Source organism: Oxyura jamaicensis, chromosome 1, assembly GCF_011077185.1.
Source record: "Oxyura jamaicensis isolate SHBP4307 breed ruddy duck chromosome 1, BPBGC_Ojam_1.0, whole genome shotgun sequence".
Taxonomy (NCBI): Eukaryota; Metazoa; Chordata; class Aves; order Anseriformes; family Anatidae; genus Oxyura; species Oxyura jamaicensis.
Genome location: NC_048893.1, coordinates 45,609,147 through 45,897,504, shown reverse-complemented (window position 1 = coordinate 45,897,504; position 288,358 = coordinate 45,609,147). Strand labels below are relative to the sequence as shown.

The window sequence follows — 288,358 nt, the reverse complement described above, 5'->3', positions numbered from 1 at the left end:
AAAATCTCTTTGTTACATGACAACAAAAAGACTTCATGGAAACTACAGCAGGTACTTCCCAGATACTTTCCCCCAAAGATCTCCACTGCTATTCTACTTGTAACACTCATTTGGCTGTGTTGAAATGTCTACCAAGCCACATTTTTTTTTAAACCATATATTAACATCATTACCTACCACAGTCAGAAGCCTTTTATGACACCAGTATTTGAAAGATCATATAGAAAGCTACTTTTAGAAAGTCTTATTTGCATTATAATTCTCATTTACCTAAATACCTAATATGGGCAAAATTAAAGGAAGTCATTTAGATTGCAAACCCAAATAGCCGAAAGAGAGAAGTTACGGCATTTTGTTTGCCTGTGTCACCTTAATTCCTTCCAGCTTTTGTAATAATTGAAGCAATCATCTCATGGGAAAGAAATGCAACCAAAATTAATGCTACACAGCAACACGAAAGGAGATTCATCAGATGCGTATGAGAGACATAAGCACAACATTTCCTAGCGGCTAAGCAGCAAAACCGGAAACTAAAATTGCATCACTTTCCTGCAGCTGAAAAACCCACTTAATTTACGGAGATGCTAAGAAGAAATCCAGGAGGATGCTGCCACAGGAGTCACCTGGAGCCTTAAATGCTCCCGGCTGGGGCCACCTGTGCTGGCTGACAGCAGTGAGAGGCGCTCAGCTGCTCACGGCCGGACGCCTGCCCGCCACACGCTCGCTGCCCTCTCCCGCAGGATGGAGAGAAAACGGAAGGTGAGGAGACCTGTGGGCGAGGCAAGGACGGTTTAATAGGGGAAGCAAAAGCTGTGCGTGCTCATGAAGTGAAAGAAGGAATTAATTCACTTCCTTGTCACCGGCAGGCAGATGTCCAGCCCCTTCCTAGAAAGCTGGGCCTCAGCGTGCCCAGGAGTTGCCTGAGAGTGGAGGACAAACACAGCAACCACAAATGACCCCCGTCCTCCTCCTTCCCCAGCTTTCTTCGCTAAGAACAGTGCATACAGGACAGAAAATCCCTTCGGTTGGCTGTCCTGGCCCTGTCCCTTCCCAGACTCTTGCCTGCCCACAGCCAGCTTGCTGTGAGGGGCTAAGCAGGGAAAAGAAACCCCAAGAGGGGTAAAAGAGGTACTGGCATGTGCTGACTGCTGGTATTGCCCCACTGGAGCAATAAATGGGGCAGCCAGGCCAAGCACGAGCCTTGGCATGTGAAGCCTGTGCATTAGACAGGATGGCCATCTTCACTCCCTCACACCCCTGCCGCAGCTGTGCCCCGACGTGCCCATTACAGCCCTGCTGCTAATTTAGCAGCAGCCAAACCCACCCTGTCCAGCGGGGCTGCTTGCTGGCGTTTTGGTACGACGCCAGGCTGCCCCAGTGGAAGGCAAGCAACAGTACGAAATGGTCATTTTTAAGAATTCCTAATTCTCTTAAACCTCTGTGGAATTCTGTGAAATAATGGAAGGGACACTTTCTGTACAGAGGACTTTGTCCAGACTAAGACTGTCAATGGCCAACCATATCTGATGACGTGTTAGCAGTTCTCGAAAAGGAAGAAAAAAAACCCAAACCCTAAACCACAAAAAAGACTAAAACCAAGAAACCTTTTAAAATTTAACTTATTAGCAGGCTGTTAAAAATGCAGGCTGTTACAAGATCCTGCTATAATGCTGTTTAAAGAAGTAATAAGGAATGTAAAGGCATGTAAAATTAATTGCAGGATTATTTTCGCAAAATTCTTTAATATTTGATACTTAAGATTTCTAAATTTGTCAACACTACAGAGACGAATCCCTTTTTGACACACTAATTAATCCTGTAACCCTCTAGGAGTCTTTTAAACGTTTCATTTTTAAGGTAGGAAACTAAAATAACTCCCTATGTTATCTTATGTACCCCTTTTCTTGAATGCAAGAGGTGTACGAGTGATGTACATACATCCTCAACTATGCAAGGGGAATCTGCGTGCACTCCTTTGTAACCACAATAAGTAACTTTTTACCAGAATGCAAAACTTTTGTTTTGAGGGACAGCAAAGTGCTTCCTGTAAAATAAATTATCTCCTAGAAAATTAAAATGATACTTTTCCTTTATGTCACTTTCGACATATCTCCTCAATAAGGTCTAATTCATTAAAAAAAAAAAAAAAAAGCTCCTGTCAATTTGTAACATCTTCCAGTTTGACTTTCTTATGGTTATCTTTAAGGTCAACTTGCAACAAAACAAATCAATATTCATTAAATAAACTACCGTTAAATGCTTAAAAGCCTACAGTTAACTGTATGTTCCTTAATGAGCCGTTTTTTGATCCATCTCCAGAAAATATTCTGGAGAATATATTTAAGCATAAGTTGCTTTGCTAGGGTAACCAGAATGCTGGTGGCATTTCCCCCTCCTTCTACATTTTAAAAACACATTTTCTACCCTCATGTGCAATGCTTATTTCTCAGTCTTGCTTTATTACTGGCAGAGAAATGCATACTATTTTTATAACCTGCTTGAAATGAGAACCACATTTGTTCTACTGTGCCTGATGGGAGATAAACATGTAAGCACTTGTGACATTAATATCACTGTGCTGTCTACGGAGATAAACTACCCCAACTTGTGCTTATCTTTACTATTTCCAACGCTAGCTACAGCAAATGCTCTGAGAAGAGCTGCACTTTGTCGAACCTTTTCTTTTGTCTGGCTAGTACCCAAATGCATTGCCGTAACTTGATGTGTACGTTCTCTCTACCACAGACTACTTACTCTTGGGCACAGGAAGATGAGGTAGGTATTTCAACTTAAATCCTGCAGATTCTCTGAGCTGAGGAATTTAACATTTTAAGTAGATAAACATCTTCCAAACCAAAAAAAAAAAACAGCTTCTGTTTTTTGCACATACTTGGAAGTAAGACAAAAATCATGTGCACACACACACACAAGAAAACAAACAAACACAAAAAAACAACCAATCAACCAACCACCAATGAAAATTAGACACAACGTTTTTGATTTCTTTATTTCTGGTCACCTTTTGGATGTCTCAATACTATCAACTTCTTCACTTGCCATCTATAGTAAACCATTCACAACAGTTTAGTACTAGCATTCTGCTACTACTTTTTTTTTTTTTTTTTCACATCTGATTCTCTAAAACAACCCTTTTCCGTTTCTGCTTATCCTATTCTGTTCTCCTATTCTCCCTAAATAAACTTACCAGCTGTTGTTCTTTCTAGTTGATTGCTTTGGCCCATATAAACAGTCTTCAATGTCACAATGTGAGACTTTTCAGAAAGTCTCATACCTGGTCATTAGTTAAATTTTCACTCCTCTCTCAAAAACTGTCAAAAAAGTACATTTTTACCCCATAACAATGAACCTATTATTATTTGTGAAAGCAACATTTAACTTTTTGAACTTTGAATCAGACATGAAAATTAACTTCTGTTTTTCCTTTATTCACCATTTACTTTTTGCCAAGATGCACTATACATTTCGGTAAATTTTAATGAAGTGAAATAAGGAGAATAATACAGATACAGAACATTTGAACTGTATGTGTTAAAATGCTCTAAAAAGAAGCAATTTGGAACATTCACACTGTCTGCCTTCAGATGACTTGAGTCATTATGTCTTTGACTTAGCACATTTAGACAATAAACATATATTTTGCACAAAATAGAATACTAACAATCTAAACCAAACAAAAAAACAGAAGAGTTGCCTTAGTGAAGGACCTGTTGAGGTGTTCTTGAGTCCAACTCTCAGGACACTACAATGCAGTGTAGACAGAATTGTAATGTAGTATATATAACTCAACTGGAAAAACTGAAAAACTGAGACTACTTTTATTTTTGCCATTCACAATGTGCCATTTTGCCAACTGCTTCTTTCTTGCTGGAGCAGCAATAATAAACCCTTCCCAAATCTACTGGGCTACAAAAGCTACTAATCTTTCAACTCCCTGGATTTCTTTCAGGCTGATACTGCACTCACAACTGCAGTAAGAGTGAAGAGATTTGGGCTTCTGCCAGCAAAGGAGAAGGAGGTTAAAAAATAGGTAGTCCTTTATTACCAAGCAATTGGTCAAAAAGCCAGAAGGAAAAAAACATGATATATTGTCTGATCACCCTCATTATGTCATTTCTTAAATGCTTCATTTAACCAATCTAACAGCTGAGTACCTCCAGAACCACCAGTCCGTTGCCTATGGCCTCATGTTCCCATCACTTCCTTGGAGGAGAAGAGGATCTAAGCTAATGACTCAGCAGTGTGGCTTAAGAAACAAAACTGGCAGAAAACCACCCCTTTGAAATAACGTGAGTAATTACCTGCTGATGCAAGTGTAGGAGCCAAGACAAGAAGGAAGCTGGCTCTGTCAGGAGCAGCTAGTCATTGGACTTGCCTAACAATGTGGCCAAGCTGTATCATTCTATGCCGATCCTTGCTTCTTTGGTTCTTCAGTTCACTCTTGATAGTTATATTCACAGACCACCATTACTTACTATATGCCAGCAGGCAAAAAGCTCCCCACCTCTCCCTAAGATTTTAGCTTATCTTTTTGGAGTTGATATTGCTAAATAACATCACTGAAGTTTTGTTAACAGCCTCACAAAAAAAATAAAAATAATTGTTCTTCTAAGTCTACAGACAGCAATCTGACAGCCCAAACAATCCACTATAAATCAAATGAGAACGATTTGCTCTCTTGTGTAAGCATCAGTCTGAATCAGCCTTCTCACTAGTTTTAGCAAGCACCAGCAAGACATGTCAGCTGCAAGCACAAGCTGTTCACTAATAAGTCATAGTGCTTTTGTTCACTGGAGAATGCTTAATGAGATCTGAAATGCTACATCATATAACCCCCTACAAAACACAGTTCAGTTTCATGCTTACTCAGAGAAAAATAACAAACACTTTAAATCTTTTTGTAGTATACTTTTCTTGCAGATTTCACATAAAAATGTGTATGATGCACTACTTCATGATACACAAAGAAAATGAATTGAAAAACATTTCCTTATGCCTATAAGAATTTAAACACACTAATATACATCCTTACATGCATGTACTTACTGCACCACTTCAGTATCAAATGCCATGTAGATTTTTTTTTCCTGAAGGCTGCTTTATCAAATTTCACTGCATTTTTGTCAAATGACAGTTAACACAGTTCAAGCCAACTTTATCCTCTACAGAATTATGACATACTACAAGATTGCTAGAGGCAAAAACAAATAGAGAAAAACAACCCAGATTCAGAGAATATATGCGTACAGATTTTTCTTGTTCGGTTACAGCACTGTAGATTTAGACACTGCCAAGATCCTGAATCAAAACACCAGCATACAAATCCACCAAAAGAAACCTATACCATCCATGCAGCATGCTATTTTCACATCTTTATAAACAAGCTTCAATTACTGCAACCAAAACCACTATTTTAACAGCTGGGATGAGTTATCCATACCCATTTTCCTATTAGGTATATAAAACCACCATTACCTATTTATTTATTTATGTTTAAATTTTATGTACCATGAGTTGACAAACAGCTTACTAAGATCTCTTTGTGTAGTTACTCATACCCTCACATAAAAAAATGGCTCTGCACCCTATCAGTGCTTATGAGAACTAGAGTGCAATCTCCTAAATATGCCTGTAATACAAATAATAGACTCAAGGTACCACCATTTATCATGGAGCTAAGAGAGAGTGAGCACGTGTACAGAAGATATAACCAGTCTGTACTTTGTGAAAGTATTCATAGATGGGCTTTCATTTCTGTTGCAGTTCCACAGCACACTGTAAGCAAAAATTCGTCTAACAGATTGTAAAAAGTCTTTAAAAGGACCACTCAGAAAATGTACAAGAAGCTAGACATTTATCTGACTCTCAGTCTCAGGAAATCCTTGGTGCTAAAACATGGATTACATTGCCATGATCACCACAGAGCAGAAACACACTCTACAAACAGGTGTAACTGATTTCATTGTGATGCAGAATGTGCATTTTTATGCCTCCCACAGCATGGTTTACACGCAACTAATACGTTGTCCTTTGTACTTGAACGTTATTACTGATACTACTTTTTCCCCTGAAAACATTAAACCACAATGAATTGATTTCTATTACATTAAATCTGCAGAAAGTGTCAAAGTACCTTTTGTTCTGTGAGAAGCAGTAGTGAAAATACACTCTTAAGACACATCTACAAAAGATCACTGCTATTTCTCACTCCATAAATCCATGCTGTTCCTTAGCCACACTATTGAAATGCAGCACAATTCAAGAAAGCATCAATTTCAAGGATTTTTATATTTGAGACAGAAATGATCCAAGATATACACTTCATGAATCAATTAAATCATGAGTTTTTTTTTTTCTTTTTTTTTTTTTCCAGATCAAGTATGCAAAATATTCTCAGGAATTTTATCGTAAGACTGAGCCCAGAGGCTGCTTCATGCTCGGAATACCAACGACCACAGATATTGCTTATTCCCTGCCCCCTCTCCAGCATAACGAAGTTTGTCATTTTTGATGCTGGGATGTGGAGACAAATGTAATCAATGAGATATTACTAAGATTCAAAGGTTTAACCTCTATTTTAGGACTAGGAGTCACAGTATTCTAGCTCATCTATTTACATCAATAAACAAAGCAAGGACTTTACTGCCAGTTCAAGAAAATTATCACCAAACCCTACAGTAGTTATGGCCACTGAAATAAAAATACTTAATAATTTGTAAGAAGTCAGAAAACAGAAATGCAAGCAGGTATCTTTGCTTTTATTTACTTTAGTGCAATGACAGACTTATAAAGAGAAATCTTTTAAATATTTTCCATTAGTATTTGTAACAATCTGTATGGTTGAAATGATGAAATTAGAATTATAGTTCAATAGGCACATTTTTTTTTTCTACATAAACAGTCAAAAGTATGCATCCTGAACCATTTCTTCATCAAAATACTTTTAACAAGAATCTTAATTCCATGGTTATGTTGTTTAGACCACTGACTAGCTGAATAAAAACTATTCTTTTTATTATTTTTAAAAAGAGGCAGTTTTTCATTTATTTCACATCTCCATCAGCATTTTTAACGTGTAAAACTGAAACTGTTTGGCACAAATACAGTATTCAGAGAAACTGCATTTCAGGAGCTTCTATTCACAACTAATGAAAACAAAACAAATATGTGTGATACATAAAACCAGTTTTTATTTATCCTTTCTCAGATTTTTCAAATTTAAATGTGAGATACTATTTTCTTTTTGTCAAGTGCATCAATACACCAAAAATTAGGTACAATTAAATTGTGACAGAACAGAAATACTTCAAAAACTCTTTCCTTGTAGCTTTTTTTGTTGCTGGTGTTATTACTTTACTGGGGAGAGCTTGTAATGAAGTGAACTTATTCAAGTCTACTGAAGAATAAATAATACAAAAATTCTGATTTTGTTTGTCTGGCTTTGTCACCTAACAAGATATCACTCTGTGGCCTTAGCCTCTTAACATAAGCCCTGCTGATACCACGCTCTGGTGGCAGTGGTAGGTTCTGAGGAATAACAGATGCTAATAAAAGCTCAGCCTCCTTTATTACTACAACTTCCTGATTTTTAAGCATAGCGTTCTGTATGTTTTGAACAATTTCTCTAACAGAGCAGTAGGAGAAACTGCCCAGAAGAAAGAGATAACAAACTGCTTAGCTTGCAAGACAAGGGAAATGGAACTGGAAAAAATCCAAAGAGAAACAGATTACTGCAAAAAATACAAGCTCGGAGCCCTGATGGCACAAGTCAGGATCCTGAGCGGTAAGATAATCTTTTCTTTCCAATACACTCTTCCTGAAAAATTCTCATTGCTAGACAGCAAGAGACCCAAGAGAAAACAAAAGAAGAACCAGCAAACCAAATGAAATTGCAGCAGAAGCAGTAAGGTGCTAACAAGACAATGCCAACAACACAAGCAGTCTAACAGAGTAACTCTAACATTAACTCCTAATAAAGAAACATTCACATCAACGTAAAGCAGCAACCAACAGGGGAAAGTCCCATGAGGAAATTGGCTGATTCAGACCAAATCAAATTCTTGAATTCAGGAACTAGAAATCTGACCTACTGGACAGGACAGCGAGGCTGGAGTGCAGGGTATGAAGGAAGCTGCATCCACACGCTAACTTCTCATCTGCTGCATTCCAGTCATCCAAATGAGATCTGATTTGTAGATGGCTGGACACTATAGATGTAGATGGCTATCCAATACAATGGCACATTAATTGTAAATGGGACTTAGAGCAAGGATCTTAAAAGGGGAACTGTGTTATGAAAGAAAAAAGGCAAAAAAAAGCAGGTACTTCATCCTTTGGTACCACCAAAGGCAGTAACTAAGGGAAACAGCATTTGCAAGGGGAATGCAAGAACTTTTAGGATTGTAAAGGTCCTTAACAGAAGGGCAAAAAGGCATCCATCACTAATATCAGACAGTTATCCCTATTCCCAGAAGATCTAATAAAAGGCGGGTTCCAGAAGTCTAACCGTTATCCAAGCTGAAATTATTTTTCTTGTGGCAGTGACAACTTTCTTCTGCAGAAGAAGAAATGAAAGTCTGCCTATCAAATAGATTATAAGGAGTTCCACTGCTTTTGTCAAGATCATGCTAGTAATTTAGAACATGGACTTGTGTTTTTAGAAGTGGGATTTCCAAAGTATCAAGCTTTACGTGAATCTGAAAGTAGGAGTTTACAAAAAGAACACCGTATTTTCTTGTGTAACCTTGCAAAAGGTTGACACAGCTTCCAAGCGTGTCTGAAAACAGGCTATACACTGAACATGTAGAAGATATATATATAAAATAAAATAAAAAAGGTCTTGAGTGTATTCAGCTTGACTTTCTTTCTCTATTTTCTATCTAGTGGTAGGTGACCATAGATTCATGGCAGAGGTGAGCAAATCCACACATGCTCCGGAATTGCAGATGGAAATTAGACAAAATCCAGTAAATATGGCAGAAAGAGTTATACAGCTGACAGCCACAGAAGGAAGGAGGGAAGGAAGAATTTTTGCTTAGTGAAGCCTGACCCAACAGGCACTATGTAGTAATGCCTGCTAGCGTTCCAAGGCACCCTGTCAAGTAGGCAAGAGATGTAGGGCTGAATGCTCAGGCTTGTCTTTGATGCAGTGCTTCCTGCACTGTGTTTTCCTGCTGCTAAAACTAATGACGGGAGGAAATACTGTATGGCCTCTGACTGAAAGCCTGAATCAGTACTGCTATCCAGTCTACAGTGCCCTGTCTACACATGGGAATGATGATCTACGAGCAGCATTCTCATTTAAAGCCTAAAACCAGAAAATATTAGCAGTAGATTCATTTAAATCTCAATTAATTTTGTGGATTTTCCTCTGGATCAGGTTCATTTGCCTAGCTGGACCGACAGCCAATTTAGTTATTCAAGCTGTATCAGTCAAGACTCTTGTATCAGCCATAACCCTGGTAAAAGGGTGGGCTCACCAAACCCTTATTTTTCATCTACATTCATTCTTTCTTTCCGAAGGTAACCAGTACAACTGACGCCTAATTATAGCCTCACTTCATGGCCTTTGTGTTTCTCTCTGTTTTGAGCTAAAAGCACTAAACCTGCAGCTAATCCTCCCAGGGGAAAATTATACCCTACAGCAATGTGGTAGGAGCAGTCTGATCTGGAACAAGCTCCTGCCACTAATGTGACAGTCAGATGGATAAGAACTGTTTCTCAGGATAAAATATCTGGGAAACAGGCTGGTGAACAGTGGGTTATGGCCCTCCGCCAGTTCACATACGAAGACAGCTTACAGACCTTGGACTTCTGGGAAAGGGAAACAGATGTTTCAATTTGCACAGACTGTCTCCCTATTTTTTATCCACTACCGTCCTTAATGAAGCATTCACTACCCAGCACACAGGGCACAAGGCCTCCAACGAACACTTACGGCTTGAAATGTGTATTTATACTAATGCATTACCATCTATGCCTTGTTTTCCAGCAAATCAAAGCGAAAATGCTCTAAGCTGTAACTCCACGATCTGGAGAGGTGTTTCTCATATGACAAAAACACCTACACACTTAAAATACACACAGGCATTCACTCTCAGGCTGCATTGCTTCTGGAACTTATAAAAAGGGATTCTATATTTCTGCTCTGATAAACAGTTTTACTGATTTACTAAGTAGTCATTACTATTAGCACTGTATTAGTGAATTTTTAAATTAAAAATTAACAGCTGGTGTGAGTCAAATTGTCCACACAATAGATGTTTACAACTAGTGTCAATACAGTTCCTGAATGGGGTGGAGGGGGAAGCAACTGCTTTATGGACCATTAGTAGTCTGTGGGTTACATGCAAAATAAATTTCATCTAGATAGTACAATGAGATTTTTAGTATGTTCTCTTACTTTTCTAAGAATATGCTAGCAAGGATTTTTTTTTTTTTAAAAAGAAAAAAGATAAATCTACCTAGTCCCACAACTGCAATGTTGTCAAATTCAGAAGCTTATCACCTCCGTGCCTATAGAAATCAAACTGGCCTAAAATTTATGTCAGCAAGGGGGATGATGGATTGAAAGCTGCTATCTCCATGGCTGCTACTGTGGATAGGAAGTTTTCAACCCAGCTGCTGATCATGATTCTCTCTCACTTGCAGTATTACCACTTCATATCTAAAAGTCATCAAATTTAGCTTACACTGCAGCATGATGATTTTGTACCTAACACGGTTATTTCATAGCTATGAAATTTCAGGCTTCTATTGCTAAGAAGATTCCACTAGAACAAACATTTTTCTAGTTACATCTGTATTGTGTATTTTACACTTCTCTATCTTCCAGGATATCTGCATATTTTTTTTCAGAAAGATCAAACTTTTTCCCAGCAGAATCTTTCAAATACTATTGACAAGAGTCAATCATACCATTCTATGATTCTATGATAAGATAATCTGTTCGCTTTCCCACAGTGTTTTATTTCTAGTTCTGAATTATTTTACAGTTACAGAGAAAGTAGTAGTGTGGTGGACACTAATGATCAAAACATGTATTCTGATATACAAAACATCCCAAGAATACTAATACACAGTATCAGCAATTAGCACTTTGACTACAGCATGTTTTTAGCAAACATTTTATTTTTATTTTTTTGATGGGCTGCTAATTTTCAGAATTTAGAGGAATTTGAACATAGAAAAATATTATAAACAAAAAGTTATTACAAATAAAAAGGACTATTCCAAGGTTTCAGCTTTACCTGATTTGTTTCCTTAAAAAATAAAAATCGGGACTTCTGTCAATTCAGTAGAGAGAAACAAACATATATAAGAAATGACATACAGAAGTATTACTAAAGCAGTGAATATTAGCCAAACTAAATACAAGGATATAGTCATAGCGACACATTTAGTACAAGGCAGAGGAATAAGGAATATTGGTTTGTTGAGTTTATCCAACTTTGGATATTTTAATCCCTTATATTTTGAAATGTATTTCAAATGTGATTAATGACTTCAACAGACTACAGCAAATAAAGACTAATTTACTCCAACCTGTACGGGCAACTTAGAGCTGTAACTCATCCTAAATGAATATAAAGGGAGTATGTCTAGAGATGACAGATCCCTACACACCAACAAAACAAAACTGAAATAACAGAAACTTCTCAACAAAGACCGTTTCTTTCTCTTTTTATAATCACATTACTGCTATTGAACCAGCTAGCTACATAACACAAATCACCCAAGGCAGGCAAGCAAGGAAGCAAGTGATCCCATCTGATGAACAGCAAAGCCAGAAGAACCTGGTTTTCTATGGATGTTCTTACTGAGACTCAACTCCTATGTCAATCCTGTGGTATTTAATAAAGCCTGCATCTTTCCCAGTAGTAAATGCATCAGATGCATTAGTAGTCTCTCCTGATTCAGAGCTCTTTTTCCACGGAAATCAGTAGAAAATTAGCATCTGAGATTTCTATTCATCTGTCAAAACTGACTGAAAACGACCCACGGGAAAAATAGGATGAAGCAAAGACAGACAGACAGCGTAATCACTTAAGGTGTTTTTGATTAAGAAACTAGATAAAGTAGACTGAAAAGATTATTAAAATACCTTTGTAATCATAAAGGCTACAAAGATTGTTACAGTTCTTTTTCTCTGGCATGCACAAACAGGTAAAAAACTCACCTACTATGCTACAAACCACTTCAAACGAGTAAACTTATGTCAACTAAAAAAATACTATCAATGACAGCATAATTCACATTCAGAAGTAAGAGTGTTTTCAGACGTATGCTTGAAACCTTATTTTAGAAGTCTCCAAATCAACACTGGAGTGATTTGGGGGAAATGTTAAAATTCTCACAGAATATATGTAAATAGCTGCCAAAAATTACTGGTCTCATTGACTGGGATGGCCAATTAAAAAAATAATGTTAATTTCAAGAATCAGAAACAAGCATTTGGAATTTAGAGAAAAATGAGAAAACCAACATCGAATAAACAAAACTGAAATGAAAAAAAAATACTGAAAGCCACTGGAAGAGTAATATGCAAGATTCAAGATTTTTTTTTTTTTTTAATGTAAGCATCCTGCACAAATTAATAGACTTAAATTAGGTCTCCAATGTAAAGGATAAAATTTTTAGTCTTTAGATTAAACTCGAGATTAATAGATGAACTCAGGAATTCCCAAACAAAGAAAAAACAGGTGCTGGAAAAGATATAAATAATTAATACAAATAATTCATAAGTTCTTGGAATTGGACCAGGATTACATGCTTGGAGTCTTGGAATTCCAAGCATAATGGAGCGCCTCACAAATCAAAAATTTTTGGCATGTGCACCCTACTATAACTTATTCAGATCTGCTTCTCCAATCCTGTATTTTGTATCATGCTTTGAAAGAAGATTTAAAATCTTGCAAACTATGCATAATGGTATATATGCTATAACGGAGCAACTGCGAAATTTTACATGCTTATGTAACAAAGGCATCATTATAATGTTAACTTTTACATACTCAAGAAACAGGGAAGTGTTCTGTTTTTCTTTGCCAAGGGAAATGACAACAAAGCAAGCACAAGGGTGGCTAGTATTCATAATGAGACTCAAATAAAGGAAATTATGTGCACAGTTATTCATAAGGTACTTTTCCTCCTTTTGTTTACCATCCTGTAAAGTTCCGTTCATTAAAAAACAGGAAGAGAGAGAAAGGCTGAAACAGTCAGGACCATCACTTCTCTGTAGTATTAGTTTTAGAAAGATTAGAAACCAGTTTTAAGTAAAACAAAACGAAACACATATACATATATAAATAATAATAAAATATAAATATAAACACCACACTTCCTTCAATGTACTTGATGAGTTGCACAAAACGTGAAGGAAAGGTATTCTAAACCTACACTTATTAAATTCTTCATAAAAAAAGTTTCAAAAAATATTTAGCTTTTCAAAATAAGCAGATCATCAACAATGCAAGATAATGGTCTGATCTGTGACAAATGGAGACAAGACATTTAAGCACTACTATAATAATGCTCTCTACACTAAGGATGTCAAAACATTTAAAGTTGATTGAGAAAAGAACCAATTATAAAGAACTAAAACAAATTCCATCTTTCTTGTCAATTTAAATAACCATTGTGTGAAAAGTAAATTACCTCCATTGAGATTCGTCTGTGTATCCTGTTTCTGAGACAAACACCTGTGGGAGACTGAACTTCATCAGATGATGTTCCAGAAGCTTGGTCACTTTCACCATCTGACCCCATTTTCAGGTTTTCATGAACAATATCTTAAAAATAGTCAAAAAGAAATAATGAAAACAATCAATCAGTATTCCAATAAACACCTCTCTTGTACAGACAGAAAACAACAGCATCTATATCATACAGTGGTTTTTATATCAAAAGCTCATTCCAGCAATGGTAGTCCCGATACACTTTTTATGTCTCACAAATTACAAAACGAAAAGCATTACTTCATAAAATGCATACCTAAACTTCACTATTATTTTTCTTACTAGGTTTGCAGCTGAACTGAATTTTCCGAAACAGAAGACAGACAGTCAAATCCTAATTTTAATTCCTACAAGCCACCTTCCCCTCAGGATTTCAGTTCCTGAATTCCTTCATTAACTCTTCTGTTCTGCTGCTGTTTCTTTGGATTAAGAAACTTGTGTTTGCAAAGGAAAGCTGAGATTCACTAAAAATATATATAAAACATTAATGAGAATATTTAAGACTTTCAGACTACCTGATGCTAGACACGTAAATATATCTTCAGAAAATTTTAAAAAGAAAAAAAAAGCCACTGAAAAGCATAGGCATTATTTTTAGAAATGCCAAATACAGAAATTGTAGGGGTAAAAACCACTGGCATGTATGAGTGGAAGAACAGGACATATTCTGACTGCTTGAACAGAGGCCTACAATGCACAAGTCAATTCAGCAGACGACCTGGGATTCAGAAAGAATTTAGCGAAATTTATTATTTTATGGGGAAATACTGGTAACAGACAGCTTGAGTTACATGATACTGCAGGCTCTTTACAAAAATTTAAATCAGTACTTTTAACACAATCCTGTAGATTCATCCACAGTTTACGTATGTTACGTATGTACATATACGTTATTTTTTAGCACCACAGAATATTCCAGACTTTGGAAGACAAGTTCTGTAAAGAATGAAGAGAAGATCATGGTGGTGTCATTTATAGCATAAAGATGCAAGTGACTTGCAAAAGCATATACAATGGGAAATTGGTCATATAAGTAATTCACTCTAAAAAATGTTCCATCCTCACCTCTGAAATATCTGAGCTCCAAATTACTACAGAAATTAAACACTGCTAGTATTTAACTCCACAGTCACTAGTGGGGTTCTGCGGGGCTCCATTTTAGGGGCACTTCTCTTTTCATCTTTTCATAAATGACCTGAATGCAGAACTTTAAGGTATACTAAGTAAGTTTGCGGATTACACTAAACTGGGAGGAACTGTTGACTCCCTCAAGGGTAGAGAGGCCTTGCAGAGAGGCCTGACAAATTAGAGAGCTGGGTAATCACCAACAATATGGAGTTTAACAAGTGCCAGATTCTGCATCTGGAAAGGGACAACCCTAGATATATGCACAGACTGAGGGACAAGATGCTAGAGAGTAACTACGCATAAAGGGATTTGGGGTTTTGGTTAATGGCAAGTTGAACATGAGCCAGCAGTGTGCCCTGGCAGCCAGAAGGGCCAACCGAGCCCTGGCACACATCAGGCATGGCGCTACCAGCCAGTCAAAGGAAGTGACTGTCCTGCTCTGTGCTGGTGTAGCCTCCTCACCTTGTGTACTGTGTGCAGTTTTGGGCACCACAGTATATAAAAAAAAAAAAGACATAAAACTATTTGAAAGCATCCAAAGGAGGGCTACAAAGATGGTGAAGGGTCTAGAGAACAAGATATATGTGGAACAGCAGAAGTCACTTGGTTTGCTCAGCCCAGAGCAGAGCAGGCTGAGGGGAGGCCTCATCGTGGCCTGCAGCTTCCTCACGAGGGGAATGGAGGGGCAGGTGCTGAGCTCTGCTCTCTGGGGAGAGCGACAGGATCCAAAGGAACAGCATGAACAACAGACACAAGCTGTGTCTGGAGAGGTTCAGGCTGGGTGTTAGGAAAATGTTCTTCACGAAGAGGGTGGTTGGGCACTTGAACAGGCTCCCCAGGCAAGTAGTCACAGCACCAAGCCTCATGGAGTTCGAGAGGTGTCTGGACAAAGCTCTCAGACATACAGTTTAATACTTAGGAGGTCCTGTGTGAAGCCAGTAGTTAGACTTGATGATCCTTGTGGGTCCCTTCCAACTCAGCATATTCTATGATTCTGTGATAATTATACCTACAAAAGAGATGCTTCAAAAGACAAATTCTCTGATCTCTTCTGTTTCTAGGTATTAAGCATAATCTTGTACAAGGTAAAAGAGAACATGAGAAACAACTAAAAAAATTCCAGAACTCTACCCTGAAAAAAACACTAATGTGAACAAAACATGCAGAGCTCAATTCAGTCTTACCACCAGAATACCTGAGAATATTTAACGTTTGCACAGAATTACAGCAATAAAAAACAAAAAGAGAATGTGTAGGTTTCATCACTATCAGCAAGAAAGCAAGCTGGATTTTCAAGAAAAAAACCCTTCGGGCCAAAATTTGGTTATCAACACATCTTCTAAAATGTTTGTCTAGTTCAGCTCACATAGAACCATGTAGACTTCAAAGGACCAAATTCTTCCTTAGTACAAAGAATTTCCTTTTAGAGAAAACAGAATGGATATAAAAAGATTAACTCATAAGGTACTGGCAGCATTTTAACTCAAAAGTATTGTAATTAAATACACGAATTAAGTGAATGTCCCAGACACAAAGCAAAATTTTCAGCAGCAATGTGGATCTAAACTGAATTTTGATTAAAAGACCACAATGCATCAGAATTTTGCCAGCAAGTCATGCTCAGATTTGGAATGAAAGGGAAAAAATAAACTGCATTCCTTGTGTAATAAGGAGCAATCTTCAGGTTTCAAACAAGGAAAATATTCATCAGTGCTTCTAGAGAAATGTTAGTGAACAAGAGGAAAAAGATTTTCAGAAAGCAATTCCTAAAGATCAGCTTTAACCTTAAGCTAAGCAGACAAAATGCTACTCTTTTTGCCAAATATCTGCAAGATCTCTCTCATTCTCTACAGAAACTTGATAGCTGTGTTTTTAAAGATCTGTAGCAAGCTGTACAAAATTGTTTTTAGTAATGTAAAACCATTATTGAAGACATGATTTGCAGCAAGCCTATTATCTCAACATTATTGTATCTGGTACACAGCACATTCACCACATCAGTGATGCACATACGTCCATAGGGCCTGATGGGATTCATCCCAGGGTACTCAAAGAGCTGCTTGATGTCATCGTGAGACCTCTCAATTATTTTTGAGCATTCTTGGGAATCTGAAGAGGCCCCAGTAGACTGGAAGCTAGCAAATGCTGTCCTAATTTTCAAGAAGGGCAAGAAAGAAGTCCCTGGTAATTACGGGCCTGCCAGTCTCACTTCAGTGCCTGGTAAAATTATGGAGATTATTTTGGGAGTTATTGAAAAACACTCGAAAGACATTGTAGTTATTGGTCATAGCCAACTTCATGAGGGCAAAATCCTTAATTTCCTTTTATGACTAGGTTACCTATCTAGTGAAGCAAGGGAAATCAGTTGACGTGATCTTTTTGGATTTCAGCAAAGCTTTTGATACTCTCAGAGTATCCTTCTGGACAAAATATATCACGAAGCTAGACAAGCACATAATACTATGGCTGATGGGTGGAGCTCAAAAGAGTACATTAAATGAGCTTACATGAGTCTGGTGGACAATCTGGAACAGGCTCCCCAACGAAGTTGTCATGGCCCCAAAGCCTGTTTCAGTTTAAGAAGTGTTTGGATAAAGCTCTCACACAAATATTTAATATTTAGGCAGTCCTGTGTGGAGCCAGGAGTTGGATTCAGTCATCCTTGTGGATCACATCCCACTCAGGATATTCTATAATTCTATGGGTTATTAAATAACAATTCTTTTTAAAAGACTTTTCTGAGAGATGTTATCTGTTTTAGCAATTACAATTCTCGAGATCTTCCTTGTAAAATTAAGTGTAAGAACCCCTAATGGTTGTTACCCAATCTATCTATCCTTGTGTTAGTCTAAGTCCACTGGTGTGGCCCCAAAGCCTGCTTTCTTTAGAGAGGCTAGACAAGAGACAGTTATCTGGGCAACCTCACAAAGTAGGATTCATGAAACTGAAGAAATATTGTATTCTAAGCCATGAAGCAATTACATCATTAAAAGAGAGAGAGAGAGACTGACACTTTCATGAAAGTAATCGTGACTGATACTGTCATACTTGTTATCTTGGAACACACACTGTTCAATTCACAAAAGCCTATCTATTATGAAATTGCTGTAAAAAAATACACCTCAAAATGCAACATCCACAACTACAAAGAGTACCCTAGTTGACAAAGATAATTCTTCTACTAAAAAGAGCACCTATGCAATAATACAAAACTAAGGAATATTTCAAGAACCAGTAACACACAATCATGCATTTGAAATAGATATTTCAGCTGTAAGAAGACTCTGCTCTTTACAAATCAGGAATGAGAAGACAAAATGGGTTTGTCCCATTCAAGTCTAAAATGTAGTATTTCAAACTTAAATGAGATGACGGTCAGTCTATTTTGAATACTATAGTGATATGATTCATTCTGGTATATTTTGATAAGCTACATACTCATAAAAAAACTAAAGATTTTAAGCAAGATATTGTCTTTACCATCCAAATAAATCTATCATTAAACACACGCCTGAATTTCTGATAGGCTGATTATGCAACAGCTCCTATCTATAAGAGTTTGCAAATGTTTTAATTATATTCTAAATAGGGAAACTTTAAGCTTTTTTAAAATGTGCCCTTTTATTTTATTAAATTAAAAAGGTACTAGTAGAGCCTTATGTTCATTATTTTAATAGCAGAAGAACTGGAATGAGGCATTTTGATCATTTTATACAGGTGCATGATGATAATATTTAATTAAGCAATGATGAAAATCATGCAAATAGTTCTTTAATTTCATCAAGTTTTTCTAAAGGCAAGTTAACCTGCACCAAAGCCAGCCTGCATAGTCTTCAGAGGTTTTAATGGTTCAATAATTTATTGAATTGCTTTCACTGAATACCACAGCCATTCTCTTATGCAGATGTTTATTTTAATGTACTCTACATACCTAATTAAACACCCAGTACGGCTGTGTAATAAAAAGCTCTAGATGACTGTAATATAGCAACAAAATTATGGAAGTACGTTTAAAAGAAAAGGTGGTCCTCATTTCAGTTGAGAGGAGTGCACCACGAAAGAAGTTAGTGAAGGGAACCTTCAGTGCAACAGATGAAAACTCCTCCAAGTGAGCTAAAATAATACCTACTAATTAGTCAGTAGTGAGTCAGACTGCATGATCTTTCTATATTATTTCAAATGATTACAAAATAAATAAATAAATAAAAATCACAAGAATTGCATATTGGATTCCTTCAAGGAATACTTTCCTGAAGCTTACTTTGCTATTAAGTGGCTAAATTTTATTAGCAGTTTTACTAACAACAATTCAAATTGAGGAAGGCAATACTGAGAAATTGCCTTTGCTATTAACATGAGCAAAATAGAAAGCAGTATGGAAACATAATTCCTTTCAATTCTAATAGTTATGACAAAGAAACAAAGAAACAAAGAAACATCTCCCTAACTGTATTGACACAGCTAGCAAAACCATACATAGGCTGCTGCTGCTAGTAAAGATCACCAGGATGGTTGGCTTCAGATCCCTGCCAGCCAGAGCTGGCTTTGGGTATTCCAAGCACCTCTTCACTGTTCCCAGTAACATAAATATGGAACAAGTACAGCTAAGTCGGCCCTGCATTCAGCCAGATCAAGTCCAAACACAGTTTATTAATTCTGGCTCCATAATGGACTGCAGCAGTTAAATGTTTTTGGAGGTGCAGGACTTTAGAAGCTATATAGATATACATGAGCTAAACCTGCATCGGTGGTGTGGCTGTCACAGTTTGGCCTGAGAGTCTTCTACATTATTGAAAACCATCAAAATAACTGAATACTAAGTAAATAATAAAAAAAAAGGATTACAATGTGTTAAAGACAAGAGTTCTTAGAGATTAAGTCAAAACTTTTTGTCTTTACAGAACATTTTACAATACTTAAAGCTAACAAATGTTTTTTTCAGGCAGAAAATTCTAAAAATAATGTTTTATGATTTTACACATTACCACAACATCAGGAACTCATATTCAGTGCTCAGAAAACAAATGAAAACAAACAAAAATCCCTCCCAGGTATCACAACCAATTCTTATAATTTCATTTAAAAGCAAATCAGCCTGAGGATGCACCTGTGGGCAGGTCTAGTTTGTTTTAACCAATTAACCATCCTCTTACTGCCACCATTTCATGCTACTTCAAGGGTCTCTAATAGCAAGTTCCCACCACTAGACTAGAAGAAAAAAATTGAAAGAAAATAGGAAGAAGGTACCAAAGGAAAAAATGTAGTGTGGGATTTTTGACCATTTCATTTCTGACGTCATTATTCCAATGGAAAAAAACTTCAGCATCCTGCTGAGTAATAACCATTCCCATATGGTAGAAACAAAGGGAGGAAAGATGCAAAGAAGCAGTGGAGAGAACATTAGTAATTTTGCTTGTGCAGACAAATGCTACTATGTAACATAGCCTTAAGCTTTCATCAGATGAGGAAGGGATAATAAAATAAAAAGCTTCCAAAGACTATTCCTTACAGAGAAAAAGAGGGAAAACAGATGATGAATAAGATGTAAAAAAACTCGGACTCAGAGAACCCTAATAAAGAATGCACCATAGCATTGCAGAACAGGTATCACTGCATCCAAAAGAAGCAGAGGTGTTTTAGCGCACACTATCGAACACTACTTAATGAAATTATAAATTCTACAAGAATCTGTAGCTATTTAATATATGATAACACTTCCTAGAGACTAAGACATTCAAGCTGTGTCAGTTAAACACACAAAATTTGATCACCTGAAAAACAAATTTCATTATTTTGTATGGCATTAGTATTTTTCAGGTGTAAAATACCACTGAGAAAATCAGAAAATCATTAAAAAGCAACAAAAAAATTATTATTAATATTTTTAAGCAAAGCTCATTTGAAGTTTATAGTGGAAGCTTGATGAGTTATTGGCAAACTTGCATTTAAAAACGCTTAGCATGTTTTAAATGCAACACAGAGGAATACAAAAGTATACGTCTCTGCTGTTCCAGTACCTATTTCATATACAGCTGATTTGGCAAATAACCCATAAAAGACTAAATAGTCCTAAGCAGATATCTTTATGTGCACTTAAAAAACAAAACAAAAGAACCCCTTTATCTTCCTGTTAGATTACTGACAATTACTACTTAAGCAAAGCTTGTCTAGGAAAAAAAGGGAGTGTGGAAGGAGAGTAGTATTTAAGACCTCAGTACCTGAGTGAAATCAGGAATTCATATTGTAGTTAAATCTACATGCATATGAAAACCTGTTTTGTTGTGTGTGTGATAACAGCTGCTAAACTGTTAAGAGGACGGAATGCTTTTTTTTCTTTTTTTCCTGGACTGAATGGTAACATAAACAGTAAAGAGGCAATGTTTTTAATGTGATAAGTGATATTACAGCAGAGAGGATATAATTGGTTTGATGAGTATCTGCACTTGTAGCTTAATCTTGAGCAAAATCAGTTTAAATATCACACTTTGAAAGGAGGGCAAAAGACTGAAAAATTCATAAAATTCTAAATAAACTGGCTTGCTCTCATTTTCTAGTATCAATTAATTAAACATAATTTAAAATAACATAAAGGGAGGGTAACATTACCAGTGACTGGAGGCAGCAACATGACAAATTACTTTAAGTAGAAGACAAAACATATTTCTAAGTCATTTGCCCAACAGAACTGCAAATATAGCTCAATACCACAACAAAAAGAATTAAGGTGAGTGGTCTTATTTTATCACTGAAAAAAAGCAATTTCCCCCCCTATATTACTGAGAAGTCTAAATAATACACCATTTCTTTTTCAATTCCACACACAGGATGATTAACCTTTATTTTTCTCATACTCAGTTGTTGTAGTTCTCACCAATGCTTAACTGAGCTGGACACACAGGTTCCTTGTAAGGTACTATGAGAGTATTTTGCAACTTGTCAAAAATTAATGGATGACTTCTGTGAGTTCTTGTTATTGCTGTTCCTGAAAATCTTTAAGAGACATTCAGTACCTTAAAAAGAAGTTCCTCCAACAACCCCAGAAAAAAAAAAAAATGCATTCCCAGAGATTTATTAAAGCATTAGAGTAACTATATCTCTTGCTAAGAACCAATACAGACATTATTCTTCATAGGAAAATGAATTTAAACAAACAATATAGTATATTACCTAATCTGCTCCCATTTCTGGGCATTGCCATGAAGGAGCCGAGGCTGCCCCCTATGACGCTATGTGGTCTCCGTAAGGGGGGCTTCTTGAAAGATCCTGTGTATTGGTGGAGAAATGAGTGCATGCTGTGAGACGTTGGAGGCCTGCCATTCTTCACAATTGGTTCTACAATTCACAAGGATCAAAATATTCATTCCCATAAGCAAGGAGGAGTGTCAGGAACATGCCAGAAGAAAAAAAAAAGAAAAAAGAAAAAAGAAAAAAAAACAGTTACTATACAGGAAATCACCATTCTGGTAAGATTCTCTTTTATAGTAACAGTAGACCACAATACTACAGCCATTTCTCTATTAGCAAGTTAATACAAAGCACAGCAATAAATATTTCCCAAATTTCATTTTATTAAATTCTGTCACTCTACTACTGATCAGAAAAATAGTCTGAATATACAGTCTAAAAATGAAAATTAGAACAGAAAGTAGCTTTTGATATGAGTTTTTTCTTCTGAATGAATGCTTTCTCTGATTGATCAATGCTTTATCTTCATTATAATTTAAATAAACCAGCTGTTAGATCAACTCATGCAATGAGCAAATTCAACAGCATGCCTTTAGAAATATTCATGCTCTCACAATTCTTGAGGGTCACTAGCAGTGAGGTCCTGCTACTGGAAATCCTTAGAAGGAAACGTACCTGTCGGTACGCACCGCAGCGGTCATGCCGTAATTAAGGTGATTTATTATTCTGATAACCTTTAAGTATTTAAAACAGTTATTTTGGCTTTCCATTGGATTGTGTCTCACACAGGACTTAAGACACAACAGCAGGATTGTAAGATTTGTTTTTATTATTATATAATTATTGATAAACACTTTCTAAAAGAGGAGCAACATTAGAAGTGTTAAAACCCGCTACACAGCTGCATACATCAATGAAGCGTTCGTGTCCCCCCAGCCAGCCTGACTGCACACGTGCACTAGCTGTGCTTCTGGAAGCAGGCTCTCCAAAAGCAGGGAGGCTTTTTAACCACAACAAGAAGCAGAACAGAAGACAGCTTGCATTGCTCGTCACAAAGCGGGACTGATCGGAGCCACTGATGAAGTCACTCATACAAGAGCTTAAAAAAGAAATACTGTCACTACAGAAAATGCGCACGGGGGAAAGGAAGCTACATAAAGCACTACCCCCATACGCTAGGGAAACACCCAGAACCCAAGGACTGTAGACTAAACGTGCCAAAAAGGACAGTTCAGACATTTCAGTTTGTTTTTCCATCATCTGGTTCTTGTTACCCCTACAGATACAGCTGGTTTGGTGTTGCCGGGAGGACAGAAAAGCCAGCACCCCTGCACTGAGCAACTGCAGGGTGAGTGCAGCTGAGCGGAGCCTTGCCAGGCGCTTTTGGAGCTGCCGCTCTGAGGGCATGGCACAGCTGGGATCTGCTCACAGCTTCCCTCTGTGCTGTGACAGGGAGCAATCTGGGATGCTGTTTCATCACCCTGACTCATATTTGCACATGCAGGGATCCCAAAACCTTGCTTTTCCTTCCAAAATAAGGAGAATACAGCTAGGAGACCTAATTTCAGAGAAAGCAGAATTTCAGTGAGAAAGGAAAACAACAAACACCTCGTAACCTAAGCAAAACAGGGTCTTGAAGGGAGCCCCTTCTCTCCCCCAGAACTCCCACACATGTACAAAAACCCTGGCTATATTAGGGCCTGACAGTCTAAAACAAGAGGCAGAAGTACACAGACAGAAATACCCAAGGATAAGCCAGTGACTTTAAAAAGTAATTATGCAAGGATTTTTTTGCGTATAACATGAATAATATATTAAGACAAAAATCATTTTAACCCAGCTGCTGCAGGAAACAAAATAAAAAGCCAAAAAAAGGCTTCAGGCAGAAGGCAGAATTTGAAAGGACATGTCAGCACTGCTGTGACCCTGCCTGCAGCTTTCCATTAGCATCCTTCATCGACACAGCTTCAGAGGGGAGTGAATAAGAGGAAGAATACACCAGGCATCTGTGCATACGTACGTGAAGTGTGATTGGTGCCTTCACCTCTAAAACTCTGTGCTTCTGTGGCCTAAGTATTTATTTCTAATCATCTCTTTATTTGAGCCATCAGCTTCCTTGTTCTGTGCATTCAATACTACATCGATCCTAGGGCAGCGGGCAGTACATTTCTTCCTGGCCAATTTTTGAACAAAACCTAGCTGCTAACACCACGACAGAAAACACATTGCTTCAGATATAGCACAACTTCTACATTCATTTTCTACATATTAGGAGTTGCCTCCTGCTTTCCAACTTTCTTACTAATCTTTGGTTGAATTTCACCCAGCTTTTAGACCAAAAACCTGAATTTGTACACAATGCTGAACAAATCAATACTCTCTGAAAATGTAAACCACTGTTCAGTGCACAGCTTGTTTTCTGAAGACAGTCATCACTGGGTGTGACTACAACACTTGGTGGGTTCCAGTTCCTGGCTTGCCTAATTTTGAAATTATTACCTCATTTTTATTACCTATATAGGCAATGAGTAATATATGTAAAATATGTAATTCTACTTAATTTCAATTGTTTCTAAAACTGATTTTCAAGAGAAAAGAAAACCACCTCAAAGATATTTTTTTCTGGGAAAATATGGGAATCAAAACTCTCCTCCCTTTGACCAAGGCCTGATACACCAAGAACACAGCAAGAGCCCCTCAAATTCCCCCAAACTCTAACAGTAAACCTTGTAACAAAGTTCTCAGAAAATTTCTTTAGTATGGAAGTCTACTGCTAAAAAAAAACATTCAAATGCTTTTCAGCTCAGACACTGGTGTCACTATCTTTACACATTGGAGGGTAACTTAAACCTTGAGCAAAGTGCTGAGACAGTGAGACTGATGTGTAACTGAAAATACCTCTCATGTGTCTCCCACAAAAATGAAAATTCTGCATCAAAAACATTCAGTTTGTCATTATAATGAGAAAAGTAAGATGCCAGCATACACCTTAAGAAGGGGCAGAAAGTACCAAAGGCATGACAAGGAAAAGGCAGGGCCATATGGCTGGAAGCAAAGCTGTTTACAAGTGAGACAGTGTAACATCTTGGTCTTGTCAAATTGTACCCTACATCTAGATATTTGCATTTGCTGATGAGTCTAGTATAATTAACCACATTGGAGTGTACCCACACGTGGACTACTTTTGCATTCACATATGTACGAAGTTGACAGTTTCCGTTGTATGTTATGGTTTTTGTCTTCCTGATCAAAAGTTCATCTCTGTGAACTGTGTAGCACATTAAAAAGGTCAGAATTTACGAGTATAACAAGTGATTTAAGTAAAGATTAGGTTTTATGCTAGTAACGAACACAAAAGTGTGATGAGCAGAGATGATTATTTCAAAAATTTATTTTCCTTGTGGCACTGGTAGATTTGCATGTATTTTACAATTTTAAACAAAACGACTAAAGTATCTTCACATATAAAAAAAAGTCTGGTCAACAAGGATAAACAGATAAAATTAATGGCAAATGGCTAATTTGTATAAATTGAAATACTAATGTTTAATATAATAAGATCTAATTATACAAAAATAACTTTTGTAATCAGAGGCAACTATTACCTTTCTGCACAGTCATACGTACTGTTCTAAATTATGGAACCCATTACAAAAGTTAGCAAAAATAATTTAGGTCATGTAGTAGGCCAGGCATAACTACCTGCAAACAATGAAATTGTACAAGAGCTCTCAAATTATTAGTATGCTTTTAACTAAGAGAACTATTAATGGTACTTGATTACAAGGATTTTTTTTTAATCCTAGTACACATTAATTTTTTGAAAAAAAGGAAGGATCACATGGCATTATTTATGATGGTATAACATAAAGACTTACGATCTGAAAAAGTATTTTTGTTATAGCACATACAGTTAATTTTGCATTGTGGTTTACTATAAACATTTAAAGTAATGGTCACATGAATTCATCATCTGTGTGCTGCCTCCTCCCTGACAGTAACATGTAAGAATTGGAACAAATACTGAAAATGATCAAGAAAACTCTGCTGGAAATGAATTTACAAGACTGTTTATTATTATTTTTGTGCATTTAAAACATACAAACACTTAAAAGAAGCACTTTCAAAAAAAGGATTTAACTCTGTCCAACAATCTCCAAGATCCCTAAGTCACAATTTCAATTCAGCCACTTTGAGAATTTATTTTTGCAATATTAGTATTACTTTGAATCACTACATTTGAAGGATAGTTCAGCAGTTTTTATGGTAAGATTGTAGTGCAACTGATTTTTCTTGACTAAGATGAATCAAAGCTACCTATAAAAGTTATATGCCTTTATTACATACATCTATAAACTGCCTCTTATAATTTTATCTCTGTGATTATAGGTTTGGTTTGTCTTCAAAAAAAAAGTTTCACTATATAAAATTCACTAACATTCCTTAAGATAGCATCACTGTACTTGGTAAATATAACTCAGTAACCACCCAAAGGCTTAGCTGACACAAATTTCTTGGAGAGAAGGAGATGCTTCTAGTACTACAGTAGGTATTTTCATGGTGCTATTGATTTAATAATGTTCAGCTGCAGCTAAAACAACAAACAATGATCAGAAATTATAGGGAAGTAATCACCATGCAAATGTATGGGTCTATTGCATTTTGAGCGTCATACACAGATCTTGTCTTCCTCTCTCAAACAGATGAAAACCATGAAGGGCTCTCAAAAGTACTACAAGGGTGACCAAAGACAAAAGAGCTGCTGTAGAAAGAATGCCTACACAGCCTAGGACTGTACCACTTCAAAAAGCAGCAACTGCAGGAGACGTGACACAATCCACACTCTTGTAAGGGACAGACAGCTTGATCTCCTCCTCCAGCCCAAGAAGCAGGGTCACTGCAAAAGCTCGCAGGGGCAGGGTAAGTACAACAGACGGAAGTGGTTCTTCACAATGCGCAGTCTGTGGAAACTCCTCACCACAGGATGTGACGAGCACCCAGAGCTTACAAGATGCACGGGGAGACCGAACAAGCGACCTGCTCAGGATTACTAAATACACAGGAACACGTTCAGGAAGTCTCTGAACTAGAAACTGTTAGAGTACCCATGGGAAATGCTGTTACACTTCGGGCTCTAATCTTAGACTTTCCCTTAATTGTCACCACCAGAGACAGGAGGACAGCTCTCCAGAACTCTGGCCGTCCTTACACTGCAAGACTCCTGCTGCAGGGGTGCAGCTGCAAGTGCTTTGTTCCCACAGTCACAACCACTCATTCCTGCAAGGGCCTCAGTAACTGTTCTTCTCTAGCTCTTTCTTCAGTCCACTCTACAAGCTTTAATTCCATACTTATAAAGCTTATAAAATGAGAAGCAAGCTGGAAGAGAGGTGGTGGTTCTTTTTGAATCGTATTGGGTCAGTTAATACAGTATTTGCTTCATATTCTGGCTACAAAATCACTTCATCTTGGTCTCATCTTTCAAGGACTAACTACTAAATTCAGTTCAACTCGTAAATTTCTTAAGATGTACTAATTACTAGTACAGTAAGACTAATCATGCAACTCTTCCCTTTAAATGTGAAAAAGGTTAGTATTTTCCAAATGAAAATATTTAGACACATTATACTAGTGTACAGAAGACACATTTTTCTTCTCAGTGCCCCAACCCTTTTTGAAATATGAACGTACCCTTTTGTTGTAATTATTTACACATACACACACACACCTTTTCTATAGCGCCAGATGCATGCTACCTTGCTAGGTGTACATCTTGGCAAATCTCTCAGTTTAAAATTGGGCAACACATAGTGACTGTACACTACTGCACTACTTGATTTTCAAGTTTGGTGTATGCTGAGCTGTTTTATGTTATTTGGATCATTTTCTTGTATTTCTTGCATCCTATCACTCAAACTTCTGTTATTATTGGCACAATACAAAATAACTACAACAGCACCATTGAAAGAAAATACTCTTCAGAATACAGGCAGCCTGGCTTACTGATGTTTTAAGAGTTGCTAAACCACATTGCTGATCTGTTTTAGAAAACACACTTGTATTTTAAGAAAATACAGTGCCCAGTAAGGTACTGTCTTGCTGTGTTTGAAATAATGCCAACACCACTGCTAACAAACATGTAAGAAACAGAAAACTCAAATAAAACACTGAAATCTTTCAATTACAAACTGACAGAAGTTTATGCTTATGCATAAGTGAAACCAATTTTTTATGTCATAAATAGGAGCACTGCCAGTATAGAGTAGAACAATAGTCAATATAACCAAGAAGCTTGTCCGCTGAATTAATTAAAAACAACTAGTTTATGAGGTTATAAAGATGCCTCATCTTCTTCCTTTAACTGTAATTTAAAGTAACCACAAACTCCGGCCTGAAATTATTCCCAAGTTCAGCAATTTTCAATATATCCCCAATGTTTCTTCTTGTTTGTTATCCATCTGTTTTAAAGGGCCACACCACTTCTTTTGTTCCTGTGCTGAATTTACTTAACTGGATTTACTTAATCTGAGATCCAGAGAGACTGCAAATTGCTTGGCATTTTATGCAAGGCCTCAGCTACTGTCACATACTGTCACATGTCAGTCAGTCAGTGGATTAAGGAAAGAAAGTGTTTTCATTAGGAATGTAAATGCGTTTTAAAACACATTTTATGAATATCTAATACCAGATATTCAACTACCTCTTTTTATTTTTTTTCAGGCCCCATGAGTATCTCTATTATGTGACAGAAAGACCAAGCTGGCTTTCAGATTTCACTGTCTAAATTGTGGAATGATATTTGCTTCAGCTAGCTTTAATAAAGAATCAAAATCACCTGTCATACGTGATGACATTTTCCCCTGAAATCAGGCATTGCTGATAGAGCTGAGTAAGTCTGCAAGAAAATGCATTATTCAGTAACTTCCATTCTGGAGATGGAAAACATACTAATACATAAATATATTTTTGAATTTCATATAAATACTGTACACAACAGGAGCTTTGTCTAATCAAAATAAGACAGATGTTAGAGACCCAGACTCAAGCACCTATGACCTCTGAAATAGGAATGAACCCAGGCGTGCTCTATATTTTAAGTAAACGTGTAACAGCAAGTCTGACAATTCACAGCTGCTACCAGAAAGATTGTCCTAGGTCCTCCCCTGGCAAAAATAAGGGTAATTTTGATTTAGGTTTCTGAACTAGGCCATCACAGGACATGCAGAGTGCTAAGTGCAGACACGAGGGAGGAGTTGAACTTCACTAATCACTTTTAGCTGCTGCTTGACTTTGGATTGGCTCAACTACAGTGAAACCTCACTAAAGGCCCTGAGAATCAACTACTTTTTTTGTAGGACAGAACTCTACGCAGTTTCTTTTCCATCTACCTTGACCTCACCCATACTTCAGAAAACTTCCAGTGTGCTTTTTTTTTTTTTCTTTCTTCATTTTGATAGAGAACAGGGAAATGTTAAAACTCTATGCAAATGAAACTAAATTTTCATTCTCTGGACAGCTTTGCATGAACCTTGCAATTCATCATGACAACCTTTTAAAAATATTTATATCAACTGCTTGAAAGTTGTAAGTGCTACTGTTGTATAGCTTAATCATATTTTAACATTACCTGGTACATAACCTGAATGTATGCTGTATGAATGACCACTCAGTTATTACATGTCTGTTGGCAATAGACTGCCTTTTTTTGGACTTGCAATACAAAATATTTTGAATAAACTGCTTTCCTGAAGAAGCTGTTGTCAAGAAGCCCCTTCTTTCTTTCTACAAAAGTCCTAGAATGTACGTATGTGAATTTCTGACATTGTAGAGCTGATATCCTGCACTATACAATATTTAATTACACTGCTGGAAGCCTGTCAGACCCAATCAGTAAAATTAGTTGATTGCAGATGATGGCTCCCATAGAAGAAATATTTGAATAACCCAAAGCAGCTAGAGATTTGCTGTTACCTGTCCTCTCATGGAGATGCATAAAGAGCACTGCATAAATTACTGTATATTTATACATTATTTTATGAGATTGTTTCCTTGGACTCTGTTATGTGATACCCAGGAAAACATTAAACAGCTCTAAAAATAGAGCAGCTATTCAAAACCACTGTATTCATTCATTAGATAATATGATGAAAGCTTCAAACTTGACTATTACAAGTTTATGAACTAAGCAGAACCTTTGAAGGATTCCTCCCATTGCTCAAAATTAATGCATGAGTAGAGCAGTGATATCTGGAGCATGTCTTCTTCACGTGGAAGACGTGGCAGAAAATATTGGTAAAACATTGGAAGAAAAATGCTGACAGAAAACTAAAGAAACACAGCCTTCAAGTTTCTGCCAGAAATGAAAGTGAAGTACCTCAGTGACTAAATGGCACTGTAATGATCCTGCATTTTTTTTTAATTATTATTATTTTTTGGGGCGGGGTGGATGACAAGCTTTTCCATGGATTCTGTAAAAGCTATAAAATATAAGAGATAACACAAAAGGTAAAAATGAGATCAGGACATCTAAAATACACTACAAAATGCCTTTCAATGTTGAATTCATGTATGATGAGTTTTTGGCTTCTGCCTAGGTATTGAGACGAAGAAGATCACAAATGAAAAATATTCAAAGCTGAAAGTCTGCCTTTGAGATTTATGTATTTCATACTGTTGACAATTCTCAAGACTGTAGTTCTGGCCATCAGAACACTTACTTCATCACAAGTTTGACAGTTCTACATCATCTATCATGCATGAAATACTACCAGTGTTAATCTTCCCTCTAAAACGCCCACTTCCGGAAGACATTACACTACACAAAATCCTTCAGAACAGTTACAGGTACAATTTAAATCCACACACGTCAGCGTTACAGCCAAGTATCCCTTGCCTCCCTCCTTGCCTTCCCACACACAACTACCCTGTAGCTCCCAACACAAACATCTGTGAGGCTACATTGCCAAACAAATCAGGAAAGAGAGGACCTAGCTCCTTTCTGCCCTACTTTCAGAAGAAGCAAACAACAAAAACAACAATAAAACAGCCAACATTTATTTTGCGTTTCTGTACTTCACAAGTATATCTGAATGCCACTTGAGAACAAATGTCTACATCAGCAAAGGCTACACTAGCAGAAATTTGCTGTATATACAAAGTCCACCTCTGCAGCTATGCGCCACGTTCTTCTGCCAACCTGTGCTCTGCTTCTGAAGGAAGACTTAGGAGTGGACAAAAACTCCTCAAGACTACAGGTCTCTGAAGCACGCTTTCAAGCCCTGAATTTTCATGCTCATTTCACTTTATAAGCACTTCCACACATGAACAGAGCCTCCAGGTTTTGTGGGAAGGAGCAAATTAAAACAGAAGGGAAGAAAGAACACTATGTTGTGCAGGATACGTGGGATGGAAAAAACGTACTGAACAGTAATAACAAAAATTGATGTATGCCACAGCACAGAAGGTACATACAGACTATAATAAAACCATTGTCAGCATGGTGTAAGGAAGAGTATGAGGTTCAGTATTTGGCTGTGACAACTGCCAGTTATTTGTGGTAATCTATAGTTCTAGAATGAGCTCTATCACTTCTGGGGATTTCTTTTTTTTTTTTTTTTTTTTCTCCCCAGCATTTTTATATTGATGCTTTCCTCTAGTATCAAGAAAGACATTGTACTCATTTATTACTTGTAAGTATTTCTGTGCTCATATTTTCAATCCAAAAACATTGTCTTGAAAATATGTTGCAATTCACTGTTTTCTTTACATACTCAAGGAATCACACACAGCAGATGGGACTTTCTCAGCTGTACTGAAGATGATATGAAATGACTACAACTACATAAAGATTTGGCTGTTCTGAGACAGCACTGCAACGTGTCAATTTTACAAACGTTTATTCTTCTTACCAGAGTAGTAACTAGTCATTAAGGCCTTAAACCTAAAAAACACTTACGCACTTTACTGTAGCTGATCCTTCCATTATTACTCACACCTGTAAAATTACAAAAAAATTATGCAAGTGTTTGTGAGAGTAGATTCCATGATCACATGACTGAGCTACAACAGACTAAATGGAGATAAATATTATTCTATGATTCTGTGAAGTTCATGAAGTCAATTCTATCAGAACCTCACTCGTTTTGTTTTAGCAAGTATGTATACATATATAAATATATGTAAAGAAAAGAAAAGGCATTATATAATGGCTTTCCAACCAAAGTGTTACTTATATATTAACGCAAGATCTGTGGATGTGTTTATGAACATATCTTTAATTAATCTTAAAAGCATGCTTGGAGCTTATGATAATGTATTTAATAATATTAGACAATACAGCCCGATTTTTCACTTTCATTAGAGAGCATATTCATATGTGTTTAAAGCATTTGCATAAATTTTACAGTTAATTGGGCTTTAAATATGCATGATTTGGATGTTACTTCTAGCCAAATTTCATTAGTATGTCATTGGCAAAGAAAAATTTCAGGAGCAAATTTAGTTGTCAAGTGCTACAAATTACCATTTAGTATTTTTCATATTAATCTGAATACATATATTAACGTAGAATCTAAAATTAAAGGAACAAGCCAGCAAAATGTTATTGTGCTTGAATCAAGACAATTAAAAACAAACAACAAATCCAACTAATTAGTTTTGTATGTTAAAACATGAGAGACCATGACAAAGCTGCTGTTTCCAGATGAAAAAATACCCCCAAAGTATCCTTTGTACAGCCCACAGTTCATAAGGCTTCATATGTATATTAGGCATTTCATCAGTCCCTCTACTTTTACAGGTTATGCATCTGATTATGTGATACTTTCACACCCAAAAGCCAATTATGATGAACGTAATTTGTAAGGCAGATTTAATCATACGTAGGTTTCTGGTCACAAAGTAATTTGATGGTGTTCCAGAAAGAATACTGTTGATTATTCCACATTCAGTGCAATAGCTCTGTGCTACGGCATTGCTATTGCACCGAACAATATGGGTTGATCCCTGCTAATCCCATTTTGCTGCTGATGGGTAAGTGCTGCATGCTGAGACTGTACTGACATAACATGATGAAGGAGGCTGTGTGTGAAATGAGACTGCATACAAAAGGTCAGCTGATTCAGTGGTAGCAATGCATTGCGAAAAAATCAAAAGTTATGCATCTATTTTTACATCTGTGAACTACAAATGGGACAATTTGTTCTACATTAGGAGTAATGTTCTCTAAAACCAATCTTCAAACAACCCACTCAAATGTTAGAGCTAATGACAAGGTAGGTCTATGGATGAGAGCAGCAGCTACTTGGAATCAGAGGCAATTGTTCTGGGAGAGGAAAAGTTCGAGAGCGTGCTGAACAAGACTGGCTACTCCAGAAGGGCAACTGTGACAAAAGCTCCCTGGTATTATCTGCATGTGATCTACATCTGGAATCACAGTGCTGAACCATAAGTTTCAAATACAGATTTTACAGGACAGACATGAAAAGTAAGAGATGAGTATGGATCCTAGGTCAGCACAGAACTGGATTTCTACAAATGTAGTCTCTAAGGTGCAGCTGAACACACTTTTCAGGAAGAAAAAAAGCTGCCTTGTATAAAAATTATCTTTCAGTGAACATGGCCATCAGAATGGAATGACAGAAGATAAGACAGTTTAATCCCTAGGAAGAAAAACAAAACAAAACAAAACTCACAACAGCAGAAGAAAATTCTGTTGTAAATGCCTCTGGTATTTAGGTTCTACCCTTGCCTTTGGCATGAGAAAGAGAGTTGGCTAAACTACATTTGTAGAACCACTTTCTGAAGACTGTCTGTACCCTGGACTTCGATTCTCTGTAGATGAAGATACTGGCTTGCTTTTACTGTGCTTTCTAAGTTCAAGAACAGACCCAAAGTCTGCACAACGGTCACATTTATGTTTCTCTGTTCCACAGGGTGGAAGTGCCATGTCTTCCTCTTAAAAGCAAAACTAGGGGAGAAGGTTGCTCCTGTCTTCTCAGATCAGCGTTACTGCAGTAAAGAAATGCACTTCTGAGATCTTAATGTATCTATCTTTTCCAGCCCTAATAATTCTATCAACTCATAAGCTGTTCTTTAAGAGACTACATCTTCTCATATGTGCCAATTTGATATTTACAGCTAGTACAGGTTTCTTCGCACTCCAATTCTACATATAAAGACACTGAGGCAAGCCTTTCCCATTTACTCATTCCTCTGTAAGTAATTTTTATGTCTGCTGAAGGACCATTTTCCAGGCCATGTTCACTACCTAACCCTAACTTATCTTTCACCAGAAGAGAGAACTCATTTCCTGTCTTCTTTTTACAGCAATTGTTGCCCAAATCTTGTCTCCTATGATCCATCTGAAAACTACTCCTTCCAAAATATCTTAAATAGTGGGAAAGTTAAGAGCTTCCTTTAGAAAAGCAGGATTATATGGTGTAGCAAGCATTTTTCCAATCTTACTTTCTAAGAGTTCTTGAAGGAAAAAAAACACACAAGGTAGTATCTTGTTCATCTCTGCAAGATCGAAGTTAAAACTGATAATAATACAAGCACTGTAAAAGTATCAGAAAAGGGAAGCAAATGGCAGTAACACTTTTAAATGACAAAGATGAGTTAAAGATTACATGTAGCAACAATACAATCTGTGTTTACTATCTTTCCTCTTTGAAAAAGATCTACAGCACTTTAATGTATCCAAAGGTATTCTATTATGGTATTGACAGCATTTTGCAGTTCTAAGCATAGTATGTATTATACCACAAAATAGTGGCATATATTGGCATATAAGCTTCCTTTTGGCCAATGAGATAATGTGGAAAGCAAAATAAAATGAGTACTGGAAGATAAATAATTTATTTGTAACTAGAAACATTTCAAATATCTACAGAGAAGTTAAGTCTGTCAAAGTTGGTTCAGAAACATGCAGAAGACATCTAAATATTGCTGCTTGAGATAATTCTTATATATTATAAACTACAAATAGAGTTATACAAGGTTTAGGACACCATGAGCTCACATTTCAGAAACTAATTATTGTGTTCTTTCTACCTTGAGCTAGAACACAGAATGTGATCCAGTGTAAATCAAAGTCTTTTTATTCTTCCTGGATGCAGTTTTCAACTGAATCATTTCAGTAACCCAGTTCACTACATTCGCTGATGCTGGTGACAATTTTTGATGCTTACTTCCCAGCACAGAAGTAATATTCTTAGCACTTATTCACATAATGGAATCAATCTATCAGAATTATATAGAGGTCTGAAGAAAATATGAGTCAGTAACAAAGGCTAATACAAGCAAAACCATGTTGGACAACTGCTCAGAATGTCTCAGAAAGTATTTTATACATACTAGTGCAAAAATACTATAATTATTGTTTTGGAGTAGATCCGTTGTATAAATGCATAAAGCTCTAAAGACATCATTTTCCAAGCTATCAGGCACGGCCCATGATGAAGACAATAGTGATGAACAAGCCAGGGATTAAAGATAAAAATGAAAAACACTAATAGTTTTGTTTTGTCAAAGGTCAAGTCAGCTCGGTATACAACAGATCTTGGATGGGGTTTAAAAGTCTGCAGGGCAAATTCCATTGCCTCTACTTCTGTTTAAATTTCCCAGTCCTGTCTGAATATTCCCATTGAATATTCAGAAACATTTATTGGTGTGAGGTGAAAAAAATTCAGATCACTCGATACTTGAGAAAATCTTAGATGTCAGCAGAACAAGAAATAATACTAATCAGCACAGAAGATGAAATATGACTTAAATGCTGCAGTCAAGGAAACAGAACAAAGAAACACAGTCTCTTCTAGTTGCTATTACTGCAACATGGATTCAGATGCAATATTATCATTACCGTGGATGTTACAGCAGCCAGTATGCTTATGGAATCAGCAAAAGAACTGAATAAGAATACACAAACAAGATAGGTGTCCCGGATGTTTCTAAATGCCTTAATTATTGTTGAAGAGAAGTTCTATTCAAAGAGATGAAGAGGCGACAGAGTTCTCAGACTAGTGCACTACATCACCAATGATAATGCAAACAGTTTTATTCAAAATACTTAAGCAATTATTATCAATATATTACCAAATAATAATTTTGGGAAATAAACTGAATTTGAAGCCATATGAAGTTGATGTAAGACCCTTTAAACTCATACAATAAAGTGTTTGTTTATTGATTACGATCCTTGTTGCTCACTACATTAAAATAGCAAATTAGGAAGCTTTGGATAAAGAGCTGTATAATAGTTTGATATTAAATAAATGACAACATATCAGACTGTTAAAAGAACTAGGCTAGTCAAATGTCAGTTAAATTAAAAGCTTGATAAGGAATTCCATGCAGCTACAAAAAATGAAAAAAACCAACACCATTCACTCAAGCAGGACCCGATCAAATTCGTATTTGAATAAAAAGATATGCTTACCATTATCTTTGCTGCTGTTCTCTTCAATTGTCATTTGTTCTGCTAGCTCAGACAATGATTCATCAATGGTCTGGCTTCCACGCAAGGTTAAGGAAAGTCTCCTCTTAAACTTTTTCATTCTATCAATATTAAGTCTGGCTTTAGGAAGCCTGAAAAGAAAGATTAAAAAGCAAAAAGTGAAAAAAAAAAATAGTTAATCAGTAAACCAATTAACTCACACAAAAATGAAGGAAGACTTAAAGAAGTTTAAGTCAATATGCAAGTTATCCATAAAACATTAACATCCTTGGACAAATGCAACTCTACTGGACTGAAGAAGAATGTCTAGAGACGCGCCCATACACTTTTGCAATTTTGGTAACTGTTAGAGAAAGAAAAAAAATTTTGCTTAAGAAAAAAACCGTAACAGCTAATTTGATCAGTATTTGATTTTACAGAGCAATAATAAAAATTAGCAGTCATTGGAAGACTTGACAAGCGCCCACTACTGCCTCCTTTACCGCACTTCTCCTCCCCATGTCACTGCACTCCGCCTGCAGTCCCTGTCACCAATCCTGCTGAGGATGATGATGCTGAACCTTCACTCCCTTTCAGCCCATCTGCTTAAGGATGACAGGTTACTGACCTGCTCTGTGTCTTGCCCTTTTCACAAAAGGAGGAAGTGGACAACACTAAAAAGCTTTAAACACAAATGCAATTCTCAAACCCAATCCTACCTAGGGAAATGACAGCCAGGGCCTGATAATGACAGCTCGAATGGATGCTATAGGCAATAAGACTAAACTGGGAACAAACCCGAGGCACCTTCTCTGTGGAAAATGGTAGGCAAACAAAGAAGTAATAATAACAAAGGTATAGGTAGATAAGCATGTTGCCACAGGTCTAAGCTGCTAAGTGAACTTTGTCATGTAAGGGCAAACACATGGGGCACTGCAATAGGCACACTTCTGTCTTCCATTTCCCCCTATGGATAATTCACCCTACACGTTATTTCTCAGGAACTTGTTCATCTGCTCATAGCCTAAATACACATATACAGGCTAGTGTCAAACACAAGCACAGCATACTTCTTACTTCTGAGCTGCTCTTATCTTTTCTCCTGCTTCTATCAGCCTCTTCACACTCCAAAATGCATAATTCGCATACAAAATTAGTAAATCAAGTTTTCCCTGATGTCCTCCTCCAGAGAAATGCAAAAAGTAGTACTTTAAATATCTACACCGCACAACAAATTCAGAATATGATTACTTTTATATTGACAACATCCCTCTAAGCATACACTTCGCAGCTGCAGAGCTTACTCTTTGTTTAGATATTAGATGATAAAAAAGAGAACAAACTGGTGGAAGAAGCTGGAAGTGGCTGTTGATGGTAGGAGAATGCCTATGCACCCTAAAACATCACAAGACTACACTGCATGCTACAGTAAGTAACGCATGGATAAAAGATGACCTTTGGGATTTGTGCCCAACAGCCTGAGATGAACAATACAAACACTGACAAAGAAGGAATGGTGTCCAAGGGGAGACAGGTAGATTACAAAACAAGGTTAACGCCTTAGACAGCCACAGCTACTACAGCAGTAGGCAGAAAGAGGCATTGTGTACAGACAAGTAGAAAAAAAATAACCTTCTGGAGATGCAGTTAGGCCCGCAGTTTCCAAACTGTACTCTTCTTTTAATGCATTTCTGTATGTGTAATAAAGCCACACCTTATCATGAATAATTTCTATCTCCTCTCACTCAAAAGCAGGGTATTCTTATTGTTAAGAAATTGAATTCAGAGCATGTTCCAAGGGAACATTTACTTTTCCTGGTCAGGACCTGCTCTAAAGAAGTTATTTGAGACTGTTGTGTTTCTGTGTTTATTTTACCTTTTCCAAAATGCTGGCCTATGTTTCTTCTTAAAAATTTAGTCTTTAAAAAATATATACTAGGGCACATTATTTGTGGTTTTACTCAGTTCTCCTACAGTGTTTTTGAAGCCTGCATCTCCCTACATGTATTACTCTCAAAAAGGATACATGGAATTTTTAGCTATGTAATGCCCTAAAGCTAACTGAAAGCACAACAATTTCTTTCCAATTTTCCACTTGGGCAGTAACTGAAAAAAGAGATGCCTTTATATGGAAACAGGCTGTTCCTGGCTTTTAAGCTTGCAAATATTTAAGCCTACACAATTTTCTAACCAAAAAGAAGATCTACTGCTGAACAATATTACATACAAATGAACAGACACAGATTAGAAAATCCAAGAGATTCTAAATCTCAAGATAATATAAAAGTACATATTTTGTTAACTATACTTACAAAATTCCTCCTGTTACAGGAGGGTTCATGGAGTGCTGAAGCACCAATTTTACCAAGATTCTGAGCAAGTTCAGGACTTGACTTTGAAGAATTTAACAGTAAAAAGGAATCAGGAATGGGAATCCACATGCAAGTAAGTGCTTCCTTCTACTGAAATGTAATTAATGTTTTTTTAAAACGGGAAAAAAAAGATGCTCACTGATATGAAACTAAATTTTCCTGTTCCTGCCTTGAAGCATCAGTATTCTTGCTAATTCAGACACGTAGAGGATATATACTAAAAACCACAAAAATGGAAAGCAATTTAAAGGGAGTGACCAGTATTTAGCACTTGGGAATGTCCTGACTTTTTGATTTCTTCATCCTCACTTGTGGCCAAAGTTGTAGAACCTGATAAATCTTGATATTTGGAGAAAAGGTCTCAGAGAACAGAGCTTCCAAAATACAATCTACATAACCCAAAGGTAGCACTTACAACGACAGCAACTTCAGAGAAAGGGTGATTTTAATTCACTTTAACAAAATCAACGGGAAGTAATCTGACATTCATTTTCACCAGTTTGTAATAGATGCACACTTATGTTCACTGTTTAACAGTAAACCTGACAAATCTAAAATGGAGTTCTTTGATTAGTAATATACTAATCAAGTGGTTACGATTAGATGCAGTAAGACTGATGATACTCCCCTAAGTTCTTAGTAATTGTGAGATGAATGTGCACTGTTATTTTTATTTTGGAGCTTTAGAACAGAGCCCAGAACAGATCCACCAGTAGAAAACAGATGATAAGGTGGATAAGTGCAGGCCTCTCCTTTACTATGAGTCCAGAGGAGGGCCACAAGGATGATCAGAGGGCTGGAGCACCTCTCCTGTGAAGACAGGATGAGGGAATTGGGGTTTTTCAGCCTGGAGAAGATAAAGCTCTGAGGAGACCTTACAGCAGCCTGCCAGTGCCTAAAGGGGGCCTACAGAAAAGCTGGGGAGGGACTGTGTGCCAGGGAGTGTAGCGATGGGACAAGGAATAAGGACTTTAAACTAAAAGTGGGTAGGTTTAGATTAAATAAACACTGGGAGGAAATTCATTACTATGAGGGTATTGAGGCCCTGGCACAGGCTGCCCAGAGAAGCTGTGGATGCCCCATCCCTGGAGGTGTCCAAGGCCAGGCTGGATGGGGCTTTGGGCAACCTGGGCTGGTGGGAGGTGTCCCTGCCCATGGCAGGGGGCTGGAACTGGGTGGTCTTTAAGGCCCCTTCCAACCCAAACCAATGATTCTATGACTTGACTGATCTGTTTTGTAGATTTATCTACTCTGAATTTCTAATTTGTATCCAAAACAACTATTTGAGATGTCACAGCAGATAGATGCATACACTTGAATGCAGCTAATGGGAATTCTAGTCTTCTGCAGACAGAATGAGGACAGGCAATCTGATACGGTCCTATCTGTTACAACCCAGAAAAGCGAGCAGAGACATATTTGTTCAATCCTTAAACTGGTATGAAATAAAGGAAGAAACAATGGATTAAAGGAACTGCTCCTTCTTACAAATGACTTCCAGTCCAACCCTGAACAGTTGGTTTTCATCGTTAGAAGCACCACAATTAAATCTTTCCAAACCATACTAAAATTTACCTTTCAAACACATTTTTCTCCTCAGAACCTGCAGTAAAAAGTTTCCAGTGCTCACTGTCATTAACTCAGTTTGCTTCAACAGCCTCAAACTCCCACTTCCCTCTCAATGTCATTTAAAAGTATTCTCCGCAATGCATTTCTAAAAACAAACTCCACAGTTTTCAAATCATCAAGGTAAAATCAGATTTAAACACTTGTTCTGGCTCCCTTTCTCTGTATCAGGCCCATCCTTCCCAGAACACCTATACTACAGCACTTTTCATTTGGCCAAACCAGATGTCCACAGCACCCTGGATATATACCAGAAACACATTAAAGCATTTACATTCTGTATTAATATCTAGATTCCACACTCATCAAAAATCAGAGGCCTCATAATGCTGATAGCTAAAATCCTGTCCCCCCTACACCCAGCCCCTGATATGATGAAGTGAAAAAAAGGAATGCAGGTCTTTATATGCAGTTAACGTATGCTATGTACTTAATCCTTATAAGCTTAAACAAATTCAGCTGAAATTTTTAGAAGCAATGAAAATATTTAACAGCTTACATTTTAGCTGGTTTATTTCAGGAGGGTCAAAGATACTGATGGCTCACCAAGATCTGGCTGATTCAAAGCTCTTTGAAGTCAGTGGGAACCCGTCCTTGAACTTCAATAAGCTTTGGATCAGACTAAGTGCTGACTCTTCTGTTTCCAGATGTTAAATTGCATTAAGATTATTAAAATTAAATTGCATCTACATAGAGATTAAGCATTTTAAAATTTACTTTTCCACTTAGGCACACAATGAAGCTGCTACTTGACTGTTTTTACAAGCTGCTTTACAAGAGGGTGAGGTGCTTCCCAAACATCTAAAGGCAGTTAGAAAAACTCATTATCATCTGAAGACAACAGCTGAAGTGGGAGGAAAGGACAAGTCTAGAAACCTTCAGTATCGGTAGCCTGTAGCAACAGCGTGGACATGGGATGGGCCTTAAAGAAGTGGTACGGGACTAAAGCCACCAGCAGGGGCTTTAAAAGAAAGCAGACAGCAGCATGGCCAGTCTGAAGGGCTGGATGCTCACCCGGTAGCTCAACATCGGCTCCTAGGATGGAAGGAGGCAAACACATACAAGGAGCACCAGCCCTATTTTGTGAAATGTACAAACTGGTACATTTCCACTGCAGTGGGCCAAAGTGGGTGAAGATGGTTTTTAAAAAGTGAAAAAAGGTACAAGTATGACAGTTTGGTAGAGATCTGAAGATTCCATTGAGACTTACATTTTTTAGAATCTAAGATGGAAAAATCAAGTATGCTATTACTGACTGAAGAATAAAAACTGTCTGGACTACCAGAAATGAGAACAGCAAGAACCGTGACACTCTCTCATGCAGTCCTTGGTATTGCAGTTCTCTGTGAGTCTCAAAATCCCTGGCATCATTCACTGTGTCTTTCAAAGCTGAGCAGTTGATCATCCAACCTTCCACCAGCGTTTTAATTACACCAGTTGCATGTCTGTTATTTTCAAGCACATAATAAACTATGTGTCATTCGTTTGGCTGCATTAATAACTTTAGATGCATATCATTCAAGAGTAAGTATCTCTGAAGGTGATAATCCAAGCTTGTGTCAGAAAGAGAAGTCTGAAAAACTCAGAGTAATGAGAACAACATTAATTAAAAACAGAAACAGGAAACACCTGTCAAGGATATTGTCCCCTTAATCTAAAGAAGAAAAACAGCTTGCTGTAGTTTGCTTTTATTAGACTGTTCCCAATCTACCTGAGTTTGGAAAAGAAAAGGAAAAAAAAAAAGCTACTGATGACACAAACATCTTACACATCAAACACAGAGCAAAATTAATTACACTGTGAAATATACGGTTCATGATCCTAGATGAATTAGCCAACAGTTTTGAGTATTTGTAAAATTCACATCTAATAAAGATATACTTCCTTACAATCACAATTCCACTCTAAAATAATAGATTATACATGTGGCATCTTACTCATTGCATCTGTTCCAACTTGCATTTGTTTACATCAGGCCAAAAAAATAATTCTACTGCATTTTTCCATGCTCAGGCTTTAGAAACAACGTGACTGGCCAACAAGACTCTTCTCCTTAGGAAAAAAAACACTTCAAAAATTATCTTTTATGCTGTATTTGGTCAAAGAACTGACATCGTAAAGATAGAAGTTACATCAAACAAGACCTGTGTTACTGATTAAAAAAAAAAAAGCATGAAGTTAAATATCAGCGCCTAGTTTGACCTCCGAGGAACAGCAAAAAAAAAAGGCAAAGGACCCTCACAGCCTCTTCTTTATGAATAAGACAATATTCAATATGGAATTAATCTTCTATGGTGAGGCCCCTTTTTGTGTATTTATAGATTGCAGCCAATTAATTACTGAGAACTGGAAGCACAAATGTATTCACAAAGCTTAACTTCTTATCACAGGCTGGTTTTCCTACCTAATGTAGGCAAAGAGGTTCCTCCCAGTGTGAATAAGAGCATCTATATTCAGCTCCTGATCTAGATTATCAACTGGAAGAACCTTTGCATACAGAGGAAATATATGGAAATTGGCCTGTCCTAATTTAATTTAGATTAGGAATGCATTTCCTCTTCTCCCTCCCCCCAATAATCCTTTTGCCTTTAAATAGTAATGAAGTACAGAAATCAAAACAAAAAAACTAAACCACAAAACCTTTATGTTTAAAAACAAACAAACAAAAACAAACGTGAGAATCCTCAGTCTGTGTCTATTTAACTATACCACTGGTACAGGAATTGAGAGAAACAACCTCGCCCTGCCCTGCCGAAGGGTCAAATCTGCTAGTCCTCTTTCCTGTCATATACTTACCTTTTTTTCTCTTTGACTCAGAAAGTTTTACTTAGGCAATCACAGCAAGATTACATATTTTAAAACGTACACACATATTCTCTCCTGTACACACTAGCAATATCAAATAACAAAAGATATCAATAAAGGCATTGTATTTTATATCTCCTTAGATTAGATAGGTTGGACTAATGCTTCATGTTAATTATCAAAAGTTCTGTTCTCTCACCAGCTAAGTGAAAAAACACAGTACAAGTCTGGTTAAATTGGCTGACATTTAAGCCAACAAAATCAGTGAGCTGACTGGCAAAGCTTCTTGCATTTGCTGTTAGACCCATAAACTAAAAGTCTGTTTTTCCCTCTTGGAGGGGAAGGCAAAAACCAGAAGACTACATGAATATAATGTATATATTACCAATGAGCCATGGAACTTTCCATCTCTAAATATATAGCAAGCACTGGAAACCAAAATGTCTGTAATGTGACTGGGTTGGATTAATACACATGAAGTGCCTTAACACAGCTTCTGAAAAATACATCTCTACAAACTGTGCACAGAAAGCTTGCTGCCCCCTAATACTGAGATTGCTTTAGTAACCAGTTCAAAATGTTGCAGTCATCACTTCTGGGACCATCTTTCTTTAGCCTTGCCAACGAGCCAGCCTTTGGAAGAAAACTAAGGCAGAAAACCTCTTCAAGGCTCAAAAATACTAAACTCTAAAACTGAAAATGAACTGCACTCTTTTGAGGGCCTGAACAATTTTATCAATAAAAGGTCTGGACTTTCAAAAAATAAAGAGTTTCTTTTATTGCCAGGATTCGGGCACAAAATGGAAGAATCTCACACAGGAGCACCTTTGCTTAACTTCCATGACTTGCCTTCAATACTTGCTTTTTGTTGTGCGCCCACACAAAAAAATTACATTTACAACCTAAGATTTAGGCCAATGAAAAGCTTCAATGCACCATCATATTCACAAATCAAGCACCAGAAAATACAACAAAAACATTGTAGCACTGTAAACTAAGATAAAAACTAAAGACATCACTGATTTTGTTAAACAAATAATAGCCACAAACAAATTTAAGCGAGTTTTAAAACAGTTTTGGTCTTTTTCTCTTAAAAGGGAAATGAATTACAATTGGCCCAAAAGGCCTAACGTTAAAAACTACAATCAAAAAAAAAAGTAAAACCAAACTCTTCCACAATTATTGTATGCATACATTTCTGTGCATATGAGTGGTATCAAAGAAGTCAGGAATGGCTTAAAAAGACATCTTTGGATGCATTCCTCTTATACTTCTATATGTGTGCAAAAGGCAATGCATCAAAAACACTGTAAGAGAAATAAAGCAATTGTCTTTTTTTAATTTTTTTTGGGGGGGGAATAAAGCATAGTCTAACAACACAGGGAGAATTTTTAGTTAGTTAAAAAGAGACAACATAAAGAGTACGTTCTACAGTACTGACAACATACATGTTATTTTCCCTATTAAGAATGACAGGCCACGTTTAATAGCCAATGCACTGAAGGCATTACATTAGGACATAAAACAAGGTATTAAGATAAAATTGGTGTGATAGTACAGACTCTTTGGAGACTTGTTTAATGCATTAGATGTATGCTCAATATAGTCTATTTTTCTAGAGATTTCTGATAACAATAAGCAGTGGTACAATTACTATTTCTGAAGCAATACAGAGATGGAATACCTTGGCTAAAACTAAGAAAGTCACTGCTGACAGAAACAATAGCCTAAACAAGTTTTTCATGGTCAGTCTCAGTATGTGTAAAACCTCCACAGAGAGATTTTGAAGACAATTCCAAATGGGGAGTAAATAAATTCACTCTAGCAATGAACAATCTCTGAAGTGTCGTTCAAAAATGCATTAGAATTAATAAATGTATTTTACCTAAATAAATGTATAAATTGTTGTGATTCAGTAATTTTCAAAACTCTCGAATAACTATCTTTTCTTCCCTTCTCCAATCCTGTAACTGATTCAACTCCAGAAATACCTCACTAACAGTCAAGCTCCAAACAGTAAGTCAATTGCAAATTTTTCTGCTGTATTAATTTTTACACAGCAGTCAAAGTGTCCCAGCATGGGACCAATTTGTTCTCTTACAACATTCAGACAAATGCTGCTACATCCGTCTGAAATGTTCCTGCTGCCATTTAATGGTCAACTGGATACGCACATGGACTCGGAGTGCTCCTGCTCTCATTTCAGTACCCATTGCCAAAGATACTAAACTTAAACATAAGACACTATGCCTAATGCAAATCATGATCTAGCTGAGAACCTGGGCAAGAAAGAAAAGCTTTGATCTGTGTTTGGATCCATAAATAGTTCTGTTGACAACAGCAACGTGGTGGCAATATATTGTACAAGGCAGAGGAGAAAAAGCATGAGACTGCTTAAGTCAACTTAATACCTTCCTCGAAGTAGAGCACTGCTTACTAGTTCATCAAACGCAATATCAAACTGTCCAGCAATGCAGTATTGCTGCTGTGTACTAGAAAGGTGGACTGAAAATCTGCAGAGCTTTGCCTTTGGCCTATTTAGCTTTGCTTCTCAAAAACTGGGAGACAGCATAAATGCAACCTGTGATAATATAAAGAACAACTCTGCAAACGTGGTTAAGGAAAGCTGACATGGGAAAACAAGAACAAACAGATACAAAATGAAGAACAAGCATTCAGCACAAGCACCTTCGTCCTGTAACAGCTCAGGCTGTTCCCACCAGGGAACGACCACACGCAGATTCTTCTTTGTGCTTCTCCTGCAGTGACATCCCACTCCCAAATACAGTCACGCCACCAAACCTCACAACAGGTACTTTCAAGGAGCAGATAAAAAAAAAAGTACCACTTTACTTAAACATATAAAATATGGCAACTGCCATACATAAGCTTTCACAACTTCACTATTGGTGTACAGACAAGAACCCTACACTGAGACTAACAGATTTGAAGAATGAGGATTTTTCTGTACCACTCGGTGTTACTTTTCCCTCTCTGTGCAGATAATTCTTCTTTCTGTGACTTCTACACACAAGTCTCTTATATATTACTCTGCCTCCAAGTGACTGAGACTGTCCAGACAAGAATTCCCAAATTCCAGAAGGAAGCAAAACAACTAAATTACAAATAGGCAATTTGGGCAAGTCTGGCTAACCAGCGGAGAGGCCTCTCCCATGCCAGGCTGGGCAAATAGCACAGCACATCGAAAGATGCCACTCAGACTTTACACTGCCTTGTCTCAGTAGGGGCAATTTTCTACCTGAAGGCAGCAAGTCTTTTGGGCCTTCAGCAAAGACCAAGATTAACGAACACATCCTCCTTGGCAGTGACAAGAGGTCAGCTAGACTCAGGGGCCAGGAGACAAATGGCAAGCAGTAAAATGTCCATGTGCTAATCTATAAGTAAATGTCAGGTCAGTGAGACAGCATTAATATAGGGAAACTGGGAGAGTAGCAACTATTAATGTCAATCAATAATATTAAGCCATACATGAATAATTAGCAAACAAAAGTATAAAGACAATCATGCTCCAGATTTTTTTTTAAAACAGAACTGATACAAGTAAAATAATTGTGACTAATACCATGCAAGCAACGCTGATCTGTCAACAAAAGCAGGTGCACGCATCGGAAATCAGAATTTCTCTAGGATCCTTTAAGCCAGAGTAAAGATAACTGGGTGCTTTATTATGAAAAGAAAGCAGTGAAAGGATCACACAGCCCGTACGTAGCACTGTTAATGAGCACATCATTGTGCTGGGCAGGCCCATTTGCTCTATTTTGTTTTCCTGCCAGAAGGAGGAAGTGGAATTTTATGTTTATCTTCAAAATTATTTCTTCTGAATTACTGTCATGATCACTCTTCTGCTGTTAGAATCTATCACGTAGGCAGTCTCCTCCTGCCACGGATGATACCTTCCGCAGCAAACTAATTCGCATTCTCTAGCTCAATCACATTGCAGAGGCTGATGTTGCTACTGCTGTCAGTGACCTGGATAACGCTGCCAAACGGCAGGATTTGTCTCACAAAGAAAATGTTTTATGAATAGGTAAACCTGAATTACTGCCTATACAGAGAGATACTCAACATTCCCTAGAGAATATACCTTCAGTAACATTTTATGTCACAGTCTAATATAGATCTATCCTGAAAGCAATTTTTTCAGAAGTAGAAGTGCTGAAGTAGTTTTGCTATAAAACTCCAGGGGAGAAAAAAAAAAGAGCGCTAACCATTATTATAATGTCACCAGATGAAATAAAACTCAAAACAGTCCCACGGAGTTGCTCAAGGACATGTAGGACCAATGTTTCTCTACACCAAGAGAGCAGTCCAAGCTCCTCTAAGTCCTTCCTCCTTCCCCCACGACATTCTTGCAGTAACTTGGTTTCCACAACGCTATTTGCTGTCTGGAGTCGCTGGGCTGCAAGATGCACGTACCAAAAAATCTGTTTTACCACCCAAGCATGCTACTCCTGAAGAGCAACAAGAAGAATTGTTTCCACTGCAGTTCGTTTTCTAGAGAACCTAGAATGGGGCAATAAAAGCCACCAGAGAACTGTAAAGATGTCGTAATACAGCAAGATGATCAATGTTTAGAGAATTATTCTAGAAATTAGGAGAGCTGTGCTCTTCACAACTTAGCTATCTCTGCTATCGGACGCAGGGTCAAAAATGTAGTTATTGAATATGCAGGAAGAAAACAGAGACAAATTTTTATCTGATTATGAAAGATTTTCCTTCTGAATTCATTAATGTTGTTGAGAAAAAGAGTTGTATGAGAACGTTGTTGATGGCAGCCAACACGGTACATATGAAGTGCCTTCTGTCTGACTAAGATTTCAGAAGCACATACACTATTGCTTTACACATACACAAGAAACATAAAACATACTCAATTTAATGAAAGCAAAAGTAGTTTCCAAGAATTCAAGGCTAAATTTCCTGCAATAAAGAGATGTTGTTAAATGATTATTTCATAATTTATAAATATATTATTCTTTAACAATTCCTTAAAATTTTAATAACATAGTTCTGTTTCCATAGAATGAAGAAGTCAAAATATATATTATCTTGGTTACTGTTACTGAAACCAAACAAAGATAAAAGAAAACTGATAACGGAGAAATCTGATACAGAAATCTATGGAAGGGGCAAGCAGCCAAGTGAACATACGAAAACTGTACAGGTTATAAAGACCACAACTCTAACCCCTTTTCAAAGACTAGTGTTTAACAGCTCTAACTTGTACTTCGCTGTCCACGTTATAATTTATGTAAAAGCTTCTTCAATTGTCTGTTCAGCTTATCAGTATTCAATTACACTAAAGCATATGAGCCACTGAAGAGAAATGCAGTTCTATCATTGTGCAGCCCCAGGGGAAAAAAAAAAGTATAAAGTATCAGCTATTTTCATTTCTAATATCCTACCAATACTGCCTCTACTTAAAAAAAGACTTTGTGAATTACATGTCAGGAGCAGTACACAAAAGCTCCCTTTTGTTAGTGAAGTCACTTTGGAATATACAGTTGAAAAAGGTTACAACAAAAGAATTTTTAAGGCTAAAAGTAAATCAATGTTTCCATGATAAAGCAACTACAGCCACTGAAGAGTGATGCTTCAGCACTGAATTGCAACTAGGAATGAAGGGCAGGTATATGCAAAATATGAAATTACAAGAAGGGAGAAAGAGAAGAAGAGAAGAAAGTCACAAGGTATTTAAAATAAAAGTAAAGGGAGAAAGTACTAGAGTAAGCTGCACGCAACAAGTTCTCTCACCAATAAAAAGGGACTTGGTCTCCATCATAAGACTGTACTGGGCTACCAGTACAATTACCAGATCAAAATTATCAGAATTATTATCATAATTACCAGATCAAAACCCCACACATTCATGCAATGCAAAGCAGCAGAGCTCTCTGGCTTCCCTGCACAAATCGTTCAAAACACTTTGCATCTGTAATTCTGTTCCAATTCATCCAAATCGAAAGAGAAATCTTGTTTTATTCAGAAATAAGGTAATATTCAAAGTGTGTTTTTTATTTTTTAACTGAATTCATTTTCACTCATCCCCCATAGGCAAATCAATAACAATTTCTTTACTGAAACAGCAAAAGACATGCCATGATTTATGTGAGAGTGCTAGCATGAAAACAAATGACAACTCTTACAGAGATTGAGAGACAAAGCAGGACACAAACTTATTTCTTGCATAGCCTAGCTAACATTTCCAATGTGTGCTGCAAGACAAATTTTACTATATTGTTTTGTTTATTAAATCAGATATATTCTCAAGCAAAAGCAAACCACTTCAAGCTATGAATTCAGTTCCAGATTTTTTTTAATATAAATCTTCTACTGTTTTTAAACAGCCAGCAGTAAAAATTTTTGAATTTTGAATTTTTCTGTGTTTTTGAAATTCTATTACCTTGCACTTGAAATTAAGGTAGTCCTTTCAAATATGAAGTAGATCGCTAGCCACCCATTACTCTGCCATCTGTGTTCAGCCCCTTAAACTAGACGGCCAATTTAAAGTTCATGCAGATGAAACTATTCAAGTACAAATACTGAAGTGTGCTATTATTTCTCATCATCTTGTACTCTGCATAGGAGTTTCTTCAATTTCAAACAGCTTCAACAAAATAAGAAAAAGTTGAGAAAAATACGTGACTCAGCCAATTTGACAGGAAGGTTTGATATTTTACATAATTCAGAGTTGGCACAATGCATATTCATATGTGGCTGTGGTAATTACAATTCAAATTTCAAATACTGTAAAAATACTAACTTGCAACAAAGTGTTTTAAATCCTTAAGATAAGGGCAATACTCTAACAGCTGTACAATAACACAGTCCTTATGCCTAAATATTAATGACAGAACTGATTTATTGGGAGCAAAAAAGATTCTTTACTGTGAAAATACTGCAAGAAAGAAAATATGTATTATTACTGAGGGTACAGATATTTAAAATATTTGCACAGTTAGACTGTACGTAAGAGCAGGTATGGCTAAACAACAGATACCTAATCAGATAAATTTTTTAGCAATACACTGACATTAACCAACTACCTGACGCTTTCACCCCTGAAAGTGGCTAGTCTCACCATTGTGCCCCAAATGGACACATTTATTAAGAAACATAATAAATATTAACATGAATATGGAAAAAGCATGTAATTATCTTCACTGTATTTCCATGACTACTGTTAAAAAGTACATCATCCAGAAACAGCACTTCTGGAAAGAAAATAATGCAAACAGTATACATATATTCATCTTTGAGGAAGACTGCTCTGGACAAAGGTACATAACATAGCTTCTTCAGTTCTCCCTTGGAATCATTTTAAGTCATGCAGTACACAGATTTGGATTAAATCCTCAGATAAGAAGTTTACAATGAGTTGAAACATGAAGTATGTTCAGAAAAGTTAAACATCAAAATTCAACAAGGAGTTGTATAACACGGTAAGTCAATAATCAGAAACATAATATTTTTTCCTGACAATTTTCAGGAGAAAAGTTCAACTTCAAATTTTTCAATTTCAAGTTCAAATTTTTAAGTTCAGCTAAAATCCTGATCTCAAACCATAACACATGAACTTGGGTTTAGAATCTGTTTTTTCCATCTTCTTTCCCACTATCTCATCTGTGATTATTTTATCTTGTATAACCGAATAATTAAATATGAAAAACCTGTTTAGAAGTTAACATCTTGCTATTCTAACAATGGAAGAATGTAAACACATTTTGCAGTTTCTTCTGCTCAGACCAGATTCCATTACGAAGGACACTGCTCAGAAAAGCTTTCAGAATTATGCCTTAAACGTAAGGGACTTGGTGTGTGTGCACATCTTTCTCTCTCCTTTTTTTTTTTTTTTAAAGCTACCCTAATGCATCATTTGAAAAAGAAAATGATTAAGCTCTTGAGAACCACGCGCAAGTTGAACCTGACTCTCTGCAGTTCAAACAAACAAAAAACCCTAAACCTTTCAAGCAAAATAAGAAAGAGCGCTGACAATGGATTTAATCTCTCAGCTGTTCATGATCTCTACAGTATCAGAAGTCTCGTGTTCAAGATAAGACCACAATGTTTTCTTAACTGCATGTGTTTATAAGACCATATGAGCGCCTTTAAAATCCACACCACTACGCCAGCATAGCTTTACAACATTCCCTTGCATAAGTGTACTTCCACATGCATTTTGTTCTTCAGTTTATTTTTCCTTGTGTGTCATGGTTGATTCGTAATTGTACTAGATCTGGGAAACATCAGTTCCCCAGCTCTGCCCAAGGTCACCTTTCTGTATGTAAAGAAAGATGAACATACAGCCAAATAAGCAATGCTAAGAAGAATTCAGACATCTAAAGAACTAAATGGCACTTAGTGACTGAGGCTTCTACTGAAAGCATCAGAAATAACCTACAGAATAAGTGGCAGGCATCTTGACAAATACTTTTAGAACTGATTTTTTTCCTCATCTAGCAACCATTTAAAAAATGTCCAGTTTTAAGATAGGCTAAAGTTAGTTCAAACATCAGCTACGTTTTTTCTTGGAAATGAAAATATCCAGCTTTGCATGTTTACAATGAGAAATTGTCAAAACAAAACCCTATTCTATTTTTAATGTTGAGAGAAGCTGAATAAATTACATAGGAAAGCCTATTCTTTTCAGGATACACAGAAAATACACGAAAAACTCCATCATTCTTTTGAAGTTCTCAAACATGAATTAAGTTATGATGACAAAAAGCTGAAGAAATCAACAGGGATCAAATCAGAGCTGTACACAACCAAGTTCTTTGAAAAATAAAGATCACCTATACTTTGGCTTTTCCAACTAAACTTTGTAGTTTGCACATCAATGGCAAGTCTGAAATAATGAATCAATTTATTTATCAGCCACTGAAATAGTTACTCTATCCCCATGAATCAATAAGTACCTATTTGATAGACTAGAGAATCAACACAAGGCACTGAGGGTGTTTGGTCTGGTGAAGGAGAGGCTCAGGGGAGACCTTAGTGCTCTCTGCAACTGCCTGAAAGGAAGGTGTGGGGAGCTGGGGGTCAGCCTCTTCTCACAGGTAGCTAGTGATAGGACTAGAGGGAATGGCCTCACGTTGCACCAGGGGAGGTTCAGGTTGGAAATGAGGAGACATTTCTTCTCAGAAAGAGCAGTCAGGCATTGGGACGGGTTGCCCAGGGAGGTGGTGGAGTCACCGTCGCTGGGGGTGTTCAAGGAAAGGTTGGACATGGTGCTCAGGGACATGGTTTAGTGGGTGACATTGGTAGTATGACGGTTGGACCAGGTGATCTTGGAGGTCTTTTCCAACCTTAATGATTCTGTGATTCTGTATTAGAGTTAAATCTTAACCTTAAAAATCTTAGGAATCTAAACAAATAATCTTCCTACTCTGCATACATAACAATGCACTGTTTTTTTTCTTCTCTCTCTTTTTCATAACATTTGTTTTTTTCCATATTTTTTTTATCTCAATATTGCCGTCAGGCTGACACTATGGATGTGAATTAATGCTAACTGTCCACATGCTTGTGAACACCTGATTTCTAGGGAATAGGCAAAATAACCAAGTTATTAAAGAAAAGTAAACAAGGCAAAAGTGAATCACTGAAAATTAACTACTTGACTTTCCAGGAGCTGAAAAAAAGAAGGCTTGGTCTAAAGTCAAGAGGTTGCAAGCAATTTTCTAGTTAATGGAATGAAGTGTCAGTAATGCCACGTAACCTGTTTTATAACATAAGTCTCACTGATGATTCAAACACATCGTGATCACTTAAGCTCATATACTTACCTGAATACACACGGAAGTTAAAAGCTGTCTACCCCCACAAGAAAATAACTACACTCAACAACAATGGAAGAGAAGTATTATGAGGATCATCAAATATCATTTTCCATAAAACATTTTGTTACTCTTTATTTCAATATGACAGTAGAATACATTCATATTAGCCCTGAAAACCTGTAACAGGTGTCTCCAGTCCAACAAAACACATGGTTTCAAAATAAGCCATTGCCTCACAAACCTTAACAAGCACTGTGCCAGTCAAACACCCCAGCTTCAGCATTACATGCACTGTTTTTCCCCCTGTATATGTAGATTGTATTTTATAGTTAAAGCAGTAAATTGGTGCGTGTGGGGAACAAACATTCTCTGTCCACTTTCAATAGCAGACTGAGGAACAGATTCGTTGTTGAAAAAATATTTACCATAGCCACTGAACATTGAAATTAAATAGAATGTGAAAAAGTGAAAAGGAAATGCCTGCAATCTGAAGGGAATAAAAAACTTCAAGTCATGGAAGGAGGAGACTGGAAGGCTTCACAGAAAGTTTTATAACATTTTTCACAACTAATTCCAAGGAACCGCCGCTGTGGGTAGCAGTATGCAAACCTGTATTTTATAGCTTGCTGAAGTATCATTACTGCTGTGACTGTAGCACAGACAGAATATGAGATGATGAAAAAGTCATCACGTTAGAGTTTTGAAAAATTTTCCTCTCATGTTTTTGTTTGAAGTGTCGCTACCTATTCTGTCCCAGCAATACGCCAAGCACAAACAGATCCACAAGCTTTTGCAGCTTATGTTCTTACTGAGTTTTAGAAGTGCCTTCCCCTCTTGCTGGGAGGCAAGCAGGGTATCAGGTGCAGCTGCTTCTGAATTGCAGATACCTTTCCACTTAGAAAAGTCTTCATCCAATATGCAGTGTCAGTGCATGTTAGCAAGTCCAACCTCTGTGGAAATATTCTCTGCCTAGTAACATTGGTGCTGCCTGGACCCCCAAAAGATATCACCATCACGAAAATAATGATTTTATTTCCACTTAAAATATACAGAAAGAATTCGGTCCTGCAGAATTACAGATTAACCTGTTCTATTTCTTCTCAAATTTCTTTTAAATTTAGCTTTTATCACTATCTTTCTTTTTTTTTTCCTGTGTGTAGGAGGCAATCCTATCCCCCTGCTGACAGAAGATAGTAGGAGGTAGCAATTACTAATGAACCAGCAAGACAAGCTTTTCATTATAAAGCAACAATTTCAGAGAATCTGTAACAAGGAGAGAAGTACCAGCACTTTCCTTTGGTAGCAACAAGGAAGACAACACATTTTGGCCCCTCAAGAGCTCTAACTACATTCCCAGAATGATGTTCCTATCATCACATATCTCACACCCTGGAAATCCGGATGGGAATGCACAAATGCTTGTACATGTATTCAGAGCATGTTTTCCAGACTCGTACCAATTAGTTCCTTCCCTTCTGTTTCCTATCAGTCGAATAAAAACATTGGGAAAGATCCAAATAATGACATTTTGACAGCAAAAAAAGCAAATACATTCAAACATTACCAAGGCAATTCTGAAATAATTCAAGCATGGAGACACCTCTTTTCCTAGTACCCGATTTCCCCGTGAGATGCTTCCATGAATTCTAATCAACTCTTCAACAGGAATCTCTCGTAGGTTTCCCACATACAACATAAATTCTGTACAAATGGATCTGGTGCCTTCCCAAGAATCAGTCTGTATGTGGAATAAGCTTAAGAGAGCTCTACGTGTTAGAGACTAGACAATATATATATATATATATATATATATACACTGAACATATGAACATCGCTACAGGTAGATTGCTTGCCTCCCTACATACTAGATCTTAAGCTGGTTTCATGTAGAAGACATGTATTGCTGTGCATCAATGCATTTATACCACACGTGGTACGTAAGTGATGCCTGAAGAGCACCTCCCTTCAATGGGGCTCTGAACAAACTTCTGTATTTGCAAACTTGACTTCTCAGCTGAAGTAATTAAACGTGCAGCTTCCTGACAACCTGCTAGAAAAGCTCTAATTTTTCAATTTGAAAGATTTGAAGATTAGCATGAAATTTACTACTCCTCCCAAATTAGACATCAGAGGAAGAAAAATGCAGCAATTACATGCTGAATGTCCAACATGCCTACAGTTTCAGCCACAAGGCATCCTGACGGACTGACGGGAGCTGTCCTTCCCATGTGCATCTTCCAAAACCCGTCAACACTCCATGTGCATCCACAGTAAAAATATTATCATCCTGTTAAGGAATTTACTATTTATAGCGTTAATAAAATTAACATTGACTAGTTGTTCAAATGTATGCCATTACTAAATTTTTAACCATTAAAATGATTTACAAAAGGAAAAAATGCTGGGACCAACACTTTTAAAGCCTATTCTTGCTACACATGCTTTCTGCATGTTCCACAAATCTATTATAACAGAGTTACATAAACGACATATCCTGTTTCTTTCCAGACGAGGTCTTGCTTACCATTCAAGCATGAGAACATGAGATGAGTAAGAAAGCCAAGCAGAAGAGACTTTTAGTTGATTAAAGGTTTCAATATAAAGAAAATTAACCTTTTAAAAGGCACACTTATAGCACAGCAATACGATATAAAGTATCAAAATTTAGCAGATTTTTTTGTTGCTGCACTTGTTAAAAAGAACAAAGCTTTTTTGGAGAAAAATCAGACCAGATTTTTTTTTTTAAAAAAAAGCTACATAAACACGGGATCCCAATGCTGGTGATAGATGCAGAAGCCAAATGCACTTTTAAAGCCAAATCTGATGATTTCAGAACACTTGAAATATACCCCATATTTTGTATCATCTTTTCAAAATATACATTGTTATATTTTACTCACAGTAACACAGAGCAAAGTGAACTTAAAAAAAACAATCCAACAACAACAAAACACAAGAGGAAGGAAATAACCTACAGTGGCTTTCATACTAGCACGAAGTCTTAACTTCCCATTCTCAGGCATAGCAAAAACACATCCAGTTATAACCACCATGCTGAACCCCTCGTACCAGCATGTTCAGTCTTCACAACAACGTGAAAACAAGAGTAAGGATCAAAGTCTCTCCAGTACTATCAAAACAAACAGAAGGCAATACTTATTCTATCCACTACTCAACCAGCTATTTCTGGAAATTAATTTCCACTGCAGTTCATCAGAAAAACCTTTCATTGAAAGTATTTGCTTAAGACCGCCCAACAAGTTCACAAAGCAACTGGCTTTGTTGTAACGTACAGGGATGACATCATGTGTTTCACAACTTGCTATGATACTTGAGAAACTGTTCAAAATGTTTTAATCACGTATTGTCCTAACTGACGGTTAGTAAAACACAATGAGGATATGATGGGTAAGCGTGTAATAAAGGCTTCCTATTAATTAGGCTTTTAATGAATCAGTTCCAATGACTTATCACCAACATTGTTACTTTCAGTTGAGTATCCTCTGTGAATTACCTCATTCAGTCACCAGGCCAACTGAAAGACCTAACCATCTCCTTGTCATTGTGTAAACACTACACACATTTTGAAGGTTATCTGGGAGGCCAAACTGCAAACTTGCATTTTTTTGGAACACGTGTTCTTGGTGAACAACACGTTAATGTTTAGGTCCATGAGCACATACAGCAGATACCTTCACAGCAAACAGCTGAGACAAGGAGATAACTGATCATGAACTCCTCTAAAAAACTTTAAGTTATCACTCAGAGAGAGTGATAAGCCCCATTCAATCACCAGCCTGTCCACAGCCCTCCCACAGGACAGCTCCTTCAATGAAGCTGGGCTGTGGAAGAGGCCATCTTTCTACTCCAGCCTCATGACCATGTGGAAAACATAGCATGGGGATGAGGCTACAGAAAGTGGTGTCACTGCTATGCACAACCATTTCGAGTTTATTTTTTAAATCTACCTTTCTATTCAAATTCATGTACAGTGCAATAGCAAAAAAAAATACTCAAGTTTGTTCAGCTTCAGAACAACCTGATCCTGAACACACACAAATCTACCTTGACTTTATATGAGGACATTGACATGTGCCACCAGAGCTGGCTTACAATCGAGTTTTCCCATGGATCTGCAGAAAGGCAGGGGATAATGCCATGCACACATCTCCAGTTCAAGTACCCTTTCTATAATGTAGCAAAGGAAAGCTTTTGCTTGTGCTTCACATCACAACTTTATGAATAAAAACAGATATCTCAAGAACACAGAACTGTAATAGCTTTTATACGGACATTTAGATTTAGTTAAGGAAATGTCTTATACAAAAGGATATCATTCTTATTGCTTTATAATCTATGTTGGACATTTCTCTTACTTTTTTCATGGAGCATAAAATCAGCCTGTTCTTTCAAGAACACTGCAGGAAGACTAGGATTAGTCTGACTTTCTAGCAGTTTATAAAAAATGTTAGACAGCATCTTAAACATACAACAGCTACAAGGTTTGTTGTGGCTTAGTGTTCCTTACATATGTAGCATTAATAATGAAATTCTTACTTTTTTGTATACCATCTATTCTGTAATACTTTTCTTGGGCATAGCCTCCAAACTGGTAATGCGAAATATTCCTGTAATTTTTGTTGTCTATCCATCATTTTATTGTCTTGCCAAATGCTTTTCAGAAGTTTCACATCAGTCTCTAACATTCGACAATAGTATTGTCAGGATAATTCATCAGCTAATTCAGAAGAATAAAATAACAATAGATTTCATGTAGAACGTTCTGAACTATACTCTCAAGTCTTTATGATAAAAAATTCTTCCTCTCTTGAAATAACTGTAGATTATTCCTTTAAGTAGGTAAAAATAAAAGGCCCACTATCAGTTATGTACATGAAACCTAGCTTTTGGAGGTGACCATAAATAGGTATTCACCTCAAAGCTTTTTTACTCTTAAAGTACAACTTATTTTTTTTATCCTTAAAAGAGATATGGCACAATTAGGTAAAATATTCACCCCACAAATGAATAGTATTCCTTCCGCTGTAGCTCACAATACACTCAGCCTAATCTCTTCCGTAGAGATGGATATCTTGGTACCAGCATTAAGGTTTTATACACAAGTCCACCAACCAAATGATCAAGGTAGTAAGAGTACAGACAGGAGTGGGAACACAGGCACTTACCAAATATTGCTTTTACAAATAAGAGGATTAATGCAGCAATTTAAGATGCTTTTTTGAGCTTTGAGGTTGCGAGCTAGTTTTGTTGTTGCTGCAGAAAGCATCCGTTGGAGACACCACTGTGGGAGCAATGGCTGCAGCACGGCTTGCCTTGGCACAGCCACGGAAGATCCCACAGGCACCCGCGGACACATGGCCACCTCCTGTAACACAGCCTCTACCTTCGTTTTCAACTCAAACCTTTGCTGTTCATCTAACTGTATAAATAAAAACATCTCAAAGGCACAGCTATCTCACTAAACTGTCCTAAACTGTCCCAGGCTTATCGCTCTATTGCAGTGCAGTGTTTTGACAAACGGCACATCACCAGCTACACGGCTGGTCAGGTTCATTTCAGCATGCTATTTGGCATACCAAGAAAACGTTCGCTTCCCCCTTTAAACTGAATTAAACAATTAACTTTGAATAATTACAAACTGTTTAGAAGCAGCACTCCCTTTTATCCCTACTAAAGTATTAATGCTGCTGATCTGAGACATGATGTTTAAATTTCAGAGGCGGTTTCACTATCAAAAAACGAACAGCATTTTTACTTGGTTTAGTATTTACATTACACTTTAGCTTGACAAAGGCGTAAATATTCTTTATGCACACAGTGGACTATTATTTCAAAAAGTGGTCCGTGTACAGCCCATACAGCCAAGAATATAAACAAGTAGGTATTGCTGATGACAGCACTGAGGTCTTCAGAGAATTCATTTACCCTCTCAAGTGCTGCAAGAAAATTTTGTGTAATGAGCAGTGAAAACACTGAATAAAGTATTTATGATTTACACAGTATCATATTCTGATATGCCAGACATGCATTTAAAATGCGCAATGTACATTAACTAATTATGTAGTGCACAACAAAAGGAACTGCAGATATTGCTTACAGAACATGGTCTTGCATGTGGGAGGCAAATGGAGTCACATTGCTTTACATCTCATTTGCTACATACAAATTTCACCCAGCCACAAAATTGCAATTATAATCTCCTTCTCTCAATATATGTGAATGTGCCTTTTAAGAAACTCTTGAAACTTTCCTATGAAGTAAAAAGATTCCAAATACATCATATCTAGGATTTCCAATAATTCAAATGACAAACTAAATTGAAAAATAGCTCACAAATACGGAAGTTGCTTCAAGACCTCAAACAAAACATGAAGGCCTATAGTACAGAAAACCCACCAATGATTATTCCTAAATACCTTCTGTTTTTCAACCAGGTCATGATGTCCTTCTATCCATCAGCCTTTCTATTTTCTATGAATTTTAACTATCATTTAAAATAGACCACACTTTCTATTTTTGTTTCAGTTTGAGTTTAGTGTTAGACGGCAGATCACCTTTAAAATAAAATTAGAAAAACAAACAAAAAATATAATAGAACAACATCACATACCTCTTGTGATGTTCCCTACATATTTTTTTTTTTTTAAAAAGGAAATACAGCACTTCCCGAAAGATTGATGGACAAAACTAAACCAAAACTATACTGGCAGCGAAGGATAAGAGCTGCTTTTTTGCCTTTCGGAAGTTTAACTCTTATTTAAGGTGTTCCCTGCAATCGTCTCATATACTTAAGGATTGAAGGTATTCAAAACGAAAAAAGAGTAGTAGTAAAATTAAAGAATTAGTAAGAGGCGTTCATGGCACGATCCTGAAGGCAGCGATCCGTTCATGAGCAGGAAGGTGCAGAACTGAACCGAGAAGTGCTGGGTGCTGGCCGAAGAGGAGTTGTTTCAGAGCCAGGCACAGAACAAACCAGCACAACTTCAACACAGCGAAACACTTCTGAGCTTCAGTTCAATCTTCTTTATCCTAATACTGGTGACCCTATAGCACCATCCAGTAATCACCTCTAGCTCTTCTACGACATTGCAGATCAATCTACAGCATTTCATGATGGGAATTTACTGAAACTGAATACATCCCTATGGCCTAATGAAGTTCAAAACATTTAATTATCCCTAGCTCACATAACCAGCTTGTATCATGAACAAGACCATAGGCAGCATCTCTGAGAGCAGCCCTGCAGTACAGATGTCCAAGGGCAGGTTTACGAACACCGTGTTCCAGTGGACAAACACAAGTGTCTGACTCTTTACATCCAAACACTGTTGACGGCACAGAAAGTAAAGCCCTGACACAACCTCTAGACCTTCCCCGGCTCAAACCGAAACAAAAACAGACCCACCAGACCTCCAGCGTTTCACAAGAGCACACTTGGCTAAACCCCGGTGCGAAGCGGCACGCCCAGGCGCTAAGCCCTGGCTCGGCCTCAGCGACACGCTCGCGTCCCCGGCCTCCGCTGCCCCTGGGGCTGGGCTCAGCAGCCCGGCGGTGCGGCCCAGCCACAGGCGGGCAGGGAACACAAGTTCACCTCTGTGCTCCGCAACAGGGTGCAGCTTCCCCTTATTCTGTTTAACAAGAGCGCTCGCTAAGCTTTACGAGCCGCAGTAACTACAGCCAACAGGAATACACTTGCTGTCCAGCAGAAAAAGCAAGACGTGCAAGCTGTGGAAGGAGCTCTGTCGGGACTTACAAAAGAAGAAAGGACCATCAGACACATCTCCCGCTTTTGAACAAAAGGGGACACATTCTTCTCAAGTCTTTTACAGTCATAAAAAGACTTATTTATACATTTGAATGTAGCACAATACAGCAAGTATCATAAACAATTTTGGAGGAATATTAAGCCATGTAATTTTCTTCATCCCTTTTAAACCTCCGAATACAAGGCAAACAATTCTGTCACTGGGATCCACTAACAGTTAAATATATCACCTTTGAGGCGTGGCTCTTCTCATAAGAGTGACTTTAACGAAAAGGAATTTTCTCCGTCAACAATTTTGCTTCCTGTGCTTTATCAGAGCTTTCTTTTTTTTTTTTTTTAAAAACTCCCTCAGTGACAAAGACATGTTTTTGCAGTCTGCAGTTACCCAACGCAGTGAAGAGAGGGTATTTCCTACAGCAGGCAGCCGGCAGCCCGTGCTGCAGAGCCGCGTGAAGCAGTAAGTTAATGCTGTATTAGCCCTGCCTGGTGTTCACCCGTGCGGTCACTTCGGCTGCGACGTAAAGCACCAATGTGGGTTAATCAGTCTAGGACAGATCCACTTACCTAGGTATAAAAAGTCTGGCAGCAAGACACCAACTAGCCCCTGACAAGGAGAAGTGTCCCACCAGGTCACCATAATGCTGGCTTGCCATTATTTTGCAGATGCACCACCTCTACTCCTCCTCCACTAGTTTCTTAGAGAAGTCTACGTCTGTACCAACATCTACCACACATGACAAGATTTTCCAAGCCTGTAGGGACATCACTTCTGTTAACAGCTGTCTGCAGCAGACACTGTTAAGGCTGATTTTCCAAACGTCCTCACACTCACACCTTGAGGATTAGTATCTTAAAGGAGCCTCAAGCACACAAAATTTGACATAATCTGTCCCTACATACTTTTTTGGCTACTGATGGTACTAATTCCCATGAAAACCGACCAACGTTACTATGCAAAACCTGCTACAGTTGTTATACTAATATAACATCTTCAACGGGTTATGTAAGACAGTCAAAAAAAAAAAAAGATTAACAACAGGAAAAAAAAAAAAAAAACTTTACAAATAATGAAACTCAAGGAAATCATTCTCAATACACAAGTAAAACAGAGGTATGACTTCATATCTTCCAAGCAAAGCCAACAAAGAATCTCTGAAATAAGCTACACTTTTAGTTACCAGGAGCAACTGTGTCAATCTCATCATGGAAAGAGACAAATTTACAACCTACTTTAGGCATTGTAATGTCATTAAAAGTCAGTAATGAGCATCAGATACAAGCTTAGTAATATGCTCAAATCTTCAGTAAGCTTACTTTACCTTGAAGCGCATTTGTTTTAAGAACCAGGCTCTTGCAATACAGAAAAAGATCATTTTTACTTGTCCCTGCAACCTTGGTTTCTGGAACTGCCATGAAACATAAAATGAAAACAGATCATTCAGCTATCTATTTCGATATTAAAATACACTATCACTACTAATCACATGGCTGAAATATTAATTTGTGCTAGTCACCTGCAAGTAGATGTGAAGAATAAAAAAAAAGAAACTGAGTTTTCTTGCTTACGTATTAAAGATCCAACTTCATTAACAGCAAGGGTGGCAGGGGGCGTACATTATTTATCTTCAGGCACCTGAGGCACTTAGTAGACAGTTCTGTATCAATTCCAGGGTCAACTAACAGTTTCCCACTGTCAATAAGAAAATTCTTGTCTCCCCAGCCACCTTTATCCTCTTATTTGCCATCAGTCATGTAATTATTCCCTCTTCCCCCCAGTACTTTACAGATATAAGTTTACAAACAACAACAAAACACCCAAACCAGCCAATCTGGCACCGTTCATATTTTAGATGAGAAGAAACTATTTGTTAAAATAAAACTATTTCCTAAAATAGTTTCCAAGATTTATTTTCTCGTTCCTAGAAATAGATAATTAAAAGTAATATAGGTGTTTTGCTGAGATAGAGCCACAGATGCAAATCATCACTGGCTACCTATTCACCCCCAAAATAACATAACAGCGTGAAACAACTCATGACTTAAATCCATCAACTAACATCCACCTCTTCCACCAACAGAAATATTCACAAATAGCAGGAAACCAAAATGCCTATTAGGTAAGAATACCAAAACAAAATCCCATTTTAAAGGAAATGGGTTCTGAATACTTTGTTAACATCACTTTACATTTTATACACAAACTAAAACCAAACACACTTTAAAGTGCAGAAACTAAGCTTACTAAGTAAAGCATATCAAGTCCGTTAACTTCAGAACTCAGAGTATACTTGGTATTGTTCCTCATGTTTTAAAATTGCAAAACTCAAAAAGAAAAGCATATAGCTACTGAGCAAATTAATTACTATATACAACTACGTTGTTTTTCCTGCGCTGTCCAGAAAAAAAGGAGTATACGTAATATTAAATGGCCTTCCTCTCCCTCAATACATTTTAGAAGCTATTTTTTGGCTTACAGACCAAACATTTTGCTTTTGAGAATTATATCCAGATGAAGCAGAAACAAGGCACAATAAAACATTTAGGTTAACTGCACTTCCTGATAAACAACCCAGTATTACAGGCAGCAGGTTTAAAAATACTGTGACTTGTGCAAACGGGAACAGTGTAAGCTGTTTATCTTGTTTAATCCTGAAGGTAAATAGCATAAGCTTTAAAATATTTTGCTTCTTTGCCATAACCTACTGAATCATCTTGACAAAGGTAATGAAGTACCATGGAGTATCTTAAACTTTTCCAATTGCCTCTAAAAATGCTTGATCTGAGTATTGCACAGATTAGAAATACAGGGAATTATTTTCACAAACACTCTGTAAAATTCAGTGGTTTAAATCTAAACTGCAGCTTCAGTGATGCCAGAGACCTCTTCCTGTGTCTCCTGAGGTGATCAGTTCTTCAAAAAAGTCGGGGACCCTGCACAAACACCCTACTGGGCCCCTTTAAAAGATGGCCACTGCAGTTATTAACCTTGTTGTTGTCTCTGCAGACATTTTGAACTCAGATATCTCAATTTCAGCTTATGTAGTTCAATTGTTAAATATTACTTTCAAGAAAAAATATGATCTTCAGCTTCCTTAGATTTCTCTCCTGGAACACGAACGATTTCAAACAAAAAAAATCCTACTTCCCTTCCTAACTCCCATATCAAAGATGTACCTATATTTAAAATTAATAATCTAGATGTATTATCAGTAACTATTTACCACTGTCCCTTCTTAGGCAGTACCAAAGTAAGTATCCGAGCTGCTGTTTTACACATCATTTTAAAAAGACTTTTATACAGAACATATGCTCGATATATTTAGCAGTTGAGGACCTCCTTTCCTCCCTGTACAATAGGAAGTTTCCTCTCCCATCTGCTCAGGATATTTATAAAATTAAATGACCACAGACTGTTGTTCTCCCATTGATTCTGCAGAAAGTGACTATTACTTAGGTAAAAGCAAACCTAAAGTTGAACCCAAACGCCTATTTTAACCTCCATCGGCTCCCCAGCATAGCCCTCAGATGGTCACAAAAATACCTGTTGGTAAAAGGATGCTGGGGATGAGAGCTGCCAGCCAGCCAAGGGGAGAACAACCACGGCTGGAAGGAAGTGTGCCAAATGGACGCTGGTTTAAACCCTCCGTGGAGAACAGAAGGTATCTGCAGGCAGCACAAGGCCAAGCATAGTCTCCCACGATCATACTGGGAGACCTAAGCTTTATACCTAGATTTCAGAGCAAATATAAATAAGGTGAGTTATGAAATACTTTTGCAAGGAGACACTTAAACAATTTAGTAAGATATTTATGGCAAAGTTTTAAGACTGTACTTTAGAAAGCAACAGCCCTCCTTCATATTTAAACACTCTACTTGTGGTTATGACAACTAGATCTTCGCAAACAGAGAAAGAACAGAGAACGTGGTTCTTGCAATAAGCTAAGGACAGCCTAGAAAAAGGCTTTTAGTTTTCTGCAGTTAAACATATATGGCCACAACTTCTTTGGCCTATGCAGAATATTTATGAATTTTACATTCAGAAATTCAGCTTTAGGATGTACAGAAAATCAGTGGAAGTCTAATCAAATGTATTTTATTATTTTAAAATTGATTTTTGTCCTCTTGTACATTATTTATGAATGCTCTATCTTAAAAAAAAAAAAAAAAAAAAAAAAAAAAGCTTTTGCCCACATACTGAATGCAGAAATGCAGATCAGGACTTATCTGTTCTGTGTTATGCATGAGAAACTACTCTGAAGCTTCACAAAATTAATCCCCAAACCAAAGGCTAATATTAATAACTGCTTACATTTGAATTGTTATAAAATATCATTTATTTTAATAGTTAGCACACTGTATTCAATCTTTTACAGCTTGATATAAACATTACATCAAGCAAACAACCAGGAAACTGCCATTTTTGCAAGCATTCCCCCTGCACTAATGACCCGTTCTGCAGTACCCGTTGCTTTCCCCATTCTCTGCAATCTCCAAAAACCATCAGCAATTTTCACTTTCTTTTGCTTCATTAATGAAAACGCCTGACGGCACGCACCGAGCTCCCTCCGAAGCCTACTTGGACACTGCTGAGCCCTCACCGCACGCAGTTACGCAACGGCACCTATTTATAGCGAACCACTTGATTCCCATTATCAGCCAGGTTTTACACCGTTTCATACGCAGACGTTTGATCTGTCATTGTAGTCCCTCAGTCAAAATGTCACAAAACAACCAACCGAAAGGTTTTACAAAAGCCCGTCTACAGTACCAACAATATTATACCACATGCAGTCTGTAATCTTATCTGGAGACTCAAAAGTTATTCTCACAAGAGCAGCCTTCCATAAATCTGTGCTCAATGACAATATTCTTTTCCTCTACTTAAACTCTCTCTCTGTCAGTACCCAGCACTATGCTTATTGCTAACTTTAAAAAAAACGCTGAAAGAAATCTTCATTTGTGCTAATTACAGAATTTCCCAGCGTTGCGAGACACGCTGAAAAACATCAAAGGCAGTAATACTGCAGAAAGCGCCCCATCGACATTTTACAGTTCCTACTACACAACTTCACGGGCTGTTGTTTAACACCCCCAAGCTATTTTAAGGAAGCGTTGCAAAGCATTATGCATGACTATCATCTGGCTTTACTTCCGAATTTAGCAGTACTTAATGATCATCATCGACGACTTCTGAGTATCATCAAATGTTACCATTTTCTTTAGCATTTTAATGGGCTAACAGCCTTGCTAAAATTTATTTTCTTTCTAAAAGACATCCTGCCTTTTTCTCACAGTCTGAGACAGTGTGGTTTTTCCTCATCACGGTGCTTGGCTTTCCTTATCGATCACATCCACCTAATTCAACTTCAACTTCTTTACATTTTAGTCAGCTGGCTTCTTTACTTCTGCAAACGACTAACTTTTAAGCCCAAACAGCACAATGGGTTTTCTTGGTAATTCTTATTTCCCAGAGATCTTAATTTTAGGGAATAACAATTAGTACCGTTGCTGTAGACCTCACTAACTATGGTATTTAATGATTGCTGTATAAAGACACGTTGCAGATACCTGAACAAAATGCAAACAAGTCAGGGTATACCAATATCAGTACTGTGGGAGTAGTAAGCCAAAAACACATGGAAAGAGCCATTTCTGGAAGAAGGCTATGTGTGCTACAAAAGTTCACTACAATATCAGAAGAGACACATGCCTGCAAAATGCCCTTATCCACAGAGCAAAGAAAAAGCCATGATCTTGCCAGCTCTAACACAAACTGAAAGCACACAAGTATTCTTAGTGAAGCTGACAAAGTACAGCTGTTAGGAATCAGAGACCATCATGCAACTCTAGTATGCCTTGAAAACAGCAGCAGAGAAAGGAGTGCAATTATAAGGAATAGACTATAATTAAATGAAATATGATTAGAGAGCACATAATAACATTCGCTTATACAAGATACTTAGCAAGTCCAACCTAAAATACAATGACAGGCAAGAACCGTGGCTAGGAGTATAAATTAGAAGACATTTTTCTTTGTTGTGGTAGAAAAACACAGCCTTGTTCATCATAATATATGCACAAATAATCGTCCCAGAGAAGATAAATTTAAACAAAAAGGGGTGGTGGGGGTGTCACAGTCAAAACCTTGGATGAAACCGTGTTTTTCAACTCACTGTATTTTCAAGGTATTAGAGAAATGAGCAACCAGAAATTTGTCTTTAAATTCAGAGGCCCTGTAGCATTTATTTATTTAAATGTTCATAAAGTTGGCATATTCCTTCTTCTTAAAATCATTGTCTAATTCTGCCCCACCACACAAAACATTAAAGTGTGATTTGACAATTTTTTTTTTTCTTTGGACCATGCTACTCACATTATTTTCTTTCTTTATATCACTTGTGCTTGTACATAGAACCCTCTGAGAACCTGATGTTCCCTCATGAAAGAAATTTCTTATCTTTTAAAAACAGGCACTAGACCTCAAAAACCCAAATATGACAGTGAAACAGAGAGTTATGATGATTTCAGGTATTGGTGTGTCCAAAGGATTTCATTACACAGTCATTCCTGGCGTGTAACGATCTCCATAGAAGTGGCAAAAGCTTTATTGTCTGAGAACTTCACAATGGATCAGAAAATATAACAGCAAATATAAAATCAGAATTCTTCATTGCCATGGAAACGATTAAATGACCCAATTAACCTCTCTTTCTACCTCTCTTTCTAATTTCATGTAGAAGCACAAATTGCACGATTCCACAAAGCGACCAAGATCTAAACATGAATCTGTATTCCTGTGTGGCTTCAGACTTGCTCCAATACCAGCTAGTGCTTTCCAAAAACATATAAATGCAAAAATACTGTAGAACTTGTACACAAGAAATTGCCTTCTCAAAACTACATTCTTTCTTCACTCTGTTCATAATCACAGCCTAAGCCTACACTTCAGTGATATTCTGAACTGTCGTCATTTTTCATTACAAAAATATCATTCACTGGTTCTTCCACTGAAACCTAGCACTTTTTTGAATACAGAGAGGGTATTATGTTGTGGGAAAAAAATAATTAATTAAACAATGAATCAAAAACTAGCAAGGTGCAACCTATCGGAGGCACTCTTTAAAGTCACCGGTTTCCACATAACTGGATCACAGAACTGAAGTAGAATTTTTTTCTTTTCGTGTTCCTATGCTCCAAGTTGGCAAAAACAGAGTAGGTTTCGGTTTTGTTTCTTCCTTGTGATTATCAGCATCAGTGGTTAAAGGCTTGAGGTTTAAACACTATTGGTCAATATTCAAGTTAGCGAGCTCAGCTGAACTCTGGAGTTGGTATGTCCACTAAAACGAGGCCAGGAAACCAACAACCCCATGAGAATTACCAATCCACCACGTCAGTTTAGAGAGCACATGGATGGATTTGTATTTGATACAGAATTATAGCTATTCATTTGACTAAACAAGCATTCCACGGTATTTCTGGAAAAAGTAGCATCTGTTCTTCCTCGCTTAATGGAGAAAAATGTGTCTAGGCCCCAAAAGTTTCATACAACAGGACATTAAGCTCTTCGTAAGTAGATTAAAAATAAAAATGTAGTCTTAAATTTCTTCTTTTTTTAAAAAAAATAATAATAAAAACTAAGTTATTGCTTAGGGGTCAAAATACTTAAGTATAAAATTATTTTAACCCTACATCCCAGTAAAATACTCTCTGTATCAGCATGTGAACTGGCACTAAAAAAAAATCCAGTTCTTACGCTCAGAATGAAGATGTCATTGCTACAATTAGGTGCACTGCAAAAAAAAAAAAAAGGCAACGATCACTAGCAATACAGTGTTTCAGTTGGTTCTTTAGATGTGAAGTACAGCATTTGACAGCACAAATGGAATGAAGATCATAGAATTGTTGAGTAAACATTTGGTATTTTAAAAGAATTTTTACATGCTAAAGTGGTGGAGTAGAGATTTATATTAAATTCTGAAGTGCCACTGATTACAGCGGTGTCCAGCTGAGTCATTAGATACATACAAAGAGCTTGCTGTAAAAAACAAAGCAAGCATTAAAAAGCATACAGCTAAGAACTTAAGGTACCTGTAACTTAAGGATTACAAGCAACACTGAGTAGGTTTACAAACACTGAATTTACACCAGAGAAGCTTTATTATTCCTGAGCTTGACTTTTAGTCATGATGCCCATTTTCACATCACACCAGATTACACCAGGCTACCAGACTCAGTAATGACAAAACTAGTATACGCCTTTTAAAGAAACAGCTGATTAGTTTTCTTGGCTAATAAATAAAGGCTGATCAGTGAGCAAAATATCCACTGCTTCCACTGAATGTGGAAGGAGCAATTTTCAGGAAAGGTTTCAATGCAGACAGCGTTCAGTCTCCAATGAAGCCTTTCCTGACTGCACTTTTAAGGTTGGCTTTCTCAAATATACCGTACCGAACCAGAACTTATTAAGACTAGTGAAATATTTTTTATTCTTCCAGCAGCAGGGAGTTATCTAAGAAATTAGAAGAATGTGTACATTAACAATCCAGCCGAAAAATATTGCCCAGTATTAACAGCCTTGCATTGTAACAATAACACAGGCTTACAGGATATCTTAACATCGATGTCATAAGCAATCTCCTATTTTTTTTTTTTTTTTTTACACTGCAGTGTTACGCCGAAATTGAAGCCAGAGGCATTCAGGGAAAAAAACACAGCCCTGTTCTGTTTTTCAGTTATTCTAAACCTAATTGTATTTGGAGCAACATATTAAGTATTTTGCTACACGTTAAGGGTGTTTTATATATTACGAAGATCAATTAATGCACTACATCCTTGGCTGAGCTTATAACAAATGACCCTGTACTCTCAAACTATAATTTGCTCAGACAACACAGGCTCCAATTTGCAAGCTCTTCAGCAGGGCTGCAGGCAGACCCCACCTACTGATTTGTGCAGGATTCCAACCTGGGTAAACACAAGGCTGCACCAAACAGCATGCAAAACCAAGGGATGAACTTCACTGCGCTATCCTTAATAAAGGTTCTGTAAGCCAGACTCTTTATTGTCAAAGCAGCATTCAAATAACGCCATCAAAAAAGGATGCTTTCATCTTTCAAATTTAAGTGGCCTTTTTAACGCCAAGTTAACATTATAATGATTTCTCTGTGTTGGAGGAGTAAATTCAGTTCTGTCTTTCAAGTATAAACAATTTTAAGGAAATTCTTCACTATGCATTTCAAACATGATTTCTTGTTTTTGTATCTGTTACTTCTGCGCTAATTACTCAAAACGGGTCTTTCTCACATCGCTTACTGAATTGCAGGCATAAGTAATAAGAGCCGCGTAGTGAGCGTACAGAATTCCTACAACAACACAATATGGCAATTTCTTTAAGCACAAACAAAACCAGATCACCCACATTACCTTTACACAATTATAACGTGAAAACAAACCTGAATTTCATACTAATTCTAATTTCATTGAAGTTTTCTTCTGTTCCACATCTTCCAAGGATTTAACCTTTGGATACCTAGTTTCCAGTTCAATTAATATAATTTAAAAAGGAAGGGGGGGAATGGAATAATAACAAAGTAGGCTTCCTCTGCTCCTACCTATGCCACAATAGATACAAGAAAGTTGCTGTCGATCTTCCGCTAAATTACAGAAGGAAAAAAATAGACGCCTAAGTCCCTTACTGAAATGAAATGAAATAAAATAAAGGAAACAGAAGCCTCTGAAATTAAGTTGTTTGGGGCTATGATACACCTCAGCCCTGTCTCCCTCACAGTACCCACAATACTGGCAACCACCATTAGAAACAGTACCCCAGAAGGTCCGGAGTTTAAAACAGCTCTGGTCAATTCCCGAAACTGACACAGAAACGAGACAAAGGGGATCGGGGTCAGCCCTCTCTTAAGGCTAATCCACTTCTGCGAAGACCTAAGTAGGGGCAGCGAGAGGCGCAAGTTTCCTTGCCATGCCCAACACACCTAATGGCAACCCCTTCCCACCTCCCTTGCTAGGGAAGCACCATTTTGCTCCTCCTGGCCTCATGCCATTACATTTCTCAGAGAGGAAGGGGAGGGAGGAAAGGAGTTCACCGAAGTTCAGGGTCAGCAAATGTTCACAGATCCTGTCACTTCGGAACTCCGAGCTCGGGGCACAAAACGCCCCGCACAGAAACCTGCGTTATTTGGGGTCTGTGTGGGGGGGAGCCCTGCAAGCCGCGAGTGTGTCATCCGTGCGGAGGCTGCGAGGCGGAGAGCTGTCAGGAGAAAGCAGCCTCGCTTGGAGCGGAGGGGGCGGCGGGGAAACGAAGGTTACGAGCACGCTCAGGACCACAGAAAAATAAAATAAAAAACAATACAATACAATCAAATCCGAGGACGCTCATCGCTGCCCCCCCCCCCGGGCCTCGCTTTCCGGGACGGCCCCGGAGAGCGGCGCAGCCCCGGCGAGCAGCGGAAATCCCCCGCAGCCCTCCCCGGCCCCGGGGGCGCCCCGAGCACCCGCTCGGCCCTGCCGGGGGCTCCGTCCCCGCCCGCCGCCCGCTCCCGTCCTCGTTCCCCGCGGTCCCCACGTCCCCGCCGCGCACACGCAGGCCGAGGCCCCGCTCCGGCAGCCCGGGCACGGCAGACAATGCGCGGCCCCAACTCACCAGCAGCGCTGGGGCTCCGCGGGGCCGGGGCCGGTTCCTCTGCCCCTTCTCCTTCCCCTCCTCCGCCCGGGAGCGGTGTCCGGACGCCGCCGCTGCCGGGAGCCGAGCCCCCCGCCCGCCTCCCCCCCGTTCGCCGCCGGCCGCGCCGCCTCCTCGAGGCCAGTCACTGAATTCCCCGCTCCAACATGGCTGCTTCCCCCGCCGCCGTCGCCTCGCCGCGGCTCCCCGCCGCCGAGCGGCCGCGGGCCGTGCTCGGTAGCCGGCCGCCGAGCGGTGCCGAGAGCGGAGTGGGCGGCCTCGGCCGAGCCGAGCCGGGCCGGGCAAAGAGCTGCGCGGCGCCGAGCCGAGCCGCGCCTCTCCGCTGCGGGCTGCCGCCGCCTCCGCCCGCCAGCACTGAGCCAGCCCCGCCGGCAGCCGGAGCGCAGGAGGGGCCGGGGGGAAGGCCCGGCCGCCGGCGACACCTAGCGGCTCGGGCCGCGCGGGGAGCCCGCCGGGGGCCCGGGGCGGAGCGCGGGGCTCCTCACACGGGAAACGGCCCCGGGCGGCCGAGAAGGGCTCTCGCTTTCCCGGCCGCCCGCCCCCTTCGGAGGTAGCGGGTCTGGGGGCGCTCCCGCCGGACGGGGTCCCCCGGCTGCCTCGGGGGGTCTCCGGAGTGGCGTTTGGTCGCCTCAGGTGTTGTGGCTCCTGGCAGTGTTTCGGCTTGGGTTTGCGGGGCGATTGAGCCCATCTCTGAGGTAGCCGCTCCCCCCCGGCCGACAAATCAATAACTGAACTTAAGGGAAGCCATGTAGCTTTTGTGGATTGATTTCTCACTCAGGAGCTACAAAAACATCCTTTCCGTGATTATCCTGTGGTATTTTCTTCCCTTTGTCTACTGCATCCGTGGTCCCCATACCACCACGAACCTCTGTGCTGACTCTGCCAGCACCAACCGTGCTTCCCTCCTGCTCTTCCATTTACAACTGTTTTCCTTTCAAAATGATCCAGCTAGCATCCCCTCACTTCTCAGCCCTTGCTGTCCATAAGCCTCTTAAGCTTTCTGTGCTACCCAACAAGACCTAAGAGATAAAAACTAGCCCTATGAGCCATTTATTCCACGCTATTGTTGCCATGTTTCCACCACACAAAGAACAAAACATAACAGCACGTCCGAATCTTCAGTGATTTTAGTGATGTGTGTTTGAACTTGAAGTACCAGGTCATAGGTACACGTAGGGCACAATTTGTCTGGCTGTGTTTTTTTGTTTCTTGTTTCCTTTTGGTCATAATCTGATTCTTGCTGCCTGCTTGGTTATTCTCTTATTTTGTTGGCCAAAGTTCACTGACACTGTCCAAACAGACCGCCAGTCCTCTCACAGACCCCAGCTACTGACTGGAATCACAAGGCCAAATTGTGGTCTCTTTAAGGAGACCTGGCAGGGCTTTCATGTCCTTGTGCACACCAAGGGAGGCTTACAGCTCCTTCGCTCTGCAGGCGGAGGTGGAGACCGCTTGTGTTGCTCTGTGTTGAGCTGGAGACCGGAGTGTATCTTAATTTGCAGCAGCAAGTTGCTGATCTTGAGGAGCTGCATGTGCAGCTTATTCTAGCCAGTCCTTCTCCACAGCAGGGCCAAGTGGGAGCTGTGCTTGCCAGAACGGCGCCAGCTAGAAATTCCTTTGCTTCCAGCTCGGTTGCAACCTTCCAGCAGCGCAAACGAACCAGAACACTGACGAACATGTTTCCCAGTAAACAGAAGTAGCTCGCTCTGGCCTAAAAAGGAATGCAAGCATCAATCCACTCCTTACGTGCATACAAATTCACTTTGCTTGTGTTGACGTACACTTTTGGTGGAATCAGATGAGGATAAAAAACAGTAAATATGACTCAGAAACACACTTGAAGTTTACAGAGACAAAACATGATTATTGAGCTCTTTCTGTTCAAGACATAGGATAGCAACCTTACCTTTGCAAAACTTGTGGGATTTTTAATAGCATGGAGAAGGCAGACATTCAAGCTTTGAACTTCCTGGCAATGCAAAGATATCCCTTACAGATCTCCTTTAAAGCTCAGGACCTACCAGTTCTTTCTAGACCTACCAGTTCTTCTCATCTTTGAATGCCTACAAGATGATCATGTGTTTGTTTTATCTTATTCAATTTGCAAGCTATTTTGGGTAAGTAATATCATTATAAATGATTGTATGCAAGTTAGTTAGTATATATATGAACTGTAAAACAAGTTCTTGAGACACCACAGCAGCAAGTGCACCCATTGCAGCACACCCAAGTAAATTATGTTCCATAAACGAGGTACAGGGGACAAGGTGGGCTGGAACTTTATGAAATTATGCTTTGTTTTCAAGTACTAAAAGTATTAGTAAGATAGTAGTACTTTTGCTGTGTTTATTTTAGTTTATACACATTAATGTCTGCCATTGATATTTTAGTTATGACAAAAAAAAATAATTATGACAAGAAACTAAGAAATGAGTGGTTAGGATGAACCATCCGAAGAATAAGGCATGAACAGTAGTTGTAATGCAATAGGATTACCTTAAGGTTTTCCACTTGTGCTGGGGAGAATGATAAGTTGCTCACAGGGAAGAGTCTGTAACAATATAATTAATACCCGATCTCCATCTGGAACTGGATGATCTTTGATGTCCCTTCCAACCCAAGTCATTCTGTCATTCTATGATCTGGTCTTTGTATGCTACCACTATCTGGTGCCCTCAGAGAAAGATTTTCATGTCTGTGCAAAAGACAGAACAAAACCAAGACACCGACAGATGTAAGTCTGAAGTGTAGGAACTGATTTTGGTTAATTTATCCCACAAGTCTGGTTTTATAACTATAGCTATTGATTTTTTTTATTATTATTATTTAGTGGAATAAGTAGCAATCAATCATATTTCCATCTAGCTAACCATGATTATTAATATTTTAAACTGGTTTTGAAACGGATTGGCTGGCAAGTATGATAGGTCTGTTCTCGAAGACAGCGAGAATGGAGTACGCCCAAATTCCCCAGCATGAATTATTGCCACTGGATGACCTGATGAAATCTGCATCAGCCGTTAGATTATAGAGACAGCAATAGGAATACAGTGCCGTCAGGGGACTGAGATTTCCTGCCTTGAACATGAATATGCTGGCTTTGTCTCAGCATTTATCGAGCAGAAGGATGTAGTTATTCTGTGACAGTAAAAGTATAGGAGTTAAATCAGTGAAGTGCACATACTGGTAGATGGAAATATTACAGAGCCATATGTATTTTTAAAACAATGTATGTGGAAAGCAGCTACTTTCCTGCCAAGACCCCAGTTCAGGATCGTGAGTTGCAGCAGCAGGAATTGGTGACCTCACAGCCACCCAGCAGTGTGGGAAAGCATTGTGCTCAAGTACAAGGGATGTGTTCATTTGCAGGGGAAAGACTGAAAGTCTTGGCAGGTAATTAAAAGGGGAAATGATTTTCAAATACAATATTTTGTTTTGAAATGCAATTGTTTTTTTCTATTGGATGCCAAAAATTTCTAAAGAATGCAATATCCTCTAACTAATTGTATCTGTGCTCTGAGAGAAGAAACAGAGCTATTGTTCTGCTCTCAGCAAGAGCTATTTATATATTAGTCTGTGTAGCACTCCTTTCTGTAATGATCTTCTTCCACCTACACAAAACTCCAATCCATTTAAAATATTAAATTAAGATTGTTTCTTGCTTTCTTATACCAAGCTGGTATTCACATAAAGTATTTTCCAGGTTACTTGGATTTAGTACAAAGTACTACTTGCAGACCTCTAGGCTGAAAAAAAAAATAAAAATCGTTAGCGTCACTGGCAGACCAAACCCCTTCCTCTTGGAATGAATGGAAGCAGGAAATAGCAGCAAGAAGAAGGTCACCCTTTCAAGAAACAAAAAGCTACATACTTTTTCTGTCAACAAGAAATATAGCCATTTCTACCTTGATTTGAATAACTGATTCTGATGAGAACTGATGAGCTGGTCACTGACACAGCTGCACTGTGTATTCCGGGTAGTAACAGGGAAAGCTACTATTTGATCTTGTAAACCTTACTTGTACAGCAAGCAGGAGAGAGTTCCCAAAGTGCAAGTATTGGTGTGTTTGTTATTTACACTTGAGATTTGCATTCTTGTAGCTGTAGTGGTGTTTAGAAATTGATCGACAGCTGGAGAAATTTCCATTATTGAAAAGTCTGTCTTCTGTGCTTGACCCGTATCTCTTCTCTATTATTTTGACATTCTACAGCATATAAATATAATATACAACATATATATGTGTGTGTGTAGCATACCATTGTCCATTCTTTTCTTCTTCCTACTCCTTTATGTTGCCTTAACCTTTTAGTTTCCACATGTAATTTTTCAACATCCTATCAAAATCCTAGTTAAATATTATTTCTAACTTCCTTATAACTTGTATCAAATTTTGAAGATTATTTATCATTCATGTTGATAATCAGTTATGTCTTTACAACATCTGAGTTGATGTTTTTATTTATATCAAGCATTTCTGGGACTTGGACATAAAGGGTGGGTAATGGTTATGCATATTTTTGGGATATAGGCCACAGTTTTAGCGGAGGGAGCAAAATCTAGTTTCATTCCTTGTTTCTTCCTGCGTAAGCCAGCTCCAGCTAATATCAGTGAAGCCTTTCCATTGACCTCAACAAGAGGTTAGTCGTTTGACAAGGAAGTTAACAGCAAGGAGAGACTCCTTCTTCACATTTCTGCCCTGCTTAGCAAACAAATGGCTAGACACTCCTTTATTTCTCTGCTCCTGCTCTGAAATGCAGGACATCCTGCTTTTCAAAACCAAAGGCCTACCCTAACCCCACACAATTATCCTACTCAGGTAGGAAATGCTGAGGTATTTTCTGTACGTTGTCTAAAAATGATAGGTTTCCGCAGTAGAAGATAGGTTGCTATGAAATTCAGGCCTAAGGTTGCTGAAAGAAAGATCTTTTCGATATTTTGTGTAAATTTTGTGTCGGAGACTAAAACTGGCAGAAAGAACTTCAGTGAATCAATCAAGATCTGCAGGTAATGAAAGCAGGTCACTAGGGTATATGCACCTCTGCTGCTTCTCCTTTTCAAGTATACATTCAGAGATACGCTTCTCTCCTTTATGAAACAGAAAGTGAAATGGCAGGGGAAGGGGCTCCTATTCTTCTCCCGTTTCTTTCATGCAGGTTCAGGATCTGGGACAGAATAGCAAGCATTTTTTCCCCTTCTTCTTTGCAAGTCAATTGCTTCATAGAAATTTGCAGTCATTACTCACTGAATTGATTAGAAAAGCCATCAGTGAGTCTCCGAACATTTGTACCATTGCCAATTCAAAGTACTTAGCGGATTTGAAAATAAAGCACAAAATACACGGAGACTCCTGCAGTTACAAGATTATAGGTGTCAAACTTCTGATTTCTTTCTTATTTTAATGGTTGCTGTCTCCAGAGAGTTTTATGACTTAAGTGGAATTGCTTTCAGCCATGACAAGCTGGTTACTTTCTTGTAATCCTGTTATGTAAAAATGAAGTTTGTTCTAGGAAAGATGGTATCTGTTCCTATGAAGATTAAACCAGATATCTTTTGAATTTATAAAGCTGGACAGGAAGGTGTGAGGAGACATGGGAATAAGAGAAGTGGGACTGGAGCTAATATCCAATGTAGGGAGTATGAAGAGTATGAGAAAGGACACATGAAAATGGAGCCAGAATATGCTGCGAATGTTGGAGATGAAATGAAGAAAATCTAGGGACAGAATGAACCGAGCTGATGGAAATGTGGGCTCCTGTTTGGAGGACTGAGTAATGCACACACTGTTCTGTGCACAGCAAGTCAAATGTATAAGATGTATTGTTGATGTGCGGAGAATTCCTTTTATAGTGGAATATAAATATATCCACTGGCAGCTGGCTGTCAGGACTGTTTTCAGACTTATAATGGTAGCTTTTGAGACGTGAGCGGCAGATAGTCTATTCAGAACAGGAACTAAGGTAAGACAAGGGGTAGATGAGGAGAGCCAGGGACCGATGGAAGAGAAAGTAAGAAGAACAAGAATGCAGGAAATGATGAGCTAAGTAGATGTAGGGCTTTGTCTGGCGGGCTAGGCTGATGTAGTTTACTGTCTTGCAAAACTAACTATGCAGGGTAGATAGGTAGAATTAAGATGTTACTGTTTAATACATCGCTGCTCCGGCTAGTCACTCTACCCTTCTGCTGGAAGTTGTCACAGCCTGAGGGAGAGGAGATGGGAGCCCTGCCTGTTTCCGTGGGTAGTGTGGCAATTAGCTCTAACCACTAGTGAGGACAGCGGGGTAGGTGAGTCAGATTCCTGCATTTTCTTCTGCCACTCCTCATCCAAGGACAGTACCCTCTGGCAGATGGGAGGGACAAAGAGGTGTAATCAGTAATTTCTTAAATCAGCACAGCCAGATCAGGCTCCTGTTAACTGATCCAGTGAATCCTTCTGCTATCCTGTCCTTTGCTGTCCGGTGAATCCTCCTGCCTTAGGTAGCTGTGCCTATATTCATATTCATATGTTGATGCTGGACTTGAAAGACTGCAAGCAAGCGTGAGAGAAAAAAGGGTGGCATAAAAAAGGAGGGTATAGATGACAGCTCCGGTCTGCTCATGGGGAAAAAAAAAAATTAAAGCTTCCTCTTAGGTGCCAGTGAGAAACTTTACATTTTTGCATGTGCGTTAAAAGTTGAGTTTTGATCCTAGACTGGTTTTATTATGAAGACTCAAAAGTCAGAAGGTGAATTACAAAGAAATCTGTTTCCTAATCTAAATCTCAGGAGTTTTAACCTAATCATGATTTTTAGAAGTCCTGCTTATGCTTTTGTTGGTTTACCTTCCTTGTGTCACTGAGGGGCTCCTTTCACTTACACAAGATCCAACCTTAGCCGTGTATTCCTTCCCTTTCAATGTTAGCATGACTGAAGCCTTGCTAAAAGCCAGCTGGTGAAAAAGCAAAGTAATTTGATGTGTTGTAGGTAGCAAAGACAATTGATTAAACCAGTATGTAACATACAGAATATCTCTGAGCCTGACACAGAAAACATCACAGAACATCTTCAAATGAGATGAATAATTTCTACATTTATAAAGACCAAGAAAGAAAAGGTCACTGACATAAATTCCAATTGGTTTCTTCAGTGACTCCATTCTGTGAAGCTTCTTGTTATTTACTTTCCCAAATTGTTGACTGATCAACTAAGCTGTTCTCCAAGTCAAGCACAGCATTTTTCAAGGTCTGTTTCAGCACAGTGTAAAATAATTAGAGCTATAAACAAGAACGAAGCAGGAATGCCACAAACCCCCACATATCTATTACTTGTCATCTGGAGAGTCTAGCTGTTACCACAGAAGCATGTTAAAATTAAATGCTGAGCTTTATTTAATGTACTTATTTGTTCTCTCCTTCTTTGCCTTTACAATTCTTATTTCAAAGCTCTATTGTTCACTACACAACATGGCATATTCATGATCATGTAGGTACTTATAATCCAGAATAAGCTGCTGTACAATCATACTTAGCTTTTAAAAACAAACAAATGTTCAATTGAAGCTTTTGTAGCCACTACATAGGTGGCTGTCACGTTGGTTAAGTATTTTGCAGGACAGACGTTCATTTATATCAGTTTGTAGACAATACAGAATTTAGGATAAATGTCCGCTAGAAATTAAAAAGAAAAATAGTAAAAAAGAGGAAGAAAGTATATTCTTGAAATTCTGTATTAGCGGGATTTTGTATCATTACATTCTCTCGCTATATTTTGTTTTAAAAATTAATTTACCTTTTTTATAATTCATCAAAACATTTTATTTTGCCCACCAATGAGCTCTCCATAGAAACAGTTGTCTCTTAGTAACATACCGAGAATAGAGCTGCTGGATCTGTGTATACACTGCATCTGTGTACACCGCCCTGCTAGGGAGAATATGGGAGTTCTCCTTCCGTAACAGCAGGCTGGCACGGTGCTGCAACACAGCTCAGTGCCTCCGAGCTTGGGCTCCTTACGTATGAGCCACAGGTCACTTCTACCTGCATTATTCCTTGGCCTTCGCAGGGGCGTATCAGCACTTGGTTTTGTTTTAATAGGACACGAGCCAATGAACTCCAGGAGCACTTTTTGCCTGTTTCGCACAGGTCACAGATAGGGCTGTCAGCTGGCAGTGACTTTTGGCCCCTGCCGATTGAATTCAGAACTGTTTTGGATACTCCCCCTGATATTTTCTTTCCGGTCTTTCTACATGGAAAAATCTTGAAAATGTTAACACCGGGGTCACCTCGTTCCAGCCGCTCTGCTGGGCTCTCCTTTCCCACCGTGTCACGGCCAGGCCAGACAGCTCCCGCTGCCCCTGGCTTTGCCGTCTCTCTTGTGGTCTTCCCTCTGCACCTTTTGCTCTCCCCGGGCTGCGGCACAGCGCCTGCCTGTGCTCTGGCACACAGCGCTGCTGCCTCTCCTCCTTACGTTTGCCGTGCTCTCTCCGAAGTGGTCCAAGGGCACGGTTATGATGACACTTGAGCTCCTCTGCAGCACTGTGTCGATATTTACACTGAGCCGGCAGTACGGAGCGGGTCAGGGGCTGTGTGCACCTCGTGTGCTTGGCCCCTGTTTGGGCAGGAGCCCAAATTATTTTGTCTATTTTGACTATTATTTTGTCCGCTTAGAAGGGGATGAGGCACACTTTTTGGCTGATGCTTAACCCCTTTCTAGTTGTTCATTGCTGCATCCCGCCTTGGCTGGTATCCTTCCCTGCTTCACAATAACCTGGGCCATTCAAAACCATGGTAGGGCAGACTGTGCTCTATCCCTGGCCCTCCACAGGGGCTTTTAGGATGGCAGGCAATGGAACACCCTAACCCGGATTTTGATTAAGGGAAGGAGTGGTTATCAGCCTTGGTTCCAGGCCCAGACTGAGGGACTGAAGACAAGATATGCCTTGTCTCAGCACACAGTTATTAAAAGAACATGTCTGGAGGCAAAGAAGAGGCCTAGGAACCAGGAGAAACCAGGCAGAAAAGAAACTCTCTTTCCCTGTGTGTGGGGAAAATGAGGTGGAAAGCATCTGCTGAAACATGGCTTTTAAAATTCTGTTTGTGCGGTTAATCATATTTTGCAGCAATAGCAGGCAAGCTATTTCAGAATAAGAAGCAGGGTTGCTGGGAAGGATCTTTTTTTGTTCCAGGGGAATGTTAGGGTGCTATGAACTGTCAGGGATACTTCGGAAGGTTATGTGAGGATGGTAGAAGAGGAAGCTGAGGTGACAGAAGAAGCAGCAGGGGCTTTTAGAAGCCATGGGGGCTTTTCTACTCCTCTCTCACAACCCATGTCCGCCCCTTCCGCTTCCTTCAGGTCTCTCTGGCTATGCCATCTCCATGCTCAGGCCTCAGGCCCGTCACTCCTCACTCTGCAGGGTGCACCATCTTCCAGAGGCCCCAGTTCACTTCCTTTATCTTCCAGATGGATGGGGATGGGGCAGGTCAGGGATCTTTTCCTGGTGGTGAGAATCGATGTGGGAAAAGGAAGAAGACAGAGCACAGACGGGAGGGCAGGAAGGTCTGCAATGATACAGAGAAGTGGTCTGTTCAGAGGGAAGGGATTTAGCCCAAAGCCAATCTCCTCTCGTAGGCCCTAGCAGAGCTGGCAGATTGTTGCCCTCAGCGGCTGTCAGAAGGCTGTGTCTACATTATCAATTTGTTTCAAAGCAATGGTGCAGTTAGGAGGAAAATACAGCCATTGTCTCCATTTACCATGTGTTGTTTCAGTTCTCAGAAGGGTTTCAGTGCATACAAAGTAAATTCTTTAAGGAGGAATTGAAAACAGAAGCTCTACTTCCAATGTGCTCCAAATGCACCCTGGTGCTAATGGGGACAGTAGGTTCCAAAATAGCATGTGAGCTGCATCATCATGAGGTCCTCTAGCACATACCTAACACTTTCTGTCTTCAGAAAGCTTTGTACCACGTGTGTAGCAGATGTGTTTGGTTCCAGGGGCAAGGCTAAATATAATCCAGAATACCCCCCCCCCCCCCCAACACATATAATGGAAAAACGAGGTGCCTCACTATCAACTGTTTCAGTCTACTGATGTAGATGATCTACTCCTAATGTGCTGAATTACTTTCTCATGTAAACACAGCCTACTTTGGCTGCACCTTCAGCTGGCTTTGGGATATGGTAAATCCAGGATGAATATGTACCTAGAATGTTTCATGTGTATAAAATATCTGTTAGCTTTAAGCTCTTTCATCACTACTAATGTTCCTTATCTTAACTCGACTGGAAGAGATAAGGCAAAACCTGCCATCAATTGCAGTAGTAGGTATGCTGGCACCATAGCCAAAGATACAGGGATTGCTATGGAATTGTGCCCCAAGGTGGGTAAAGGCACACAGCCTGAAAAGTGCACTCAGTAAGATGTCTACCCACCCAGAAAAAAAAAGAAAAAAAAAAGAAAAAAAATAAAAAAAAAGAAAAAAAAAAAGAAAAAAAGAAAAAAAAGACAGAGGCGTAGCTGAGTGAACAACTGTGATAATATCATTCTTTCCTGAACAGAAGCTACGTGCTTGCTACAAGGGTAGAAGAAATCAAACAATGCTTAAGCCAGAATGATGAATAGATGAAGCAGTCAATATTTACTAATGCAATTACAAAATGATATACATTCTTAACTGATGTATTGTTTTCCTTTTTTCACTTTTCCTATGATTTCTATTCATTTGTGAGCTCCTTTATTTGCATAACACAGTGAGAGCACTGATTTAAGCTTCTGCAAGCACTCTGTGCTCTGTGCTGCTATTGTCACTTACAGTCAAGGTTTAGTTGTAGCTGCTCCCAGGAGCTATACTCTGCCCCCATCCCTCACATATCCCACTGTGAATTGAAAGCATGTTCTAACAAAGTGTTACGAAAGGGCATGTAAGATTACAAAGACGTTTTTTGGTATGGAAAATTCGAGTGTTCTTTAGGAAGCTGTAATTTGTACAGTTTAATCTTTTTTCTTACCAGGGCAGATAAACCTAGACATTCTGCTCTCAGATGATAGCACATTTGGAGATCTGAGAGAAACAGGGAGCTGCTGGAACATATTGCAGAAGCCTAAAGCACTTAGCAACAGAGAGAGTGTGGGATGCAGCGACATAAGCTGGAATGTGGAAACAAGTGACATCGAGGCGGCTGTTTGGGAAAGAAGAGCTTTTACTTTGTTTATAATTTCAGTAATTCTAAAGAACCATGCAGTGTGGGAGGTCACTGTGGTCTCTGACTCTGCATATATTCTTCTCTGTGTGACTGTTCTTAACACTTCTATGGTAATTATTGTCCAAGAGTGCTGGGTGTATTAATTTCCTTCTGTATTTCCTGCTTCTCTTAAAAACACAGAAGTAGTATTAAGAGGTTTGTGGAAGGGGAATATTATTTGCTTTAATTTATGCTGTTAAAACATACTCATCATATGTTACTACAAAGAGATACATATCAGCAGATGGCTTGATTGCACAGCTTGATTTTGCACATACTAATAAAACTCTCTTTCTGCATATGAGGGAGCAACATGTAAATTTTGTGATATGTCCAGTCTTTAAAATCACAGAGTGTTCTGGAGTGATACAAGGATCCACAGTAATGAATTAAGAGCTTTGCGCTAATAGGAACTAGAACATCCTGACAGCATACACTAACGGTGGCTGTCAAATAACAAGCAGAAATAGAGGGCTGAGGTGCTGACCAGGATAAATAGAGCTGAGATAAAGAAAAAATGTCTCCGACATGAGTGTGAATTTTAGAAGGGATTCAGAAATCCATGTGTTTCTAAGCTTTGCAGGTCCCCCCTGAGATGAGAGTGATCCAGAGAATTGGAATTTTATTCAGCAAGTAACTGGAAACTCAGTCTTACCAAATATACATGTACCTGCAAATGCAAAAATCTTCCTTACCCTGAACAGTTACTGTACACTAAACAGAGGGATTGCAAAGCTCTAGGGTTGAAGCAAAGGCCATTTGCAATAAAGGGTTCTTGAGCAGGTCAGAAACCTTCTAATAATTGTAACATTTTGTATTTAATGAGGGGTGAACTATCCATTACTTTATATTTTCTTTCCCTTCTCTTTAAATCTCTTTTGTTGTTTGTATTATTGAGTACCTTAATTGTGTCCAGTTTTCAGGTATTCTGTATGGAAAAAAATAGTTGAAGGAAATTATAGAGATGGTAATTTATGGTAACAGAAGTGCTACAAAAATGCATAGAACAGAAACAAAAAGTATATATAATTAATGATGCTCAATAAAAGCTGTTAGTATTGAAATCTAACAAATTTATCTACACATTGGCTAGTTCGGCGTGGTGTAGTTTCAGGCTACTGTCAATACTCTAACCCCATGTGCAACCTGTCATTGGATAACTGGCCTTTTAGAGGGAACTGGATTCAGCGTAGGTGTTGATAAATTGTTTAATTCCAAAACCCTGAAGTAATTTTAGCTACTAAAATGCAGTAATCATCTTACATGACAAAATTAAAAAAAAAAAAAAAAAATGAAAAAATGAAAGTAAGATAAATTAAATAGAAAAGGACACATAATTAAGTTACCAGACCAAAGCTGGGTTACAAATTTATTACAAGAAAATAATAAAGAGCAGAGACATCCCTAGACTGTAACAGAAGAGCAGTGTTGACGTGGCATTATCAAATCATTCAGGCTACAACAGGATGAACCTGAAAAGTCATCCCATGCTATTTGTGAACATCAATCTCTTCCAGGCTTCCAAAACTCACTGGGACCTCTTGTAGCTGACTAATGAGGAGAAGAGCATCTTGGCCTGATCCTCCCTAGCTCCCTTTGCTTAGGAACAACACTCCAAATGCTCCACCATTTCCACCCTCAGGGTAAAACACTTTCCTTGAGGAAGTTTCCCACACGTTCCTGTCTGCAAATTTTGCAGGGACTAAGCGCCAGACTGTCTCTCTATATTTTAATGTCTCTCGTCCATATTAATAGCTGCAGAACCCTGGAGAGGAAGCACCACCTGCTGAAGAGGTTTGAAGACCTGAAGTTCCAGCATCATTGCTAACACATATGTTTTGACCTACTCCCACTTTATGTTTTTCCTTTCTTTTTTCTCTCTTCTTCTATTGCTCTCAGCTAGTGCCTTTCTCTTCTCCTAAGGAAGACTATTATCTCAGACCCAGCATATATAATTGCCACCATCAACCCTGAATTCTCTGACTCAGAAAACATATGTTAGAGGCTTGAGGGAGCTCCAGCCGTCCCCTGGAGAATCAGGCCGACCCCCTCACCTTCCCATGCAGCACTCCCCCTCTTTTCCACTCCAACTGCTTTTCCTGAAAAACATTTCAGAGAATGGAAATTGTAGGAGAAATAACATTCTCTCCCACCCGCCTCTGCTGAGAGTCTTCGTTTTTACTTCTAAATGGTGCAAAAGATTTTTGAAAGACGAAAAAAGAAACAGGTCAGGATGCTCGTGATACCATATTCTTTGTAATACAAATGAAGCCAGCCTTTTTTTTTTTTTTTTCCCATAGAAAATGAGCCTGGAACCACCCTTTTAATGTGTGAAGGCAGCCAGCATCAATAACACGCAGAGAGCTGGAGCTAGATACTAGTCAGGGTTGCTGTTATTAAAGGGAAGTTTACCTAATTTTGTATCTCAGAAATCAAGGCCTAGGGTCTGCCACAGCTAGCTGCTTCTTGTTCCTTGCCCCAAAACCCAAACCACAACAAACATACGCACTAAAGTGAAAGTATTTCTCTTCAGGAGAACTCTGAAGAAGGCATTATTTTTGCCTTCTCACTTGTTTCCCTCTTCTGTCCAGACTGTCTCTGTTCTGAGCAGCCTCTGGGGCTGTACTGCAGAGAGCTCCTTCCATCAGTGTTCAAGGCAGGATTACTTTTCACTTAAGAGAAGACTCCTCTTGAGACCTGACTCTTAAATATCATAGCCACTAAAGATACTGCAGTCCATTTTCCTTTGTCACCCTCTGGCTCTTCCTTGTCCGCTCCTTTATCCCTTTGTTCTTTCTTTGCCTCTTACCCCAATGCTTTCTGTGGAAATATTCTTTTCCTCTCTGCTCCCTCGTCTTCTTCCCCCAAATCAAATGCCACTTGCATGCCCTTTTCCATTCTGTTCAACTACAACAGTTGTGCTATCATCTACTAGTTTCTCTTCCCTTCATTCCAGACACCACATCTTACAGCCCTTGAACTTTCAAAGGCAAATTGCAGTCTCTCAGTGCCTCCCAGTAGCAACAGGCTCTCCCGTCTTCTCATCTCCATATTTCTGTGCCCCCAGTTTCTTTGCTTTGTGCACCTGTGCTGCTATGAACCATGGTCATTAAATATGCACCCACACTATGCAAAGTAGCACCCCATCAGAAATACACAGCGTGATCCCAGATATATTAACTTCAGAGACAGCTTGTTCTGGTACGTCCTTCTGCTGTAATTACATTGTTTTGGTATTTCCACACAGTACAGCACCATGCCAAGCGGCTAAGCCTGTTCAGAGCTGGCTCAGATGCCGCACCTGACGTCAGATCAGGACTGGAAACAGAGTCATCTGACCCCTGACTGAAGGTGGGATTTGGTGTTATGGAACTGGTCAATTCATTTCCTCTTCTTCTTACACTTCCCTAGAAACGCCCCAATTCTCGCTCGCCCTGAACTATCAGGCTGCAGCACACTATAGATCATGCAGGTGCTGCGAGGTCACAGAAGAGAACCCTGTTCTTCTGAGTGTGCGTGTTGCTGAAAGAGGGCCAGGTGGGTGTTGCTGGGGTGTCTGAAACAACAGTAGAAGTGTTATACTGGGACAGGTATTATGCTCAGACACACTTCTTCATTTGTGTTTTCATGATGTTGTTATGGGTTCTCTGGAAGGACCACACATATCTGCGTCACAGATAAGGGCAGGCCGTCTATTCTCACAGCCCTTGAAAATGATTGTAGTAAACCAGTGTGAGCAGGGCCATCATGCTGAATTTTCCCATGGGCGTACAGCCCTAGTCCAGCCTGAGACTGGCCTGCTGCCTACTGAGCTGCATGGACAAGTGGTCTCTGAGGTGGGGACAGCCTTTACACATAGATGGCCCATGGAGACTAGCCTGGAAAAAATGGAGGCTGCTAGGAAAGCATGTGATGCACTAAGTTTGTTATCTGAAGAAAATAAACTAAAGATCTAAATTTAAAAAAGGATTTTGTAATCCCAGAGTAGAACACTTTTTGTAATGGAATTTAATGATATGGTCTTTTTTTTTTTTTTTTTTTTTTTTTTTTTTTTTTTTTTTTTTTTTTTCTTAACTAAATCATGAGACAAACTGCAAACCTGGGGCATAGGCTACTTGTAAACTTCAAAACAGATACAATGCCACATGGAATGGGCTGGCATGTTTTCTTCCGTTTTTACAGAAGTTTTGTCATCAGTGTTGTTGGCACTGACGAAACACCTAAAATCTTCTACTTACCTCTTTGAGACAAACAGAAGGTGCAGTTCTGTCACAAGTAAGATATCATGTCTAACTTGTTGCAAAAAGTTTGTAAGCCATTTCTTTTGTGCCTCTCTGCAAAATAAATAAACAAACATGTAGGTAGCCTTGATGTCTTAAAAGTTTTTTCTTCAAGTGCAGATATTTAAAAAAGCATTTCTCCAGAAATGGCATAATTTTTTTTCAGATTACTTCAAAACAAGTTTACTAACTAGCAAAGTAGGCCATGGCTATACTGACAAAGAAAGTAGTGCACTCAGAGCAGATCTGCACAGTGAAACAGTTAGTCCCAGGGACCATATGTTCACATAATGCATGTTTTGTGGGTTTTACTTTGATCTAGTTCTAGTCTGTTCCTATAGTCTGAATCTCCTGTACCGGTTGGAGGATGGTAGGTGTGCTCTTGGAGTACACATTTCAATGTAGTTCAATTTAAAGCAATTCAATCCATGCATTCAAGATCACTCCATTACACGAAACATGCAGGAGCTGAGGATGCTTCAAAAGTGCACTCATAAAATGCATCTACAAATTAGCTTGGATTATTATTCATGTCTGATAATAATAGTGATTATGTTTCTGATTACTAAATTTTAATTACATTTGTGCGAACTCGGATACATAATGCTTGATTTCAATGAAGTTGTGCTTACGTACTCTAAGCAATCATTCTGACAGTCTTTTCTAATGGGATTACACAGGTACTGCATAACAAAATTTGCTCCTGTAAAGACTATTTGTTAGGCAGTTCTATTGCTAACGACACAGAAGAAAGAATAAAATCTAATTGACTTACTTTGATTCTACAAAGGTAAAAACTATGGTGTCTCTATATTTAATAGACATAACAGAGTATACACAGTAGGTCCACTGAGTAAAAAATAGCCAGTAGAATATATCCACCCCTAATAGATGAAGAGCCATATGTCCACTTGAAAGCATTTCAGCAAAATTTTCAAAATTTGTTACCAGCATTTCATCTACATTTTTGTGGCCAAGGTCTACACGATTTTTATTATTCCATCAGTTAAACAAGTAAAAGTGCTGGTAAGAATTTCTATTTTTCCCAGAGTTCCATGATGTAAACAGAATGCAATAGTTTGGTCTTTGCAACTGAAATTCTGAGAGAGAAAAGGATAAAAAGGTAAAGATTACAATTTTATTTGGAGAACATTTTGGATAAAAATAAAAAATGTAAAGAACAGATTGACAGTATGCTGACCAGGCATGTATGTAGTTGTATAATGTATATAATCGTATCTATACAATCTCAATACAAGTTATACCAGAGGAATGGTTCAATTGATATAAGAAATTTGTTGCATGGATTCAGAGTAATCTTTGGACAATGGGAAGGTCTCTTGTTCATTAAAAATGGGTATTGTAATAAGAGTTGTTGGCTTGGCAGTTTAGGGCTAACAGAATGATGAAATTAGCATCTATTAGCTTTTCCTCTATACGCCTATAACAGGGATATCAGAAACAAAATGTCATGTATAAAGATCTCAGTGAGATGTCTGAGATCTCTGAATCTGATTCAGAGATGACTAAAGGATTCTTCACTCACATAACTTTCCAAAAATCACATTTTTTTTTCTTAGTGATTCCTAACAGACTCTGTGTATTACAGATTGTTTGCTGATACTATTTTCTTCATTTTTACTTTGTTACAGTTTAACACTAGATGAAAGTGTATGTGAGGCATACAACTGAATTTTTATTGTATTATAAATAACCAAGACTTTTATTCCTTTGTTGGTTTTGGTACTTTATACAGGTATGTTACCTCTTACTGCTTCACTTTCTTTGCTTTCCCTTTTGTTCATCTCAAAAGAAAGTTCACAGCCTAAAGTTTCAGGAGTCCCACTCAACCCTGACATACTACTCCATCCTAGTTCTCTCTGTATTAGAGAGAAGTTCAAATGTCTGGCTAGTAAACTTCACCTAGTCTGCCTATTAAGAGAGGTATGTTTACAGCAGTGTGGAGGGTCCTTCTGTCTGAGGAAGAAGGATTAAATTATCTCATTCTGTTTAAAAAAGCAGCATTTTCAAGTACTATACAATTATATTTTTTTTTTCTCCAGATAAAACTTCTAGTAAAAAGACAATGTGAATAAAAGACAATATGAATGCATAGCAAATAAATAAATAAATAAAGTGGCTCAGAAACAAATATACATTCATAATGTAATGTGATAAGAAATGGCCAAAACTGAAATGCGTTGATCTAAAAATATGGGAGGTCATCACCAGGTTGTTTTAGCTCTCTGTTTGTTGCCAGTGGTTAATATATAAAAGTATCTGTTATTTCAAAACTATTGCAGTTGAAAGTAGAAACTGCTTGCCACACAGATTATGAAGTGCAGGACCAAACACTAGGAAGAGGGTATTTTTAATTTAAGGCACTCCATTCCCATTAAGCATTTGCATACTACTATTCTTTTTGAAAGCAACACTGAAAATAATGGTCTGCTTTTTAAAGTGTTAAGGATAAAGACTAAATGAAGTTTAACCATATTAGCTATAACAGGTCTACTTCTGCTGTCCAGCCAATTTCTGCAGGCTTATCTATCTGTGGCAATCAATGGCTAATCACCAAAAGAAGTCAGAATTCTGCAGGAAACACCTGTATTTCTACCTGTTCTTGTTAGCAGAAGATTGCAAGCCTGTGATTTTAAACTTCCTTGTATCAATTATTTAGTCTTCTTTATTGCCATCATACTTTTCGATATTGTAGCTTTTCCTACAGATTAAATCCTACTATGGATTTAATGATCCAGTATCTGTTATAGATCCAGTATCTTCTATCGAGATAATGATAAACATATAATCACAGAATCACAGAACTGAAGGGGTTGGAAGGGCCCTTGAAATCCTCTTCCTGGACAGTTTTTATTTCATAGAATGTAATCAGGCAACAGCACCAATTGCTCTAAAAAGAAATTATTGTAAATTTTACTTACACTGAAATAAAGCCAACATGTGCCAGCTCCACTGTTCTAGAAACTAGCCAAATATCCTTCCCATATATATGTAGAACAAAAAACAATTACTTTTTCTTAAACATTAATTTTCTAAAATTCTAAAGTAATCAGATAAAGGCTTACAATGACATATATTATGTGTATCATTGGTCATAATGGTATATTTTATTAAGAGTAATATATACCAAGATAATACAATCACATATACCAAAAGCTCAGAATGATATATATTATTAGAAATAATGACCTAGAAAATAAAATTATGTAGAATAATAAATAAGTATTACTGAAAAATATGAAATGTCCAAACAATTATGGGAAGATACGGATATTTTTTCTACTTCCTTGAATAAGCAAGGCTTATTAACAAAAAACCAAACCAAACCAAACCAACAAACAAAAACAAACAAACAAACAAAAACCTACTCTTCCACATTGCATAATTTTCTACTGCTGACTTCCAAGCTGCTAAATCTCCTAGTCCAAGGTCAGGCTATCACCCAAAACAATTTCTGTCAGCTGCTTGAACAAACCTCAATCAGCAGATACTTTGACCTTGGAGTGAAATATTCTGGCGAGTGAGTAAGAAACTAATATGAATGGAAAATAGAAGTAATTATGCCAAAAAGTGTCAAAATTCATCCTGTAATGCAATAAGAAATGGACAAACCTGAAATGCATTGATCTAAAAATATGGGAGGTCATCACCAGGTTATTTTAGCTCTCTCTTTGTTTGTTGCCAATGGTTAATTCCTAGAAGAGTCTATTTTGATCCTGTGAGTACTCCCTGACCAAACACACAACAGAGAAAGTGTTACGATATGGATGCATTTGGCTATTCAGGAGTTATATATACAAACAACGTTATTTTCCCAAGATGATTTCTGTATACAGCATGTGTAGCAGCTCAGAATTATAACAACAAACATGCATCAGGAGAACATGAACAAAAATGCACCATCACATTTGGCTTCAAGAGACATTTGGGAAAGGCTTCAGGACTGATTTGTTTATGGGAGCAAACTATACTTCCTCTCATTTAAAGTTTGTCTTGAAAATCTTCATGAAACGAAGAAAAGGCATGATGGTTTAAATAAAACATGTCACTGCCTTTTTCCTAAATTCAAATCTTAACTATTAGATGCCTAGCAATCAGCTTAAGCTGAATGCAGCTAAAAAAGAATCAATTTCCCTGTTCTATCTCTTCTCTTTCTTTACTCACAAGCCATAGAAAAGTACAGACATCTTGCCTATCTCTCTGCTCACTAAATTAGATGCCATATTTACTGTGGGCCTCTCTCTAGGTTTTTATGCATACAGCTAAGTGTTCTAGATTTCAGTGTGTTTTTAAGATGGAGCTTTCATGCAAATCACTGAAGATCTTGCTCATACATTCAACTTCTCATCGCAAAGGACGTACAGGGCTCTTGTACAAGGCTTCTTTACTATCACTATAAACCACTGCTAACTTTAGTTTCTTTATTAGAGGAACCCCTACAGCTTCCTGAGCCTTGAGATGACCTTTGAGTGAGAGAAGTTTACCTCCATGGTCTGTCCAGGGAGCCAAAATTAGTACATCCCCAAAACAAATATTTGCAGACCCCTCAAAATCTTTCCAAAATAAGCTCTATCAATTGATACCTACCTCAGTAGAATATATTTGTAAACTTGAATAAAACAAATCATAATTAAATATAGAAAACATCGGAAATTTTAGACAAACTACCTCATCGAAGCAATAGCTGTATCTTTCAGAAAGTCCCTAACAGACATTTTTTGTGTCCAACTGCTGTCTTAGGTACTTAAATCCGTAAAGCAGATCTGAGAATCTGTTGTGTTTCAACTTAAACCTCTTACAAACTCAGGCAGCTGTACAGCAACCCCGCTGCATCTGCCTCCCCGGAGACCGGTTAACCCACTCAGTGCATAACAATACAGCCTGAGTGGGTTGAGTTAAATCTCATAGATTGCTCACACAAATATTATGCATTCCTACATTTTCTTTTGAAAAAAAATATCAGTGGAACAAGATCACTTCTCCCATATAACACGTTTCCTGGAAATCAACTGAAATTCATCTACATTCCTAAGAATATTTCCCTAAAGATACAAAGAAACTGAAAAGAAGGTTTTGTTAGCATTCACACACACCAAAAAGAAATTAAAAAAAAAAAAAAAGACTTCTCTATCATAACCTTGATAAACTTTATCTTCAGAATTCAGCACTGAAACCTTTCATATGATACAACTGAAGCATAGTGAGAACTCTCACCACAAACACGAATGCAGCCTTATGAGATCCTGGCAATTGCACAGTTCTCAGTAGTTGCCATCCTTCCTTCTGCTGATCATTCCTCTTACATTGACGTGCCAGCTCAGAAAGGAGGCCAGGACCCCTTTTCAAGTAAAAACTGAGTGTTTTCCTTCTCTGAGTGTTCGCTTGCATTAAAACTGTCTCAGATCTGCTCTCAGAGTGTCTGAAAAGACCATCAATTGTTTGTCAAGATTCACAAGCTTCAGCCACTTTGCTAATGTATGTTCTAGAGTACAGAGACCATTTCACTGTTTAACAAATTTTGTGTACTACTCAGTGACACGAACAGCACTGACACACTTCACAATATATGTTCAGAGTTACAGTCCCATGTCTTCGTTACCCTATCAGCCTGAAGATGCTAAAGCAATGGCCCAGAATCACCTCAGCTCAAACTTTTTTTTCCCCTAGAAACATCAAGAACGATACATAAATTTAGACCTTTGATCTCTGGAGACTGTCAAGTCACCCTGCTGAAGTCTGATAATACAGTGTTCACCATTGCCTGTCTCTGCATATCAAACGGAAGAATTGCTAGGCACCCTAATTCAAGGGGCACATTCACTACAAGCATCCTAGGAATGGATCTGAACACACACCTCAGAATTACTGATAGGGAACAAACCTTGATTATTGTAGTAAATAGGGCTCCACAGACGTTACCTCAGCCCCTGCACCCTGAAACTATTGGACACTCTTCCTGGTTGACTTTATTGTGGTCACACAATGCTTTCCCCCTTTTGTTTGCTCTTGATAGCTTCACTGTAGTTCACACAAGTGGAAGTGACACAAGAGAAGTAAGCCGGGGAGCCTGATGAGCTAGCAACAAAGTCTTTCTCCTTTCAGACTCAGGCCTACTCTTGGTCCTACAGCCAAGATAGCAGACATTTCTGATACACCCTTTTACTAAGTTTACTCTTTGTGGGTCCTTCTATGGCAGATTCCTCATAACTGGCCTTGTAATATTAAATCATAGGTCGCTATGATTTCTCTGCTTGATGCAATGGATTTACCTAAATTCCACTTCTTGGGATCCTGTCTGTGCCAATACTCCATACAAGACCATAGTTTTGTCTAGTTTCTCTCTAATTTTACCTTAATTCAGATATTCAGATTACAGTCTACATGTTCACCTATCAATGACAACAAAATCATTGGTCTTTCAATTAACTTTATTTTTATTTTTATTTTTATTTTTTATGGCATAGGGACATATATAATTCAAAAACCTGCTATAAACTCTCCAAGTCATACAGGTACTGATATGTATATTCCATTTATTTGAGGAAATTCTGCTATCATGATTTCAATTTCAATAGCCATTACTCTCTAATTGTTTTGCATACACCAAGCTTTTCTCTGTAAACATCAGATTATGTACACTGAAGACTTCTGAAGAACTGATATACTTTCTGGAGTTAAAAAGTTCCATTCATTTAACTATAAGCCCTTTTGACTTTTGGACCCACTGAACAATATAGAGATTAAATGTTAGATGCAGCCTGTTTTAAGTGTAAATTTGAGTCTTCTCCAACACAATAAAATAAGAATCAATATTGCAAGCATCCAAAGTTGAAATAACATGCATGTTATGATGTTTGCTGCAGTGTGGTACTGTGCTATGGCTCTGCAGGGGATTTTGCCCCTGGTACTGAGAGGGTCTGAAGTGCCCTCCCTGCACTAAACCTACATCTAGAAGGGAGTGTATGCTCAGACCCTGCTGAGCTCTGACGCAGGAATTTTAGACTGAACATTCTTTGCGAGCTGGCTGGTCAGCTACGCCCTGGTTAACTTCCCAGCGGTTAAAACTTTATCTTTACTTAGCCCTCTAATCTTCCCCTTTGGGAAATGACTATACTGCATTTGTCTTATTGTTTTCTTTGACTCAAATTGTTTCTATGGCTGCAAACACTAATTCAAATTGCTAATATTACATTCAGTCCACCATCTGCTAGCCAAATGTTAGAGATACACAAAGTTTTACTCAAGAGTCTCATTCAGTGCCTCTCCAGCAGTACCCCTTAAAGCTTCTAGGCACTGCTGCTTTATAAGGGCACATCTCCATCAGCCGTGAATTCGCAGAGCAGCCCTTTGGGATGTAGCACCATCTAGTGAGGCAAACTAGCTCAGCTCAGGGTCCTGAAATGGACAAAACCAGCAGCGCATCCAGTGGCCCGGGCAGCCTTTCACAATAAGCCAGGGTACATTAGTCATCTGGAATCCATCACAGGAAGTTCTTTGGTTGGTGTGGCAAAGCTCAGACAAAATCTTTACATGTAGCAGTAATTGCTCTCCAAGCCAACTTCTCATATTTCAGTTGTCTTGTAAAATTTGTCCCTGTACCCAGCGATTTCTAAATCTCAGCATCAGCACCTTTGTGTCCAGTCTTTTCATGGCAGGCTTTGTTTTCTACTTCCACAGAAATACGAGGAACCCTCTCCCTCTTGCATAGCCATTGCCTTATGAATTACTTCACACACATGAACAGCCTCTAATCCCTGCTGGAAACACCTTCCCCTGCTCACACGATACCTGTTGGATGACAGATGTGCACAACTCCCAGCCGGTAACAATACAAAATCAGCCTGTAGAATGAGTCAGGTGCATTAGTCATGGAGTAATTTACGATTGTGCACATCCCCCATAGTACCTAAATGGTTCCCGCATCATTTCACTGGCCTGGCAAATGCAGCGGTTTCTGGTTTAGAGCTTAGTGATATGGTTTAGTGGAGGACTTGTTAGTGTTAGGTCAGAGGTTGGACTGGGTGATCTTGGAGGTCTCTTCCAACCTAGATGATTCTGTGATTCTGTGACACCCAGGGGGGCTCCTTGGGCTGAGAGAGCCCGGCCTCAGGCTAGGGGGGGCTCCCTCCTGCTTGGCCTCGCCGCGGCCGCCATGTCCCCGGGCAGGGCCGCTGCCCGTGCCCGTTGCTTGGCGACGCCGCCGCGCCGCGGCCAGGCCGGAGCATGGCGGAGCCGCCGGAGGCTGCCTTCTACGGGGCCGTGGCGCCGGGAAACCCGGTGGTGGACAGCTTGGAGGCCGAGCTGCGGGACGTCCTGGGCTTCCTACGGCGCCTGAGGGGCGCGGGGGAGGCCGAGCCGCAGCGCCACGACCTGCACCGCCGCGGGTAGGGGCCGCCCCTGTCGCAAGCTCCCCTTCCTAGCTCGCTCCCCGCTGCTGCCCTTCAACCTCTTCCCCTCGGCTGCCCCTTCTTCTCCGAGCCGATCCCGGGCCCCTTCCCTGCCCGCACCCCGGGGCTGGGACCCCCTTCTCGCTGTCTCGGGGGGGAGCCAGCCAGGCGGCCTGTCTTTGCTCCCACCTAGGTTTCTCCAGGGCACCCAACCCCTTTTATTTCTCCTTCGCTCTCCCCCTCGTGTTTCAGGCAAGGTTGGACGTGGTGCTTAGGGACATGGGGTAGTGGGTGACATTGGTGGTAGGGTGATGGTTGGACCAGATGGCCTTGGAGGTCTTTCCCAACCTTAATGACTCTTATGATTCTAAATGAAAGACCCTCCAAACACAAACACCTCCTTTTTCTGCACCTCCTCCAAGTGAATACTGTAGGAAGAAAGCACAGGGTATTGTGGCTGCTGGCATTGCCGCTGTACCAGAGCTGCCTGAGCTTATCAGTCGGAAAACCCTCCTGAAACCAGCTGGCAGCCCACCAGGCAGTGCTGCTGGGTGCCAGGGTGGGCACGGGTGGGCTGTGCCTGCCCCGAGAGATGTGCTCACAGTAGGGCCGCGCGAGGATAGCGACGCACAGCTCCTCTCCTGCATATGGCCGTGTCTACGTAAGTATATTTTTATACACATCGATGCAGGCAGAACATATGGCAAGTATAATTGTGCATATTTGTTTGCTCACATACATGCCTATCTGTGGGTATGCAGAGCTCTACATTTTCTGAGGCAGTTAATATAGAGCAACTAAAATCGGTGGATGATTCACAGTTCATGCATATGCCTTATACAGATTGTGCATTTCTCATGTAGCTCTCCCTACTGTATTTAGGTACATTATAATGTAAATGTTCAACTGCTTCTTTTAAGCTAAATAGTTGATTTTCTCCTGTTGTTATCTGAGCTGTGTTCTAGTCTAAATTCACAGGTCTTTAACATGAACGTGAAAGTTTCCTGAGTTATCATAATTTCATTCAAAAAGAGCACAGCAGTTAGGCTACAGGGTTCTTAGCTTATCACTTACGTGCAGCTTCAGTCCTTACGTATTTCACTTGGTACTTTCCTAGATGCAGTCTACAAATAGCCCTTCCCTAAAGGAGCTGGACATATTTTAGGTTGTACTCAGATTCTGCAGTCTATCGTTTGTTTGCACTGGATATCTCATTTTCTAACTATTCTGGATTTCTGATTTGTTTATATGCCATGTTCATTAGGCCTAGGCCTAGATCTGTCACTTGGGTGTGGGTCTCCAGGCCTTTGCCTCTAGTATTTTAAATCTTGGTGTGTTGGCTTTTGGTATTGCTTCAGCAGCTGATTTCATTGCTTTGGTATTTTTAAGCCTTTCACTTATAGCTTCAGACTGTTTTTTGCTTTAGCTGATTTGTATTCTTACTTTAAAAGTATCCCCTGTAGGCCCTTCAGAGGAAGGAATGCCGCTCAGCTGCTTCGCACAACACCATTTCAGCAGAAAACTGCTGATAATGAACACATTCATTGTATCTTCTGGTTGAGAGCTGGGCATGCTGAAACTGATCCGTTCGCAAATGTCATGCCAAGTAATCAATTTCTGTGAACAGTGTCTCCAAGCGTTTCTTTACCTTCCCCTCTGGAATATTTTGACCTGATGAGGCTCTATCTTTTTAGAACTGGTATTTTGTACATGTTACCCATGTCCATGCTGGCTCAGTTGGCATGAGAACATTTTCCAATCTAAAGAATTCTGCAACATTCATCACGAAGATGAGAGCTAACACTGCCTGGGTCTTGAACAGGTTGGTGATAGTAGTGAGTGACCCATGCCAGAGCTCCAAGGCATGGAGAATGTTGTATAACACTAAGCTCCCCACGGCTCTGCATCCTCTGACATTTTTTGTATGTGTAGGGACAATATGGAGGTAGAAGACTAGAATTCTGCTTATTAGCACACACGCACCGAGGTAGCTAGAAAGGTCATGGGTATTTGTTTGTGACTGAAATTTCTATGCTGTTTTTCCCTTGCTTCTCATTGTTTGATAACTCAAAATTGCTGGTTGCAGAACTAGCCTTGGTCTAGTTGTTTTTAAGAATTTCTGAAGGAAATGGCTATTGCAGATGGTTTCCTAAATGCTTTAAAGAATTCTTGTCATTTGTCAAGCTACTTTTTCTGGCATGCTTTTGGTTGATGATTAAAGTGCTCTTGTTATTACAGAAGCAAGAAAATGAGCTTCCACATGGTACATATGTACCCTTTAGAAGACTGTCGGCTTCATTCTTCCAGTGCTGTCAGCCTTTGATGTCGATAAGTCAATAGTAAGGCCATAATTTATGCCCTGTGTTGGAGTTATGAATCTTTTCCAGCAGAAGTAGCAATCAAAAATGTTTTTCCCTCAACTAAATGATAAGTTGTTTTAACCCATTTCTCTGGGCAATGGGAACATCAAGGAAATACCACGAACTATTGATTTTATGTCATGTTGTGTGGTTTACCCACCCTCATTCAGTAAGACATCTTCTGATCGGTATCAGAAAATCCTGTACTACTTGTAGTAAAGACTTGTGACCCAGAAATAGAGCTGTGTGAGCCTTACCCTTTGCAAAATATTAAGGATTGACCTTTCAGGAAGAGATTTTTTTTTATCCATAGAGTGTTTGGAAATGAAGAAGCGTCACCTCAGAGGTCCAGAAGCCCCAGTATTCTTCTGAGAATTCACTTGCTTAACTTGTTATTCTGGTGTCCTACAGCCTATGTAAAGGAAAGGCATATTAGCTGTTTGGGAAGTGTCTCACTCTCCTTTGTCTGTGTCAAAGAAACATTCCTGTGTCATGCACTCATTTGTACTTAGTCATGGCATTGTAGCAGATATATTTCACCTGAATGTCCCCATTGAAGTTGGCAGTCTAGTCAGATTTGTCACTAGTTTATTGCTGCAGCTAAGGATCTCAATTCTTAATAGAGTATTCAAAACAAAAAGTGAGGATGACCTTCGCTGGGGGTTTTCCAGCTGATCAGTCCTAAAGAAATTTGCTAGTCTTACCTCCCAGACCTCTTTTCCACAGTCATTCTTACTATCAGTTACTTTACAGCCTGATAATTAGTTTTTTTCTTCTCCCTAAAGTAGTATTTATCAAACCTTTAGGACTTGGGAAGTCTTTTCCTAGGTTTCTTCCCACGGTAGTCCGAGGGGACTCCACTCGGATGCCCAACTGATTCCTTCCTTTGGAGCCTCTTTGCAGATTTACCCCTACTGGCCAGACTGGTAGTCTTCTGTTGGTGTAAGAGGTCAGTAGCCACCCAAGCTATCAATTGCTTACAGATGGACCAGGAGGAACGCATTCTCCACCTAGAAGGTGCTCTTTATTAGACCGGGCTATGATTTCCTTCAAAGTTGTAACGTGGGAGAAGATTGTATTCAGGTTGTTGCTTTTGGCCTGGTTTGTGCTGTTACTGCATTTTTCTTTTAAGATACGCCTCTAGAATGTCCCATTTCTTTCTCTGCTATTTACTTCCAAGAACTGAAAATTGTGCCAAGGTGATACTTTTAGGGGAAAAAAAAAAAGATTATAAGTGTTGTAATTCTTTGGTGTAGAGATCATTTTGACAAGTTGCTCATACAGCCATCTGTTTCACCTTGAAATGTGAAGGTGGCTTGTAGCTTTCTGTGTGGGAAAATTGATGATTCTTATTGTGCTTTTTAACTGGAAGTCTTCTTATAAGCTACAATGAAGAACTGTCTAGGAGACTGTAAAAAAGGATTCAAAATTCCTCAAGGTCAGAAAACAGCTGAAGAAAGTGTCTTGCATTCTAGTCTACCATCTTAGGAGATCTACCATCTTTTCACTGTCATAAGAGAGTGAAAAGGTCCTGATATCTCACACCAGAAAGTCCACAGTTAGTTTAGATGTGAGAAGACATCTAGAAGGTTATTTTCCAACATGAATTCCTTTCTCTTCAGTTATTTCCCTTCTTTATAAATTGCCACCTATGAATAATGTAGATGCTGTGGTTTCACAAGGCACTCTTTGCTGAGGTTTCTGTAGAAGTGATTTGTTAAGGGAATAAATGTAAGAGATGCCTGGCACTGTTAACACTGTCAATGCTGTTAGTTCTGTAATAGGATTATTTTCAGAAAAATCCCTGTGCTTATTAGCAGTCTGCCTGACCAATTATTGTTTTCCAGCTTGAATATAGATTTCTTAAAGAAGTCTAAGGTGGCAGCTATTGCCATAAAATCCCACCTTTTTTCTTCAAGAAAAAAAAAAAAAAAGGCCATTTGCTTGCTCTCTCTGAGTCTCATCCTTTACAATTTAAAATTCCCAAACATTTCATGCTAGAGGCTTTCTAATGACTTTCTTCATTTTGTGATTCATGGTACTATTCTATGGTTTATTTCATGGCTACTAGGTCCTAGGTTTGCTGCTACCAGACAAGCATTATTCTTTGGGGATCTTTTTTTCCCCCTACCTTTAGTGCTTGTAGTTTCTGGTCCAACAAGTGGTCTGAGTTGTAATCCATTGAGTTTCCTTAAAATACCAAATAGTTTCTACAGAGCCTCTCAAATACAATGTGAAAAGTGGGACAGATTTGACACTTATGACCGTGTTTGAACAATGCAAAGGGACTTCTTGTATTAAGACATTTTATTAAGTATTTACATACAAAACAATTCATCCTTTTAAAAAAATCTGTGATAAAAACTGTTGACAGAAAGGAAACCCAGAAATGTCCTTGGCTGCTTGTTAAATCTGGTTTTAATGATCACTTGTTTTGAAGTATGTAGAGGTTCAAATACATTTGAAAGAAGGGGGTTTTCACAATTTGAAGTTTTCTTGATTTGTTTACTTGTTACGATGGGTCTGCTGCCAGTCTAATCTGGAACCTTTTTCTCTTGTATTTTTTAGTGCAAATACTTTGTTCAATATTTGGAACAAATATAAGCCTCGACTGCCAGACTGGTATTACAATGACAAACTTCTGAAAGTTGGTGATTCCCTTGCTCAGATCAAAGTAAGTCATATCAAAACAGAAAAGTCTCAATCACAGTCTTTTTTTCTTTTTCATTATGCTTCTATGCTACTTTAATTTTTAATGATATTGTATAGAAAGCTGTTTAGAAAGTAGCAAAAACTTTTACGAAATAATTCAATTGAAAGTTGGTGGTTTGTATCTTTTGTTTATTATTGTAAAATTGTCATTTTTTTGATATATTTGCTATATCTACATTTTCTCTGCAACGGTTGCCTCTTTAAAGTTGAACACCCCAAAATCTTTATACAGTATTTGTAGGTTTGCTCCACAGAGACAACTCTGCTCAGTAAACTAAAAGTGAAAGTAAAGAACTATTAGGATTGGAACAGAGAACAAAACCCAGACATCAATTATAACAGCTGCATGTATTGATGGTGCTCTTGCATCTTGAATTCCATATGCACTTCTGGTCTCCTCAGAAAGGATAAATTGCAACAAGACAAGATGCTGGAGAGATTAATGAGGGCGACTAAAAGCATGAAACAGTTTTCACACAAAGAACAAAAGTAGGCTAAGACTATATGATTAGGAACAGAGATCACTGAGCAGAGTGTAATGCAGGTCTGTGAAATCATGAGCGAAAGAAGAGGCTGAATAGGGACTGATCGCGTACACTTCCACTTCTGATACAACAGCATCAAATTAAGTTGGTAGGTGGCAAGCTTGGACAAGAGCAGACTGGATCTTCACAGAATGTGTACTAAAACTGTGGAATTTCTTGCCACAGGATGGTATGAATGCTGAAAGTTTGGGTAAGTTCAAAAGGAAACATGACAAGTTTACACTGGGAGGTGTAGATTGTTGAAGATGTTGAGAGTATTTGGGGAATGTTTTACGACATGATAACTCTTACCTAGTCATCTGTTATGGTTGCAGTTGGAGCTGGGGTAGCAATTGCTGACTCAGTAGGGCTGTTATTATGTTATGTTCTTACATAATGTTTGTCCTTTGTGTCTGTGGAGAGAAAACCATCAAAGGTGTGCCGCTCATTACCTCAGCGATACTTGTGTCGAAGATCATACGGTAAAGTCTAGGGCATCCAAGGGTAGTTACAAAGCACGGCTGAGAAGCAGCTCAAAGTACAGTTGAAAGTTAATTGCAAGTCATTCTTTTGGGTTTGAGGAATGGCGTGTGGTTCTGAGTGATACAGTTGTGGAGCAGAAATGCTAAGGGACTACGCAATCATGGGTTGATTTGTTATAACGGTTCAGTTCTTGAAAAGCTTCTTGAGACAATATGCTTAAAGTTTGATGAGAATTAGCATAATTTAGAGAAAGGTGCAGCTCCTAAATACATGCCATCTGTTTAGTGTGATTTTGTGTTTGTAATGATCCATCACTGGATTTTCCTACTATTTCCTAGGAACATATTGGAAGACTCTTATTTGATCAATAATACATTTCTAGATCATAACTCCAGCTATTTAGTGTGTCTGCGTTAAGAGACAGTCAAGTAAATATTTTAATTATGTTCTTTCCACCTACTTCAGATACAGAATTTTGATAGTATTATTCTTTTTAAAGTTTGATTGTAATAGAAAAATTGTATTTATAGCTCAAAAGTTAGTGAAAGTCTATAATTTACTTGTAAAACTCTTCCAAGAAGAGCTTTGGAAAGTGTCTATAACTTGTTCATTTTTGAATATACTGGGAATAAAAAACTAGATTAAACCAAATTGTTGTTGTTGCTATTATTATTATTTAGAATGGGATATTCAATTTTACCGAAGTGGAAGCATGATTTCATTTGCTTTGTTTTTGGTGTTAAGCTTACTATTATCATATGTCATCTTGATATATTCAATTCATTGTTTAATTCTGTAGAGATAAGCATCTGAGATTGTGTCTTGCTACAAACCTGACCTCATTGTTTAAATAAGTATGCTTTTGGTGTTCCTAAATAGTTCTTTTAAACTCTTTTATATGTTATTTGGAACTATTATGACAGTATTGAGGAAGAAAATATATTTGGATTTATATCGTGTTGAAGAAATGTCATATTCTTGTTCTGTCCCCACCAGCAAAAGAAAAACAGATAACTGACATTGTGTTTAAACTGAAAACAGTTTTTAAGAACACTCTATTGACTTTTCCATTAGGAGAGCAGTTAAATGCCTATTGTCACTTTTTAAAAAAATTATTATTATTCTCTGCAGCACATGACACTGTTAGATTCCTCCTTTTCACCTAGAAAAGTAGCAGGCATAATTGGAAGTGTATCAAGATAGTTGGAGGGCCTGTCTTTTGGAGGAATACTGTCTTTTGGAGGAATACATCCAGTGAAACTGTTCTTACACTATTATACCCTTCGCTTATGGACCCACGCAATAATAAATGCTGTTTATGCTATTTGTGGAAAGTGTTTATATGTGGCTAGTAGTTGAGCTTTTCCACAGACCTGGAGAAAGGTATGAGGATCATGCAAATATTGCATGAAAAAAAAAAAAAAGAAAAAAATCCTTCACTGCATCTGCCATAAAGAATTCAACAAAAGTGGCCTGCCTCCCGCATAAAGAACGGCAAGCTGAAGCTGAACTTCAGCAACACTCAACACTCGCTGGTAGGCTGAAGGCATGTAGAAGAGTTCATAACTGTGGTGCTACAATAACTGAAGGTACAGGTTCATGGTATAGGTTTAGGAGTATTCACAGAAATTCTTAAGAAAGCTCTTGAAGAATCAACTGCATTTGTTAATAGCTCCTTCATGGCCTAGGCAATTCCATTCAGGTTTTGTTTGTATTCATATTTTCCTTAAGTTTTCACAGCTGCCGGGCCCAGGAATTGCTCTGAATGTTACACGAAGCTTTTAGTGCTCCGAAATGTTGCTCTCACAGTTTACTCAGTAGGAAGTTATTTCAAATAAATCAAACCCTGCCCTCTATACATTGGCTTCCCATAGCATGACTCAAGTGTAGTAATTTGGTCGTTATATTCAAGGAGCTTCCTGACCTGGCCCTGTGTTGCCTAAAAATAATCTAGAAGTCTGAGAATTTACAACTTCCATCCTCTGGTGTAATATGGTTTTCTACAGTAAAGGTAGAGTTACCGATGTTGTAGAAAAAGTTTTCTTGCTGGCTGGCCTAAAATTTTGAAGTGAGCTGTCCTTGGAACTTCCATTTTTAAGTTCATTTCTTTGACTTTACAGATTTAGTTTTCATTGCATCCCTATTTTTCTCTGGAGAAAAGAGGAAAAAAAAATGTGATGGATGTTAGTTACAAATTTAAATGCATTACAGGAAAGATGAATGTGGTGTAACAGCAAGTTCTGTGATAGGTAGGGTGGAGCCCCTTGCATAAATGCAACGTTCTTTTGGTCCCTCTTGAATCTTTGTTGGAAACTGCTGGTGATTATTTTAAATTGCAATCCCCCTTTATGTTATGCAATACTTAATGATGCGTAGTCTTTTAAAATGAATTACCAGTGCTTAAGCACCAACTTAACTTTCTGTCCTCCTGCTATTTATTTTCATGCAACCTTGCTTTAAATTTCTTTCCATTATACATCTGCTATGTATCTTTTAGGACACGCCTAAATTCATTATGCCATATATCTCGAAATGGGTTAGCCCTTTAGTCATCATACTAATCAGTAGTGACTCATTTCTTTTTCCTCTCTCTTTGTCTCTATCTGTCTCTTATCTCTGGTCTTATATCTTGTAAACTGTTTGGGAGAGAAATCACCTTTTGTTTATATATTAGTAACCAGCTCAGCGGCATTCTGAACCGTGGTTTAGGATTCTAAGAGTTGTCATGGGCTGAGTCTATGCTTTAGCTTACACAGGTGACCAACTGCCCATACCTGTCCTCAGAAAGTAAAAGTTTCTGGTTATAGCAGCTCCTTTCACACAGCAAAAAAAGATATTAGGGTCATGTGAGTAGGATTCCTCAGATGATTAAAAGTTTGGGGTAAGTGTTACTGGGGTGGTAGGAATTTAAACAGAAAATAATGGGTCCAAGGAAATGCTTTTGGATTTTCTGTGATTAAACGTTGAAGGATCATTTTTTACAAGTAGAATTTATTTATTTATTTTTTCCCCCCAGAATTTATCATGGCTGGTGTGTGTGTGGTGTAGTGTTAGTGAAGTTGGTAGAGAAAGCTCTAAATAATCTTTGCTGCAGGAAGTGGTGGAGGTGATTCAGTAAGTAAGTGGCACTTGGGCAACTGAGTCAGAGCTGAGCCATAGTCTCAGTCTGATGTTAGAATGGACCAACGTGCTGCTGGGGAGGTGCATGCTGAATGACACGTAAAGCTCAGCATCCTGTTTGCTATCAGTTTTAAAGACCCAGTGGTGATTTCTAGTCTAGTAACACTGACTCGGCCTTACGTAATTCCAGTTGTTGCTGGTTTCATTCTTTTTTTCATCTTACTCAAAGTGATTGAGTTCTGATATTAAGACACTTCCTTTCTGCATAAAAGAAGGGCTTTGACATCAGGGAAGTGGGGGAGAGAAGTGATGATGTCTGTATATTGTTTATAAAATACCTTTTTCAGAAGTGTAGTACCATTATCATTACTGCTGAAACCCTTCAGGATATTCCAGGAGCCCTTTGATTTTATTACATTACCCCAGGATCAGACGTTACACTTGTTCTCTGATATGTCATACTTGTGATTTAGGAGTTTGTTTACTTTAATCATAAGTTCTTCATTTAAGCACTTTAACCTTCATTTGCTGAGAGACTTGACATTTGAAATAATACTGCTCAATGTTTGTATGAAACTTCAGTGTTTTACTTCCAGCTGCTCTCTCACATTGATGCTTGTTACATGAATGCAGGAACACATAACATGTGTTATAGAAATAGAAATGAAATATACAAACTGTAAAAATAAGTTATTCTTCATTCTTCAGGAATATAAGCTGGCACTTCGACAGTGCTATGGAAGATACCTTCAGCAGTTCAGTTCTGTAAACCCTGATGACATCACAGATGATGTGCATAAATTTAAATCCACCTTTTTTCCAAATGGTTTCAGAGACAAAAATGCAGCATTTACGGTAGGCTTATTTTTGTTGTTGTTGAATACATTTGCAGTTTCAAAATAGTCTTCTTTATCACCCACAAATGTGATTAGAATTGCTATATTAATTAAATATTAATATTAACTAAACTTTGATAGCTTGTCTATACAGATCACATGGAGATTTAACAGTCATATATATAGTGTGAACATCCAGAGGTGTGTAGATTTCTAAGAGGGTTTCAGTGCTTATGCTTTTGTGGCCTAAGCCAATGCCTGTCAATGTTAATAAGGTAGTTTTCTCAAATTGGTTATTCCATAACTGTCTACAGCAGTTCTTGCTCTGAAAGAGTTGCTATTAACCTTTGTCAGCATCAGGGTATGGACCAAAGTTGATAACTTTTACTGCAGTTGTAGAACTTTCTGTATGGTGTGATTTAGGAACTGGACAGTGTGCAAGAGAATTAAAACATTGCACTGTAGCGTTTATCATAAACGTGCAAAAATACTACATGCAAAAAAAGCTCATGACATAGCAATGAAGCACATTGTCTTGCTAGCATTACGTTATTTACTCAGTATGAAAAAAATGACATAGTGGTGAATAGTTTTAAGTGCTCTAAGCTCTGTAGGAGCTAAGTGACCTTAAAAGTATGTTTGCATCCTTTTGTATTAATTGGTTATAGGGGTAGGTGTTTGCAGTTTATCATTTGTTATCTAAGGAGGAAAGTGTTTCAGTAGGTACAAGGGGAATGCTAAAAACACTAGATTTTATCTTAAGCAACGCTTTGCTGAGAAGCTCTGCTTTCGGTACGTGGTGGTTATTTTGAAATAAAGTAATGCAAGTAATGGAACAGGCTGCCCAGAGGAGCTGCGGATGCCCCATCCCTGGAGGTGTTCAAGGCCAGGCCGAATGGGGCTTTGGGCAGCCTGGGCTGGTGGGAGGTGTCCCTGCCCATGGCAGGGGGGTTGGAACCAGGTTATCCTTAAGGCCCTTTCCAACCCAAACCATTTTGTGATTCTAAGTTATTCTGTTATCAAGAAGAACAAAAGGAAACCAAAGGCATTTTCTATGTATTGAGCTAATTAAATTCATATTCTTTTAGTCAGAGTTAGTTTGTACATAGGTGTGAGGAAAAAGAAGCAGTGAGATTGCTTGAAAGCTGGAAGCAGATGTCATGATAGAAGAGCTAATCTTTATATTATTTTTGTTTTTCAAACATATTTCAGCTTCTTAGAGAGAATGACTGAAGCTATGTTAATCCATTTTATTTTGGTTTAAAAAAAAACACTTTGTAATTAAATTCAGAATTCCAGAGATGGTTTCTCCTGTTTTCTGTATGTCTGCCTAGACCCTGAACTGATGATAGCGCCAGATCTTACCATCAGTTTATACTGTAAAGCCTGTTCTATAACTTGGCTGTTGGACACTGAAATATATGTAAATTTTCAGATACTGAATCTCGTTTGACAGTGATCTTTAAAACTGGAACTGGTAGTGATAATACATCTTCTAGAAATCTGAGAGGTTGATAAGCTCTGACTGGCCTTGTTGCACTTACCTCACTTCCTGCCTTTTGCTTAGGTTTGCTTTTCCAGTGATGTACTACAGACAGGACTGAGATCACATTAGTTCAGGTATTGCCAGGAAGGGAAGGGACTGTGTGTCTGCAATCCAATAGCAGAGAAAGGTGATCAGTGGGAGCTGGAAATATAGTATGGGTGATACAGATGAAATAAAGTTAAAAGTTGCCTTAGTGGTGCCAAGAATTACATGCAGATCTTTTAAATATCGGTTTAATGTCTTAACCTTTCTCTCTACAACTGTTTCAACACAACTAGTGCGCTAGGTGAATTTTCATGCTGTGATACAGTGGAAGATGACCCAGGTTAAAGGTAAAATAACTGGTAAATCAACAAGGTTAATGGTAGAGCTGTTCACTTTCTCCATATTTTAATCTCATTTAAATGTCATGCTGTTTATTTATTTATTTATTATTATTATTATTATTTTCCTGGTTTGGTTGCTCTTTTCATGTTCAATGTTTTGTTGTGCTTTACTGATGGAAAAAATGGTAGGTCCATCTGGTCCATCTATTTTAAATATGTATGTATATAATTATTTGATATATGTTTCTATGTATTTCAGTTCCATGCTTTGCAAGAGAGGAATGTTTGTATATATCAGATGGTTTGTAGCAATGACAGAAATCTCCAGAACCAAGAATCCCTGCAGACTTGTTTCAATGTCTTGTCCTGCTTACGACTCACCATGCAAGTGGCTCTACCTGAGGAGAATTTGTGTTGGCTTATTTACAATGGTACCTCAAGCTCTCCATTTGCATTTCTTTGCTAAGCAAATCAGTGGAGGGAAATTTTATAAGTATTCTTTAAGGTCAACGTAGGGGTCATGAATAAATCTCTAATTAGTTTTTAATTGCAGTAGTAATTTAAAAAAATGTTTCTTATTCTAAAATAACAAATTTTAGATTTTAAGTTTCTACAGCGTGCTTTTTTTTTTTTTTTCAAACGGACAATTATAAAAGTAATAGCTTTTCCATCAGAGCTGTGGTTTGAGTGTGCTAATAAAATGAAATCTGACAGTATAAGGGCATGTTTTATGTGAACCCAAATTAAAAAAAAAAAAAAAGGTCATATGATTTTTCATCAATGAAATGTTTGTGTTAATGAGTATTTTTTTTTTTTTTTGGAAAAGGGGATTGCAGGTTTAAAGGTAGAAAATGATCATCTGTCCATGACATTAAATCTGTATTTTTTTAAAAAATGTTCTCCAAGGCTTGAGTTAACAAACAAACTCTTCTAAAAACTACCACATTGCTTTTAAATAATTTGAATATCTGTGTATGATTTTAGTGTGTATAAATACTTGGAGTGGGAAAAAATTGGGGCAAAAATGGAGCTTCTGTGAACTAAATACAGTGAATGGTGTATCAAGATTTTTACTTCAAGAACAGCACATATATATGTATGTATATATATAGAGAGAGAGAAAGGCAATGCTGTTTAGTCAAAAGCTTGGACTATTATTTCATTCCACTATGGTCAATTGTTGCAATATAAATTGAGAAAATAGCTTGTTTTTAATTTAATTTTAAAAAATACTGGTATTTACTTTCTTTGAGTTATAAACAGTTGAAATTCTTATCCTTGCTTTCCCGGGACTGCTATTACCATCATTCCTTTTGAGGCATGTTTTTGGTTTGTTTGCTTCTGTAGGGAAAAAAATGTTATTAAAATCTAATCACCTGCCATTCGTATGTCCATCTACCTGTGTGACAGGTCACTGTACCACGCCTAGTCAATAATGATTTTTTTAAAAATCAAATTAGAAGAAGACATTAAGTAATGTCAGATTTTTTTTTCCAGCTCCCAAGCATTTTTCTACAATTTCTGGCAACAGATTTTGTGTCTCATTACATTTAAATGATTAAAAAAAAATAAATCTTACTAATGCTTGCTAATATCTTGCTTATTGGAATAATAATACCCTTCAAACTATGACAGCTGACATTGTGATGCCTCCTGCTGCCACAGGTGGCCCTTTCTGAACAGTCATACAGAAAGAAGAATAGATTTTTATTATTATTATTATTATTTTCCCTGGGAACTACAGTGTCTTTTATATTTCCAGGACTGATTTTTTGAAAAGCAGTTTTGTGACATAGCCTACATTAAGTAATTTTTTGACAGGATTTTATTTGTAAGTCACTTGGATGCTTTTGAAAATTCTATTCACAATGAGTTTTCTTTATTCACTTATCATACTGAATATCAAATGATAGTGTTGTCTGCCAGGACAGTGCCATGACAGACTGAAAAAATCCTACAAAGGAAGGTCTGTGAAAATAGGTAAATTTTTTTTTTTTTTTGAAAGAGGTTGACATCTGGGGATTAAAAAAAATATCAGTTCATTTAATAAAAATTCAATATAGTGTATTTTAATATTTAATTATTTTATGATGCGAATAGTTACTTTTGAAGTTAGTATCACTCAAGAATTTGGAGAGTTCATCTTATCTGTTTAAAAAACAGTTACAGAAAGATCGTTAGTTTATTTTTCAGCCTCTGGAAATAACAACCAAGATACTGAGAGGAATTTTCAGTTGGTTAACATGACAAATTTCATGTAGGAATATAAAAGTTACATTCTTTTTTAATTATACTAATTTTATTTTTTACAGGTACAATTCATATTTACACTATATGCAGACATTTGATGATGATAGGTCAGTCTGCAAAGGTATGGAAAATAAAGAGAAATATTTGAAAAATGCTCAGAAGATCAGGAAATGCACCTGTATTTTTCATGGCACTGTAGCCTGACATCTATTTCATTGTCATTGCCATTAATAGCACCTGTCACAAATTAATAAAATGTCTGGAGGGCAGTGGCCAATTTAAATGCTTTCATGGCTTGGTGCCTCTGCACCTTCCTCAGCGGTGGGATGGAGCCCAGCACAATGCCTCACTAGTGTTTGAGATGGAATGTCAGGCAATTTCACAGAGCCCTGGATGTTTTTTTTTTTTTTTTTTTTTTTTTTTTTTTTTTTTTTTTTTTTTTTTCCCCTGGGCAATAGATCGGTTGCAAGTGGGCTTTTGTTTCTTGAAATCTGGAGATACACTGACACCTGGTGGCTACGTTTTTAGATGCAAATACTTAAAAATGACATGGCCTTCCTCCCTGCTCCCCTTTTTAATTATCTTTGTAATTTTTGTCTTAGCTTATTTTTTTCGCTATTAAAGCTCGAAAAGAATCTGAATCAGCCTAGATCTAGTTTCTTTTTTTATTAATCTCTTATATCAGTTGTTCATTGAACAAGAGAGATTTTTCTACTTGAATATCTTTTACTGAAAACAGAAGTGACTTAGCACCTTGTTTAACATTCAGGCTTTTCTTATATAGGGTAAAGAGAAACTAGTCGTAGGTATTTCAGATTCTTTTAATTTACATTAAAAATCTGTAAATTGATTTAGGACTGAAGTTGTGGAAGTTGAGTGCACCTTAAGAAACAAAGCAAATAGAAGGGGAAGATACTGTTCCATCAATATAGTAGGGCTAATTCTTTAAAATGAGCAACTGCTGAAATGACTATCTTGGGAGAGATATAAATGCTCTAAAATTAAGAGCCAATTGTGTAGTTCCTTGGTTATAAATTGATCTAAGTGCAGGCTGTCACCAAAGGAGGCAGACTCTATTGCATCCCAAATCAGCTTGTGGATCTAGTTGAAAACTAAGAAAAAAATCACTGTAGCTGACACAAAGGAGGGGGAAAACTCTCATAATAACAGTAGGTGAGAGGGAAGGGCAGGACTGCTTTCTGGTGACAAGTCTACAAGGGGCTGGAATGGTTAAGGTATCTCAGAGGCTAAAATATAATGCTTGCCCACAGTTTCAGATGGAAAAACAATAATAAGTAGGGAGAGTGCTTTGTGGTCAACAAAATATTATAAAAAATAATACAGATTCTTTTTTTTTTTAGCTTGTCTTACCAGGAAAATAAGTTTTTGTATGTGTCCTTAGGTGATAGGAAGTGTATTTATGTTGTATAAAAAACATCCAATATGAAACTGGATTTCTTTATTACAGGTGCTGGAATACTTACTTTGGGCCAGTATAAGTATGGAATTGTCCATTCCGCTCTTATCGGTACATTATTTGACATGGAGAGCCACTCTATATGCTGCAGTTTCTCAGTGTTATTTTGATTGTCAAGCCGGCATTCATGGAGAGGTATCCTGATTTACCATATATAACCATAATTTCAGATGCAAATTAGTGGGAAATAAATATTTGTTTAAATATTCCTATTTGTTTTCAGATCATATGCATTTAGATTTCTGCCTGTATTCCAAAATTTAACTGCAATGTTGGGTTGTTTCAATACGTATATGAATAATCAATTCAAAGTTAAATACATTATTACTTTGTATTGTAATAATGTCACAGATTTCTGGTGTTAAGTAGTGGTCAATCCCCATGCTGATATACAAAAGATGTTTTGCAAAGGTTTTCTTTTTCTTTTCAACTATTGTTCATGACCTGGCTTTCACTGCAGTCCTTTGCAGTTGCCTGAATTCAAAAATGATGTGACTCTGAAATCACATCCCAACAATCAGAATAGAAAAACATAGTATCAGTTTTGTTTTGTTTTTTAATACTTTGGACAGGTATTTGCTCGCCGTGGTCTGATTAAAATTGATGAACTGAAGCAATTAGAAAATATCAGTTCTTCTCAGGAAAATTCAGAAACGAAAAAGATTTTTAGAGAGGCCACTCTGAAGGTATCATTTTGAAATTAATTATTAACAGTTACAGTAGCTACAATCTTTATGAGCAGAGCACATAACACAGTTATTTTTTCCTTTGTGCCAGATGTCAGTAATGATTTTCAAAAGAGCAGTCTATGAATCCAGAAGAAAACCAAAAAGCTATTTTCGACCTAAGTTAAGAGTTAGCCTGAAAGAAGCACAAAATGTAAGTTTAACATTCTGTATATTCCTTCGCTTTGTTTACTGTTTGCAGGTGATGAGTATATGATCTAATTCTGCTTAATACACATAGTGCTGCTCGCAAAGAGGAGGCTCTCATCTTTCAGTTCCATAATTAACATTAATTAAAACGCAGAATAAACTTCAAAGGAGAGAAAATGTAGCAATTAATTCTATGGGAAAAACTTCATTTTTATTGCATTTTTTTCTTTTAACAGTTACGTTAGCAATAAGAGAAAATTTGTTCAAATTCATACCAAGTGTATGCAGGTTTGCTTTGCTGTGTTCAATTACTGTGAAGGTAGAGGGGGTACTTTGAAAGAAAGCTACAGTGTTTGTTTGTTTGCTTATGAAGACCACTTCTTTTTCTGCAAGATACCATTAGTTAGAGAAAGGTGTCCAGAATAAAAAGTAGACCTTTAAAGAGGTAATGAATTCCCCTAAATATTACTATTCCATTGTGTTCCTTTTAACCATTGTTAAAGATGAGTGATCCACTGGCGTAAGAATTATTAAAAAAAAAAAAAAAGAAAAGAAAAAAAAGACTCTTGTGTGTGACTGTATTGGCCCTCTTTCTTTCTTTCTTTCTTTCTTTTTTTTTAATTTAAAGAAAATTGGCTGTATTATCAGAAGTAACTGAGATTGCTCATTTGATAATTTAATAATAAAATTATAACGAAGTTATATCACTGTGTCACAGATGCAATCTGATTGCATTGAATGCTGCTTTTATGTAACTTACACATCAAAGCTTTATGGAAGATTATCTGATACCTTGGTTTCAAATCATTGACTTGAATCATAATTGATAGTGAATGGCACAATGATTTTGTTCCAAACCTCACTTAATGGAAATTACCTGTTATCTAAATTAGGGCTCAAACTTAAACATGTTCAAGCATGTGTGGTTTGCACATGAAAAGCTGCTGGTCAGCTTTCTCAAGGTTGGTTGATTGTGGAAGACTTAAGTACTACTGAATAGTTATCATTTAAAAGGTTTGCTGAACAATTGGGATATTAGGAACTCAGCATACTTGCTAACAAGTTGTTTGTTCATCAGACATCCACCTGGATGCCTGGAATACACTGCTAGTTACTGGTCTCCAACCTGTGCCATTGATCAACACCTTCTGGCCTGGCTTTTCAGCCACTTTTCAGTCCACCTCACTGTCTGCTCACCGAGCCCACACACCAACAGCTTGCCAATGTGGATTTTCTGGGGGACAGTACCAAAGGCTTTATTGAACTCCAGCTAGACAATATCCACTGCTCTCCCCTTAGCTACCAGGCATCATTTTATCATGGAAGTTTATCAAGTTGGTCAAGCATGACTTCCCATTGGTGAATCCATGCTAACTACTACTAATGATTTTCTTGTCCTTAATATGCCTGGAAATGGTTTCCAGGATTAGCTCCATCAATAGCCAATATTAATTGTCTTTTTGTGTTTGTGTTTTTTAAACTAGCAGAAATAGTTCTTTTTTGTTTGGAAAATACAGGAACAGTACTGATGAGGCTCAATTGTTTTATAATATTATTTGGAAACAAAAACAGCCTGCCATCTTTAACACTATGATTAGTGTCAGATCTTGAAGAGATTAGTCTTTTCTTTCCATCACGTAAACATCTGAGCTTGTCTTTAGGTATTAATTTGGAAACTAAAATAGAAGATGTGGATGCAGCAAAGTGAGAAGGAAATTTCCGAAATTTTGTCTTGTTAAATGTACCTAGAAACCATTCTGAAGTGTTTTTATTTGGGAAAGTGCTAAATAAATAGAACTGGAATGTTGATGGAGTAATAAGCAATGCTTGCAAGTGCTGTGTCTCTGATTGTCTGGTAGCAGTTTGGTTAGTGAAGTAACAATCACATAAACAGGACACAGAAATATAATGCTGAAATATTTTCTTATGTAGATCTCTGATTTCCTAGCTGTCAATAGTGGAAATATATAACTTTTTTTTTTTTTTTTTTTTTTTTTTGTGTGTGTGTGTGTGTGTGTGTTGTGCATTGTGTTTTGTGCTATGCTATTTGAAAATGTGCAAGTCAGTAAAGATAATGACATTTTGCTCTCACTGCAGTGCTGAGCATCCCAATATTTCTCTGATTTTCTGATAAGTGTGTAGTACTTAGCTCCTGATGCTTAAGTTTGTATCAGTATTTGGAAAGATCTCTGTGACTTTGAACTGTATGGTCTTACTACTCTTTTACTCATAATTTCTACTGTAATATTGCCTAAGTGAAATGCCATACAGAAGCTGTGTGGTTGCTAAGAAATTATGAAACTTCTTAAGTACTTAGCATGAGGCTTTGCTATGTCTTTGAAGCATGAAATTCATAACAATTTATTTTACAGTATATTATTTTCTGTTTTAAATGTACTTTCTTTCTGAAGGAGAACTGTTTTGAAAGAAATCTTGCTTTGTTGTAACTGGGTTTAGATATTACAAGGCTTACATTACTTTTTCCTACTCAGCTGTCATGGCCTCGCACTACTACTGAACGTCTGCTGACAGAAATGTTTGACTGTACCGCAGCTCAATTCCTTGCCATCCTGGAAGCTCTGTCTGATAGCAGTAGGCATGTGCTGTGCCCAGCTCCTCCTGTTCCTGATGAAATTGAAATCCGTGATGTCATTTCAGAGCTTTTTTTTGCAGGCCTGGAAATCCTCTCAGGTAACAGCATAAAGAACCAAAAAGAATGTTAGAGAGGAGCCCACACCTTCGTTTTTGGTATTTTTTCCTTTGCTATAAGAAAGAACTTGCCTGAAGGCATTTATTTCATTTATAACAATAGCACCTGTCAAGGCAGACATTCTTTTTCTACCTTTATAAAGTTTAAGTTAAAGGGCCAAAATTCTGTTGTCTGTTATATCAGCAATAATCTACAGTATTTGATAACATAAGACCAACAATAACAAGTCAAGGGAAAGGGGGTGGATAGGGAGACATTAGTGCTTATAGTGTTTGCTTTCCCAAGGAACTGCTATGTATACTGAGGCCCCTTTCCAGGAAGTAGCTGAACATCTGCCTACTAATGGGAAGTAGTGAAAAAAAACCAACCTTTTTCATATTATTTGCACATACAGATGGTGCTTTTTGTATTAAACTGTCTTGATTCCAATCCATAAGCTTTTCCATCTTACTCTTGTCCTGTTGAAGAGAGGAAGTGAGAGAGTGGCTGGGTGGCCAGCTGGCAGGCAGCCATGGTCAATCCACCACAACGTTTTTGATATTTTTAAAAAAAAATCACTCAAAGATAGATTTAAAACTTGAGAAAAAAATGGACTTGAGGAGTCCTTCCAACACATTTTTGCTAGGCTATGGACTAAATACAGCTACAGGTAGAAAGATACTCTGTTAATAAAATAATCTATAGAGACTAAATACACTTCAGAATCATATTTACATGATATAATTACTGGCTAATTCTACTATAACAGGTCAAATAAACTGATGTAATTAATTGTCTGTTTTAAAGGTGGAATGAGCACAACTGATACTCAAGGAAGCCATTGCACTGATAATTTTGGTACAATTAATGCATCATCAACCCTTCTGCAGTTGATACTAACAGGTAAACTAGCTCTCAGTTTTCAAAGGACTCGGCAGTGCAAATGCTTGGTGAGCAGAATTCATTTACACGTTAGTAGCAGTTGTATTCATAAAGAGATTGCAAAATGATGTTCTCTTCAAGTGAGATATACGTTCAAAAATAGAAGTGAGATGTGGTAACAGAGTGATTGCCATTAGCTTCTTGGAGATCCTCGGACCAATCATTGTGCTGCTTCATGAAATAAGTTATTACTAAGTCAATATATCTTTTAGCTGAGTGACCATATGCCCAGCTGATACGACAACTGTGGAACATTCTTAGGACTGTAGAACACTGCTGAATATATTAGCTAAGCCACTTGCTTAGAGATCCAAGGTTCAGGAAATCCCTTTTCTTCCTTACTGTGGTTTGAATAAACTTGAAAGGTGAGAAGATAGACTCCCTAGGTGTACATTACATGTTTTCTTATACAGTAATGAGAAATGATCAGCCATCTCACAAGAAGATGTTTACTATTCATTATTTTTAGTAAATTGTTGGGAAGAAGTATTGCTGTGGGAGGATACCCAGATTTAAGCTCTTTCTGCAGCAGGGAGGACTAAGTCCTTGATATCCTCTACACAGGAACATTACTAAGTAGTACAACCTCTTTAGAATGTAACGTTGCAGATACATCATTACAGCAGTGCATAAGTGTAGGCATTACAACAAAATAATGAAGCTATTATATTGTAGAGTTGTTAAGAAATCCTTCAAGATTATACTGACTACAAAACCATGGAGTTTTATCTTTCCATTTATAATACCCAAATTATTGCTTAAATACACATATATGTAAAATATTAAAGACTAAATATTTTTTGTCATCATTGCAGGAGAAAAGGGGGTGCCTGGAGATGCTGCTGTGAAATTTATAAAATTAGCTTTCAGCTATGAGGAGTGGGATGTGTTTGATTCTGCTATTGAATTTGTTACTAATTTTCTTCAGGTAATCCTGATGCTATTTAGACATTCTTTATGTAGCCTTTGTCCTGTGTGGGTAAGGAGGAGTATTCAATTTACAGATTTTTAAGACAAATTCCCATTGGTTGTTTCTATCAATTAGGCTCAAGATGACCCAAGATGGAAGAAGGCAGAAATGGAACTCAAACTTCTGACACTGATGCAACCTTTACTATTTTCAAGAAAAATTAGATGTGGCTTTTCTGTTAGTGAAGCTAATACCAGAGAAGCTAGAACACCTTGTGGTTCTGATAAGAAGCAAATATTAAGAAGTGAGTGTTGTTCAGTTATAGCTTTGTTTGCATTTCAAATATTTTTGCAGGAATGAATTTTGTTTATTGTTTGAAAACTATATTATATGGTGCATGCAGTGAAAAAAGAACAGCAATTGACAAATTGCAACCTACTGATTTTGTCCAGTTTTCATTTGCCAAATCTGACTTCATACTGTTTCTCTCAAATGTGAAATGGCCTGATTAGATATGTATCTTGTTACATGCAAAGATGTAAAATGAATGAATGTATTAAATGGGTTTTCAGGAGAAAAAGTGAAACAGGTATGTTTGATTTTCTTTTGCCCATTCTTATGCTTCATTGCCATCAAAGCAAGAAAAACCTGATGAAGTAACTAATTTAATTCTATGCCATTCCAAACAAAATTCAAATATCTGGAAAAAATTCTATTTAAAAATGCTTACTTTTCACAAAAAGTGAGTAAACATGGGAATATCTGTCCCCTTTGTATTTACTATTTCTTAGACCATATTATCTGCTGGCATAAATTTGTAAGTGAATTCACTGAAATGTGTTAGATTTGTAACTAGAAATAATGTCTTGCTATTTCTTTTTTCCCTTTTTGATAAACATTGAATGTAGAGGGTTCCTTAAAGTATGCAGAGCCATCTCATGAACTTACCATTTTGGCAACAACAGTATTTTCCTGTGTCTCCACATCTAAACAGGTATAACAGTAGAGACATTTCTGAATTAATTACTTAATCTGTAATGAATGTGCATAATTTAAGACCAAAGGAATCAGTTGCATTAACAAACTACAACAACTAAAAAATAAAATAGCAAAAAATATATATATATACCTCTGTGATCAATTTTTTATTGTAATATTTAAATTTATAACTTATTTATATTTTTATTGGAGATTTTATAATTTTATTGGAGATATGTAATCAGGCTACAAACGTTTTACAGATATTACATCAATTTGGAAAACCATGGACTTAATTGCTTGTTTCTACCAATCAGAGATCGTACTTCTTTCAGTATATTTGATTTAGGTGGGCAAAAATGCTCAGCTATATAGAACATTTCTGCAATATTTATACAAATGAGAGCCTAAGGAATGAAAATGCCTTTATAGCAGCTGTATGCCTACAGTTAATGGTAAATTTGCACAGAAAGCAAACAAAGAAACAGCATCAACAACAAAACAAGAAGAGTGGGATTTGCCTGTACTGAAGTCTCTACTACAAAATAACACCATTCTATATCTAATGGTTTATTCCCAGAATAACCACTTGTAGTTTACTTGCTCAGTCTGAGATTCTCCTTAATGTGCTACCATGAGAAAAAAAAATACAGTTAGTTATAATTTGTTTTCCAAAAGGCTGAAGAAAAAGCATCCTTAGGAGAAAAACAAAACAAAACAAAACAAAACCAAAACAAAACACAACTGTTCTGCTAACACGTTGCATGTCTTCACTGCAAAATTAATTCTAGATATGGTTTGAAAATTGCCTCAGTTTGAGTATAATTAGGGCACACATGTCTTTTATTTTTAGTGTCATATTTTCAGTAAAAATATCTTGCCTGTGAGGTGGTTATACCTTCAAATAGTGTAATTTGTCAGCATTTTTACATGATCACTGTGTTATGCAGTCAGGTTTCCTGGATTTCATAGACTCATAGAATGACTTGTGTTGGAAAGAACCTCAAAGACCATCTATTTCCAAGCCCCCTGCCATAGGCAGGGATGCCACCCACTAGATAGGTTGCTCAGGGCCTCATCTAACCTGGCCTTGAACACCTCCAGGGATGGGGCATCCACAACTTCTCTGGGCAACCTGTTCCTGTGCATCTCTGAAGAATTTCCTCCTAACCTCTAATCTAAATCTCCGCTCTTTTAGTTTAAAACCATTCCCCTTCATCCTGTCATTATCCAATTGAGCAAAAAGTTGCTCCCCATCCTTTTTATAAGTCCCCTTTAAGTACTGAAATGTTGCAATGAGATCCCCTTGGAAACTTCTCTTCTGTAGGCTGAACAGCCCCACCTCTCTCAGACTTTCTTTGTAGGAGAGGTGCTCCAGCCCTCTGATGATCTTTGTGGCCCTCCTCTGGAGCTGCTCTAACAGCCCCACATCCTTCTTGTGCTGGGGGCCCCAGACCTGGACGCAGCACTCCAAGTTGGGCCTCACAAGGGCAGAGCAGAGGGGGACAATCACCTCCCTCCACCTGCTGGCCACTCCTCTGTTGATGCAGTCCAGGCTGCAGTTGGCCTTCTGGGCTGCAAGCACACACTGCTGGCTCATCCACCAGAACCCCCAAGTCCTTCTCTGCAGGGCTGCTTTCAGTGAGTTATTCTCCCAGTCTGTACTCATGTCTGGGATTGCCCTGACGCAGGTGTAGCATCTTTAATCTCTTAGCAGATTTAATCTCTTCTGGTTCATCTACACTTTTCTGCAAATCTCTTCCGTACTCATCTGCCCACAGAAGGAAGGCAAATTATCCACTTAATAATGGAGAATTCACTGGTGGTGAAGGTATGTGTTATAGCTGAGTCAATCTAAGAGCTTGCTGCCACCAAGCAAGTGGCAAAAGTGTCTTGATTTACTTCTTTTACGGTCTTTTTCTTCAGCGCTTCCCAATATACATGAAATCCTATACTCATGTACATACAGATACACAATAGTATGGATATAGTGGTCTTGAGTTTCATCGTACTTGGGATACTAGTCCAGCTCTGGTATAAATGACAGCGAACATGTGTACTGATCCTTAATCACTGTTTAGAAGGTGCTAACACAGTGTAGACAGGCTCTCTTGCCTTTTAAGGTGTGTTAATTAGGAGGTTAACTGAACTGAGTTTTCAATTTGTTAATTATTCTCTTCGTAAGGTGTAGATATGTTTTAAAACTGCTTTCAGTTGTTAGATATTCCATTGCAACCTTTTATTTTTAGTTAAGTTGATCTTCAGTGCTCCCTCATCTGAGATGCAACAACAACCTGTGGAAGTCCTCGCTGTCAATGCAAAATAAAGCCTTCTAATTTAGATCTCCTTCTGCAAATATTTAAATACTCAAATAAAACAATTCCCAAGGTTAATATACCCGTTAAAATACATTAGAGTTTTCCCAGAATGTGTTGACTATTATAGCATTTCACAGATAGTTAATTTCCTTGTCTCTCCCACGTAATTTTCAGTTCACTGCTTTCTTTGTCTGTATGACTTTTAAAAGCTTGACAATAGAAAAGGAAACATTAATAATAATAAAAAGCTTCTAAACCCATATTGTCAGGAAAATAAAAGCTTGGCTGGTCTACCAGAAACTACTTTAAAAAAACATGTATTTCATAAGCTTTAAAAATGTTGTCACCCTTATAATGAAGATAAATATGATACTGATTTATTTACTTACTTTGAAAACTTGTCAGTGTTTATGTACTGTATATACATACCTGTTTCTACTTTTTTTTTTTTTTCTTTTTTTTCCAGAATATGCAACCTGACAAAGAAATACTTTTTGATGTAATAATGCTTTTGTGGCAGAAATGTAAAATGGGACTTCAGCAAATCCAAACAAGTGGAAGTGGATACTTTAAATATATTCACAAATACAAAGCTTGCAAAGTACTCCTTTATTATAATGTGTTTCTCTTAATATGAGTGTTGTCTGTTGTAGTAAAGCCAAGATAAAATACTGGTGGTCTCCAGTCTAAGTACATTTTCATATGGTAAAATGCAGATAAATTGAATTCACTGAAAATGTGGATTGTGCATAAACTCTGAACAGAATGTGCTCCCATATGCCATATCAAAATACCTCTTACCTTTTTCCAGTAAAATAACCCACTGTCTGCCAGTGGGGCATCATAGAAACAAGCTAAAATAGTGAAAGCATTTGGGCATGCTGTGAGAAGCAGCATTTTGTGTGTTGTGGTGGAAAGCATGCATATAGTAAGTATATGGTGGCATTCAAAAAAAAAAAAAAAAAAAAGCCAAGTACAAGAAAGGAGTTGTGGTAAGGTTTATGAATGCTTTTTAACAATTTTGAGTGCAAAACCATTTCTGCCTCTATAATATACAAATATCTTTAAAAAAAAAGTTTTAACTCTGTTTTGTTTCTTTTTATTTCTTCCCCTCTCTTTTTTTTTTTTTTTTAGTGGGTTTATGTACTCTGGATAATAAATGAAGTAATTCAGAAGAGTAACATAGCAGACACTGATGTTGTAATGTTAATAGAGGTAACCTTAAATCTAACTGCGATATTGGAAAATATAGTTGATTCTACAAGTGAATCTAAGAAAAAAGCAGGTAAAGCTTTCAATAAAAAGTAGCATTCTTTCAAGAATAGCTTACCTTTTACAGACTGGAATTTTTCAGAATTAAAAGCTTTGACAAATATACATATTCAAAAATGATTGCAAAGAGATTGTGTAGCGTGATAAATTTATGTAAACACAATTTCATTCATAATCAGATGTAGCAAAACCTGATTTTCAAAGGATTTATGCCTTATTTCCTTCCATTTCTAGTTCTACTGAACCAATCCCATTTTGAATCACATCTTTTATGACTCATCTTCTGCACAGTTTTTTTAATGCGTCTCTTAGCCCCTTCTTAGTAGCCTCAGATAATCCGTAAGTTCTCTGAATATTGGCTAGGCAGAAGGCAGTATGTGCTGTGGCTCATTTGGAGTGCTCAGATGCTGGTTGACTAGTGACAGTGCAAGCAAAAGACGGAAATACTGAGTGCATACTGAAGCTTTTGCTTTTATTGGGTCATTAATTTGCATCTCTTGTCTATACAAGTATTGATTTTTGTATAGGGATTTAACTGTCTTTGAAAATGAACTTTCCTGATGTCATTGGGATATAAAGCAGTAACATTAAACAGATTTCCTTAAAAAAACTCACTAATGCTGTAAAATATGAATATTTAGACGTAATTTTGAAAATTCTCTTTTGCGGATGTAGGATCTTGTGATATTAATGTTATTTTTCAAAATTGGTTTACAATAGCTAGAGAGTAGATGTTAAAGATCCTTTTAAAGCGTATCTAGGAACAGAAGAGAATGACAATATGTTTTGCTTTTTTGAAAGTAAGAAAATCTTGGTACACTACTATTCCATTATAAGGTGGAGTAGGAGTTGGTTTCTGCTAGTTATGAAAATGATATCATTCTGATGGAGATTGGATGAATCCTCATTGCAGCATAACAATTACTCTTTTTCACTAAGTGAAAAAAAAAAAAAGTTTCACTTTTACCTTTTTTTGAGGTAAAAAGCTGAATGGTTAGGAGCCATTGCTCAAATCAGGCCATTGAAAAGCCATTTAGTGTGTTTTTTTTTTAACTGAATGAATGCTGAGTGAATACAGATTTTCTTATATATGAGAAAAATCTAGTGAACAAACAGAAATAAATAGGCAGACAAGGTGCAGAGCTCAGGAGTGACTAAAAGGTTGTCCTTCTGAAAGGGCAAACATTTATTTTGGCAAAAAGGTGAGAGCTGTAACTGAGAGAAAAGAAGCTGTTTCCTCTTGTTTTGGAAAGAAAGACAAAAGTCTGGGTAAATTCTTTATAAAAGAAAATAATTTAAACAATGGAAATGAATGTTAAAAGGGTGATAATACCTATTAAAAGGGTGATAATACCCCTTCAAGGAATATTAAACTGAAATATTATGTAACAAAAAATGTGACCTTACATATTTACAAACTACCCTATAGGTTATATTATCATTATCTGTGAATTACAGAAAAATTGATTTTTCATTTTTAAATCATTCAAAATATATGTGAATGCTATAGCAGTGTAAGGAACTATGAAATGAGTCCAATTTTTATTGGCTTCAATCTAATGTTACTATGAAATATAGGGTACATTTAAAAATACAACTTCATTGGATAATCTTATACTAAATTATTACAATTGTACATGGGTAACTATAGTGTTTAAACCCTGAAAATCTTTTCAAGAAACAATATAATTACTTCCTGTAGTCTAGTACCAAAGAAATAAATTATTGCCAGACTCTAAAGTTAGTGGTAGCTCTAATCAAACAGTAATAAAATTGAACACATTTCATTTTCACTTTCTGATTTTTTTTTTTTCAGATAAAAAAGGAAAAAGAAGCATCTCTCTCTCAGAAGATGAAACCTGTGATATTCCTGAAATATTGATGGTAATGTCCAATTTATTTTCATTAATACGGCTTTTTTGGGTAGCATAAGAACACTTATTCCTGCTTGAAGCATTTTCATACTATCTTGTATTTAGTTTTATAAAGTTGAAATGATTAATGTAGTCATTCTAGTGCAGAGGAAAAAAAAAAGATATTTTTTCAAATTAAAGAAAATCTGAAAATCTTTGTGTAGTCATTTATAGTCATCTGTGATATGGAAGAAATTCTATTTGAAATTGCTTTTGCAGCATGATCATACTGATTTCTAGTCTTTCATGCCAATGTATAGTACAAGCTTTAAAAGGTTTAATAACACATCTTTTTAATATCACACAAACTTTATTCTTGCTTCATTTAGGGAGATATTTTGGATTGTGCTTTTGATTGTTTGTTTTTGTAAGGGTGATGTGGAATCGATGGAACATCCTGGGAGTCCTTGCTTTGTTTAATGTGTTTAGTACTCATCACTGTGCAGTAATGTCAAATCAAATAGTTCAAAATTATTTAATAAAACACAGCAAGAAGAAAAGACCTGCATCTGTTTGAGGATTCAGGAATTTTGTCAGTATGTCTTAATGCCTTAAGACATGGAGAAGCTTCAATTCAGTGACAGTCTACTTTCAGGTGTTGGTTTCTGAGATGCCAGTGTTTTCATAACACCTAATGGAACGTTATAAAATTACTTGTGAATAATACTGTTTGTAAACATAATTCTCCAAATTCATTTTCATTCTGCTATGAACTAGACTCTTTGACTTAGTAAATTGTTTTTTAAGAACTTAGGGAAAATTCATTCTAAATTATTAAAATTTCATTTTCATCTTAGAAAAGTCCTATGGAACAATTACAATTTGCTTATGAAAGTCTTGAAAAAGCAATTAATGAAGTCAACAAATCTCGCTTAATGACCCTTCTACCAGATGGAATGTCGATATTTGACAGCTGCTGTACAAAGGTAAATTCTACCAAAGCTACATGGCAAGTCTATAAATAATATATTGGATTTTGACGAAATGAAACTCATATTTTCTTCTTTCTTATAAATCTTTGGATTATCAAATGAACTTCATTTTTTGGTCCCATGTAAGAAGAGAATAGACAAAATGAATCTTTTTACTACACATAACATTTTCTCACTCAGTAAGAAACTATAAACTCTTTTAGGTTTTCTTTTTGTTTGGAAATAAATATAATTTGTAGTTTTCTTCTATACTGCAGAAACAGAAATCCTTTTCATTTGTTTGCAGCTATTCATTATTATAAGTAATTTTGGCTGTTGGAGGGAACCCAGCTTTTCTAATGTTACCATTCTACACCAACATGATCTTTGTTTTGTGGACTGATAACAAAATAAACCAAATTTTTCTACAGTTTCATATTTATTGTTAATCCTGTTTCCTATTGATTTATAGTTTTTGTCTATTCTTTGCCCATTATCCATGTTTCTCTATGTCTAGATGTTGTTCTTCTGTGCTTTATTTAATGTCTGCGTACTGTAGTCATTAAGTTTAAATACCGTAGTTATGATAAAATTTCGGAGTGTTGGTCAATTTACTGAAATAAGTTTGTGATTGCTTAACTACCACTTTCTGTTTATTAGGTGGACTCAAATGGCCAGAATTTGAATTCTGTTTTGGGTTTGGGTAATGACAAGACAGGAACAGGTAATAATTTTTTAATGGATTTACATCTGGAGCTCATTCAGGCCCAACATCGAATAGCTGTAAAACTTCTTAAACTGACACAACGTAAGTTGCAGTAATGCTAAATGATCTTCATAGGTTGCTTACAGTCTTCTGTTAATGTATTTTGTGATACTAAGAAATAGAGGAGCATTTATTTTCTGAGGAGGAGCAATTGTAGGGCACTTGGTGCTTGATGCATACAGTCAGAAATAATAACTGAAATTTGTAGAATTTTGATTTACCACATGATACTTATCTCTAATTTAGACCAGATCAATAGGAGTTAAACTTTGCTAACAGCTACTGGTTTTGATTCCTAGACAATTTGTTATGATGTTTCATTTATAATATATTTTCAGTTAAGAAGTTTCAGTCAATAAGAGAGAATTAGGGAATGCGGGAGTGCGCCGTAGATTTTTTTTTCCTGTAATGCAGGATATTTTCTCTGAAGAACAAGGCTTGAATATTATAACCATGCCTTTTGTAATCTCAGTTTCTGCTCTTATAAAGTTGTTCTTACCTCTTCCAAGTCAGCAGAATTCCCAGTCTTGCCAAATATCTCCTTAAAACGTGCTACCGTTCCTCCATTCCTTTTTTTTTTTTTTTTTAATTAAAAGCTAGTGCTAGCTTGACACTATAGGGTTCCCATGTGAACTGCTCCCTGTGATCAAACATGTTGCTTCTTTTCTGTGATGTTAGCTGCTAGAGATGCTAGAGCATGAGGGTGGAACATTTTTACTGGCTTTATCTGTCAAAGAAATTTTCCTTTAACTAAGGAAAAGAGCAAAGTGGAGCAGAGCTTTACTACAGAACTCTGTATCTGCCTCTCACTGAAATCTTTCCAACACCACTATCAGAATGAATGACTCAGGATTTCCTTCCCATATAGGTGTTCAAAAGGATGGCAGAAGTCTTAATTCTAGCAATTACCATGTGAAAATTATTGAAGATTCCCATTACTTAAAAGGTAAAGCATATTAATTAAGATTTTAGAAGTATAATAAGTGATTCTTGCTGTTTTATAAATGTCTTAAAATATCTATTTTACAGAGGCAGATATAATAGGAAAAATAAAAAAGAATAAGCTATCCAGAGCAATCTTTTTGATGCAAAAGGCTGCACAGATATTCCCTGAAGAGTTAACTACTTCTTCCCAAAAGCAACTACTGGAGGTAATAATAAAATCATATGATAGTGTTGTAGTTTAACCTGGCTGGCAGCTAAACACCACACAGCCGTTCGCTCACCCTCCCGTCTCCCTCTTTGGGATGGGGGAGAGAAACGGGAAAGTGAAGCCTGTGAGTTGAGATAAAGACAGTTTATTAAGATAGAAAATAATAATGATAATAATAATAATATGTACAAACAAGTGATGCACAATGCAATTGCTCACCACCCGCTGACCGATGCCCAGCCCAACCCCGAGCAGCTGGCCCCCCCACGCCGGCTAGCCACCCCTATATATTGTTCAGCATGACGCCAGATGGTATGGAATACCCCTTTGGCCAGTTTGGGTCAGCTGTCCTGGGTCTGTCCCCTCCCAGCTCTTGCTGCACCCCCAGCCTGCCCGCTGGCAGGACAGAGCGAGGAGCTGAGAAGTCCTTGGCTTAGTATAAGCAGTGCTCTCCAGCAATTAAAACATCAGCATGTTATCAGCACTCTTCTCATCCTAATCCAAAACATAGCACCCTACTAGCTACTAGGAGGGAAAATAACTGTCCTAACTGAAACCAGGACAGATAGGAATAATTTAACATTATCATAGTTTTTCATATTCTATAAAATTAATACTTGGATTACTTCTTCTTACAAATAGAATTAAAATGGAAGGAACTTAAAGGACAACGAGTGTTTTTAACTTCTGTTGCCAGTTTTTCCTTGAAAAGTTCCTTTATGATGGAAAAAAATAAAGGAACTTAAAACTAGGAAAGAGGATACCCCCTAATTTTGTGTACATGTGCATATTACAGGAAATCTGAAAAGAATTAACTTTGTTTCTACATTTAATCACATAGACTTTGCTGTTTTCTAACACATAATCACCTGCACCTTGCCAAAGTATCTTGCAGGTTTTCTTCTTTCCCATTGCGCCTGTCAACATCCTACTTTTCCCCAAATCTCGAAGTTGTCTTAGATTACTTTGACTGGTGATGGTGACAGAGGCTTTATTTGGTTCTTATTAAATGAACAGTTCAGAAGTTGGAGGTTTTGGAATTTATTCAGGTTAAAAGTATATTCTTCATGGGCTCATTTCAAAGTCATAGGAAATCAGTGGGAGTCTTTCCATTAAGTGAGATTAGAAACTTTTGTAACCAACATCTGCCCATTCAAATTGACTTATCATCAGTGGAGCACAAAATTTCTTTGTAGTCAATACAAGAGATATCTGAAATTCACACTATATAATATATGAAATATGTATTTTAAACAAGAAATTACTATCAAGTGTTTTTCTCTTAAGTGCTCCAAGTTTGGAAGCATGATAATTAAGACTTTTATTATTATTATTTCAGAAGAAAGCAAAAAACTGAATCAGAAAGGACATGCTAAAAAATCTACTATAGTTGTAAAATATACAGCACATATGAATATGAGATGTAATGATATCAATATGAAAGTTGTAACTGTAGTCATCAATGAAGACTTATAAGCAATTCCCAAGAAATGTGTGGTTATCCCAAACAGATGTTTATGAAGGCCTTATGTTGACCTCCATTATATTTTTGTTCTGTGCACTTTTCACAGGGAAAGAAGTAGGTAAAAGAATATGTTTGCAGCCAGTTGGCAGAAAATGTCAGAATTAACTTTGCTTGGACAAACTTAGCATGGTGCTGTTATATATTTGTACTATGATAAAACATTTAATTATATGCTCAATTAATTTTCCTCCTTGAGGTGGACAGTATTCACTTAATGAACAGAAAATTCATATTCTTATTTTCATTCTTTTGTGTAGGGGATTTTGCCTTTTTTATCATAAAACATCCAAGAGCACTACATAGAGTTCATAGAATCATAGAATCATAAAATATTTTGGGTTGGAAGGGATCTTAAAGATCCTCTAATTGCAACCCCCCTGCCATGGGTAGGGACACCTCCCAGCAGACCAGATTGTTTAAAGCTCCATCCAGCCTGGCCTTGAGCACTTCCAGGGATGGGGCATCCACAGCTTCTCTGGGCAACCTGTGCCAGTGCCTCACCACCCTCTGAATAAAGATCTAAATCTACCTTGTCTTAAATCAAAACCGTTACTCCTTGTCCTATCACTGCGCTCCCTGACAAAGAGTCCCTCTCCTGCTTTCTTTTAGGCCCCCTTTAGGTACTGGAAGGCTGCTATAAGTTCTCCCTTGAGCTTTCTCTTATCTACGTTGAACATCCCCAGCTCTCTCAGACTGTCTTCATAGCAGAGGTGCTTCAGCCCCTTGATCATCCTTGTGGCCCTCCTCTGGACTTGTTCTAACATCTCCATGTCCTTTTTTGTGCTGGGAGCCCCAGAGCTGAACACAGCTCTCCAGGCAGGTTCTCACAGGGGCGAAGTAGAGGGAGACAATCACCTCCCACAACCTGTAGATCATGCTTCTTTTGTTGCAGCCCAGGATATGGTTGGCTTTCTAGGCTGCAAGCGCACATTGCTGGCTCATGTTGAGCTTCTTATCAAGCTAGCCCCCCCAAGTCCTTCTCCTCCTCCTGCTCTCAATCCATTCTCCACTCAGCCTATATTTGTGCTTGGGATTCCCCCTGCCCAGACGCAGGACCTTGCACTTGGCCTTGTTGAACCTCATGATTTTTTCACAGGACCACTTCTCAAGCCTGTCCAGGTCCCTCTGTCCTTCTGGTTTGTTTCTGTTCCCTCCAGAGTGCTGACTGCACCACACAGCTTGGTGTCATTGGAAAATTTGCTGAGGGTGCACTTGATCCCACTGTCCAACTTGCTGACAAAGTTGTTAAACAGTGCTGGTCCCAGTACCGACCCCTGAGGAACACCACTCGTTACTGATCTCTACTTGGACATTGCCCCATTGACCACAACTCTTTGAGTGTGACCATCCAGCCAATTCCTTACCCATCAAGTGGTCTATCCTTTAAAGCCATGTCTCTCCATTAGAGACAAGGATATCATGGGGAACAATATCAAATGCTTTGCACAAGTCCAGGTAGAAGGCACCAGTTGCTCTTCCCCTATCCATCAATGCTGTATCCCCATCACAGAAAGCCACCAGAATTTTCAGGCATGATCTGGTCTTAGTGACTCCATGCTGGCTGCCACCAATCACCTCCTTATTTTCCTTGAGCTTTAGCATAGTTTCCAGGAGGATCTGCTTCATGATCTTGCTGGGCACAGAGGTAAAACTGACTATCCTATACTTTCCCAGGTCTTCTTTTTTTCCCCTTTTAACGGGATCTTGATTTTTTTCAACTCTACTCAGTCCAATATAGTATAAAACTGTTCTTATTACAATGCAAAATAGGAAAGTACTTGTTTTGTAGTTTTTTTTTTTTTTGGGGGGGGGTAAACATACAAATAACTTTTCTCAAGTAGTAAACCACTGGACAGGTATGGAAGCTTCTGAATCATATATTTATAGTCATGCTGCACATTACACTGCTTAATTATTTAAGCTATTATGTACCCTTCATTTTGTTTAATTTCTCTGTTATTTCATTCTTCCTTTCTGTCCTATATGTATAGTTAGACATCCAAATCTTTACAGAATTGGGTACACTGGTAGTTCTTGTTAGCCAGCTGTAAAACTCAATTAACATGATTTAGCTACTACCACAGGGCAAGTCTGTGGAAGAGGCATGGATGAAATGTTGTTTATCATAGTGACATTTGGCTTCCTTAACCATAAGATTATTCTTTCTCCTCTTGCAACTCTGCCACATTTATTATCTTCTAAGTTCTACAATTAATGATGTATAGGTCATGCAGTACAACTTGCAGTAGTCACAACACTATCTTTATCCACCCTGGGAGCAGATCCATCCTTAGACTAATAAGAAGTATGTCCTCAGGGAAGAATGAGTCTATGATTCTTTTAATTAAAATTTTTATCATAGTACATCTTGCCATAAAGTATCGTTTTTAAGGAAGCAATGAAGCTCCTCATTACTGATTGTAGAAGTTGAATGGTTGTGTGAGGGAAAGAGTCACTTTATATCTTATTCTTCATCTTACATTCTCCCTTTGACATTTCCCACTAGGGTGAATGCAGCCGTAATCTGGAAGAAAAGGGATTTGGGGCGGGGGGGGGGGGGGGGGGGGTGAAGTGGGGCCTGTGCATATGCTCTTGTGATCTGATTAAGGATCTGATGGCTATGTGATTTGATTAAGACTGTATTAAAATTAGATCCTCTTTTCACTATAAATCTTTGGGTAGTTTTTGGTCACTTTTGGACAAAGCTAAGTTTATCTATGGCAGTGTGGCTGTTTTTACAGGTTTATAAATGTTTGAGGACAGAAACAAGGAACTGTCGAGGTGCAAGATTATAGGACTATCCCTGAATAACCAATAACATGGGTTTTTCTTTTTCAGTTTATCTTTCAGTCAGTTTAGCCTAAACCTTTCGTCCAGTGTATGGTACTAAAAAGGTATAAATAAAAGCCTAATTGTAGGAAGATGTTGTGTCTCTTGCAGTAGAATCAAATTTGTCCAAGGTATCCCCGATATCCTCATCTGTGGTAGCTGACCTTTATGACTTTGGTTTGCAGTGGACAGCTACTACAAGGAAACACATAAATATACTAAGTTCTTAATGTTAAATTTCCAAGTTAAGTTTCTTTTACTCTGGTGATGCAAGCAAGGTGAAGAAACCTATAAATTTGCCATTCAGTCCAGTTAGAAAAGATTGTACCTTGATTTTCAAGAAAATGGCCACGTAATCACTATGTGCAGGAGGCCCACAAGCTTTCAGAAGAGGCTAATTTTAACAGATGAAGATGGCAATTAGGGCCGTCAACCATCTTTCAGCTATCTCTGTCTAAACAAGGGACCTAGCATAATCCTACTTTTTTCATATCTGCATTCTCCTCCCCTATTTTTTTAATTTCTGGACTTCATTTCTTTTCTCTCTTTCTGGAGTATAGAAAAACAGTATTAACACTTCCGTAGCTTCTTCAGAAATTCTACACGTTAGGTCTTCAGCTTGCTCCTCAAGAAGAGTCAGGATCTCTTTTGTATCTTCTTGGAGGAAGATCTCACTGCTCACCTCACTGCTCACCACTGCTAATCAACATTAGTCATAACCACTCTCTTTTTTCCTGTAGGTTCTCTCAGAATTGAAGACACCTCAGCCCTGCCTCTTTGATATGCAACCCTGCATTCCCTTTATTGTACAATATAAAATTAATCTGCATATATACGGCTTACAAATAGTGCGCTTCATACTAGTTTAGGATGTATGAGGTTATGAAACTCTATAAAATGTCTCTACATAGCAGTAATTTTTTTCTTATAAGATCATTTTGAAAATGATTTATTAAGACTTATATCTGTCTGACTGCTATGTTTTAATAGTTTTTCCTTTTTGTTTTAACTTAAATCATAGGAGGCATTAACTTTAATCGAGCAAGTTGAAGCTGAACAAAGTGCATTGTATCACAGTCTCAAAGAATTTATGAATCTCAAGAAAAAAAGCAGAACTCCTCCTCCGCCTATATTACTTTGTAGATCACATTGCTCCATGACATTTAAACCAGCTCCATTCTCTTCAGATGTTCAGGTAATATTTGTCATAATTACTGTGGAAGAAATATATTAAACAATACACAAGAGAGAAAAGGTTGCTTCAGCCATGCTATACCATCACAGTTTTCTCTGTTGGTCTTGAGAAGATTATGTTAGCCTGACTTAATTAAGTATGCATTTTTTTAATCCTGTGAGTCAGTTGTGACTCACTGTTTTGATCTTCGCATTTGCATGAAACTTTCTTCATCTCCTGTATCATCTTCTTTGGTGCTTCTGCTCTGTAACCTTCATTTATTCTACTTGTCAAAAGCTCATTCATGCCTAATCACTCTGAAGAGATGCAAGGCTGTTGGATCTTGTGATGCAAGAAAGTACCACACTCAAAGCTCTGTTAATGAAGTGCTAAAGTGCCATAGTTCAGGTAGAAAATCTACCTTTTGTTGAACATGTTGAATCACAGAATAAGGGATCAGAAGGGATCTTAGGAGAGGTGTCTAGGCCAACCTTCTGCTTAAAGCAGGGTCAGCTGTGAAATTACATCAGGTGGCTGCGGGCTTTATCCAGTCAGTTCTGAAAACCTCCAAGGATGGAGACTGCACAAATTCTGTGGACAGCCTCCTACAACAGGTTAACCTGTTCGTGGGGAAAACTTTTTTCCTTGTATACAGCTGAAATCTCTTGTTTCAATTTAGGTCATTGTTGTTTTTCACCCTCTAACCATGCACTATTGTGAAAAGCCTGTCTACATCTTCTTCATAGAATCATAGAATCACTAAGGGTGGACGAGACCTTCAAGAACATCTGGTCCAACCATCACCTTTCATAACCTTCTTGCCAGAACTCAAAAGCTCCTGACAGTTCCACTGAAGCCATCTCTTCTCTGGGCTGAATAAGCCCAGCTCTCCCAGCCTCTTCTTGCAGGGCTAGTTCTCCAGCTCCTGAACATCTTGCTGGCCCTCTGCTGTAATCAGCCACTCTAGTTAGTTTTTCAACATCTTTCTTGTTAGAATGATGGGGAGCAGTAGGGAAACTGACAATGGCATCTAGATGTATCACAGAATCACAGAATAGTCTAGGTTGGAAGAGACCTCCAAGATGCACCGAGTCCAACCTCTGACCTAAAGCTAACAAATCTTCCACTAAACCATATCCCTAAGCTCTACATCTAAACGTCTTTTAAAGACCTCCAGGGATGGTGACTCAACCACTTCCCTGGGCAGTCTATTCTAGTGACTAACAACCCTTTCAGTAAAGAAGTTCCTCCTAATATCCAACCTAAACCTCCCCTGGCGCAACTTAAGCCCATTCCCCCTCGTCCTGTCACCAGGCACGTGGGAGAACAGACCAACCCCCACCTCGCTACAGCCTCCCTTGAGGTACCTGTAGAGTGCAATAAGGTCACCCCTGAGCCTCCTCTTCTCCAGGCTAAACAGTCCCAGCTCCCTAAAGAGTCATGAGTAGAGACTGATCCTTCCGTCTCCTAACTGTACTTCTGTTAATAAAGGTCAACATGCTTTTAGGCTGCTTTGCTGCCATGGCACACCACTAGCTCAAGTTCATCTTGGTGTCTAGCATGACCCCCAGATCCTTTTCATGAAAGCTGCTCTTCAGCTCAGTCCCCCCCTGTATTCTTCCAAGAGATTCTTCCTTCCTAGGTGCAGGACTTTGCATTTATCCTTATTAAATTTCATGAGGTTCATGTTGGCCCATTTCTCTGGGCTGTCTAGGTCTCTATGAGTGGCAACTCTGCCCTCGAGGATATCAACTGTTTCCCTCAGCTTGACATCATCTGCCAGCTTGGTGAGTGTGTGATCAGTCTTCTCAGGTCATTGCTAAAGATATCACAGAATCACAGAATCACAGAATTTCTAGGTTGGAAGAGACCTCCAAGATCACCGAGTCCAACCTCTGACCTAACACTAACAGTCCGCACTAAACCATATCCCTAAGCTCTATATCTAAATGTCTTTTAAAGACCTCCAGGGATGGTGACTCCACCACTTCCCTGGGCAGCCTGTTCCAATGCCTCACAACCCTTTCAGTAAAGAAGCTCTTCCTAACATCCAACCTAAAACTCCCCTGGCGCAACTTAAGCCCATTCCCCCTCGTCCTGTCACCAGGCACGTGGGAGAACAGACCAACCCCCACCTCGCTACAGCCTCCCTTGAGGTACCTGTAGAGAGCGATAAGGTCACCCCTGAGCCTCCTTTTCTCCAGGCTAAACAGTCCCAGCTCCTTCAGCCGCTCCTCGTAAGACTTGTTCTCCAGGCCCCTCACCAGCTTCGTAGCCCTTCTCTGGACTCGCTCAAGCACCTCCATGTCCTTCTTGTAGCGAGGGGCCCAAACAGGCCAGGTTTCATGGCCAGGTCCTCTGCAGTGCTTTGCTTGCCAGTACCCTTCAAGTAGAGTATGAACCATTAACAACTGCTCTCTGAGTCTTATTTTCCAACCGTTGTGTTACCCATCTGTCTCTTCATGCACCCATACTGTATCATCCTAACTTAGTTATAAGAATACTAGGAGACAGTGTTGAAAGCCTTGATAAGGACCAAGTAAATGGCATTTACTCTTCTCCTTTCCTCCACAAATCTAGTCATTTTGTCACAGAAGCCAATCATGGTGGTCTGCCATGATTTGCCCTTGGTAAATCCATGCTGACTGTTCCAAATTGTGTTACTCTCCCTCATATTCCCAGAAAGGGCTCAAACAGGCTGACAATGTGTGTGGAAAATCCACTAGCTACAGGTTTTCCTGGAAGAGAAATCATCGTAGTGATTTTACAAACTACTTAAAAATAATAACATGTTTACAACATGTATAAAAACAGTAGAAACACAAATCATGAGAATGTTTCTCTGAACAGCTGTTTTATTTATTACTTAGATTTTTAGTGCAGTTTGATTAGTGAACTTAAAGTAAATTAATTTGGGAAAAGGCTTTCATATGTATTCCTAGTGTGCATAAAATTAAAAAAAAAAAGTCCTAAAAGTCCAGGGGTTCATAATTTTTAGTAAGTGTTAATACTCGATTTTGTTTGATAAAGGACAGTGAATATAACATGTTGGGCCACTAGATGGTGCAATGTGATTATTATTATAATTTGAGCTATTTTAGGAGGTTTGTTTTTTTGATGTGTAGCTGTTGAGCAAACACAAAAGGTATTTTTTAAATTAAGGTATTAATTGGAAATGGATAGTTAGCATTTAATTATATACACATATTTTTTTTTTATTGCAAGTCAAAGTAACTAAAATTTCCTGATCTCAATGTTCCTCATTTGCTGAAAATAATCTCCTCTATTTCAATATCGACTTCTGAAAAAAAGAGTCAGGATTCATTACGAGACAAATCACATGTAATACAAGAAAAATGAACATTTCAGTCTTTCAGAATTTTTGTATGTTGATAAATGACCTCATCTGCCCCACCTGAGGTCTACTGAAAATAAATTGATTTAGTACTACTTTCTAGAAGTGCAATGCAAGAGAACTTAATCAGATGCATAACCTACTGAAATTCGTCTGCCCAGTTCTGCAGAGATAAATCAAAATGAGTTTTCATGTTTGATCTCACTGAGCATGACTGAGCATGGATTGAGGTATGCATGCTCACATTTTTCCTTGATTAAAGATAGTGAAAAATGTGGATGATATGCCCAATGAGATTATTAGCAGCTCAATGACATTAGAAAAACATTGATTTCAATAGGAACTAAGAACATCTTGTTAAGAAAATATTATTAGGTTTGTATCTGCATTTCTGTTATCTGCTTTTAAGGATTTTTTCTCAAGTGATTTGCTGAATTGGAATGTTATGTCAACTTTAGAAGAATACATTGCAAAGACCAAATAAGGGGTCTTGATGAATTTAGATCTATAGGATGACCTGTAGAGTTTATGCTTTGGGCTGAGTTTGAGCATTAGGATAGACCAAGGTAGGAGATAGGATAATGGAGAGTCACCTGCTTTCATCAACATGGCATGATATAACTGTCTTTATATCAACTCATTATGTTTTCATTTTCTTTGAAGGTTTCATGGTACAGTATTTTGGGCTGTGTAGCAGGCGGAAGTAACACAAAAGTAAGGTTAAATAACAATAAACTTCCAAATGCAGGAGAAGAGGTAAGATAGAGCTAAAACCCATTCTGGTCATTTTCTCATCCTTAAAACATCAAAACATAAAACTGAACATTCATGTTCAGTGTTCAACTGCAGTATTTGAAAGGATTTCTGCTGTTCAGAGAGCTCCTTATGAAGTCCAGACAGTATTTGAATAAGAGCACCATATTGATGCTACATTAAGATGATCTAATTTCTCATGTTATACTTCAGTGACTTTGTCGGTTGTGTATTGTTTCAGTAAAACATACCTTTATGTAAGATATCCTCGTTATGGAGAAGAAGTTGGAAAACCCTGTTAGGGTTGAGTCATGGTGTTAAAATGCGGATGGACAGTTACTTGAAGGAAAAAGGAAAAGGGGGGTCTTCAAAACATGCCGTCTTTATATATGTATTTACAAAGTGCTCATCTTCGATTTTAAAGTTATATTAACAGGGTTAAGAGGACTTGATACTTGATTAGATACTGTGCCCGTATCTAATACATGCATGTGGCATATATGGAGGAGAGCCACATACTTGTTTTCTTGAAGCAGAGCTCAGAGCTAGAATGTCTCCAGCTTGATAACTGCAAACATGCATACTTACAGTGTGAATGTGCAAATGGACAAAAATGTCTTAGAGAAACTCCAGGCCTTCGTACTTAACTTTTTATGTTAGATTATGGGCTTTGTATGCTCAATTGCATTTCAGAGCAAAATGATACTTTTTTTTCTCGTCATTTCATTGTTTTCTCATTATCTTCAAGAACCCAATATTATGTGAAAACATGATGTGCCTGTTGTACTTTTATTGTATCCAAGACCATTAAATGATTTGTTTACTAATAAAAGTGTAGTGTTTTGAGTTTGGTTTTGATATATTTTGTGTATGTAACCAGAAAATATTTTTATTGATAGATACCAGCTGATGGAAAAAGTGTCTTAGAAATACAAGGCTTAGATCCCAATGAGAAATACGTATTTGCAGTTGCAGCATATTCTTCTGATGGAAAACTTATTGGTGATGCCATTGGGGAAACAACTAAGCCAATTCTTGCTTATCCACCTCTTTCTGCTACTGCTGTTCGAGCTTATCTAACTCAGGTAGGATTAGATTCTTTGATAATAAGATAATGTTTTAATTTGGTTGTAATAATTTGTTTTCACTGGTAGCTCTAAAATTTCTGGCAAGAACTCAAGACTTTCTTGCCAAAAGCTTGATTAACACAAATGAGAATTTTACCATTCTGCAGCAATACAAAGATAAAATGGACATAGATGAAATAATCTCTCTTCAGAAACTGAAGCACAGAACGTGTAAAATATTCCATAAAGGACCCTTAGATCCTTGATTAACAGTCAAGATACTCTTTTGCCTTCCCTGATGCTACTTCTGAAGGCAAATTAGTATTAGTAGAATCAAATTTCTACTATCTATATTTAATTCAAATACATCAGAATAAAATCTTTCTTTTTCCTGCAGTTGCATTTACTTACCTGAAGACCATGGAAACTTGTTAGTTTTGTTTTACTTAGCAACTAGTACATAAAATGAAATCTATTTTTTTTTCTGTAAAAAGTTACATAAACAATTTTTTTTATTATTATTTTTTTTTAGGTAGCCTATCAGACTGGCAACTATATGTTAGCCAGAGAAGCATTTTCACCAATGTGGGATTATTTTGTTTCAAATTCTTCTCCACTGCCTGCCAATACAGCTGTTATTTCTGCAAGAAGTAATTTGACTATATCTGAAAACAGGTAAAAACAAAATTACTGGCAAAAACAAAATTAAAATAATAGTTAATTATAGATTTTATTTTGAAGAGTAACAGGCTGTGAATTTTTGTTCAGACTAGTGATGTGAAAAACATCCTACAAAAAAGGTGTGAAGTGTGTTGTAAGGATATAGCGTTGAATAATTAGAAGAGAATTTTTCATAGTTGTGGAACTGCTAGCGTTTACTCAACTAATTTTTTATAATGATTGTTTTATTACTTTAGATAATTGGGAAACATTTAGAAATTGTCCATTAATACCATGTGATGCATTTTTATATGCAAAATATGTGATATGCACTGGATTCTAGACTTTCAGTTCCAATTAAGGGAGCAATAATGTTCATAAATTCTGAAAATCTTGTCTGGAACACCACACAAAATGGGTAAATGATTGCTGGTTTTGTTTTGGAGTGACCATATAAACCTGCCAATAATTTTTAAACATACTAAAGTACTTTAGAATATATATATATGTAATTTTAATTATGGTGAAGCCAAGCTAGAATTTTTGTGGTTGAATTCACTGTAATTCAACCAAAGCATAATTAAATTTAGTTAATTTCCTATTTTTTAAAAAAAGAGATTTGTATGAAATAATAGGTATGAAATACTATAATAAAAAAGAGTCCTTTTAAATGTTGTTCTACTGCTTATGATTTAAGAATAAATTAACATCTTAGATATCTGAATACAATTAATCCTCTTCACTTGTGTCCATTTCTTTTAAGGCTAATTCTTTCTTTAGGAAAGTTCTGGCAATCTTGTGAAGTAGATTAGAAATAGTTTTGCAGCCTCTGAGTTTTAGTTTGACAGACAGATTTAGTCTTGAAACTGTAATGAGAATAAACAACCTTACCGCATGTGTTTCTAATGGTTCAGTGAAACATTGTGGTACAAAAGATCTTAGTTTGAAGAAGTAGATATTAGGGGGATTTTTTTAAGTTTGGTTGTAATAATTCCAGTTCCGCTTCATGGACAGGATGACCAGTAACCAGCTATTCTGAGACATACAATGCAGCTGGATTTTTTATTTATTTATTTATTTTATTTATTTTTTTATTTTTTGGCCAAACTTGCATGAGAGCCCACAGTTTTCTCATTGTAATGCAACAGCAATTTCTCATTGAATGCAAGCAGACAGTATAGTCGTGTGTGTGCTTTGAATCATGTTACAGGAGAGATTAATGGGTGTAAGTGTACTTGTCTGGGGCTCAGCCAGACCACCAGTGTGTATCCTGTCTGTCCTTTGTGTCACCAGTGTGCCTGATACCAGGCATACAAGCTGACTGAAGGTCTTGACTTTACATGCCACTTGAGTTTTACAGGCAACCTATGGACTGCTTTGATTCAGGTAGATAGTCACTAGGCATCCTATTTATGACTGTGTGGATGTCTTTAATCTTTCCCTGGCCTGAGAACAATGCAGGAATACAAGTCTGGCCCTTGTGATTTTTTTCCCCTCTTGTTCTTCATTTATCTTCTTTTCTTGCCCGGCCCCCCCCCCCCCTTTTTTTTTTTTAACACATACATTTGTAGAGGTAAAGTAGGTTCATTTGAATGAACTTACTTACTTTCAAATAAATCAAATGAAGACAGCAAACTTAAAATAGCTGTGCAAAGCAGTTCAGGGATTTTGCTTTTCTGAAAGTTAACCTAAAGCATTATTATTATTATTATCACCATTATTAACATATTTCATACATATTTCTTGAAGCTGTACTATGACACCTGGAATAAGACCGTTTCAGTTTTACTGTTTGGTAGCTAAGAAATTAACTGGACTTGCATGACCATACAGAGAATTTAGACAGTAGAGGGAGCCGGACAGAAAGGAAAACTCCTGCTTCCAATTGGAAGCCCTGTTGATTCCTTGGTAATGTCAAGCATGTGAATTAGTCTGTTTGATATTCCTTCTTGAGTTTCAGTCTGTTTTACAAAACACAATCAAGGAGAAGTAGAAATTTACTTCTTATACTTCAGAATAATAGGATTGGTGTTGTAAGAAAAAAAAAAAGAAAAAAAAAAAAGAAAGAAAAAGCAGGACAAATGCACCCCTATTCCCAGGGAAGAAAGCACGCACATGCACAAAAGGCAGAAGAAAATAAATAATTTTGAACCTTGTAACAAAAGACATCAATGGATGAAAAGGAGTCTGTCATTAATACTTAGTGTGCTTCCCAACTGCATGCATTATTGTCAATACAGAAAAATAATATGTAAAAGAAGACAGAACAAACAAGCTGTAACATCCCAGGATTTTAAAGAAAATTCAAACTAAATTTCACTGGATTAGATGAAACAGTTACATAAAAGTTGTCTTAGGATTTTAGAAGGTGGACAACAGTTTGAAAAGGAGTCTTATCCCTTTAATTTATATTTTTTAAGCTAGGAATTTAAGGCAATTTTTTTCAGTTTTATGTGTAAATCTCATTTCCAGCAGTACCTGTAGTAATCCTTCCTGTCTATCATTTTACTATTAAAGACTGCAATTTCAGGCATGAGATGTCTTAATCATCATTAATATGCAATACTCTTTTGCTTTTTTTCTTTTGTAGGTTACATCTTGAGACTGTATCTCAGACTTCTCCTATCACCTTGTACCTCTTTCTGAGGAATATATTCGCTATCTGTGACATTAACGTCATGGAAGGAGGACTCTTCTGTGATTCCGTTTGTTCCAATGAGATCCTTTACAAGGAACAAGTATGTTTAGCTCAGAATAATGTTGGTTAGTTTGTATCCTGGTGGAAAGATGATCTCTGAATAGTTACTTCTCATTAAAATCCTAATTCAAAGCCCACTGCTTCCAGCTGGAGAAGGTTTTTCCTTAACTTCAGTGGTGTTAGACTGTGTTTAAAGTAAGAGATTTAATCACAATTGTTTTTGTCCCACTAAAAAGCAGCTGGCAGCTTTATTTGTTAACATTTCCACTATTTAATATATATGTTTTCATTAATATTGAACTCCTAACAAGGTTTCATGGTTTTAATATACTAAGTTTCTTTTAGCTTCTTTTAGGCTTTCTTATAGTACAATGGCATGTTAAGTTTCTTTTTTCTTTGCCTTCTCTATTATGCCATTACTATTCCACTCTTTCTTGGCTGAAGTACTTGTGTCTTACAAATGTGAGTATTCAATAACACAGTGATTTTGAGGATCAGCTCACATATGCAACAACTGTGGCAGACTGCTGGAAGGGAAAAAACAGTTGTTATCCCTCCCTTAGCCACTCTGAGAAATTTCCCCTCCACACAGGTTAAAAGTTGCTATCAGGCATTACAAACTATGTGGATAAATTCCGAGGGCAAAATTAAGACAAATGGTTTCCTTTAGAATCATGAATACAGTTGCATTTGTTTATATACTTCTAATGGGTGTCACTGTAAATTCATTTTTAAACTTTTATCTTATGTGCTGCTTACACTGCTTTTTAAACAGTAGTAATGCCTGTCTTCTTTCACTCCCTGAAATAATTTTAAGCAATGGCATTTATATTTGAATCTTTTTTTTTTTTTCTTCTTTCTTTACAGGCTGGTAGATTAGCAGAATGTGAAAGGATGACTGTGGCAATTGATCTTGGTAATTGGTTGAATGATGCAAGTTATACACTGCAGTCTGTTGTACAATGTTATGGTCTCCTCGCTCCAATTATTTATCACAAGATTTCTGCAGTGCCTATAGTTCAGGTGAGAGCATTTCAAGTGAGAGCTTTCACCCAGCTCCTGTGATTATAGTGATACTAATTAAACTTGTAATGGAATATACATATATGTGGGAGAGCCAAACATGTAGGCTTCAAGTTCTAAGGAGTTACTGAAAGAAAAGCCTTTATTGGTTTTATGAATTTCCAGTGCATACGTTCAGTGCAAGCTGTACAGATTCTGCTCTCAGATATGCTAAAGTAAATGCAGAATATTGGTTGTTGCTGCAGGACGATTCACTGGTATTTTAAAATTATAATGGAATCTGTGATGTAACTTCTATTGTATGCCACTTGCAAATAACAGTTCTGAGGAAAGATAAGCAGCATTTGCTCATGTGTGATTTTTTTCCCCTATATTTTTTTTCCCGTGTTTTGATAATGCAATCTATAGTTTTCAGGCAACTGTACCTTTCCAGAAGCAAGCAAGCACCTTTCTTTGAGAACTGAGTACCTGAATGCTTTCCTGCATTTCTGAAGCAGCAGACCTATTTTTTTTAATTATTTTTTTATTTTTTTAAGATTCAGCAAATATACAGGACAAACATACAACTTTTGTACAGTCTTTTCAAGCATACTGGAAACATTTTTCTTTATTTTAAAATTCTGACCAGCTCATTATAGTTTTAAGCAATGTTTTACTAGGAGCATGTCATCTAACTGAATTAAGCATGCTTTGATTTCATTTTAGTTAAATCGGCAAAGATATCATGTATCTATAATTTAATATCTAAGTGTTTTTTTGTGAACTTGTAATTTATTCCAAAGGGCTGTGGATGAAATCTGAATGCCATTACATTCAATGGACATGTTACTTCTGTTTTTTGTAGAGCTAGCATTTCATCATAGCTGTTGGATTTTAAAGTTTACCATTAAATACAATCTATGGAACAGAGGTACAAACTCGTGTGTTGCCGGTTCCGAACTTGGTTTTAATCCTTGTATTTACAGATCCTCATTAAGTGCTTGGCTGTCCTTCAAGAAATTCCAAGTGCTATTTTGCAAAGGAGACAGGCTGGATGTTATGAGAGTATTCAGCATATGATAGCTTGTACTTCATTTTATACAGCAAAGGTATGTTGTGTATTATTGTGCTTAGAGCTTTCCTTAAGATACTGCTTTTGTCAGGAAAAAAAGAAAAAGATTTAATAAGCTGGCCTTCAGAGTGGTATCTTGTTTTGGTATTAATCAATGTGTATGCCCTCCTGGCTGTGAGGGCAGTGTCAGGGCATAGTGAGGGCTGTGGAGCCAGGATGTGAGGGCAATGCCCATGGCTGGCAGGGCAATGCTTCGCCAGCGAGGGATGGTCCCAGCGCTCCCAGCGGAGGAACAGGGCAGGCCAGGGGTGGCAGTCAGGTTCAAGCAGGGTCCAGACTTTTGGGCAAGTTTGTGGTGATGAGTTGGGTCAAGCTGGGAAGTCAATCTGCAAGTCAGGATCAGGTCTGGTGAGGGTAGCCAGGGTCAGACACAGCCCAGCAGGTGGGTCCATCATGATGGGAGCACTCCTAGCACAAACTGAGGAGTCAATGTGTCAGGTGTCCAGACCAGTGGATCCATGGCCAAGCACAGTCATGGCTTTGAGTGTGCTGGAGATCAGCACTCCTACAACATAGCTCAGGCAAGGACTCTAGGCTCAGGTCTGAGCTGAAAGAGAGCTCCTGGGCCCATGGAGAGAGGGCCCAGTTGAGGGTTGTCAGGGCGGTTGAGGGTTGTTAGGGCCAATGTCTGTTAGTGCCTCTAACTTTGTAGAGACTCTGGCCCTCAGGCTAGAGCCTCTGGCTCTTACAGTTCAACTCCTGGTAGTTGCCAACCTCAGAGCTGTATGCTCAATTCCACAGTATTGGAAGTGATGTTGGTGGCATTAGGAAATTAAACCTTTTGCTGTACTTGAATCACTACTCTTGCATCATCAGTAAAGAAGCTGTTACTCATTAAATATTTCTTATAGTTCACTCACCTGTGAACTTAGTACTAAAAGGTTGTTCATCTCAAGAAGTGTCAGCATTCAGCTTACCAAATGAGGGAGGACACAATTGCAAAAGTAAGCCTGGATTTACTAAGAGAGAGAAATAATAATTCCAAAGAAATGGTGTGTTTGATGTCACATGAGGATTTTCAGGGGGTTAATCCATGAGACATTCACAACAGGTGGCTGAAACCTGAGGAATCGCTTGAAGAATCACATTTTTAAAAAGAGATTTCTGAATAATCTTGTATCTCAGTTTCCAAAATAACTTTCATGTGGTAACATTCTTTATTGACATCTATTTAGAGTTAACTGATGAACTCATTATTTTCTGTTCAAGTGTGGACATGGCATGTCCAATCTCAGTGATTCTCTTTTGCATTTTTAATCCTGAATGCGTCAAAAAATATCAAATAGATGAACCTCAAGTGACTCAAGTAATTTCATTATGAGCAAGGCAGTGCTGGTTCCAGGATCAAAAAAGTCTGACCCAAAAGGCATCCAATATTTTGTTTTCTGGTACTTTCCAGGAACTTCAAAGCCTTATTGTCTCAGTGTATGTATAGTCTTGCCTAGAATTTAGATAATATATTTTAAAATATATATATTATTTAAATGTCCATAATATCCTGATTTATTAAAGACAGTGTTCCATTACTGGTAAGTGTTATACTCAGTTTAGATACTTCTGCTAAGTTTGTTTTAGTAAGATCTTTCTGCAATAAGTACAATACTTACATTCTTAAGTAGCTCCTTTCTTTAAGATGTTTTCTTGTGGCTATTTCGATATATCATTTATCAGTCCCAAAAAGTTCCTGTTTTGATTCCTCTGGTATGAGAACTTGCTCTATCTTAACCTTAGTATAGTGCTTGTTGTTGGATTCTCTAGTTAAATGACTGTTTGTATTGCAGATTTTTTTCTTTAGAGGTAACATTGCAACAGAATAGTATACAGAATAGCAAACAGAATGAGTGAATTGCAAAAGCTTCTAGTTAATCAATATTATAAAGTTCTCTGTTGAGTTAATTGGGCTGTTCACTGTACTATCAAAGTAACCTATATACTTACTTTCTATTCCAAAGGCAAACATCTCAACATGAAACTACATTGCATATACACTTCAGTCTTCAGAGCTCTATCTAAAGAAGATAAAACCAGCTAAAATACATACAAGACACTGTTCAATCATTATTTTCATATTTTTCAAAAATTCACTATTCTATTTTATTAGAGAAATTTCACTAATATGGTTGAGATTTTCAAATGTGCACTTGATACCAGAGAGGTAAATGAGGATGATCTACTTACCCCTTATATTCTTTGATGGCAGTACTGCCTGAGAACAGGAAGAATGTCAAGTGCTGCCATAGATACTTCTAGTTAAGTATTTCTCTGAGGAACAGAGTCTATGGCTAAGCAGAAGCATAACACATAGATAGTATATCTGCAATTCCAAGTATTTTAAAGGTCTGTAGTCCTATTGTTTTATTAAGGGAAACTTAAGTATTGAGTATTTGACTTCTATTTATAATATTAATGCAGTTTGACAACTGTAAGTAGATAATAATTAAACATTACATGTTATGCAAAACAAAAAGTATAATAGATGATTCCTTAATAGGTTCTACGTTCATGGAAAGAATATGAACTAGCAGTAATTATTATTAACTATGGGAAAAAACTGTTGGATTCCTCGCAAACAGCCTCACTCTGTCGCTCAGGAGCTACAGAAACTGAAGAAGCACACACTAACAAAAAAGTAAATGTTCTTACATTCACTTTATAATTGCTCTAAATATGCTATTTTATTATTTTAAAGACCATATTTATTAACTTCTGTTTTAGAAGTGATTGTAAGAGTTTCCTAAGAGAGTAGGAATTCCCAAGAATCCAGCTGGGAAGCTTCTGTTTGATTGTAGCCATCTTTGTTGGGACCAGTTGCAGTGGGTACGGGGCCTTCTCTAGTTGAACTGGAGAGGGGTTAGGAATATTACAGTTCTGAGCCATTAGGATCCTGCAGATCTCGTTACCAGCATTCCTAATTGATCTGCACATACAGTTTGCAGGAATGTCTTACTGGACAGAAATAATAATAATAATAAAAAAGGAATCAACAAAACAACAACTCAGTTAAATAATTGTATAAGAAAGGAAAATCAAAAATATCCTAGTGTAGAAACTTAGCCTCTCATTTTGTGCAGCTGCTTGAAACAGAGTCATAGTAGGAGAGTAACTTGGGAACTTTGTAGACTGAAAAAAAATTCTCAGTGGAGGAAGAACTTTCAACCTCAGTGACCTCAATTCTTAAATTACAAAGAGATGCAGTAGGTTGTGGAGGATTTATGACTACTTAGAATTAAAGTGTTGATTCTGCATACTTTTCTGTCTGTTTTTCTTTAAATAATTTTGGAAGAGATTTTACTAGAGAGCAGATTTGAAAAAGATATAAGAAAATAGGAATAATGAGACAGGAAGTAAACAAGCACTGTGAGCATGAAACAGATAAATTGAGAGGAGCAGCAAGTCAATCAATCAGCTTACAGGGAAGAATTTCTGGAAAAAAAAAAAAAAAAACAAACATCTGTAGGACACTGGTAGAATCCAGAACAAATGATTTTCTCCATTGCTTCTTGCTGAGTTTGTGATGGCTACTCTCAAGCTCATACCAAAAAAAAGAGAAAGTAATCTAAGATCATAGGAACAATATAATACCTTGAGACAAATAGTGCTGACTGAAAATTACATTTTCATTAAAATGAAAGAAAGAACTTGGCTTCCAGAGGAAGATTTTCATATCTTTAGGAAGTAACTAATCTACAAAAGAGTACATATATATATATATATATATGTATATATATATATCAACATATTTGGTCAAAAAAATTGTTCAAATATGTTGTTCTAGTCGCCTGTGGGACTTCCCTACATTTTTTTTTTTTTTTTTTTGTGGCAATGCAAACTCACTGGCTCCCTTGGGGACCAATCAAAAATGTATCATGGCCAAGCTTTTGAAGCTATATTAACGTTTCTATGGACAGCAATTTTAGCTCACTTACAAAGAGGGCAATATTGGTTAAATTACCAAACATGGAATAAGAAGATTTAGGATCTAATCCAAACTTCACTGTTGATGTGCCCTTTTTAGTTAGGTAAAAGCTAAGTTTTTATAACTAAGTACCTGATATTTCAGAACATTTCTGCAAAGACATCCCATTTAGCTGCAATGGAAAAAGCAACAGAAAATCTAAATGCTCTTGAATCAAATCTCCTGAGACTGACAAAACCAGGTGGGTGTACTATTAAACACTTCTTACCATATTCCATACAGTTTACAGTTCATCTGTAAATATTGTTTGCCTAAGAACTTCTATTTCATATATCTTTGATGATAAATCAAACAGAATTGTAATTTCTGTGAGCTTATTTGTACCTTGTAGTGGTCTTTATAATGACTTTTATTAATCTTTTTCATCGTTTCCACAAAAACATTCATTCCTTCTTGGAAAGGAGTGGTCATTGTCCTGTTGTGCTGTTAAATATATTCTACTGATCCGTGTAAATTTTGTTCCATGTTTTTTAGGCTTGCTTTATCTTCGTAAATCAGAAAATGCAAGGGCAAAGACCATTGCCTATTTATTGCACATTTTACCACTCTACCATTGCTAGTAGTAATGACCATTGGAGGAATTTGTTGTGTATGAAAGGATTCCTGGATATGGTTAAGAGAAATTGTTCTGTTTGTGAAGGAGTTGCATGTGGAGTAGCATTTTACTACCTTGTAACTCAGCAATGACTGTATCAACTTTAAAATATCTTAGAGTCTGGATTAAGCACAAGAATTTACATGCTGGTTGTTCTGCCAAAGTTAGATGAAGTAGTAAGTAGGACATAATAAGAAAATTTAATAAAAATTTAGAACACAGAGCCACCACAGATTTTCTTTTCTGTTGTATTTACCCGGTATTTTCTACTCCTTGGAACCTGTATAGAATCATAGCATAAGTTAGGTTGGAAGGCATCTCTGGAAGTAATTTATTCCAGAGATCAGGTTGCACTGGTGCTTTTCCAGTCAAGTTTTAAATCTCTCTGATGAAAGAGATTTCAAAATATTTATAGGCAACCTGTTCCAATATTTGACCACCTTTTTGGTTAAAAGTTTTTGTTTATTTTATTTTATTTGTTAAATATCTGTTTGGAATTTTGTGTTTTCCAACTTGCAGCTATGAGCTCTTGTGCTGTCGGTGTTCACCTGTGAGGACAGTCTGAGGTGTACCTTCTGTACTTCTCCTGTTACATAGGTGTAAACTCCCCTTAGCCTTTTCTTCTTAAGACTGAATACATCCAGTTCTCTCAGCCTCTCCTTGCATTGTCATTCACTCTAGCTCTTTATCGTCTTGGTGGCCCTTCACTGGACTATGGAGTTCAAAACCAAACACACCAGGTGTGGTCTCACAAGTGGGCAATAGTCACCGCCTTTGACCTGCTGGCTCTCTGTGCAGTTCATCTTTGCTGCAACAGCACACTGCTGATTCATGTTCTAGTTGTCTTCTACTGCCTCTGTATACACATATGTATATATTTTAGAAGGGGAAGTACTTCTGTGACAAATAGGATAAAAAGCATGACGCAAAACTTCTGTTATCTGTGCACTGATCCTTCAGTTTCTGCTGCTGACATTGATGCCTGCATTTCTGCAGGACAGGTTACAGGATGAATGAGTTCTGTAAGTTAATTGGAAATTACATTGATGATTTAATAAAATTATGTTCCATTATTTCTTAATAGAAAGTTAGAGCTGATCAGTTAAAGAAGAGCATATTTACATTAATTGATGAATACTTGACTGCTGAAGTCTGCTCCGTTGCTCCAGTAGGATAGTTGTATACTAGTCAATACAGGAGTCTTCTGCTGTTGCTATGCATAACAAATAACAAAGCTTGCATCCATCCATACAAATATGTATAAATGATTTAGGACAATTTGCACACTTTTAGGGCATGCTGTTGAAAAAAAGTATTGGCAAAAGCCTTTTTTATAGGAAATTCTTAAAAGTGAATCAATAGTTACTATTCCATTGATGATTCTCTAAGAGAAAAATGAAAAAGAGCTGAATCTGTGTCTTCTGTAGAAAACTGAGGAAAAGTTCACACATTGCAATATTAAATTTTGAAATTTCAAATGTTTTCCCATTCTAAATGTTTTGGGAAGTACTGTTCTTTGTTAAAATCCTCACTTGAAGTAATACATGGTTGAACTTGTCAAATAGGAGAGAACACCAACAGGGGATGTGACTTGACCTAAAAATAATAATAAATAATCTGCTTGTCCTGCTGTCTGTCCTATTTAATAGGATGCTCTTTGCATACAATAGACTATTGCCAGTGGAGGTTGCAGCTGTCGATCCACAATCCCAACTGGTGTTACAGAGTCCATTTTTAACCTCACATTTTTCAGGGACCAGCTGCATTCATCTTTTTCAACCATGGAACTCACCTCAGCATAAAGTTTGTAGGTTATATATCTTTATCAAGGCAAAATATCAAGTAGCACATGTAACATTGTTGTGGTCCTCATCAGTTGGTAACACAGTTGTCTTTAACTCTTGGAAGCTTGAATCCAAGTTATTGTTCACCTATATATTTTATATACTATTTACACATATAAAACAATACGTATAGGAATATTTATATATTACAATATGCAATTAAATTTATTTACATAAATATTTAGGTGAAGAAAAAATATATTCTTTTATCTACTTATGATGTCTGTATACCAAGTATGTGCATAAGCACTAGTCATTAGTAGCATCATGTGTTCAGTTCATGCTGTATATCTTTAAATATCATTTTTGGACATTTCCTTACTGCACAAATCATCTCCTCCACAGATGATTTGTATGGAGATGTTATACCTCTGATGGACTCCAGACATTTTGCTCATTAGTCTAGTATTTGGAAGTTCATCAGTCATATCTGTAAGCTCTTCATTACACAGTGGCACAGTTATTCATGTTACAGGAGAGCAAGCTTTTAAATTTCTCTCTGGATGACAGTGAGAGATTTAAAAGCAACTGTACTAAAGAAGGATTTTTCTAGTCTTCAGTTATGGTTGCATGTAGAGTTTCTATTTAACACTGTCACTACTTGTCATAATGGATTTGATTTGTTTATTGATGTAGTTCGTGGATCAGAGCTTACAGGACAGGAAGATCCTTTGTTCCTCTACCCTATAATTTCATGTTGGACATCAAACACTGCTTATCGTGAAGGTAGGATGATTGGCATCTAGTTTAGTTGTAAAGGCTTCTTTACTATAGAAATTTCCCAATATAAAGCAATCTACTTATTTCTTGGAATAAGCTCTTGGAATTTTTTTCTTCACTTGTTCTTGTACATACAAAATCAACTAAAACATAGCTTAAAAAAATCTTCAGTATAGACACATTTAGAAGTGTATGAAATACTTAAAACATGTTTAGATTATATATTTAGTACATAAAATAATAATAGTGAAAATAATTTTGATAATATTTGTTTTCTCATGAACTTGAAAATGAGGTCATTTTTACAGTTGTGCCAAGTCTTCAAATTTTTCATTTCTGTAGAATGTTCTTTTTAAATTGAGAGATGCCATTTCCACATTAAATTTTGTTACTGAAGGAGGAATTCACAAAAGACTGAATACCCTTGTGTTTTTGAAGTAAGATTTAAGTTTCTGGTATGTGGCCTTTGCCAATGCTTTATTATTATTGTTATTATTTTAGTACAGGTATTCAAAATAACAGTGGAGCCCTGCCTGTAAAATTAATATAGGTTTCAGATAGGATAAATGCTCATTTATTTATTGATAAAAAATTTTCAAGACGGCTCAACAATCAAAGCACTTTGCAAACAATTAAAAATCTGCCTAAATCTACAACACAGCTCCACTGCTGCAGTGAGAACTGAGATGCTTGTACACTAATGTGGCTGTCACTGAGAAAAACAGCCTAAGTGATTAGGGTGCAGTTACTTTGTTTATCTTTATTGTTCTGTTTTTTTTTTTTCTCTCTGCATTTTCAGGCAAGTGTACAATTAGTCATGTTGAATAGTATTATATAATAACACAAAAATAGTTCCAAAACTGTTTTCTTAGTCTGTATAATATTTGTCATTCCAGGAGCGTACATAAATACGGTGAAACTGTGATTCTGGATGCCTAGTCACAAAAATAAATATTTAGCAACTGCTGTTGTGTATCATGACCTTCTCTGGGCAAACCTACCCTCATGTGAAAGAATTTCTTTCTTATATCTAGTCTAAATCTGCCTTCTTTTATTTTATTGGCATGCAACATAACATGAATGGGTGCTTTGAGAGATACACAGTTGTAATTAAAGTTGAATTCAGAAACCTGTTACAGAATAAATAGAAAAAATATTAATTATTTATTGCTTTTTTTGCAGTGATGAAATTCAAAAAGAAACCACGTTTTCTTGAGTTCTTTATTCAAGTTTTGCACAAAATCCTGAATGAAGAGAAGTTTCAAAGTGTCCTGGAATGGTCAGGAAATGTGCAAGCTTACTTGAAAAGGTAGGTTGCTGTTATAGTTGTACTGTAAAATTAATACTTGGGTTCAACAGTGTCACAATTACAGCAGACACTGTAAATTGTACATGGTTGTAGTCCCATCTGTAGCCATTCCCATGGCTCCTAGTCTGCAGAAGTTCCTTGAACACAGAAAGTTTATACAGCTTGGAAACTGTTTTATTGAGACTGTGTTGTACATGGAGACTTCTCCCCTGAAGCTGAGAAGTCACTGTGTCTGTTCAAAGATCCTGTCTACCATCAACAGTTTCCAGACTTTTCCATTTCACAGACACCACTTTATAATATAGCCATTCACTGTATTATTATGAGGCAGTGGGATAGGAAAGAAAAACTGCCAAATTTACAACTCCTAGTGAAATACAAATTGTATGTGTTCTACCTGTTCCCAGGAAAACCCTCTAACTATGAAAGGAGTTTAACATGTTCATGATAAGTTTATCATTATTACTTCTTTGCCAGGAGGAATGACCACCTTCTCTGTATCAATGGAACTTCAAGACCAGAAACAATTTCTCCCACTCTGCCTGAAGGCACCAGGAAGTACACCAGAGGAGTTGGGGAGTTCCAGAAAGTGAGTTTTACTTCTAAGGAGCCATGTTTGTCTTTACATGGCAGCAATGCTGTAAGCACAAAAATATTTTTTAAAAAAACAATGTCATAAAAAAGAAGACATACATAATTGCTAAAATCCAAGGTACAAACTCTATCACTCAGCAAACCTCTGCACTCTTAAAACCAAGAAGAAAAGTTTGCATTGGATTTATGTGAAAGACCAACTCTTGTGAGGTATTTGAGATCCGTCGGAGTAATGAATTCCAAACTCAATGAGAGCTTTCATATGCTCCCTTTAGAAAAACAAATACATATGCCCTGAGTACCATCACATTAAGAAAAGGAGATCAGTTTAGGCCTTTTTATGCAATATGTTGTACTTAGACTTAAACAAGTAACTGTTTCCTCTGCAGACATTCTAATTGCACAATAAAGGCTATTTGTTTAGAATTCTTCTAAAATATATTTGTGTTTTTATTCCCACATAATAATCTTAATGGATTTGTATTATTTTTGAGGAAGAGTTTTCTCCCTCATAAGTAATGCTGTAATACTTCTAGCATCTGAGATAGATGTGGGAAAGACTTTTTTTCTGGTTTTGCATTGCAGATTTTTACTATTTATAACAATAGCGAAGAAGTAATTATTTTTGAGATAGAAACCAACAGTATATGAAACAATAGTTGGCTTCCTAGTGTCAGCCATTTGACATATCCCTTCCAGAAAAACTGTAAAGTTTTCTGGAATATTACATACTTCTTTTCCTGCCATATTTTGATAAAGAGTTCCAGAATTTATTTTCTGTTCTGTTCCATTCCTGCATAATCCAAACTGTTGTATACCTCAAGTAATTGATAATGTAAGTATAAATAAATATTTGAAGTGTATTTACGATTGTAATGAAAGATTGTTTTTAAAGAATGTGGAGACCTCAGCTTTAAAGAAACCAGAGGCATCAGCTTTGAAGAAACAAAGACAAGAAACGTTGAGCCCTATTAGAAAAAGACAGACTCTTAGACAGTATTTTGCGAAACATCCAGACATAATGAAATCTCCAGAAGCACAAAGGTAAATGAATGCAAGTTGTCAAATTGCTTTACAGAACCAAAGCATTTTGTCTGAAATCTAGTTTACAGTTAAGTATATATACATATATATATTTTTCCTGTGAAATGGATGAATTTGTGCAAAGTTCAATCAGTTTTCTACTTAAGCTTGGTATAAAATTGGCTTCCTGTCTACAGAACAAAATCCATCTCATTGCTATTTCAGAGAATAATTGTAGGAGATCTTAAGGTCTTTCTATTAATAATAAAAGACTGTATTTCAGTTGTGTTAGCTTGAGTATGTTAATTTAATATGGAAGAAAAGCTGTGTTAATCTGAGTACTATAATGCTTTTCAAACCATCTTGGGGAGCTTAGTTATTAGAAATCTAATATAGAATATTTATTTGTTCCTGTATCAATTTTTATCATCCTTCTGCTAGTCTTTTTGGCTTATCTGTTCTGTAACTTTCAGAAAACCATTCCTTGATAGCAAGAAATGAAATCCCTTCTTTTGGCTGATAATTATATGTATTTAGCTAACTTAGCAATAACACTACATTATGAACTAAAGGAATTAATAGTATTTATTAACTGGTGCTTTGGTCACTTACACTTCCAGCAGTTAGCAACTAGAAAGCTAGAAAATATATGAATATAAGCAATCGCATAACGGATTATAGAAGTATTTTAAACAAAGGTCTCTGAAAAAGTCTTCTGTACGTGATATTCTAAATATGTACCTGAACTGTCCATTTTTTGTCCTCCACAGAAAAAGAAAACTTCCTTAACATGATTTTCAGTTCTGTCCACATTTTAGAGGCTGAAAACAAGCAGAAAAATATTTTGAAACGATAAAGGGATCAGTTTATCAAAATGAGATGTGATTCGATTACAGTATTGTTATGTATCTTCAAAAAGAGAAAATACAAGTAATACAGAGAAACAAACAAAATCTATTGCTAGAAATTAAAGCCAAGAATCCACCTTTGAAATAGAATGTTTTCTTCAGATTGAGGATGATTAGCTACCAAAACATAGCAATAAAAAAAATGTAAATTTGCAAATTTGCAGTAAAATAGTAGATCCTCCATCTCCTGAACAGATTGTGTGAAACCGTTGTGGTTAGCCCTGGCAGGCAGCTCAGCACCACACAGCCACTTGCTCACTCTCCCCAGGTGGGATGGAGGAGATAATCAGTAAGGTAAAAGTGTGAGAACTCATGGGTTGAGATCAGGACAGTTCAGTGGGTAAAGCAGACGCCATGCACAAGCAAAGCAAACCAAGGAATCCATTTGCTACTTCCCATCGGCAAGTAGGTGTTCAGCCACTTCCAGGACAGCAGGGCTGGTCACGCAGAGCAGTTCCTTTGGAAGACAAATGCCATCATTACCAGCATCCCCCTTTCCTCTTTACCCCAGTGTCCTGGTTTCAGTTAGGACAGTTATTTTTCCTCCTAGTAGCTGGTAGGGTGCTATGTTTTGGATTAGGATGAGAAGAGTGCTGATAACATGCTGATGTTTTAATTGCTGGAGAGCAATGCTTACACTATGCCAAGGACTTTTCAGCTCCTCGCTCTGTCCTGCCAGCGGGCAGGCTGGGGGTGCAGCAAAAGCTGGGAGGGGACGAACCCAGAACAGCTGACCCAAACTGGCCAAAGGGGTATTCCATACCATCTGACGTCATGCTAAACAATATATAGGGGTGGCTAACCGGGCTGGGGGGGCCGGCTGCTCGGGGTTGGGCTGGGCATCGGTCAGCGGGTGGTGAGCAATTGCATTGTGCATCACTTGTTTGTACATATTATTATTATTATCATTATTATTTTCTATCTTAATAAACTGCCTTTATCTCAACCCACAGGCTTCACTTTCCCGTTTCTCTCCCCCATCCCAGAGAGGGAGGGGGGAGGGTGAGCGAACGGCTGTGTGGTGTTTAGCTGCCAGCCGGGTTAAACCACAACACCCAGCTTTATTGCTGAGCACGGCGCCACACGGTGTGGGACATCCCTCTGGTCAGCCTGGGCCAGCTGTCCTGGCAGTGTCCCCTCCCAGCTCCTGGTGCACCCCCAGCCCCTCGCTGGCAGGGCAGTGCGAGGAGCACGAACGGCCTTGGCTTTGTGCAAGCACTGCTCTCCAACAACTGAAAGCATCCGTGTGTTATCACCACCGTTTTCATCAAAATTCCAAAACACAGTGCTCTGTGAGTCTCTATGAAGAAGAAGATTAACTTTATCCCAGCCAAAACAATGACAGAAACACACACTGTATTTTGAATAAATACCTGTTTGAATGATTCAGGTACAAATAACTTTGAACATAGGGCTAAACTTCTTGTAAGTACTAAAACAAATGTCTTATTGAAGTTTGTAAAGTATAAAATAGGATTTAGTGTGTGTTAATTGCACTGAAGATGAAAAGCACAATTGTTTTCTTGACTGAAGCAAAAATCATTTTGCTAGAAATATGACATCCTTCTGAAGTTAATACAAGTCTGTGGATATGTAATGGGATACTTGATTATCATGATTTGATTTTCTAAAGCTCTGAGAAAACACAGTTTAATTTTTTGTTCTGCATATATTTTGTTTTAGGAAACACAAGGGAGAATTGAGAAAAGTAGCTCATCGCACCTTAGTGGTACTGCTGACACCAATTGTGAGCAACTACTTAAACCGAAAGAAGTTTCATCAAATATGTCTTGAAGAGATGCCCTGGAGGTCTCAGATGAATATTTATCTGGCAATTGCACACTACCACTTATTTAAAAGGAAACTGGAAGAGCAATATAACATTGGAATTTGTGGTTCACAGCATCAGGACAGGTATATCTTACTGTATTATAAATCACAGAATCATAGAATCATTAAGGTTGGCAAAGACCTCCATGATCATCTGGTCCAACCATCCCCCTACCACCAAATTACCCACTAAACCATGTCCCTAAGTACCACATTCAGCCTTTTCTTAAACACCCCCAAGGACCGTGACTCCACCGACTCCCTGGGCGATCTGTTCCAATGCCTAACTACTCTTTCTGAGAAGAAATTTCTCCTAAAATGATTGCTATTAAAGTAGATCACTATATTATTGCCATTAATGCAAAGATTTGAATTACAGTATCAGCAGTCAGTTTGTCATATGACCAATTCAGCTTCCACGTGCAAATGCATATACAGTGTACTACATTTTGTCTTCAGTCATAGGGCAGGGGACATGCACATTTTTGGTTGCTTACATGACTGGTCAGATTTTACATCTTTTGAAAGTTTTGAAATATCATGGAAGTTTTGAAAAAAAATGAAATCTCACTTTTGAGAAACTGAATTTTATATGCTTATATCTTTTTTTTTTTTTTTTTCCCACTTCCTTTTTCTTCTATTCTGCAGTTACAATATTCTGGATCCTGAAATATTCTCCTTAAATAATTCTGGAACTGTAGTAGTGAGAGAATCTGTAGAGAATAACAGAAGAACACCGCCTCTTTTTCTCCTTAAAAAGTCACCTTCAGGACTGACCAAAAAACAAAGATGTAAGAACTTTTAGTGGGTATACAAATTGAAGCACTTTCAACGTACCTTTTTCCTTCTCTTAATTTTTGTCCTGACTTCCATCATTATTTTTGCACATTACCATTGGAAAATCACTCAATGCCCATTTAAATAGGAGATTTTCATTCTAGATTTCAAAAGTGTTTCCTGTATTTTCTCTTTTTGACATACCTATTATAGCATAAGTCATAGTCAATAATGAGACATTTATAATAACTCTGACCATTATTTAATGTGTTGATAAATATTTTTATAAAGTGATGATTCTTCATCCTAAGTTTCTAAGTTCTAATAATTTAGTGATACTGGCTTTTAGTTTGCAGAAGCCATACTTGCTACACCTATTAATATGTAATATTCCATATTATTCTAAATGCAATTAGGATTTTTATCAATTTCTGTGGTTGTTAACTGCTCTGTAATTTTCTTTAGATTTCCTAACTGTCCAATAATTTCCTGGGTCATTCAGTAAGTCATTCTCAAAATTATAGATGGAAGTTTATTATCATCTATGAAATTTTAAGTAAAATAGTTTAGGTGTCTTTCTCCACTGCAGGCATCACAGTGTTTTCCTAAGGCAGAAGCTACTTCAGGATCCTTTTTTACCTTGAACCTTTTTTCCTCAAATTTCTCTTTCATGTTTTACCGTTCTGTCTGTTATCCCAGCTGTTTTCAGTAACATCATTTGAGGTTTCAACAGGATCTGAAAGGCGGCCCCTGTTTGCAGCTAATCGTGAAATATAGCACTTTGATTACTTCAGACAGTGATAATATACAAGGCAACACAAATCAGTCTGCCTAACCACTGTAAGTTCAAGAGAAAATCAAAAGTTTAGTCTTTTCAAAAGTACTTCAAAGAATACATTCTTGTTGGAGCTGTAGAGAATTATGCTATTGTTCCTTTGTTAGGTAGGAATCAACCAAACTCCTTGCCTTTTCCAAGGAGTTATGACAAAACTAGCTGGTGAACTCATAGGTTCTCTTTGCAACAGACTACTTGTAGTCATGTTCTTTTGTCTTTCTTTATGTTTACAAGCCTTGGGAACTGAATATTGCTGAAAACATTGATCCTGCTTATTACATCCTAGCTGTTTCAGCAATTTTGAATGAAAGATTTTCACTGAAGTATGCAGTTTACCTTGGACAGCAAATATTGTTTATTGTGAAATTCATTTCTACCATGAAACCTGTAGTTCAGATATTGCTGTATCCCACCACCATGAACTTTCATGTTTCCCCTTTGAGGACAGATGCTATTGAATAAAATAACGAAGCAATTCTATGCATACCACAGAATTTGTCACAAAACTCTTTTTCTTAACTTTTCCTTTAAAGAGGCCTTGGTTTCAGAAAGGTTCTTGGGAGCTTACCTCATGGTGACTTCTTCCTAAAACTTGATAACATCTAGGATGGTTGTGTTCTGGCTGAGAGGCTGGAAACTATTTTGTACATATTATTATTTTGCTTAAACTTTTTTTCTATTCCTGCTTCTTCCTCATCTTAAGTAAGAGCATCTTACATTTTAAATATCATAACCTTCTAAATATGATAACCTTAACTTTGGCATTTCCTAACATTTAAGTATTTAGTTGGTACAGGAAAATCCTAGCTGACTGATAATATTTTCTGTTTTATGTTTTGGAGAACTTTAACTCATTTTTAACCAGTGTATGTTTTGTCTTCAGATACAGATAGATCTTCTGAGCACACCAGTAAATTGGGTGGAACATATACTCCTCAAACTCAAATGACAAATGATATGGAAATATCCATCTCACGGTCCCCCAGAGAATGCAGCCAGTTTCCATCAGATACCATTTTATTGGACCATTTTACAAAAATCTTTATTCATTTAAGAAGAGCAGTGGTAATATACATTTTCTTATTAAACACTGTATTTACTACTAAACACTGTATTGCAAAACTTTCTACATAAAAAATCCTAAGGAAAAAAAAAAACACTTTTTTTTTTCAGGGAAAAAAAATGATTCCTTATCTTCTGCAAAATGTTCAAGCACAATGTATCAAATGTCAGACATATTACCTATCACAATGCATATCTCAATCAAATATTTAATAATTTAACTGTTTTAATTTAGTCTTTATAAATTTCCTTCCCATTTTTTGTTAAATACTTCTGAAAATACTTGCAGATATACTTTTCCCTTTATAGGTTTTGGTGGATGCCTTGGTAGTGTAGACAGAAAGACCAGCGACAGAAAGGAAAAGCAGTCTGACTACTCTTCCCATAAAACCACCTAAAAACAAGTAAAAATTTATTTTTAGGTGGTGTGAATGAATTTGTTTTCTTATTCTCACACCAGAAGCAACAATTTAAATAAATTATAAATTAGTGCTTCTATGAAAATTTCCAAATTAAGTTTTTACAATCCCTTAGAAATAGAAATATTAAGTAATCTGTTATTAAAGATGATTTGTTGATTGTAATTTTGGAAGTTTACTTCTACCTTCGCAATAAATGAATGAAGCTTTTCATTTCTGTATTTTCAAAGTATAAGTCTATTCTAAATGATATACATAGGTTCTTGCTCACCGTGGTGGCCACTGGACATTGCTTCAAAATGCTTGCCGAGAACTTTGGAACTATACTCAAGAATCCCAGTCAATTGCTAAACATTCCCATTCCCATACAGATGCATTTCCCATTACGAAGGAGTTTCTTAGGAACACTATCTGGTTGCCATTTTATTTGGCATCAGACATGATCATTGATATGATAACTGAACTACAAGCAACCGATTCTCTTAAGGTAAAAATACTGAGATGATATATTCTTTATTATCATGTCTTCTGTAGAGATAATTTTCTTTCTCTTGTTTTATATTCTGATATCTCCAGGTTATTTTCTGTAACAAGTTTTTAGACAAGCACAGTATTTTCTATATAATTTGATTTCTCCTAAAAACAAATTTGTCAGTAACAGGTAGAATAATGTTTCTTCACTGTAGATTGTGGATCCCGAAGGAGACTTCTGCATTCCCAGTTGTTTAGGAGGTATTACTGATGAGAATGGTGGTTCAAATCTCCATCCACAGTCTCCCCTGGATGATGTGAATGTAGTTGACTTGAAATGGATATGTAATCTGGTTCTTAAAACAATAGAGTTGTTGTATCAAATGAAGAAATGGGAAGCACTTGTACACATAGCTGTACAATTTAACATATTTACACAGTAAGTTACAACAACTTGAACAAATACTAAAAAGCAGCACTATACAGTTAAATATACTGTTATTTTGATTAATTAATAAATTAATTAATTGATACTTTGATTTTTTTTCAGTGAGAGATATACAGAACAGGTGATTCCGCTGCTGGTGTATGCTCAGAGGCAGCTTCTGGAAAGAAAACAGCAATTCAGTAGCCCAGAAAGCCATGAATCTCATTTCATAAAATATCTGTCTGATAATGCAAATAAGGTGAACTTCAGATCTCTTTTTTGGATGCTGACTCTTATTGTGAACTAAATGTAGAGGAGTATGTTCACTGATTAGATTAATATGGTTTTCCATAATGTTCATAAATTATGAGAATAATTTAATGAAAATAATTGATTGAAGGCATGAAAGGGCTTGTATGACATGATTTCAGCAACAGCAGAGGTCTGGACTTGATGACCCAGAGAACATTTCTTCCATGCATTGTGTACTCATTCCATATTATAAGCCTAAGTCTAATTTCATGTTAGTTCTTGATGCTGCTCTTTTAACCTGAAAACATTTATTTGGATGTTGCATAATCTGTGTGATTAATTAAAATTAAATACAGAGAGATTGCTTTGTTTCTGCATTGGAACACTTTTTAAAGACCAAAATTAATCAAATCGAGTTAATCCAAACACTAGCAATATCAGTAAAAACCTTCAAGAACTTGATTGTCACCAAAGAAAAACAGCTGCTCACTGGAAGTTAAGGCTTTATATCTTTAGTAAGCTGATATTCCCACTGGATTTTTTTTTCATGGAATTAGCTATTAAAAACTAAGTTTTTTTAGCCTAATGTTTATTTCTAAAATGTTTTTCTAGTCAGTGGTATAGTTGATATTTTTGTTATGTTTCTGTTAGCTAATATATACACAGAACTTGAAGGAGGAGGGGAAAATGGGTTTTAGAACTCCAAGAAGGCATTGTTCTGAACTTATTTGGGGTTCAGGTACCACTGCCTTGCCTAGAGACAACATACTGCTACATAATGCTTGCAAGGCTGTGTCATGTCTCTTGGTGACCTGTTTCCTACTGACTTCTTTCAGGCCTCACCATTCAGAACATAGTCCTTTGTATAAAAAAGGACACCACATACCACCAACAAACCACAATGTTCTTGTGGAAGTTATTGTAAAACACTTGAAAGACAATGTAGTCAGTGGTTAGCCAACATGGGTTCATGAGGGGAAAGACCTATTTAATGAACTAATTTTCTTTTTATGACAAGGTTGCCAATGTAGTTGACCAAAGGAAGCTAGTTTATGTAATTCTACTGGATCTCAGCAAAACTTTTGATGCTATTTCTCATGGTATTCTTCTAGACAAAAGTACATAATACGGTGGGTGAATAACAGGCTGATGGGTTGGGATCTAAGGGTTATAGTAAAAGGGGTTACATCAGGCTGGCAGACAGTCACTAGTGCAGTTCCCCAGGGTTCCATTTCAGTGCCAGTTCTCTTTAATGTTTTCATAAATTACTAGGATGCAGGACTTGAAGGTATACTAAGTAAGTTTGAAGATAATACTAAACTGAGAGGAACTGTTGATGCTGTTGAGGGTGGAGCGGCCTTGCAGAGAGATCTTGACAAATTAGAGGGCTGGACAATCACCAGCAATGTGAAGTTTAACAAGAACAAGTGCTGGATTCTGCATCTGGGAAGGGACAACTCTGGCTGTATGTACAGACTGGGGGACAAAAGGCTGGAGAGCAACCCTGCAGAAAGGGATCTGGAAGTTCGGTTTGATGGCAAGTTGAATGTAAGTCACCAGTGTGTCCTGGAAGCCAAAAGAGATAGTTGTACCCTGGGGTGCATCAAGCATTGTTTGCCAGTTGAGGGAAGTGATTATCGTGCTCTACTCTGCACTGGTGCAGCCTTGACTCGAATACTGTGTGTGTTTTCAGGCACCACAATTTAAGAAGGACATAAAACTATTAGGGCGTGTCTGAAGGAGTGCTATGAAGATGGTAGCCCTTTGGGTCCAGGGGACAAGACATATGAGGAGCTCCTGAGGTCACTTGGTTGGTCAGCCTAGGGAGGAGAAGACTGAGGGAAGACTTGATGGTGGCCTACAGCTTCCTCAGGATGGAGAGTGGAGGGGCAGGTGCTGATCTCTTCTCTCTGGTGACCAGCAATAGGACCTGAAGGAATGGCAGGGGACGCTGTGACAGGGGACGTTGAGGTTGGACATTAGGAAAAGGTTCTTCACTGAAAGGGTGGTTGGGTATTGGAACAGGCTCCCTTGGGAAGCCACTTGGTCATGGCACTAAGCCTGCTGGAGTTCAAGAAGTCTTTGGACAATGCTCTTAGACATATGGCCTGATTTTTGGGTGGTCCTGTGTGGAGTCAGGTGTTGGACTTGATGATCCTTGTGGGTACTTTCCAACCTGGGATATTCTCTGATTCTACACCACTATGATCTGAGTTATGTGGAAGAGCAATATAGTTTTGAGACATCTTAACTTACAGAATGAAGACTAATGTCAACTAATAGCAAATAAAGATTGTTCAGAAAATACAGCATCAAGTTAGAAATTTGGAAGGTGTGACTATGTTTCACGATGCAATGCCATTCAGAGAGACTTGAACTTTCTCTGAATTGTTTATTTGCTCATGAAGTGATGTGTCTGCATCAGCACAACTAGATGATAAGTACTGTCTGGAAGTTTTCATTTCTGACAGGGTTAGACTGCTTCTGTTATTTCCTTAAAACTATTTTGGATATTCTTTGATATTCTTTGGATATTCTTTGGATTTCGTGACATTGTGCTTTACAGGCAGTGTGCTCTTTAGGCATACTTACACACTTACATGTACAGGTTCTTTGCAAGCATTTGTCCAGACAAAGAAAGGAGGAGTATTTGCTGAACATCAGTGAGCTGCTCATGATTACAGGAAACACCATAAGAGATACAAGTTTAATTCATTAATATAAATTACTTATATTTTCCAACTTTGATCCCAAATTGAGATACATAATTTCACATCTGAACACTTACATGATATATCTAATATTTAGGTGTTGTGAATATTTCACATTTATTGACCTGGATACTAGTAATGGGACATCGGTGTCTTTGTAAAAATATCCTCTTTTATTTTGTCATGTGACCGTGTGTTTAGATACTTAACTATAAACATGTTTTTTTTTTTTTTTTTTTTTTTTTTTTTTTTTTTTTTAATGAATATTGTTCAATGATCATGAAACAAAACTTGCTTTTTAGATGAGTTGCAGAGACTACATAGGGTGGAATCTACAGCTGCCTGTTGCCCATGCTGCTAGTGTACTGCTCTTTCCTGGATGCATTACCTACCCTGAGATGAAAAATGATTATACAGGTCAGAGCTCATTTCAGTATCATGAGTTCTCTTTTCTCCCCAAACCTTTTTATTTTTTCCTACAGGATTTTGTGGTTTTGGTTTTCCTTCTTATTGTAGGTCTTCCACCATTCCTGTAATAGGTCTATTTTAATATAAGATCAGTTTTGTTTTCAAATGATTATTCTTGATATTTTGGATGGATAATAATATTTTGAAGATCTCTCCAAATATATTCAAACTGTATCTGAAAGCAGAGAAGAGCAGTTGTCATCCAGAACTACAGTATATTGAGTGAGCTTGGTGATCTTGGGCCCAGTTTTCCGTGTGTTGCTGGATACCCACCAACATACACAGAAGTTAATGTGAACCTGCACTGTTAATGACAGAATCAATACAAAGGCTGAAAGGAGGTATAAGGTGACAGAACACTTATTTTACCCATAGATGTTGTTCTTTCCAATTGGGATCAAAGCGTTTTAGTCATTAATGGAAGCATAGTTCCTCCTATCACAGAGATGTCAAGGCATTGTGCACAAGACTTTTTGTGGAATTCAACTGAGGAAAGTCATTAAATGGTAAATAATTCTGTTTGTTAGAGTAGATGATATTATGCGTTCCAGTGGAGAGAGCATGATGGTTTGGTATGTAGAAAATACAGGAATTGTAATAAATAGGACCAGCAGTTGTAGCAAAAGATTTGTTCCCAGACTTAAGACACCAGAATCAAAGTAATAAGCTGAGCTGATGGTCAGGGCAGATGGAATTCAGAGAAAATAGGTGTCATATAACAACCAAAATGTAAAAAACGAAAAAGATAAAACTGCTCAGGTGTTGTTCCTGAATGTTAATGATTTTTATTTAATTCATGTTTTTCTTTAATTCATGTTTGAATAGGGAAACAAAAGTGACAATTCCATTAATATATTTTCGTTTTTAGGTTATAGAATTGTTCAAATATACGTTTTACATTTTTTAAACTTAAAATATGTTTGTATATATGCAAATTTGTTCTCCCTAATTGCCAATTTCTTTCAGATGGCAGTCAAGCCAAACATCTAGTTTATGTACCTCTTGATGTGAATGATACGCTGAAATGTTTTAGGGAAACTCTAAAAAAATCTAAATTTCACAGCAGAGCACTGAGACACAGCAGAAAACTACTTTCATTATTTCTTGCACACACACAAGGTGAGTACTTCATTGAAGTGTTTCTCACTCAACAATGAATCATAGAATCATAGAATGGTTTGTTGGAAGGGACCTTAAAGATCATCTAATTCCAAACCTCGTGCCATGAGCAGGGACACCTCCCAGTGAATCATGTTGCTCAAAATGAAGCATGTATGAAGCATACATACAGTTAAAATAGTAAATAGTAAAATACTTTGTTTTTAATCAGGCTTTAGTTTTAACTGAGAATTAGTAAAACCACAGAATGTAAAATTATATATGAAACTCTTTAAGTGCAAACTCAGCCTGATTTCTGATGATTTCTGTCTCTTGGTTGGATGATAATTTTTTTTCAAGCAACTGTGTCACTTGTCTTTCTTCAGCCAAACTTTCATTAGTGGACTGACTGGCAGCTCTTACCAACTTATTTTCTCTGACTGGTTACATATTTTTATTTGGTTGTGCTCACCAATTAGTTTGATTAGGAGACACACAAAGTGAATAAGAACATATGAAACTAGGTTAAAATAACGCACACAAAAATCATATATTTGTTTGAATAATATGGTGTGGAAATATTTGTGGTGCTCGTAATAGTAGAATACTTTTCTGACTTGACCCTTTCTGACATATAAATTGTTTTTCTGATCTAGAACATGCTAGAAGAGCAATCAGTCAAATCTCTCCAAAGAGAAGGCTGGAATTTAATGTGGGAGCTGAACTGATATTTCTACCAGTACCACATGACCTTTCTCAAGAAAAATTTAATTTCTCCAGTATGGTTGAGAGTAAACCAATACCACAGTCACAACTTTCAGTAATTGTCTCTTCCTATGAACAAACAATTGGTAATTTTTTTTTTTTTTAATTGTGTTTACAGCAAATATGTAACTCTCTACCTATCTGTGCTCGCTATCTGTTTGTTCCAGTGTTATTTCCCTCTGTCAGTTATAACTGTCTGAAAAGTGGTCTCCAGAAATACACAACCTTCTCTCCTAATTCTGAAAATCTGCATTAGATCCTAAAAAAGATACTAGTTGTTCATCACATCTACAGTTCCCTCTTCTTATGAACAAGCATTACTTCAGTTGTGTAATGCTGATTAATTCCAAACTAAAATATGTAATGCTTAAGGGAATAATTTTAATTCCATGACATATTTTTCTTTTTTTTCTAGGAAATAGGCCTTTCATGTTCTGTACATTTGAGTATGAGAACCCAGTTACTTGGTGTCCGTCTTACCTTTCTAATATGGCTTTACTCATATATTTAAAGCTCAGCCTGAGAATGTTTTCTCAGTCTGATAAAAACGATAATACAAAAATTTAGGTAAACAGATTCGTAAATACATAATACTCTTGTCTTTAGAGTTAGTAGGAATAAGCAATTGTACATTTGAAGGCAAAACATGCAAGCCTAGTAAATCTTTCTATGATATTCATGCACTGAATTACATGCATTGGCAACTTCTCATGCAAAATTTGTTCCAGATTCAGTATCTAGCTTAATGATGTGACAATATTTTCTCTCATTGTTTAAATAATAAATAATAGGAATCCTTGAAATAAACAACCAGAGAGACCTCAAGGTTCAGGCTCTACATGAACTTGGAAATCTTCACTTTTATGCTGGAAACAAAAGGTACACTGTTACTGGAATTTAAAAGAGCATGGTTTCATTATTTAATTGTCATTCTTACACACTTGAACAGTTTTTTTAAGTTCATGTGCTGTTTTCAGGTGCATATAACTTTTCTTTCTCTCACTCTTAACTATATTTTGAGAGATTTTTCTCTAGAAATAGTTCATCTTTCTTGGCTAGCTAATTATAAGATTAAGCATCTCTGTATGTTTTTAAGAAGTAATATTTATCTCCTGACAATTTAATCGTAGTAAAAGTCTGAATGAACATGTTGACCAGGAATGGTATCTTTGTGTGCTTAGAAACTATATTTCAGTTTTTGACCTAATCAAAATTATTTATATATCAGGCAATGGAGGTAAAATGAAGCCAGTCTTATCTTTCACTTTGGAAAATGTCAGCAATATGATGACTATGTTTTTTTATGTGTTACAGAGCTGCTTTTAAATATTGGTGTCAAGCCCTTGATGAAACACTCAACATTGGTGATGCTCTTAACAATTGGCAAGAGTTAGGTTTTCCAAAAAACGCTAAAGACTGCTTTGCAGTTGGAAGATCTACTGATATTAGTCAGAAATTTATTTCTCAGGCAGGAATTTGGGGATGTTTACATGCAGCAGTTTTAGTGGCTAAGATAGCTCAGTAAGTACTTCTTTATATTATATATGTATATTTATATATGTATTTCTTTCAAAAGAACTGCTTATCCAGAACATTAGGCAAATTGAAATTAATTTAAAACACTTAAGAGTTGCTATAGAATAGGCTCAGCAAAAGAAGAGGATTTTTTCCTTTCATGAAGAAAGTTGCTCTTTTGGAGAACAGTGTTTGTTCCCTTTTCTGGAGTGCTCATCTTTGATCGTAATTGCAGCTGTATTTTATATGGAGAGATCATTGAAATAAAACAAAATGATAAAAAGTCATAAGCACAAGGATTTTACAGTCTTATTGATTTTCAATTGAAATATCACATCTCCCAAGTCATTGTACATATTAAATATTAATGTATCCTAAGGACAGATTTACTGCCTAAAGTACTCATTTTCTGGTGAATTACAACTAAATGAAATTTGAATTACTGTATGAAAGTCTACCATCAATAAATATTTCAGTACAGTACTGCTTGACTGCTGGTAAAGCACTAAGGATGTAAATCTAAGCTGTTTCTCAATATACTGTACACTATATAAAATGTACGAAATATGAAACTTAGAAATATCCATGCCAGCTCTAAATGACCTTAAAAGCATTATACCATGAAAAGGCAGAGCTTCATCTGAGTAAACTATATTAGCTGGCAAACAGGGCCTATTAATAACACTGTAAAATACCTGTAAACTGAAGTACCTTTGAAAGCATTAACATGGGTATTTCAGCATGAAATGGCATTGTGCAGCTCAGAATTAGCCCTCAAGAGGAAAAGGAGTGAGTTCAAGTTGATTCTAAACCACATTTGTGCTCTTCTCATTCTGAGCTGTGGTGAAACCTAAGGTTCTGTTACGCAAGACCCAATCCTTAGCTACTTTTAAAGGTGCTTCTGGCACATATTTGCTGCACTGTGCCTTTATTACTATTGTGTCCATTCCAGCTGCTGGTAGGGATCTGGAGGAATCCTCTCAGCTTCTCCCTCAAGCAGATCTTTTTTACTGAGGCCGAACTTGAGCTGTTAGACATTCTTCCCTTGAGTTGTTGTTTCTAGAGCAACTTAGTCTCAGACTGTAAAATGCAGATTAAAGGACTGAAATTGTATTAAAGGTTTTGAATATTATAGATCAGAGGAATATTCTAATACCATTATGGTATTAGCGCTGGTGAGGTAGTTTGTCAGATTCGTTTAAACTAGGTAGACAGCAACCATGTCAAAGTCCATGTGCTGGGTATGTTAGGCTTTATGGAAAGAAACACACTTTGAGTTTCTAGACCTGTTTTATCTTTCTAGCTTTGGATTAGATTATTTTTTGCTCTTAAATTGCCTGTTTCTCTCCCTTAACTTCAAAGGGAATCTAGACAATTCCCTTTGTCTAGGTATGCCTTAGGTCAAATGATTCTTTGAATGATGTGGCAGAACACCTATCTACAAAACAGGCGGCTGTTTTCCAATGTGGAAAACATCTAGACTGTGTTAGTATCGTTATTATACGAGATAAAAAAAAGTTTGAATAATTTATATTGATGGACACGTTCATATTTCTTATAATCTGTTGTACTTTAGGTATATAACAACATCGAATATGAGATTAAGAACTAAACACTGCTATTTTTCTGCTATACTCTTTAAGGTAAGTGTACGATTTCAGTTAGAATTCACAAATGACAAATTGCTTCTAATATTTAAATCTCAATAGCTCTCTATTAAAATATTTCTTTTCTCACTTTGAAGGAAACGTGGAGATCAGAGGTAGTTGACAATTTATGCACATTAGATTAGATGTATTTATTCTGTTTTTTAACATTATTCCTGTACTAAAGCCTAAACATTATCACTTCAATGAGAGGCGAGTCTCTGAGAAATAATGAAATACTGAAACGTGAAGATGACTAAAATATTTGGCAGTCAAATATATTTTTCTTCTCTTGAAGTGTTCTGCTCAGGAAGAGGTGGATGGCATCAACAATAGAAGGATGCTGTCATTGATCTGTACGAAGTCGTCACAGATTGTCAGATATTTTCAATCAGGAGAACAGACTCTTTAGAAAAAGATTTTTTTTTTGTATTTTGTTTAGCATTGAAAGTTATTATATTTCTAAAATATCAATTGCATAAGAAGTTTGCTCTAAAAATAGAGGGTAGTCAAAATTATTTATTTTAATTTACAAATAAAATAAGCTTATTAAAATTAATTTTGAAAACTTTCAGAAACAAACTATGGATGAAAAAGAAGAGTTTCAGTTTACTTCTAAAGGGAAGTTTTAAGATATCAGTACCAAATGTGATATTGGAAAAAGAACCACAAGTATTCTGTCAGTTAGACTTCACAGGGGTCAATGCTAAGTCATCCCAATGCAGCAATAGGAAGTTAGTTGACTTCCAAAACAAACCAATGCCACTTTCTAATATCTTGTGCCAGCCACAGTTGTGACTCTTTGACTTGTTTGGCTGCATTTAAAAACTTGTTAATTTGTGCAAAGGGAGAATAAGTTGAGGAAACAGAGGTAAAGGAGAATTTTGATTAGCTTCTAGCTCTCTAATTGCAGGTGGTACAAACCTGAACAATTTTGATTCCTCCTTTTGACAGAAATAGTAGTAACAGTTTGTTGCAGCTGTATAATGGTAGAAATAATTGTGACTTGACTGAAGTGGGCCTGATATTAATTGGGATAGGAGCACCTTGCAGGGTGAGAGTCTTGAAAAATGTAATCAATTACTGTCACTGAACCTTGCCAAGTTCAAGCCCATAATTTGTTCCTTGATTTGGAAAACTCTTTTATAACCTTATTTAAATTCCACCTCTCTTATTGACTTTAGGCTTGTTAATATCTCAGATCTGAGTATGTCTAGCATACCATTGCTAATTATGACATGATAAACACAATTGGGAAGGAATACCCTTCATATAGATGATAGGAAGACAATAGACAATGTTAGTTTTCCTCCCTTTATAAGGGAGGAATATTTAAGTTCCTTCCTTAAAGTTCACATCAATTTTAAGTTATATCACTGAAGATGCACTAGCTGACCTAGTTAAAGGCTGAAGTAGCCTTTGTTAGTATGCTATGGTCAGGTTACATGGCAGAGAAGTAGTGGCAAGGTGTAGCTTGCTGCCTACAATTTTTACATTATAGAGGGTATTTATTCATTCAGGAGGATAACTCCTGAACATGCTTCACTTAGTTTAGGCATTTTAGAGGAAATTTCCTTGTATATACAGTTTGAAATACACTGTACTCAGAATGACTTTAAATGCAATCTGTTGAAGGCTTAATTAGCCTCTAACTGGCCTTAAAGAGGCCAGAAGTCTCTCCCAGAAGTGATGACTGAGGTGATTACTCAGCAAGTATTTAAAGATTAGTAAAATCAAACTAGTGCTCTTAGCTTATGGAAAAAGAAAAACTAATAAAAGATTTTTCATCTGATGGAAAACATTTCCCATGAAATGTCTTTACTCACCGTTGGACTGTTAAAGAGATATTTGAATATTGCCTGAAAGCCATCCCGATGATTTTTTCCTCTGCATTTTCCTTGACTATGGAGATGCTTGAATAAATTATTAAATTCATTCTGTGTGCTGATCAGAGGCTTTTCCTAAGAATTATCTAAGAAGTCTTCGTAAGAACCCCTAGTGATTTTTTTTTTTTTTTCTCACCATAAAGTTCACACATAAAGCAATAATCATTTTAGTAAAAGTATTTTTCATGTGTTTTTTCATGTTTTTCATGTCAAAAGTATTTTTCCTGAAACAGCTGGACACTTTGGCATTGGCTGAGTTTCATTTATAACATTTATAAGTCATTTATAAGTCTAAAGAGTCAGAGGTTTTTAGTGTTTCTTAAATGTCTATACTTCTTTTTATATGTAGTTCATTGCTATTATTTTCAGACCCTGTTTAGAGCTTCTCTTCCACACCCCACATCTGATTGTGACTTTGCACAATATGAAGTGAATATGCTCATTCCTGGAATAGATTTATTCTCTGATCGCTACAGAGCTGATGTCTCTACTGTAGTTGCAAGTCTGAATTTCCTTATGTTCGAATTACATTGTGCAAAACAAAATTTAATAGTAAGTATTAGTTTTTGATATTGTAATTATTACATTATTGTATTGGATATATTTATGACAAACCATGGAAGCTCTAGAAAAATACCTGTTTGGTTAGGTTCTGTGGCACCTTGCTCACATTCTCTTATGTGAGCAGTTCTCTTCACATTCTCTTATGTAAACAATATGGACTGTTTTCACAGTTGCCCTCTTATGTTGATCATGTGGCCATTGCTTCCATTTAATGACTGGCCACTTCCAGTTCAATCCAACTTCTTTCAAAGATGCATACATTGGAATAAATAGATTGAAATACTTACTAGTACTGAAAAGGTGCAATTCTACATCTGTTCCTCCTTGCACCTGTATGCTCCAACAAATTTTCTTACATCATGTCAGGTAATTATTTGATACCTCTATAAATCAACTCCTGGCTTGACACAAAATTTCCCAGCTGAAAAGGTAGATAGTTTTCTGCTGCTTTAATGAGAAGAAATCACTTAGGCAAAGGTCCTGCAAGTGGCAGAGACAGTGCAAGGGAGGGGAGAAGATCATGTGGCTGGCAGCGAAAGAGTAAGGAAAGATTAGGGGGTGAAGATAGGAGAGAGGTTAGAGAGGAGGATGCAGCAAGTTGTTACTGCTTTTTTTGTTCTTGTTAGTAAACCATTTGTTTGATTGATTTCTTCTGGAACTTCAGGCTAAATGTATGTTTTATCTCTGGTTGTTGCTTCTTTCCATCCTGCTTTACCGGAGTTCACTTTATTATTAAGTTCTGGCTAACTGCCCTCACTATGGGAGATCAAGTGAGATCAAGGAGCAGACAGTTACCTGGAGGCAGGGACATTTAATTTGACTGCTTGTTTCACATGGCATGCCCATTTTTGATTCCTTTTGCACTTGCACTAGCAAAGTATAGATCTGGGCCATAGATCATGGTCAAAGCAACAACAGTTTCAGCAGGATGAAAGCTTCATTTCCACTGAATGTTTAATGTGTATGAATGTTTTGGATGCTGGGCACTAAGAAGATTTGACACAAATCAAAATACATCAGGATTAAAGTTTTATTAAAAAAAGTCTTCAGAGACTCATTGTGTAGAAGCACTTCAAATTGCATTTGGAAACTGTTTGGGTACAATTAAAATATTTGCCTGAAGCTTTTGTAATCCAAATTATGAAGCTACTTTATGAAAAACTGAAAGTGCATTTGACAAAGAAAGTAACAGTGCTGTTAGCATTTTCCAAGCTCAGGGACATTATAAAGTGAAGAAAAATGTAAAAGCTGAACTATAATTAAAATTCGGAAGCTTTTTCTGTTTGAATAAGCAAACATCTTTTAGGAAATAATCTGCTTTTTCTGAAGTCTTCAATAATAATAAATACAGTGTGTATTTGATAGAAAGTTTGATTTATTTATTTATAACATTCATGTTGTTGTCCCTACAAAAGTATTCAATTTGAAATGAAAGTAAATGAATTTGTCAACAAGTCTCATCAGCATCCAGTTTATTTTACAACTGGTATCATTTCACTTAGACAATTACTAGACTTCATTGTGTTTATTTTCTAAAGCTTACAACTTTCTAATGTTTTGTTACTTATACAGAAAAAGTTACGGCATCAAAATGCAGGCAGTTTTAGAACCCCCTGTTATCAATATCTTTACACTCTTACTCACCAACAGTATAGTAAAAAAAACAGTCAAACAACAAAACCAAAAAAAAAAAAAAAAAAAAAAAAAACCACAAACTTGATCCAAGATAATAATTTTGGAGAAACTTTGCATTCTGCTTTTTGTATCTCATATAAGATAGTACTAAAGAATTAGGGGTCAGCTTTAGTCAGTTGAAGAATTTCATAAAAGGTTCATCCATAGAGCGTAAGAGAAATAGTGGTGTTAACTCTGCCGTGTGGCAGTGAAAGCAGTATTTCTTTATTACCAATGTATTTGTCATCTATAATTGCAAAGTACATTTCTATAATTGTAAGCTTTATGCCATTTGTAACTAGATGACCTAATATTTTCCTACAGATTTTACCATTGTTCACATTATACCAATACTTTGTTTCTGAGATTTGTAAGGACCCAGCTAAATGTATTGAAGGAAGAATCTTCAAGGTAATCAAAGAACCTTTATTTTTATCACTGCACATTGTATTTGAAATAAATGTTTTACTTCTTTGTTAAACGCAGTTTAGTATTTCTTCATATATCACTACTATGAAAAGCACTGCTTTAAAGTTTAGCTGATCCTTAGTGTTTCTTAGCAAAATAGATTGTAAAATAGGACAACTTTCTAACTGCAAATATTTATATTCTTAATTTTTGTAGGATGTAGAATTATTTAGACAGTTTTATTGCTGGTGTTTTACAGTGACTGTTAAATACTTCCATCATTTCTTTCTACTTTCCATGTAACAGATATTAACATCAAAGATATGATCATTAAAGAATTTTCCACCTTAGATCCATACTCATTATTTGATATTTTTTATCTTCTTCCACTATTCTTTTAAATGTTTTCCTAAGCACAAAACATAAATCATTTATTTGTTCATAACGTTCACTTCCAGATCTGTTGTCAGTATCCTGGTGAAACCATGTTGTCAGACTTCTGGAACAGACTTTTATCATTTCACTAGTGTTTCCCCCCTTTTTTCTTATTTTTTGTAATCCCTTTTTGTTTTTATTTTCAAAAGAATCTAACTTGTAGTAAAAGTTGAAGTATTATTGATTTTAGGTATTTTCAGGAAGTGCTGATAGAAAGAATCGCTGAGTGCTATGAGACTAAGATGAGCAACATCTGTGAAACTGATTTTGATAAGGGGCTGACCTTGAACTGTCACTCAAAGTTCTAATCAGATGAATTAAGATCTTTTCCCCTGTCAGGAGCACGTTTCTGAAGAATGTGGTGTGTTGTCTTTTACCCTCCTCATTTGTTTAAGGACTCATCTTTGAGATTTCACTTACTCAGTAAAAAATGTAAAAATTTCTTTCCATTGAAGAACATTCTCCATCCATGTACTATGTAGTAGCCAAATCTACTTGAAAATTACCTTTAAATGTAATGTATTTTGAGCAAAAATAAAAACTTTTTGTTGTTGTTGTTTTTAACCAAAGCCTCTGTTATTTTTTTCACAGATCAAAGTACTTACAGATATAGGATATTTTACGGAGGCCTTTCATGAACTGTCTTTGCTTAACTGTGGAGAAAGAATTCCATGGAAAATACCGGCAGGGTACAGAAAAACTGAACAAATGAAGGTAAACACCAAGAAAGTATAATTTGACTGAACCATAACACTCAATTCTCTTCGTGAAACTGCAAATACTCCAAATCTGCAAGTCATTACACATTCTTAAAAAAATCCTAAATGTTACAAAAGTAAAATATTAAAAAATAAAATATTAAAATGAATATATTAAAAAGTAAAATGAAAATATTTAGCAAGCAGTCTGATGTTTTTAACTTGCCAGTGTCACTTTCCTACTAACTTCACGGGAAGATAAAAACCTGAAATCTAATGCTCTTCTTCATTACGTTTTCACATTACGTTATTCATTAAGTTGAGCCTTAATGAGTTAGCATCCTCACTGGAGAGGTGATTCTACAGTCTCTCTCTTCATGGATACAGTAAGGAATATATTTAATCCTTACTGATGCTAGTGAGGTTAAAATAGATCTTCAAGTCTTTTTCTTAATTCGAGTATTGTCTGAAGAGCTCATAGAGTTAGGGTGAGGTCTGGTCAATTTTGTCACCTGTGTTAACAAACCCCATGTAATGGCATTCACAGATGAGTGTTTAGGTGAACAGCAGAGAAGGTTCAGCATTTGGACTTTGGCCAGGGTGTGACACAAATAGAAGATAAGTGCTTGCTGGACTTTTGTACAGCTCTCAGAATGAGGAGAAGGACACACTTACCAGGGAATGACAGAGATGGTGTAAGGTTACATCTGTCATTGGAGTTAATAAAAGAATTAATAAAAAACAGAACACCGCTGACAGTTATGTGTAGAGCTCACAGTTAGGATGAAGGCTGGAAATGATCTTTAACTCTACCTTTTCTTTCCCCTCAGTAGACAGATTTGTCTCCTGGTGAAAAGGTAAACGGTTTTTGAGCAGGGATTCGAATTAGGGTTAGGGTTCAGAAAACTGAAGCACATATAAACCAAAGAATATCTGTTGTTTTTATAGCCCTCAAGGGAACATTGGAAGTCTCAAGTTCATTTTGACCTGTAGTTCTTTCTTTCATCCCATTCACAGTTGTGTGTGCTGCTGAATAGCAGTGGAGGCGTGTGCTATGTCTGGAGTTAGGTTTGGGACTCGTAAAGAACATGAAACACAACTGATGGTTGGTGGCTGTAGAGTTCCTAGAATTTGGGAGAGGATTTTCTTTGGTTAACTCCTCCACCTTTTTCTTAGCTTGATTACATTAAAGAGTCCTGGTGAATGGCATAGGAGTTGCAGGGATAGATCTGGGTCTCAGGTTATTGTTCAGAAATGTAAAGCCCATAGATGCTAAGTAATTGTTGCTATTTTCAGAGCCTTCAAAGTATTGTTAGAAATGCACTATGCTTTTCTACTGCTCTGCTAACTTGCTTATTTTATACCCATATTAAGCACATCTTTTTTTTTTTTTTTTTTTTTTTTTTTTTTTCCATTTTTACAGACCTTACAGGGATTTGACTCCTCAAAATCTCTCTTGACTGTTACAAATTTACAGGTAAAAAAATAATCTGAATATACTAAAATTTGTATGCTATAACTAAAGGTTTATTTCACTGGCATCAGTTAGAGATTATTTGGTTCAGAAATTAAATCTTATTAGCAAAAAGCAGTAAATATAAAACATTATCCTCAACAGTTCACCATTTCATAAATTTAAATTTTTATGACTGACCTCTTAAGGGAGAGACAACTTTCATTATCACAATTTTTCAGATGGGAATGGTATTTGTAAAAATCTGCACCTTTTCTGTGCAATGCACAGTGGTAGAATTATTGATGTTTCATCATGATATGTAGGTTCTGTTTTTCATCCTGCTAAAATACCAAGAGCATCAGTCATCTGGCCTTTTAATTTCTATCAGAGCTGTCTTTGTAGGTTTGTTCCAATTCAAATAGGTGCTGAAGTCCATTTTTGAAAAAAAAAGAAAAAAGAAAGGAGGTGAATCTGTAAACCAGTTAATCAATAGTCATTTCTCTTTTTAATTAAAATTACATGTTCATCCAGATTTTGTTTTTGTTTTTCATTTTAATTGTTTTCTTTCACTTGTTTGTCACAGACCATTGAGCCCGTAGAGGTAAATGTTAGCAGAATGAGGAAAAGAAGCTGTACCATAAAGACAAATTTGAAGTAGAAAAAGAGAACAAAACACTTTTCCCTTTCACTTTCATCTCTTTTATTTACAGTATGGTTGTGTCTCCTACAACAGTTGATATTAGAAGACAGAAATGAGATGTCTATTTTGACAGCTTTTGATTTCACTTGTTTCAGACTTACTTTGTGAAGTTGTGCTTTTATTTTGCACTTTTGATTTGAACACTTCACATTCTGTATGGAGTTCTTATTTGTCCCCTCATGATTTTGCAAAGCTGTATAGACTTTCAGCTTCTAAATTTATTAATCTAAATTGAGATGAGTAAACTCAAGATAAAGGAAGGATGTTGTAATGAATAACATTTTTTTTCTTTGCTTCGTCTTTCTAGTTAGGGTCAATTGTAGCAGCAGAGTTTTATTTCAGTTACAATTTATGAACTGCACATTTACCTCCATATTTTTTGCTTTACCCTAGCTAAAAGAGCGCTATGAACATGTAGAAAACAAGAACTCATATAGAGGAATAGATGCACCTTCTATGGGAAAATGGATCATTGAGGCTGTAGCAAGTGCTGCTAGGGGGTGAATTAAGTCTGGGAAGGAAAACATCAATTAATCTATAATGACTAAGATCATATTACTAATATTACTCATGTTAATTGTTGATAAACATAGAAGCAGAATGTGCCTTGAACAAAGAAAAGTGTAAGATGTGTCATTTCAAATAGTCCCAATTATTAACATTCTTGTAGGTACTGGAAGACATATTTAATTGGAGTCTGTCTTTAACAATGCTGCCACTGTGCAACCAACAAATTATGAATAAATTAACCTTAGCCAAAATGCATTTCATCATTTGCCTATCTGCCACAATAAATACTATACCTGAAAGAGTGGAAAAACATATCTATTCTGCTGATAACAAACCAAGTGGAGTTACAGCCTCAAATGTAAAAGGTAATTATAAGGGTGATGGAAAAGTGGATGTATTCTGCAACTTTTCAAGAATAGTTTTTTTCCACTTTTAATAACTGCATATGCATTGAACTGTCATATTTTAAAAAATATTCATATTAGATGTTGCTGAACATATCAGTCTTTTTTGAAATACTAAACATTAAGATTTTTCCAGGCATTTTAGCCAATATTATTACATCTGCATTCCAGTTTTGCTGACTTATTTTGATATTGAAATAGAAAATAAAGGGCATATTCTTCAAATTTCTGAAAATGCTTTGATTCTGCTTCTGTTATCTGAAATTTCATTTGAAGTGCATTTGACAGTTAATGCTGACAAGAATTCAAGACAACAGGAACAAAGAAGCACAATGGTGCAGCTCGTTGACTGTAAAGATGAATTAAATATGGCCATGCTGAAGGTAATTTTTTTTTTTTTAGGAAAAAAAAAGCTTTAAAAGCTTCAGATTGTTCCAAAAGCTTTGCTAATGTTTTCAATGTATCAGAAATTATGATGGTAAAGTGACATGAATAAGGGGACTAGAATTTTCTGTTTCTAATCTGATTCTAATCTTATTAGCCACACATGAAGTCTTTGTGGTTCAGTGTACTTTGTCAAATATGTGTAGTGTTTACAGGCTAGTTTATTCTGTATAAATGTCCACGTTGTCACAATCAGATTTTAGTATGACTGTTTCAGCAACAATAATAGAGACTGAATGGGATTTCAAGGATAAAATCATCTCCTTTCGGAGGTGGCTGTTTTAGAAAATCAGACACTTTGATGGGACAGTATGCTCTACAAATAAATGGAAATGAATTCTCTACCTTATGTGAAATGTCTCAAATTTTTCATCCTGCTTTCTCTTTTAATTTATTTTGGAGAAAAATACCACAGGTTCTTAGTCAGTTTGTTTGTTTGTTTATAAATTGTAAACTTCATGCTTGTCAGTTTCACATAATGAAAAGCCAAAAACTGAGGGCTGACATATTCTTCTGTCAGGGAGGCCTTCCACTTCAGAAGTATTTAATTTTGGCCATTGTAAGAAACTGAATACTGTATGAAATACATCTGGTGAAATAGCGAATGGTTTTGAATGGCAATTGCTACATACCATGGACTAGAAACTTAAAAGTTTTGGTGTAGCTTGAAAATAGCATCTTCAGATTGAATCTGTAAATGTGAAAAATCAAAATTATAAACCCCAGATACTTAAAGAAAAGGTACATTGTATTAAAGTTGGTTTGTTCCAGGATGTAGTGGTAGTAGGTTATAATGGAATTGAATACCTTTTCTCTCTCTCTTTCCGTCTCTCTCTTTCCCTCTCCTTTTCAATTTTCAATGCTGTATTTTTCTCTAGGGAATTTTACTGACAGAAGCTGAAGAAAGTCTTAACCATCTTGTGCAGAACATACAGGACAAATATGATGGGGAGATATCCCAGTGTTCTGTTGAAGATATAGAAGATCTTATTGAGGCCAAACTTCAGCTTGCTGCTATTTCTCAACAACGGCATCAAGCAGCATTCAGGTAAGTAAAATTGTGAGCAACCTTATGTTGTACAGCCTTGACTATGAAAAATTAAAAAATAAATCTAGCAATATCTTTGAATCCTTTATGTCTACAAAGTTACATAAATATTCTAAATCTAGCAACAAAACATAATAAGCCTATTAAAGTGTCCACAAATGTTAAGTTATCCTGGTGTTTCATTTTTTACTATTGCTTTATCTTACTTTTTAAAAGGTCATGAGTTATTGGCCTGTGATTTCACTGTGCAATGTTTTTGTGATTCAGAAATCAAAGAAAATTCTGCAATGTTTACTGTTTTTGTTAAAGTCTGGATCTGTTAGGTCATGTATTTTTTATAATTTTAAAGTGTTTAGCAGGACACTGAGCTTGATATCTCTTAATTACTGATTTCTACTTCATTCTGGAAAGCTCTACATTACTGTCCTAAAAGAACATTTCCTGTTTATATAGTTATTGCTGACAGATTAAAATATTAAAATGTTAACATTATACTTCATAATAAATTTGATTAAAAATCATTGATGTAAACTTCAGGTATTAATTGTTTTGTTAGAGATACCATGTAATATACTGCTGTATTTACATGGCCTGCCAGATATATTCTCCAAATTATCATTTCGAAATTATGTGATTTTTTTGACATTGTCTTTTATTTTGGAAAACTCCAAAGAACTACAATTGCGCTGTTCTTTGAACACATGGGACATGCAGAAATATATTAACAACTTACAGATGTTGAAAAATAAATGTTTTTTTCTGCTACATCAAAGGCACACTATTTTCCTCCCAGCTCTCCTAGGCAAATAAAAAAAGATACAAATCAGATAGCCTTTAAATAGCACAGTCCCTTTTTTGCTGCTATGCTACTGCAATTAAAAAAAGAATTAATGAGGACAGGAACATCACAGTGCTGGATAGAGTACTGAAAGGAAAACAATGAAAGAGTACTGCACCATGATCCTTCACCTGAGTTTTCCATATATTATTTTAAAATATAGAAGTTTCCCAAAAGTTCATATATCTGGACTATAATAATTTATATCAAGGCTAGTAAGGTTATCAGTGAAGATGGAAAGTAAGAACTTTTAGGATATTCATATACATTTCATATTGTGAAATATTTATCTATTCAGTGCTTATCAAATTAGATTAGTTTGCTGTAAAATTGAGAAAACTGAAAAAGAGAAAACAACAAATCCCTGGACAGTGGTCTCATCGTGTTTTACGTACCATGTGGATTTTATACAATTTTTGTATTAGCAACTAAGGACCAGTACACAGACTTTTATGCAATATCATGTGAATAAGCCTCTGTTAGCTTGATACTAGGGTTGGTAAAATCTGTGTTAGTAGAGTACCAACCCAAACTCATTCACCCTGCTAAACTCGTTCCAGGTATGCAAACCATTTTCAGTGCATTTTGACGTGTAGTTGTATCCTAGAGTGTAGTTTCTCTCTAGGTTTATAACTTGTCTCAAATTGAATAACCTTTTCTACATTATCAAGGGTTCCAATGGATTTGAATAATTTTGTGTATCATTTTTTGTTTAATGAGCCATATATATCGATAGTGGTCAGAATACAGAAAAAAAAAAGCCCACAGACAAAACAACTTTATTATTTTTTTTTCTCCTATTTTACAATTTTATTGCACTGCCTTCCATGGAAAATGCTGATCTATCTACCTCAGATACAAATGAAACATTCCTCTGGACAGCTGAATGTTTCCTGCCTGCCAGCCTAGAAATCAAACTTTGCATGATATTACAGAAATTCATCATTTTTTTTCCTTTGGCAAAGTGACTTAGTGGTGAAATTGTTATAGTCAGCTGCACTTTCCTATTTTGATCGTCTTGCCACTTTCTGATTCGGCTGATAAAACGATGTGTATTTTGTCAAGGGAAATATATAGACACATCACTCTTGTTGACAGCAAAAGAGGGCCACAAAAATTTCATCACGGGAAACTTCTACATTACAGGCTCTGTCTTGCAAAAAAATTAATACCTCAAAATAACTTTATTTATAGGAATATTACACTGATTTCAAGAATATCTGCACAGTGTCTCCCCTAAGTATTTGAGGTTTCTAATTACTTAAATATGTACTCATCTGCTTATGTGTGTAAATGGCTGCTTAAAAAAATACGTATATGAACCCTTGGGCTTGTGGCCTACATTTTAATGGTGAAATTTATGGAAAAGCATGTAGATAAAAATGGGCTAATTTTCAGAATTGACAACACAGTTAACTGGAGGTTGCAGTGCCCAGAAAGTTAGGTTAATATTTCTTAAAACCCTGTATACACTCTTGGGTGCTGCACTTTCTTCATTTTATTTGAGAAATGTTAGCCATAACGTCTCAAACAGCATTTTGCAAAATGTCAGATTTTGCTGTAATTTTAACTTTGATGCCTAGTTTCAGGGGAAAACTCTTCTTAATAAAAAGAAAGAAAAGCATTTGGGATATTTCATTGCAATATCCTTAGTGTCTGTTTTGCTTTTATAAGCAAATTTTGTTTCATCTTTTCCTTTGTTAGAGAGAAGGTTGTCATCAAATTCAACATTGATTTATTCTAGTTTCACTTTGTTGAATAAAACTGAGGTAAACGGATGATGAAGGAGATTCATAAGTATTGAATTCTGAGAGCTAAAAGGCAAGATATTAACAGTTTTGGTTCTCACTGTTACTTTGGGGTCTATTTGTACTGAATTGATGTAATCCATCCAGTTCTGCATCACAAAAACAACAAGCAGGATAGAATCAGAAATGGCTGAAGGACTTTAACTACTCTCTTATCTCTGGAGGTTATTCATCAGATGTCAGATCTAAGTTGCCGGAATAATGTAAATAATTTCAGAGTAGTGCAACTCTTATTCTTACTTCTCTGTGAATGAATCAAGAACTTTGCCTTTAAAACAATTAATCTAGCACTTCTCAAAAGTGGTATATTCAAACAGAGCCTGAATCCATCTTGCATTAAAAGCTCTTTACACTAGTCTGGCAGTGTAAGAAGGCCTTAAGGCATTCATAAATTATTACTTCATTTGCTTCATAGCAGCCAGTCTCTCTATAAAGAGAATATATGTATGTAAAACCTCTCTATTTAAAAAGACTTCAAGATAATTTGAATTTTGGTTATACAATTAACTTGCTGAAAAATCTCTGAGGTGAACTAGGGATACTCTCAAGTACTTTTACATCATTAGGAGAATATGTTTCAGTGGATAAAGAAGAAGTAGTACTTCAAAGTGAACAAACTAAAAATGTTTTAGAGAAGAGCTGGAAAAGTAGATATTTACAAATGTAGGGGAAAATGTACAATTAGAGATGGAAAACTAATACAGTGAGACGCTTATTTTTTTTTTCCACTTCTCAGAATATTTGGACCAGCATGTTCTTTGGGCAACAAATCCTGTTGTTAAAAAAATCTTCTCAGTATGTTGGTTTTGCAACTGTCTGAAAATACTTTTGTTCACCAAGTCTACTGTTATAGCCATCCATTTTTGTAGATGTCATGGAAATGGAACAGTGTTTCTGAAAACTTTAAAAAGAAAGCATGAAAAAGAAAAAGGAAAAAAAAAAAGCATAGTAATTAATATTTTAAGAAGTCTGACAATATTTTGGAATCCCAAGTCACAATTTTTGGAAGTGTGGTGTTCAGTTGATTGCTCTACCAGTCCTAATAGTGTCTGTATCATTCTAGATGCTGTTTGGAGTGAAGTCCAGAAAAGGATTTGTGATGGGGCTGGGGCTGGGGAGGAGACTCAATATCATGTGATTGCTTACTGGCAAGGTTATGCCAGGATGGCACCTGGTTCAAGTTTTGATTGATGGTGTTTACTAAAATCCTGTGATTATTTGCTCATGGGGATTTAACAGAATGAATAACATACAGTCTGGAAAGGATTTAAGGAGGAAAGTGTTTTTGTAGCTCTCTAGTTGTGGTTGACATACTGAACTCTCCCAGTATATTTTGTCATTTTCAGTATTTTTACATCTTTTAATTTCTAAAAGCCCCTTTGTGAAGAAAGACATGTAACTGAAACTTAGAGTGGAGTTCTCCAACAAAAGATTGTATTTCTTGGCTTACCCATTAGTATCAGGTTATGTCTGGCAAAACCATTTCTCTTACTGCTGTTTTTTCACTTTTGTACTGCAATGCCTACAAATTCAGAATATGCTCTTAATAATATGCTATTATTATAATGAAGCAAAAATTGATAGACATCTTATAGACATCTCTGATACAGTCAGAAGTGAAGTATCTGTTATAATGGGAGCATATAATAGTATAATTAGTGCTGTTTTAATAATACTGTTCTGTATCACAGTGTTGCTTTGGCTTTCACTGCAATTCGACTTCTTCAAGATGCAGACATTTTTAGGATGAAACCAACGCATTTTCAAGAAAAAAAGAATGTAAGGAAGTGTTTTTTCTATGTGTGGATATACGATTTACATGACTTTTTTAGTATATGAAGTCTTGTACTAACTATTAAGAGACTTTCAGAAAGTTAGAACATAGCAGCCATCTGTATTACATGGTTGCCATTAAACTGGGGAGAAAATGATATATGACATGCTTCATGTCATATATCAGTACTCCCAGTATTACCTCAGTATTTGTTTCTAATTACTAGAAAAGCTAGGAACAAGAGAACAAAATCTAGAAATTTGTTTCTCATCTCTGTTTAGAACTTGATATTGACCCTGCTCTACAACAGTGGACCATTCGGTTCCTTAGAGTTTTGAGCTATGTTCCCGTTTGAGATGAATGAAGTCCAACCTCTTGGAATTATTCTCCATGAGCTGTTCATCATATGGTGCTTCAGCTTATCTTGTGTTCTTCATGTACATATAAATGGACTCTCCCATTAAAGCTGGTTTAATTTGATCATGTTTCAAATTTTCTATAGATTTTAAGTTAAAGAATTAACAGGCCTCTCTTATAAAAACAAACAAGCAAAAGCAAACAAACAAAAACCACAACTTATCTACCATTCAAATAAATATGTTGTAATGATTATCTTATTATGTGTAATATATTTGTACTAACTTCATTTATTTTAGACTGAATATTATCCTGTTGCTTTGTATGTATTCAAGTAGTTGACTCCCAAAGTAACATTTCTCTTGCTTTCGGAAATTATTAGGATTTTTGTGCTGAAGATGGTCAACTGCCTCACAGTACAATTGCACAAGATCATATGAATATGCATCTGTGGCTAAGGTGTCGTAAAATGTTAGTGACTGCACTAGTAACACAGATACACGGCATTGGTTATATGGAAGGTATTACCCTTTTTTGGTTTAGGCTTTTGGAGTATAATGGGCAGAATAAATTCTTATTCATAAATACAAACATTAATGTTGATTACTGTGCAATTATTTGCATTAAATTCATTCAATGCAGTAAGGAAGATGTATTTCTGAGTATAATCTCTCCCTAGAGCATATAAAAACAAAACATTACATTAATGTTTAATGGTCATAATCTTTTGACAATCATTTGTGCAGTATAAAGTTTCAAATGTAATCAAAGTGTAATTGAATTAAATAGGTATGCTTGTTTATAAAAACAAAGCAAAACAAAATGCACTTGCAACATACCACTAGCTCTAAAAATGTAAAAGTTTTTTTTTTTTTTTTTTTTTTTTATATCACCTATAAATGAACACATTATGTTCCAGATTACTTTACTTCTAAGGATTTAAGTGAGATACTACAAAGTACATCTACTGAAGTTTGATGATAGAAAAAAATATGTTTTTCCTTACTTAGTTCTATAAACAATATATGTTCTGAAACTCACTTAAGTATCAAAATCACAGTCTAGGTCTGTAGCCAAACTTTTATATTAATCTCTTCTGGATAATTCCTGTAGAGACTGTTGCTATTTTGCAATGCTAAGATCAGATTCTTGAATGTGACATTTGCTCTGAAAAATCTAATTAATTATGCTGGTGGCTAACATACAAATAATGCATTTGGATGAATTTAAAGAATGTACAACTTAAACACTTTTTAGTTTTTCTTTCTTCTGAGGGCACATTTGGCAGAGAATTGGTGAAATGATAATGTGGAATCTGTATTGTCAGATTTCCTGTAACTTTCTAGTGGATAAATAATTTTCTAAGAATGGAAGAAGATACTGTAAAGTCTTTTACTAATACTGTAAAGTACTTTTACTAATCATATATTTCCTTCTTTTAGAAAATTATGTGGCTGAACGCAGAAGTGTGATAAAAGAAGTAATAATAGAGGCGGAAGCCTTTGGTGATATTGAGACTCAGGCTGAAATGATGGTGCAAGTTGCTATTCTTGACCTGCAAGAAAGATGTCCCATGGCAGGCATTAAACTTTTGCAGGTTTGAGCACAAAGGAGAAACTGTTGGCTTTTCTTTGATGCATTTTTTGTGGAGTCAGAACGACTGATTCCAGCATTAAATAAGCTTGAAATAATGCCTCTACAATAGAGTTTCTTTCACTTTTTGTGATTTGTCCTCATAAACAGATGGCAAACATAGTAAAAACATTGTTTTATGTTATCTATGTCCAAACAGGATGTCCTCAGTTTATTCCAAGAAGATACATTTATTTTCTCTCCAGCTTCTTTGACTCTTGTGAAAAGTATGCTTCTGCTGGCAGACATACTAGCATTGCAAACAGTAGGGGATGCAGAATATTGTTCTTCTGTAGTGGAACCATTAAACTTACTAATTTTGGCACATGAAATTACCATTAAAGCAGTGAGTATATGATTTACATAGCATTTTCAAATCCTTACAACAATTTTAACTCATCTATTCTGGAAGCTCTTTTAAAAATTTATTTAAAAAGGCTATTCCTATTAATTGATGAGTCTAATTTTCCCTAGATTGCATAGTATAAAGAAGTAATTCATTTTACCAAGTTTTTTTTTTTTTTTTTTTTTTTGTAATCATCATGCATATTCATAGTTCTAAGTAGTTTGATATTTTCATACAGTTTAAAAAATATTGAATACTTGCAAATGTATGAACTAGGGAGTTTGATTTTTCAGAGATCTGGAACACTCACTTTTCACACACACGCATTGGTGTTCAGCACCTCAGGGAAGATGTATATCTCATAGAATTCCTAACTTTTGAGGATCCAAGTTTAAGGATTAAGCTTTGTACCTTGACTTAGAATCATTTGAATTTAGAAAATGTATATAAAGTGGCATATTGTTTAGATTGACAGATTGTTACAGTCACTATGAAGAAATCATTTCCATGTAAAAAAATATATAATTAAAAATTTATCTAAAGACATGATATATGTGAGAGGAATGTGTAGTAATTAATAATTTACCTATTTGGTGATCTAAAAATAGATATGCACATCTCCACTGTTTCTTTATATAGATTGTGAGGAAAAGCTGTTAGATCAAATTTTTAGCCTCATATTTCCTAATATAGAAATATAATCATTTGAACGTTTGTTCCCCCAAGTAATGAATAATCATATGAATCACTTTAGACTCAGCCTTCGGCTTGTGAAACTTGCTAACCTTCAAGAGACGTAACAGTTTACAGTGTGCCTCCTGTCACTTTATTTCCATGCATGAGAAGTTTGGTCCGTATATGCAATGCTATTTTTCTTTTCTGGCCTCTGGCTTTTGTTGGATGTCAGATTTCTTTCTAGACATGACAGTTTCTTTCTAATGATCAGGTTACTTGGGAGTTCTATTTCTTAAAGACTGCCTTTTCTGAGGAAGTTTGCTTTTAGAAACCAAAGGCTGACACTAATAAATCTGATCAAGAGTTCATGGAAATTCTTCATTTGCTACCAAACTGTAACTTGATTTTACAAAACATACTCTCTTTATAGATTTTTTTGTGTGGAGAATCCATTGAACAGCAGATAGAGGACAGTACACTGTCTGGCTTAGTCTTACCTGCAAAAAATATCTACTTGCCCCATATCAACCTTCTAGCCCAAGTTAAAATGAGAATTGGTAAGAAAAATGCAATACATTATTATTTTCATTTTTCATTCTTTTTCATTCATAATTTATGCACTAGCATATAAACAGATGCATCAGAAATGAAGGTAGTAGAACTGGTTAATAGAAAACGAATTTGGGAATTTGGTAAGGCGCAGAGAGGTGTAGGTTCTGCCTATAACTGTCAGGTGAAACAAAGGTAGGAAGTGGCTTAGTGCCAGTTCTTCAGATCATTTGTCAAAGGATTGATTTGTTTAGCCTGAGCTTCTTTTGAATGGCCTAAGTAAACCTCATTAGCATTGTGAAGTAATGAAACATCATTATAGTTTCATATTTATGGAATATTAATCCATATTAACCACTCAAATTTTTGAGAATTGGATTGTAGCAGTAAATATGTAACAGCATTTGTTCTGAGGAACTTGCTTTGTTTTGCATAACTTGGTTTTGTATTAAATCCTTTAGTAAAAGATGTCTATTTTTTTCTTCCTTAGGACGCACATTAGCTGAAAAAGTAGCTTGCACACCTGAAAGCATAGATCCACTGCAATGGTTACATGCTCTCAAACATTTAGAATCAGCATTGGAGCTTTGCAGAGAATCTGCAAAAAAAGAATTAGATATCGAAGCTGAGCTTCTTTTTCAGATAGGTAAATATAACCCCGTTTGTTCAAAATAATTTCATTTCTATGGTGATCTTATGCTTGTAGCCTCTCTTAAAATGGAGACATTTTCTTAGAAAAATAGAACAGATGTGGATATTTGTCATATACCCTAACTGCAGATCTCTCTCCTGCATTTCATGTCATACCAGCATAGCTCAAAGTGCATTATGCAACAAGTAATTTCAAAACTGCAGTAGAACTTTTCCCATCTCTATGTTATCAGGGATCAAAGGGCATAGCTGATGAGGTTAAGGACACTGTAGAAAGCTAATTAGCTCCTTTGCATCAGTCTGATGTAAAGAAGATGAGAGCTTCATAACATTTTTCTAAATAATTTAACAAAGCTAATGAATTACACAATGTCTGCTTGCGTTCGGACTTCAGTGGCATTATGTTTTGCACCAGGAGGTGCTGGATTGTAAGGATCCCAGCCAAAAAGGCAATCATACTCTGTAAAGTATCACTTAAAATGTCATTTACAAGATTAGCACTATAAAGGATAGTGTAAACAATCTTACAACCCTTCAGATTCTGACAAACCCAAGTTGCACATTATTAAATGGGCCTCTAGTCAGGTTGTAGCACACCATGCAGATCCCATCAGTGAAAATGTGGTCTCATTTTGTCTTTTGAGCTCTTGAAAGAAAATAGTTTGATTCACTGTTTCTACTGTCAAACAAAAAGCATGTTCACCTAACTTTTTGCTACACTTTACAAAAAGGCAAGGATCTGCAGGTGGCATAATCATTGGTACAGAGAAGCTGATGCCAACAGGCTCTCTTGTTAAATGGCTAAGTTTATCCTGTGGCCAGAGGACGTACACAGCATGACACTGGCCCAGAAGCCATACTGCATGTACAGCACAGACCTGTGCCTACACAGTGACTGTTATGTGGATCACTACCCCTTCAATATACAATGGTCTTCCAGTTGGATCACTGTACATTAAGAGTCATTATGATTCCACAGTTTATTTTAGCTAGTCTATGAAATGACTTGTTATACAGGCATTGTGCATAACATCTAAAAAAAAAAAAAGAAAAGATTTTCCTTATTGGTGTGGTGGTTTTACCTAGCTGGGCAGCTGAACTCCACGACAACTGCCCTCTCAATCCCCATCCCCAAAAGAAAAAGGGGAGAAAATACAATTAAAAGGGCTCAAGGGTTGACATGGGGACGGGGAGATCACTCAGCAGTTACTGTCATGGGCAAAACAGACTCAGCATAGGAAGATTAATAAAATGTATTGCCTATTACTAACAAGCTAGAGCTGTGAGAAACTAAAAACATCTTCCCTTCATACACCCTTTTCTCCCCAAGCAATGCAGGGGAATTGGGAATGGGGGCTGTGGTCAGTCCCTAACACTTCATCTCTGTCACTCCCTCATGGTCCATCTCTGCCCCTGCTCCCCATGGGGTCCTTCCCACGGGATGCCGTCCTTCCAGAACTGAGCCTGTGGGGGCTGCCCACAGGCAGCAGCTCTTCAAGAACTGCTCCCACACAGCTCCATATATGGGGTTCATCCCCCAGGAGCAAACTGCTCCAGCACGGGTCCCCCACGGGCGGCAGCTCCCCCCAGACCCCTGCTCCTGCGTGGGCTCCTCTCCACGGGCTGCAGCTCCGGCCCAGGGCCTGCTCCTGCGGGGGATCTCCATGGGCCGCAGCCTCCTCCAGGCCACATCCACCTGCTCCACCAGGGGCTCCTCCACGGGCTGCAGCGTGGAGATCTGCTCCATGTGGGACCCATGGGCTGCAGGGGGACAGCCTGCTCCACCAGGGGCCTCTCCACTGACCGCCGGGAACTGCTGCTGCCTGCCTGGAGCACCTCCTGCCCTCCTGCTGCACTGACCTGGGGGCTGCAGGGCTGCTTCTCACTCCTCATTCTCCCAACTGCTGTTGCTCAGTAGCTTTTTTCCCTTTCTTAAATATGCTCACACAGAGGTGCAAACAACATCACTTATTGGCTCAGCTTTGGCCATTGGCAGGTCCCTTTGGAGCTTATTTAACATGGGACAGCTTCTGGATTCTTCTCACAGGAGCCACCCCTGCAGCCCCCTGCTACCAAAGCCATGCCATGTAAACCCAGTACAATTGGGAAGAAAACAGATAGTGCAGTGCATTGTTCAACTTTCCTGGGGGTGGGGGTGGGAGGGCGGGGGGAACAGGCTGGGTCAGGGTCTTATGGAAAAAAAAATAGTAAAATCTTGCAAATATGCTTTCTATATTTCTTAGGTAAGGTGGAATGCCAGATAACCAAAGCAGGCAATAACAAGTCATATCTAGCTGTTGAAACACTGTTGGAAGCTATAAAACTGAGCCAGCAACATGATCAAAACTTCGAGTAAGAAACTAGATATATAACTTTCAAAATGATTTTAATCACATGTGAATATATTTTTGACCTTTTCCTAAGATTTAGTGTGGGACTTCTTTTATGGTTTTGTACAGTTTTCTTCTGTTGTAGTATAGAAGAACTAATGTATATTTACTCTCTTATTTAAAACTAATGCTAAGAAGATTTAAAAACATTTTTTGAGCATACTAAGTTACGGCTTTTAGTTTTATTTCCAAATTTTTACCCTCTCTGTCAACACCAGTGACAAAGCTATCAGTTAAACAGGGGTTTTATTCATATTTCAGAAGATGAGCTGTGGCTTGCCCCTTTCCAGATAATAGAAATCCAGCTTGAAAAGGTTAGCAGCCAGAAAAAGGCAGAAGAACAGAGGCAGAAGGAGCACAGGAAATGTGTTTGTAACAGATATCAGGACAGTGACTTAGGCATTAGTTATCTGCATAGAAGATGCCTAAAGAGCTGAGCCAAGCCAGCCAATAAATTCTGTCAAGCAACTCTGATATATTGGACATTATTTTTTTTAGATTCTTGACCAGTCTTAATGAATAATGTGCCATGTATGGTTACAGAGAGTGTAAAGGCAGCAATTTACCTTGATTGTGTGGGTATTCTGGTACTTAAGTTAATGAACCAGAACTCTGAACACTGAAGCAGTAGCATAGTAATAAACCTCTACAAGCAAGTCAGCATGATGGAAGATAGTACAGAAATCGACTGTGGTGTTTAATTTACTACACTCTTATTTAATTTGCTACAGTCTTTCTAAAGTCTGTACAGCAACATCAATGGACCTCAGCTTTCTTATTTTTGGAAAACTAAACATCCAGATCACCTATATATGAGCCCTCAGATACCTATGGAATTGTTTAATTGAAGTTGTTTCTTGATGTCTGAAATCCTGTTTTATTAGCAAGACTGGAAAGTTAACTAAATTGTGGCCAACCAAGTGCAGAACTTCTCATCTTCAGACTTAGTTTGTCCTCTCCCGAACTGAACAGCATTATGTGACTTTCATATTTTGCTTCACACAGATCATACTAAAGCTGGAATTTATGGTACTATCTAAGCAGCCAGCTCTGTGTAATATGACTTGGTCAAAAAGAGTAACTGCATAAGCAGGAGTTTTTTGCTAAGATTAAGGAAGCTATTTCTTAGGGGAAATCTGGAGAGTTCTGCAGAGATAGGAGGAATCTGTGTAAAACACTTAGAAACCTAAAGGGAATAGAAATGTTGACGTTCTGCAGATACAGTGGTTTTGGCCTTGTTTATACTACTACTGAAAAAATGACTGAAGGAGAAATAAGGATAGGAGGAGAACAGGATCTGGTGAGGACAGTCTGTCTGAAGATGTAGAATATTCTGGTACAGAACTCATAACTAAGAGGGTTCTTTAGCTGAATCCAATGAGGAAATGAAAGATCATTTTGTTAACCTTTGGTGTTTTTCCTAGTTCCTGGAAGAGAGAAGGACTTCTCTGGGTTTGACTGAATACTTGTATCCAAATTCAGCCATCCATATTTCAAGGAAACCGGGACAATAGTTCCTGAACTTGAGGAAGAAAGAGATTCTGTACAGATTCTGTACAGAAAGATCACTTTCCTTGCAGAATTACAGTTTTCTCACTAAACATTTCCCATTTATTTATTTAATAAAGTAAATATTTATTGAATATTTATTATTTGTTGCATGTGGCACAAATTATATTTGACATACTCTTAAATCACAGTGTTACTTGTTAAGCAAACCACAGGGATGTTTCAGTCCCACTGAGACTTGAAAACAGGATTACATGTCTTTCTGAAAGAAGATATATTTGAAGGAGATGTTGTGGGTTGGATGAATGATTTATTTGGTGGGGCTGTCTGGCTAGTCTTATGTAAGAGTCAGACTGTATCATCATAATGCTTACTTTGGTATTAACACTGATTGGTCTGTGTTTTGTTTCTCGCAGGTTAATAAGAAGATCATACCTTGAAATAGCACTATTGTATATGCATTTTGTCGCACACAGTGAGAATGTGTCACAGACTGATAAGATAGTGCCTTCCAAATCAAGGGTATGTTTTCTATCTTTTGGGCAGCTGCCTCTTCAAAGCAGGAAATGTGTTTCTGTTAGAACACTGTTCATCTTGCCAAGCTATTACTTACTGTGACCTATAAATCATACTGGTATTGAAAATCCTACTAGAAAAATCACACAAAGAAATCACATAGTACAGCAGTAGAATTATATTTCGTTTGATGTGATTCTTCATGTTTATTGTGTGGAATGATAACATTTAAAATATTTTTCTATTATAAAATAGGAAGAAACAGAACCAAATGTTTTCATTAATTTGTTCTTTGCAAAGAAAACATAACATTCTAACATGATATTTATGTAGTAATATTTATACTTTACCATATTTCAATTTTTCAGTACAGTTATGAGCTAGGCATGAGAAACATAAAAGGCTTCAACCACATTAAAGTGGCTACAAACTGTTTTCTGAGTGTAAAGTCTAACATTAGAGGAAAGAGTAATTGAGATTCTAGAAAATGGAAAATTACACCTGAACTCTACGGAATAGTGAGGGTCACATAAGCTGCACTGAGAAAATTTTAGAGGAGCAGACAATTAGTATGCTATGGGTATTCTGGGTAAAGCTTTTACCAATTAAATTATGGATTTATAAAACCAATGTTGTATTTTACTTTTAAATTAAGCAATAATTATCTAAGTCTGAGGATTTTTTGCTATCATCAAAGTATATTTTACCATAATACATTTAGAATCCTAATTATGAGTGGGTGTATAATTTTAGACCTCTTCTAGAGAACTCTCTTCTTTTCCTGAGTAGGCTCTGAAATCAGAAGGCTACAAGGTACAAGCCTGGATTGCAGTAAGAGCAGCTAGACAGGTTGGTGCAATATTCTGAAGAGGTATTTTTTTTTGCCTTTGGTTTTATCTCATGCAATTTACCCAACAAAACAAAAGAAGACAACGCAAAACAAGCCAAGAATTAAGGTTCCCTGAAATTTCTGGCATGGGCCTTAATTTGAGGAAATTATAGTGGACGCTGTCTTAGTGGTGCATTTAATCTCTTATGGACAGATCTGACTCTGTTTGCCTCTACTTTGGTTCAGTGCAAATATAACAGCACGCTGCCTGATATGTGCATATGTATTTGACATGTGGGCAGACATCAGTGGCATCCAGGTGAGGATATCTGATTTGAAATCACTTGTGTAGTAATTAAGCTGTCAGCAGTAATGATTTATTTAAATATGGTATGTACCATATGTCAGAGAGGAGTAGAATATTTTCCTGACTTTTAAAAATATAGTATATTGAGTAATTAATTTTTCATTATTAGCTTGCTAGTCTCAGATTTTAAAATCTATGCAAATATTGCAGTGAACAAGTCCTGAATAAAATAAATATTATTTTTAGGTTAGTGAAGCAGTGGTTGCTTCTCAGCTATTAATTGGAATGAAGAGTGTTAAAGAGAAGGATGAAGTACAGCAGAAAATTCCAGAATTTGCTTCCATGGATCTTCTTGCTTCATACAGAGACTTCTTGTCTGGTATTCCTTTATACTTAGTGATATTAGAATATTAAATAAAAATGAACTATATATGCCATATAATCTAGTAATACATTTGGTATCTAATTTTCATTTATGGAAAACTATAGGTCACATTTGGAAAGTAAAAGCCAAACCTTCTTGTCTTGCATGGCAGAACAAAATGTGAGCAGTTCAGGTAACCTGGCAAATGGGTCTATAATCAGCCTGTGTATGTGCTTAATAGGTTAAGAAAAATTGCGGAGTTTGCATACTGTGGTTTAGAGAGAGTGATGGGAATAGTGCACATACTGCCATCTTTGAGAGAAACAGATGTGCCTTTGTCACAAGGCTTCCCCAGACTTCCAGAGTAACTCTTGGCCCCCAGATAAGGCATCCCTGCTTTTTTGTCAAACACTCATTTAGAACACAATTTTTCCTTAGTTATACCAGCTCTTCTTTGGAGATTTTCACTTTTTCTTCTGATTTCACAATCAACTGTTGATGTTGAATAGCTCCCCACCAATAAAACCACCACCTGCACACAAAAAAATAAACAACCAATCTCCCCCCCCCAAACAAACAAACAAACCAAAACCAAACCAAAAATGAAGTAACCAAACAAAAAAATCTCTTGCAAAGTTTTTGCCTAGGTACCATATTCTAAAAGTCAATGTCAGTATAATAAAAAATTTCACTGTCTTTCCAGTCCAATGTATTGTCTTTTAGAGATGCTTGTCCTAGCTTTTCAGTAGAGCTTTGCCTCACTTAATTCCAACTTCTGCATTTATTTTACAACTACTGGAGCTGATTAAACTAAAGTTTTTAATAAAAACTAAATTCAGTGAAATTAGGAATTGTGGAATAATGGTTTCAAAATGTTATATAAGCACTAAGGCAAAATGTCTGTGTTTATTTTTAAACTGGGAAACATTTAGTGATAGAAGTTTGTTTCCATGGCTTAATTTCAGTCATCTCAAGTGACTGGCAAAGACTGAATTACTCAACAGTTGCTGGCAAAGCTGAGCAATGTCTGCTTACTGTACAGTGTTTAAGCACGTGTTTTGATTGGTATATGAAAAGAAGTGTTGTATGCTAAGACCTTCCATCAATCTGATTGTCTTGTACTAGCACCATTTGCTTATAATTACAGATCTTTTTTTTTTTTTTTTTTTTTTTTTCCTTTTATCAAATGCAGCAGGTGTTTCTCCTGATAGTTCTGTTAGGCAGCACAAAAAATAAAAAAAAATAGAAAATGTAGAAAAGCAATAGTAGGCCAAAATATATAAAGGTAAATTGAAATGGAAATAATCAGCACAGCATGCTAAATATTTTCTTTAAAGCCATCAGTGAAACACATTGTTTAAGTTTCATTTATAAACAATTTGGACATTTTTAACTAAATTCTCTTTTTACAATTGTTTGTGATATATCGTGAATAATGGAGGCATTCAGCTTTTGTAGAAGTATGCTGGAAGATTACTATTAGGAATTACTACAATATAATATTTAATTTATTTGGAATGAGATATAAACCAGAAGAATTGTGAAGGCTTTTGAGAGAGCAATGTACTAAAACAGTGAAAACATGTATAGAACATAATTTGTGATATAGTGATAATTGTACTGTGTTTTTTTTCCCCACTCTTTTTGCATAAGTAGCATTTTTGGGCAACACAAAAAAAAAACATATTTTTTTTTCATTCAGAATCAAGGAGACATTTTATTGATAATACACTTAATATCTAAAAGGGACTGGACTGAAGCTGATAATAAACATTCTGAGTTCAGGTCAGCATAACTAAGTTCAACTGCAGTAGCTAGGATTGATGACATCTGCAAGGATACCTATTACTCACTCAGTGCTGATTATATATTCACTACTCTAGTTCACTTGCTGTTACAAGTATAATATAAGATGTTCCTTTGGAGTGGAGTTATCTTTGCTTGGATTCCTAGTTATACACTAGTGAGCTTTCCTTAACTCCTTCAAGACCTTTATCATCTGCATAACAACAGAAAATCTTCCCACTTATGCTGATCATTTTGATTTGTTCCTCAGTGAGTAAGAATGATAGCTACTAAACTTTACTGCCAGTTAGGGTTTCTAATGTGTTTGGAGGGGAAAGGAGGGAAAAGATAAACTAAAATATCATTCCCGTTAGGAACCTTATCTTGGTTCAGGCTTGAAACAAGGAATCAGGAATCAGGTCTTTGCAAACTTTATGCTGGCAAAACTTTCACAGATTTTTGTTTAGGTTTCTGTCTGAAGCACACCTGCAGATTCAGGCTCCAGTTGTACAGGGAAGCACAGAGACCTTCCACAGATAGTGGAATTAATTTGGCCTTTCATGACTCCACTAAAAGCTAGAAGTAAAATTGTATTTTGCTGTGGATTTTGAGGATTCAGGGCAAGTGTTAGATAGCAGAGACTAGATATAGAGCTCAAATTAAGTTTTGTAAAAGTTTTGTAAATAGAATTAAACACAGTGTATAGGTATATTGCAAATGAGTCAGAAAGTGGTGATGCAAATGGATGATTGTGTCCCACACACATTGAGGACAAAGCACTAAGACTCATTTCTGCATTTGCTTAGCTTTTATGTGGAGAGAGAGAGAGAAGAAACCCTTTCTCTCTACCCCTCTTACCTTCTTACAAGGACCACTCAGATTCTTGGCCGTGATCTGGGAAATATTTTCTTCACAGTGTTCAGCTAGTACTGAAGAAGAATATGACGAATTTTGCTCTTATGAAAAACATAACCAGGTTTGCAGGTTACATTTTACTTAGAGATAGTCAGTTCCAATACAGCTTAGAAACAGCTTTTGAATCGCAACCATTGACTTAATGTCTATATTTGTATTGTTACTGGATTTGCAGATGGATACAATGTTGTCTCTGAAAGTCCCACAGCATCTTTGACTGAAAACAAACAAATCATACAAAATGAGCAGAACCAAAATGAAAGAATGGAATGTCTTGCCACCAAGGCCAGCCAGAAGAACGAGATGATAACATGGGTTCACTTAATTCACTATCACAGTTATTTACAAAGACTTTATAACACAAACCTTCTATTTGGTATGATTTTTTTATTCCTTCTAGAAAACTGCTGTAGGTGACATACTGTTCTTGCAGGCCAAAAGTGTCAGTTTTAAGTCCATAATCTGAGATCTCCTCATTTTCAGCTCCTTTAAATTATGTAAAGGTGAGAAATCTTTACTGAAGTAATAATATGTCAGTTTACATGTCTTGTAAGTAAAGATATTACCTTTTTTTTTTTTTTTTTTTTTTTTTTTTTTTTTTTTATAGGCCTTAATAATACCAAGATAATGCATCCCAGAAAACAGAATTTCTATTACTATTTCTGGAGCACTTTTTAAATTCATAAACTATATATTTTTTAAATTCTATGTACATCAGACTTCAGTGCCATCTGAAACAAATCTGTTCGGATTGGGGGCCTGTTTTTGAAAATTCTATGATTATATGAAAATAGGAGTTGACTGTAGTTTAAATGGGAAGGCTGAGCATTATTGAGCATTTAGATTAAATGCTCAGATGTTACATATATACGTGGTTTATTTCACTGCAAACGTAGATAGAACCTTTTAAACAGAGTAGGAATCTATTAATTTCCGGGCATCTGCATATGATGCTGGATAGACAAGTGACACTGATAGTTAAGAATCAAACTAGATTATAGACTTTCTCTAGAGAGAAACTAAGCAACTCTGAAAATAATAATTTCAGAGGAGGTTGGTATTTTATCCTCGTGATGTCATACAAAAGGAAAATATTCTACCTCACTGCAGAATCATAAGGACAGTAAAGTATTTATGTGTAGGTGTCAAAATTTGCATATACCACTGCAGTTACTGTTGATGGAGCATAAGGAGTGACTCTGATCATCAGCCACTAGCTGTCTAAACTAGGGTGAGCAAAGTTGCACTTACAGCTTCTTTTGACCGTATTGACTTTTACCTTTACTTTGACTTTTACCTTGACTATATACCGTTACTCTAGCTGGTGCTTAGAAGTCTAGTGAACATACTGATGCTTACACACCTAAATTTAAGTCCCTAAACCTCAAATCTGCACCTCTCACTTTACACTACTAGACGGAACCTTGTTCAGTATCAGGTTTCCAGTGAAAAACTGCAGTCCAAAAAACATACCCTATTAACATTCAAGGACAATCAGTATAATTGTTGGAAATGCATTTATTTCCTACAGAATTGATTTAGATATTCTACTATATTTTTAAATGTATGAATATCAAGTAGCAGTATAAAACTTTACTTTTAAATAAATAATAATATCAATAATTAAAACAATAAATAATAATTAATTAATAATTAATAAAATTAATCTCTTTCCAAACCTGCCCCTAAATCAGGACCTGAATTATGTTCTGGAAGAGATGGACGCCTTAAATCTGTTTTTGACTCATGGATTGTTCTACGCATTGCAAAAATGCATTCCTTCCTTAAAACACATTTGTTCGAATATTCCGTGTGTTGTCCTGAGAACTTCCCAGAAGAGCTATATGATGTAGAACTACCACATGGTAATCTAGCAGATTCTTCAAAGGTACGTATTGTTCATATGGATTTTTCAAGTATATATACATATATTAGAATTGCATTTTGTAAATGTTCACATTCTTGCTAATTCCAGTGGTGATATTTCTGGGAGCACTATTGAAGAAAGAAATTAATTATCCAGAGGATCACTGCAAAACCAAAATCCTATGCAAGCAGTGAAGGACTTCATTAACAAATGCAAACATCTTTGTGTTATTCGTTCCTGCAGAAATGATCGCTATCCTGTGCCCACTCTATTTAGGCCTTAGGAAGTTAAGCAAAATGATATTTAAGAAAAGTTCATTATTAGTTTAGAAGGTGGATGTGTTATTAGGTAAGGCTGAAGCTTTTAATCTTTGAGAGCTCCATGTTTCACACCAAAAATGTCCTAAGGTTTGATCTGCAATTTGTTGGTACAAGCAATAACAATATTGTTAATTTGGTCGGTAGTAAAAGACTGATTTTCACATAAATGTATAATTTATATTTTCTCAAAATCTGTTGAAGCCCTATGTTTGAAATTCAGTTAATGTCTGAAGATTGCCAAAATTTTTCACTGACTATCAGCTGGCTAGAAAATTAGTATTTTCTCTGGCTTGCAAACAGACTATTTGAGCTTTCAAATATAAGCAGTTCAGACTATACTACTCAGAGAAATCTCATATTGGAATTCTGAAGTCTATGCTGACCATGGCATATGTGTTGAATATTGTATGGCAAAAGTCTTTGAAGATTCAATGTAAAAATGATTTTCTTCCAAGTTTCCCCATCACACTTCTCACATTAATAATTATCCTAATACTAAAAAATTAAAATGATGGGTTACTCTCTATGGTTTATTTTTTACTTACTGTGTTCGGGGTTAGATGGAGACAGGGGAGCCTTGAAGAGCGAGGGCTTTTTATCTTATCAAAATGAATTAAAATACTTTTGTGAAAGTAGCTCTTCTAGAGTTGGTGAACTTTCTGCAGTGTTGGACAGCATATCATTACTCATTTCCCAACAAAGAGCTGACTGTGCCACTGAATAAATTGTAAATATATGGTATGTGACATTTATAACAGCCATCGTATATCAAAAATTATTTTACTCTGTCTGCTCTTCTTTTGACATAATTAGTATTACACTGTCCTAGAATAATAAGCTTCAGAGCTCACTGTCATTTTCGTGACAGGTGCAAGCTCATAATCATGTGTTAGCTTCACTGTTGTAGACAGCTAACAAGCATAAAGCTCTTACTTTTTTAAATTTGAAGCTTCATTGATTTTTGTTACAACATTTTTAGAAGCTTTAACTATTCAGAAGGCTGTATAAGTTATTTTTTTAAATGTTACTGTAATTTGATACTGTTTTTTAACAACAAAAATAGATATTTTTGAAAGATTTTTATGTACAAGATTGTTTCACTTATATATGTCTTTCTGCTTTTGACTTATGATTTCTTTTCAGCTCTACAGAACAAAGAATCCAAGTTATATTAAGAAGGTTAAAATTAAAATTGTGTGGCCTGTTGCATTTTTCATGCTTTTTTTTATTTTTTTTTTCTTTTTATTCTGCTGCATGATAGTACGTAGGGCTGGAAACACTTAAAATAAGACGGTTTGTTGTTCTCAGGCTTTCACCAAAGTTGAATAGATTCAATTCAGCAGCCCTCCAGTTTGACAAGAGCAGTTGTAGTATCTACCCTCAAAAAGATTCAATATGATGTAAATAACAAAAAAAGCAGCTCAGTGAAAAAGAAAATATACTGCACGTTTTAGAAAGAAATGCATATCATAAAATAGGCTTTTGAGAGCTTTAACTGAGGGGCTTGGCATAAATTAGGTCATTCCCATCTCCATATGTGCATTTTCTTATAATTTTGTTCACTTTCCATTTTAGCAGGATAGTGGGTGATTCATTGCCAAAAGTAAAGTCTAAGATCTTGAATGTAGAATATTCTTGTACTAGGTGGCTTAGCCATGCACACCTCATGGCATGCTAAGAGGTATGGACACTTTTATCACTTCATATTCAGAGTTTATGTGTCATGGACCATCCCATTTGTTGTACCATGCCATACTGAAGGTAAATCCATGTGCTAAAATGCATAACTATAGCATGCATGACTCCATGTTTATCTTCACTTCTGTATTTTGATGTGGGTTGGGAGCTGGCTTTAGGAAGTGAGATTGGATCAGTGTGAAAATTCTGTCTATTGTTCACTTGGATTTATTGCCTTTTGAGCTGCATTGTCTAAAAATTAAGTGGGTAAAATTCTCCAGGCTTTTTCAGCAATGAACATTCAATATTAAAACAGAACTAACTCTCCAGGCAGTTATTTCCAGTGTCCATAGTTTGGAATCAATGATGGAGGCACTATAGCTCTAAACAGCATCCATATTCTACCAAAATGTCACTGTTTAGCCTCCTCCATTCTTTACAAACTGCAAAACACTTTAAAAACTAGAAATGGTGTGGCACTGTTTAGCCTTTAAATCATGTCTTTTACAATTTTTAAAGGCTTTTATTCATGAATGAATGTTGGTTGACAGCACTGCTCCAGTTGCTTCCCTGGTAAATGATAACCAAACAGTAACTATTTGATAAATAGTCTGCTAATGTTCCATATATATTTTAGTAGATATGAGATGTGACAAATCCTCACAAATTAAATGACTGGATTTTCAGTAGATATCACTGTATGTTTGTTGTACAGCTAATCACAGAATCATTAAGGTTGGAAAAGACCCCCAAGACCATCAGGTCCAACTATCCCCCTACCACCAATGTCACCCACTTAACCATGTCCCTAAGCACCACGTCCAACCTTTTCTAAAACACCCCCAGGGATGGTGACTCCACCACCACCCTGGGCAACCCATTCCAATGCCTAACCACTCTTTTTGAGAAGAAATTCCTTCTAATTTACAACCTGAACCTCCCCTGGCACAACTTGAGGCCATTCCCTCTTGTCCTATTGCTAGTTATCTGCAAGAAGAGGCCAGTCCCCAGCTCCCCACAACTTCCTTTCAAAATGTGACTCCCCGTCCCTGGGTGGGCTTGAACCACCAACCTTTCAGTTAACAGCCGAATGCGCTCACCAATTGCGCCACAGAGACACGCTGAAAATGAAAAAATGAGTATTTAAACATAAGTAAAACATTACTCTGGCATTCAGATTTCTCTTAGTTATCAGCACGTATAGCAGCCAAATGACTTTTTCATCAATAATTTTTGTATGGTCAGCATGACAAATAATATCTTCTAGCAAAAAGGATAATACCATGAGGATTACAAGTCAAATATAATAATCACTGTTATTGCAGATGTCTCTAAGTCAGCCCAGAGATTCTTTGTATTACCTTTAGAAATATCTCTTTATTTGAATTTTGAAAAGCCTTGACTTGGTAAGATGGACACCTTTAAATAATTACCCATTTATCTAAATAAGCATATATTTATGCAGAACTGAAAGTTACACTGATATTAATAGACATTAGGCTATTATAAACATATACAAGTTACACTAGTAAAATACAATTTAATTTTTTGTGTGTGTGTTTCAGATGTCTCTTGAAACTTCTGGAATTTTACCAAAGATGCCAAGTGTGAGAATAGCTTCTCCGGTTTCTGTCACCACAGAAGCAGGCCATCAGACAGAGAGTAGGGCAGCAAATGCTTCAAATAAGGAAATTAACATTCAGTGGTACAATCCTTCTCTAGCAAAGCCATCAAACAATACAGAGACTAAGGTATAGCTACACCAAAGCAGTTCATTAAGTATTGGAACAAATTAAGTCTCATTTCTAATGAATATTTGAATCATGACAAATTACAAATCATGACAGAACAACTTTTTAACTGAATTATAACCAATTGGCAAGCTGGACAGCCTGGAGCTATGCATTTATTACAACAAAAAACTGCTACACGGGACAAACATAATGCCCTGACAGTCATTTGGTAGCAGGTTAAAGAAAGACTTTGGAGATCATGTAGGGCCTCCAGGCCATAATGTTTTCTTGTCTTTTGCAAGACTTTGAAGTCTTTAAGACCTCTACTCTTAAATTTGGTTGAGGGTTGCAGATATTCAAACAGCATCATTTGGTGGAAGGCTGTCAGAAACGAGAGGTACTCATATACAAAGAAAATGCGATTTCTTGAACCTTATTTCCCTAAGAAATCAGATTAAAAATGAAAGGTGAGATGGACTGGAGGGTTGTGTGGAACCGAGCGACTGGAAGATGGAAGCTGTGTCTTTTACACAAGGGAACTGAATGTAGATACAATTTCTGATACTGCAATAGAAACCCATGGTCTTAAAACATTTTGGCTTAGCACATCAAAGTTTCTGCTAGATCCTTCTTACCTCTATTAGCAAGCTAATAGAAGCAACATGAAGTTAGTGCAAAGAATGCACTTCTCAATATAGTTTTAAAAGTTGCTTTAAGGCCTTACAGACCAGTAGAGATCTGGAGACAACTCTTGAAACAACTGACATATGCATGCCATATTCTTGGCATTTTCCATATAGTCAAAATAATCAGCTACTACTGGGAAGCATATTTTCAGTCATACAAGAAAATTAATTCAGTGAAAGATGAGAATATTCTAGTTCATCGTCCTGTGCTCTTATATTGATCCACTCTGTTAAAATGGTGAGTTATGTGCAGTTCGTGGATTTAAATACAGCATGATGACAGCCATGCACAAGGTCATACTGGAAATGTAAATAATTGCCATTTGGAAATTCAGTAAAAGGTCTCTGTTCAGCCTACTTGAAGTAGGAACTTTCAACATGAACCTCAGTGGGATTGATTGACTGGGATCAGAGCTAGTTTGGGATTTTGATGGTGACTCGATAGGGTACAACTCATTTTCAAACCCATATAAATGATATCACTGAAATAATTCATATACTTTGAAAGAAAATAACAAATAATTGTTTTAACAGACATAAAAACTGAGTATAGTACAAATTCATAAGAGCCCACCTCTACTTTTTTTTTCTTTTTTTTTTCTGAAAGTCAATTATTTTACTCTTTACCAGTACACTGAATTTGATAGCAATTATAGTCCAGTATCACTGAAGTACCATAGGCCTTCTGTACCCTTTCACATTATAGCTTACCTATTCCATCTCTTTTACAGGTTTTGCTGCTTTATGCTTATAATAGAAAGCCTATCAGAATTAGCAACATCAAGATTTTCAGTTCAATGTCTGTGTTTTCAGGTCACTTATGGGTTCCATTGGCTAGGCAAGTAAACACTGACTTTGTCCTGTTATTTCATGCCATATGAAAGTCTTTAAATGCATTCTTTTTAGCTTTTCAGACACTTTTCGCTATAAAATCTGTAAGACATTGCACACAGCATTAAGCCCACCCAAAATTATGTCTTTTCAGTGCACCAGTCTTTTAGTTTTGTATCTTAAAGAAATGAATAACATATGCTAATTACATTAGTCTGGCATAGCAACACAAGAAAATGCTAGCACTCTTAGTTATTCCCATTCTCTCACTGGATTAGGTACTCCTTCCTTCCCATACAACTCTGAGCCTTTAAGAATTTTTCTCCATTGTAGCCCCTGACTCAGCTCTTCTTTTTACATCCAACAGCATTTTTCATGACCTCTTCCTTGTCATTCATCTAGACCAACATTTTTTGAATGGCTGAGCAGGTGGAGGGGAAGGACTAAAGGTCAAGAATAACTGCAGCCTCTGCCACCCAGCTTGTCAGCCCACCTTGTGCTGGTTGGATGTTTTTTTTTTTTTTTTTTAGAGAGGCTTACTTAAAATGTTGCTTCTTATCATTTAATGCAAAAAGCTTAAACATTCCATATTTCCACTTTTTAATGGATTTTTTTTGGGGGGGGGTAAAATTATGAGATCAATCTTGAAATGAAAGAAAATCTAGAACCTAATCAATATGTAATAAAATCTTATCTTTCAGAGTTATTTCTTTAAGGGAGAAATTATCTAATCTGAAACATCAAGTTGAAATGTTGATGCAAAGTTCAGAAAGCTTATCTTCAGCTTCAGAACCTACAAGTTTTCTTGAACAAAATGAAACCCTGAAAATAATTCCTTCAGAGAAAGCTGAAATTAATATTGCAAAAGTGCATCTTGATGAAAAAACAGAAGTAAGTCAGAACAATTTTGCTCTTAAATATGTCTGACAGTTTTATTTAAGATGCCTATTTTGGGGAAATAAATGACAGGTAACTTGGAAGGCGGACATAGAAGATTAAACTTCCCTCACCCCTTTCAAGCAATGTTGAGATATTTTCACTTTTCATTTAATATTTAACTTTTCCTTCTCCTTATGTATTGCTTGATGCTTTACAAAAAATACCAGGCATGTTCAACCTCCCCCTTGAAAATAAAGGCCACATCTTCAGGTACCTAAATCTGAAATTTGATGCCCGATTTATAGCAATCTACATCTGAAAATGCTTGGCACGGTGTTAAATTAGCAGAGAGATCAACCCAAAGGTGCTTTTTAAAAATTAGTTACACATCTTCAATGCAAAATGGGCAGTGATGGTTTCTGAAATAAGAACCTTCTAATAACACTATTGAGAGCTGAGTAAAACTGGCAGTGAATTTATTTTCATTTTCTCTATGCCACCTTCGTCTTTTTTTTTTTTATTTTTTTGTTATTAGCAAGGCTGAATATGGTCCACAACCAAATAACTCCCCTGATACGTACACAAAAGAGGTAATTTCAGAATTTTCCATGTGGTTTCTTTGAGATAATGTCAATGGAATAGAATGTTGCCACAGCATAACCGCTACTTGATAAATGCCAAGGCAAAATAGACGTTTATTTTCAAAGTGGGAGACATTTATCATGTGACAGGATTCTCTTTATATCTATTATATGAAATGATTAATGATGTAGAGGCTGTCATTTGGTCTGATGGATGCTGTGAAACAGTGACAATTGTGCACTGTGCCATTATTACAAAGCTGTATTTTGACCAGCTTGGAGAACAAATGATGTTTTGGCCAATCACAGCATATAGTGTTTTCAGGAGGCTAGACAGAGCTGTCCTTTACTGGGTGTTTCTGATTACCTGAAGGTTTTTGCTCAAACTTTCATTACGGTATGTCAGTAATTGGAAAACCAATGTTTAGAATAGTAACAAGATTAACATGCCATGCATTAGATATGTATAAATACCATCTTGTCAGAGTGTTTGTTTATAACATCTTCAGTAAACATGTAGCAAAAGTATGCTCATTGGATTTAATACCTGAGCCAGGGGCAATTTTTCCTCAGTAAAAACTGCAAGGTTTGGGCACTTGCATTGTACAGCAAAAGCAACTATTTTTGTTGCAGAAAAAATGTATTTTCCTCTGAATTTAACTAGAATAAGTTAAAACCTGGTGGTTCTGAACAATTTTGTAAAGCCAAACCATCTGTTAGCTTATCAGGCGAGACTGATAGTACAGCATTGGTTTTCTCTTGTTTTATATCATTAGGAAATGGCTAAAAGGTGTTTATCTGAAGTCAAAGCTCTGCTCTCTGTTCCAGACCTGTCCTCGCCATTGACTGAGGTATGCTATTCTCATCAATAGTAAAAATGTGTTTTCTAAAATAAAACAATTGTTCTGTTAGGCTGAAACATGGATTTTACTACTAAGTATCTTGTACCTTTCAATTTTTTTCTCATACTTTTTTTTTTTTTTTAATACAAATGTTCATGATTACCAGCTGTGGATATCTTCATTGTTAGAATCACCTTTTTATACAAATAAATATGTATTAAAAATAAATCTCACTCACAATGGATTTATCTGCTTTATCCACCATTCTCTGGTCATTGTTTAGATGCAATTTATTGTTCCATTGTATTTCCATGATGCAGTTGCCAAATGCAATTTTCTTCCATGCCCTTTACTTTTGCAGTTATTCAGGTTTTCCTTCTATTTTCTTTAGCTTTCTCTGCCTCAGAGATAGTATGCCATTTTTTCGTCCACACTGTTGTATTCCTATTGGTATTTATTTGTAGTCAGCATCCCAGAGGAGACTATGGGAATTGGCCCATAGCAGGCAGCAATATTGCTCAGTGTTCTCAGGCATCCTAGGAGGATCAGGAGCAGAGCTGCCAGGGCTTAAGGAACTCCAATGAAGATTTTTGAATCCATAACATATGACTCCCCCAAACCTATCTTGCCTATAATTGTTCACAATAAAATTATAATGGCCAAAGCATCCACTGTACTCTTTTCTAGTCAGGTAGGTCTTTAACAAAAGAGAATCCATAGTTTTATCTGGTAACAGTTTGGCTAATGGCCTGTTACTGAAGAGAGAACCTGTAATGCTGTCCTATGCACCCTGCAGGCTGTTACCTACAAATTTTCTGTTTCCCTTTTATATACAGTGCACCATTCTTGCCACTCCTTTTATTCATCCTGAAGGTCTCTCCCAAGTGACTCCCAGACCTTCCTATCACCCAGTCCAGCTCTGTCAATGCATACATACGTATTTATTCTGCAAAGCTATACAGAACTATACTTTCCATGCTCCCAAATGTCTTCCATGGTAGAGTTGTGACAAATACAGGAGGCCGAGCCTCCTTAGAATCCCATGGGCCTCCTGGACCTGTTTTAAATTCTCCTGAATCCCCCTTCACTTGGTCTGCTTCTTTTTGTGGGTCTACAATGAAAGTGAGAGAGCAAGATGTGACAGTGTCTTTGCAGTAAGAATATGATGTCATCTGCTCTGTTTTATTCTGCCATACTGCCACAGAAAAGTAAAATGTTTCAACAGGTGAACCAATGGGCTTTTCACCACAAAGTTTCAGGCAGAGGCTTCAAACTACAACCTACTAGATATGGCAGAGTTGGCTGAGTGAGTGAAGCCTAATCATTCAAGATGATGAGAATCTTCATTCTTCTCAAAAGCCAGCTTAGCATTTCATTGTTTACAGAGTATTTCTACTTAGTATTTCCAAACTTTCAAATAAGTTGCATGTGTGCATTACCCAGTCTTCTCTGTGAGAGCTAGAAACCTCAGCATAGTATTATGTATTATGGAGAACAGTACATTCCCTTTGTTTTCAAACACACAGGAAAAGGCGGCAAATACATTGCCGATATGTAGTTTCACATCATTTTTTCCCCATCATACACTTTTTGTTGCTGGTCTTCTTGTGAATTAATTGGGCAAAGTCAGTTCTAATTTGTGGTATTTGTTTTCTCATTCTCTCAGCTGTCACGCTTTAACTCCTGTCATATTTCCAGTTTCTCTTCTTTGATTCTCTTTTTTTCTGTTCATGTGTCTTCTGGCACTTTTGCTTCAGCATGGAGTTATATTTCTAAGGCGAAAATGTGCCTTTTCATTGAATTATTCATCTATAATTATTTGACTGTTCATGTTTTAAGAATAAAAACTGATTCACCAGTTTATTTTTAAAGCTATTTAATGAACAGCTCTGTTCTTGAGAGAGATAATAAAGTGTTATGCTTGGGAGTTCCAATTTTAAATGTTAAAAGCAAATTTCTCAATAAAATAATTGCATTAAAAATTAACCTCCCTAGATAGCCTCTTTCAGTGCTTCTCTTCCTACAGTTGGTTTTTCTTAATACCTAAAGCATATTAGTTGCAAAATCAGCTAAACAGCTCTTCTCCATGTCCAATGGACACACAAAACAATTTATCGCACTATTTAGCCCACTATTTCACCTTCCACAACTAGCTCAAGTCTTTCAAGTTCTCATCTTAGGAAAAACTTTCCAAATTACTAATCATTCTTGCTGCTCTTTTCTGATATCTTCATTTTATCTGCAGATGATTAGGAGGAACTTTGTGAACGAGACTGTTCACAGAAATCTCTTCCCCTTAATCTCATTCTTCTAGTTTCAAGGAATAGATGTCATTAACCACAAATTTATATTGAGGCAATTAGCACTTCTAATTTACACTTCGGTTGTAGGTCAGCAATCTGGCTTCAGTATGAGATATTAGAATATTGTATATATGTAGTTTTTGGTACTTATAACCTTAGTAAAGTGTTATTTATTTATTTATTTATTTATTTATTTCCTTACTTGTCAGATCCCATTTGATGTTACTTTGCAATCAATATCAACGTTGGAAGATATGTTTGATCCTGCCAATGGATGTACAATAACTGAAGAAAGCCTTTTCCATTGGATCATTTCTCTTTTTCACTAAATTCCATTTTTGCAGTAACTTAATCACTTGCTGAGTATAATAGATTTAGACTTCAGTTCTGCTGTTAGTGAAAAAAACTCATTAATCACACCACAATTTGGCTTCTAATGTGTTTTATCATTTTCATTTTTAGGTAATTTTCAATTATTTTACAATTAAAATACGTTTTTAGGAATTAATTGTATTAAAAGTGCTTTCTTATTGAGAAGATATTATCTGTAAAATCATCACTGGATTTGTTCTTTTAAACTTCTGTTTGGAAACTAGCATTTCACACTTCTCTATCTTTTGCCAAACATGTTACAGATTTTTGAGAGTGCAAATGGTCATTCAGATGTCTCCAGAATTTCAAAGCATTGGTTTGAAAAAAGCCAGGTTAAAAAATCAGAATAATGATACTATATAGAACATTTTTTGGACATTATTCTAAAATGTTAACACAACCTCTATTTATGTTGCCAGTATTGTAAATATTATTTTAAAGTGCTGAAGAATCCCTAGTTAGTCCTATCAGCAGCTATCTGAGGAAATACGCTTGTCCCCTAAAATGAATTTGATACAAAGAAGTAGTTTAGTTGAAAAAGGCTGAACAAGAAAGTGTTCAAGATGCATGGCCTTTTGGTTCTTCTCACATCGCAAGGCAAGGCTCTTCTTCACTAGTTAGAAGAATTTGGTGATAGCCGTAATTCTTGTGTTTGCAACAAACAGCAAAAGTAAGGGATGTTTGGGCAGGTGTGCTGAGAGACTTGTCCTGCCACTATCTATGTTAACAGTGAAAAAATAGGACTAACCGTTAGGATTCCTGAGTTCCGTTTCTGCATAAAATAACCAATGGGGTTGAAAACACAGCACCTTTCACTTCAGTCGGGCTGTCTCTGTTGTAGTCCCATGATAAAATGAGAAATATGTCAAGCTGTTTGGAAATTATGGATTCTCCTTCACTTGGGCTTTACAGAGAAATGTGGTTACCTGTTCTACCAGTGAAGTTTCTTGTGGGGTGGTGGTAAAAGGTTCAGCACAATGAATATGGGATCAGTAACAAGAAAAAAAATGAGTTATGTTTTCTACTGTTTTTTCTTACAAAAGAGAGAAGAGGGGATATATTTGTGCTGTGCGCCTTTTAAAAAGTTGTGCTATTTTTTATTCAGTCCAGCCTTTTCTGTAATGCTGTAGATAGTAGAAAAATTAGAAGGACTATGATACTGCGATAAAAAGAAAGTAAAAACTGAGTAATTGATAGGGAAGGCATTTTTGTGAGACAATTTTAAAACTGAGCTACAATGGTTATTTAGCTCAGCTGCCTAACAGCCAATTTGGAGGAGATATTCTGTAGCATTAGGCTTTCAATTAAAAGAATTTATAGTTCTGGAGGTCTTCAAAAAACAGGAAAGATAAAAATTGACATTACTCATTTTTCTTTCTCAAGGAAGAAGCAGAAATTTGCAGCTCTTACAGAAAAGCTATTCAGTCTCTTGTTGTGCTGTTTAAAAAGCATAAAACCTTTCTTTTTCTTTTGGAATCACCTGGAGGATTATCACAGGACTTTTGTGCAGCTTAATGAATATTTGTAACACATTCTTAAAGCATCAAGTGAAAATGGAAGCAAAGTTCTAGTACAGGCAAGATGTTTATTCAGTGCGGCCAGTCCAGACCTTGTTAAAATTCTTATGTTAATATTGATGAAATGCTTTACATACACATTTAAAACACTTTCTAATATATTTTTGTTGGGAAAAAAATAAAAAATCCTGCCATCTCTTTTAACACTGCACAGTAAAATAACAGGGCTGAAAAGTTGACCTCACTGTATCCATAGCAGCAGAGTCTACTCTCAGAAACACAGGATTAAGCATTCTGTGCAGGTTTCAAAATGAAATATCAGAGAAAACATTTTTATTTTAGCACAAAATTAAACCCTTTAGTTAAAATCTGCTTGTAAGGAAGGAAGTTCATATTTAAACATGTCTCCAGTAATTACACAGAAGTATAAAGCTCATTGCAATGTAAAATGCTTTGGTTTTTATGTATCTCAGTAGTTTGGGTTGGTTTTTCATTACCATTGAATGCAGACTGAAGTTTTTGATATCTAAGACTAGAATAAATTTATGTCAGCATCATGCTCAATTAAATGTCTACAGAATACTGCTCTGCTTCACTGTCTCCAAAAGTATAAAGGAGGAGGGGAAAGGCACTCTGTTTTCACAGCCTGAAGTGCGAGTATGGCCCTCTGGAGGTCTACTCCGTGATTTGCCCCATGCAGCTCAGCTGAAGGGCCACCGACTGCCCTGACAACTTTGAACGGCTGGCCTATTCATGAATTCTTTTCATGTTGTAATTGAAATATTTCTCCACTCCACTTCTGTAGAAGGAATTGATAGTGTTTCCCTATCTGGTAAGTTGTGGGGCAAGGGAAGGGGAGAGGGAGAGTACTATGGGAACAAGTTGAAAGGATTCTGAAATGAATGGTATTTTATCTTCAGCGCATCCCCTGGACAATGTACAAGAAGGATCCTGCAAAGAAATAAAGAAAAGGAGCAGTTTTTTTTTTTTTTCCTATTCCTTTGGTATTTTCTGTTCTGTTCTGTGAATGAAGTAAGCAACCAGAGAACAAAAACAGCTTCTGCAGTTATTAACTGCATCATCAAGACTGTGTTGGGCCTCAGACTGAAACTGAACAGTGAGCTTAACACTGACAATTCTGATTTTTTTTAAGACTTTTTTAAAGACCATCTCATTTTTCAAATATTGTTTCAATACAGTTTTAAGTTATATTACTGTCTGTATATTCGAGGCATTCATGGCATTTAGCTCACATCTACAAATATTTAGCAACTTGGAATTATTTCTGGTTAAATTAATTTTATGGTGTGGAAATTAATCATTTCACTTAGATTTATTCAGCTGTGTGTGGCTGATTTTTAAATTCCACTACAGCTTCAACTCACTCTCATTTTTTTGTTTGGTGTAAGTATTTATCCAGTTTTCGGAAGACATCAATCTAACAAAATAATCCTAGTAATTAGCCTCACTATGCCTCAGTTTCTTTATAAGAAGATAACAGTAATCCCCTCATCAGTCTGTATTTGAAGTTTTTTGCATTGACATATGGAAAATATTTTCAGATCCTTGAATGAAAGAGGCAGTGAATTTAAGTTACTATTAAATTGAGGCACAATGTAAAAGGGATAATCATTTGTTTCCAAATTCATTTTCAGTCAAATCCAATAAGAAAGATTTTATAAAAGAATAATGATGGAACTAGACTTAATTGTTGGAATTACAGGCTAATATGCTGAACCAATTAAGCTAGCAAAGGCTTCTATTTACGTTTGCCAAAGATTCTCATTGTGTTAAGTATACTGAGTATATTATCAAATGAGAGAAATAAAAATATGAAGCATAGGTTAATCTTTAAAATAGAGGGGGTGAAAGGGTCCAGAGGCAAGTGCTGAAGTGAAATATTTACCAGTGCAATTTAATTTTCCACTTTGAAACACCAGAGATAATTAGAATTATTCTCATTTGTCTCCCATGCCAGCATGATTTAGGATTCTACTTACTGTGCAAAGAAAAAAAATAAGTACGTGTTGAAGCGAGTTACAGCAAAAATCTCACTGTCACATAATGGAAAACAGAATACGCTACATAAGAAATCATGGCAAGATGATGAATCAGGTTCTACAGTCTGACTGGGCTGTTCTCAGTACAGCTGTGCGGAAGGCGAAGCTCTAAAAGTCAGTGTACTGTCAGGGCTGGTTTAGCTCCTGGACAGACTTCCAGAACTGAAAAGGACATTTCAGCAGCCACTAAAAAATCAAAATTTCATAGACAAAACTCTCTGCTTCTTGGCAGTCGTGTTCTCCTCACAGAGGCCCAGAGGGTGTCAGCACAGGAGACTTAACTTTTCCAAACGGGAGAACTGCATGCGCCTGGCAGATCTAAAACCTGCTCTGCAGTGCTGGAGCAGAATGAGGTCTGTGCTTCATACCTGGTGCCTTGCTTCATGCTGCCTGGTGACTGGCATCTTACAGCTAGAATGTGGCTCAGGTACAGAGCTGAAAATCAAGATCACAGAATCACAGAATTGCAGGGGTTGGAAGGGACCTCAAGAGATCATCGGGTCCAACCCCCCTGCCAAAGCAGGTGCCTTAGAGCAGGTTGCCCAGATAGGCGTCCAGACGGGCCTTGAATATCTCCAGAGGAGATTCCACAACCTCCCTGGGCAGCCTGCTCCAGCGCTCCGTCACCCTCATCATGAAGAAATTCTTTTACATGTTGGTGCAGAACTTCCTGTGATCCACTTTGTGGCCACTGCCCCTTGTCCTGTCCCCACAAACCACTGAAAATAGGTTGGCCAAATCCCTCTGTCTCCCACACTTAATATATTTTTAAACATTAATAAGATCCCCTCTCAGTCTTCTCCAGGCTGAACAGACCCAGGTCTCTCAGCCTGTCCTCATAGGAAAGATGCTTCAGGCCTCGTATCATCTTTGTGGCCCTCCGCTGCACTCTTTCCAGGAGATCCCTGTCTTTTTTGTACCGGGGAGCCCAGAACTGGACACAGTACTCCAGGTGAGGCCTGACCAGGGCAGAGTAGAGCGGGAGGATCACCTCCCTTGACCTGCTGGGCATGCTCCTTTTAATGCACGCCAGGATCCCATTAGCCCTCTTGGCCACCAGGGCACACTGCTGGCTCATGGTCAACCTGTCGTCCACCAGGATCCCCAGGTCCTTCTCCGCAGAGCTCCTCTCCAGCAAGTCGTCCCCCAGCCTGTACTGATACTTCTGATTGTTCCTTCCCAGGTGCAGGACTCTACACTTGCTCTTGTTAAACCTCAAAGATTCTGTTTATCCTGTGGAATTACTGTATACATTTTATTATCATACAATGTAAAATATCCTAATATCCTACGATTCCACTACCAAGTAGAACAATACCAACTATTTCAAAACTGCTTTAAAGAACAACGATAACTGTGAAGAAATCCAGGTTGTTTTTTCCCCAGCTTCGCAGCAGCTGATCTTCTCCCCCTCTCTGCAGCTCATCACTTCCAAGTACAGGAGCTACACAGAAAAGAATAACGAGTCATGTCTTTAGAACTGAAACACGGTTAGCTTAAAAACAAATTAAGACAATAAAGCGTGGTGGGGATAGAAGCCACACAGGAATGCTATATATCCCTAACATTCAGATATTTGAGCAGAGGACAGATGATACAAACTATGATTCATTGTTGGTTAACGAGGACAAATAGATGCAATAACGATATAATTGCTGTAGAGAAGTAATAGGGGTATTTTGTTTAACAGTGACGTGTTTTCTCCACTGATTCCAAGTTCGTTTATGCAGATTGGAAGTGAGGTGAACGGTGAATCACAGCTCTGCCAGCAAAGGAAAATGAACGGGGTGTTTCTGCTCTACCGATCCCGAGCACCACGTACAGGGTACGGATCCATCTGCAACCCCGTCTCCACAGAACCCCTCAGTCCTGCCAGCTTTCACGACTAACGGTCCTTTAACGGCAATCTTTGCTAAGTCATCCTCTGCTTTACTCAACCTTTACTAACCCTTACTCAACCTTTTGTTAACTAATTCTCTACTTTACTCAAAGCTTATAGTGCAGCTAACTGTATAGTACAGCATATACATACTATAGCATACAGCTTACTCAAAGCTTGTACTTCTTATCCAGCCCCCTCAGCCCCCCCCCCCAGCCCCAGCGGCGGCGGCACCAGGACGCGCCCGCCCCGCCCCTCAGCCCCTTGCCCCTTCCGGGCCACCGTAGGCGCCGCGGGGGCCGTTGGGACGGGCCGCGAAGTTGGCCGCGGCGCGGAAAGTCGGGCCCCGCCGGGGAGATCGCGCGCGCGGCGCGGCTGGGGCGCCGCTCATTGGCCGGGAGCGAGCGCCGGACCCCGTAGGGAACCGGCAGCAGGAGCGCCTCAGCCAATCGCGGGGCGGGCCGGGCCCGATCCCCGGGGAGGCGCTGGGCGGGAAGGGCCCCGGGGCCAGGTGCGTGGGGCCGGGAGCGGGACCCGTGAGGGGAGCGGCTGCGCGGCGGCGGCTTTCCGGCGGCTCCCCCCGGCTGTGCGCCCCGGGAAGTCTCGGGGGAACGGCTGGGCGGGCGGAAGGGGCTGCTTCATGCGGCGGGGCTGAGGTGGGGCTGGTCCTGGCCGCCGTCCCGCTACCCGGGTCTGGGTTAAGGCGCTCTGGGCCGTCTCCCGTGGGAGGGCGAGGGGAGCGCTGCCCGGCCCCTCGGGGGCCGATTCCAGCTGATCTACCACCATCTGCTGGCGGGACGCGGGGCCGCCAGATGCTCGCGGTGGGAGGCTTCGTCTCTAGCGGAGGCTCAGGTTGCAGGCTAGCGGGCTCTGCTGCATGGGTTTTATCTGGATTGATAGCGCTGAGAAGTCGGCGTTTCCTTTGTGAAAAGGAAAATATATTCCCTGCAGCAATTTCAGTAAAAAAACGTGGGCCTCTGCTGCTTCCAGCACAGTTGAATGGTGCTAACAGTGTAACTCTCCAAATAAATGTCCTAGTTACCAAGAAAGCGGTGGTAAATGATGTACATGAGATTCTTCTTTACTTGCAAAGTGACCTGTTTTATGTCTTATACATGTTTTCATTAACTGACTTGTTTTTCCAAAAACAGGTGCAGCCATGCAAGAAGGCGTACGTTTTGCTTCAGCTGGAGACGATGTTAAAATATGGGATTCCTCGTCTATAACGGTGGTGGAGCAGTTCAACCCGCATACATCCCCACATCTAGTCAGCTCACTCTGTTGGGCCAGCAATAGTATCCTTTACAGTTTCAGCCACAGCTCAGTGGGTGTTCTGCAAAATTGCACTGCATCTTTTTTTGGGTTAAAGTATCTGTAAATGACAGCCCTGATGTGAACTCTTGTATAAAAAGATTGGTATATCCTGTGAAGAAAATTTTGTGGTTCTCTGTGTTGAAGTGATTTACAAAATAAACTCACGCTGGTAAATGTTTCTGAAGAAGTTTTTCTTCCTTTAGGGGGTTAACACATTTTTAATGATTATGATACCCTTGAATTGCCTACCAACTGTAAAACTTACTGTTTCTTTAGCAGTTGATTACAATTTTCACTTTCAAGGCAGTGCTTAATTTACTGACAAGGATGAAAAAAAAAACCACCCAATTGCTGATTTAGTAAAATTCTATGCATAGTGTAGAGAGGAAAATGTAATGTAATTGTAATAGATTGAGAGGGCTTTTGTTTGTTTGGCTTTGGTTTTTTTCTTCTTTTTGAACAGCTTCCCATGGATTCTTTTGGTAGAAGTAGTGTTTGCTAAAGTGTTCTTACCTCTTACTCTGTAGGCAGTGGTTTTCTGCATGCTGTTTGTAGCATTTACAGAGGAAACACGAATGTGTTGGATCCTTATGGTTTACACATGAAGATAGAACTGTCCCTAAACCTTACACCTGTCTTGGAGGCCTAGAATAGGATGATATGAAGAGCCAGCTGGGATGAGTGTATGAGAAATTTATTGAAAGTAGTGCACTACTGAGCAAACAGCTGTATGCCTGCCACAGGAAAGGACAGCAATGTCTCATCTTGATGTGAAAGAAGGACAGTGTGCTGGCAGATAAACATGATGTCCTGGAAGTCCTGAATTAGTCTGTCCTCTAAAGTCTGAGAAAATGTGGATATGTGAGGAAAACAGATAAAACAATCAGAGGACAAATTAATGTTTTTTTTCCTTGCAAAGAAACTGAAGTATATTGTGGAGAATGACAGAGGCTTATTTTTTTAATGTATATGTGTGTGTATACACACGTATGTGTATATATCTAGATGTGTATATATACAAGACATGTATAAATATATAAACACATCTGTTATTAGTGAACTTAGCTATAGACAGCCTGCATTGTCATGCCTTGTTCTTCTGAGCTGCCTCATTACTTCCTCCCTCCAAACTACAACAACAAAGTATCTTACTTTATATTCTTTAGAGTGTTTAACCCACTTGTTAGGTGTAAAGTGTTGGGTTTGGCTCTGCCTAAGCTAAAATGTCTGGAAATTATGAAAGAAACAGCAAATACTACCTTGCGTTTGCCCCTTCCTTGCCCCTCTCCCTGCAGAGAGGGACGGATTAGGAAATATGTTTGCTGTACTCCAGGAACAATATGGTGAACTGGTTTAATTAACATTTGTCATGAACAGGACATTACTTTAAATTAATCGCGTATTAATAGCAACAGACATTCCTTTGAACTCTAGTGATAAATGAAGCTCTTATTGGGTGGTCGGGTAACAAGAATGTATACTGGATAAACTGGAGATACTTCTCAGAAAGAAATTGCACTGCCTTGTACTGGAAAGTAAGGGCTGTAGTTGCTGCAAGAGCTTCTTAAGGAAAGCTCGTAAAATAGCTTATGTTTCTATTTCTAGGTCCCTTCGAGGTACAGTACTGTGGACTGTTTAACCAACGTTTTCTGTTCATTAAGGGAAACTTACTGTTGCTTGTATTAATCACAAGTGCAATGCAGTTATGGTCCGTAACTTGTGACTAAGATAGCTTCCTGGTCACTGCTTCTGCTGTTGGTGATAAAATAGTTGTTTCAAGCTGTAAAAGTAAACCTGTTCCACTTTTTGAAATAGCTGAAGGAGTAAGTATGACTAATTATTTATTTATTTATTTATTTATTTTGCCAGACTCCATCTCATGTACTGTTTATATCTTAGCTCCTCTGCACGTTGGGTATCAATTTTACTTCTATATAGTTAAAGGTTCTGACATACGAAAAACATGTCCTTGTATATAATGCACGTCAGGAGTAGGGGAAGACAGTGCTTCTAAAACAGTTATACCAGTGAAAAAATACTAACACATACAGTATGTATACATCAGCATCTGCTCCTGGTGGCTTTCTGCTAAGGGAATTTGCCCATTGAACCCCTGCGTGACAGCACCAGGCAGTCAGGGCTTCAACCTTGATCTAATAAAAGCAGTCAGCAGTACAGAGCTGAAAGTTTGATCTTCATTTTCAAACTTCATTTGTCAGCATTACGCGTGTCTGTGAATTGTACATTGAAAAACATGAATATATACGAAGGTTGTTCTTAGAGTAACTGTGCCCTAGGTTCTGAAATAGTTCTGTGAAATAGGTGAACTTCAGTTACAGGCATTAGTTTTTTTTCCTGTTGAACGGAAATGTGACACTGTAAACTCTTGAGAAAGCTGGACATAGTTTTAGGAGAGTTTCTTGACACGGATATCAGAATGACTTGTTAGTGTTCCAAACAGTTCTAATTATTCTCCCTGGATAGCTATTTTAATGCTAATTTTGTCTGGAAATGTTCCGAAAAGGTGCTCCAACCTGGCTTCGAGGTTTACAGAAGTAAACACTTCCAGAGGTGGAGAGTTTGTCACAGAGATTCTACCAAGTCTGATGTAAACCTAATGCAATCGTTCCCAGTTTTACCATGTCAATAATTAGATGGACTTGTTTTTTCTCCTACTTCAAATCTCAGGAACTTAAAAGTGAATTTTCAACGTGATGGAACTGAATAATTTGTCCTCGATGTAGGTCTATCATTAAGATTGACGTTTTTTTTCAAAAGCTGGTACTTCAGTGATTATTTTAAAAAGAAGCACTTTGTGGAATTATGAGGTTTGCTGCTTTAATATTCTTTGTAATGTTTAGGGAATGTGAAGTACGTGACTTAGACAACTTTTTAGTATTCTTCTAAGGATTTTTTTCCTAAACGTGGCATTTTCTTTTAAAAGTCTGTTCCTAAATAGAAGTCAATGAGAGAGCTAAAATTTAAAGGGAGAATGCATATTGAGGAAAAGGATGCTCAAAGAATGTAAAATTGGGATAGGAAGACGTGAGCATTTGAGAGTTTATTAGTATATTTAATCCTTAAAGTATATTAAACATACGTGCAGACTGAACTGGATTTTAAATGCATCTTCTTGGGAAATGACTAGTGTACCCATAGTGTCATCAGTCTGTGGGACTGTTTGTATTAATGAAGGTGAAAACACTATCAGTGTGCTTTTAAGTAGACTTGAATAAGTCTCTTAATTATCTTTAACATATTTCTTGATTTTATATTTATTTCCTATCAGGCAAAACAGACGTGTGTGAGCTTAAATTCTAGTTCCCTGTATATTGCAAGTGGAGGCCTCGATAATACTGTTAATATCTGGGATCTCAAATCTAGAAGGATTCACCGTAGCCTTAAGGTAAGCGTGGCTGGGGAAGAACTGTACCTTTCTTGAGTTCTAGTTTTTGTTGCAAATTGTAATAACATGCTTTCTCTAAGTCAGATATCTATAGGATCAAGTTCACAGGTAGGAGTTAGCACATGTGTGTGTCTCACTGAACTTTGTGTTCCTTGTGGACTGTTAATAGTAAATTGAATTTTATAATCGTGCTAAACTTGATGACTCCAGAGGTACAAGTCTATAATAACGAATGTTTAAATTTTCAGAACAGTTTTTGTATTTTAAGAACTTGTTTTGATATTCTCTGGCGTTTTTCCAAGGCTGTATTTCAGATAATTGCTGTTTCTGATATTTCAACCAAGAAGATGCTTTTTTAGTAGAACTAATGTTATGTGTGAGTTCTTAAATAAGAATTTAAATGCAAAATTGGGATGTGGTCATCTCTTTATAGCTGATCTAGACAATTTAGACAAATTCTTTAAATTCTTATAACACACAAGATTGACGATGGTCTAGTAAATTTCCATGATCCCTCTGAGAGGTGATTTGCCCTTATTTAGGATATCTCTTGAAGAAAGATGCTACAGCATAGGTCTGATTCTTCAAGTTATGGTTTCAAACAAAATTACTGAGTAGCTAATAAAATACTTTATATATCTTTTTATACTTTTTGGGCTAAAAATGCTTTTTTGTCTTCCCTGCATTTTCAGTAAACACAGTATCCTTGTTGCAAATGATGATAATGAAAAGCTATCTGGTTAAGTGTGTGTGTGTGTGTTAATGCTACAGGTGACAGAAGGGGAAGTTGGCACTAGTACCTCAGATTAATAGAAAGTCTCTTAAAATCATCATTGGTTTCTGAAAGACCTTACTTTTAAAATAACATTGACATGTGGTAGTTCTCTGGTTGTCTCATTGAAATACTGCATGTAATTACAGTATTGTCTTTGCTAATTTATTAAAGCAGTCTTCTGAAAACTTCCAAACAGTGGTTAAGATATCCTGGTTGATCTTCAGTATGTTCTGCTACTGTTTTCTGATATTCCACAGTAACTCTTAAATATATATATATATATATATATATATATATATATATTAATGTTACAGATGATCAGGAAAAAAGCAATCAATCCCAAAAGCATGAATAGCATGGATATGGTTTTCCTGTATGTCTTTAACCCTTTCTCTCCAACCCTCCTCCACAGGATCATAAAGATGAAGTTACATGCGTTACATATAATTGGAACGACTGTTACATTGCTTCTGGGTCTTTGAGTGGTGAAATCATTCTACACAGTGTTACCACCAATTTATCAAGTACTCCCTTTGGCTATGGCAGCCGTCAGGTAGGCTCTGTATTAACTTACTTTTCAGTAGGAAGCTTTAATTCACATTTAGTGCTTAGAAATTGAAAGTACATATCAAGAGCCTTCTGCTTTTGAAATAATTTGCCAGAACGTGTGTGTTTTTTTCAAGTTTAGTTATCTTTTTCCTTTTAACTTTTTTTTAAGAGTGCTCTAAAGCATCTAAAGAGCAGACCTCTGTGTGTATTCTTCTAGTCTTAAATAATAGGTAACATGGAAATACAATTGTATGATTTACTTCTATACAGTTGACAGCAAACTTTATTTTGTAGGCTCTGCTGCCTCAAGAACAAACTTCTGTGCATCTGAATCCTGAACAAAAAATAGTCAGCTTTACAAACCGAAGCAGGATTTCAATGCGTTAGTTTGTTGTTGCAAACAGCAAAGAGTGCGTAGCCTGGGTTCTGATTTATCCAGGTTAATCAGATTTACAGCTGAGCAGAGCTATCCGTACAGTAGGGGAGAATCTCAGCCGATGTTTAGAAATAATAAATTTATTTAATTTAGAGATTAAAATTGTACAGCTGCTCAAAGAGTAAAAGCAATGAGGCTTTTATATTACGTTCTTAGGTATTTAGGTAAGAGTTTTGGATGAGCAGTTTGTGAAGGAAACTGCTGAAAAGAGAAACACAAACAGATGTACTACTTAAGGACCGCGGTAGGGGTCTCAAATCCAAATGCTTTTTGCAGACTCAAAAAATACTGCAAAATTAGTAGGTATCGTTAGGGGAATTCCCTTGATATAAAGGCATCTGCAGTAGCAAAGGAGATGTGTTGTCCCATTGGAAGTCCCAGAGTGACTTCTTAGTGTGAAAGTTGTCTTAGGAAAAGTGAAGAGTTTGTGCTTTGGGCACTTTTTTTTAATTTTTTGAGTCATTTTCATAGAAGTAGGAGCTGTCTAGGGGATGGAGAATCATTGCCTTGGTACTAAATCCAACTTTTAATGTTGCAGTGAATGCTGAAGTTACGCCATAGTTTTCTGTTACTGCAACAGCCTTTTCAGTCCTAGATGGACGATGGAGTGGGAAGTTAAATTTTTCTTCTGTATAGCATAAACAGTATAGCTTGATGAAGAATGTCTTATGACTTTACAGCATCACAGGGATTGTGGTGTTTTTGTTGGAGAAAATCCATTAAATTCAAACTGTCTCTGCTTTCAGGTGCTGCAATATCTTTGATCCATCACCATAGTCTCATACTTATATTGAAGCAAAATTGTACTTCATGCTTGGTTAGATCTTAAAAATCCGTCTATATAGTCAGTTCATTTTTCTGATTTGATTGTTATGATGTTGTGAAAAACATGGATGTGAGATGAGCTACAGGAATATCCATGGATGGATTAAAAGGTTGAGGTGAATATCCAGAGGGGGGACTCTTCTGCTAGTTAGTTGGAAAGTTAAAAAGAAAATTCTTGTGAAGACGATTTGCATCAACCTGTTTGATATATTCAACTCTTTCCACCAAAAAGTGATTAGGAATAAGTGATGCAGTGAATAGCTGTTTTGGCAGATGAAATCAAGAGGCCTACTGCAAAGCCGAGTGACCTTTAAGATGGCTAAAGATCTCTGAAGTGTTAAATCAAAGTAATTGCGAGCACAGAGCTACTATTCACTTTCTAAAGGGGCCTCTAACACTTTCTAAAGGGGTGCAGTTATTTGATTGCAGTCTTAATTTACAAAATTAGAACTCAATTCCATTTTAACGTGATGAGTACTTGGATGCCCCAGTTTATCAGCCTAGCTTATGTTCTAAGAATGATCTTTGTTCTTTTGTGCAAAAATAGCTTTATTTTTGTTGGGGGGGTTAATTGGTACTTGTAGAGAATTGCTGGATTAATTGTGCAATGAAGCAAATATATGAAGACTTGTGTAATTCTGTTAAAGAGATTGAACAAGCCTTTACTTGATTTATAGTTTAGGGGCCCAGTTTTCTAAGAGCAAGCTTGAATAGATACACGGTGTATTGTTCTGCTTGATCTTGGCACTGGCTGTCTGGCTTAGTGAGGGTCACCACTCCTTAGTAACTTTTCTACAATCGGGGAATGTGAGGTCAAGCTAACCTTATAAAATCTAGCTTGTCTCTGTTTGATTCCACATGATGGAATGTAGTTTCCTTGCCAGTTAATTTCTGTAATTGTATAGACTCTACAAGTAGTCGAAGAGCCCAAGGTTGCAGTGCTTTCTGTGACTTTACACAATTTTCTTTTCATATGAGTATTGGCCTACATTCTATTAATTGATTTTGATTTAGAAACATCTTTGTGCTTTATTAGAGTCGAGTCCTTGCAGGGAGCTGTTTGCCGATCCCATAATTTGTCTTTGCTGTTGGTATTCATTAAGGCTACCAGATTCTTATCTGCTTGCTGTTGTGAGGTTGAATTGAAGTTTGTTTTGAAACATAATGATTGTTCAAGTCTTCACTGCCTGGTGCTGTTCTCCTAGCAACAGGATTTATTTTAGTTGTTTGAACAGCTGGCTGATTTGTAAAGATGTGTGATGAGCTCTGGTCACCCCATATAGTGAAATAGTCTTCAGCTTTTAAAGCTATCAGTTGGGTTTACGACTGCTTTCTCTCTTAGATGGCTCACTAAGGTAAAGGAGATAAAGAATCTATATTATCTTTAAATGAGACAGTTGATAACACTAGACTACTTTTGGTTTAGTTTTGGTCTATTCATTTGTTTTCCAACAGGGGAAAGCCCTGAGTGCAATCAGTCCTTCTCAGCAATGGGCTAACCATTTTCTGAAGTGCACTGTTCCTTGTTTGGCTGCTTTACTGTGAAGCTTAAAGATCAAACGTACTTTTTATTTTCTACAGCAAATCTACTTCAGTCACAGCTAAGGCACAAAGATGCATGTGGTTTGTTGTGCTACATCAACCAGTAAAATGTTTTGAAGAAGGTTTCATACTTTCTTTGCCAGATCAGTACCTTGTGCTAAAAATGTTTTTGCAAGTTCTGTGTGTGCAGAATTCCCAGAAATCACCAGGAGTTGTACTTACAGAGATGTGGTGAAACTTTCTTTGTGGCTGCTCCTTTTCTTCTAGTTTTGAGAGATTAGTTTCAAAACATGGCTCTTCGCAAATAATTGCTGCATTCTAAATAATCTTGAAAATATTTTTGTTCCTAGTTTAGAAAATGGACACCCATTTCTATTTGGAGATGTACTTAAGCATATTTGAGTTTCAGCTATGCTGACTTAAAATAAAGCAAGTATCATATATATATCCCCCTGGACCTGACTGTCACATAAAATGTGCACAAATATAATCCTCTTGGTTCCCCAAGTCTGATCTAGCAATCGCATTGTTGCGAGAGAAGTTTGCTCATCTGAATCAGTGGCAGTGAGGAGAGAATCGGAGCTTTCCCTACACCTTGCATGTCCTTCATCAACAAACTAAAGTTAAACTGAAGCTGCTCTTAGGAAATGCTGTGCCTTCAGTGAGAAGTGTGGAGTAGAGCTCATATGGGGAATGCCTGTGTATGAAAGAAAAGAGAATTCTCCTTGGGCTTATGAGATGAGAATAGAAAATGAGAAAAGATGGGAGATTTGAAAGGATAACGAGGCAGATTTGAGGAGGGCTGGGAGAGTAATACTGGTGGGCAGGAGGGCAGAAGAAGGAGAAAGTGGAATGTGAGTAGATGCTAGGGCAGTAAGGAAGGGTGGATTGGAGAGCTGTGAGGGATGGGAATGTTTCCCACATAGATTATGTATGTAATTGAAGGTGTTATTCCTGAGTTTATTCATATTTCATTGCTCTGTGGAGATAAACTGATATATGCTGATAAAAATGTCTCCATCTTGCCAGGCGGTGGTCCATATTAACTATATGCAGTCATCTTCTGTTTTATTTGAATATGTGGTTGAGGGGAACACTTCTCTGTGGAGCAACTGGGCTTCCATTGAGACATACAACACAAGTGCTAGAAATTACGTTTGAGGCAAATGATCCATGAAATAACACCAGTAAAATGAAGTTAAAGAGGATAAAGTCTAGTACTGTACATTGTGGCATGGATTACGCCAGAACAGTATACTAGGGTTTTTTCTAGAACATTTTCAGATAAAATATGTATCTGGACTTGAGTGAAATGCTTGAATCAGTGCCTTGTGAGAAAATATTAGAGAGGAGGGAGGTTAAAAGAAGAATTAAGGATGGGTAAGAATGTTTCTGTCGGGGGAAAAAAGAAGTAATATTGAAAGAACAACATTGGATTTGATTATCAGTAGCTAACCTTGTTAAATGCTTTCAGTAATGGTTATAATAAGAGAAGTAGAACTGTGATGAGACAAAGTTGGAAGGTACTGCTTGTAAAAGAGAGGATTGTGACAAAGTCCAAAAAGGATTCAATAATAGACATAGGAGCAATATGCCAGTACAGAAATCAAGGTACCAGACTTAGGTCACAACAGAGGCTTTTGGCATTACTGTGATCTGAAAGTTCCCAAAGGAAGGAAGGGCTTGGGCTTCTTGATCGTAAAATGGCAATGAGCAACCAAAACAGATTGTATCACAAAAAAAGAAAATGCCATCTAGGATATGTCAGGAAGAGTATTTACAGTACAAAGAGAAAGTGTTACCACATTTTTAAAGGCAGTAGCAAAATATTTTGACCATCATACAAGATTTTGATTGTCCATGTTCAAGAGAGATTGAAATAGGGAGGGTGCCAACAAGGCTGTGATGCTGACTGGGGAGTTAAGGAAACAATTTGAAGTGTAAGGGTATTACTGTCACAGGAGTGAATTAGTGCAAATAGGCCATAAATAAAACTAATATGGAGATTGACTCTTGTAATTTAGTATTAGAGAAATGAGGTTCTGAGGCATCCTCTGAAGGAATATGGTGGAAAACAAAACATTTTCCTGTTTCTGAAGTGCAGTTTCAGTTCCAATATGATATAGTCCTGTGGTAGCAAGGCTGCATGTGATTAACTCAGGCGTGTTACCCCATTCTGTGGTCCTAGCTCACAGGGTAAAGTCTCTTCTTCTGCAGGACCTTTGTACCTGAGTAGCTGTAGTCTCTGTGTCTTACCAAATTGGCCTGTACCCAAGGATTTGCAAAAATCAGTGGAGGGTAATTAAGTTTAATACTCTTGGTAGTAGATGAATAAGTGAAATAATGTATCTTTTTGCTTCTTTAATTTTTAGATGCAGCATGTGAGGTTTGTTTGTTTGTTTTTGTTTTTGTTTTGTTTTGTTTTTGATCAGGGCACATGCTGCTCCCAGACAGTAAAAATTGCATTCAAATGTAAAGTGAACTTGTGAGTGTGTAGAGTGGCCAGCCTTTGTAAAATAGTTTAACATAACATCTGTATTCCTAGTGTGTATATAAAATATTTAATAATGCCTAGTAGTGGCATTAAAACTTACTTGAGTCTGTCTCTTTGTTTATTTACAGCCTATTCGACACTTGAAGTACTCATCCTTTAAGAAATCCTTGTTGGGCAGTGTTTCTGACAGTGGAAATGTAACCCTGTGGGATGTAAATAGTCAGAACCCATATCATAATTTTGAAAATACTCATAAAGCACCAGCTTCAGAAATCTGCTTTTCTCCAGTCAATGAGTTGCTGCTTGTAACTGTAGGTCTGGATAAAAGAATTATTCTCTATGATACTTCAAGTAAAAAGTGAGTATGTTAAAGACCTTTTGCTTTTACAGGGGCTTTACGAGCCAAAAAAGCACATCCAACTATGACATTAAATATTTAATTCAGACCATGTTCAGAGAGGTTGAGGTGGTTGGCATATTGCTGTTGGAGAACCTGTTCCAAAGTCATTTTTGCTTTTTTTTTTTTTTTTTTTTTTTTTTTTTTAACTTAAAATGGAAACTAATTCAGGCGCCGCACAAGTGGTTGCTCAAAAGTGTTTGCTTACTGGCTTTCTTGTTGATGGGATAGCTTCTGTGATGGCGAGTATGGCCTGTGAGGAGCTGTAGCAACCTGAACTTAGCTTGCCTGCTTTTCTGGTTCTAGACACAGGACATAGCTGTGGTAAAGTGCACAAAATTGATCAGATGGTGAGCTTTAAATATGGACAGGGTACTGGATGGAAAAAGCAGGTGACGGACTGTGTAGTAAAAGGATGGGATGGCAAGTGTTTTCATGGGACTTTGGTTTTAGCACGGGGTGCTTTAGTCTGCTTTTACTCTAGCTGAATAAAGCAGGAATCTTACTCTAGTTTGGAGGATTTAGTAGAAGGATGCAAAATAGGACCTGAATTCTTCCTAGATTTGTGGGAGGGCTAGAAACGATAGGCTTGGGAAACTAGAGGATATAAGCCATATATCCACTGCAATTATCGTTTCCAGCAGCAACTAATCTAGGTGTCAGAACAGCTGTTTATGAAGGCAGTTTGATCCTGTCCTGATGAAATCTTCTGGAGCAGAAGCAATTTTAATTTATTAAACATCAATACTTAGTATGTCTAATCCACTGTTCCTTAAGGTATTTTACTGGAATTTACTTGGCACAGGAGAAGTGGAACTACTGACCTGTAGCTGAAATATTAAAGCTATTTCTACAATTACTTCGTTTTGATAAGTCTAACCATAAAAATTAATATCTTGATGAGCTTCTAAAAGTTTCTTTCTCCTATTCTTTCTCCTGTTTGAAGATTACTTACAACTATAGTAGCAGATTTTCCTCTGACAACAGTGGACTTCATGCCTGATGGTACTACTTTGGCTATAGGATGCTCCCGGGGAAAAATCTGCCAGTATGACTTAAGAAAAATGACATCACCAGTGAAAACAGTTATTGCTCACAAAGGTTGTGTGAAATGCATACGTCTTCAGTTCAGTAGCACTTTTTCCAAGGTAAAACAAAACGTACAAAGCCTTTCCATTTTATTGCTCAACATTTAGATTAATAAAAGAAAATCTAAGTTTAAAATCGGAGAAATATTAATAAATTTCCAAGCATTATAGATGCCAGCAAAGCTGACTCATATGAACACAGAGATATAAACTTTATTAACTGCTCAGTCTCATGTGAACGAGGGGGTGTTTATGTGAAGTTTTCCTTTTTTTTTTTTTTTTCCTTCCTCCTCCTTAGCTTCAATGTAGAAATGAGTGAAACTTTAATCTTAAACTTCCTGTGTGAATGTTGCCACAGCAGATCAGTTTGTGGTATCTTAAATTAATTTCCAGGCAGCAGCAGAAAGATTTGCAATGGCCCTTTCACTTATGGGGAAGACACACAGCAGCCCATCTTGAGGTATTTTATCTGTGGAGGATTTGATTAAATAGCATAGAAGGCTTAAGAGGTTCTTCCAAGACCTAATTAGGCTCTACTTGGTCCAAAAATCCACATACCCATACCCAGTGGAGATGGGACAAAACCTTTTGAAGTGGATTCTTTACCGCTCCAAGACTTTGTTGTTCTTCCAGCGCACTTGCTGCTGGTGGTTGACTGTTCGTTAAAACTCCCTAATAACGTAATCTCTTATTTTTCCTCTGTGTAAGCCGAAGTTCAAAATTGGCTAGTGTCAGTTGTTTCTGTCATTACCTTCAGTTCTATTCTCTTGCAGGGTCATACAATATTCATATAATAATACAGAATTTTCCCATGTTCTTTGAGATTACATTAAGATATAGAGATATAGTTCTGTTTTTTTTTTTTTTTTTTTAGATTTGTAAAGGCATGTCTCCTAGGCAGACTTTGCAATTTGAACTTATTTTAGTGTTTCAAAACAAAGAGAATTGAACTTATTTTTTCATCTGAAAGTAAAAGTATAATAATTTCTTTTTTTTTTTTTTTTTTTTCTTTAGTCCAACCTTAAGGGTTCTTCAAATAAGCCTGTATCCAAAAGAATAGAAGTCAAAGCTGGTAGTAATCTTGGAGCAATTCAAAATATTGGCATAAAAAATCTAGCTTCTCAGACATCAGCAACAGTTTCATCCCCTCTGACAGCATCAAATGAGAATAAGGGAGGAGAGTTTCTTCAGGAGAAAACAGGTAGTGCTTTCTTCCTACTCCTATAAATTACTATTTGGCATCATTTTGAAGATGTAAAAAAATTTAATGCCTTGACCATTACAACATAAAAATTACTCTGAGGGAAAGGTGTTTGTTTCAAAGCAGTATGCGTGTGCATGCACATCTGCACCTTCTGCCTCCCCCACAGCATGAGACAGACTATGAGGTTGTGGGAAGTAAATTTGGTCAGACTACAAGCTTTAGAAGCTCTTGCTTCAAGTCCGGAATTTTAGGCTTCATATACATATTTAAACATTGAAGGGAAAAGCTTTGTGGTGATGTTGTGGGACTCTCTGTCTTGAGTTTCTTGTAGATTATCCTTACATGCATAATGTACTTCCTGACGTAATGTCTGTATGGAACGCAGAGCTAATGGTTTGTGATTCTATCAGTAAACAGGAGTAACAGACCTGACAACAACCTAGACACATGAACTGGAAAAGACAAAACAAACAAAACCAAAAACCTAAGTGAGAGCTGCACTGTATTTTTTTTGTTGTTAGAGGCATTATGTCACATGGTAGGAAAAATGTTAAATATAGTTGCAAGTATGATTAGTTGTATAACTGTACTTGGTATTTATGCTTCCGAAATTAACAATTTTTTTGTTAAGAAATCTAAGCATGATTCTAAAATTCTGGCACTGCATGAAATGTGCTGTAAAAATTTTAGTGAATTCAAGAATTCTGAAAACACAGTCAATTCAATAACTCTGTTAGTTTGATTATTAAACTCCCCAAGCCATTTTAAAGCAATGGCACTTTTCCCTCCCTTTTTAAATAAAGAGAAGTACATGTAGCAACACTAATTAGGCAATAAGCCACTGCAGTCCATAGGGACACGTATTAATGATCTCCCTTGGGTATGCAATGAAGTGTGAGGTGAAGTAGGATGCTTCTATGTGCTCCAAGTGTTGCTAATCACCATCACTGCATAGTGTGGAAATTGTATTTAAGTTTAAAAAGCCGTATGACGTATTATATTTATTTGAAAATGTAATGGTTGTTAACCCTTAAGTAGGACCATTCATAATCAGTAAATGTTTTAAGAAAATAAAGGTTTATGAAATAAATATTTTCCGTAAAGCGGAATGTTTGGAAGTAAAGTGCCCAGTATACCAAAGAACATACAGTCTTTAAACTTAAAAATAGTAGTAGATGAGAGACCACAAACTGCATTTGTTCTCTGGAAATTTTTGTAAGCCCTGAAGATCAGTTTTAGCCTTGGAGAAATAAGGAGTATTCAGTAAAGTCATCTAATGGCACATTTAAGTCAAAAAAGCCCCTATTGATACGTTTTGTAAATGGTCTGGAGATTTTTGTCACAGATTATTTTAGAGTCGAAATCTCTAAATAAATTCAAAATGTGATGAGACGTTTGTATGTACTTCCAGCAGCCTTCCCATAAACTTCATTCTGTGGTTTAGATAACTCCTGCATTTAGATTACAGTGATTTAAAAAAAAAAAAAAAAATGTTTTGTCCTGTTTTTATATTGTGCTTTTTCTGTGTAGGCCTTCTGAAGGTTCTGGCACAGGTTGATACTGCATTTGTAGTCTGACTCAGAACTGAGTAATTCACTTAACTTGCAAGCACAATCCTATGCATGCCTCACAACTGGCAGATAGAGTGGAAAATGTGGTATAATAATAGATTAAAGTGATATTTTAAACCTGACTCAAGTCCCAGTTTATGCAAATACTTGGACATGATTAAGTGTAGTCATCCACAAAGTTATATTCAGATCACTTTCACTTGAACCCATATAGAGAAGTGGTTATAGGTTTAAAGGTTTTTTTTTTATTTAAATAAAGTAGGTACACATACAGAAGCTTTATGTAGTAGGTGATTTATTTATTTATAGGAAACTTATTTCTGTATTGAGTAGCACTGGTACTTTTCACATACATCTCATCTTACATAAGCAAAAACTGGGTATTTCTAGAGGAAGGAGTTCAGCGAGGGCAGAGTAGCACCTTGCTTATATTCCCGATCCAATTTCCAAAGCATAATAAACTTTGAAAGTTATTTAGGTGGTTGTTAGCAGTTCAGTTCAGTTCTCCATGTATTCCCAATCTAGAAACTGTAGTTTGAATAATCAAAGTGTGTGTATGTTTGAAGATATGCTTCTGTTCTGCAGACAACTGTGCATGCTACCATGCATCTGAAAGATGGATGTTTTTTTCTTTCTGGACTGGGACAGGAGTAAGTCTTGGCAATGGAGTAGGGAAGATATAGGGACAAATTCTTTTTTGTGTAACTGTAATTCCTCTCTGATTTCATAGTGTTAGAAATACAATATTAGAAATAAGCAGAGAATATCCTGACATTAGGTGAACTTCAAAATAGAGGTTTTGTAGAATTTCTTTCAGAATGCTTAATGTCAGGACTGAAGCAGATTTATTTTCTTCTAGGATCAGTTTAAATGTTGTTAATCTGAATGTGGTCAGCTTCTTAGCAAACAGTGTATTTGCTAGTTATCTCATCTGTTACTTTATAAATCTACGTAATTAATGCAGCAAATTTATCTAAAAATGAGTGCATGAGTTTCAGAACTTCTCCTTCCTTTTCAAAAAGAGGAAAAAAAATCCACCTGTATTTTTGTTAATAACTATCTTAACTTTGAGTATGTTCACCTGTGATGACAGCTCATAAGCAGTTCAGGTTGACCCTCTAATTAGAATCTGTTGGTAGCTGAGATAGTTCTAAGGTACTTGTTGGACTTACCAGGCATCAGGCTTGCTCTGAATTTATTTAGAAATAACATACATTATTTTTGGAAAGTGTAAATGATTAACAATGTTATTGTCCTTTTAAAGGCTTTCCCCGTAGCAGCAGCTTGGATGTGATTCCATCTAAAGAAACAGATCATGGGAAAAGTGCGGACTTAAATAATTTTGATGACTTGGGTCGAAATAGTTTAGGAGATGTGTTTTCTCCCGTCAGAGATGGTAAGCTGCTAATACTGACATTTGTAAAGTATAATTCATCTGCATAGCATTACATTTGTTTTTTTCAATTTATCTTTAATTATTAACTGGATGCAATGATATGAAAACTACATCAATATTAATTTAATAAACAATTTGTCTGTATTCTTCTCTTTTGTAGATATTATCGCGTGTAAAGCAAATGAAGATCCTCCAGGAAAAGGAGATGGTAAACATACTTTTAGTATATTTTTCTTTGTCAGTAGTCGCTGGAAGTCTACGCTAGTTCTTCCGTGCTAATTTTGTCATACTGTTGAAGGCAAAGAAATGATGCAAGCAGATGCTGGAACAAATGAACGTCATAAGCTTATCTGGAAATTGTCTAACTTGCTGAGGAGTTCAGACAACATGTGGTAACAGGAAATCCAAGAGTATGGTCTTAAAGTGATTTTGTTTTCCCTTTAGGAAACTTGGAGTGATGTATAGAGGCTTTTCACGTTTTATTACTTTCATAAGGACAGTGACAGCATAAGTTGGATTTGGGGATTCAGTTTTTGTGTGATGTGTTTTTCGGTGACTATTTTATTTGTTTTGTGTGGATGTTTGGGATTTTTTTGTTATTTCTTTGTGTGATTGTGGCTTATTTGGTCTTTATTGATTTTTTTTTTTTTTTTTTTTTTTTAATCTACGTGTTTTATCCTTTCCTTTTAATTTTAGGTCTGGATTTTCAGTCCTACCTTTCAGGTTTGGATTTTCTCCCACAGCTCACCACTGCCTTTCCAGTAAAAAGAAATCCTGTAGGCAGTAATGCACAAGGGATACGGTCTAGCCCACTACATGCACTTGTGGGATCTCCAATTAAGGAAGAAGAAGAACATCCCGAGACTGACACCAAGAAAACAAATCTTGGAAAACAAGAATCTAAAGAATCCTTAAAACAGGTATACTTTACTAATGCTTGTTCTGAGTACTCTTTTTAGAATCTGACAATAGAACTACCTGAAGGAAAAAATTTGTAATAGTGTGCCAGCTAAACTTCTTTTGCAGCTCTCTTCATGCTGTTGGCACAATCTGTAAAATGTTCAGTTTGTAGTGTGTTGGTCTTCAGCAGTGCAAAACAGATACATATTTCTTGACACTGTTCCCCATGATATCCTTGTCTCTAAATTCATGGATTTGATGGATGGACCACTTGATGGGTAAGGAATTGGCTGGATGGTCACACTCAGAGTTGTGGTCAATGGCTCAATGTCCAAGTAGAGATCAGTAACGAGTGGTGTTCCTCAAGGGTCATGGGGCTGGCACTGTTTAACATCTTTGTTGGCAACATGCACAGTGGGATTGAGTGCACCCTCAGCAAATGTGCTGATGACACCAAGCTGTGTGGTGCATCTGACACCCTGGAGGGAAGGGATGCCATCCAGACAGACAGAGGGACCTGGACAGGCTTGAGAGGTGGGCCTGTGCAAACATCATGAGGTTCAACAAGGCCACATGGAAGGTTCTGCATCTGGGCAGGGGCAATCCCAAGCACAAATAAATACAGGCTGGGTGGAGAATGGGTTGAAAACAGCCCTGAGAAGGACCAGGGTGTGTTGGTTGATGAGAAGCTTCAATGTGAGCTAGCAACGTGTGCTTGCAGCCCAGAAAGCCAACCGTATCCTGGGCTGCATCAAATTAAGCGTGGCCAGCAGGGCGAGGGAGGTGATTGTCCCCCTCTGCTCTGCTCTTGTGAGACCCCACTTGAAGTGCTGTGTTCAGCTCTTGGGCCCCCAGCACAAGAAGGATGTGGGGCTGTTAGAATGAGTCCAGAACAAGTCTGATGATCACAAAGATGATCAAGGAGCTGGAGCACCTCTCCTATGGGGACAAGCTTAGGGAGTTGGGCTTGTTCAGCCTGGAGAAGAGAAAGCTCTGGGGAGACTTCATTGTAGCCTTTCAGTACCTAAAGGGGCCTACAGGAAAGCTGTGTAGGACTCTGTGTCAGGGAGTGTAGTGATAGGACAAGGAGTAATGGCTTTCAGCTAAAAGATGAGGTATAAAGTAGAAATTCTTCACACAGAGGGTGGTGAGGCCTTGGCACAGCTTGCCCGGAAAAGCTGTGGCTACCCCATCCCTGGAGGTGTCCAAGGCCAGGCTGGATGGGGCTTTGGGCAACCTGGTCTGGTGGGAGGTGTCCCTGCCCATGGCAAGGGAGTTGCAATTAGATGGTCTTTAAAGTCCCTTCCAACCCAAACCACTATATGATTCTGTGATTAAATAAGCTCATGTTATAAAAGCTCATGTGAAACAAAACTGGGCTAGCTTGAGAAATATGTTGGTTGGTCTAGAAAATCAAGAATGATTATTAGTTGGTTTCAGAGAATCATAGAATTATTCAGGCTGGAAAAGACCTTTGAGATCATCCAGTCCAACCTTTAACCTAGTACTAAGTCCACCACTAAACCATGCTATTAAGTTCTACATCTGCACGTTTTTGAAGACCTCTGGAGATAGTGACTCAAACACTTTCCTGGGCAGCCTATTCCAATGCCGCACAACCCTTTCAGTAAAGAAATTTCTCCAGATATCTAAAGTAAACCTCACCTGATGAAACTTGAGGCCATTTCCCCTCGTCTTATCACTTCATGCTTGTAAGAAGAGCCTGGTTGCACCGGTATGATTTTTTGTCATTTACTAGGTCAATTCCAGCTGCTTCTTTCTCTTTATTCCCTGTCAAAATTCTTGCTTTTTGAGATACTTTTGTTATGCTTCTGTTGAGATCCTGGTTCCTTCTGTATTGCCTTTGAGAAGTGTGAGTTTGTTAGGAATTACATTTATAAATTTAGCACAAGATGTTTGATGTGAAAATTAAGAGGCTTAATCTTTTTTTTGCACTCCTTCCTATGTATGTGCACCTGAGGCAATTTTGGGGTATTGAAGCCATCAATTTTTAAGAAGTGTTGCTAGAGGAGGAAAACATACATTTATCAGTAGGTTTCTAAAACCAAAAGTATTTGAAAGAAATACTGAAAACCTAGGTTTTGAGTGCAATTAGATAATTATAATAAGTAAGGTTGTGGTTTTGATTTTGATTGTCAGCTTTCCAAGTTGAACTCAGCAAGTGCAGAATCTGGAACTTTAAGTCCTCCACCTCCAACCACGGCTTCAAAGACTCCCGAAACAAATGAGCGACTCGTGAAGAATACTCAGCCCCATCTTGCCCGTGATCTACCATTAAATGGTACTACCTCAACAAGTAAGTTGATCATTTTGGCCCATTTTTAGATGTGGTTAACTGTGAGCTGATGCAAAACCTGGTAAAATGGACCACACGTTAAGACAGAATGTATCAGTCTGGGTTTGCTTGTAAATTCAGTTAGCTCCTCTAGAACATTTCTGTTTGCCCACAAAGACTTGTTCTAAACCTTTTTTTTTTTTTTTTCCTCCCTTGGTAGTATTAGAAACGCAGCATCAACAAGCCTCAAGATGAAACATTCTTGTACTCCACTATAATGACTTCTTAAAATGTTATTTATTGTTAATTTTAAAGGTCCAAAGATAACATCACCTGTCACTGCTGGAGTTGCCAGCTCACTGTCAGAAAAAATAGTAGAAACAATTGGGAGTAGCAGACTAAATGCACCTCTGACATCAATCCAAATAAACTTCATTCAGAACATGATACAAGAAACAATGGATGACTTCAGGTACTGATATTTATGCAGAACATTTTGTTTTCAATGACATGCTTTCTTAGTAAGATGTTTTAACATCTACTTTAGTTTATTTCCTACCCTCATTAGGAAATGACACCGTTAACAACCTTAATTTTGGAAATCTAGGTATGAGACTATTTTGAACAGCTCTCGTGGCTAATTAGATTGATGTCTCTGAGGGTTTTTTTATGTGCATGACTTCGCTAACATATTTCCAGTGTGTTTGAATACTTTTCAGACAGTAAATTTGTGTGCATAATGAGGTCTTTACTGCTTTCATGCAAACTCATGCTGATTTCTTTCCCTCCCCCCCTTATCTTAGAGAGACTTCTATTAAAGTTACCGCTGGCAAGTTTGATCTGGACAATTGGCTTGTGTTGGCTTTGACTGTTTGCTTTGCATGTATAAAGCAAAACACTTCATATTTGTTGGCAGAGCTTTGCAGAAAATAATATTTGTGCTGTAAGTGATGCTTGGTGTAAGATAACTGTATTTGTGGATACTTACTTAAGTAAAGTTCCATTCACTTCAAAAAGAGAAGTCAAATTAGCAGAAGTTACAGATTTAGTATGGTGTAGTGTTACTCTAAAGTCTTTTGCTGATTCCCTTGAGTATAATGGGCTAAAAAAATGTAGGGCTTTGTCAAAAGTGTAAACCTGTTATTTTTTCACTGCCTCCTTGTGAAAATGTTTCCTTGTATTTGCAGTTCTAAGCATGTCCGGAGATCAGACTTCCCTCTGATGTGCTGGGAATTCCATGTTTTGTCAGTTTCCCCTCAGCTTGTGATTCTACTAGCCAAATTCAACCACATCTGTCAGGAGCAAAAGTTTTATAATTGTTGAGGTCTTTGTTTTCCTTGAAACTGAGGACTAGACAGAGCAGAAAGATTTGAATTAGTCTCTGAGGGATAAGGCAGCAGAACTCAAATTCAGCCTAGCAGAAGCCTGTCTAATGGATAATCACGTAGCTCAGAATCAGTGCAATAGGCTGCCTTCTTTCCTAGGAGAGTATCATAGGGAATGTAATGCAGATTAGTCTGCAAAGGGCACAGATCCCTAGAACATGAGGCTTCGTTAATTCCTTTGTCAAAAACCAGCTTCTTGTGTTTCTGGTAACAGTCAGGCTGGTCTCTCAGACTAGGTGGATTTGCACCAGCTTTGTAAAAAGAGGGCTGTTAACGAACCACTGCCTGTTGGCTGCCATCTGTTACAAATCTGGGCTGACTTGTCTAGTATTCCTACTTCTGTTTATTTTCATTCATTTTGAGTTTTGTGTGTGTGTGGTTGTTTGTGAATACTTCAGAGGTACAGGGTTGGTGGAATGTGAAGATCTAGACTTAATCTGTCTTTTCTCAAAGTTGTTACAAATTTGCAGTTACGGTAGAATGTTAATTGTGAGCAGGTGAGTGATACAGCTCTTAGTACTGCCTTTTTCAGGGGGAAACGACAGACCAGCCATAATAAACAGAATAAGTAATTCATGGTAGCACTGCTGATCCAGGTCAGCATATAAATCTTTCTTTGTCCCTCACTATAAGCATTTTTCTCTTTTTATCACACTATTTTCGTAATAGCTTTCTAATTCTCGTTACTCAAAACATTTTTGTTATTTCACAGTAGTTTCCTTGTGATATACTAAATTGCTGCATCCTGTTAACAAAGAATACTTGTCATAGCACTCAGCGCTTGTAAAGCTGTATCTGGCAGAAGACCTAGATAAGAAACTCTAAGTTTTATGAAGTAAATAACATAGTTTTCACAGTATTTCAGAGAGGGAAACAGGAAATGGATACTTGGGCTTGAAAAGGGATGTTTCTAAATAGAAAAAATCCTAAATTGTTTTGTGTATATATATAAAAAAACATTTAAAACTCATTTTCTGTATGACTTTTTTAGGACTTTAACTGGCATTTTATGGTTTAACAGCTTTTACTGTGGTATTTCACGATGTCATGGGGTGAAGTAGTATAGAGTTTTGGGTACTTGGGATTGGAGATAATTTCTGCTTCCAAAGTAAAACTAAGCATTGTCCTTTTGCAATTCTTCCCCTGCCAGAGAAGCATGCCACCGAGATATTGTGAATTTGCAAGTGGAGATGATCAAACAGTTCCATGTGCAGTTGGTATGTATAAAGAGCATATGAACAATTTTCACTTGTAATAATGTCAACACATGTAAACTATTCTGTCAAAACTGGGAATCAATTTTGCTTATTAAGAACAAGAAAGGGAGGATGGGATGTGAAGGAGGGGGAAAATGTGAATGGGAATCTGTTTATTTTGTGCTTAAGAAGTAAACATATGTTGGGTAGGTATCATGGGTTTCATATTTCAGGAGTTATAAAATGACAAAAAGGAAACAAATTTAATTGTCCTTTGGAAAGGACCAAGAAATAGGGTAAGGATGGGGTAGAGGAAGTTAGAACAGAAAGCTTCACTTAAGGGTACCACATACATGCTGCACTGTGTTGTGTTCTTTAACTTTACCATTTTATGAAACTGTTCTTTTGATCTGCATTTAAAAAAAGACCTTGTCTTGGTACTGAACATTTTAATGGAACCTGCACTAGTAGATATTTCATCCTGAAGAAGTGCAAAATATCCTTTGATAAAATATTCACTAATGTATTACTGATCAAAATACTGTGTATGTCAAAAAAACACTACTTTTCTTACCAGAAATTTAAAAACAGTATTATCTCAGTTGTTTAATTTTCAAAAGGGATATGGAAATGGATAGGATAAAGCTGGAAAAACAAAAAAACCCACAACTTTATAACTGCTTATTGGGTCTTTTTTTCTTTTCTCTAGAATGAAATGCATGCCTTACTTGAAAGATACTCTGTAAATGAAAGCTTAGTAGCTGAAATTGAGAGACTACGAGAGGAAAACAAAAGACTGAGGACTCACTTCTGAAAGATTCACACCACTAATTTTGTTAGCGTGAACTCACTACATGTGGTGTGTTGCTTATGACAGATCATCCATCATCACTGAAGTATTGTATGAAGACCTGCTATTATCTTGAATATGAATCTTTTCTAAATAAATGGTGTAAGATACTCTGAGTAATTATAACTTGTAACAGATAAACACCATATAAAGAATGTTTGCATAGTCATGCTAACCATCTTGAAATACATCCTTCTAACAGAAAAGCTGAAAGGATAACTACATTATCAGAGTTCTAGCAATATGTGAAGTGCCTTTTTATAATCAAAACCAAAACAGGTCAGATGCATTTTGTATAAGATTTTTTTGATAATACCTACTTTTCTATTTGCTTCTTTATTTTACTACTGTCAAAAACGATCACTTCAGCTTGCCTTTCAGATACTTTTCTTGGAGAGAAGGGGATAGAAAGCTCATCTTCTGCATGACATGGAGCCTACAGTATTTAGTTAATCTTATTCAACTGGCAACTCTTCTATCCTGAGTTAAAACTAAGTTTGAAAATATTTCCGAATTCAGTGCCCATCACCTTGCTTATTATGTTTATAACTGAAATCTGTGCTTGTCTGCCATGAACTTGTTGCAAACACTACTTCAACTGCATAATGACACTTTTTGTTACAACTTCAGCTATGAAGATAGAATTCTATTTTATTTACACATCTGAATATTGTCATAGCTTGTCCAGTTTGAGTGCAACTTCACATTTCAAAAAGTACGTATACTCAGCCGTTAATAACAGCACTGAGTAAATGCAGTCTTTCAGACTGTGGTTAAAGCACCTTCCTACCCTCCCCTTCTGTTCTATTAATTGTGGCCCAAACTTAATATTGAGCAATTGTGTTGCTGTTTGGCCTAATACTATTTTTTTAGCATTATTGCAGCCTTTTTGAGATAAGCTGCATACCAAATGAAACTAGTGTCTTAGCTGTACAATTAGCATAACAAATTGAAGAGAAATCATTACCTCAGTAGTGTAATGCTATCATAGTTGTGTGTAAATGTTTTGAAATGAAGCTCAGTATGAAGTCTTGACAGCTGAAGTTCATGGGAGATTTGTCTTGCTCTTTATTTATGCCAAGAGATTAAATTCAATTAAAACTTCAACTCAATTTCATTTTAAAATTAAATTTTTCAGTTTTAATTCAAATTATAAATTTCTCTGAAAGATCTCTTTTCCAAGTGCTTCTTGATATTAAAGTTGTTCTGGAGGCATCATAATTTTCTCACTGATATTTGGTGGTTTCTTTTCCTGCAATCATTAAAACTCAAACAAGGAAAGTCTGAGTATGTGGTGTGTTAATTAGTTAAAACATCAAGTGCTTAAACTTGAGATGGCACTCTTCCTTGAAATAAGAAAGCCATAATATATAGTGTAACTTATTTTTAAATGTTTTAAACTGAGAAACTATCTATACCTTTTCACTGTCTTTACCTTTTGCGTTACGTTTTAATGTTATTGACAAATATAACCTCGTATCAAAATGAGGCTGTTCAAGTAGTCTTCAATATTATGGACAGGACTTTAAATGTCTGCAATTTTAAAAGCTTCTGAAAAGCAGTAGCAGTATTTCTGTATCATAACTTCATGGTGAAAGGAAGCAGAGTAAGTTTTATTTTGTAATTTAATACAATGTAGAGAATAAAATTATAGGACATAATTTTAACTGACTACAGTTCATGAAGACAACAGTAGTTGAAATTATCAAAAATCTTCCAGCTCTTCAAGAAGTTTTGCAGTGTTAACAAACTAACCTTGTACAGTTGAATCTCTTCGTTTGTTCCCCAAGTGCACTTGCTTGTATACCTGGATGACAGCAGGGAATTAGAAAAGTATCTTGAGTATTTGGCTTGTAGATAATGCAGTTCTGAATCAAGAAAACAAGTTATGTTTTTCTTAGCTCTCAAACAGAGGCAATTATAGCATCAGTGGCTGAAAAGATACATTTTGGCCTTGAAAAATATTTTAGGGCTTATTTTTTTTTCCCTTCATATCTCAGGATTACTGGCCGCACATGCTGTGATGAGATGCGGTATGCTACCACTGTAGGGGAATGTTTTGCCTTGTAAACAAATCTGATTTGTATGTTAAAATAAAGCTTGTTTTAACCTTTTTGAACAAAACAGTGTGGCAACCTACTTTTTAAGGATAATAAACTTATGCTGTAATAATCCTACTTCATAGCAGGTAAAGACCTGGCCCAAAGAATACGTAAAGATCTACCTAAACTTCTTGGATAACCTCTGCTGCCTCTGGCTTCACCTAGACCATCAAATTACCTTAAGGAGTAAAGAACAGCTGTACTATTCCTCCTTCCAACTTGGAAGCTGTTACAATCATGACAGAGGGATCATGTTCACAGCTAAAACTAATGTTCAAGCAGATGTTTAGGGTAGAGGAATAATCATGTCACCTAAACTACTGGTGAGTTGCTGATCTTAGATAACATGATAACACCATGATAACATTTAACATATGGATTTTTTTTTTTAAATTTCCTTCTCTCTTATGCTTACCGGTTATTTTTTTGTTGCTGTTGCAAATTGTATTTGTAGTTTCAAGGTACTTAGGCCCTGAAAACCCACTGTGACAGTTTTATGATAATGAATCAAAATGCCAGAGTATCACTTAATTCCTGGCAACTGCCCCACACACACTGCCTGATGCACGAGCTGAGCTCTGCACCACCACTACCACCACCACAGTAACGATTGTGCAAGTTGCTCAATACCCCCTCTACACAAGGACCAAGATGTATGAAGAGGAAGGAAATGCTTTACAGGCTGTATCCCCAAACTGATACTGTGGATACTGATAAGAGGAAAAGCTGTAAAGGATGATTTGGATATAAAGACAACAGCTCTGATACCGTGGGGTTCTTAAGACTGCCAGGTGCTGTACTATTCGCTTTCTCCACCACTGTACTCGTGCCTGTGTGATCGTTCCAGGTGAGCGTCGAGCTGCTGCACCTCGGGTCTGACTCAGTATGGCTGTTTTCGTATTACCTGTTGCAGTGCATCAGGGATATGCTGATTAATAAATTATCTGAGATTCTTTCCACAGTTTGTTCTTACAACTCTTCCTTAAGCATCCTGTGCTAAGCATTGGCAAAGATAAGATAGCAGGCTGGAATGACAAGAAATAAGATTCTGAGCTATTTAAGATAAACTGTAAAATGAGCTATCTGTCTGAATGTCTCTCTGTAGACAAGAAAGTACAGATAGCAACTGTATTCTGACACTTCACGTTAGCACAGTTACATGGAAACGTAACAGTGGAACTGTACTCAGTGAAGATTTCAGAAGTGATTGGAAACATCCTGGTTAGTTCGTTTTGGCAGGGCAAACTGCTGAGGGACTAAGACCCACGAGAATCAATCAGGATGGAGACAACGATCAGGGACAGTATTGTGTCTGTATCAGTTGCCAATAACACTTCCTGCGAAGTCAACACTTTTACTGAAGTTACAGGCTCATATGCAATGTTTTCATTTCTTGTGGAAACCGAGCCTATGATTAGGATTTGTACCTAGCATTTTCAAAATAAACTGCCAGGAGCTTTTCTGGGGCAATGCATATAATAAAGTGGGCTGAAGGAAGCGCTGATTTTCGAGAGCATTTTTATTATTATTATTTGATCCAGAAGGCACTTCAGTTGTCAGAATAAGCTTAGAAACTTCCACTCAACCTGCAGAGATTTCCAGGTTATTCTGTCTTCACCTGAATTTTGGCAACTGCTGACTAAAGCGAAGGGAAGAGAAATACGGATTGATGCTACTTATTTGTTAGCCTCATTGGTACTTTAAATACTCGCATTTAAATTAAAGTACAAAGTGTCATCCCTTCATGTGGACAAGTTGTATCAGCAGAATATTGTTCTTTGCTCTTAGTTCTGATGGGTTGGAACTGCAGCACAAATGGTTGGGCTTTGGGCTCTACATCTCTGTTGAATTCATTCATCATTTGTCCTCTCATTCTACTTAAAAATACTGAGGCTGGTTTAATGAAAAGTTAGGATGGTTCCTGTCCCTTTCCTCATACTACATTTTCTGTATAGAAATTACTGGGAGACTTTCTTCTTTAATTAATAAAGCCTATTATTTTGTAAGAATGATGATTCTGATTTTTTTTTTTTTTTTTTTTCATCCCTACTTCTCCTTTGAGGAATGGATGAGGAAAGAAGTTGACATGTTAGAAAAGTTGACATGGACATGTTAGAAAAGAACACAACTTCCTATACTTATATATGAGTGCCTTTACAGGTAATAAAAATGTATATTAGCTAATACAGGGCAGAAATGTTTCAGAATTCATTTTTTAAAAATCAGCACTATAAATGTGTTCTGTGTAGACAACAGCTGCATTACCATGGCACTATTTAACAGAATGACTTTCCAGCTGGAGAGATTTTTTTATAAGATATTTTTTGTAACTACAAAGACAGAGGGTAGGCTGTGTTTTCTGAGAAGCTCTTCATATTTTCATAAGGTCTGAGTCAAAAATAAGGCAAGCAAAACCAATCATTCTTTGAAAAATTTGGGCTAAGTACATTAACTTACTATTGATGTTTTTCAGGGATCCTATCCTGCTACTGTTTGACTGGAGCACAACCATAGAAGCAGAAAGAAACCAAGCCCCAACATACACTGAACTGTCCCCCTGATTTCATAGCTTCTATACTCAGCAGCAGTTTTGGGTTTATGCTTTTCCAGTTCTCATCTCTGAACTTCATCAGTCAAAGTGCAGGCAGAATTTTTATCCAAACCTACCTGAATGTATGACCTAGGTCAGAGCACTTTGTCTGCTACTTACTGACACCCACTCAAGTTTTAAATTCCCAATATTGCACGAGTCTTCAGGGTTTGTCCTATAGTAATTTTATTACTGAAGACTATCTTCTTGACAAGAAAAGTCAGAGAGCCTTAAAAATTAGGGCAAATATCACTAAGATAGACCCTGCAACCTCATAGCAAAACACACAAATTATTCACGTGCCACGGTGGCCTTAAAGGAATCACACGTGGTGCTGGAGCTCACGCTTCCCCACAAAACAGGGAAGGAATGTCACTGGGCCGAGTCCAAACTGTTTGTCCCAAATCTAAGGTCTTTATCAGTGTCTCAAGATGAAGGAAAGTGGTTGGCCCTGTGCCTCCCAGCCACGACAAACAACCGAAGGCCTCCTTCTCCTCAAAACCGCTTGGCCCCACTCCTGGCCCCACGCTCTGGGGTGGTGCGTGGCAAAGCCTCGAGCTGCCTGCCCCCACTGGCTGCCTGCCTCCTGTGGCAGATGCTCCTCGGGTGGATGCAGCTCACACCAACGATTGAAGCTCACTTTGCAGGGCACGCACGGGTGGGGCTCGCACAGAAGCGACTCTGCTTGTTTCCATAGTAACTTTGATGCTTTGGAAGGGAAAAGACAAAAAAGACAAGAACAACAGGAGATAATGCAGGGAGCTATCAGCACTTCAGTGACATGTATTTGAATTGCCCTGTGTTATTCTGAAGTGACAGAAAATCCAAATGTGATAGACAAGTGTTCTCCTACAGTGATACTACAACTACTGCGATTTTTGTAATTGCCAATGCCATTTTTATTTTGCTGTTTATTTCGCTCAGTTGTGGTCTGTTTAAAGGTTCCTTTCTACCCGTGTTATTAGGCAAACAGCTTTGATGGTGTTGGTGTGGCTGTCAGGTATCTCCACCTGTAAGTGCAGTGCAGGGGGTCGTGGTACCGATGCTTTGAAAGCTACGCCACGCATTTCAGAAATACTGGAATTTAAGTATAAAAAACACAAGTGAGTACCAGCAGGACCAAACAGGATAAGCATTGTTCTACCTTTTCACCCTTATCTTTGTCCAGTTGAAATGTACTTACATTTCATGTAGTTAACTGAAAGTACAGAACTGATGCTGACCTCTCAGGTGTTTTATGCCAAGTTCACACATGTAGTGTGTGCATTATTTCACCGCTTAAGGCAGTTGACTTGTGTTCCTGCCTTATTTAAGAAAAGTGTCAGTTGTGTGGCAAACTTCGTGGGAACAGTTGCCTCATGCTGAGCAAGGGAATTGGTAGCTTCTCGTTATTTCAGTCCCAACGATGACCAAGGCTTTTATACTTGCAGAAATTACAAAAATCTCTTCACCACCTAATAATCATACTTGTCAAAAGCTTGCGCTCAGTGCAAGATAAAGAAAACAAAATATTTTGAGTACAGTCCTTAGACTGCACCGATGATTTGCTCTGCTCATGACTTTTGCCTGTTCCCATCGGTTTAGTCTCTCCGTTCATAGTACCAGAGTTACTAGGCAGAGTATTGAATGGGACCATGGAAGTTTGCCTTTCTGAATGCCTAAGTGTTGATATGACGTTGACAGATGGTTTATCAGCATCCTCTCAACTGATGGAAAACTGTACTACAGGGGAGAGCCCACCTTTCAGATTACTGCCTTGTGCTTCCTCGCCTTCCTTTCCCAGGAGCCAAAGCCAGCCTCTGGAAACCTGACTGTCCTTGCTGGCTGTAGGGAACATCCTTAGCAAGGGAAGAGAGGGAGCGAGAGACCGGGCGATGACTGAACAGTTGACCTGGTTCACCTGCTAATCTGCTTTGAAGATGAGGACCTTGAAGCTGATCTGCAATTGAGCAGAAAACCCTAACTATTACTGCAACAGCTCTTTTCAACCAACATGCTTAAAAATAAATTAGTGTAACATCTCTGTTACACAGCAGATCAGCTGTTTCACATTTTTCTACATTGAAGCTGCTTTTCTGGCCTTCTCTCTTCCTAGTAAATTGCTGGGTAGCAACCTATCCTAGGGTCCACAAGGCTTGGCTAATAGTAGCTCTCTCCAGCTGCAGAAGAAAAGACGAGGACGTCTCTTGCTGCTGTTGCTGTGCGTTAAGTGCATCTAGGAACGAAAACAACTCTTAAAGGATTTACAGCGCTTGCCACACACTGAGTCACAGCACCGACGAATCGGTAACAGGAGCCCTCCAGGTCCTTGAAATGCTTCTTTCAATGAGCATCCACTCCATCACACCAAGGCTAAGCATCAACAAACTTTTCTATCCATACACTTATCTCAGCCACGTATTGGGTTTCCCTGAAAATGCCCCGGTAAGCTCTGGAGGAGCAGGCAGGACAGCCAGCTTCTCCTGCTACTATTTCAGCATCAGGGATCAAATTAATTCCCCGAGGGCGCGACACTTTATGTCATCAAACTTCAGAGGGCTTCTCTAAGGGCTTTGAGAATAAATAAACGAGTATCTGCGGGGCTGCATGGTGAACACAAATGGGGGCACAGAGCTTGAGCAGGACGGGCTGGATGAGCCGGGCGGGCCCGGCCTCGCCCCTTCCGCCATGCGGGGCCGGGGCCTGCTGGGGCGCCGCGAAATGGCGGCTCCCGGCGGCCGTCTCCGGCTGCGACCTCTCCCGCAGGGGCTTTGCGGCCCCTCGGCGGCCCTGTAAGGGAGCCCCCCCAGAAGGGGACGGTGCGTGCGGCGAGCCCAGGCGACCTCCTGGGTACCCGGCGCCACGCTCTTGGGCGCTGTCGCACCCTCACGCGGGTAAAAGCCCCCCGTGTCCCCGGCCGCCTCAGGCCCGCGGCGGGCGATCCCCGCTGGCGGCAGCAGGGGGCAGGGCTGCCCCGCGTGGGCCCCGCCGTGCGCTCCGGCAGCGTCCACGCGTGCTGCGGTCCTGCTGCACGAAGCCTTTCTTCGTTTCAGCGCTTAAACGCTCAAGAGATGTGAAATAATTCATCCTGAAGATATGTGGAAGCATCTTCGTGGCTTTAAATGTGTTTCCAGTCGTGTTTCCAAGTGCTTCATTAGCGTTTTATTGTTGTTACTGATAATGGATGCCTATTTTTGATAATTAACGTGACATATTCACCAGGACGTATGTTATTTTGTAGAGGTGGAAAACAGAAGTGAAAGAATAAATAGGATGCTACCGGATGATCTCTTTTGCCTCGTCTCCTTTCTTTCCCCCGTGAAAATATTACACTTCCTAAAGCAGAGCAAAGGAGCAGTGAAAAGCTGAAGTAGCTTAAACTGTTTAGTGAGTATTTTTAACATCTGGGACAGAGAACCTGTCCTTCTGCCCTGAGAAGCAGTTACAGGGTGGGAGAGCCGTTCCCTGCAGCTGCCCGTGCGAGTGCCATGGCTGTGTGAATTAACGGGGGTAGCGCTGGACATGCCTCTGGGCAGCTTCAGCGTGCATAGGAGCCTGCTCTCTTGGGGAAGAAGGTCTCCGGGTGGTTAGTCCTTCCCCTTAGAGGCCTGGAAAGTCCTGGGGGAGTCTCATCTCCTCGTTCCGTATGATTCAGGTTTTGACGGGGTTTGGAAACAGCATTTCCCAGTGCCAAGAGAGGTCTGGCTCACAGTGTCTGTGCTCTCTCAATTGCCACCCTTGTGGGGCATGCTGCACACTGCTGGACCTGGTCCTGTGCATGAACATGGACACAAAGGGTCTACTTTGTGCCTCCCAGAGCTTGGGCAGAAGGCAGGCATATTGCTGGTCTGTGCCGCCAGGATTTCTGTAGTTCTTCGTGCACCTTGCCACAGAGATCAGGGCCCTTTGGGTGCTTCTGGGGCTGGCGGGGTGGCAGATACAGCAGTTAGGTGCTGTGGGGCATTCGAGTACCTCACGGGCTTGGAGCTGTAGCATAGATTCATACCATTGAATTTGGGGATTCAGGTCGGGCAGTTCTCTATGGGTTAAAGGAGTTGCCAGTGTGGTAGGAAAAAGATTCCTACAGAGGTGATATCCAGAATAAGGCCAGATGACCTTAAAGCTAATTATTCAGGGTGAGAAATTGCAATCTGAATTGTTATGTGTGGCCACAGTTTGAGATATCTATTGGATTCTGAGCTATTTTTACCTTGTTTATATCTTTCAACAATAACAAAATTTCCCATTTGCCCGTGGTCACTAGGAGAGAAAACAGAAGTGAAGGGAGCAGTGGATTTTTAAATCCTCTCTCTTGCTGTTTTCAAATCTGTTAGGCTTCAGTGCTTATTAGAGCACAGCTGAGCACATTCACAGAGCTGCCTCACCTTTTTCTTGTTTTGTAATAGTTTCAGCTCGGCAAGAGTTTTCTTCCAAGGCTGTGTTTATGTGTGAGATAGGTTTAGCACAGGAAAGGTGAGGGGGTTGGTGTTGGGTTCTGCAGGCAGTGGATGCTGTGGTCATTTGTAGTGCTAGCAGAAGTGTGTTGCATGGCTTTGTGGGTGCTGCAGGAGGACTGATTTCTCCCCAAGCAGTCTCTTAGTTTTGTTAGTGTGCAAATCTGATGGGAGCTGGGGTCATAGAGGGAAAAAAACCTAAGTTTGCAATGTGGATACCTAAATGTTGTGCTCAGTGAAGAGCCAAGATGTGGAGGAGGGAGCAGCCTACCTGGGTAACACGTTAAAGATGATCTTCACAGATGAGCCTTGGGTAGTTGTCCTATAACATCTGTCTGGGCAGGAGATGTTTTGAGAAGTTGTGACTGTGGTAGCATCATACGTGTGAGACAAGGAAAAGTGTAAGGATTGGACTTGTAATATGCTGTGGAAGAGTCCAGAAGAAACGTGTGGGTGTATGTCCTCCATCTGTGTACACAAGGGTTTGCTGGTCAGAGATACGGTGATGCGTGTTTTCTAACATGCCCTGGCCAAGGGAGGATCATAAACACTGACGAATGAGTGTAGCGTTTGAGGCTATTTGGCTACCTCCCTGGAGCAGCTAGCTTGAGCAGTGTTCTTGATGCCTGGGGAAGGGGAGACGTATCATCCAGCACTGGATACTGCTTTTGCCTGGCTAGCCTTGCTGGTCCCCCTCTCCAGCCAGTGAAGAGCTATTGCTTCGGTGGGGGCATATGGGAGTGTAATGCCCTGGGGGAAAGTTTCTTTCCACTGGGAGTATTGCTGGAAGTTCAGGTAGATAATTCAGGTGCTTGAATTTGGGTAGTATGTATTCATCCTCTCCTTTCAGTCATGCTGTGGTAGGTTGTAGGTTTGCAGCCTGTCCCTGGCATTGCTGTTTAACAACATGCTTAAAGGGGTGAGGACGAGGAAGGAGCAGGGTGCCTGTGAAGTCATGAGGGAGTCACTGTCACGTGGCTGAAGGACCTTGTTCTCCCTTTTTAGGATTCTTTACATGGTGTGGAATGCTTTAATCTTTCATTTGTTTATTAGTGGCGATGGCCATTGCCACTTCAAACAGAAAGAAGAAACTCTCACATTTGGTATGATATGAAGCAAAAGCAATGTTTCGGTGTTCATATATTTCCAATATTGTTATTTAAAGCAGTAAATGCGGATATTTGTTGATAAGCTATTGTGAATATTTTTAAAACCATTTTTCTTCATCCTAGCTACTTTGTGATGGCTTTAATTTATTCTTCCTCTATCACTGCACTGATGTTGAGCTTCCACATTTATTCCTAGAAAATCTAGCAGAGTGCTCTTCTGTTTACTTGGAGGAAAGCAGTACATTTCTGACTAATAGGGTGAAATAAAGCAGTAAAGAACCAGTGTCACAAATATTCATAAAAGCAAGGTTTTCAGCTGGGGAAAGAGGTACTGCTCCTTTACTCGGTGTTTCCGAATTGTTAGGGTTGATGCCGGGCTTCATCACTGTGGTTTGGATTAATACGCAGTTTCTGATGTTAGCTAGATGCTGGTGCCTCCGGAAGGCATGGGACAAGCTGTTGTGAGTAATTACTGGATAACCAGCCCCAAAAGAAGATTTTCCTTGTCTCTGTTGGACAAATACGTGCTTTTATATATGTTTTATATTTATTCTACTTAACAACACTGTAATGGGCAATGTTTCACATTCAGTGTAAATGAGTTTGTTTTTACTCAACAGTGATCTGTGGGAATACAGGGTTTTGTGACAGTGAATTTGGAGTTGAGTGATTTTATTTTATTTTTTAAACAAAACAGCATCTTCTCAGTTTATGGTAGTTTCACTGACTATCCATTTTTGTTAAAACAGAATAAAGAATGCCATCTTCTTTAATTTCTGTGCAGCTTTTATTAACATGTATTTCTAGTGGGTGCCCTTTTACTTGTTTACTCTCATTTTGGCCTTTTGTTGCCATGTAATGGGGAACAAGCTTAAAATGGTTTCAAGAGACCATTTCTTAATGCTAAGACTCTACAGGGCTGTCGGAAATAACTTAGAATTAATGCAGGTACCATTTTAACGCTTCTTTGGAGTTGTGAGTCATTCTGATGCTTGTAGCATGAATTTGTAATACAAGAAAATAAGCAGCATGTGCTTGGTTGCTATAAAGCTTCAGGTCTGAAGAACCATAAGGGAGATCTGAAGTGGGTGAAACCCAGGAGGAGGTAGTAAATAAAACAAGAGTGAATGCTAATGGGTGTTTGGTATGAGAGAATTAAGCTGAGTAATCTGAGGAGGTGTTGAAGTAGAGGAAAACAAAAACAAAGTCAAATGTATGCTGAAGACCATATGTGAAATTTGATGATTATTTGATTTGAAATGTATTATAAAAGCAAGCAGAGATGAATCTGTGGTTACAACTGAAAATAAATGTGGCTGAGGCAGGGCAGAATAATGAACCTTCAGCTTCCTTTAGCTGCACAAAGTAGGCAACTAGTAAATAAACTTGAAAATGTTAAGGCTGCATAATGTGAAGAGCTGGTTACCCTGAAATTAGGGAAGAGAGGTAACTAACCGGCACAAAGCATAAGAGTTTCATACTCTGGGAATGAGTGTGATAATGAAAATATTCAGGAAACTGCTTTGACGTCTAGATAGTGCTTTTACAAAGAAGTAAAGACTTGCATGCTGCAACAACAATGGAGACAATGAAAACCACCAGGGCTGAGAGCTCACCCGAAGTAGATGGAGCTATACCAGTGAGGATTTGTTCTCTAGATTTCTTGTTCTGTGTGCATTAGAACAACGGGGAAACTTACATCCATCATAGAGCGTGCTGGTGGTTTTGGGAGTTCATTCTTAAGCAGTGTGCTAATTGGTACTGAAATAGTGTGGTGCATGTGGTGCCCCTTGTGATTTGAAGTTATGGATGACTGTATTTATTAGAGGTTTTGAAATTAAACCTCTCATATATGTTTTGTCTGTGCTTCTGTAAGGACTGAGTGAATAAACACGTCACACTTCGGAGCACGGAGTTGAGATTTTACTCTGCAGTAAGGTTGCTGGATATCTTAGACTTGCAGTAGAGCTTTCCTTGCAGACTCTCATAGTAAGGTTTTTGGAGCACTAAGAGTGGGTTGCGAAGATGCAATTGAACGTACAAGACATATGCTGGTCTCATTTTGCAACGAACTAGAAGCCATGTAGCAGCTTCTAATTGAAAGACAAGATACATAATTAGAGGAGTGCAGGATGTAAACAGATGCCTGTAACTTATTTTATGAACTGTGTTGCATTTCATAGAGTCTTTCTGCATATTCTGTATCCAAGGTGCTGTGCTTTTATATGGACACTGCTTAACGATGTAGCTGCATTTTGTAAGAGGAGCTGGAAAGAATCTGGACTTTTTATAGCTTAGTAAAGGACAGTCAGCACTTCAGCAGGTTAGAATTTAAATTGAAAATTTAAACAGGATGTTCCTAAGAACATCATCAGGGACACAAAATTGATTAAGACCTCCCCGCCTCCTTGTTTAGGTCTCTGAATCGACTTGATTAGATGAACTGCTCAGTTCTTCACTTTTCAGATTTGTTCAGACTGTCTCCAGAGTAAGGAAGATTATATTGCACTGGATTTCATTTGGTTCGTATCAGTGATTTCTCAACTGTGAGACCAGGAAATGTGTTCTGTTTTCAAATTAGAGCTTATGTTTTGATGAGGTTGTGCACTCCAGGAGCAATTTCTCTAGAAATTTCTACAGTGAACAAAAACCTAATGCATGACTGCATGTGCTCTGAAACCTGCCAGGATCAGTTGTTGCATTCCTGCTGCTCAAAGCCTTCTGCCTCGGGACTCAAGTCATCACTGGGCTGACTCTATCATGAGAGGCATCAGGAGTGTAAAACTGGTGGGTAATTAGATGTTTTACTGATGAATATTGATTCAATTATATAACTTAGCTATAATGTCTGCAAATGGGAGTGAAGTGCAGAGGGAAAGAGGCGTTGTAGGCCTGTATCTGTGAAACATGAATTAATTCTAACAATGTAGAGAACATGGGAGCCTTCTGTAGCATTTTTCTGAGTGTTATATGTGCCTCATATTAATTGCTTGATGCTGTTCTTCCAAACCACATGAAATTAAATAAAAGGAAGCTATTACAATGGAACAAACATGAAATGAAATAATAAGTAGGGTAAGATGCCTCTAGAGAGAATAGCAAGGGATTTACAGTAATATTGGAGAAGTTATTGGATGTGCGAGTCCCACCTGTGTGCTCCAGAAGCTTTGTTTTTCTCACAGCCATATAAAACTGCATCCTGGAGAGGAGCGAAGGTGGGAAAGGCTATGTGCATGGGCAGCAGGGGCTGGAAGCGGAGGATTTCAGAGTGGGATGCGGTGCTGTGTTATGCCTCTTCCTTTCCTCTTTCTGTGCCCCTCACATCAGTGACTTAGGATTGGATGGGACATAACCACAATAAACAACAACAAAAAAAACACATAAATTGTGAATACCCAAGCCAACAAAACCTGGTTTCCTATAGTATTGCTCTCTCTAGCCGTCAACCCAAATTAATATCCATCATCCCCCACTGCCCAGTGCTTCAGTACCTCCTTGTGCTTCGGTACCTCCCATTTTCCTCAAGTTCCCCAGCAGTATTTGCAGTTTCCCCATGCAGACCTGAGACTTCTCCGCAGTACGCCTGGTTCCTCCCCCACATGTGCTTTGAGCCCGGAGCCATGGATGGTTGAAACTCTAGCCAGGCTAAGAACTTGTTAGAGAAGGGCCAAACTGCCAGGCTGTGCGGCCTGGTTACAGTCACGTTAGTACAGGGGGATGCCAGTTTTTTGGCTAACTTGGTAGGTCGTGGGTAGGCTCTTCATGCTGTGCAGGCACCATCAGCACTACAGGCTGCCTGGACTCCCTTGTCTGTGAGCTGCAGACGTCACTATCATCATTAGGGCTCCTTAAGATGTTCCCTCTAGTGCTGCATCGCCTCCAGCCTTGCTGTCAAAAATGGAAGCACCAGCATAAGCTGGTTTGCCATCCCTTTTACTGTTACACTGCCCGGCCACGGTCAAATGGGAGCAATGTGTCTCCTCATAAACTGAACTTCAGTAGAAGCAGGAATCATCTTGCCCTAGTCCATCCAATATGTGCTGGCTTTGTGGTGCCACGGTTTGGTTAGGGCGGTATGTTCAGCCTGCTCCTGTGGCCTGCAGCACACAGAGAGAACCAAGCCTGGCACATACTGTGAGTTTTCTGAACACAATTTTATGTTAAGCCGTACGTTTACATCTAGTCTGTGTGCCTTTTCTTCCTTTTTAATACAAAAGATTTAGCGGTTCTGCTGACTGCAGCTCCCATTGGAGCTGATTGAGCTAGCATTTCTGTTCTGTAAGCCTCCTGTTTCTGGTTTCTGTAAAGTTGCAAGTAGCTTTCGGTGCTGATCGTTTTTTTTTTTTTTTTTTTTTTTTTCCCCTGGCCTAAAATTTCATCCCAACTTAACCTGTACCAGACAACCCTTCTTGAGTTTACCTAGTTGTTTCCAAAACTAAAAAGAAAGCCCTATCTGGGAAGTTTTCTGAATTCTAAATGCTCTCTGATATTTCTGCTACAGTAAATAGTTTTTGCTCTACTTTTTGGAGTGAGTGTTCAATGTGGGACTCAAAGCATTGAAAACAGTTGGCTTATTGAACTGTAAGATGAGAATTCTTGTTTTCTATCAGGCCTGTAAGCTCCTTCCCGTTAAACTCCAGTAAACCTGTAAGCATTGGGATTGATTTTTTTCATGCCAGCTGCCTTTTTTTGTTTGTTGTCTCAAAATGTTTAGGGTTCCTTTTAAGAAAAAACTGGTGGAAAAAATGCATTGTTTTGTCACTTGCATAAACCCCTTCAACTACAGCATCATGGGCTTTGCAGAGTAGATTTGGCAGGACTCCACATTTTTAAAGGATTTTTTTTTTTTCTTTTCTTTTTTTTTTCTGCATCTATTTAATTCTTGCCAGGTTTGGAAGTCTTTGAAAAGTATGTGCCAGTAATGAAATTCTGAAAGCTTACCTGTCATCTCTGTGCAATTAGACAACTGATGTCCCAGCCTTGCTGAGCAAGCAAGAAAGTTCCATCCCAGGGCTATTGAGACCTCAGACAGACTTTCCTGAGCAGTTCCCTCCTGCTGCAGTCTGCTTTTGAGTTGCACCCTGAGGACACAACAGGAGCTTCTCCTTTCGAAGCACCAAGTGACCACTGCTGCTGCAGTGTGGCAGAAGGAGCATTGCCTCAGTGCTGGTGAAATGCAGCCAGGCTGCCTCAGGAGGTGGGGAGAGAGAGCGATAAGGTGGTGGGGACAGGGGTAGTGTTGTGTGGGTACTTGTCTCCCTCTCCCATCATTTCCCCTGGCAAAAGGCCAGAGCCAAGACCCCCGGCAGATGCAGGCACCTTTCTGTTCTCGCTGTCTAAAGTTCGAGGTCGAGTGCCCCTGCTTCTTAGCGCTTGCTTTGGCCATGGGATGTTTCTGAATCTCTTTTTTTTTTTTTTTTTTAGATCCACAATCCTGAGCCCTCTCTGGTTTCCACAAGGAGCTACACAAGTGTGACTGAGGGATCCCTGGGAGGCCCTAAATTCTGCTTTCGGAGCAGGGGCGGAGTACCAGGTTTTGCACTTTGATTTCTACTTGTCTGCATAATGGGAGCGCTGCTACTGCATTTGCACTTCTGAGTTCCTTCACGCAGAGATAAGTGTCTGTTGGCACTGAAGTGGAGAGAGTGTTTATACTTTTTGTCTGGTAAAATGTTCATGTGTACCTTATTTGAGCTCTGATTATATGTATTTTCTTGCTCTGTACTTGCAGTTTTGGGAAAACATGCTATTATTAGCAGACGTACACCTGAGACATGATTTAATTGGGATCAGAGTTATCCAAAACAAGAATGTTTAAGGTACAGATTAGCCTTGAGTTTTTTTTTTTTTTTTTTTTTTTTTTTTTTTTTTTTTTGTGTGTGTGTATGTGTTTCTTCAAAGGGTTTTGATTAAGATTTTATTTTATGGATTTTATAGTGTGGGTTTTCCTTGTTCCATACAGAAGGCAACAAGTACAAATTGCGTAATGCAGAAGCTCAGCCAGTTGAAATTCCAGCTGAGCTGCCACACGAAACAACAATTTCATTGGTCTCATGTGTGGATCCTGCCAACCTCTTAAACTCCACTGCTTTATCCACTGAAGCATCATTTCAAACTAACTTTGGTAAAGCCTTTGTCAGGGCTTTTGTTAGATCCATAGGTACACCTAAAAAGTCATGGTTCTGGAGGGTTTGCCCTCAGAACTGAAACAGGCACAGCAATTGACTTAACACAGGTGAGTGAGGGGGAAAAGAAGAGAACAGGGTGTTGTGGTTTAGTCTTGAATTTTTTGGGCAGGGCTGCCACGTCACTGAGTTCAGTCTTCTGCTGACACCAACAGGTGTGCCACATATTCCTCTGCAGGTGAAGCCTCTTGCAAAAACAACCTAGCCTGACCCCAGCATCAGTCAGATGATTTGCTCTGGTAACTTCCACTGAAAAGTTGCTCAAGAACCAAACTTGTTAGCAGTTGAACCCCTGTAATTTTGAGTTTATATTTATTCATGCCCATATCAGTGACAGGACAAGGGTCAATGGTTTTAAATGGAAGGAAGGTGGATTGAAATTATATATAAGGAAGAAATTCTTTACTCAGAAGGTAGTGAGGCCCTGGCACAGGCTGCCCAGAGAAGCTGTGAATGCCCCATCCCTGGAGGTGTTCAAGGCCAGGCTGGATGGGGCTTTGGGCAGCCTGGTCTGGTGGGAGGTGTCCCTGCCATGGCAGGGGGTTGGAACCAGATGGTCTTTTAAGGTCCCTTCCAACCCAAACCACTCAGTGGTTCTATGATTAACAATGTATTTGCTCATGTATTCCTCTTTGTTCTCCAGTTTAAAGGACTCTTTTCCTCCTCATTTTGGCTTAGACAGCTCCTGGTGTTTTTACATGAATAAACAAAGCATTTACCTCTTGAACACATTTTACAGTGGAGTTGTTGCAAAAGTGCCTCTGTAGACATACCTGACATACCTTTGAGCTCGCTAGCTGGCAGGATTTTAGCAGCACAGTAACCACAGTGTAAAGGTCAGTGCAAGGCAACCAGTGTAATACCCAAGTAGTTTTTTGGGTGGAATTTACTGTTTGTGCTGTGCTTGCCTAGCTGTGCTGCCAGCTGCACCCAGGGTGTAGAAGAGGCTGAAGAATCCCTGTTTTAGCTTCTTCCTTCCAAACAGCCCCCACCATCATGTGGGTATGTTAGTGTTTCCCTGCACTTGTCTGAGTGGGCTGACCATCGTGATTCACACTATCCATAATTAAAGTACTCATGTGCCTGGATGATGTTGCCGATGCCATCCTGTCTCTGCCTGTGATGTACGATGTTTGCTTTTCATTTGCTTGCCTCCATCAAATGGCTTTGAGAAGCTGGGACAGGGATCCCAGCCTGCTGAAGAGAGGGGGCAGGATGCACCTTCGCTGGGAGCTGTGGTGATGGCCAGGCAGAGAAGCTGCTCTGTGAGCTGGCAGACAGGAGCAGAAGCAGGAGCAGACCCTGCTGGGGGCATGGAGACTGTCCATAAAAAGGGCTCGGTAGAGTTTGTTGCCATCCAGAAAGTCACTGAAGAATCAAGTCCAGAAGAAGAGACCTGCCCTTGGAGGGCGTGGTCTAGTGGGCAAGGGGGGCCTAGGGCATGGGCCCTTTCAAGTTTATTCCCTACTCCAAATCTTCTAGTTTTTTGTTTGTTTGTTTGTTTGTTTGTTTGTTTTCTGTTGGAACCTAGACTTCCTGACCTTGAAGTCTATGTCTTCTAAAGAAAACCTGTGGGTCTTTCAAAGGCTCATTTTAATATGATCCAACTCAAAGCTTTGGCCAACCTCGGGGCCCTTCTCCAAAACAGTTCTGAAAGCATCATCAGTTGCATTTGCTTATTCTCATGACTGCACTTTCCTTGTCTTGTGACTGTACCATGCTGATAGTTTGGAAACACCCTGCACTGTAGCAGTTGTTACAGGAACTGCATCTCCTGCAGTTAAACCTTGTCTCGTGTACATTGTCATGCTCTTTGTCCTCTGTGATGCTCAACTCCATGTTCTTGAAGCCTAGTCTGAAAGAACATCTTCAGTAGGTAGCTTTCTACCTGTTAATTTCCACTTACTCTTGTTTCCCCTTTAGCTAGTTTATCTGATTTATACTTTTTATACTTCTGCTGACTTTTTCCACTTTTTCCAGAGTAGCATATGTAGTGCTTTGGCAAATGGTTTATTAAAATCGAGATGGATTATACTTAAAGCATTTTTCATGGGAATAAAATAGATAAGAAATATTTTGGACTCCTGTGACATGATCTGTCTTCTGTAATTCATTTGATCTCCTTTTGTTTTTCAGTTTTCTTCAAGATTTGTGTGAAAGTTTTGTTTGTTATCTGTAGATGACTGATGGGTCAATACTACCAAAATGAGTTTCTTCCCTCCGTCTTTCTTCTCAAGTGTAGGCACCATACTTGGTTTTCTTCAGTCATGTGGTACTCCCTCATTTGATGGATTTATTTAATATCCATGCTATCAGACTTGCAATTTCATGTACCAGTTCTTTCGGTGTTCTGTGATTAAGATTATTCTCCTACCTAGACTTGACAGCAATAATCTTTTCGGATTTTACTTCCATCTCAGTAATTTCTGTCTCTGAGAACTCATTCTTATTAACTGTCACATGTCTGGTCCACTGTTCAGTATCAGTTTCTTTATTTTTTTAATTAATGTAAATACTGAGTTATTCTGGGAGCTGTAGCTACATTTCATGTGAATTCTACCCTACTCTGGTTAAAAACTTCATGCTTGTTTTTGTTTTAACCTAGGGCTAAAGGACTGTCTCATACTCTATAATCTTCCTTCAGTCTTTCTGGTTCATTTTCAGCAATACTACTTTCATCTCTATATCTCTTGAACTCTGAGGACATAGGGACATAGGTGCTTTTGAGGTTTCATCCTGATGTCAGGATGAAATCAGCAGTTACCTTTTTCCATGGAAAAGTTCTCTTCTGAAGCCTTCTCTTCTAAGGCTTCTTTCTTTGTATTCAGCAGCTTTAGCACTTCTTTCTTCAAGAAATTCAACTTGACTTCACATACTTCATGGAGTATCTCCACTTTTTTAATGAATTTATGGCAGTAAAGGAAGTGATAGTGGGACAGCAGACTGATGATGCGAATTGTCTTACAAATAAAAAAGATGATGATAGAAAGTGCATGCACCTCTGTTAAAAGTACTGTGGACCACGGTCAGAGCTTTTAGGTATCCTGAAGCTATGTACTTCTGTTAGCGCTGGCCCTTTTGTGACCTATGGAGGTAGAGGCCCAATGTTTCAGAAATATTCCAGAGCAGCTTGTCGTGGAACAGATCACAAAGTAAAACTAGAATTTTAGAGTGTTTCTGTGGAAGAATGTGAATGCATTGATCTACCTTTCCAGACTTTTTTTTTAAGAAGACCAGCAATTAGAGGCTTTGCAGACTTTTAATGTCAGCTTTTTCTTTCTGAGGAAACTTCATATAGAAAGAATGATCTGATCTTGGAGTGGGTGCAGAAGAAGCGTGCCTTTTCAAAAATGTTAACTGTCTCTAACTGCTCTATGCCAAGGCCCTAGCTATACAGCGAGAGCTGAATTACTCTTAACTGCACCTGTCTAATTCTTTGTGGACAACTCACGGACCTTTTGTTACCGTCTGCGAGCAAATTAAAGCCACAAAGCAGCAGGGAGATGTTTTTAGTTTCCATGTGGTGTTTCTCTGGAAACAGAAATTGAGAAAGGGTACCTTGCTTAAAAGGACACGGAAACAGTTGCAAGTGGGATGCTGCAGTTGGTAGCTTTACTGTAGTTCTGTGTCTGTCGCTGTCTGTAGGATGTGTTCACTGTGAGCCATCCACACAACAAACTTGTGCCTCGAGGAAGGGGATGAGGGCTTTATAGTACCTGCCTGGTCATGGGTCATCTCTCTGGCCTGGTTTGGTGTTGCTAGCATCCTGCAGGGTCTGCCACCTGGCCTTTCTTCTGGAGGTGAGCAGCTACTGCTTGTGAGAGGAGGTTGGGAAAATAGGAGGCAATGCTGAGCCACGGGAGGAAGGTGACTGTGTCTCATGTCCTGGCATGGGAATACAATTAGGTTTCAACTATTGGTGTGTGATTTGTCGAGACTGCAAAGAAGGATGGGAGGGCTGGCTTTGTGAACTGCTCCATTCTAGTGGGGTTTGGTAGCTCCAAACTCTCTGCGCTTCAGACTCGAATGTGCTGTTTCCAAGTCACCTCAGCAGTGCTGCTGTTTCCAGACGTGGCCTGACCTCATGAGTCCTGGAGCTGCCAAGTTGGGTCAGTGAAGTGAGCTTATGGGGAGCTTCTCAGGTTGGAACACCTGAAACAAGTCCAGATTTTCATGCTGTGCTAATACTGAGTTACCCCATCTTCCTGGAGTGGAGTGCTGGAGAATTCAGTGCAGATCCACCTTTTGGTGGACGTCTTTGCAAGCATCAGTACAGGTCTGATAGCATCAAATCAGGGCAGGAGGCCTTGTGAACTGAGCTGCCTCCATATGTATTGCAGTTTTGCACAGAAAGTTACACCATTTTCTGTAATACTTTATAAAGGTTCATGTATCTTAACCTCAGTTTTATTGCAGAAAATGTCGTTTAGTTCCAAAAGTAACTGTCTGGGAAAAGAAGTGTTCCCAGACCAAACAACACGTGCTGTAACATAAAGGCAAGCTGAATTAGCTGGAGCTGCATCTGTAGTAGATGGCTGTTTTGTCTTACCAAGATTCAGTGTATGTGGGATTTCATTTTATTTTATTTTTTTGAGATGACATTCAATATATTTATGGAAGAAGTTTCTGACAGGTAGAGGTGAGCCTATAGCAAGAACTTAAAGATACATGTTTTTAGCTGTCTGTTTTCTTAGGATTCAGGAAAGGAATAGTTTGATTATGTGTGTCTGTCCTATGATCATGTTATACAAATGCAAGGTAATCTTCAAGCCTTCTGCTGCATACTTACGGGGAGCCAGCAGAACTTAATGGATTTTCTCCTTTTTTTCACTGTAAGATGCAATCTACTTTCTTCTTATTTTCAGAATTGTCTGAGAAAGCAAATCTAGCCAGCTCCCTGCTGTTGCAGGTACCTGGTACCCATTGACAGTACCCTTGATCTGTGACTCTTCCTGTTTCACACTAGATTTATGTCTTACATTGTTCTGCTCTACATCCGAAGATTGTTGTGGGATGGCAGGAAGGTTTGCCTCTGTGGTAAATGTGAGCATGAAGAACGAGTGATTTGTGATTGCAAAAAGAATACAGCTACTTGTTTTCTATTTGATCATTAAAACATGATCTCAGTATGTAATACACACTTGAAGCATACCCCTTGAAACATGAGTTGAAGTCATTGCTAATTTTTTGTATTTTTTTTTTCTTTTATTCTATCAATATTTACTCAGCTGCATGTGGACTGAATTTCGCCCCCCCGGCTTAGCAGTTAGCTGTTCCCCCGGATGATTCAGTCAGATGTGTAAGGGAGAACATGTTGAGAAATAGCCACTGAGAGTGTTGTAGCACACATCTTCTTTATGTATGCATTGACAGAAATGGATGTCCAGGAAGAAATCTCCCTGTAGGAGCTCTCAGCTGAAAATACTTCTTTTACAGGTGCCTGTAACTATCACTTGCTGTGAAGAAAGGGATACAAGGCATCTGCAATGCTGTCAATTCTAGAGACTTAAAATATGGAAATGGATGACAACTACTTGATAGATTTTGAAGTCTGTATAGGTGCATAGGTGCTTTTTTTTTTTTTTTTTTTTTTTTTTTTTTTCCTCCTTCCCTTGTTGGTTGGGGGAAATGGTGGAGCAATTTTGTGAACTAAGGCTCAGTTTCTGGAGTGGCACTGGATTTGATAAAACCCTTGAGAAATCCCACAGTTATCTGCAGGATTCAATAGTACTGAGAAGCTGATTATGTAAAAGATATTTAACAGGCTGGAAAGGATAGGCAGCAATGTTTGTTCTCTTTCATTAAAAAAGAATCAACAGCAGGATGCAGAACTTAGTGTTTTGCAATTTAGAAGTTTTAGGCTATGTTAACAAATTAGAAGATTAAATTACAGGAATACTTTGATTAAAAAACAACAACGACAAAAAACAACAAAACAAACACCACAAACCAACTAAGAAAAGATGGTAATGTAGGATATTATAATGTTGTTTGTCTGGAAATATCACATTGATATATCAAAGGTATAATTTATGAATGAAAAGTTGCCAAGTTGTATTTATGTTAGTGTGAGAATTTCATTGTGCTTCCAGTTATGTTTACTGGAGGCCATCACAGTTTGTACAAGCAGTTCCATGTGTGTGGGATAATGACTAATAGGGTGACCGTTATTGGTATATGTGTATGGAATCTCTTAGTTTGAATGATTTAGGTTTATTATTAAAAATGTAGAATTACATTTTTGCTTAAATAGATAAACATAACCTCAAGGAAATAACATTTTTACAATGTGGTAGTATCTTTTTTATGCATAGACCAAAACTTGTGAACAATTTTTTATTTTTATTTTTTAAATCTGATTTGCTCTTAGTTAATTCTCTGCTCTGTAATGTTCAGATTGCCAGAGACCATGGGGAATATCTTTTTCTGTTGTAATTAAAATTGAATAGGGACATGTTTATGTTACATCTTTGAAAGCATGCAAGAGAGCCCCCTTCAGCAAGGGATATGCTGTAGGCACATGTAGCATATAATGATACAAGAACATGTTTTTTAATGAAGAAAGCTTATAGACCAAAGTTTGAGAAAAGCAGAGAGAACTGAAATTACAATTTCTAGGCAAATGCACTAACCTAAAAACTGTGCAATTGTTCGTGGCATAAGCACAATAAAATAAAGATAAAGAATTGCAAAATCTCATCAACCAAATGTTCTGAAATGGTTGGAGGGAAACAGGATATTGTGTGGAGCAGAGTGGATCATTATTCAGATGTTTGTGATCTCTCCAGCACAAACTTTGGTCTGCGCTGCCACTGAGGTTAACATTGCTTAGCCTTTTACAGTCTCAGTGCTGCAAATACTTGAGAAATTTATGGTTACATTGCAAAGGTGACCAGGTTATAAGTTCATCAAGTGCAAGTTCACCCTCTGCCCATCCCTAAGAGCTAAAACCAAGGGTTTTATTTCTGGCACTAATTTGAGAGAGCTGATTCTGTTCCGCTGCTCCTTAACATGCCCAAAGCTCTGTGTTGCTGTTGTTTGAGCCATTTTTCTTTCTTGTCCTGCTCTAATTCCTCACAGGTGATGCCCACACCATTTAACTTCTGCCCAAGATTTGAGAGTTTTTTTACAGCCTTTTTTTTTTTTTTTTTTTTTTTCCAAAACTGTGTGTTTTTGCACTTGAATGCTGCTCAGAATTGCAATGAGTGTCCACAGCAAGGGTTTGGCTGTGGGGGGCTGCAGTGGTGGCCTTTGAGAAGAGGCTGGGTCTTGTTGGGAACAGCTGGACCCAGCCAACTCCGGTGGTCCCACTGCAGGCACGGCTGTGCCCTCAGCTACAGGTGTAGTGCTTCTGTAAAAGTGTATTTAAAAAAGAACAAAAAATGCCAGACAGATTGGAGGAAGGAGAAAGAGTGAGAAACAGCACGGAAATCCGAGGTTGGAGAAGGAACAGGAGGAGCTGCTTCATGGTGCCTGAGCTGGCACTCCCTGCAGCTGATGGAGAGCCCATGCAGGAGCCAAAATGGTTCCTGATGGCCTGCAGCCCATGGGGAGAGCCCACGCAGGGAAGTTGCAACAGGGAAGGAGCCACAGGGAGAACTGCACCCTGCTGCCTGTAGTGGTCCCCTGCTCCCCCTGCACTGCTCGGGCCTGGTGGGGCAGAGGAGCCTGCAGTGAAGTGGGGACTGGAGAAGGAGGCAGGGAAGGTGTTACTTCAATGTTTGCTTCTCTTGGCAATAAATTGAATGAATTTTCTCTGAGTTGAGCCTGTCTTGCTTGTAATTGGTAGATTTTGTTGGTTTGTGACAAAGGACCTCTAGTAGTTAAAAATGTCTTTTCTAACATTGCACTGCCTTCAGTGAGCTTATGGATGGCATTAAATGTACAAGTGTCTGTTTGCATGACTGGGACTTTGATTTTAAGTGCTGTTTCTCATAGTTTCAGTATAAAGCAGGATGAGACATTAGGGATGTTTGCAACACGAAACAGATGGCTGTTGCTTTGGAGGAAGCTAGTCAGAGAACTGCAACTCAGTTTAATTAAGCAGTTGACAGGTTGAGTCTCTCATCTTTTCTGAGCAGTCTGCAGCAAAATTTAAAGCCTTAATCCTGGAAATAGTTAATTATAAGCATCATTTTGGCTGTGCAGGTTGCTTCATTGAACCAAATGGGATTTCTCCAGTAAGCATTCACTTGTGCTGAAGAGTTTCCAGGTTTTGCATCTGTAATCTGTAAAGATCTTGTGTAAGGTATTTGAAGCTCAGGCATGTCAAAACTAGTCCTCGGAGAGATGTAGATGCTTACTTAATGCCCCCCACAAGCTTTGTCAGCCCAAGCCCACTTTGATGCTAGTATCTATGCACCACAGAGGGTGGTCAGTAGGCAGCTCCTGTGGTTCTGTCCTGACTAGCTCTATATATAGGTTTTTCAAAAATATTTCTGCTTCTAGCAGGACTTCCAGGCACCAGGACACGTCAGTTATTTAACCACCAGGTGTTTGAAAAGAGGATAGGCATTTCAATTACTAAAAATGCTCATAATATCCACAAGGTGCCTCTGCATCTTGTGAGTTCAGCTGAAAGTTTGAAATGAGAAAAAAGCCTCGGATAACTTTCAGCATTTTAGGATGTTTGACAAAGATTTTGAAACAACCCCGAAAATGTTTGTCGAGTCAGATGTGTTGCTTCAGTTTTGGGTGGGAGAAGGTGTTTTATTCATAGAAGGAAGCAATTATGGTACAGAAGAAGAATGAAGCAACATGAACTTGTGTTTTCTGTTCTCCTTTGCCTTTGAAAAGTGTAGGTGTAGCTATTAAAATACCTCAGGTTTTATCTTCCTCGTTTTGAAACCTATGAATTTAAAGTAGTGGCACTTAAACCTTTTGCTCCTAGTTTCAGTTCTAGAAATACTTGTTTGAAGGACCACGTACTTGTACCTCTTTCTCCTTCATGTTTCTGAGAAGGACAGAATGACAGTAACACTTAACATTTTCCATCTATATGAGGAAACCATCATTTCTGTCCCTCATATTATGGATGATTGTAATGAATGAAGTGGAGGTTGTTTTATAATTCAGCAGATTTCATAGCTTGCATAAGTTTGTTGGTCTGATCTATAGTGGATCAAAAAAGGGCCATTTTTCATTGTTGTGTGCTTTTGTAGAAAAGATATTGTGGTATAGGTTGTGTGCCATTGCTCTGAAAAGTATGACGAAAACCATGGGTTTTCTTTCCTCTTGCAGTGTGTATTAAGTAGAAACAAACCATTAAAATTAGCCTGCGGTGGTATATATTCTAATTGATGTAAAGGTTTTGTTTAGAATAGGTGCAGTTCAAATCATCTCTAAGAATAGAAAAGCTTTTAATATGCGGTTTCTATTCACCTGTCTTGATTTTTATTAGCAAGTTGTTGCTTAACACCATAACTCATACTTCATTTATACAACACTGTCAAATGTTCTGCAGTGCTTTGCACAGTTTAACAGAAGAAAAGATATTGCTATAAAACCGGTATCTGACTCTAGAGCAAGTAGGTGAGAATTGCTGCATAGACGTATCTCTTCCAAATATCCAGCCTTCTTACTGAAGTGAGGATATATTTGATAAAATTATACATTTCTTCACTGTACTTTTGTTTTTATAAATGTCTGTTCCTTGCTGGTTAGGTTTTCTAAATGTAAGATGTAGGAAATTGAACAGATGTTTTGGAGAACTACTTACCTATCTCAGGGAAGAAATGCATAAAGTGGTATTTTCATTGTTATAATGAAACTATCATTACATTTGCTTGTGAGGTTTGAATTGGGTTCTTAACAGAAGCATGTTCAACAGGCAAAAAATATTAAATGGCATAAAACATCATGTGATGTTCAGATAATGAAAAATGTATCACTTAACAGTGTTTGCATTATTCAGAGTTATACACATACAAGTGTCTGCTCTAATCCCTCGCCAGCATGTTGTCTTGGTAACCAGTTACCTGCACACCTGCTCAGCTTCTGCAAGTAAGAGAAAATGGATGGTTATTGGCCACAAATATATTGAAATGGAATATAAAAATCTAGTGCAGTATTAATATTTAATAAGGCTGTGCCTTCTAACTTTAGTGTTTAGTCTCTAGCAGCAAGTTTTGTATTTGAACAAAAAGACATCATTTGTGTTACTTCTTTCTGCAAAGTGGGGAGAAGTCAAATTCAAATTCCCATCTAAAGATGCTATAACAACAAGAATAGCAACAGTGTGTGTATTAAAATAGTAGTGTGCTATGCTAGTGGCAGACTGTTGAGTGAATATTTTGGAGCAATTAATAACTTTTGTGGAATTGGTCCCTTTTCAAAACAATTCCTGTTTGTTGCTGAGCTAAGTTATAGGTCAGTTCCGTAAAGGTATTGAGCTGTGAATTGGAAACGGGAGGACTGGGTTTGGGGGAAGAAGGAAAAACTCTAGTAGGTCTGTCCCAGGAAAGGCCTTATGCTTTGGCTGAACTTCACTGGCAGATCTTTCCCTTAACTTGAAATAATTTCTCCTGGTGCAAATACTACACTTTCCTGTATCCCAAGAACACTGGGACTTCAGGAGGTGGTAAAGGAGGTGGCTAGAAAAATGTGATTTTTGACTGACTACTATTTCATAATTAGATCTAGAAAAATCTAAGGAAAGCAAAAAGGTGAGTAGAATACCTAAACAGGTGAGAATAGATATTTTTTAGATCTTACAGTCTTTCAGCACAGAAGGACCTGGTACATGATAGCAGACAGAAGTAAGCCAGAGAAGCTACGGGATTGTGGTATGTATGATGTTGTCTGCAAACTGACTATAACATTATAATAAATTTCTTCCTAGTACATGGACAGAGTGAACTTGCACTTACTGACAGCTGTGGCTGTAAACCTATGTATGTACACGTCTGTAGCTAAAGATGACAAATTAAACGTTATCAAGATGCTTAAAAGGGCAACTACTTGAAGTTAATGAGAATGCTTACTTAGATTATGTACCATCAACTGGCTACAGCAATGCATGACACTCCTGTATTTCCTAAGCTGAGGATGCTCTAGACTCCATTGCTATGGTATTTATTATATACAGTTCTGGAGCTATAGAGGATACCTGGGAAAGATTTTGATGCACAGCACCGCATTACTTTAGAACAATTTTGCCTTATGGTACAAAAATGGGATGCATTCATGCCTGTGTTTATTGTTTCAGTTTTCATCTAAAATATTAATAATTATGAAATGAAAAATTACATACAGTTAGAAAACCAGCTTTTTTTAAAAGGCAGACTAAACTTGTATTTATGTTAAGGTGCAGGTCTGCAGGTGGCTTGAAAATGCCCTTTACGTCATTTGCTTTTGTAATGCAGGGTCTTGTGTAAGTTTCTAGTACAAAGAATTGAACTGTGTGATCTGTAAAATGGAATTCAGTTTCCAAAAAAAGGCAGGATATTTATTTCCTAAATTATGTGCAAATGTCTTGCATTCAAAGCTGGTTTTGGTATTATTGTTTTTGTTCATATTTCAGTAGCCTTGACAGCATGCTAGATACTGCCCACGCAGAGGAAGACAGTTCCATTGTGCTAATGTATAGATCCCATTGTTTTTGCTATGTATCTTGTGCAAATGAATTACCAAAAAAGAGTTTCAAAGTTTATATTTACTCCTGTGCCTTCTCAGAAGTTTTTACAGGATCTGTGATCTAAGAGGAGCTGGATCTTTTTTTAGGATTGTAATTTATAAACAAATACAAAAGCTGAGTCCTGTAGATTTGACATGACAAAGACTTGCTATTAGCACAAGTCTCCAAGGGTGAATCTAATGTTATTGTACTGGCAGGTCTGAAGGCTGGGGGTTATAATAGTTGTATGTGAATTGTGATTTTCTTTTCTTTTGTGATTCACTTAGACTGTAGAAATGTACTTGTTAAGATGCACTGCTTTTGGCATTAGTTTGATAGGTTCAGACAATTGAAAGGACAGTTTTGATTGTGTTGTGCTTTATGGGTTTTGTGGTAACAAGCACAAGGATTCTGTTAAATATCAGGTTTTATACCTCAGGATAATCGGATTGAAGTGCTTCTTGCTTTCACAGGAATGTGAACTTAATAAAATGACAATATTTTGACGTATAAACTCAAACCCTGTAGTTCAGAAGTATGAGAAAGCATTGCTCTTGCTTTTAGACTGGCTATACCATCTCAGCCATGTGGGGAAGGTACGTGCGACTGAATCTATTTAATGCGATGTGCTTACTCCTTGTGCTCTGTCATCTTACCTCTTACTCCGTTGGGGATGCTGGAATAATGGAGTTAGTGTGTCAAATGCTAAATAAAATATCTGTGAGTCTTGAGAAATTTAATTCCGTTTCTTATGCTTTCAAAATGATTAAAGCTTCTAAAATAAGACTTATTTTGGATTGTTTAAGGTGTAAACCAGGAGGAGCAGCGGGCAGGGCCGATGTCATTGCGAAAGTGAGAAAAGGCCTGGAGGCAGGTTCCCCTCTGCTCAGCCCTGCTGAGGCACAGACGCAGGGCTGGGTCTCCCTAGTGCACCAGAGGCATGGACATACAGGACTGAGTCCTGGGAAGGGCCACAAAGATGGTGAAGGGCAACATCTCACATGCACTGAAAGGCTGGGAGTGTTCAGCCTGGAGAAGAGAAGCTCAGGGGCTCTTGTGTAAATGTGTGTGAATACGTGATGGAGGGATTAAGGAAGATGGACCTAGGCTCTTCTCAGCAGGGCCCAATGACAGCATGAGAGGCAATGAGCACAAACTAAAATACAGGAATGCAAGACAAATTTGTTTTGCAAGGGTAATTGAACATCAGTCCAGGCTGCTCAGGGAGCCTGTGGCACCTCCAACCTTGGAGATACTGAAAACACAATTGGAGGCAGCCCTGAGCAACATGCTGCAGTTGACCCTGCTTTGAGCAGGTTTGTTGGACTATGTGACCTTCATAGGTCCCTTCCAGCATCAGTGGTTCTGTGAAATTAGACAGAAAGGCACTGGTAAATGTTTGTGCGAGTTCTGTTTACTCCTTCATCTTGTCAAAGTATAAGCAGTTTATTGCTTGTTAAGTTAACAAGCAGTTCATTAACTGATGGCAGTCACTGTTCATATAACAGTGGTGTCAAAGGTTATGTTTAAAGACATGCATGTACATTTAGCAAATGACTGTTTCCAAAATGTATCTGGATGATGCTTCTAGACTCCAAGATTGTTGCATTCCTAAAAGATAAAAGTATACTTGCTTCATTGCAAGGTAAGGGCCTCAAAAACAAGTTCTTCAGCATACTGAAATGAATTCCTTCACATGCACATCTCTGGCACACAAAAAGCCCAGCAGTGTAGCATGTGGCTACTTTGGGAACAGGTGTGTCTAACTCCCTCATCCTTGGAAAAGTCTAGTTGTTTTCATTAGAGGACATTATAAAGGACATTAGAAGACATTATAAATTCCCTCCCACCAGCACTCTGCCTATCTGATACATGAAGTAGGTAGGCAGGGTTTCAGCCAGCCAGCTGGAGAATGGGAGGAGATGGTCTGAAGTTTTGTTTTGTTTTGTTTTGTTTTTAAATCATGTTCTCTCTTTCTCTCTTTCTCCCTTTCTCTCTTCTCCCTCCCCTCCCTACCTCCCAGTACCTTTAATTCAATTGTGAAAGCTTGTTCATCTGTTATAAACTGCTGATGCCAGAAGTCAGATGAAAAGATAAAGTGAAATAAAGGAAGAGCTGTATTTTAAGAACCAGCCTCTGTGTTCCATCTTGAACCTGTAATCATCAGCAGCTGTGAGGAAGAGGGGCTATGAACGTTATCATTTTAGTGTACAAACTTAGTTCTGAATAAACACTTTTTTGCAGATGTGTTTCTGGGCACAAGCAGAAAATCTCATTGTGAAGTGTTAGCACCGGTTTATTATGCAGGGTTATTGTTGACAGTGCACTACGAAAAGGAGCAATTTGCTTGTGTAATGTGGAATAAAGTGCCTTCAAGTTAAAAAAAAAAAAAAAAAAAAAAGGCTAGCACACACACAAAAAGAAAATAAAATCAACAACAAAACCCAAGTCTTAAGAAAAGTCAGAATTACACTGTCTAGGATGCTGCTTATGACAAAAATTAAGTAATTGTGTAGCGAGATGGAAGTCAGATGTCCAACTTCTAGAGCAAATGCTATGTTCACTACAGTAGTTTTTGAAGTACAAGGTTAAATGTAGAGATGACTAACAGCTCCAAGTTGTCACTTTTGGCAAATCAAGATTAACTTGTTTCACACATCTCATTGTATTGCTGAGGATGACATCCTGTGTGGTTTTGCTTGGATTTTAGAGCATGTTGTGATTATTTGAGCATTTTACTTGATCCATTTCTGGACTTCTGATCTAGAAGTAACTGCAGATGCATTTTGCCCCGGAAGAGAACTTCTGAGGTGATGTATAATGAGGACAAATGTATCAGCATTACTTCTGCTTCTGATTACATCTTTGTTCTGTGATTGTACCTGAGTTAGTAGTGTGTTGGATGTGTTGGAAATTTCTGGTAGGTTTCATGTATCTTTGTACTGAAAGCTTTACCTGTAAAGAAATTTCTGATCATGGTCTAACATAAAGACTTCCTGAATCAGTTAAGTAAGGCTAAACTAGTGCCTTAAATTTATCTTAATCCATGTCATAATATTTCTATTAAAACTCTGAAGATGAAATTTGATGGTTGTGCATGGAAAACTGAGATACAGAAAAGGGAGGAACAGTCTGTATGCAATAATTTTGGTCAGTGATGCAACTTTGAAGGCCTCCATGCCTTTTTTACATTGGAGTAATTCATGTGAAGTTAAGTATTGTCAACAATGTATTTAATCACATATTTAGGTTTCTTTCCATTACCAAGACATAGGAAAGGTTGGTGGTAAATAGGAAAACAAAACAGCTTCTCTGTGGTGGCTGCACATCAATTGATTCCTGCACTGGGTTTGGGTGCTGGAACAACATGTTCCCTAGGTGTGCAGTCATGGTCTTCTCCGTTGTGACTGAATGCTCTTCTGGCCTTGGGAACTGCCACCCCAAATCCAGGTAAGTGAGGGTGAAGGTGGTTGGGATCATAAAATCACAGAGCCACAGAACGGCTGTGGTTGGAAGGGACCTCTGGCAGTCATCTGATTCAACTTCTCTGCCTCAAGCAGGGTCTCCTAGAGCAGGTTGCCAAGGACCATTGAAGATCTTTTGGAGATCTTCAAGGAGAGAGACTCCACAGCCTCTCTGGGCAACGTTTTTCAGTGCTCCAGCACAATAAAGAAGTTTTTCCTGCTGTTCAGAGATAACCCCCTTGCGCCAGGGGAGTTTTAGGTTGGATGTTAGGAAGAACTTCTTTACCGAAAGGGTTGTTAGACACTGGAACGGGCTGCCCAGGGAAGTGGTGGAGTCACCATCCCTGGAGGTCTTTAAAAGACGTTCAGATGTAGAGCTTAGGGATATGGTTTAGTGGGGACTGTTAGTGTTAGGTCAGAGGTTGGACTTGATGATCTTGAGGTCTCTTCCAACCTAGAAAATTCTGTGATTCTGTGATTTTGTGAACCTGAGGTTCTATGAACCTCTTGTATTCCAGTTTGTGCCCATTGCCTCTTGTCCTGGCAGTGGGCACCACTGACAAGAGCCTGACTCCATCTTCTTTTCACCCTCCCTTCAGGTATTTATAGACATTGATGAGATCTCCTTGAGACTCCTCTGAAGCTGAACAGCCCCATCTCTCTGCCTCCCCTCACAGGAGAGGTGCTCCAGCCCCTTGGTGGTCCTCTCTTGAACACTCTCCAGTACGTTTATGATTCTTGTAATGGCAGTCCTAGAACTGGACACAGTGCTCCAGGTGCAGCCTCAACAATGCTGGGTAAAGAGGAATGAAGAATCACTTCTCTTGATCAGCTGATGAAGTTAGAAATGTCCTAGTTAAAGGATAGTCAGTGTCTATGCATAAGGCTAGTGACTTAAATTTGACATTGCTGCCTGAAGAATGCTTATTTTCTTTGAGGAGAAGTGCTTTTGAAAACATAGTTTTATTTTTCAAAGATGAGATCGTAACTGATAGAACAAAATACACTGCAGTTATTTTTCCAATGATTATACTGATAAGCTATCTGTTCTTTGGTCATCACTGTGGTAAATTTATAAGGATTAAAAATGAAATAGGCTGTTAAAAGAGGAAAGACAATGATAGGTTGGTGTGAATCTTTGAGCAAATCATGAGTAAAATGAAGGTGAATCAGACTTCATGGTTAATTCTAGAAGATCTTCAGGCTGATTTTAAGACCAAGCTAGACTTAGATTTTAGATTTAAAAAAATATTATTGAGAACAGACAGCACAGATAAAGTCTATGTTTGTCTGCTTATTTTACTGTAGTTATGTTTTTCTCTGTGTCTATTTCTCTCTTCTCTATGTCCATTTGGAAAACAGTTGGTATAAGGTCATATGAAGGAAACAGGAATGGCATTTTGAAATTAAATTTAAATGTTTCAAAATGTTTGTAGTTTGTTGAATCCCTGCATTTATCAGTACAAGGATATACTCAATTATGAATGTTAGTTATATTGATATAATTTAGTATTTTATGGGATATACAGTCTTTGTTAGCAGACTTTGAGAAAGCATGAAAAAAAAAAAACACTTTCAGATTAGCATATAGTTAAAATCTAATTAAGGCAGTACCCATTATTCAGGGTTATAATTTACAATTTAAAACAATTGCCTTGTAAATCAACTAAATATGCATTAAAACAAACAAAAAAACCTTAGCGATTCTTGACCTTTTAAAATCGGAGTAATCAATCCAGGCTTGTTCTCTGCTTTAATGCACACTGGCACCTAAAGTTTAAATGCCAAATGGTGTTTCTTTTCTCTCATGTGGGTCTGAGGACATCTGTTGTAGAAGTTAAGCAGAATGACAACTTGCTTTGTCTGACGGGTAGAGTTCTTGACTGTGCGGTTTTTTGCTTTCTTCCATAGGAAGTCGTTAATAGAAATTCACTGGCCTGTGGGGCAGAGTTAATTTGTCACAAATATTAGGTCAATATAACAGGAATAGAATACAGAAGAACAATAGGAAGGGAATTTTTTGGATGTAGGCTCTGTTTGACCTGGTGATGCCAAATATTTAACAGTGAAGTTCTGTCTAAACATAGTGAAAATTACTTGATTTTAAGTAACTGTGTTTTGCATACTTTTTGTATGCTCACTGCTGTATATTTGAACAAAGAAGAAATTTGGAGATATTGTCCTTATGTTTTTGTATCAGATATTCAAATATTTCAATGCTGTTGAATTTTAAACTTGTAAATTTATTTATTTATTTTGTATATGAATCAGTGTTTCATAAGAGTTGCTATTAAATAAGTATGTATTCTGAAAGGAAATAGCTTTATTTGTTCTTGTTGTTTCCCAGTTAGAAAATGTTATATTCTTTTTCAGGATTTAAATTACCCAGGTTTCAGTCTCAAGGTGCTTTTTTTCTCATTCGGAATAGTCTAATGCTATCATTTTCAAAACCAGAAAAAGCTCATAACAGGGATCATTCTGAATAAAGGTAAGGGATGTAAATACCATAATACAAAAATTGCTAAGCAAGACTAGGACCTGTAGTAGTTTCTAAAGAAAGCTTATATAGGTCTTACATGCAACAAGTAAGTTTCCAGCCTTTCTCCCCTGACTAACTAGCTAGTCTTTTAAATCCTGCATTGTTTTTTAATTGGCTAAGTGAAGGAACCCTAATTATTTTCTGAGTTGCTACAGTAATGTAAGCTGTCAGAGCATACACTGTTGATATACTGATTATATATATAGAAATTCCATATAGGACTTTGCCATTTTGTAAAGAATGAAATCCTTGCTTCTGTCATGCTGAGGCATTTTTTAAACCTAATTCTGTTAGAAAGAAAAATATTTGTTGTTGTTGTCTGGGGAGTTGTCATCTTTCATCTCGTGCTTCTGTCATTTAAACATTTAAGATGTTTGAAAAACTTTTTATATACCTTCGTACAAAGGTTTTATTTGTCAGCAAGCTAGACTGTCTGGTCTAAAATGTCAGAGAACATATTTAGTGCTCAGACTTTCTCACACATGAAACCAGACTTTAAGTGGTTATCAAGGAAATGGCTGCAGGTTTTCTGCCACCTTTGTTCCAACCTGTATTCATTGATAGGAAGTAGGAATGTGGTTTTAGTTTCTAGGACACTGTGCGAGGTAGAAACATCTAAAGTGTGGCACAAGTTCCTTGGATAAAGGCATAGGCTAGTTATTGTGAAATTGAGTTCAAATTTATTGCCTGTACTTAGCATTTAAGACTTTCCATTCTCCCTGAAATGAAGATGAAATTGAAAAGACGATCTGGCCAGAAATCCTAGGAACTTCTCAAGTTGATCAAATGGTGGTGAAAGTTTGTTGTAAGATAGTATTTTGTGTTGCTTATAATATCAAAGAAAGAAGCAAGCTTGGTTTTTCAAACATAAATTACAGTTTCCGTAAAGCAGAATTGCCTGTATTCAGGGAGGTAAATTGTGAATAAAAAATGGTGCCTTCTTCTGAATACCACCATGTGAGGACATGGTACATACAAAGCTTCTGCTTAAATTAACAAAATGGCCTTTTAAATATTTTCAGTTGGTTCCTTCTTATACATCTTGGCATCTTGGCCTAAGGTGAGAACAAAAAGATAAGTGGACAGTAAATTTTACTTCAGATGGTATTAACAGAAAACAAATCACATGGCTTGATAGTTCTTGCATGTATATAAAACCATGCTGCATTGTACAGCTCAATTAGAAGAGAGAAAAAGAAAATACTTATTTTCAAGAAGGTATACCTTGATGGTAGAAGCGTTTAGAAAATATTTCTAGCATCACAGTGAGCATTACAGGTTTTGATAGCTCTTGAAATATTCCCCTAACTATGCTTTTATTAGTTGCTTATAATAATCTGTGTTTTTGATGGTAATTTTTTAAGACAGAACCAGACGATGACCTGCCTTCCTACTGCTTGACATAAATCCTAGCTGATACAAAATGAGTTAAGCTGCAGTGAACTTAAATGCTAATGCTAAAGACATCAGGCAACCTGCTGTTTAGTATCAGAAAGTTTTAACTTTGGCTTACTCCCACATCTTCCTTGTTCCAATAAAAATTAAATTGGCACCTCACCATCAGTAATGGCAAAAAACTGTTCCAATTTGCAAACAAGTTGTATGCTCAAAAAAAGAGTCATTAATAACAAGTGTTGCACCAAATCACTGTGTGCAGTCATGCAGGGTTCAGTCAGCATATTGTTTTTATGTGGTAAGGGCTTGGTAGCAGGGGCCTAGGTAAAAGCCCCCATTCCCCTGCAGTGCTGGGGGGGGAGGGGTGGGAAGGGGGGGGAGAAGGAGAGCGGGTTAGAAGAGGCGGCGAGGGTGGATGGAGGGGAAGGTGTTTTTAGTTTGCTTTTAGTTTCTCACTGTTCTAGTCTGCTAGTCATAGACAAAAAATTATATGAACATCCCTATGCTGTGTCTGTTTGATGTTAGTTGTTGAGTGACCTCTCTGTCCTTATCTCAACCCTTGAGGCCTTTCCTTTGTATTTTCTTCCCCTTTCCTTTCAGGAGGGGGAGTGAGATCATAGCTGTAGGGGAATTGAGCTGCCCAGCAGGGTAACGCTACCACATTCAGCTAACAAATAATCCCAGTCCTGGTTAAAGAAATAATTTAAAAATAAATATATTATTAAACGCTTTTGGCTGTATGGAGGTGACATTCTGTCTCTAAGAGAATCAGTCAGAATTTTTCCTGGTTTCAGTACCTGTATAATGTCACAATATATTCTCTATATAATATTGAATATTATGTTAAGTACAATATATACTCTCTACAATGTGTTAATCTTTTCATGAATTACTTTTCCCTCTGAAAATAATGACCTTTCATTGACTGAGAAGGTATCTATGCTTCCTTCCTTTCTCCATTCCATGAACTTTTATGTAATGAACCAAAGTAAATGATAATTAGTCTTTCATTTAAACCTTTCAGAGTTTTAAATGGCCTAGGTTGTTCTCCTAGTTTCATCCAATCAACTGAAGAAAATTTTGATGTCTTACTTTTCTGCTAGGAGTCTGATCCCATTGAATTATTCTGTGGCTGAGTAAAACACGAGATGTGCATCCAAGGTGGTGCAGGTGCAGCTCACTCGTAACTGACTGCCTTAAGTCTCTTCCACCTGTGGCATGAGGGTCTCTGATTTGCATCTGTCTCCACTGTAACTGAAAAAAAATTCTGAAATAAGGCACTGAATAGAGTGGGGGAAATTCAAGTCTCCTAATGGAGAAGACAAGCAAGAGCAAAGGAAACATGAATTTGTGTTTTATGTCCAATGAGGCTATTCTGCAGCTCTTGATTTGAAGCTGTTATCTTGTTCTTTAACTGAAACAAAACAGGTATACTTAGACCCTGGAAAACATTGCCTGTCTGTTCACCCTCAGTACTCTTAATTTATCCTTTTTTTTTTTTTTTTTTTTCTGAGATACTAACTTGGTAACAAGACTGACGTCACTATATTTTAAGTCCTCTATCCCCTCTTTCCCACAGTCTGTTTTTCTGTCAATTGCTCCTAAATCCACTTGTTTAGAGTTTACGGACATACGTGAAGCTACATGTCGGGCATAGCCCATCAAACGATGAATGTAATGTATGGTTCAAACTCTGAGGAGGACAAAAAAGGTCTCCTTTCTAAGAAGGAGATTCTTTAATTGCATTGACGAGTCTGTGGTATGCTTCTCAGCTCATTTGAAAGAGCTAATTATAGTCCTTTGGTTAAAATGGTTGAAAGATTGATTTATTCTAGTTTCTGTTACTTGTCTATTTAATATTAAAATGTTGTTCTTTGTTTATGTTGGCATTTACTTTCAAGAGAGAGTGAGAAATTAAAATTATTAGAAGTGTAGTGAGAATCTCCTAGTCTGTTCCCTTGTTTTCTGCTTTTTCTTGGGTTTTACATTACAGAGTTATATTGACTGATTTATTTTTTTTTAATATTATTTGGTGGTGCTGACAGACTATTGTTTTCTGAAGATGATCCTACATAATGCATAACTGTAATTTTAACTAAGGTTTTGTGACATGTTGTTAGTTGTGTTTTAGCAAAAGTCTCATCTTGAGAAGAGAACCTTTACCATTTGCATTAGTTATAATTTTAATAGCTGATATTCTGAAGTATTATGGAAAGAGTAAAGGAAAGACTTTCTCAGTCAAAATTGCAGTAAAGCACCTTGTTTTCTGAATTCCTTTTTTTTTTTTTTTTTTTTTTTTTTTCCCAAAGGAAGAATGGAAAGTATTTGTATATATTTTCATATTCTGTGCATTGATGTAGCGCTGTAACTTTTTTGAATAAAGATAATTTTATTGTTGAAATTCTAAATATTGTGTTACACATATTGATGTTGTTTTGGGCTGTTGTAATTGTAGTTCAAACAGGTTACTGCAGTTACTGTGGTTTACAAAATTAATTTGAGCAAACTGATTTGTTTGGCCTTTTTGGATCTGCTTTCAGTCTGTGGGATAATGCTGTTCAGATTTATTCTTTGTTGTTGCAAGAATTGGAAACACTTTCAAGAAACTGTAAGAACATGAAAAAGAACAGCAAAAATATAATGTACAGAAAAAGATTTGAACAGTTTTCTAAATGCAGATGTAAGAGTTTTGTTAATCTGTCTGCAGAGGCTAATAGATTGAATGGTTGGAAAAGAATTGTCTAGTTTCATTTCTACTTTGATATTATCTGCAAAAAAGAAAGTACAGCAAACTTCTTGTTGATAAGGAATATTTCTGTCCTTCCTCTGCCAAAGTTCAGTGTCAGTTGTTAATGTGATAATAGTTTTTAGTATGTTGGAATGGATGGATATGACGCATATTAATATTCAAACTGTGGTACTTTCCTTCTATTTATAACCTTTCTTTGGTCACTGAATCCTTGATTTGAATATATTATTTATTTTTGAGATGTTTGTAAAGAACATCTTCAGAGACTGTTAACATTTGTCAGACTTGGAATGACAGCTCCAGTCACTATGGAAGACAAGTAATTTTCCTCTTGAAGAAAAGGGATGCTAATCTCCACCTACAGTAACATGTTTTGAGAAACATAATGCACTAAGAAAATGTACCAATTACTTAGCTGAAAATTGCTTCCCTTCTGCAAGATAGACAATCATAACATTTTGGAACACTATTTATTTATTTATTTATTTATTTATTTTTTACTAGTTTCCTAACATCACTCTGCATTTTGCGAAGTAAAACTCCATGGTTCAAAGAAGAGAGGAACGTTCTATCAGCTACTTGAGCAATGTTGTACTGTGTGGTATTGAATTGTGTGGTATTGAATCTTTCAGTCCAGGCTCTTCAGTACAGACCCTTGTCCAGGCTCTGTAACTAGAAAAAAAATATGCTCTGACTTAAGGGAGTAAAGAGGTAACAAACCAGAATGGCACTCACATGTGCTCTTACGTTGTACTTACGTGGCTGTATGGGTAGTTCTTAGCTTTTGCCCATGATGGGCAGCTTTTATTGGTGGAAAGCTGGTTACTACCTCTCATTTCTTAGTTCGCTTTCAGAAGCCATTTACTGATTTCTACCTACAAGCAATGTAGGGATGGTAAGTAGAAAGTCTATGTGTGTGCGTGCATGCTTGTATATCTCAATGTAATTATTTGCATATGCTAAATATACTAAGCCAGAAGAGTGAAGAAAATTGCAATTATATTAATGAAGTTGCTTAATTGTGTATAATGAAATTTTTAATTTAGTGTAACCTACTGAAACTATCATTGACCTAATAAAGATTATACCCTTTTACTTGTATTGTTTCCTGTTTAAATCAGCAGGAACATATTAAAACAAACTGCTTAATTGTTGAGAAATTAGATAATTTGAGATGTAGAAGGAAAACAAAAACATTGTAATGTAAAAATTGACTCTGTTTAATAAGCAGTTAGACAAAACTATCTTTTTTAAAATGTTCTGTGCCACAGGCTTATGACATTAGCAAATGAGTCATATCAAGTCACTTTACTTGGAAACATTTCTAACATTTCAGCTGGAAGCCATTTGCAGTCATGTCTGCTAAAAATAAAGAGCTCTGCTAGTTTCACCTGCGGCCTTGTGGGCCTCTTAAGGGGCAGGAAGATGCACAGCAAATGGTCTTTAAGGGTAAAGGGAAGAAAAGACTTAATTGCAGTTCATTTCTAAGACCTGTTCTGTAACTGACAGGCCATTAACCTATACTGATGAATAATTCCTTCCCAGAGCATTATATATATGTGTGTGTGTGTGTGTGTATATATATTTGTGGGCTAGGTGTATAAGCAGGGTGAGTGGAGTTCTATTAGGTCCCTTCTACAATGCACTTCCTCACGTCCTACTACTTTGTTCTCTGGTGCTCAGACCCTCCAGAGCAACCCATTCCTCCTTCCCCTGCAGCTGTGGCTTCTGTAGCCTTGCCACCTCGTCTTCTTGTGAGACCCTGCTGCCTCCAGCCATATGCCTTCATTAACAGTGTAGCTGTTAGAGGGCGACAGGGGTAGGGTATTGACAAAAAGAACTGCCGAGGTGGAAGGAGCTAAGAAAAGTTTAGGGTGAAGTTTGGCTAAAGGTTGAGTCCTGTGCAGAGTTGCAGGAACAACAAGCTCCTGGTAGGACATAATTGAGGCAATTAGGAAAAAAGTCATGCTAACATAAAGGCTGGAACATCTGTTAATGGTTTAGAAGAAGTTTAACGTTCGACTTCACTAATGGCACTGAAACTTTGTATCATTAATGTTCACTAAAGAATGACTCACTCTCTGATGTCTAACGACTTTTTAAGAAGTTATCCTCCAGCTGGAGCTCTGCAACTGTTGCATTTGAAGTCATAACACTCCCGGAGAATTCCAGCAGGACAAAACCTATTTTGGGGCAGTTTGTTATGCATATTTTTGGCTTCTGACTAATCCAGTTCAATTTCTTATTATTGGTGTGTCTGCGTTAGTGCTGTGTGCTAGTGCATAGCTCCAGTGTGAGAACAGAAACATATTGAATGCTAAAGAAAAGTTTTATTTAAATGCTCATGAACTTGGTTTAAATATGGGGAAATACACAAAATACACAGCTGACAAAAAGACCTTCTCTGTAAGGATTGTTTTATTAACTGTAAGCCTGGCAATCTAATTAACTATTCAACAATTTGAATATTTTTTTTTTTTTTTTTTCCAGAAATGCTCTTAATATCCCTCCCTCCCTTCCCCCAGCAATTTTCATCATCCCTCTGTTACTTTTAAGCTAGTTGTATCTTTGGAAAAGTAATAAAAGCTTATTTCTTTTATAACTTGTTTTGTACCTCCTGACTGTCACATTAACCTAGTACTATTAGATTTTAATAAAAGTCTACACAGCAAGAAGGAAGAGGCTTGCTGATAGTAGAGAATATTTTGTATAATTTAGCTTTTTATTTGTATTTTTTTTTATATTGGACTTTGCCAAATATCTTTTATAAAAAAATAAATAGCCCTCCCTCCAACCACCTCAGCACAATAACTGTGCTGAGGTAATACTAAGGCTGTGACAAAAGAAAAAAAAAAAAAGAAAGAAATTCACAACAAGGTCACCTTTTACCTTGCTGTCTTGCTGTGGGCTTTGGGGAATGGAAAAGAGTGTCAACAGCGAAGTTACGCTGCTTGCTGTGAATTGCACCTTATTTTCCATTCTTAGTTCTAATGGTGTTTTGTGTATTTGGTGGAGTTAACATAAATCAGTAGTTTTTATGGATAGTTCTAGAACACAGATATGTTTTTTTCTATTAGAAATAGCTGTTGGCACTGTGTATACATTGGTTTTAGATCTTAGAAGAATTGGCTGCTACTAGTGCTAGTAGTTTATTCTGCAAATATAGTTTGCGAAGTAGTATAGGGAAATAATGCTAAGTCATAATTAACTACAGCTATAGGTCTACATGTCTCTAGAAGTCAGTAGTAAAGTCTAGAGCTGGTAAATTTATATGTATTTTTTTCAGTCAGATTTAAATCAATTTGAGCAAGGTTCCTTGGAATCTAACTCTTTGAAGTATCAAGGTTAAAAACCCAAAGCTCTACTTTTCTTTCCTTTTATCTCAGCAAGATAGAAGACAGATGTTTTAGGTTTTCCAATATAATATAATATTGTAGGACTTATATATAATATAATCAAATCAAATCTATTTTTTCTTTCTTGATTTGAGAGAGATTTACTTTAGAATTTTATTTGAAGTTTAGGAGATCTCTGAATGCTTTGCAAAATGACTATTGGCAATATATACTTTAAGTGAAAAATATTCCTGTCCATTTATGTTTGAGAGGGTGCACCAAATGTAGTTTGTTTGACCAGGAGTCTTAAAATAAAAGAGGGATTCTTGTATGTGGGTGAGCTGAAGCTGAGTAAAAGTGTCACTAGCTATGGTGTGCCTGTGACCTTTCTTGGAGATGATAATGTCCTTTAGTTATCAGAGGTAGGTCATGCTGTGGACTCTCCTTTTAGTAGCTAGGTTTGTACTTTAATTGTCCAGCTGCCTTTTGTTTCTGGGGTTGCTGTCATTAAAATTTAGTTTGATAGGTGAGCAAGAATGACACTGATTATGGATTGCCTTGAATTAGTGGTTGTTAGGTTGTAAATTTATCTTTTATCTCATCTGGAAAACTTGATCTGAGAGGCAATGAAGTGTTGTAAAAAAGGCATAATGATGTTAGAGAAGTATATATCATTGGTAACCTCAGGATATTGTGGAGGTGTAGTTCATGATTGATAGACTTTAAGATGAGCAGCAGTCTGCAGCTCATCTTAAAGTTCCAAAGTAATATACAAGATGTGCAAGAAATAGAGAGGAAGAACTGAATTCCTTAATAGGTAGTCAAAATTGTATGCTATAACAAATGTAGTGAGGTGATTCAGAGGCTTGAATGTTTTTATTGCCTTATTGATAGGAATGACACTGGTTTATCAAAGTTGTACAGACTTTTTCTGAGGTCTAGATTGCAGTAGAAGACAAGTATGGTACCCCATGAGTAATGATTAAAAGGAGGAAAAATGGATTTAATGGTTATCTTCCTTCAAATGGTGCACTTTGTGAGCACAAATACTGTAAATGACAAGTAGAAAGAGGAAAAGAACAAATGTTGCTTTGGCTGATACTGATGAATGTCACCCTTAAGCATATAGGGAAATGGGTGAAACATTTGTTTTTGAGAAAACATTGAGGAAGGGTAAATTTTCGGGAAGATGGAAAAAGATAAAAGCATGGACGTGAAAGAGGAGAATTGGTGAATTATAGACAACTTGAAAAGTGCTGGATCTGGCAATCTTTCACAAGTAATTCCATTAAAAAAAAAAGTGAGAAATAACATCTAGGGCATCTGAGCATCTTGTTTGAGAGAAACTCTTCTCAAAGCTTTCTAATTTATTTATTTATTTATTTATTTAAAGTTGAAGGCCTTGTAGATGGCAGAGAAGTTGTAGATGAGGTTGCATTAATTAACAGGCAAAAGAAATACATGGCAGATGAAACAGCTGCAAGGTGAATCAACTGGTAGTTAGGAAACTTTGAACGGTAATTGTGTGAAGCATCTGCAGTTGAATGAGGATCTTTCTGGAGGGTTTAGTTTGGGTCCGCTGAGAGTACTTGCTTCCTTTGCAGGTGATAACAAGGCATAAGCAGCAAAAGGTGTTTGGAGGACAGGATTAAGATGAACATGCTGTAGAAACAGTCTATAAAAAGTTGGATTAAATTTAGTAAGAACTATTGCAGTGTTCTACACTTTGGAATAATTAACTGCACAAATAGCTGTATTGGATAACACACTAAATGTGAATCAATGCTATTCTGCTGTAAAAGATAAAATACAAAAGAATTGTATCACCAGCATTACATTATGCGTAAAAGGATGTTGGCTGGATTGATGTATCAAGCTTGGGGCACTGGAATTCAGGAAAGATGGTATAAACAACAGAATCAGGAAGTTAAGAATATTAGTGCTAGAAAATATGACATGATGGAAGAGATTCAAATAGGGGACAGCTCTTGGTTTTGTTTAGTGTTTTTCAGCTGAGATAAAAAGGGACGTGACAGGGAACCTGCTAAATCTGTAAGAAAGTATTGCAGAGGCAAAATTTAATTGGCATTAAAATAGCTCCACCTAGAAGTCTGGGAGAAGTAGTGGGTTAAATTGCTGTAAGAGGGATTGAGGTCAGACGTTTTGAAATGACTCTTGTGATAGTGAGCAAGTGAAGTAACGTCATCCAAAGCCTGGGATATCTCTAGGACCTCTGCTGCTGGAAATCTTGGTAGAAGTTACACTGTGTGTAGCCAAAGAGATGGATCCTACCTTTGGACAGGGGTGGATTAAATAACCTTTTGAGATCACCTTGAAGTGCTTTTTTTATAGAATCTTTTTTTTGTTATTACTGTTGTTTTAAAAGGCAAAATAAAAATGAGTCACCAAAAATGTTATAGAGCAGTATTCCTTAGTAATACCCAGTGTTGCCTTTTAATGAGAGATTGTTGCTGGGATTTCTCCTTCATCTTTTTACCAAGTTCTATCAATATCTTGATGTCTTTCCCCCTCTCACCAGGGAAAAACAGAACAGAAAAACACCCTAAATCAAGAAGAGTTCTTAATGGCAAAGAAATGTAAAAAATGTCATTCATTTTGGAAATTTAATTGCTGAGTCCTTTTCTTGGTCTTTCCCTGCAGTATGTCATATAGCATTTCACTCTAGTGTTGCAGTGTTGCAGAAAACAGTATAAAATAACAAAGTGTATACAATGTTAGGGTGTTTTTTTTTTTTTTTCATTTTAGTTCAGGTACATGATGGGAACTTTTTTTTAAGGTCTCACTGGTCACTTTATTTCTATTATCTATTTATATATATATATATTTAATAGCATCATACTCATGGGGTGTGTATCACTATGCTTAAAAAAAACTTTTTTTTTTTTATTACATTCTTCCATTGTGTTTTTTCAAAAGGAAGTGCGTTAGGGGAAGAAGGTGGTAAATTTTACAATGTTAGATGGCACACAGCAGTGACAGGAGCATTTTTTCTGCAAAATGCATCCTTTTACCTAATTTTTTGCCTGCCTGCTTAAGGAAATGAGGCATATGCAATTACTTCATCTCTATCTGGACTCTGATAGCTTATGGATCTGTTGGCCAATTCCAAGCAAGATCTTTACGTTATTGAGATCTTAGATGTACGCAAACTGATGGCATGGAGTAGAGATCCATGTTAATGCCCTCATTGTGAAGAAGGGAGGGAGAGCTCAGCTCTTATTTCCTTTGGTTTTGTATGTATTATTAGAAGTAGCTATTTATCATTGTTGGGGAGCAAAGGGAATGAGATAAGAGTACTGTGGTGGCAAGTCTAGGAATAACCTTGGATAAATAGTGGTATGGCTCTAGAGAATGATGTATGCAACTGTTAGGAATATGAAGAGAAACTGAAGATTGCAAGGCACATGCAGTAGCAGGCTTACCAGTTCAGCTGCTAAAAGGGCTGAGAGTTTAATAACTTTTACTTTTTTTTTTTTTTTTTTTTTTTTCTGAATTTGTTCCTTCTGTTGACAGATAAACATGATTCAGTCATGGATGACCAGACATCAACTAGAAATCAATCCAGAAAAGCCTAAGATAATATTTATGACCCTCTGATTATGCTTTCATTGTATTAAGGAGACTTTAATGATACAGTATGGATAATTTTGAACCCTACATTCCACTTCACTTCTGAAACTATTCCAGGATGCTGTGGCGCTTCTGCAGTTGCAATTCCAATTTCTTCTGTGAAATGCTAATAATCACTCACTCAGTCTTCCATAACAAACATTGAAGAAGAATACCTGGAAAAAAAAAGGCGTATGTTTGCAATCACATCACTCATAATTGCCCAGCCTTACAAACCCACAGACAAAATTAAGGCTAGAAATAAGACGTAACACATTATTATCTATATCCAGTATGTGCTATTAGGCAGATTACATATCTGATCTCACTGGCTAGCAACCCTTATATTATGTGAATTTATATTCCTAAGAATGTTCTAGGTGAAAATAACTATTTTTACAAAAATTACTTGGAGGAGGGAAGAGGTCTTGGGTGAAAGAGGAGATCTAAGATATGCCTCATTTATACGTGGTTTCCACTCTATGTCTTAAATATTAGCTGAGATATCCTAAAAGTAGTAACAAATGATCCACATTTTGAATGAGAAACCAAATTATTTTATACATTAGTAGGTGAAGTGTTTAAATTTCATTTCATATATAACTTAACAGTTAGCATAGTAAAGTTTCCTCACTTTTCTCCAAGATCAGTATGGTTCTACCCATTTACCAGATGGAGGAACAGATATGGAGATACCAACTGCTATAGCCATGATTATGATTTGTTACGTGCTCTGCAACTCTTCTGAATCTTAAGGGTTTTTTTGTTTTGTTGTGTAGTTGTTAATATCCTCAGATTTTTAAGTATTGTAGTATCAGCTTGATGCAAGGAGTAGAAATAATGTTAAATATTTCCTGTGATACCATTTTGAGAAATAGGTGTAATTGCATGTAGCTCATGGAGGCTGGTACAAATAGATAATGCACGTTTCAGGCAAGAGATAATGCAAAAAGCTTTGGTAGGAGAGAGGTTTATGTTTAGTTGCGCCAAATGATCTATGATGAATGCTGTGGTGGTGGTTGCGATTTCAATCAAAACCTGGTATTTAAGACCATGATTGGTCCTTAATGAACTATTTGACTAGTTGAAGGCCTGTGTTAAACTAGAAGAGCTTCTCAAAGGCTCTCTGATTTAAAAACAAGCAAACAGAAAGCTCTTACATGGAAGGGAAACTTAAAGTCAACAACTAAATAAATCATTGGAAAGAGCATCCTTGGCTTCATCGATATGCTGTACTTGGAGTTTATTATGTGAGCAATAACAATTTCATATATAGTCCCTGAGGAACCATGATTGTTAAGGAGACCTCAGCTTCACTTCCAGCTGTATGAAAAACTAGCAGGCAAAAGCATTTTGGACAGACAACAGAAAATGCAATGTAAAATGATATACAACTCACAGGGAACTGGACCTATGATAGTCACGAAAACTGCAGAAAATGTTACAGAGTAGGTCTACCCTATCAGTAGGGAAATATAGGTGAATCTGAAAGAATAGATTGAGTCAAATTGATACCAGAGCCATGAGCAAAACTCTGTCGTTAGGCATCCAGCCTGGAGTGCACCTTGAATAGATAATGATGTCTCACTTTGATTAAACTTATAGCAAGCCTGAGGGCTATCTGTGTTTTGTGAAAATCTAAAAACAGACAATGCTGAAGAGCACTTACTACATTTCAGGATACTGGCCTAACATTTAGGGCTCAGTTGACCTGTTGTTCAGCATTTGAAATACTTGAATGCTTGACTCAGCTTTATATAGGGTGATCATTTTGATCATAGATACAAGCACAAAACTGTTCTAATTAAAATGTTGTGGTGTATTTTAAAGGTAGGTTGGTTGTGTTTTCCAGCTTTCTGATTGTTTCAGACTGCAGAAGCCAAGTCTTGAAAGTTAATGCTTTTTTTTTTTTTTTTTTTTTTTTTTTTTTTTTTTTTCACAGATTGCTGTTGACAAGCGCTGCAAAAGGTTTATGCTTTCAACTGTTTCAAGGTACCTTTGAACATATCTTAAGAGAAGGGGGCCTGGAAAAATACCTTACTTAATGTCCAATTAAAGTCTTTTTTTTTGTTTTTTGTTTTTTGTTTTTAAGCTCTACCCTTCACTTTGGTGAAAAACTTCCAAATTTTCAGAATTCTGAAGTTTTCAAACAAAAATCAAGCAGGTTTCTGGGAGCCTGACTTGAGAGAGAAGCCTCCATGAAGTGTGGTCTTTTTATTTATTTTTTTTTCCTTGTTTCCCATATTAATTAAACAGTTACTTCCTGTGCTAGAAGGCCCCTCAGTACAAACAGCATGTGGGTGTTGGTTGATTGGTTGGTTGTTTTTGTTTTGAAGAGTACTGCTTCTTCTGAAAATGCATAGTATGTTTCTTGGCATACAGCTCTTGTTTGTGCAAGAAACTTTCATGTATTTTCCCAATTGCCTTTTTTAGAAAAAAAAAAAAATCCTGGTGATTTTTTAGAAACAAGGTGTTGTATCTGGAATACTAGGTACCACAGGTAAATGTCAACCTCTTGCTTATATGGGAATGCCACTAAATTGTCAAGTGACTCATGCAAATGTAGTACTGCACAGGTGCAGTCAACACAAGGGAGACTCAGTATTGTATTTCAGGAAGTAGAAGGCTGTTACTCTCTTCTAGAAGAGTCCAGAAACTGCTCCATGTTAACTAAGAGCCAGTTCTGGACATCTCCAAAAGGGACCCACTGCTGGCCAGAGCCGAGCCAATATGCAGTGTGGTTTGTATGTCTGTGAGAGCATATTTAAGAAAGGGGAAGAACTACAGATCTCCACACTGTAGCCTGTGGAGGAGCCCCTGGTGGAGCAGGTGGATGTGACCTGGAGGAGGCTGCGGCCCATGGAGACCCCCTGCAGGAGCAGGCCCTGGGCCAGAGCTGCAGCCCGTGGAGAGGAGCCCACGCAGGAGCAGGGGGTCTGGGGAAGCTGCTGCCTGGGGGGTACCGGTGCTGGAGCAGTTTGCTCTTGGGGGATGGACCCCATGGTACGGAGCCGTGTGGGATCAGTTCTTGAAGAGCTGCTCCCTGTGCTCAGCTCAAGCAGGCTCAGTTTGGGAAGGACGGCATCCTGTGGGAGGGACCCCAAGTGGAGCAGGGGCAGAGAGGGACTGTGAAGGAGTGGCGGAGGTGAAGCGAAGTGTTAGGGACTGACTGCAGCCCCCCACTCCCTTGTGCTGCTCAGGGGGAGGAGGTGGAAGAGGGCGGATGGGGAAGAAGGCATTTTTAGTTTGCTTTTAGTTTTTTGCTGCTCTAGTCTATTAGTAATAAGCAATAAATTATTTTAATTTCCCAGTACTGATCTTCTTTTGGCCATGTTTGTACTTGGTGAGTGATGATCTCCCTGTCCTTATCTCAACCCTTGAGCCCTTTTCATTGTATTTTCTCTCCCTTTCCTTTTGAAGATGGGGATTGAGAGGGTGGTTGTGGTGGAGTTCAGGTGCCCAGCTGGGTAAAACCACCCCAACTGGGACGTGCACACTTCCCAGGATTAGACCAGATTGGTCTATTATGTGGCTTTAGTGTGCTTCCTTATACATTCCAGTAGCACAGCTGTTAAGTATGGGGCTGGTCGTTACCACTCTTCCTTTCCTGTTCTGCCACAGTAGCTACCTGCACAAACATTAAATGAAACTAGTGTTACCACTCCACTTCCTAAGGGTGAAGCTCTGAGTCAGAGATGTTCTACGTAGCTCAGGTAGAGTTTTGTTTGCTGCAGACCAGTGATTTTGCTCAGGCTGTGGAAGCTGTGCCTCTTGAGATTTGCAACTCCTGTACACCAGATGTGCAACAATAACCAGAGGGTCTCCTCAGTAACATCTCATATTGGAGACTGGATAGCACAAAAGTTATTTGAAGAAATTAAATTCAAATTTTGGCAAGGCAGACATCTCTTTAATACTGTCTCACCTACGGAGCAGGCAGTGAACGTCAGTGGGACTTTACCTTGGGAAAATGGTTCAAAACTGCCATCCTCAAATGTAGTATGTAATACTTAGACTCTAGGAGAGACCCACCACCTGCATGGTTGATAGCTTAGGTTATCCTTGGGCAGATTTTCCTTCTGAAGAAGGGGGTCACTTACAACATCAAAGTTGTTGCTGGGTTTGGTTTGACTGTTTTATTTTTATTTTAATTTTATTTTATTAAAAAAAAAAAAAAACTAATACTAGCTTTCAGCTTGTTTTTCATAGGGGTACAACAAGCTGCAAGTAGAAAATCTATAGCTCAGTGATTATTTGAATCTCGTTGTGTTTGTCAGTTACTGTGCAAAACAGAATATAAGGAGCTGAGCATGAGGGAAGACCTTTTCATTAACTATACATTGAACCTCCTCAGATAATCCTTCTCCTTCCCGATTTTGTGAGGAAGAAAAATAAGTGTTCTTTCAGCAGTCAGTAGAAATAATTAAGAGTTTAGATGAAGAGCAATTGAAACTTATTCTGTGCCAATTTCTTCCAGAAATTTGGTTTTCTGCTTTGTATTCTGTACCAAAACAAAGCTTTAAGTCCTGTATCCTCTCTTCCCCAACACCTTGATTGAACCCCCCTGTCTCTGCCTCTGGGTGTTTTTTCAGTAATGCGTATTTTAGTTTTGCTTTTGAAATGGGATCACAGGTTTGGGAAAATTGACTGAGCACATAATTAAAAAGCCTACAGTGGTTAGGCTTTGTGGTTAATATCATCCATACAGTCTACAAAGATCACCAGCTAGCTAAAGTAGCTGTGAAGTATTCCTCAAAGAGATTAAAATTTTATTTAAAAATGCTTGTATGATTGAGAATTTCAAATCAGTACAGCCTCTTAGTCACAAATGATAATAAAAACAGGAGTCAGAATTGATCAGTGGATTTCCATGGTACCTCAGCTATGTACCTCAGCTTTAAGCATATTTAAAGTTATAGTATCAAGATGCATCTTTTTCACTGAGTAAGTTTTGGAGAGGTCATGGCACACAGAGAGAAGCTATGAACTGGACTTGGCAATTTTTCCAGAGTTTGTACTTTTTTTTTTTTTTTTTTTTTTGACTTTGAATGTTTTCAAGGCACTCTTTTAAAGTATTCATTAGCTGATTATGATTATTCTTTCTATGCAAACAATTTGGTAGATAAGACTTTATAATATTATTCATCTTGTTCATAACTGTATATATAAAAATGTATATTCAAACAAAATGTACTTAAATTTTAATTAAAGTCAAAGATTTCTGTCTTTCCTCTAATTGTACTTCTTGTTAATGAGATAGATGAGTCTGCTTGGAGTCACAAATCTGTTTAGGAGCAGTGGGAAGTTTCAGACATAAAAGTAGCTCATTCTCAAGACTCAGCAGGTTACTGTACTTGTTTTTAATGTCAGTTTTTCCTGAAAATTCTCCTTCATTTGGTTATGAAGATTTAGGCAAAAAAAAAACATTGCCAGAACACATGAAGAAAGTGTGATGTATGTACTTATCTCATTTCGTAGTCAAATCACCTATAGTTGTTGTCCTAATGTGGTTTCAACAATTCATCATAAAAGCAGCCATTAATTTTTTACTCCTTTTAGCTGTATTTTTTTTTTTTTTTAATCTTCAATAGTTCATTAGTATAAATATAAAACTAATCTCCTCCTAATGTGAGCATCATCCTCAGGGAAGAGTTCTTCACATACAATCTTAACTTTGAACTTTGAATCAAAGTTTGAAAAGCTTTGATTAAGCTGCAGGGGTGTCAGTATCTTTCAGAATTGTCCATTCAGGTCATTTACTGAAACGAAAGACTCATATTTTCCAGGGTACCCTTAATGACTGTAAGAACGAGGGGAAGTGAGCACTACCTGTCTGGTTGTTGCTCTCTAGCAGATTACAACTATTTTTCCTAATATAGGGAAGAAGGGCTTTAACCTTGGTTCACCAGGAAATGGAGACCAAAGCCCAAAGAAAAGTAGAGGGACAAAGGACAGAGTGATAGTACTTGAGTGGCAGCTTTATAAGTGAGCCTTTCAACTGTGTCCCTGCTGGCCCATCTCAACTGCCTGTACAGAAGCAGACAGTGGGAAGCCAAAAGGTGAATAAGAAGTCCATGTACAGTCATGTTTCTGTTACCTTGGCGTTATGGAGATGTGGTGGGATGGTTCACACAGCTGGTGTGGTGCTGTGGATGAATACAGGCTCTTTCTGAAGTGAGATGGAAGAAAGGCATACTCCACACCAAATAGCGACGAATTCAAAAAGCCAAATTTGCTTTGGAAGGAGTAACAAACTGGTCAAGATCAAAGGAGAGGCCAATATGAATGCATCTCAGTGAGCATCTACTGCAGACGGCTTGATCAAGAAAAGGAATTATATGAAGCCCTCTTCACACAACTGAAAGAAGCTTCATGACTGAAAACACAGTTTCTTGTGAGTTACTTTCATCTGCTAGCATCTTCTTGAAGATTAATGTGATGTGGCACAAGCAATCAAGAAGATCTTGGAATGTTTTGAAGTTGTTTTTTTTATTATTTTTTTATATATATATTTTTATTTATTTGCATACTGGTTCTGCAAATCAAAGGATGTGGTTTGCTGGATCTCTCCTGCTCATGAGTAAGGAGGACCTGGTGAAGAATATGGTGGTCTGTGGTAGCTCTGGCTACACAACTGTGAGATGATCGAGTTTAAGATCTTGAGGGAAGTGAATAGCAAAATTAGAACCCTGGACATCAGGAGAGGAGACGTGGCATTTCCTAATATCCTGGTAGCTAAACTGGTGAGATAATATTTGTTTAGGTAGACTATATGATAGGTGGAAAACTGGCTTGACCGCTGGACTCAGAGGCTTGGGGTCAGTGGTTTGTATTCCATCTGGTCGCCAATTACTGGTAGCCCCTTAGTGCTCCATACTTGATGCTTAACATCTTCATAATGTGCTGTATGATAGGATGGCATGCAATATCAATAATTTTGCCCAATGTTACTCATTTGGAGGGAAATCATTGATTTTTCTGAAGCACAGGTTTTCCATTCAGATTGCTCTCAACAGGCTGCAAACATTGTATCAGTAGAACTTTCTGAAGTTCAGGATAGGTAAATGTAAGTTCCTGCATTTAGGATGGAATAGCTTAGTGTAAAAACTACACACAGGACTTCCTGGACAGAGAGCAGCTTTGCAAAACAGGACCTATGGGGAGTCCTGGTGGACAAGGTGAATACAAGTGGGCAGTGTACTCTTCTGGAATGAAAGCTAACTATATACAGGATTGCATTAGCAAGGACATTCCCTTAATAGTTTGAGAAAAATGATTA

The 288,358-nt window shown here is 37.5% G+C and overlaps 3 protein-coding genes and 1 non-coding gene across 8 annotated transcripts in view; 2 read left to right on the top strand and 2 right to left on the bottom strand.

Moving 5' to 3' along the window:
* Positions 1-71,928, bottom strand: part of CDK17 (cyclin dependent kinase 17) — a 93,659-nt gene extending 21,731 nt beyond the window's left edge. Inside the window, exons 1-5 of one of the 2 annotated variants that reach the window (XM_035336838.1) lie at positions 71,551-71,928; positions 36,505-36,653; positions 32,020-32,058; positions 22,050-22,214; positions 13,675-13,808 (exon numbers count right to left, since the gene is read on the bottom strand). In XM_035336838.1, coding sequence (XP_035192729.1) covers positions 13,675-13,808; positions 22,050-22,214; positions 32,020-32,058; positions 36,505-36,622 — 456 coding nt within the window. In that variant the 5' untranslated portion in view covers positions 36,623-36,653; positions 71,551-71,928. The remainder of the gene's footprint in view (positions 1-13,674; positions 13,809-22,049; positions 22,215-32,019; positions 32,059-36,504; positions 36,654-71,550) is intronic. The other variant, XM_035336845.1, reaches the window with a different exon arrangement.
* A 23,385-nt stretch (positions 71,929-95,313) lies between these two features.
* On the top strand, positions 95,314-207,140 carry CFAP54 (cilia and flagella associated protein 54). Of its 2 annotated transcripts, XM_035315007.1 has the most exons (69): positions 95,314-95,487; positions 100,419-100,524; positions 105,398-105,544; positions 107,657-107,828; positions 109,710-109,768; positions 111,116-111,259; positions 111,697-111,810; positions 111,902-112,003; positions 114,492-114,690; positions 115,496-115,591; positions 116,446-116,558; positions 116,676-116,844; positions 117,449-117,534; positions 120,303-120,437; positions 120,971-121,121; positions 122,925-122,992; positions 123,819-123,947; positions 124,593-124,740; positions 125,567-125,644; positions 125,728-125,849; positions 131,227-131,400; positions 135,398-135,490; positions 136,387-136,572; positions 137,087-137,229; positions 139,805-139,952; positions 140,780-140,935; positions 141,901-142,023; positions 144,538-144,675; positions 146,107-146,203; positions 149,098-149,187; positions 150,364-150,490; positions 150,968-151,079; positions 151,980-152,128; positions 154,699-154,929; positions 155,494-155,636; positions 157,341-157,522; positions 158,198-158,425; positions 158,625-158,848; positions 158,960-159,095; positions 162,102-162,216; positions 163,234-163,386; positions 164,022-164,216; positions 164,922-165,009; positions 165,445-165,651; positions 167,222-167,288; positions 169,547-169,729; positions 171,740-171,826; positions 172,850-172,972; positions 174,380-174,433; positions 175,783-175,987; positions 176,315-176,409; positions 177,349-177,518; positions 181,856-181,943; positions 182,678-182,816; positions 183,738-183,892; positions 184,088-184,273; positions 185,379-185,505; positions 185,988-186,143; positions 188,392-188,500; positions 190,464-190,569; positions 191,353-191,412; positions 191,946-192,078; positions 194,939-195,139; positions 196,458-196,651; positions 200,193-200,378; positions 201,778-201,884; positions 202,579-202,768; positions 204,114-204,188; positions 206,692-207,140. In XM_035315007.1, the coding sequence occupies exons 1-69, from the start codon at positions 95,327-95,329 to the stop codon at positions 206,809-206,811; spliced, it is 9,453 nt and encodes a 3,150-aa protein (XP_035170898.1). In that variant the 5' UTR covers positions 95,314-95,326; the 3' UTR covers positions 206,812-207,140. The 2 variants fall into 2 exon arrangements, with proteins under 2 accessions (XP_035170898.1, XP_035170899.1); XM_035315008.1 differs by lacking the exon at positions 131,227-131,400.
* Positions 199,672-199,745, bottom strand: TRNAN-GUU. Its single transcript has one exon. It is a non-coding gene; the product is annotated as a tRNA-Asn (tRNA).
* A 5,438-nt stretch (positions 207,141-212,578) lies between the features above and the next one.
* Positions 212,579-238,060, top strand: NEDD1 (NEDD1 gamma-tubulin ring complex targeting factor). Of its 3 annotated transcripts, none has more exons than XM_035337562.1 (15): positions 212,579-212,726; positions 213,462-213,605; positions 215,353-215,447; positions 216,914-217,030; positions 218,218-218,358; positions 223,780-224,009; positions 224,995-225,196; positions 226,151-226,337; positions 229,176-229,307; positions 229,468-229,515; positions 230,004-230,227; positions 232,368-232,524; positions 232,819-232,975; positions 235,039-235,105; positions 235,794-235,898. In XM_035337562.1, the coding sequence occupies exons 2-15, from the start codon at positions 213,470-213,472 to the stop codon at positions 235,896-235,898; spliced, it is 1,998 nt and encodes a 665-aa protein (XP_035193453.1). In that variant the 5' UTR covers positions 212,579-212,726; positions 213,462-213,469. The 3 variants fall into 3 exon arrangements, with proteins under 3 accessions (XP_035193453.1, XP_035193435.1, XP_035193445.1); XM_035337544.1 differs by having other exon boundaries at positions 212,589-212,821; positions 235,794-238,060; XM_035337554.1 differs by lacking the exon at positions 212,579-212,726 and adding an exon at positions 213,029-213,122.
* The last annotated feature ends 50,298 nt before the right edge of the window (positions 238,061-288,358 follow it).

Coding starts and splice junctions, on each gene's coding strand:
- NEDD1 (XM_035337544.1), top strand. CDS start 213,470: ATGCAAGAAGGCGTACGTTTTGCTTCAGCTGGAGACGATGTTAAAATA. Junction 225,197..226,150: donor TCAGTAGCACTTTTTCCAAG/GTAAAACAAAAC, acceptor TTTTTTCTTTAG/TCCAACCTTAAGGGTTCTTC. Junction 232,976..235,038: donor GAAACAATGGATGACTTCAG/GTACTGATATTT, acceptor TTCCCCTGCCAG/AGAAGCATGCCACCGAGATA.
- CFAP54 (XM_035315007.1), top strand. CDS start 95,327: ATGGCGGAGCCGCCGGAGGCTGCCTTCTACGGGGCCGTGGCGCCGGGA. Junction 115,592..116,445: donor TCTGCAGTTGATACTAACAG/GTAAACTAGCTC, acceptor TCATCATTGCAG/GAGAAAAGGGGGTGCCTGGA. Junction 144,676..146,106: donor AAGCACACACTAACAAAAAA/GTAAATGTTCTT, acceptor CTGATATTTCAG/AACATTTCTGCAAAGACATC.